Source organism: Oncorhynchus masou, chromosome 2 (assembly GCF_036934945.1).
Source record: "Oncorhynchus masou masou isolate Uvic2021 chromosome 2, UVic_Omas_1.1, whole genome shotgun sequence".
NCBI lineage: Eukaryota > Metazoa > Chordata > Actinopteri > Salmoniformes > Salmonidae > Oncorhynchus > Oncorhynchus masou.
In genome coordinates, this window is record NC_088213.1 from 39979750 (window position 1) to 40248668 (window position 268919).

The 268919-nt window shown below is 42.6% G+C and overlaps 6 protein-coding genes, 1 long non-coding RNA gene and 1 pseudogene across 11 annotated transcripts in view; 2 read left to right on the forward strand and 6 right to left on the reverse strand.

Moving 5' to 3' along the window:
* The window catches only part of LOC135504769 (zinc finger protein 536-like), a 210389-nt gene extending 175690 nt beyond the window's left edge, over positions 1-34699 (reverse strand). Inside the window, exons 1-3 of one of the 4 annotated variants that reach the window (XM_064923631.1) lie at positions 33641-34219; positions 16881-16968; positions 7932-7975 (exon numbers count right to left, since the gene is read on the reverse strand). The gene's annotated coding sequence lies outside the window, so the exon portion shown is untranslated. Of the gene's footprint in view, positions 1-1595; positions 1670-7931; positions 7976-16880; positions 16969-33640; positions 34220-34360 lie in introns of those variants that run through there. The other 3 variants (XM_064923645.1, XM_064923638.1, XM_064923653.1) reach the window with 3 other exon arrangements.
* Positions 2076-3502, reverse strand: LOC135553053 (uncharacterized). Its single transcript, XM_064985128.1, has 2 exons — positions 3145-3502; positions 2076-3058 (listed from the first exon to the last, which is right to left on the reverse strand). Exons 1-2 carry the CDS (start codon positions 3500-3502, stop codon positions 2076-2078), a joined length of 1341 nt encoding a protein of 446 aa, XP_064841200.1.
* A 23974-nt stretch (positions 34700-58673) lies between the features above and the next one.
* On the reverse strand, positions 58674-180668 carry LOC135554120 (uncharacterized). Its single transcript, XR_010457654.1, has 7 exons — positions 180543-180668; positions 179900-179956; positions 89828-90060; positions 86919-87003; positions 69909-69948; positions 59235-59402; positions 58674-58947 (listed from the first exon to the last, which is right to left on the reverse strand). It is a non-coding gene; the product is annotated as an uncharacterized LOC135554120 (long non-coding RNA).
* Positions 180669-185584: 4916 nt separating this feature from the next.
* On the reverse strand, positions 185585-190689 carry LOC135504803 (G1/S-specific cyclin-E1-like). The gene is made up of 12 exons (XM_064923676.1): positions 190532-190689; positions 189976-190023; positions 189709-189796; positions 189547-189606; positions 189139-189308; positions 188591-188726; positions 188088-188234; positions 187885-187980; positions 187468-187602; positions 187133-187244; positions 186835-186992; positions 185585-186728 (listed from the first exon to the last, which is right to left on the reverse strand). Exons 2-12 carry the CDS (start codon positions 189987-189989, stop codon positions 186612-186614), a joined length of 1233 nt encoding a protein of 410 aa, XP_064779748.1. The 5' UTR covers positions 189990-190023; positions 190532-190689; the 3' UTR covers positions 185585-186611.
* Positions 190690-191163: 474 nt separating this feature from the next.
* LOC135504818 (uncharacterized protein F13E9.13, mitochondrial-like) lies at positions 191164-194272 on the forward strand. 2 transcript variants are annotated; one of them, XM_064923700.1, is made up of 6 exons: positions 191164-191238; positions 191901-191983; positions 192112-192292; positions 192454-192604; positions 192800-192927; positions 194059-194272. In XM_064923700.1, the coding sequence occupies exons 2-6, from the start codon at positions 191918-191920 to the stop codon at positions 194247-194249; spliced, it is 717 nt and encodes a 238-aa protein (XP_064779772.1). In that variant the 5' UTR covers positions 191164-191238; positions 191901-191917; the 3' UTR covers positions 194250-194272. The 2 variants fall into 2 exon arrangements, with proteins under 2 accessions (XP_064779772.1, XP_064779780.1); XM_064923708.1 differs by lacking the exon at positions 191164-191238 and adding an exon at positions 191633-191827.
* Positions 194273-194361: 89 nt separating this feature from the next.
* Positions 194362-197467, reverse strand: LOC135504830 (tumor protein p53-inducible nuclear protein 2-like). Its single transcript, XM_064923722.1, has 4 exons — positions 197077-197467; positions 195739-195905; positions 195412-195532; positions 194362-195299 (listed from the first exon to the last, which is right to left on the reverse strand). Exons 2-4 carry the CDS (start codon positions 195863-195865, stop codon positions 195071-195073), a joined length of 477 nt encoding a protein of 158 aa, XP_064779794.1. The 5' UTR covers positions 195866-195905; positions 197077-197467; the 3' UTR covers positions 194362-195070.
* A 282-nt stretch (positions 197468-197749) lies between these two features.
* Positions 197750-201652, forward strand: LOC135504839 (protein C19orf12 homolog). Its single transcript, XM_064923734.1, has 3 exons — positions 197750-197840; positions 198321-198485; positions 200282-201652. Exons 2-3 carry the CDS (start codon positions 198326-198328, stop codon positions 200545-200547), a joined length of 426 nt encoding a protein of 141 aa, XP_064779806.1. The 5' UTR covers positions 197750-197840; positions 198321-198325; the 3' UTR covers positions 200548-201652.
* A 46-nt stretch (positions 201653-201698) lies between these two features.
* On the reverse strand, positions 201699-204316 carry LOC135504813 (pleckstrin homology domain-containing family F member 2-like; annotated as a pseudogene).
* Positions 204317-268919: the final 64603 nt, after the last annotated feature.

The window sequence follows — 268919 nt, forward strand, 5'->3', positions numbered from 1 at the left end:
AAAATGAATTGCGTATCTGTGTTGGTAATTCCAAACGGCATTTGACTACCTCCGCCTAGATTTATGATACACATATAAATATAGTATTTCTGGACAGGTGGATTAATAGGTTTCCTTAAAGGGCTTCTTTATAGGTCAGTGCCTGCGTGTAACCCCCCCCCCCCCCCCCCCCAAAAAAAAAGAATCTCATCTGCGCCTCAATTCATTACAGCACAGGAGGAGAGGAACACAGAAGGGGCGAGAGCACAGAGCTGAGAAAATGATGCCTCTAGTGAGTGAACTGTGAACATGCACGCACACTGCTGTACGCGTTGATGTGTGTAAATCTGTGTCATCGTGTTGATGGGCCTCTGCAAGTAGTAGTATGAAATTGCATTAGTAGTTACTGTATTTGTTCAACCTACAGCGTGAGTGGTATTTTGAAATGGGGATGTTCTGAATTTGTAGAATTGGGGACATGCCACCCTTGGACACAGACTTATCTTAAACCTAATTAGATCATGATAATAGCTTTAGGGCCTCGGTGATAAATGGTTGGCCTGTGGATCGCAACCTTTCTTCAGTTCCAGGTTGTGCACATTGTGCGTATACAGTAGTTCAGCGTTAGATTTTGCAAAACAGACAGAGCCTAAATGTTAGTAAGGTTAGATTTGTGTTTGATTAAAAGTAAAGGCTTTGTATGGGTCTAACAATGATCTCATCATTTACCCGTTGTTTTCGTGTTGGCACGTCTGCTGGCATTTCACTGCCATCCGCAAAGTGCACGCCACCCCTCCCAGTGTCGTCTCCTATGACATAAGAGATTCATAAACACCCTGAAACCCTGGAGGGCAAACCCGATTCACTGTGTATTAGTGATGGGTCATTCCCTCTTTTCACTCTCCTCCAAAGCCATGGCTTCTCTTCTGAGCCTCTGTCCTGTAGTGTTAGCCAGCCTGCCCAGCGTTTTCCCGACCCTCCCTCCCTTGCTTGCTTTCCCAACCGCCATCCACTTCAATGTTCCACGTTTTTATTATTTCGATAGAACATGCATTCCTCTTGTGGGAAAACTTTTCCCCTCAGTGTCATCTGCGTCATGACGAGTTAATGTTGCAAGGCGACATCTATCTTTTTCCAACACCTTGAGGGCATCTTTTAAATGGAGGAATTTGGTCATTATGTGACATTAACCTCATTAGAAAACGCACTTTAACTGCTCGGAGATTAAATTGATTTACAGCTGCCATTTCCAGTACTGCTCTCGATCAATTGTTAAACTATCCTTTTTATGGCCCAGACTCCGCTGTGTGCCTTTTCTCTCCCTCCCACTCCTTGTATTAATGCCAGGTATGTATTCCAATAAAGGACGTGGGCAACTTTTTTTATGCCACTGTGGTTTAATGTGAAAAATCCCCTACATAAGTGAGCCTCTCCCAGGCGCTCACAATAGAGAATATGATCTGGCTGAGACGGGCGTGTGGCGCGGTGAATCCATCCGCTCCGTTTGTGTGGCTAAATGTCAGCGCTCTGCCTCTCTGCTCCTGACAGCTCAGGTTTACGTGGCCGTTTAAGCATAACACGCACACTGTATTTCTTTGATAAATCAATAACCCTACCATTTCTGTGCACCAGCCGCCCTCCATCTGGGAGAATTGATCCCCGCGGATGGAGTGATACTGCCCTCCCTCCATCGTTCCACCGCACTTTTGACACATAAATAAAATATGTTGGCCTTTTTTTTCTTCAATTGGCCACAATGTTGATCCTGAGGAATATGGCGCAGGTCACATGGTAGCATCGAGGGGGAGACTGGAGCTAGGAGTCGGGTGGCTGCTATCGCTCACTGGCGCCCCACAAAATCACCGGAACTTTCCAGCAACGCATTTATTAGAGTGAATGAGTCCGTTCTAAAGAATGGCATTACAAAATAATGTGGTCGCTAAATTATTTAAGCATTTTTGCCATAATGCTTCACTTCATAACCACAGAACTATGTACACCCACACGCACACGCACGCACATGCACACGCACTCGCACGCACACGCACACACACACACAGAATTAAAGCAAATCCATTTAATGTCATCATCCAAATTTAGAAAAGGAAAAGATGAGAGGAGGTGGGGGGTGCAGAGAAGAGAAGGTGGGGGGGTGGTGCAGATAAGAGAAGGTGGGGGGTGCAGAGAAGAGAAGGTGGGGGGCAGTGCAGAGAAGAGAAGGTGGGGGTGGTGCAGATAAGAGAAGGTGGGGGGGTGCAGAGAAGAGAAGGTGGGGGGCGGTGCAGATAAGAGAAGGTGGGGCGGGGGGTGCAGAGAAAGGAAGGTGGGGGGCGGTGCAGAGAAGAGAAGGTGGGGGTGCAGTGCAGAGAAGGTGGGGGGGGCGGTGCAGAGAAGAGACAGTGGGGGGTGGTGCAGAAAAAGTGGGGGGCGGTGCAGAGAAGAGATAGTGGGGGATGCAGAGAAGAGAAGGTGGGGGGGCTGTGCAGATAAGAGAAGTTGGGGGGGCTGTGCAGATAAGAGAAGGTGGGGGGCTGTGCAGAAAAGAGAAGGTGGGGGGCTGTGCAGAAAAGAGAAGGTGGGGGGCGGTGCAGAGAAGAGAAGGTGGGTGGGGCGGTGCAGAGAAGAGAAGGTGGGGGGTGCAGAAAAGGGAAGGTGGGGGGGTGCAGAAAAGAGAAGGTGGGGGGCGGTGCAGATAAGAGAAGGTGGGGCGGTGCAGAGAAGAGAAGGTGGGGGGGCGGTGCAGAGAAGAGAAGGTGGGGGTGCAGTGCAGAGAAGGTGGGGGGGGCTGCGGTGCAGAGAAGAGACAGTGGGGGGTGCAGAGAAGAGAAGGTGGGGGGCTGTGCAGATAAGAGAAGGTGGGGGCTGTGCAGAAAAGAGAAGGTGGGGGGCTGTGCAGAAAAGAGAAGGTGGGGGGTGGTGCAGAGAAGAGAAGGTGGGGGGCGGTGCAGATAAGAGAAGGTTGGGGGGCTGTGCAGAGAAGAGAAGGTGGGGGGGCTGTGCAGAAAAGAGAAGGTGGGGGGGCTGTGCAGAAAAGAGAAGGTGGGGGGGCTGTGCAGAAAAGAGAAGGTGAAGGTGGGGGCTGTGCAGAAAAGAGAAGGTGGGGGGCGGTGCAGAGAAGAGAAGGTGGGGGAGGCTGTGCAGAAAAGAGAAGGTGGGGGGCTTTGCAGAAAAGAGAAGGTGGGGGGCGGTGCAGATAAGAGAAGGTGGGGGGGGCGGTGCAGAGAAGAGAAGGTGGGGGGTGCGGTGCAGAGAAGAGAAGGTGGGGGGCGGTGCAGAGAAGAGAAGGTGGGGGGCGGTGCAGAGAAGAGAAGGTGGGGGGGCGGTGCAGAGAAGAGAAGGTGGGGGGCGGTGCAGAGAAGGTGGGGGGTGCAGATAAGGTGGGGGGCAGTGGAGAAGAGATAGTGGGGGCGGTGCAGAGAAGAGAAGGTGGGGGGCGGTGCAGGGAAGAGATAGTGGGGGGGGTGGTGCAGAGAACGTGGGTGGGGGGTGCAGAGAAGGTGGGGGAGGGCGATGTTAACTCCATCACACTACTATATTTAGGTGTCAGGCTCACAAGCCATCCTGACTTTAATTTAAATAGATATAAATCAACATGCGGGGCACTGTGTTTTACCCGCTATCAACAGATGAGTGCCACATGTTATCCCACACCTCCTCAACATATTCAGGGAGTGATGGTGAAAGCATTTCTGTGGCCGGGTTCGAAACAGCTGCTAGGTGAACTAACCTTGGTGCTGCATGCCAGGGGCCCCACCTCCAGAGTGTCCACTGCTGCCCTGCCACTCTCCCCCTGTGACCTGCCTCCTGGCTGGGTTGCTGCAGTCCTGTGTGCCCCCACTACCACCACCACCCAGGCTCAGCTCAGGTCAGGGCTGTTGCCACACACAGCCCTCAAGTCAGAGCCTCTGGTGCCTAATTAGGGAGGAGGGATGGAGGAATGGAAGGATGGAGGGAAGGAGAGCCAGCTTGGACTTTAAGAGACTAACCCACCTCTGCCATAACGGAGCACTTATGGGATTAAAGGGGCATTAGCGTTGATATGCCCATGTAGGCCGTCTGTATATTTATATAGGGCCAGATGATGCAAACTGAGAGGCAGCCACGACAACTGTTGTCTGTGCACTCATCATTATCATAATCACCTTCATCATCGTCATCATCATCACCCCACACAGATTGCATCATGGGAATAAATGTGTGGTGCCACCAGACGCGTGGAGCTTATTCCATGTCAGCGCCACTCTCTTTCCCCTCTCTCTTGGAGACAGGTCTGTTGGTGTGTCATTAACTCTCTCTTTTTCTTTCCCCCCTCTCTCTCTCTCTACCCAATCCCTCTCTCTTTCCCCCCTCCCTCTCTCTCTTTCCCCCCTCCCTCTCTCTCTCTCTCTCTCTCTCTCCCTCTACCCCTCTCTGTTTACCCCCTCTCCTTCCCTTGCGCTCATTCTCTCTCCGTCTCTTAACCCCCCCTCTAAATGCCTGACTCACTCCAGACTGTGACGCTCTGCTTAGCTCTGGTCTGGTCTACTCTGGGTCCTGGAAGGAAACTGCTGAGCTCACAGCCTCCACCACCACCACCACCACCCACCCACCTTCTCCTCCCCCTCTTCCTCTCTCACCCCCCTCCTGAAGGATTTCCCCTATTAAAAGGGATGGGTCGATGAGGAGGAGCTAGAGGAGGAACAGGTGAGTCTACTGAATGGTAATGAGTCTGAATATCTCCTTTGACTGGTCCATTTATGAGGACATAAACCAGGGTACTTTTCAACAGTAACCTTCCGGTCCCCGTACAGTACCACAGGGAACGTTTCTTTCACATAAAACATGCAGAAAATACTCATCACATGGAGTGCATATCAAAGTCGGTAAATAACATTTTGACAGTATGTTATTTACAACCGACATGCTTTTTGTCTAGAAATGTAATCAGACATTAGTAAATATGCTGACTCAGAAAGGCTGTTTTCTCCAACTGTTTATTGGTTACTCTCCGCTTATTTATGTGCGTCCTACTAAACAAAGACCTCCCACCATAACAAGAACAACAGTGTTGAACGCAGCCGAGTGTTTGATCTTGACATGTCTAAGTGACCACAGCTATCCCAACTACAGAGGGCTGGATGAACTGTGTGGTCAGAGGCATGTGCAGTGTGTGCATTGTTGAGATACACTAAACTCTGGCCCATATTGTTTGGCTTTGAAATGGTTTCGTTTGATTTTCTCTGCTTGGAACCGGATAGTTGAGACAAAAAAATTCACAAAAAAAAAAAAGCAGAGGCTCAATACACGTTATCCATAATGGAGTAGGATACATTCTGAACCATAGCATTTGAGAATGGAAAAATACATATGTGGGGTGAAAATAGTGTTTTTGATGTAAAGTGTTAACAGCTGTGCTTGGTTCTGGGAGTGTGGAGGTCGGAGTGTGGTTTGACTCTGGGGTCAGGTGCGCCCCCCCCCACCTGCCCGCCTCAGCTGCCCCTTGCTAAATGGAAACGAGATGTGATATTGTTCTAGTCATCACGGCCATCTGATGTCAATTTCACACAGTGGTGGGACCCTCCACAAGCTGGTCCATACCACCAACCACACAAGTAATAAACAAAACCAAGATAGGAACACACACACACACACGCGCACAAGCTTCCTTTCTGTGTCTCGATGTCTCTCTCTCTGTCCTCTATCTCTTCCTTTCCCTCTGTTACAGTCTCCCGATCTATCTCTCCCTCCCCCTCTACCCACACTGGGATAAGTCATGAGGAAATTGATGCCCATGTTTTGTCTGACCACCTGTTCATTCTGGATACAAGTCTAAGAACCCAGTAAGGGTTAACCCTCTTTGGGGAGGGAGCGGGGGAAGTAGTTGGCACCCCAGTCAGAAACGTGCCCCCACGAGTGGCAGGCTGGCTCAGACCGTCCGGCTGGGTGGGACGGGAGCCCAGTCTTGGACCGGTCCACATCTCCCCCAAATCCTCCAGTCGCTCCAAACAGAGTCAGTATGCTGCCCCTCCATTATCCCCCCCCCATCCTATCCCAACCAGGAAATCATTGTCTCGGTCAATTTACATGAATTTATCTACGTTTTGAAGGACTCTTACCGGATGAAACCACAATGGTCTCGAAGGCTGTATGATCACCAACACGTGTAGACTATTCATGGAGAAAATAAAAGAAACATAACATTTTATATGAGATCATATTTCATATATATTTTTAACCCATTGGCTGTAGGTTCAATGACTGAACATGATGTCTAGAACCACTCAGTGTGCGTCTAAAATGATAAACGATTGCCGTGCACTTGAAGCTCACATGTCCTTCACTCTGATCGAACACAAAGCCACCAGTGAACAATGGAGGCAGGGAAGCGGTGTTGTGTTACCTGCAGCGTGAGAAGACTCTCACATGTCCAAATCACCTCACACCACCACCATCTTGCCACCACTCGTCAAACTCACACAAAGTCATAAGAGCGGAAATTAGGAAACCATTCTCACTAAAAACCTTCACAATCATCTCCTGAGAGGAAACAGCGCTCTTGTTTTTTTTTAACTGAAAAAGGACAAATATTTTAAGAGGCAATGAATTTGGTGGAGCTGAATAGGATGTTGGTATATGTTTTACTAAAGGCAATATAATGGCATACTATTATTAGATCACATTAATCATGACTGCGCCAAAGGCACTGACAGCAGCACTGAAAAGGATTGAAAATGCTGGTAATGGATATAAATTACCCATTGTGTGATAAAAGGATTTTTGTTCACTAAGAAGGTAGGGATAAAACAGGAAACCTCTGAATGCATGTGTATAAAATATTGAATAATACAGGCTATCGGAGTGGGATTAACATTCACAGCGAATCAGATAGTAATAGTTTGACAATTAAAAGTGGACTAAACCCATCCAGTTAGAGAGGAGAGAGTGGCGAGGTAGGAGAGTTGTTTTGACAGAGGTCTGTCAGTTGGCACGGCGATAATGAGTCACATCTCTCCTATATACGGTTGTTTATTGCCGACTTGGCTCGCAAACAAAAGATCAATAATTTGGAGCAAATCTAATGTTGCCCCTGGCGCTAATATGGTCATCCATCACATCTGCCATCTTTATGTGGGAGATGGACTGAATTTGTGTTTATTTGAGAACAAATGCAATTACATCATATAGCTTTAATAACATCTGAGCCCCCCTGTGAATATGTGTGGGTTTTTGATCATGCGTATGCATATACAGTATGCTTGTGAGATGTGTCACATACGTGTACATTCTAATATATTTACTGTTATAAGACGTGTTTCCACATCAATCTTCATTTCTTTCCACAGTCCTACATTTTGAAATATGAAGTGTGTCAACAGTCTATCCTCCCTTTGACAGCAAACGCCCAAACATCCCTCACACAAATACACACAAATACACACATAGCACGGCCAGTCCCCCATTGAGACAACACAGAGCTAGTGAGGAGATCCCTCACTGACAAGCCCTGGGTGAGCCAGCTTAAGTCCACCTGGGCTCTGTCTGACTGTCTGCCTCTCAGAGTGAGGTGTGAGTCTGGCGAACGACAGACAGAGGTCATCTGTCACAGAGGATCCCTCCTGCCTAGGTGTTGCCCCACACACCTCCAGAGAAGGCCCTCGCAGGTAGACTAATAAGCATAAGGCACGGGAGAGGCCCCACAGAGCCCCAAAGCACCTCCTCACACGACATCCCTCTCCCACTGTCACAGGCCCAGGACACTACCCTAACAACCTGCACTGCGCTTGATGATGACACACACCACGAACAAACAGAAGCCATTTAAACGGGTATAGTCCCTAAAAAAATAAATCAATTCAAATTGTAGATGGGTGTTGTTTTTGAGATAAATGGGGAATATGGAAATGTCAGTTGGGTCCAATTTCTCAGTCTCACCTCTGTGGTATAACAGAAATACAGTAAGCATGGTTCCTCACCTAATGTGCTTTCTTTGGGTCTTCTAATTGACATCCGTAGATCACTGGAAAAGCAAATGAGAGAGAGAGAGAGAGAGAGAGAGAGAGAGAGAGAGAGAGAGAGAGAGAGAGAGAGAGAGAGAGAGAGAGAGAGAGAGAGAGAGAGAGAGAGAGAGAGAGAGAGAGAGAGAGAGAGAGAGAGAGAGAGAGAGAGAGAGAGAGAGAGAGAGAGAGAGAGAGAGAGAGAGAGAGAGAGAGAGAGAGAGAGAGAGAGAGAGAGAGAGAGAGAGAGAGAGAGAGAGAGAGAGAGAGAGAGAGAGAGTGTTAATGACACACCAACAGACTCGTCTCCAAGAGCAGCATCGTAAATATCGCACAAACAGGAAATCATTAGCACCACAGATAAAAACAGATCAGGATCTCAGTTCAATAAATTAAATACATGTTGTCTATCGCATTACAAGAAAACATCGAGAGAGAATAAAACTTGAGAAACATGTGTTGGCATCATCATAGGGATTTAGAGGTTAGTTAGTAAACAGTAAAGACGGATTGAACGATAAACTAGGAAATGTATGAATATACCGTCATCGAGAAATAGGCTAGTCTACAGCCTAGACTACAGACGTCGCACCAAACACTCCCTCATAGTGAGCTCCGGAGTTTTTGCCAGGGGATTTCATGAAACTAAACAGTACGTCAAAGATCCTTACAACATAAGATGTCTCCCCTAAACACCACTGTCATGTTCCCTTCGCGTTCCTTTCTTCCCTTCTCAGACATGACTTTGGGTGGAGGAAAGAAGTTCTCCCTGAGCGTTTTAAGATGTCATTTTTAAACATACATATCAAAGCTGCAGAAAGATGGATTTTTTTTCCCTACGGCTTCTCTGCTCTTGTACAATGTGGCTTTGAATAGAGAAGGAACTCAAAAGACGTTCTGAGATCTCTTTGCAATCCACTTCCTTGGGCCGACTGGCAATACATCATTTGTATTGATGCAATATTACATTTCAATATCGCATGTCAAAAGGCACAAAATGATAGATCATAGCCTAACTAAATGAATTATTAAAAGGTTGTGCTGGCTGTGCTATCAGCTTCTCTTACAATCAACTGTGTCTGAAAAGAACAGTTTGATACTGGCAGCATTTCACTGGATTTTTCTTTTCGCTCCTAGTTTTATTTTTCTTCTCTCTTAAGTTTTGGACCACTGTAATGAATCTGGATTTGTGTCACCAAAAAATGTCCTCAAATCTCAAACCACATGAGCACAACAATAACCAGACCTTTCCAGTTAGTTATTTTCTGTCCTGTTCAATGAAAACGACTTCCAAAGTACTATGTTTGTGGCTAAAAGAGTGAAGAGCAGGACTGATATAATGACATATTTGGAGTGGTACGATTTGTGTTTTCTTCATAAAACATTATGTCCCTGGAGCTTTATCTCTCTATTTCCCCTGGTAAAACCCTGAAACCCTTTTTAGATTTGCCCATATTACACATGGCCTCCATTCTAGGTCAAATCTGTATCAGAAGTTCATGCACTGACAACAGAAGCCGTGTGACCTGGAACAGTTTAGCGCTTGTGATTCTACCAGGGAGCCAGAGAGGACGGAGGGTCTGAACCTCTTATGATCCTTGTACTTTAAAGAGTTAGAACAATGGGATAAAATATAAAGAAGTGTTAACGATACATTTAAAGGAGTATTAAGGTTAGTGAAAATACTTGTGGCACACTGACAACCAAAGATACAGCACATTTATTTTAATTTTTTTATTTTACCAGGCAAGTCAGTTAAGAACAAATTCTTATTTTCAATGACGGCCTGGGAACAGTGGGTTAACTGCCTCTTCAGGCAGAACAACAGATTTGTACCTTGTCAGCTCGGGGGTTTGAACTCGGAACCTTCCGGTTACTAGTCCAACGCTCTAACCACTAGGCTACCCTGCCGCCCCTAACATCACAGGTTAGTATATTCAGTGATGTGTATTCATGGACGCCAAGGGAAGCCAGGCTTCCCAAAAAAACTTCCCAAAAAAATATATATACGTACTATACATATATACAGTACCAGTCAAAAGTCTGGACACACCTAGTCATTCAAGGGTTTATCTTACTTTTGACTATTTTCTACGTTGTAGAATAATAGTGAAGACATCAAAACTATGAAATAACTCATGGAATCGTGTAGTAACCAAAAAAGTGTTAAACAAATCAAAATATATTTTATATTTGAGATTCTTCAAAGTAGCCACCCTTCGCCTTGATGACAGCTTTGCACACTCTTGGCATTCTCTCAACCAGCTTCACCTGGAATGATTTTCCAAAAGTCTTGAAGGAGTTCCCACATATGCTAAGCACTTGCTGTCTGCTTTTCCTTCACTCTGTGGTCCAACTCTTCCCAGACCAACTCAATTGGGTTGAGTTTGGTTGATTGTGGAGGCCAGGTCATCTGATGCAGCGCTCAATCACTCTCTTTCTTGTTCAAATAGCCCTTACACAGCCTGTAGGTGTGTTGGGTCATTGTCCTGTTGAAAAATAAAGGACAGTCCCACTAATCGCTCCAGAAAGCTGTGGTAGCCATGCTGGTTAAGTGTGCCTTGAATTCTAAATAAATCAAAGACAGTGTCACAAGCAAAGCACCCCCACACCATCACACCTCCTCCTCCATGCTTCACAGTGGGATCCACACATGCGGAGATCATCTGTTCACCTACCCTGTGTCACAAAGACACAGCGGTTGGAACAAAAAAATCGCAAATTTGGACTCATCACACCAAAGGACAGATTTCCACTGGTCTAATGTCCATTACTAGTGTTTCTTGGCCCAAGCAAGGCTCTTCTTCATATCGGTGTCCTTTAGTAGTGGTTTCTTTGCCGTAATCAGGCCCATGAAGGCCTGATTCATGCAGTCTCCTCTGAACAGTTGATGTTGAGTTGCAGTTAACTCTAATGAACGTATCCTCCGCAGCAGAGGAATCTCTGGGCCTTCTTTCCTGTGGCGATCTTCATGAGAAACAGTTTCATCATAGCGCTTGATGGTTTTTGTGACTGCACTTGAAGAAACTTTCAAAGTTCTTGAAATTTTCCAGATTGCTTGACCTTCATGTCTTAAAGTAATGATGGACTGTCGATTATCTTAGCTAATTTGAACTGTTCTTGCCATAATATGTACTTGGTATTTTGCCAAATAGGGCTATCTTCTGTATACCACCCCTACCTTGTCACTGATTGGCTCAAACGCATTAAGAAGGGGAAAAATTCCACAAATGAACTTTTAACAAGGCACACCTGTTAATTGAAATGCATTACAGGTGACTACCCAATGAAGCTAGTTGAGAGAATGCCAAGAGTGTGCAAAGATGTCATCAAGGCAAAGGGTGGCTATTTGAATAATCTCAAATATAACAAATATTTTGATTTGTAACCAAACACTTGTTTGTTTAACACTTTTTTGGTTACTACATGGTTCTATATGTGTTATTTCATAGTTTTGATGTCTTTACTATTATTATACAATGTAGAAAATAGTAAAAATCATGAAAAACCCTTGAATGGGTAGGTGTGTCCAAACTTTTGACTGGTACTGTATATATACTGGTACTGTATATAACACCGCCGTACAAAAGTTTGCAGTCACTTAGAAATGTCCTTGTTCTTGAGAGAAAAGCACATTTTTTGTCCATTAAAATAACATCAAATTGATCAGAAATACAGTGTAGACATTGTTCATGTTGTAAATGACTATTGTAGCTGGAAACGGCTGATTTTTAATGGAATATCTACATGGGCGTACAGAGGCCCATTATCAGCAACCATCACTCCTGTGTTCCAATGGCACGTTGTGTTAGCTAATCCAGGTTTATTATTTTAAAAGGCTAATTGATCATTAGAAAACCCTTTTGCAATTATGTTATCACAGCTGAAAACTGTTGTTCTAATTAAAGAAGCAATAAAACTGGCCTTCTTTAGACTAGTTGAGTATCTGGAGCATCAGCATTTGTAGGTTTGATTACAGGCTCAAAATGGCCAGAAACAAAGAACTTTCTTCTGAAACTCGTCAGCCTATTATTTTTCTGAGAAATGAAGGCTATTCCAAGAAACTGAAGATTTCTTTGCAACTCTGCCTAGAAGGCCAGCATCCCAGAGTCGCCTCTTCACTGTTGACATTGAGACTGGTGTTTTGCGGGTACCATTTGATGAAGCTGCCAGTTGAGGACTTGTGAGGCATCTGTTTCTCAAACTAGACACTCTTAATGTAATTGTCCTCTTGCTCAGTTGTGCACCAGGGCCTCCCACTCCTCTTTCTATTCTGGTTAGAGCCAGTTTGCGCTGTTCTGTTAAGGGTGTATGTATGAAAGAGTCCTAGACCGTTTCATAGACTGCTTCATCAACCCTACAAGTAGGGTGAGTTTGTACAAGTAGGGTCTGTTTGTCACTATTAGACTAAGCATAGATGATTTGATGATGTTGAAATGTTGAAGTTGAAATGGTGCTGGAATAGCGGAGGCAGCTCCTGCAAGGCATATGAACTAACAGGTTATAGAGCAAACAATGCAATTATCACAACACATAAGTTGTAATCTGCCTTTGTTTTCTGGCTTGGCTTCCCCGGTGATTTTACCCCGCTACTGCAGCGTTTGGATACCATCACCTCTGATGAACTGAAGGACAGGATAGTCTTTGTAATATTACATTCCTGTCTCACCATATTGAGTTGCTAAATGCTACAAGATGAAAACACTGCTGTGGCTGTTGTCCGGTTTAGATTGAGATATATTTTTGTGTGTGTGTGTGTGTGTGTGTGTGTGTGTGTGTGTGTGTGTGTGTGTGTGTGTGTGTGTGTGTGTGTGTGTGAGAAGTGAGGGCCAACGGCAGGAGTGTTGGGGGTGACAATGACATCATAAACTCTGGAGGTTTTAATTGGAGGGTCCAGATTGTTGGACTGGTGACCCCGCAGAAGTCATGGCCACCATTAGCGTCCAGACCGCATGCTAACAAACAGAATCTGTGCATGTTAGCGCTGGCGAAAATTCAATTTGAGCTCTTTGTCTGCCTGATGCCTTGCCCTAACGATGGTCTCTTTTTTTTCCTTAAACAACAGAACACAGAGGAGTCGTTAGGACCCTCTCTTCATTACTTCAAAAAACCAATCATTAGACACCAGAGTATATACGTAATTAGAAAATCACTTCCTTTGCAATCCTGGCTAAGTAGTTTACATACTGTAATTACAGGGACAAAATCAATTTTTAATCATTTCACTGATTGGGCTCATCAGCTCAGTAGGAACATTGTATCCTGCTTGTTGTGCGAAAGCAACATCTGGGCTAAAACAATTACCCTTTTGTGTTCCAAAACTATTCAGAAACAGGCTTTCTGCAGCACCCGATGATTGTCATGTAGCCTGACTGCAGCCATCTCTCCCCCTGCCCTTGACTTGAGCATGGAGGATCACGTTTAAAGCCTTATAAATCAATACACTATAATAAGCTGCTCTTGGGAAAAAGCAGCATACTGCTTTTTTAACACCTTTAGGTTTTTCTTCCTGTTGTTGTCGGCGGCGGTGGTGTTTGTTTTTGCTGTTGTTTTTCACTAAATAAAAAGAGAAGCGAATGTCGTTTCCCCTGAATAAATATGACCTTTCTAATATGTTGTTCCATTCAGCGTACAAATAGAGTATTGTTTAAATCTCATGTTCCCAACGCAAACCTGTGATTTATAATCATCCCTGTTGTTACAGAGCATACGCGAGGTCGAGACTGGATGAGTACTTTCCATGTTTGGTTCAGTGAGAAAAGGATCTGACATAGCAAACTTCAAACAAAAGTCTTCCTGATATGTTTCACCCTTCAGTGACTAATACAATGCTTTGTATTCCGGTCTGCAAGATGCAGGATCGATCCACATTAGTCTGAACTCTCCTTCGCTCACTTTGAAAACTGAGGAAATCAGATTTGGGAAGAAGAAGAAAAAAAAGAAAATGAGTGAATGCATTGATCACTCTCGGTTTATGCAAATCACATTTGCCTCTATTTTTTTTGTTTGTTACTGATCAATAGGGTTAATTAAGAGATTCGTTTTAACTGCACTTTGGAATCCTGTTTTGCGCAGTCGACCTCAGAAATCATCCCGCTGTCCCTCCGTATCCATGGAAATGAAAGGCGGGTAAGAGGGGCCATAAATCGGAAAATCCAATTCGACCATGAGCACGGGTGTCACGGTAAAATATGAAAGCAAAGACAGCTCACAGGTAGATAGATCATCAGTTATATGCCGGTGAGGCAACATTTAAAAAAGTTTATACACAGACTTTTTCCACCACATACAGGGCCATCCCCAAATAGTGTGGTGAGTAGGCTAGTTCCAGGGTCGTCCACAGGTTGTACTTTGACCGCGGCTATGGCTGATATCGGTCAGAGAAAAGTTGCCGCTATTGTTGGGCTGGCCCCCATGAGTATGAGTGCCATGTGTGGTAGCGAGAGTATCAGCAGCGGTGCTGGTGGTAAACGAGATTAATAATGGACGCTTTTTACAATTATTATTATTCCCAAAATGCTCTTTTGTGATTTGCTTTGAAGGGGGGAAGCGCTGGGAAGATCAACCCGCGAAAGGGGGGCGCTCATTTGGAGAGCTTTTCCAATTATACAATTAGTCAGGAATGTAGGGCAGCAGCCTCTGTGTTCCGATCGCTCCGACCCTGGAAAGCAAGAGCCTTTTTCTTCCTCACTGGTCGTGCACAATAAAATAAATAATCATTTAAAAAAACAGATCCGAGGCCTGGGCACCAGTGAAAGTCCGGGTGGACGCCGCGAAGGCGGATCCCAAAAGAGTGAAACTAACAAACGGTGACCTTATTCGTGCCGATTGCGTGCGAACGACCAATGCAATCCACTCTATGCTAATAGACAAAGTCAAAGGGTCAGGGTTTTCTGTTTAAATACTGCTCTTTGAGTTGAACGGCTTTTTGTGCATTTTCTTTTTCTATCGGTACAGTGTGTTGTGGGTTGATTGGGTGGCTTTGGCAAAGGACACAAACAAGTCCTAATTATGCATTGTGAATCTCATTTATTTATTTTTTGAGGGTGAAGAGATTTTAATTTGATCATTTTTCCTTTTGATTGTCCTCATCCTATGCCTGCTACTAAGTTTATATATATATATATATTTTAAACAACTAAGTACCATCTATTTCCCTGTTGATTTTCTGTAAGCTCTCTTTACTGATTACAGCCATGACTACATGAACCTCTTCAATAATTATCCTGCAATAAAAACAAACGTGCAAAATTATTATTATCATTAAAACTCCTTACCAAGACTGTCACTCCTTCAACTAATTCTGTCAAAACTGTCAGAGGCTAAACGTGTCCCTTGGATGCCAATCATGTCATATTTCTAACAGCAGGACGTATTCTCACAACAGTGACAGGCTGCGGTCACTGAATCCATCCAAAGGCCATGGTGGAAAAAGTCCCCTCATTCGGATCAAACTGCTATAAACTAACCCATAAGCGAACGTTCTGCTGCCTCGACGTCACTAAATGACCCAAATAGACTCGACATTCATCTTTTACGTTATGTCTGTGGAACGTCAATAGCACATACTGGAAGGGAGAGAGTAGGTGAGTTGAGAAGTAAGGTACGTATTTATGGAATCCTCTTTGTAGCTAGTCCCTGTACTTGTGATGGCCCAGATATCATTTGGAGAAAGCCTGACGATTGCGTGCATATGTGCCTTGTGTGAGAATGCGTCAGCGAGAGCATGTGTTTGTGATGGATCCAATATGACTGAGATCTGTCTCACATACCTCTGATGCCGCACAAGCCAAAAGACTGACTCACTATTTTAGATTTGATTTACACATCTCAGCATGCAAATGCAGTCCAAAACACCAGCGACAATTACCAAGGCTGTTACACTGTTACAACATGGCACACATTTGTTTAAATATGGCATTTCACGTAATCTAAGATTGAAATACTTTTGGATTGCTCTATATTAAAAAAATATATATATATATAAATAACAAACTAAATTTTTAAATGATAAAAAGTATAGCATTATTAGTGTATTGTATAGCATATAAAGGCTGTCTGACACTTTGACTTCGGAGTCCTGCGGGGTATATAAGACAGCTGTCATATAATTCAAGTTCAAACAGTAGAATATTTTTTCAATAAATGTTATAGCTAGATTTTTCCAGCTTCAAGAAGAAAAAAAAGTTGACATTGATTAGCACTTTGCAAGCAATCCATTTTTACAAACCGGCTTGACCTCGCTCACTGGACGAGGGTCTACTATGAACTAAAAGAAAACAATTCCAGGGAAGGGATTGCGGGCAAGGAGAAGAGAGAGCGTACAAGAAAAAGAGATGTATAGAGTGAGAAAGAGAAAAGAGATGTGTGTGAGAAAGATAGAGGACAGATGTGAGCTAACCTATACATTGTTGTGACGGTAAAGAGAGGGAATACATATTTGGAGATGATGATGATAGTGATGGTGAGGAGGACATTGCAAACTGCTGGCAGACCCCGTCAGCCGAGCCCTGATGCAGACAGATCCTTCACCCTCCATGTCACATGATCTACCATCAGTCTCAGAGATGGGGATATATCGCCACCAGCTCCAGAAATAATGGGTGCACCTGTTTACCGTGTCACCTCTGTTTGCTAATTGTCTCCTTGAGCTACATTGGGGAAGTAAATGCGTCTCGGCTTTTGACAGGCGGGCGTTTATTTAGAAATCACATTACTTCCAGCGCAATTCTTCTTTTTTCTTTAAATGAGAGTGCTGTGCTACAGATTTCACTTCCTGATTAGGGGAGGTGACAGCGTTGAGCTGAAAAGTTCACATTCACTTGTTCAATTCCACCCCAGAACCATGCCAGAGAGGAGGGGGAGTGTGACAGACATCTTTAATATCCTGCTCTTTACGTGATCAATCGGGGTGCCACTGATCCATACCTGCAGTACTGCCACCTCACCGACGCAGCTCAGGAAGAACACAGACAGGTTTGCAGATGGAGGGGAAGGGGGGGGGGGAGACAAGCGCCTGTAAACAAAGCAGACAAACCAGGACATTCAGTGCAGGTGCTATTGAAGTTTGACAAGAGTGCACAATGGCGACAGAGACAACAACACCAACATACCCATTACAGTAAGCACTTTCCAAACATTTGATCATTTTCATAAAATTCTGCGAACTCGTGCAAGTACAGTAGTACAAGTACAGTCATTACACAGAGAAGCCTAAATGAAATGCAAGTGTTATAATGACAGTAAGAACAGGTATGGTCCATGGCATATGGTACGGGGGGGAAAAAACACTGAGAAGGGTTACATTTACGTTTGATAATCGAAACAGAGGCTAGGTCCTCCAAAATGACATGCGCTTACAAAACGTGAAACAAACCTTCAGCGCACAGAATGTTACGCAATCCTACTTTAAAGGCCTGCCGCTTCACACAAGGCAAATAATCAGGTCGGCATGAGCCACGTGAACCACACGTCCTGCTCTCCCTCTATAGTAGAGCGTAACTCAGTGAGTGGGTTTGGGTTGAGGCCTCACGTCGAGTCAGAGTGAGTGGGGCTGGAGCTGGGGCAGAGGGGCACAGATGTGGTTCTCAAAGGAGGCCACCCCAGGAGCCTGCAAGGGGAATTCTTATCCCCACTACTATTTCAATAGGGAAAGACACACACACACACACACACACACACACACACACACAAAGGCACACTTGCCTTAAGTCACATTCTAAATTGGCTCCCAGGAGCATTTTCCGTACCTTGTTCACCAAAGGCATTGTGTATGTTTTCTGAGTGCTTAGCATATGCCGGGTAACGTGAGATCTCCTCTGCGCACACTCACATTGTTTCCAGAAGTTGTTGCATTTTTTTCTCCCCCTTTAAGTATTTCCCATCAGGAGCTTAATTAAATTCAAAATAGTTCACATATACCTACTATGCAGGATCGCACAAGCCGCCCACCCTGCAAGCCCAGATAGAGACGCAAGACTGGGAGCAACAACAAAAAGTAGAGGAGGAGAAAAACACAAAAAACAGTAAAGAAACAGAGAGAGAAAACTCCTGCTCTCAGAATCCTGTTTGTCATGGATGAGACTTTGCTACTCTGGGGTCTTTCAGATGTTCCTTCGAGAGGGGTTGAGTTGAGTATCTCACCTCTCCTGTCTTAGAAAGAGTCAGCCCAACAGTCATGGCGTACCCAATAGATGGTACTAGGGCGGTGGGCGGTGTGGTCAACGATGGTGTGAGATTTGGGCCATACAGTAACTGCCAAAAAGGCCCATGGAAAGGGGTGAAGGACTCCTACCTCACTAGTTCTCCAGAATGTATAGACGTACACAGTGGCTTGATACCAGAGTATGCAGGAAATACTACAGCATTTTTTTAGACAGGATAACCTTTGCTGTGTTTATCCTATTACGCATTGTGTTCTTTTAATGCTAGCGTAATACACAGGGGTTGAAAACAATGTGTATAGCACATGCAGTGTTTAAGCAAGGGAATGTCAGTCAAGAGCAGACAAGTGTTGATTTTACACACACTATAGACACCACACACACTACACACACTCATTCCCCTTCCCAATACTACACCAGCCTGGCAGACAAAGTTAACATTTTAACTGCAAATATTCCTTGCCTCGAATAGTCCAATGTAATTCATTTTCCATCTCTGTTCATTAATCATTGTTAAAATTAGTGATCCATTTCTTCCACTCTGCCATCTGCACTCAGCTTCGTTACAAACATGACACCTTCCCGCATAATAAAAGCTGACAGCAACGAGGATGCCTTTCCAAATAGCTTTTTGCATATGTGCACCTCTACAACTAATGCTGTTGTCAGACAAAAGTAGGTTATTTAAGGAGCGCTCCTGCTAGAACACTCACACACACACACACACACACACACAGAAAGAAAGACACACACACACACACACACACACACACATGCATGGATAGAGAGGTATATAGACACCCACAAATATCCATGTGTCCCAGGTATATACTGTATACACAATTTGTGTATTGAATGGAATGTGGTAAAATCCTGATAATAAATCTCCACATTTTCACTATAGAAAGTTATGAAATCAGAGATTCGGAAACATTAACAATCACCAGAGAGACAACAATGGGACCGTTGTTGTTCTTCATGTGCTGTTTAAGTAGGCAAGATTTTATTCCAATTTAGAAAGATTAGTACTCTGTTGTTCTTTTCTACTTTCTTTTATACATACAGATCTTAAGAGGGATAGAGTGTGTGTGTGTGTGTGTGTGTGTGTTAATCTGATACATGGTTCAGACTAACTATTGTTGACTATTTGATACCAGAACATTCACATTGGATATTTCTGTTTATTACAATGAATATAAGGTGACACAGTACAGTCCTTTGTTCTCTGTAAGTATGCACTGATGAATGTATTAGCATGTATGCTTATGTCAATGTGTATGTGTGCGTGTGGAGTAGGGGGTGAGGGTGTGTGCGTGGAGTAGGAGAATTGTGTGTGTGTGTGTGTGTGTGTACGGGAAGTAGGAGCAGTGCAGTGCAGTGTATTGTGTATTGTGTGTGTGTGTGTGTGTGTGTGTGTGTGTGAGAAAGGAAGTGTCTCAGTTGGCTGAAACAGAGGTCCAGACAGTGGAGCTGCTTGGCTGAGGAGAGCAGGGTCCTATAACGAGCCGCCTGGGCCAGATGATGCCCATCGCAGGTCACACAAGCCACACACAATCCCCCCAATACCCAGGCCAGAAGCCTCTGTTTGCCTTCCTCAGGACGGGGCTCTGCTCCCTCCAGTCCCCCCCAGTCCTCCATGGTCCCCCCTTAACGCCCGTCAGCCCCCAGATCTGCCGTACGGCCTCCCTGGTGAGGTGTCGCTGGAAGCCCCCAGGCACACCACATTAATCTATATAATGCCCTCAAAGAGTGGGCTTTTTCACACCGCTAACTGCCAAGGCCTACGAGGGGCAGGGGGCGGCGCCATGGTTCAGCTGTTCGCCCAACTGGCGTCTGTACACACACATACAAGAACACACACACATACTGACGCTTTGCCTATAGGCTCTGATTGACTCAATAAAGGTGTACCTTCATCAAATGGCTAGCAGAAACCCCTGCAATCTTAGGAGGGCTGGACTTTTCAGGCAGACAGCAAATAGAAAAGAAGCTAAATCATCTTGACATTCACCAACGTGGAGCCCAAGAGAAAGCCACGGCTTCAGTTATTTCTCCCATCCACTCATTTGGTTCTCCTTAACCCCCCACACCCCTGCAGCGCACATACACACATGCACACACACTGACACGTTTAATTTCAGGTTCTCAGCACATCTGAATTACAGAAAACTGATGAAGGATGGAGGCCAGGCCCCTCCGGACTGATTAGCATCATTTAAGAAAGCGTTCCTTTTTGCTCGGCTCAGCGACCGCCCAGCCTACAAGATGGGTGGCCTTTCAGCATTAGAAGTCAATATGGAGTAAACTCATTTGAATTGAACATGGAGGAAAACCACTCCAGCGTCTGGGCCTCTGCATTTTTTGAAGTCTTCATATACTCGTTCAATGACCCAACTGAGCTTTAAAATGTACATTACTATAGGACGTAAAGTAGCAAATGTATATAAATCGAGAGGACAAATAAGGAACATTTTAAAAGGTATAAAGTAATAAGACAGAACACGTTTTTTTGCCTCTAAATTATATAAGCCATGCAAATGGCTTAAAATTTTGTAAAGCTTTTCAGAAAATCCTACTTATGGTTGCCATTCTGTGCCAAAAAGTTCATCTGGCCTGTAAATTTAAGCATGGATTACAAATATTCAAATCATGAGCTTACTGTTCAAATAAACATTTCCAACAGGGAAAAAGTTGCAAGGCATACACTTTCAACATAATTCCTCCTCTGGCATCGCCCTCCCCTCACTCCTAATAAAACAAAAAGAACAAAAAATACAAAACAAAGAACGGAGTTGAAAGGTCGTCTTTTTTCATTTACCGTCCGACTGCATAAACACCCCTGATGAAATCTAATGAATGTAATTGTAACCACCTATACAATCCCAGTTTGGCAGCCTTGGTTATGTCCTGATATCCTGGGTGGGACAATAGAGTAAGTTATTACAGTTGAATGAGAAGGGGAAAAAAAGAACACAAGAGAAAAAACAGGTCTTAAGCCGGTCAGCTGCCCGCCACATGGTAGAAATAATAAGGACTGAAGTCACAATGAGTTCAGCTTCGGTTTCCTAATCACTTCCTTTATAAAGGACCCATCTCGTTGGAGAGGGGCTGTGTCATTGCAAGGGGTCTGACCAGTTATCAGGGCAGACAAGTGTGGCTTCACTAAAGGAAGGGCACCCTAAACCTGACCCACAGAGATCTTGACCCCTCCAATGTCTCCTATTTTTCGCCCAGCTTGGGTGAGACGGACCCAGGCAGTGTAGGGCCTAGGCAATTGTAATGATAGCCGGCGTTACTCTGGGATTAAAATAGCCCCTCTCCTCGGCTCCCGCCGAGCGCTGCATTAAAGTCTTCCACATTGCAAAATTGCAAACAGATGCATCTCAAGTACCTGCAAATAATCTGCCAAGACCAATTTCAAAAGGGAGATTTCAAAATATGTGGAAGTCATTAGGACGAGTATTATTTTTGTGAGGAGCAGGCAACCATGAGTGGCTCCACAAGCAGATGGGTGCTGCTTTTATTTAGGAAGAAAGGCCCAATGTATTATTCCTCCATAAATGAAGATGCATAACATAGTATGAGACAATTACAGGCAAAATATTGACGTTTCAAAGGCAACAAAAGAATGTAAAATGTCCATTTTTTTGTCCATCTTTCATCTCCTTTGAGACTTCTTTGGGGCTCTTCAGAGAAGATATGAAATAAGACAGAGAGATCTAACAGTGTTGTGTATTAAAGCTAAAATAATTAAATGCCTCTCTCTCCCGAAGAAGAAATGTTTCGGAGGTCTAATTTGCAACTGCTGCTGTTGTTGTTTTTCTGTTGAAGCGAGGGTATCGGACGTTCTAGGCTCCTCAGTGTAGCTTTAAAGCACCGAATCACAGCATTCTCCAATTAAAGATGATTTCAGCACCATGCACCGCAAAATAAAAACTTCATTAGAATGTACATCAAACTGACAACATATATACTACTCTGTGTGCAATGCATGCGTCATCAAAATGCACATTTTCTCACTTGCATATATTACCCTTTGTTTCTGTAGCAGATTCATCTTAATATCAAATATAATTGGATTAATAAGCTGTAAGGTTAGTGCTCTTACGTGGACTATAGTGAATGTTTGACTCTCCCAAAAAAGTGGCGAAATCGCTGTCCTTCAAACAATAAGCATTCAATCAAATTCTTCATAATTGTAACAGTAGGAAGCGGTTCAGACTTTCCGCCCACAACAAACACGCTTTGTTCTCCTGTTATGAGAGAGAGGGACACAATCAAGTGCGTGAGAACGCCAGGAATGCAGCATTTTCGAGCGATTCCTCTCCAACTCCTCTCCCTTTTGGGTCGCCCATATTATTTGCTTCCTGTCTCATTGTAGCTGGCAAAAGAAAATTCTGTAATTGAGCAGTACAGAACATGTGCCCTCCCTGCTCGAAGATGACAGATGGATTATAAAAACTTCAAAGCCAAGCATTTGGAGCACCAGGGGAGAGATGGTAGGTATTTGAACTATCATGCTTTACCCAGGAGACAATGGCTGCCTGACATGGTGCATATACATCAAGAAATAGTGCAACCACACAGACATAATCTCCCCCCTTATCCCCCCCCCCCCTCTCTTACTGCTATATATTTAACATCCTGTTACGAGCTACTTTCAGCCAAGCACAAGAACACACGTTACGGTAAGAGAGGGAGGCTTACACATACAGGGATAGCAAAGAAAGGATTGCTTTTTATTTTTAACAGTTAGCCACCCGATTTTCTAACATGTTGTTCTATTTCACTGTAAGTCGTCATCAGTGTCTTGACTCTGAAATAATAATTAACATGCGGAGGGTAGGGACGGGTTTTAACCCCTGCAACGACATCATGATAAACATGCCTGTAAGGATGTAAGCTACTGTAACCAAAGCGAGATAGTGGCTGGTGATTTCTAGAATCATCTTATAAGCATGATTTATGAAAGCGGCCATCTGTCGGTCTTCCTTAAGCACGGAGGCCACCTTTAATAATATAAGGACAAGATGTGAGCTGGCCATAGAAGGATGTGCATTGGGAACACTTGAAGATACACACAATTACGAGAGAGCTACAGAGTAGTGATGCTATCTGCAATTGTCCCTTTGTTCACACACACACACACAAGCACACTCCTTAAACTCTTCGACAAACATACACACACACCGCCTCCACCCTTCTCTCTCTCTCTGTCTAACACGCACACACACACACACAGTGGGTCATATGGAAGCTAATTACTGTTGACCTCCACAGTCACACCGTTTAACCCCAGTCCCTGGCACAGTGACCCCTGTCTAAATTAGCCAGGCCTAACTCTGGAAACCAGAGCTTTGCTTAATCCCTCAAGTCCTACTCTGGTACTGGTCGCACAAGGGTTCCACCGAAAGCCAAAGTCGCGGCTCAAACAAGACACCACGATACACAGTTTAGAGTTTAGATCATCAAAGTCCCCCAGGAGGGGAACTACTCCTTACGGAAATCCCATAGGTTCAGAGTAGTAACGGTCTCGAAAGACTGTCTTCATCACATGCACGTGAAGGTTAATTCACACAAATGTTAGTTTCCTACAAACACACACAGCCTTAGAAAACGTGCACCCAAACCACAGGGAGACGTGTTCAATAGAAGTCTTTCAGTCAACCGGGATTTTGTTAAGCGGTTCACATTGAGCCTCCAATGCGCTGTGTTCTAACTAAGGCTGCTGGCCTCTGACCTCCTGTGACCTGGATGTGACTCCCCGTTTGACCTTGGGGGCCGGCGAGGTTCTCCACTCTCGAGCATCTGCCAGTGGGCTCATTATGCAGCCCTCCCTCCACGTGGTCATCTTTTCAACGTCCGTCAGGATTTCCAATCTAATCCCTCTGGATCATCCCATCGATGCTAAGGGTGTTTATGTGTAATGGATCCCATCTACCCCCCCCCCCCAATCCTACCACACCTGCCCCTCCCTCTTGTCTTTTCAATTTAGCCCTTGATTCATTAAATCAGTCAGTCATGTCATTGCTTGTCCAACAACACCAATGGTGATGTTGTATGGTTGAAGTCATGTTTACTGGGTTCAGGTCCTGGAATATTTTGGGTCTTCTGACTCTTGGACTGGCTTCTAAATAGTTATTTGTGTAAATTAGCAAAATCTCTCGAGAGTTAAACGAGGCAATTCTGTTGGGGAAGATAATCCATCAAAAAATGGGTTGCATTGTCGACGTGTCCTAAATAAACACAGTATGATGGTATAATAAATACAATGGTACGCTCCTCTCTTTACGCTCCCTGTTCCTCTTTCCTGACACCCAGCAGCATGGGGAAGCAGACGCACCGTTCCTCCCTCATCCTCATTACTAACTAACTACGCTGTTTGATTAAAAGCGTGTAAGAAAAAAAAAAACAAAAAAAAAAAACAGGCCGAACCTCCATAATTAAGATCCCTTCACAGATTACCTCTGACAACAAAAGCGTGGAGAGAAGGGCCGCCTGCAGCCGGGGAAATTGGATGAAAAAGAGAATGAGGATGGGTCTGACCCCTCTCGGCTCCATTCTAGCACCGGCCTTGCCTGGATCAAATGTGCTCCCCAGCAGGAGAGGGACTCCCACCGGATACGATCCAGGGCCTGGGGGGGGGGTACAGCTACATGACCCATATCAAAGTACCTCGGGCATTGTACTACAACTACAAAGCATGCACAAGCTTCAGCGTATCACACAAACATACACACATTCATACAGTGTGTACAAACCTTTGGGTTCTGTCCTTATACCGTCTGCTAAAGATAAATACAATTGGAAACCAACACAGACCAAATTAAATCCCACTGTGTCGCTATCATAAACGCAAAATGACTAACACTGATCCACATTACCTAAGCGCTTATGATCAGCCAGCTCTGAAAACGATAGCTAACGTCTGCTATTACCTAGCTACAGTATAGTAATTCTACTGTTACGGTTTCATTCCAGATTTCATACATGTGTTTCTCATGTTGCCATACTCCAGCTCGTCTGGGCATCCACTCACTAACGCGTTCCCCGCTAAGCACCCCGCCCAAGAGGACCAAGCGCAGCTTCCTTCACCTGAGCCTTTCAACCTACGACCCGATGGTCAGAGATCCATCTCCCTACCCACCGCTCCACGCTGACGCCCATTATCCTGTGGGTCCTTTGCCTCCGACTCAGAGCGGGAGGCCATTAATATAATCACAGGGATCTAGTGTGTGCTGGAGAGCCCCGAGGCTACAGCAATCAGAGGAAAGTGAGAGAGAGAGGAATAAACTCCACCCAAATCTCCGGAATACGTTCCCATTCCGACGGCGCTGAAATGGATCGGTCCAGAACGTCACTGGGTGAGGGGGGGTACGCCGAAGTTAGCGTTTTAACAGAGACCTCCCAAGACGGCGGGGTTGGGGAATAACACATGAATCTTCTCTACAACCTAGGCTGTGCCTGGTTGATCTAACGATGACTGGTCACAGAACCATCTTCATGCAAATTTAAACAGAGAAGATATTTCATTGCACTAATGATGCCCCCCCCCCACATAAAAAGCCTAAACTATCAACACCAGGCAAAAGTTCACCACTCTAACAAGTACATCATCTGTGTGGTCATCATTAGCTTAATCTGCCAGATGATGAGGTGGCTACATGGGGAATACAGTGTGAAGAACTGTAAAGAACTCCAGGAGCTTGGGATGGGTCCTCACACCAGGCTATTGGAGGTCTGTGGGTGCAACCCGATCACTACAAAGACAACACAAAGAATTGTCTGAAACCACCTGACCACAGAGAGGCATGATGGGTCCGGTGTGAGCCCCTTGTGCAGAGAGCAGGTCCGGGTGAGCTGAGCTTCAACAAACTATGGAACCACGGTCACTTGGCCACCGTTTTTAGAAGCACCCCCCCACCCCACCCCACCCCACACTCCCTCTCTGAGTCTATCACTGTGTTCTGTTCCCATGGACATAGACACATGCACATTTCTTCCTAAACAACTTGGTTTCTCTTGTGGAGTCATTTTCTTCAAAGTGCTCTGTTTCTCACAAGCTCTAGGATGGGCCTCTGAGTGGAGTGTGGATAGTGTTGCCCACACGACTCCTGCCTGAGCCACACTGACAGTCCTATTTACTAAAACAGGAGAAACCAAGACTGTGGCCCAGCACTTCCACTTAGCTTTCTCCCCATTACAACGATTGGTGCGAACGACATAACAAAAGAGATGAAACAGAGATATGAGAGGAGAAAACAACGCCTCATGATCAAGAAGAAAAAGAAAGAAAACAAAAAGACGGGAGGGAAAAAAAGGCTGATTTATGAAAATCATCAGAAATTGCGGGAGATCTGTTAAGGGTTTGCTGCAGCAGGGGTACGAGAGCACATCTTAACACTTAAAAAGGGGTAAAAAAATATATATCAAAAATAAAAAGAAGCTACGTGCCAGGGGAATTCTCTCCAAAAGCCCTTTCAAATTCACCTCGGTAATAACGCAGATAAATAAAGACAAATTCCCTAAAGTAAATACGATTTAGCTCACACCTTGAGTTGCAGTTTTTAAAGTGGTTCACACAGGACTGACAGCTCTCCCCAACACAGTGCCTGTTCTCCTGTTTTTAAAACACCAGGTGGGAACTACTGATTGTGTGTGTGTGTGTGTGTGTGCGTGCGTGCGTGCGCGTGTTCGATGTGAATTTTAAGTCCAGCAGTCACAGGACCACATACCTTGCCTCTTTAAAAAAAAAAAAAAAAAAGGCCTCCTTTTTGGAATGTGAGATGTTCCCAGAGCCTTCTAAAAGAGCCCTTCTTTGGTGACACTCGCAGCACACATTTTTGTTGGGTGGAGCGAGTACCTCCCAGCTTTTGGACAAGCAGAGCATGTCATAAATATACAAATAAACGTATATTCAATATTTGTGCAAACAAACAAAAAAACTACCTGCCCTGCTCCCTCTTATGACACTGTTGGCCTGAAGATGTGGTCAGTGAGTGCCGGCCTTCACAAAAGAGCATGTGTTCAAAGCTGGGAATCTTAATTTGCCTTTCGGCCTACATATTTACCTACATATTTACTTTAGCATCCATGGAAAACAGAAATATGGTATTAGTGCATCTCAGGGGGAAACTTGTGTTTTTAAGAAGCAGGCTAATGCGCTCAGTTTTAAAATGGTATAAAAAGGCAGATGATATATACGGCATCGGATAAATCTGTGTTAATAAAGTGCAATACACAAATAAAGAGCGAACTTGCTATTCCCACATGCCACTCAAATACACATCCATAGAGGGCAACAGATAAATCAGCGGCTCATTCCAAGACAACGATTTGAATTGATAGACCAGAAATACAGCAGACCTTCAACTAGAAATACAAGTTTGATTGGGAGTTACAGTATATTTTGTGCGAGCTGACATTATACCCCTCTGTATGACTCCAACTGGCCATTATCACAAATGTCCCCTACCCTAATAGAGGTGTGCAGACAGGCCAACATTTTACTGACTTTTATCAAGCCACATTTATCAACACTGCCGTGGAAATCTCCAGGAAGCTTTTTCAAAAGCAGTCCAGAGACATAGCTAAGTACATCATCCCCTCCTCATTGTCTCTCTCTCTGTCTCTCTCTCTCTCTCCCTCACTGTCAGATCATCTCTTCCCCTCTCTCCCTCCCTCTCTCTCTCTCCCTCTCTCCTCCTCCTCTCTCTCTCTCTCTCTCTCTCTGGTTAGGAGCCACTAATTCACAGGGCCTGATCCGTCTCCGAGCCTGGAGACGCCAATGCTATCATTATCAGCCAATTCAGCCAGCCGTTAAATGGTGGAATCAGGAGACATTTGCTCCCCTCCACTATCGCTGTGACATCATTACCGAGAGATTCAACAGCGGGAGCGCTCGGTCCACGGGGGTGGGGGGGGGGGACAATACAGCAACTCAGGCCCAGGCATCTCCTCAAGGAATTACACGTGAGGGGGGTCTGGGAGGGGGTACTGAGGGTCTAATACAATACAGGTCCACCTGGGAGAACAAACTGCACCAGCCTGAAACTCCCCATGAGCACACTGGCAGTGGAGGAAGAGAGAGAGAGAGAGAGGAAGATGGAGAAGGAAAGAGAGGGAGTAATAAATAGATGGGGGGGGGGTTCTGCACACCCTGGGTAAATGGCAGCTCAATGCTAGCTAACGCACTTGAGACTATTTTTTTGTCCTCCACCTCTCTCACTCTCTCTCTCCCTAGCAAGGCTCTAATGGCAACATGTAAACTGCTTTGACACACGATCCACTCTTATGTCTCTGGAGTAGAGGGAGTGTTTTGGGCCCCTCGCACTATGATACATCATCACCATTTGGTTGTTATACGTTTTTAACATTGGTGGCTGATTCACAACTCTTCCCCTCATGGATAAAAACCACTTGTGCTGCTAAATTGCTCCTCTTCTGCTGTGCTGTTAAAAAAAAAAATCATTCACTTTTAAACGATAGGTCCTTCAAACGCAGGACAAATAACATGTCATTATATATGACTCTCACGTTTATTTGAAAACGGCACCAGTAGCTTTTATAACCTTCAACTTGTTGAAGTCCAGGAAAAATTACTCTAGAGTTTAATAAACCAATTAAACATAATACCCTCTTACCTACAAACAAGTTGAAGAACACAGCAGAAGTCCCGTAAAGGCACACACACAAACACACACACGCACACACGCACACGCGCACACACACAGAATATAAACATGTTGAAAACATTCTCACTACATTTCTTATATAGTGTATCATGCATATCAACAAATACACTAAAAAGATCACAGAAACAGTCAAACACAGTGATTCTCAGGCATATGCAAGAGGACAGAAAAAAGACCTGGCTTTGAAACTCTCACAGCCCCAAGAAAGCAAAGGCACTCAGCACTCCTAATATCTGACTGCTCCTGATTAGGAATTGTCAAAATATTTGCGACAGAGGAATTCCGACAGCCGAGCAGAGCAGCTCCTCTACAAAAGACCCATCTTCCCTGTGTAACAAGTACACGAAATGAGTGTAGACATAGAACCTAAAGTCCCCCAGGCTATTGTAGTAATAACCCGCGAGACCTGGCTGGGAATGTACAGCTTTCAGAGGCACTTCTCATCCTATTTGTAGCACCGCCACTGATGTGTGTGGTGCGCAGGTCACTCTCTTTTAAAGCCCCCCTTCTTTTAAAATCCAAGTAGAACTTCTCCCAACAAATATGCACGGGGTTTTGCCTATCCTGTTTTTCTTCTCCTCGTTACTTTTTTCCTTTTCTTTTTTTTTCCTCCACAAGGCAAGTTTCATTAAAGATCCAATTATGCAAATCAGGTCCTGAAGAGGCAGCTGAATATGCATTATAATAGTGTACATTAATAGTTCAACACAATATACGGCATCAGGGGCAGATTTACGAGGCAACATAACCGCTACGCCTTCTGTCCTTTGGAGAAAACCTCTTGATCATAATTAAAGGTGCAGGGTCCTCTTGCTTCTCTAGAACAAGCCGTCTCACCAGGGTCCCCTCTACATGGACCCAAAATGCACTAACTAGCGACCAGCAGGTCACGACCTTTACAAAGTCAGAGTACAGACATCATTGTAGCCCGCATAGAGTTGGAGAGATCTCATACTACATATTTCCTTCGGTAACTGCCCCCCCACTCCACAGTTCTGGAGTCAACCCCCAGCAGCACTGCAGATATTTACCACTCTTTAAGGCACGCCGGATAGAATGCTAAATAACACAATGACACGCTTCAGAACACGTGATTGATGGGTGGTTGCCTGTTTGTGTTAAGCTGTTGTCTACAAAAATGACATGGCTGTAATTTTGTGCTCCTTTGCAGATGAAAAGGAAACAGTCTTGAAACAATGTGCAGCACATTTATAAATCTAAATGCTAATAAACGTTTAAAAAAAAAAATAAAATAGGCTTTAATGTTGCAAAACTGCCTGCTGACTGGGGTACTGTATGCAAAGGGGACATTTCAGGAGGTATTCTAATATTGAATTTTTTTTTGGGTTGAAAAATCACAGATGAATGGCTTCTGTGGACGCGTGTGATTAGATAGATCACTTAGACAAAGACCGAGGCCAAAGCACAAGCTGCTCTTCTTTCCCAAGGATGGGCAAACCAGTCCAACTTAACACATTCTATTTTTGAGCGTAAACATCAATCTAGATACTTAGGTCCACGATCCATATAGATCTATCCCAGAAGCCCTGGGAAGACAGGGAGGGGGAGAGAGAGGGAGAGAGAGAGAGAGAGAGAGAGAGAGAGAGAGAGAGAGAGAGAGAGAGAGAAAGAAAGAGAAAATATCTGTGAATATATCTACAAATTCTATCACGTATGTGCTTTAAGCTGGTGTTACTACTTTAACCAGCCTGACTTTCTTTTTAACCATTGGCCTACCTCTTCGTTTGCACTCTGGCACTGCAAACCCCTCGCTCCCTCTCTCCGGTGTGCTCTCGCTCTCCCTCTCCCTCATTCCCCCTTTCCCAGACAGACAGACGCTCCTTCTGGTGGCACCCTGGCATGAGGCAATTGAGTCAAGCTCATCCGTCATCACCTCATCTGTTGGCCCAGTCTTTATTCTTAGATCACACTGACGCCTGCGATTACTATCCGCCGAAACGTTGGACTTTCACATCCTTGTCGCCCTCATATCCACACACACATACACACACGCGCCTTTTAAAATATATGCTATGCGACACACATATGAGAAGAGAACTGTTAAGAGCCACAGCCTACAGACGAAAACGGGACCTAGCTTCACAAACATGACATGTGAACAGCTCGTCTCTGTAGCTCAAACAGGGCTCATGACATCTGACAGAAGACCATCTCTCCAAAGTGTACCTTCTAAATCAAGGACACCATACTACAAGACTCACCACAGCCTTGTGCCTATTTGTTATGTGTTATGCCCCCAGCCTTCCTTTCCAGCCCCCTCCTGAAACAGCCAAACTAGACTGGGGGGGGGGGTGAAGGGAGAACACAGCCACCGGGGTAAAGGCCTTAGCCTTTGGAGCCAGAGGGGATGGGGGCTCCACTGCACATATCAATTAATACCTAATCACCAGGCCTCGCCTGCCATACCGTCCCACAAGAGACCCTGGCTACTGCCGTACATCTGGAAGACAATTTCGACCAATTAAAGGAGCCGAGAATCATTTAAGAGTGGGATGGCTGTTTGATCACGTCTCTGACTGCTCTTCTGCTCCGGCTACAGTTGACTGGCTGCAGACTGACAGGTCCAGAGAGGAGCACTGATGCCATGCCCATGCCCATGCCTATGCCCTCTTCTCATCCTCCTCTCTCGCTCTCTCTCCCCTGAAAGATGTGCATTACCGTGGCTTGTCATCACCCACGGAACACAGACACAGGTACAATAGGATACACTGCAATGCTGAACCACTAAACAGGTTGACGAACTAGGATCAAACACAGGACTGATAATGCTTAGGAATGTGATTTATATAAGAACAAGGCATGTTTAAAAATGGGATCAGGAATATAACACCAAATTCACAATAGAGTGTACACAAGACAAAAATGTTGAATGTGTAAAAGCAATTGTTTGAGCTAAGTGAAACGTGATAGCTTGTCATACAATTCATTGAATTCTTGCTTAATTAATTATGATGATAATAATAATTAAAAAAAAATATACAAATATATTTCCCCCACAGTCAACTACCAGTCAAGTATCACCAGGACAACACACACAGGAGCTGCAACTTACATACCAGTTAGTAAAGTCACACTTTCTCTTCCCTCAAAACACCTTTCACAATTCATTGTCATTCTCCTAACTATCGGTAATTGCATGGAGGCTACTGTAGGGCCCCGATCTGGAATTCAGTGCACTCCAGTGTGACTGTTGTCCATCGCTATTTCATCTCAATAAGAACTGACACAAAAAGGTTCACGCCCAGACACTATTACAGACATAATATCCGCCTGGCAAATACCATTAAACAATGACAGTGGCTAACTCGGACAGTGCATCTATGCATCCTATTTATTCATTTCCTTTGACAATGAATCTAAGGAATAAACATTTTTTCGCAAACTCAACTTTGCGGAAGATACACACACACAAAAAAAAGGAAAACAATGTGATGGACGTTTTGTAACGCTTACGTTACGGTTAAGGGGGTCATGTGTTTTATCAGCCATTGTAGCCTAGGCTACTGTTTTAAATTGCTGCCTTAGAGCTGGGTTAATCTCAAAGCTGGTTCTTCTGTGTTTACATGGGAGGATCGCTCCCTTCTACTCAAGGTGAAAGGCTGCTCGGTTGGATGAGGGACACCTGCAGACTAGTCCTACCGGGGAGAGTTTGAAGCACTGGTAGTGCCCCTGCAACGGTAGCATGTGTTTTATTCCACGAAAGGATACATAATAGACTCGTACTAAGGCACTTTTAACATTTTGGGGTTATCAGAATGTATGGGAATATATTTATCCTGACAGATTTGAGATTCACAGCGCAAGAACAAAACATCTAATCCCACACCAACAGTCTATATGCACTTTAAATATATCATTTATATTTTGGAACATTTACATTAGGCAACGTGAATGTATATAGCTATGAAACTCGACCTCGTCCCCGATTAAGTTATTGGCTAGGCTACGTCATTTTCATGAAATTATTTGTCATGGGTGCCTATTCTATTCGTTTCCGAATCGCTATAACTTTTACCATTTGGATACCTTTCCCCAAGCAATTGCGTTTTGAATCAGTCGTTCAAACCTTAATTTCTCCAGTAATATGTGTGTCGTGTCTACATACAAGGTTTTAAAGCGTGTATGACATTTAGCCCTCAGTTGTTGATGCCATCATAACGTTCCTCAAAGCATAATGCATGGCTGCTATTCATAAGAGGTCGATCACAGCACAAAATGGCAGGTCTCACCGGCTCTTCCATCTCACAAGTTTTGACACATGGCATGCAGCGGATAACTTTGATCCTATTTCTCCAACAATCTGCACTCAAGTTAGCTGAAATTCTAAGCAAAACCCCTAGGGATGCGATGAGAAAGTTTTCGAAGCAGATTGGATGGGGGGGGGGGACAGTTTATACTTCCTTAAAAGTAGTCGCAAATATCTGCCTGTGTTATGCATGTCATGTGTCCAATACGTTAATGCACACTCCGTTGTCTATCTTAAACGTCTGGAATATACAACTTTTATATGTGACTATTATGAAATCGTTGAAATATAAAAGAGATAAGAGTAGGTTCTGAGTCGCAGTACAATGTCTTCCTATGCATTCATTATGTAGACTACACGTTTCCCCCCTGACAACCCCGCATGCTAGCGTCACCGCTATGGATATTTAATTATACTGTATTTTTTAATCACGTAGAGAAACAGGCCCCACTGAGATGATACAATAGAAAATTGCAATTGTTTAGACTGACTTTCAAAAGCGAAACGCCTTCGGGTTACCATTCCAAACCCCCTAAACCCATGCGTAAGCTTCGCACTTCTTACCTTTAAATTTGGAGTAGCGCGAAGAAACTCCTGTCTGTAAACGATGCCTTGGTGAGAGATTGTGTTCATTGAATAATGAGGCATGTCCATATGATTGACCGGATCATTTTCTTTCGCTGAAGGGGGAAAAGTGCGCTTCGGACCTGTTACGATTGTCCAATACACAATTCTCTCTCTAACTGTTCCGCACGTATCCTGAGTAAAAAAAAAAAAAATAGCGTTTTATTTCATTCGGTCAGTTTTTTTCCCAGGCCAAACGTGTTCATTGATACTAATTACTCAGCATCACAACACATTTCAGCTTGGACTCTCCCTATCTGGTAGGTGAAATGCATTGTACCGTTAAAAAAAGCAGTCCATTGTCGTCCGCCGCGTTATTCACAGCAAATAGATATAGGTCTTGCGGCATTGCTGGAGCTAAGAGCGTAACCCAAGATAAAATAACACCGTAAATAATAATACTCTAATCGTAGGCTACATTTCCCCTGTGTTACTGTAAAAAAAAGAGAAAGGATTCCCAACCTCGCAGCTTGTTTCTGACCTTGAGCTCCCGTAAACACTCTTATTAAAATATGTCTATTCTCCTCAGAACCCATTCACATTGTCAGTCTTGTTACGTTGACAACGTGTATAATTGGCTTTGATACGTGTAGTCTGGGACCATGCGGTGAACACATAACAACTGAAAACATATAATGTTGTAAAAGTACACGTCCTTACCTTTTCAGTTAACTATTTCAAGTATTTTTCTTCCCCCAAAAAACTCCAGGGTAAATCGGTGTAGTCTGCGCGTCCTCAGCATCAGTCACTGCTCTAGTGCTTAAGAGAAGTAATCAGTGATAAAATGACGTTCATCTCACTGTAACCTTGTGGCGTATTTAATGTAAATAAGCCAGTTATGTTGCCAATCGCATGCATACAAACGCAAACTAGTCCTGAGGGAGGCTTTTTTTTTCAGGTGCCCTGACGAACCGGGTTTATTCTAGCACCATGCACGGGAGCGCATTCTGAAGCCATAGGCTAGGAATTAAGCATATTTATTAGTAAATATGATATTTAAAACAAGTCAGCTGTTGAACAAGAGCACTTCGTACCTTACACAAACAGAAAGAGAAAAGTCCAATATTAAACGCGCTCACTCAACGGTTCCAAGTAACGTGGGAAAATGATTTAAAGACCTGTATTCTTCGTCGAGGACTCTAAACTTTTTTTGGCATAACTTTTGCGGAAGGACAGAGATGCACTGGCCGACCGTTCATGCTCCTAAATGTTCGCACCGAGATGGTTTGATATATTATGTTTCTATAGGGGGTGGAAGGAGCTGAATGTAATGCAATTATAGATTCAGTGTTCCGGCGTTGACAAAAGCCATTGCTTAAACAGACACTTTCTTGTGGGATTATATAATGATTATGGTGTAATTGTAGGAACGGTTTGGTAATAATAATAAAAAATATCAAATACTCATATGGACGGTTGGTTTTCTGTAATGTAAGGGTATGTGACTCTGGGACGATGATAAGAGCGTGCAAACGTGGAGAGGTCGACAAAAAGAGGAGGACAGTGATGCGATGATGGTTCGGCCAAACGCAGACGGATTGATTATTCAAAATGTCCTCGAACCATGGGACACATCATTGCATTGATCGAGATGATATCAAATCCTGTATATAATCAGCCAGAAGTCCCACAACGGACTCCCTGGTCGTATTTATACGGGGAGATAGAACAGCTGTGAGCGTATGGTCTCCCTTTTCCACTTGTGCCAAGGCGGCGTGTGACTCAAGGATACTCACACGCAACTGCTCAGTGTGGTAGTATGACGGTGAACTATGAGCACATGCCACTCCATCTGTGTATGACACTGATATATATGTACGTTGGTGTGTTACAGCTTGATTCAAGTGTGAGTGTAGGGCCTTACAATGAGCCTAATTGGGGTGAATTATATCTTTATTGGATCTTGGACATTTTGTGATTTAAAATTGAACTTTAAATCAGAGTAAAAAAGAGATAGCTGGTAGTTATTGGCTTTATGGCTATAATGCTGTATGTTTATTTGTAACTACAATGTTTGATCGTGTTAGCCTACATAGTTGTAACTTTGTATTTTCTTATATTCTTCATTTATAGTGTTATCTTTTTTTTCAGTGGATAATGAATAGATGATCCAGAAAGGAAAGGACTCGGCTGCGTTTTCTTTTCCTTCCAGACAAAACATATTTTTTTAAAGATAGTCCACATTCATTATTCACTATGAAAATCGGATTCTCATGCTGCCCCCTAAACGGTTAGGAATCCAGCATGCATTTTCCAGTTTGATGCGTATGAAATTCTTTTTTGAACAAATTCCAAAATAAAAGTTTGTCTCTAAAGAAATTAGCATAACCATCCCATCAATAATATCGCTATCTCTATGGGAATGATAGCGAGAGCAGTAGGGGTGTTCCTTTCCTCAATTCTTCATGGATCAACAGCGCGTTCTCGGTTTCTTTTGAACTTGTTATAGCAAGTCAAGTGATTCTTTATCGGTGACAGGCTTGACAATGCGACGGGGATGTGAAAGCAGGTCAAAAGGAAGTTGCCATATGGATTTAAACATGCACATTTCGAACAATATAGCACGGGTACGTCCCATAAATATACCCTGCATTTAAATAATTGTGCATTATGTTGCAGAGAATAACACATGAACACACAACATTAACTTCCTTGAACTAATAATAGCCTAAATATTTTGTTTCTTTGTCTTTTTAATTTGAGTTTAATAAAAAAAACTTGAATTAATACAGTAGCCTATAGGAAATAGAATATAGGCCTGTATGCAAATCAGACTAACATTTAAACATCTAAAAGTCACAAACGAGTAAAGATTACAGTTAACTTTTACAGCACTATTCTACCTATACTGAGCAACAGGTGCTCCAGGTGAAAAAGGGAGTCACACCAAGAGACCACTTTAGAGCAATACACTTCTTGACCGACATTCAAGATTACACTTTTGAAATGGACCTCTACCGAGCCTTTATTTCGATCGTCATATCCCTTCATATATAAACAAATCTATGAATATTCATAAAAAATAATACACTGATAATTGACAGTTCATTACTGCATGTCACATGTAGAAGTTTCCGGTACTCCCCTGCCTCCTGTACGTGGACCACCTCCCAATAACTTTACTTGTGTCTTTTACATTTTTGAATAGGAGGAGAGAGATTTGACAGAGGAAACAGATACTAAAAGTCAACAACGCGGTTGACAGAGCTAAGGTTTGGGGGGCCAGGGGTCAGGGAGGAGAGCACAGAGCAGGGCGTTGGACAGTCCTTCCAGGCCCATTAGACTGATGTTACTGACTACCAGCTGAAGATGGCTCTTCTGATGTATTATATGCTTGGGAGGCATCCAAGAAAACATGCTTGAAAAACAGACTCGCCACTGTTCACTTCTCAACTAAACTAAGATGTTACTCCTTCAGTCTCCTCTCCGTGTACTCTTGGATGTGGCCCTGCTTGTCGTCACTTCAAATCCTCAGCTCAATTGCAAATGAGTACTATTAGTAACAGACAGAACCATTTTAGAACATTGATGCAACATGATAGCAATAAAGTGTGACCTATAGTAGCAATTACGCTCATGTTTGCTGTGCATTCCATATTATAAGGATGTGTTGTGTGTGTGTGTGTGTTTGAAACCCGACTGAAACGTAAATTGTTGCCCAGTTCAGATTGAAATGAAAACACACCAGAGTGGCTGGCTCATACGTAGAGAAAATGCTTATTTCTTAAAATTGAGTTTCTCAAAGTATAATTCATCTGTTCCAGGTCTTTGATGAAGACATTTTTTTCAAAGTAGCCTACTTTAAATGAAAATGGAGGGAGTGCAATTTTAAACAACTCGATTCTCTGAACCCTCCGTGACTGTAAACTTCTAAAATATAACTTCAAATTTCTATCAATTACACGTTCAAGTATGACATTCACTAAACGAGGAGCACTGTTATAACAAACATTTCTATTGCCTGGATTCATTTCGCAATCTCATCATTATTGGTTACATCAATCCCGTATGTGAAGCTTTTACATTTCCACAAACACACTACTGTTTCTTTTTCCCTTCAGACTTGGGCCGAGTACACTACATTGTTTGGCACTTCTGATCATTAATGAGGCTTCGCACAAATACTGCAGAGACAAATATTTAGAGCTCAAGTCTGAGGTTTCGTCATCCTCAGATTGTGAGACCAGGGAAAACTATGTTCCTATATTTATCAGGATAAAGCGTATATACTGATCAAACTCGGCTTCTCTCGATGAGTTACTGATTGCAGTGTCTTGCCTATGACCGATGACTGGACGCATGCTCATTTAAATCATCTGAATCAATGTCTCTACTGGAAGATAACAAATCTAAATGAAAACATCTGACTCAAGCTGATTAAAGAACAGCGTTCAGCATCAGGGATTTAATCATGGTTACGGCATGCTTAAAATATCCCTCGTTTTGATAGGTCCCGCCATTCTCATACGTCTAGGTAAAGTAAACTACGGTGTGTTAGCAGGAACCCTCGGACAACAAGACGAATGACAACACAGTCGACGGCGTGGGGGAAAAAGTGAAGGGAAAAACTTCTTCACAAATCAGAAACATGGGTTGGAAAATTAGGCCACGACTGACAGAATTCCCCTCTGAGTGACAAACAGTGACACACGACCCCAAGCCTCAACCCAAATGGGAGTATGGATGCCCTTCTGTTGTTGAGTTTATAAGCTCATAGGTGATACCTTTACAGAGGGTGCCATTATCACACAGATTTAACCAGGACCTACCTCTGCAGTCCAGCTAACTCCCTCATACTCCAACTACTACTGTACTGTATTTATGGGACAGTGAGCCATCATATTTTACTATTACCTATCAATTGGTTTCTAATCGCAATAATGAGGCGGCTGCCGTTGGTGACGGAGGGCTAACGGCCTCCGTGGGAACATTAAGGAGCCTGGGTTATGCTGTGGGCCGTTAATTACCTACAGGCGCTCCGTAATGGCTCCAAATGACCTCCTCAGTGGCTATTAGCACATCATTAGAACCCGCAGACCATTGGTGACCTCCACCGGACACACGTGACGCCTCCTCTTTCGCGCCTCTCCCCTTAACACTTCGATCCAAGCTGCTCCCCAGCGAGACCACTATCATTGAGCTAACTTGGGTTGGCATTGGCAATCCAATGGTCATGTATTCCGAGATATAGGCATGTCTCTGAACACAATACATTAAGCTGGTCTTTTACAATGTGTGTGATTGTGTGGGAAAACTAGAAAGAAAGAAAAAAGCTGAACAGGTGTTATACATCCAGGTGGAAATAAGCTTCTAGCCGTAGAAAGGGTCCTCTATACTTTCACCTCCGTTGGCAGAGTTTCCTTTCATCAGACACACATAAGAGTGCAGTGCAGAATAAAGTGCAAGGCGCTGCCACGCCACACAAGTTTCTCTGTCAGACTAACCTCTGTGTACACTTAGCAATGGTTTCCAGTTACTGCGGACAAAGGGGAGTCTCAGTAGGTTCATGTCAGCTGAGGAGCCCTGGAGAACAACATAAGAGAATAACAGGAATGTGTTGCTTTGTCAGGGAAAATGCAACAGCAATAGAACTGCCTTAAATGATCAGCGAGTAATCTCTAATCATATGACAATTATGTTGGTTGTTTGTAACCAACCACAGAAGGACAGTGACCTTGTGTTACAAATATGAGCTACCGAACACAAATTCCCCAGGATAATCTTTGTAGGCCATCAGCCATCCTTGGAAAAAGGGCTTATATGGATCCAATCGAGATCACTCTATAATTCCAACCAAACCCTATAGTGAAGATATATAGCACAACATTGTGGTAAGATGAAAAGATACCACAACTAATACTAACATTGCACATGAAGAGACATGTAAGTGTAACCATACTTTGTCAACGTGATCAAGCTCAGCAATGGCCATGTAGCTATGGATTTGTTTGTCTGCATATCCTGTAGGCTTACCTACAGTAAATGTAGTATGATTGGCAACCTTCCCACCAAAACCACATGTACTACGGCGCACACCAGAGGCCGTGGCTTGTTATTACAGGGGGGTAAACTAGGGGGCAGTGGCCCACAAGAGTGCCTGCTAGCTGTAATGTCAATTTCCTGTGCTTACTCTTAAGATTCAGTTTTAGATGTGCTCTCTGTGTCATGGGTTTGAATCACTACCCTTGCAACGCACGCGCACACACGCACGCACACACACACACACACACACACGCACAAGTCCTCCCTGAATTAATTTGTTTTCATTTGCAGTATGTCAGCAGTACTTGTTCTTTGCTGCTGTGCTGAAGGATCTCTTAAGCAAGGGTCCGTCTCCTCCTCCTTAATCATTAAATCAGCCTTTTTTTCTCTTTACAGTGGGATCGCAGGACAGATAACAGTAAAGTACTGTGTACTGCACAGTATCTCATCTCAGTTCAATCTGATTACAGCTGCAGAGCTTCTCAAAGGATTCTGACATGCAACCGTCCTGTAGCATCCCTACGATGCAGAGAGAAATGTTTCTGCATGTTGGTGGTGACTGTGGTGCAGCCCAATTAACACTGATGCAATGGCCCATCCAAAAATAGCTGGTACTTTGGAAAATATTGTCTTGTTTTGGGGAGTCCAGCGTAGTGCCGCATGGCTACCATGCTGCCAGTCGGTCAAACAAAGAGCGAGACGCAGAGACCAGGGTTGAGAACCTTTTCGCAGTAAGAGAAGAGACATCGGAAATTGCACTTCCATGCCATCAATTTCCCAGAGACGACCAAAAACCCTGGACACACTTAATCAGGAAAAGGGCACACCTCTGAATATCCATTCTTTTGTAATGGCATTACAAGAGAAGTAAGATTTACAGATCACTTAATGTGCCAGAGTCTTCTGCATAAAAGTATATACAAAGGTTAATATTGCAATAATATCTTCCTGGAGGGCATTGTAATCATTATCTCCCTGGAGGTATCAATTAGAAGCACTTTACAGCAGGTAATGACTGAGATTCCGGTACAAAATGACATTATTATTGTTATCATCATCCATAATTTCAGAGTGGATATACAAGGCAAAAAAGAGAACGATAAGTTCAACTAGAGGTAGACTTAAGGAATGAGAAGACTTTTCCATCGCATCTGACATTTTGTTTCTCATTCATTTGGTTGAGGCAATGGCCATCTCTAGGTCCTCCTCAGCTTGTGTGTGGTGCTGCTCCACTACATGACCAAAGGTATGTGGACACCTGTTCGTCGAATATCTAATTCCAAAAGCATGGGCATTAATATGGAGTTGGTCCCTCTTTTCCTGCAATAACAGGGAAGGTTTTCCACTAGATGTTGGAACATTCAGCCACAAGAGCATTAGTGAGGTCGGTCACTGATGTTGGGCGATTAGGCCTGGCTCGCAGTCGGTGTTCCAAATCATACCAAATGTGTTCGATGGGGTTGAGGTCAGGGCTTTGTGCAGGCCAGTCAAGTTCTTCCACATGGATCTCGACAAACCATTTCTGTATGTACCTCGCTTTGTGCACGGGGGCATTGTCATGCTGAAACAGGAAAGGGGCTTCCCCAAACTCTTTCCACGAAGTTTGAAGCACAGAATAGTCTAGAATGTCATTGTAAGATGTAGCGTTAAGATTTCCTTTCAATGGATCTAAGGGGCCTAGCCCGAACCATGAAAAACAGCCCCAGACAATTATTCTTCCTCCACCACACTTTACATTTGGCACTATGCATTCAGGCAGGTAGCGTTTTCCTGGCATCTGCCCAGTGGTGTAAAGTATACATACTTTAAAGTACTAATTAAGTAGTTTTGTGGGGTAGCTGTACTTGACTATTTATATTTTTGACAACTTTTACTTTTACTTCACTACATTCCGAAAGAAAATTATGTACTTTTTACTCCATACATATTCCCTGATACCCAAATGTACTCATTACATTTTGAATGCTGAGCAGGACCGGAAAATGGTCTAATTCACACACTTATCAAGAGAACATCCCTGTTCATCTCTACTGCCTCTGATCTGGTGGACTCACTAAACACAACTGCTTTGTTTGTAAATTATGTCTGAGTGTTGGAGTGTGCCCCGGGCCCCTGGCCCCTGGCTCTCCGTCAATAAAAAAATAAAAAAATAAAAATGGTCCCGTCTAGTTTGCTTAATATAAGGAATTTGAAATCATTTATACTTATACTTTTACATTTGATACTTAAGTATATTTCAGCAATTACATTTACTTTTGATACAAACGTATATTTAAAACCAAATCCTTTTAGACTTTTACTCAAGTAGTATTTTACTGGGTGACTTTCACTTTATTTAACTCATTTCTATTAAAGGTATATTTACTTTTACACAAGTATGACAATTGCATACTTTTTCCACCACTTCATCCTCCAAACCCAGATTCGTCCTAAGGACGGCCGGGTGATGAAGCATGATTCATCACTCCAGAGATTTCATTTCCATTGCTCCTGAGTCCAATGGCGGGGAGGTTGGAAAATCCATTTCATGAAGCTTCTGACAAACAGTTATTGTGCTGACATAGCTTCCAGAGACAGTTTGGAACTCGGTATTGAGTGTTGTAACTGAGGACCGGTGATTTTAACGCGCTACATGCTTCAGCACTCGGTGGTTCCGTTCTGTGAGCTTGTGTGGCCTACCACTTTGCAGCTGAGCCATTGTTGCTCCTAGATGTTTCCACTTCACAAGAACAGCACTTAGAGTTGACTGGGGCAGCTCCAGCAGGGCAGAAATTTTACGAACTGATTTGTTGGAAAGATGGCATTCCATGAAGGTGCCATGTTGAAAGTAACTGAGCTCTTCAGTAAGGCCATTCTACTGCCAATGTTGGCTGTGTGCTTGATTTTATACACCTGTCAGCAATGGGTGTGGATTCAATAGTCGAATCCACTAATTTGAAGGGGTGTCCACAAACTTTTGTATATACAGTGGGGCAAAAAAATATTTAGTCAGTCACCAATTGTGAAAGTTCTCCCAATTAAAAAGATGAGAGAGGCCTGTAATTTTCATCACAGGAACACTTCTACTACAGTGCCTTGCGAAAGTATTCGGCCCCCTTAAACTTTGCGACCTTTTGCCACATTTCAGGCTTCAAACATAAAGATATAAAACTGTATTTTTTTGTGAAGAATCTACAACAAGTGGGACACAATCATGAAGTGGAACGACATTTATTGGATATTTCAAACTTTTTTAACAAATAAAAAACTGAAAAATTGGGCGTGCAAAATTATTCAGCCCCTTTACTTTCAGTGCAGCAAACTCTCTCCAGAAGTTCAGTGAGGATCTCTTAATGATCCAATGTTGACCTAAATGACTAATGATGATAAATACAATCCACCTGTGTGTAATCAAGTCTCCGTATAAATGCACCTGCACTGTGATAGTCTCAGAGGTCCGTTAAAAGCGCAGAGAGCATCATGAAGAACAAGGAACACACCAGGCAGGTCCGAGATACTGTTGTGAAGAAGTTTAAAGCCGGACTTGGATACAAAAAGATTTCCTAAGCTTTAAACATCCCAAGGAGCACTGTGCAAGCGATAATATTGAAATGGAAGGAGTATCAGACCACTGCAAATCTACCAAGACCTGGCCGTCCCTCTAAACTTTCAGCTCATACAAGGAGAAGACTGATCAGAGATGCAGCCAAGAGGCCCATGATCACTGGATGAACTGCAGAGATCTACAGCTGAGGTGGGAGACTCTGTCCATAGGACAACAATCAGTCGTATATTGCACAAATCTGGCCTTTATGGAAGAGTGGCAAGAAGAAAGCCATTTCTTAAAGATATCCATAAAAAGTGTCGTTTAAAGTTTGCCACAAGCCACCTGGGAGACACACCAAACATGTGGAAGAAGGTGCTCTGGTCAGATGAAACCAAAATTGAACTTTTTGGCAACAATGCAAAACGTTATGTTTGGCGTAAAAGCAACACAGCTCATCACCTTGAACACACCATCCCCACTGTCAAACATGGTGGTGGCAGCATCATGGTTTGGGCCTGCTTTTCTTCAGCAGGGACAGGGAAGATGGTTAAAATAAATGGGAAGATGGATGGAGCCAAATACAGGACCATTCTGGAAGAAAACCTGATGGAGTCTGCAAAAGACCTGAGACTGGGACGGAGATTTGTCTTCCAACAAGACAATGATCCAAAACATAAAGCAAAATCTACAATGGAATGGTTCAAAAATAAACATATCCTGGTGTTAGAATGGCCAAGTCAAAGTCCAGACCTGAATCCAATCGAGAATCTGTGGAAAGAACTGAAAACTGCTGTTCACAAATGCTCTCCATCCAACCTCACTGAGCTCGAGCTGTTTTGCAAGGAGGAATGGGAAAAATTTCAGTCTCTCGATGTGCAAAACTGATAGAGACATACCCCAAGCGACTTACAGCTGTAATCGCAGCAAAAGGTGGCGCTACAAAGTATTAACTTAAGGGGGCTGAATAATTTTGCACGCCCAATATTTCAGTTTTTGAATTGTTAAAAAAGTTTGAAATATCCAATAAATGTCGTTCCACTTCATGATTGTGTCCCACTTGTTGTTGATTCTTCACAAAAAATACAGTTTTATATCTTTATGTTTGAAGCCTGAAATGTGGTAAAAGGTCGCAAAGTTCAAGGGGGCCGAATACTTTCGCAAGGCACTGTATGACAGACAAAATGAGAAAAAAAATCCAGAAAATCGCATTGTAGGATTTTTAATGAATTTATTTGCAACTTATGGTGGAAAATAAGTATTTAGTCAATAACAAAAGTTTATCTCAATACTTTGTTATATACCCTTTGTTGGCAATGACAGAGGTTAAACGTTTTCTATAAGTCTTCACAAGGTTTTCACACACTGTTGCTGGTATTTTGGTCCATTCCTCCATGTAGATCTCCTCTAGAGCAGTGATGTTTTGGGGCTGTTGCTGGGCAACATGGACTTTCAACTCCCTCCAAAGATTTTCTATGGGGTTGAGATCTGGAGACTGGCGAGGCCACTCCAGGACCTTGAAATGCTTCTTACGAAGCCAGTCCTTCGCTGCCCGGGCGGTGCGTTTGGGATCATTGTCATGCTGAAAGACCCAGCCACGTTCCATCTTCAATGCCCTTGCTGATGGAAGGAGGTTTTCACTCAAAATCTCACGATACATGGCCCCATTCATTCTTTCCTTTACATGGATCAGTCGTCCTGGTCCCTTTGCAGAAAAACAGCCCCAAAGCATGATGTTTCCACCCCCATGCTCCACAGTAGGTATGGTGTTCTTTGGATGCATCTCAGCATTCTTTGTCCTCCAAACACGATGAGTTGAGTTTTTACCAAAAAGTTCTATTTTGGTTTCATCTGACCATATGACATTCTCCCAATCTTCTTCTGGATCATCCAAATGCTCTCTAGCAAATTTCAGATGGGCCTGGACATGTACTGGCTTAAGCAGGGGGACACGTCTAGCACTGCAGGATTTGAGTCCCTGGCGGCGTAGTGTGTTACTGATGGTAGGCTTTGTTACTTTGGTCCCAGCTCTCTGCAGGTCATTCACTAGGTCCCCCCGTGTGGTTCTGGGAGTTTTGCTCACTGTTCTTGTGATAATTTTGACACCACGGGGTGAGATCTTGCGTGGAGCCCCAGACCGCTGGAGATTATCAGTGGTCTTGTATGTCTTCCATTTCCTAATAATTGCTCCCACAGTTGATTTATTCAAACCAAGCTGCTTACCTATTGCAGATTCAGTCTTCCCAGCCTGGTGCAGGTCTACAATTTTGTTTCTGGTGTCCTTTGACAGTTCTTTGGTCTTGGCCATAGTGGAGTTTGGAGTGTGACTGTTTGAGGTTGTGGACAGGTGTCTTTTATACTGAAAACAAGTTCAAACAGGTGCCATTAATACAGGTAACGAGTGGAGGACAGAGGAGCCTCTTAAAGAAGAAGTTACAGGTCTGTGAGAGCCAGAAATCTTGCTTGTTTGTAGGTGACCAAATACTTATTTTCCACCATAATTTGCAAATAAATTCATTAAAAATCCTACAATATGATTTTCTAGATTTTTTTTTCTCATTTTGTCTGTCATAGTTGAAGTGTACCTATGATGAAAATTACAGGCCTCTCTTTTTAAGTGGGAGAACTTGCACAATTGGTGGCTGACCTAATACTTTTTTGCCCCACTGTATAGTGTATGTAGATGTTCTGTTTCAATGGGCAGACAGATATTCAAATAGAGATGGTGGGTTTCCTCATATTCAGGCGTTGATTGTCAGTCCCAATTTCCTCAAAGAAGCTTGTGCATGTAAATGTGTGTGCATGTGTGTGTTCATTTGCGCGTGACTGTGTGTTAATTGAGAGAGACAGAGAAAGAGAGGAGAGGGACAGAGGAAGCTGTGCATCAAAACCTCCAGCAATTGGACAGCAAATATTTGCGTACCACAAAACACAAGAGCATTATGGTTTGCTCTTCACTATTTATTCAGACAGGGAAGAAAAAGTTTGACGTGTCAAGAGAAGTTGTCGAGTGACCTTTGCGCTGAGCTACAAACAATCATAACGAGTATTGGTTTCTGTTATTGACCTCACTCATCAACACCATGAATAATTCAGACAAACATTCCTGCTTGTCCAGACTACATTAAACATAAAGGCCGCTCTGACTTTTGATTGACCTGTTTTATATTTAATAAGCAACACAGAGCAGCCCGGATTCTCCTTTTTAAGAAGAATTTAATTGCACGTTGGTGACGTCCATCACACTGTTGTCACCGCCGTGACCTTTTGTGGAGGGCTATTCAGAACCAGGAAGTTATGAGACGGTTTTTCCATGTTCCGTCACAACCACCCTAACGTTTTACTATGTCTGTTGGCCCATTTGTTAGTCACACTGTAGCAAGGGCTTGGATTGTGTGGTTTTTTTCCCCACATCATTACGAGAGGAGCTGCAGAACAAGTAGTGTACACTGTTGGCTTATAGAACACCAAGTGGCAGGTCTGTCTCTCTTTAATGTCTGTTAAACTGACCATGTAGTGGCTGAGATATTCCCCTATATGTATGACACAGCATTGATGTCTGGAGTCATGGGATATTCACATGCAGTGGTCTATGATCAGCGTCATCAACAAGGCCAGACCTACAGGTGTATTTTAGACTACATGATAGAAAACGTATAATAATGTGTCCATGCCATCCCGATTCCTCCCCATGAGGGGGGTACAGCAGGGTGAAGCACTACGGTAACGGGAAAACTCGTGGGGGGGGGGCGGGGGGGCGACAATGGGCTAAGGATAGATCGAGAGGGAGGGGTTCAGCAAATGTCACATTCCTCACCCCAAGGAGAGGGTTTTTAAATAGATTGCATCCCTTATGTGATTTCCACTTTCTTATCCTTAAACGTGTGTAATTTGGAGTGTAATAGAAAAGGGAAGAAGAAGAAAAAAAACCCGCTATCGGTTAATATCATCAACCTCCATCCATACCCAAGGGAGGATGCTACAGCTAAAACTAGCTCCCTAGCTAGCGCACGGTATTGGCCTTGGAAAGTAATACAAGTAGTGGGAGCGACGGAGAGGGAGCGAGGAGAGATCAAATACAGGTGAGTGTTATCGCTGAGGAACTCCCGATGGCCTGCACTGCCCCTTCACTCATCCAGCCAGACGCTTCACTGTGTCACTAAGACAATCGTTATGCAGAACCGACCTACGTACCACCACTCTTTATACATGTAGCTATATATAGCCCTCATACTTTGTTAAGGGAGGCATGGCTCCCATAATCTTTTCAGACTGGGACAAACTCACCCCATTGATATCAATGTATTTATTACAGCAATAGCAATATAAGGCAAGGCGAAGTGAGATATCCGCTTACCCGAGGCTGAGAGAAATGTAAGATAAAGGATATTTAATATCCAGTTCACATCACGAGGGCTAAGCCTCTAATAGCACTTGGGGTTTCTGTGCAGGTAATGCCTTCATCTTTGTCTAAACACACTTTCATGGACTTTAACTGTAATAATATAAAGTGTGTGGGTCACAGATAAATGTAGCGTAATGGCTCAAAGCTGAAGATTACCCATACATCCTGTCTGCTTATTAATGCTCCGAGGCACTTCCACTAAAGGTGTTATCTTCAGGAGAGGGGGAAAAAAGCACATCAAATATTCTTTCTTTTTTTCCTTTATTTACAGCTCTTTGCATTTTGTCACATTGCGTTAGAATCACAAAGCGTGCATTCCGGATGGCAATAATCACTCTCTGAAAGCAAATATATAGGCACATTATTGGGTACAACATTACGCTGTTGGCTTGCGTTCTTGGTCCCATTACCCTCGCTTATTGTGTGTCTAAATGATAATGAGCATTCAAATGATAACCTATATCATTTAGAGTGAAGCTTGAATTTAAAACACTGGGTGCCATTCACAGAGGGGTCATGTTTTCTTGAGATCAATCAGGTGTCCTCAGCATCCAATAATAAGGAATCGCCTATGGTTTCCTTGAAGCGGTAAAACATAATGGTGTGGTCCTAATTATGCGTTAGGTGATGCATTATTTAACAATCCAACATACATTGCGGGGTTGGATACGAGTCAAATAATTTATGACAAGATCTCTTTTTTTGCCCCAACACATTAAATCAAACTTCAATAAATGTGCCACCCCTATCCATTTTACATGAGGCCTTGCTGAAAACAACCAGGAAGTCTGTTATTTCAAATTCTTCCGACGGCGCCGGGTCAGAAATACAAAATAACACCAAAGAATGAGAAGCTTCAGCACACTAGCTCACCTTGGGCTACACATCCACTTCAACTGGGAGAGAAACAGACAAAAGGTGGCGGATGATCCAAAAGACAGTCCCTCCAAAAATTCAGTCAGATCCTAGCAATTATGGCACGTTGTGCTTGCTAAGGGTTTCCCGCAACCAAAACCTCATTTTCTATCTCTCTGTCTCTCTTCGCCACTCCTCACCTTCATCTAGTCCTTTCCGCAGCACACAAACGAGTGCCGAGTAAGTTTGGGTTGGAAAAAACTCAAGTTGTATTTCTTTTCTCTGTCAGTGTGTCATGTGGTAGGCTTATGGAAGATATATTAACTTAACCGGGGAGAGATTATGTTTTGAGAGGTTGGACATGTCAAAGGTGGCATCCCATTGCTTGCTAGTTATAGACAGTGTGACTCAAAACCAATCCGGTAAAATACATGTCTTTAGATCCACAATGACGGATCTATTTCCACAAGCTGGTGTATCTGTGTACATTCATATATTTGACATTCCAACTCTTCTAATCTCACATACCCAGGCCTCATTCAGCTGCAGTTTCATTCCAACTCCCTTTTGTTGCCCCAGATATATGCAGTAAATGACAGTAGTGTGCCTCTGCCACAACTGCTAATGACAAAAGCAATGAAACATTTGGAAGGGATGAGGCCATCTATCATGTGAAGCTCACAGAGAAGCAGAGGAGCTTAAAAGTACAGTAAGAGTACACCCTGGACAGGGCTCAAGGAAACCAAATTTATATCATATTACGCATTGAAATGTGACCCGGTAATGACATCACTTATATTAAATCAAGGCCTTGACTCAGTATTACTTAAGCTGAACTGGTGTACTTCCTGAAGCGGAATGGGGAGGGGGAGGGGGGAGGTGGAGTAGTGTTGTCGGTTTTTGTGACTGTGGAACATAGATACGGTTTGATTTAGACTGGCACGAGGCAAACATGGAGAGAGCGGGGTGCTTTAAAACAAAGACAGAATAGAAAGTGTGGTCAGGTATCTAATTACTGTGGGATATTGAGGTAACTGGACATACTGTACAGGCCAATACCTCTCTGGTAACCTTTAAACCCATTTTGGGTCCAGCAAAGCAAACATGTTTTACGATGGGGTTTAAATAGCACCTTTTTATTAACACCTGGAGTGAAAAATCATGTATGGATTTGACTTTCTTGAGAATTTTGAACTGGTTAAAACAACAGCACAGTGGGTTTAGCAAAAAAAAAAAAAAGGATATATATGGTTATGTTTTTTGTGGTAAAAAAAAAAAAAAATAAAAATAATAATAATAATAATAAAAAAAAAAAAAAAAAAATATATATATATATATATATATATTCAGTTTTTAACAAGCTACATAAAGGGTAGCCGGTATCTTAGATGTTAGAGTCAACAAGGTGAAAAATCTGTTGATGCAAGGCACTTAAACCTAATTTGCTCCAGGGGCTCCGTACTACTATGGCTAACCCTGTAAAACAACACATTTCACTGCACCTATCCAGTATATGTGACAATAAAACCTTTATTTAAAACTATTCCCTTTTCCACAGTCTTGGATCTCACTGGGAGAACAAGCATTGAAAGAGGCAAGCGGCGCCTGTTGAATCAGATCACAAAAAAAATGAACACTCCTCACCTGTCTGCTCGTGTTGACTCCTCTTGTTTAGATTTCACAGTGGGAAACAAATAAAACTGCATATTTACTTTTAATTGAAAGGAAATTAAAGACGCATCCACATCCGCAAGTGACAAAGGAAGATCACAAGCCTTTGGAGCGATGATAGCTTTTGTTTAAGATGGATTTCATAAAGAAACCCCCCTACTGATAATGATTCAAAAAAAAAATCTTGGACATTTCTCAAAATACAATTACCTCTGCATCACCTGATTCAATCAAATGCATTTGCATTCTGTTTGCATCCAGTGTTCCGTGAACCAGTAAACAAGACAGGAGGAATACATCTGATGTGTTTTCATGCTTATGGCTGCTCCTCTGTTTGCTTCATTTTATTCAGAATATTTGAATTCTTATGAATTTGTAAATACTGCACAATGTACGAATATGTGGATGAATGTTTTTTGAATGAGGGGGGGTCTCCTTGAGTCGAAATACTATCCCACGTTTTGAAACAGATGTTGCTTGGCTGGTGAGTACTTGAGATTAAAAATCAACTGTGCGTGATGTGAACTCAACCACTCTATGTATCAAAGTAGTAGCAGCATGTTGGATCTACTGAGCGATGTTGGCTGGCATCGTGACCAAAGTCTTAGTGGTGCTCTGTTACATACCAGATCACATGCTTCCCAACTAGATAGCTGCTCAGAGATCCCCCACTGCCTGTCCTATTGGAAAGAGCAAAGAGGGACAAGTAAGTAGACATCTTCTCTTTTACACTCTCAGTCCTATCACATAAGTAGACATCTTCTCTTTTACACTCTCAGTCTTATCACATAAGTAGACATCTTCTCTTTTACACTCTCAGTCCTCTCACATAAGTAGACATCTTCTCTGTTACACTCTCAGTCCTATCACATAAGTAGACATCTTCTCTGTTACACTCTCAGTCCTATCACATAAGTAGACATCTTCTCTGTTACACTCTCAGTCCTATCACATAAGTAGACATCTTCTCTTTTACACTCTCAGTCCTCTCACATAAGTAGACATCTCTTTTACACTCTCAGTCCTCTCACATAAGTAGACATCTTCTCTGTTACACTCTCAGTCCTATCACATAAGTAGACATCTTCTCTTTTACACTCTCAGTCCTACCACGTGAGTAGACATCTTCTCTTTTACACTCTCAGTCCTCTCACATAAGTAGACATCTTCTCTGTTACACTCTCAGTCCTATCACATAAGTAGACATCTTCTCTTTTACACTCTCAGTCTTATCACATAAGTAGACATCTTCTCTGTTACACTCTCAGTCCTATCACATAAGTAGACATCTTCTCTGTTACACTCTCAGTCCTATCACATAAGTAGACATCTTCTCTGTTACACTCTCAGTCCTCTCACATAAGTAGACATCTTCTCTTTTACACTCTCAGTCCTCTCACATAAGTAGACATCTTCTCTTTTACACTCTCAGTCCTCTCACATAAGTAGACATCTTCTCTTTTACACTCTCAGTCCTCTCACATAAGTAGACATCTTCTCTGTTACACTCTCAGTCCTATCACATAAGTAGACATCTTCTCTTTTACACTCTCAGTCCTACCACGTGAGTAGACATCTTCTCTTTTACACTCTCAGTCCTATCACATAAGTAGACATCTTCTCTTTTACACTCGCAGTCCTCTCACATAAGTAGACATCTTCTCTTTTACACTCTCAGTCTTATCACATAAGTAGACATCTTCTCTTTTACACTCTCAGTCCTCTCACATAAGTAGACATCTTCTCTTTTACACTCTCAGTCCTCTCACATAAGTAGACATCTTCTCTGTTACACTCTCAGTCCTATCACATAAGTAGACATCTTCTCTTTTACACTCTCAGTCTTATCACATAAGTAGACATCTCTTTTACACTCTCAGTCCTATCACGTGAGTAGACATCTTCTCTTTTACACTCTCAGTCCTCTCACATAAGTAGACATCTTCTCCGTTACACTCTCAGTCCTATCACGTGAGTAGACATCTTCTCTTTTACACTCTCAGTCATATCACGTGAGTAGACATCTTCTCTGTTACACTCTCAGTCATATCACGTGAGTAGACGTCTTCTTTTTTACACTCTGTCATATCACGTGAGTAGATATCTTCTTTTTTACACTCTCAGTCCTCTCACATAAGTAGACATCTTCTCCGTTACACTCTCAGTCATATCACGTGAGTAGACATCTTCTCTGTTACACTCTGTCATATCACGTGAGTAGATATCTTCTCTTTCATACTCTCAGTCATATCACGTAAGTAGACATCTTCTCTTTTACACTCTCAGTCCTCTCTCTCAGTTTAACCTCTCTATGCCTCTAGTAATACAGGGTTTAAGTTGAGCAGATGAGCCTATTGTTTTGCCAATTAGAGACACCTCATCTATCCACCCTGTTCTCCTGTCTCATCCCACACTGACTGAGGCCTGGCCCATCTTCACACGTATTCACAGAAAATCACTGAGGTCAGAGGTCGCCTGCACCACAGCTCAACATGTCGCCGTGTCTCCATTAATCCAAATAATCACTTAACTGCTCAAATCCAATGAGTAAATGTAACATTTGGGTGTGGGTGTATGCATTTGCCATATACTGTATGAGACGACAGCATTCAATCTGGAAGGATATTAACTGAAATTACATTTAGATTCACTTTTATGTATGGTGGGTAAAGACCAAACCGACCAAACCAAACTCTCTGTAAAGATCAATCCGTCTTCATGTCTAAATGGAATGAGGGATGAGGAGGAGCTCATGGGTATGTGATCAAGAGAGGAGTGAAGTGAGACAAGTCATCTCTTCATCCAAAACTGCTGTCCAGCCACTGGCCTTCCCCTAAATATTTCAACCAAATACAGTATTTCCTCTAACTGCTCTAGTAACAGAGTTCAGTGGAGGATTTAGCCAAATTCTTGATTTCTCAAGCAGTGCTATGCCTTTCTGAAGGCATAAAAAAAAAAGACAAAGTGAGAAATTCACCATTCACACACTGTTAGATTTGTACAATTGGGAAAGCATATAATCCAGAAAGAATTGTTTGAACTTTCGAAGATGAATAGATTCCTCTGTGTTCATTTCAAATACACCTCTCTCTCCCCACACACACACGTATGCTACACAACAACTCATGAAAAAGCGCATCGGCTAAAGTAGCTGATATGAAATGCTTCTATGACGGGCGTAAATACCCTCAGTCTTTCCCGCAAAAGTTGAACAAGGGATAAGGGGGAAAATACGTTTAATGGCTGACCGACCACTGTGCAGTGGCATAATAACTAAGGAGGCTATTTATTCTTAATTGATATGGCCTTTCTTACTATGAAAAGAACAATTATTTCTAGCACCACACGCCTCGTATGCACAGTAAGCTATCAACACAAAGTGCCCTGAGTGAAATGAGCAAGACTTGTCATCGTACAACTCCAAACTTGAGTGTGAGCCTTTTCATCTTTTCCCATATAAAAGCACCACCGTTTTACCATCAAGATTATAAAATGTGACAATATAATAGCAATTTAGTATATCAACAGTATTTATAAGGCATTAAAGTCAATGACACATGGTGAGCAACAGCATAAAACAACGAATTCTTGTTAAGCCGATATTGCTTTCGTGGCATGCAGCATCATTTCATTCGAGCATATCACTGAGGAAGTCATCGAAGCTGGTAGGTACCCAGTCGCTCCGCAGTTTTGTTTCGATGTTGACCAAAGTGATCCCACTTTGTTGATCTCAAAATGTGAGTTGAATTGCAAAAAAAAGTAAAGTCAATGGAATTACAATGTAATGCTCCTATTCCATTGGCTTTGTAAACGGCACCTTGGCCCATCAAACCTACGGGGTACGGAATGTCCCTCGCTGTCTTCTCTCCTCTTTTCCCACCACCATCCGCCCTGGAGTTGGATAGTCTGGGGACAGACACAGTGTTGTGAGGTGACAAAGAAGGGAAGATCCATTTGTTGGATTTTAATGATCTGTTTCATGGTAAAACAATATAGATGTGTTCTAATATTTCGCCGGCTTCCCTGGAATCGTGTTGAGTTCACCCTCTCATAACCTTCGTATTGCCAGGTTATTTACTTACTTAGGCTGAAATAGAGAAGACAGTGCAGTGGAACATAAAAGCAATCAAGTCTCTGTGATTTAACAAGAACCTGGTCCTATCCGACTAAGAATAATACAGTACCATCAGCAATTTTCTAGCCCTACTGCCTGAGTCAAAGAGAGGACCGGGTCTGTTCTCGCAACGCCCGTTATCGTGTAAAGGGAAACGTATGTCGTCTTCAACATCACCAATGGAAAAACAATTCATTGTGATCGATGGAGATTGCGGGGTTTGAATGCCTGCCTGTTTACCTCCTGGAGACACACAACATGTCGCTCGAAGCAGTTTGTGGACTCCCCGCTAAGCGTTTGGCCTGCTCAAAAACCAGACTGGTTCCATCTTCTGGACTCTTGGCATTCGACACACGCGTTGTGGCCATCAATGTGTCATTCAAATACCAGGCCTTTAGAGCCGTACTACTGAAGAATGTTGCTTTCTTCTTTTGGTATTTTGGTTGTTCTTCTCGGCATGATTGTCCTTGTGCTCGTCTCTTCTTCAGATTGGAAGTCACTTTTGACCTCCAATATCTAATGACTCCATTCATCTGAGAAGAGGTCACCACGAGAGGAAGACCCCCCCCCCCCCCCGTGGGATGTTTAGAAGTAAGTCCCCTCGTGTCACTGCAACATTAGGTATTAAAGAAAACTGCCAACGTCACATGAAAAAAAAGCTCAGTACACAAAAAAAGACAAGGTGACGACGCCAAGACAGCTGAAAAAGTGTTTCTGTTGTAAAACGGCAGGTATTGTTTTAAGCAAAAAGATGTCAGAGTGGAGCCAGTGGCAAAGCGAGGAGTGACAATGGTGCTGCTAAAGTGCTTTGGCAAGAGATGACAGGGGCATTTGGAAGAAATAAACAGTCAACATCACACAGTCACTTTGTTTCCTCTACTTAAAAACATCCTGTTTCATTTCAATCCTAAAACATTCTGTAATTGGGCAATGGATGAAGGGGTGTGGGATATAGGGTGGCTTTTCAACGGCTGTGAGCAAGTGTTTTTTTTCCCAAGCTATTACTACCATTACAATGTGAATCTCTCGCCCCTATGGATTTGCTTTCTGTGTAGTGCCAACCCTCGTTCAAGAAAACTCCACATGGAATAAGCTAATCCCTTTCAAGCGGGACGCGGGCAGCCGCGGACATGACTTTGCAAAGGGGGAGATGATGTCACCCGTTCAAAGTTTGGATTGAAAACACACACCCCCCCCATTCACCACCTTCCCTTTGAAACTAACAGCCAACTACAATAGTCAGCTTCCACTCAAAGTATTTATCAGATGGAGGGAAGACGAGATCACATCGAGAGCAAGTATGTGTCCCTATTATCCTGCCAAGAGAGCGTCTAACAAGACTGACACTGGAGGTGACATGGAGAGAGGGAATAGGAGAGGAGGAGGAGGAAGAGGAGGAGTATGAGGAAGCGAGAAAGGGAACCGTGTCTAAAAGAGAGAGAAGGGGGTTGAGAGAAGAAGCAAAAATACAACTCATTATCCCAACCCCAAAAAACATCCCACACTCTCTCTCTTGTACACCGCTTTTGTTTGTGCACTCAGTCTTTGTCATTTAGTCTGACTTATTTATGAGATTTTACAAGTTCCTGTGAAGATGCAGAGCTTTGCAGTTTATGTCTAATTTAGTAAATATCCTTTCGCCAGTCAGGCTTGTCATCAACTCTCCCCCCCACCCTTTTATGCTCTCTGTTTTTGTCTGACTTTCCTCGTACTGTCTTCAATGGTTTGGAGTGTGGTTGGTTGACAAAGAGAAAACTAAACGAGTCTTGATACTACAATGCATTCTCTCTGATTTGCAGTCTGTTTTCCGGCACAGAAGTTGAACTGCTTAGCTGTATGCCACAGACTAAACAACATGCAGTAACTAGTGTGAGGGCTTCCGACTTCAACACTAGTTTTGTGAAGTTTGTCTAATATCCATTGTCTTTTAATGCAGAGAGTAGGATAATGGTCAGTTACACACACAACAGTAATCTGCTCTGTCTCGCTGGGTCTCACTATAGCGATACCCATGTTAATAATCACAGTAGTATGGTGGGTTACAAAATGAGAAGAGAGAGAGAGAGAGAGAGAGATGAAATATATTTGGAATGTTTTATGGAAAACAATCTGACACAAAGTAATATTCATCTCCAATGAATCCAATATTCTTTTTGGAATGATATTAGACGGTATCTATTATATCTTCCATTGTGTTCCCATCTGCCCTTTTCAGGATCTAAATTATGTGCATTAGTACTGTACGTAAATGGGCTAATGCCTGTCTGTATTTAGCGGGCTACATGCCGTGAATATATTCTCTGCTTCAAGAAGTAATTGGTAATTACAGTGGTCATTTAGGCAATCACTGTCTCTCCGAGATTCATGTCATTCTTAAAAATAACTAGCTCTTAACCTTTGACAGAATTCTACAGAAACTGTTCATCATCACCCCCGCTTTGATTAATTTTCGCACACACACACACACACACACACACACACACACACACACACACACACACACACACACACACACACACACACACACACACACACACACACATCAATAACATTGATACTTTTACATTTGTTAAGTGTGGCAGTCTACCTCCCCCATGTGAAGAGGATAGAAACATAGGACTGAATAGCACCAGGAATACAGCATACTTCTAAACTCATTTGACCTATCCCTTGGACGAGTCTCTCCATCTCTCCCAACCAAAAGTTATGAGTAAGTATTGCTACACTTTAGCAACAATAAGCCTTTCTTTTCCAACCAACGCGTTCTCCTCTCACTCATTCTTCATCTATTTCTTGCCTCCCCTCTCAGTTTCTTGATTTAAAAACCTCACATCGCACATAAGTCATATCTGTGCATAATGAACCTCCATCCAGAGAAACTTCGCTTCCAGGTGGATATTGTATGTGAAAAATAGCCAGGTTGACAACATTAGCATTGAAACAGTTATCCCCTAAACTTACAGCCTCCATTATTGGATGTTCACAGACTCTTTACCATCTTCCGTTGGCTTTTTCCGCAGGCAAAATGTGAAATCAGTTTCTTACTTTCACTGACTAGCAGATCAGCTTTTTTAATACCTAGCCAGAAAGAAACTATTTCATAAATACAGTTTATCCCTGGTACAGAGATTTTAAAGTATTTCAAACACAGTGCTAATCACAAAACCCATATTAAAGCCATGTGAATGTGTTTTTGTTTCACACAGAACAAGACAATACTAAAAATCGAAACATTATGAAACAACACCGTGCCACTTATACGGAGCATTTGGACCACATGTATTTCAGTTGGTTAGAAACAGGAGGAAGTCATATAGGGAAACTAGAGATTAGCGTAACATTGAATGTCGAAGAAGTCATGTCGGGACAAAAGTTAATGCAGTTTAGCTGCTACTTTGTACACTGAACCCTAAAATGTGATTTGCACACCTTATAATTCCTTACTCTTGCAACGTTTGTCCTCACTCAAAATTGAGAAACGAAATGAACTCAAAGAAGGGTCCCTGTAATATTAATGAGGGAGTTTGTATGGGTAGTGTGATTTAAGCTGCCTTTTATGCCTGAGTTACTCAGCTCAAATTATGTATTCAGTATAATACTTAACATGTTCTTTCTTTAACTGAAAGAATGTAGCCTACCGTGGGACTCTGCTTAGTGGAAGGTGTTTAAGGCACAAAAACAGAGAGATTAACCCAGCGACGGCCTGGCCCTCTCTCCTTGGCTGTGATTCACATCACTGCTGATACGACGCTGTGACTTTGGGCCTGAGTGACCACGCTTGTCTGATAACCTGTCACTGTGGAACTCACTAAAGTGGGTTTACCTTGATGGATGTGGCAGTTGGTTGACCGATGTGGAAGCTGTTTAGCTGAAACATTTACACACGTCAATATTCCTTCTTGCTCTCTAAAACACCAAATATGTATTATTGTGCTGATCAAATCCATAACTAAACTAGGAGTGGGCAGGGGTTAGGGAGTGGGAGTGGGAGATACAGGAGTGAGATAGGGGACTGCGGTTGAAGTGGTTGAATCTGGCAGGTATGACTTCAAATCAAAATCAAATCAAATGTATTTATATAGCCCTTCGTACATCAGCTGATATCTCAAAGTGTTGTACAGAAACCCAGCCTAAAACCCCAAACAGCAAGCAATGCAGGTGTAGAAGCACGGTGGTTAGGAAAAACTCCCTAGAAAGGCCAAAACCTAGGAAGAAACCTAGAGAGGAACCAGGCTATGTGGGGTGGCCAGTCCTCTTCTGGCTGTGCCGGGTAGAGATTATAACAGAACATGGCCAAGATGTTCAAATGTTCATAAATGACCAGCATGGTCGAATAATAATAAGGTAGAACAGTTGAAACTGGAGCAGCAGCACGGCCAGGTGGACTGGGGACAGCAAGGAGTCATCATGTCAGGTAGTCCTGGGGCATGGTCCTAGGGCTCATGTCCTCCGAGAGAAAGAAAGAAAGAGAATTAGAGAGAGCATATGTGGGGTGGCCAGTCCTCTTCCGGCTGTGCCGGGTGGAGATTATAACAGAACATGGCCAAGATGTTCAAATGTTCATAAATGACCAGCATGGTCGAATAATAATAAGGTAGAACAGTTGAAACTGGAGCAGCAGCACGGCCAGGTGGACTGGGGACAGCAAGGAGTCATCATGTCAGGTAGTCCTGGGGCATGGTCCTAGGGCTCAGGTCCTCCAAAAGAGAGAAGGAGAGAATTAGAGAACGCACACTTAGATTCACACAGGACACCGAATTGGACAGGAGAAGTACTCCAGATATAACAAACTGACCCCAGCCCCCTGACACATAAACTACTGCAGCATAAATACTGGAGGCTGAGACAGGAGGGGTCAGGAGACACTGTGGCCCCACCCGAGGACACCCCCGGACAGGGCCAAACAGGAAGGATATAACCCCACCCACTTTGCCAAAGCACAGTCCCCACACCACTAGAGGGATATCTTCAACCACCAACTTACCATCCTGAGACAAAGCTGAGTATAGCCCGCAAAGATCTCCGCCATGGCACAACCCAAGGGGGGTGCCAACCCAGACAGGATGACCACATCAGTGAATCAACCCACTCAGGTGACGCACCCCTTCCAGGGACGGCATGAGAGAGCCCCAGTAAGCCAGTGACTCAGCCCCTGTAATAGGGTTAGAGAGGACATTGTTTGAGAGGACATGGGGCCTACCTTAAAATGTACCAACCTCATACAAAACAATATCATCAGGCCCTCAGAGGGCTTTAGGGTTGTCATGTGTTGAAATGTTTTTAAACAATGGTTTGGGGAGAAGGGAACCTCCAAGCACATATCATACAGCGCATTCGGGAATTCAGCATTCAGACCCGTTGACTTTTTCCACATTTTGTTACGTTACAGCCTTATTCTAAAATTGATTAAATGGATTTTTCCCCCACTCAATCTACCCACAATTGCCCATAATGACAAAGCAAAATGTACACATTTACATAAGTATTCAGACCCTTTACTCAGTACGTTGTTGAAGTACATTTGGCAATGATTCCAGCCTTGAGTCTTCTCGTGTCACGTTCGTTGGAGGCATATTAGGACCAACGTGCAGCGTGATCTGGGTTCCACATATTTTATTAGAAGTAAGTGAACCACACAACAAAACAATAAAGAATAAACGAAACGTGACGACAATGGATTGCTAACATGCAACTACACATGAACAATATCCCACAAACACAGGTGGAAAAAAGCTACCTAAATATGACCCCAATTAGAGAGAACGATACCAGCTGCCTCTAATTGGGAATCATACAAAATCACCGAAGTAGAAAAACAAAAATAGAACCCCACACAGAAATAAATAAACTAGACCACCCCCAGTCATGCCCTGACCTACTTCACCATTGAGAAACAATGGCTCTCTATGGTCAGGGCGTGACATCTTGGGTATGACGCTTCAAGCTTGGCACACCTGTATTTGGGGAGTTTCTCCCGCTCTTCTCTGCAGATCCTCTGAAGTTCTGTCAGGTTGGATGGGGTGCATCGCTTTACAGCTTTTGTCAGGTCTCTCCAGAGATGTTCGATCAGGTTCAAGTCCGGGGTCTGGCTGGGCCACTCAAGGACATTGAGACTTGTCCTGAGAAAGGGAACCTTCATCCCAGTCTGAGGTTCTGAGCACTCTGGAGCAGGTTTTCATCTCTGTCAGAGTGACCATCGGGTTCTTGGTCATCTCCCTGACCAAGGCCCTTCTCCCCCGATTGCTCAGTTTGGCTAGGTGGGCAGCTCTAGAAAGAGTCTTGGTGGTTCTAAACTTCTTACATTTAAGAATGATGGAGGACACTGTGTTCTTGGGGACCTTCAATGCTGCAGACATTTTTTGGTACCCTTCCCGAGATCTGTGCCTCAACACAATCCTGTCTCAGGAGCTCTACGGACAATTCCTTTGACCTCATGGCTTGGTTTTTGATCTGACATGCACTATCAACTGTGGGACCTTATATAGACAGGTGTGTGCCTTTCCTAATCATCCCCAAACAATTGAATTTACCAGAGGTGGACTCCAGTCAAGTTGTAGAAACATCTCAACGATCAACAATGGAAACAGGATGCACCTGAGCTCAATTTTGAGTCGGGGTGGTAGGGTAGCCTAGTGTTTAGAGCGTTGGACTTGTAACGGGAAGGTTGCAAGTTCTAACCCCCGAGCTGGCAAGGTACAAATCTGTCGTTCTGCCCCTGAACCGGCAGTTAACCCACTGTTCCTAGGCCGTCATTGAAAATAAGAATTTGTTCTTAACTGACTTGCCTGGTTAAATAAAGGTAAATAAAAATAAAAATAAAAAAATTGCAAAGGGTCTAAATACTTATGCAAATCAGGTATTTCTGTTTTTTTGTTTAATACATTTGCTAACATTTCTAAAAACCTGTTTTCACTTTGTCCTTATGGGGTATTGTGTGTAGATTGATGAGGATTTTTTTGTTGATTGTTCCAATTTTAGAATAAAGCTGTAACGTAACAGAATGTGGAAAAACGTCAAGTGGTCTGAATACTTTCCGAATGCACTGCATATAATGTTGAAGGTCATGATTATGGGAAATGGGATTTGTTGCAATCCAAACAGTGAGAACTAACCATGCTCATAGAGCAGTAGCCATCGGCGGATCTGTTTATTTCAGTCTGCCTCCAACGCACACTGTCTGTACACATTGTAAAGGCAGAGAGGAGAGCAATAAGGACCTTGGGTTGGCTGTAATGAAAATGGCTGGTTTTGACCGTCCGTTCATGGCAACGCCTGTGTGCGTTTGTGTCTCTGAGAGTGTTTGTGTGTCTGTTTATTACGCTGCACAGACGTGTGATCAGTCGGAATACAGCAGGATCACGTTTTGCGCTGACAACGCTGTCACCCTATTTAGGCCTTATAGGAATTAGACTGGAGAAGATCTGCTCCTACAACACTCTAAGCTGTGTTTTAGCATTTCTGTGCGGTTCTGGATTTTATCAAGATTTCCCACTGAGTAGAGAAATATTAGTGTGGCAGATATATCTGCCAATTCAAACTTGCATCAAAAGCGTATCGACCACGCAGCCGAAACAGCATCTCCGTGCACTTCGTCCTTTGAATTGTAAAATCAGCTTGGCAAAAGAAGAGGCACCATAACATTCAGCTGTGGTTTTCTTTCAGCCAAAGCGCTTTTCCTTTGTCGAAAAAAAAGGGGAGAAAAGCCTAGGTCTTAGCTGCGCAAGAGTATGGGGAATGCATGGGTCCATCTGGCACCCAAAGACGAGGCTTTGTCAGGATCCATCCAAGACAAGACACATTGCTGCAGAAGGGTCCTTTTCTACAGCACCTGCAAAATACCTCTGAGCCCAGCCACAGAGACGGAGCGACTGACTGCATGCTCATATTGTTCTATATTCTGCAAGGGTAATCACTCCCGCACCCTCTATGTGCCCTCGCAGAAAACTTGCACTCCCTCTTAGGCTTCACAAACGGGCAAATAAGATTGCCTTTAAGGTTTCTCAGTGCTGGGACATTGCACAGGGACAGAGACACAGGTACAGAGAGAGAGAGAGCGAGAGAGATGAGGGAGGCACCTAGAGAGAAAGATGAACAGGAAGAGAGAATGCCTTTAACCTTTATTTAACTAGGCAAGTCAGTTAAGAACAAATTCTTATTTACAATGACGGCCAACCCGGACGACGCTGGGCCAATTGTGAATCTCCCTATGGGACTCTCAATCACAGCCCGATGTGATACAGCCTGGATTCGTACCAGGGACTGTAGTGACGCCTCTTGCGCTGAGATGCAGTGCCTTAGGCCGCTGCCCCACACGGGAGCTCCGACTGGCGAAAGAGAGCGCAAAAGAGAGGAAGGAAAAAGAGAGAGAGAGAGAGCAAGAGAAAGAAATGGAGAGATGTGTCTATTATTTACCCTGGGACACCTCATGCTTCACTGCTCTTCGTTAGGGAGAGAAAGGACGTCTTGCCTTATCGCAGGTGCCCAATTTGCTCCTGATTCTGTATGCGTTCTCAATTGATTCCGGTGACAAAGTCTGAAATCATTTTCAACTCCGACTCTGACATTTGAAAAGGGTGCTCGACTTCCTCAGAGGTGGGTCTGCTATCTCTACTTGGATATGTCTGAGAAACGGACAAAAAAGGCCACATGAAATAACCATAATATGTGTTTAATATAGACTATTCACAGCTGTTTTATGAAAATTAGAATTAGGTTATGCTTGAAGCACGTTGATGATAAATCCGTTCTAAGCTTAATTATGATGCTATAAAATATGTCCTGTACTGGCACATACAACTTTTTAAGTGTATTAAATATTCCAATCATATTTAAAAACGTTATAATCTCTCCATATAATTAGAATTTTATGAGTAATTGCTCGTGAGTGTCAGAGGTGAAGGTGAATGTAATTTCCATATAGTCGTCCTCCACAAGACAACCACCACAATAAAACTATAATAAAATATTTAAAACCACTATCATCCAAGACAATATAATGACCCTCCGGTAATTTCACAAAAACCAGGCACACAGAGCCATGTCTACTTATGTCTTCTTTACAGAGAGATTGCAGTAGCCTTAGATTGAATTACACACTTGCTAGTGCACAGCACACATACAGGTATTGACATTTAAAATTAACAATACATAGTGAAGGAATATTTGATACTACAGTACATGTCCAGGCAAGTGCCCTTACCTCCATAGCTCAGTAGTTACAGAGAACAGCCACAGAGAAAATGCCTACATTTCTCTGAGGCTACCATTCATTCCAGATGAGAGTTAGCACTAACTCCATGGTCTGAAAGGACACCAAAAGCAGAGCTAGCAGAATCAGGTCAAGTTTCTTGACTGATCTGTTACACAGGAGGGCCATGGTTGACCGTGGCACTTGTCTAGTAAAGTAGCTTTAAGTACAACGAGCCATTAAGCAGCACGATTGAGGATGACTCAGTTCCAAAGCATGGTATGTGGAGTGGTAATATAGCACAGTCACGGGGTCAAACACCATAGAAGACATCAATACCACTGTATGTCTGTTAACCCTGCTTTTTCTATTGAATTAAATTAGCCACAATTTAGCACTGTAATAAGCATGGAACAAAATGTCGATCGCGAAATGAAATGATGTCCATTGCAAGTTGTCAAGTACATTTGTATGATGTGGACTGTTAAAACGCTGCTATTTCTGACAATCCGACAGAGCCTTTAGATCCTGGCTTCAACTTATCTAAAGCAGCTTAGAGCATCAATGTGTCCATCAAATCCAACCCCTCAGAATGGGAGACCTCCCTCCCATTCTACCAGTAAGTCCGTGCTTTAGAGAAGAAGACGGGAGGGAGGGAAGTTATAGTCCCAAATCTCTCCTCCTTCAAGTCCATACAACACGCCAGTGACCCATGGTTCGGAGAGCTGCTAGAGTCGGCTACTGTATGTGTGCGTTTCACTGATGGCCTCATTGATGCAGCAGGACACAGAGCCATAGAGCCCGGGCATTTTAGCTTCCAACCACAGCTCCTCGGAGGACCCCGCTATCCCTCACATGTACGGCGAGATAAAGCCGCGCCAGGCGGCATCAAAAGTTGCAGGGCCAAAGTTTTGCCTAAGAACAGAAAAGAAAAATCAAGAAGTTTAAATAAACTGTGGAGCCTTCCCCTGAAGGCAAGCTGGCCAGCCATCTGCGCACACTCTAGTCATAGCCACCACCTCTGGAAGAGAGGGAAAGAGAGAGAGACCACGATAGAGAGACGCAGAGAGAATGAAAGGAAAAAAAGAAGAAAGAGGAACAGAAAGAGAAAGAAAGATAACAAAAGAGGAGGTGGACAAGCAGTCCTGGACTGTCATTGACCTCCTGGTGGCCTCTTTGAGCTGGACTACTGTGTTTCCCTCCAATACCTCGTGGAAGACATTACCTCTCTTCTACTAGGGGTAAGACGCACATCTCCTGCATTTGAAAAGTTTGAAAGGTTTCTCTTTAAAAAAATGGACAATGAGCATTGACCACTGACATTGACTATGTATGCCTGGAAGAATGGCTTCCTTTTCACCAAAAGATCCCAGTTTATTGGGTTTTTTATTCCTCTTTCCTGGGAAAATCTGCCAGAGCTTATACATCGAAGCCAACACATGAACTTTCAATCAGGGATTAGCCGGATTTTCCAATGTGGATCTTCTTTTGTGAATTTGGCCAGCGTCGCCTCTGTCATTGGCAAGGGGAATGTAAATAGAATATGATCCCTGGGCCAAGGGGATTGCCTCGCTTATTTCAAAGAAAGACTTCAAAAACAGGGCCATTTAGCCCTCTCCATGAGTGTGATGTTTCAGCGGTTTGAAGTGTCGTCCACAAGACAGACCACCAAAAAGTCCCCTTCAAATGTAGGCAACATACTGCCGTCATGCACTTTGTCAACGCGGCCAAAAGACAAAATGGCTCAAAGAAAAGGAGGAGAGAAGGCAAACACAACAACTGAAGACAGAATGAAAGCGATCTCTCTATCAAGTCTATTGGCCTTCTGACATCCCTCTATCTCTGTCCATCCCCATATCTCCCATCCTTCCTGGGCCCTCCTCTCACCATTGTCCCACGCAGAAGTCCACTTTCCCAGATATAGATGCTAATCCGAGCTTACCGTGCTGGCTCGTCAGATAAGGGGGCGCCACACTGCTGCATGTATGACTCCCATGCACTATTAGAGCTCTGGTTGTGGCCATGGGCCACCAGAAAAGTTGGACTGAGGTCCATCTGAATGGGGCTTTGTAGACACACACAGGCAGCACACATACATACATGCACAAAAGCTACCCGGGAAGACTTAACTTCCACACGAACAGAAGTTTTAACTTAAAAAGAACAATGAACAAGTATGCCACCCAATTGAGCTTTGTGTTTGTTCTTGAAATGTCAATTTGAAAATCCCCCCTACTTTGAAGAAGATAGGGGACTATAATCAGGCTGCAAACGCACCATTTTTGTTTTGTTTTTTGAGTTCGTGCTTAAACTGGGGTATTGCAGCAACTTTGTTTTGTGTTCACAACATCACATAAAAAGTGTCCAAGGTATATCTTTACCTCCAAGGCTGTACCCCTCTAACAGAGCTCTGTATAACAAAGTATCATTGTTCAGCAACACATTCTAAATGTATATTCTCTCTTTATCCATCTCACTCCGTCATCCCCTTGTCTCAATCCCTCTCTCTCTGTTTACTAACGATCGCTCTCCCCCCGTCATCTCCTCCCTTCCAAAAGTCTGTCAGCCTAGCTTTGTGTGAAGTGGGGGGTGGTGATGGGGGGGGGGGCTCATCATACCGCGGCCCCCCTGAAGCGTGGGGCTGTTCAGCAGGTAGATAGTCTCCCACTGGGTGGACGGCAGGCTCCTGGGGAGGGAGGGAGGCTTGTTTTGGAGCTGGTAGGGGTTCCAGGAATCAGACAGGTCTGGTGTGCTCACTCACATCAGCCGGGATTCAGGACGCCACTTTGCGTGGTTAACTTGGAAAACAAAAACACTGCTGAGCGTCAAGGTAAACAGCTGTCAGTGGTCTTCCATTGTAACACTGTTGTGCCCTTGAAAATGGAGAAAGGTAGGCCTACAGAGGAAGACAGAGGGAAAACGGTATGGAATAGTGACTATGTGTCTCCATTTCATTGGTCATTCAATAAAAACTGAAACCCTTGTGGAGAGAGTGATGGTGATGAGAGGGTTTAAGCCTCAGAATGGCTTTGAGGCACAGCAGCAACCACGTCCCAGTTTGTTTCTCACCTATTCATGTCACCCTTTGTTCTCTAAGTCCTGTTTCTGCATGGAGATCCGTGTCTAACCAACTCTCTTTTGTTTGTCTTTAAGTTGCTTGTTTTTGCCACAGCAGCGTGCACCAGAGTTTCCTGCTTGTTTGTGTGATTAGTGCGCTGTATCAGAGCAGGGCTGCTTGGGGCCTGGGGGTGCTGTGTGCTGTGTGAAATGGCCCTCCACTCTGCCCACCTATCTCTCCCAAGAAGGGGCCACAGCCTCCCAGTGGAAAATCCAGGTCTCCGAGCAGAAGACGAGGAGGGGAGGGGATTAGGGGTTCCGCGTGAAAACCACGGTAAATTGAGTCCTCACTGTTTATTTTTATACTTTGCATTGTAAATTAAAAGGGTGGAGTAAGGGGGGTGAATTAGTCATATTGTCGTTTTCAAATCAGATTGTTTTTCCCAACCAAGCAAATGTAACACCCCAGAGCACAGAGAAGACAATGCAAGCAAATATATGTGTGTCTGACGAGTGGAGGGAATCAGATATCACCTACTTGGTGTTCTTTATTTCTGTTGTTTGGCAGGATGGGCAAGACTGGTGTTTTTAGTTACCCGGACAGGATAATTAATTTGGAACGCCATTCAATGGTGTCTAAGTACTTGTTTTGGGCCTACTTCAAATCAAATTTTATTGGTCACATACACATGGTTAGCAAATGCGAGTGAAGCGAAATGCTTGTGCTTCTAGTTCCGACAATGCAGTAATATCTAACAAGTAATCTAACAAATTCACAACAACTACCTTATACACACAAATGTAAAGGGATGAATAAGAATATGTACATATAAATATATGGATGAGCGATGGCCGTGCGGCATAGGCAAGATGCTAAATATGGTATAGAACAGTATATACGTATGAGATGAGTAATGTAGGATGTGTCAACATTATTAAAGTGGCGTTATTTAAAGTGACAAATGATACCTTTATTAAGTCCATTTATTAAAGTGACCAGAGATTTGAGTCTGTATGTTGACAGCAGCCACTACATGTTAATGATGGCTGTTTAACAGTCTGATGGCCTTGAGATCAAAGCTGTTTTTCAATCTTGATGCACCTGTACTGACCTCTCCTTCTGGATGATAGTGGAGTGAACAGGCAGTGGCTCAGGTGGTTGTTGTCCTTGATGATGTTTTTGGTCTTCCTGTGACACCAGGTGCTGTAGGTGTCCTGGAGGGCAGGTAGTTTTCCCCCGGTGATGCGTTGTGCAGACCATACTACCCTCTGGAGAGCCTTGCGCTTGAGGGCGGTGCAGTTGCCGAACCAGGCGGTGATACAGCCCGGCAGGATGCTCTCGATTGTGCACGTGTAAAGGTTTGTGAGTGTTTTAGGTGACATGCCAAATTTTTTGCGCTGGTGCGCCTTCTTCACCACGCTGTCTGTGTGGGTGGACCATTTCAGTTTGTTCGTGATGTGTACACAGAGGAACTTAAAACATTCCACATTCCCCACTACTGCCACGTCAATGTGGATTGGGGGGGGGGGGGGGGGGAGATGTTGTTTCCTTCTTCACCAACTGGGGGAGGCCAGTCAGAAAGTCCAGGCCCCAGTTGTACAGGACGGGAGCTTAATGACGAGTTTGGAGGGTACGATGGTATTAAATGCTGAGTTGTAGTCAATGAACAGCTTTCTTACATAGTAAGAATAGTAAGGTACTCCTCTTGTCCAGTTGGGATAGGGCATCGTCACTGGACCTATTGGAGTGGCTCTAGGGTATCAGGTAGAGTGGAGGTGATATTCTCCTTGCCTCGTCTCTCAAAGCACTTCATGATGACAGAAGTGAGTGCAACCTGGGTGATAGTTATTTTGTTCAGTTACCTTAGCTTTCTGGGGAACAGGCACAATGGTGGCTATCTTGAAGCATGTGGGAACAACAGACTGGGATAGGGACTGATTGAATATGTCCGTAAACACACCAGCTAGCTGGTCTGCGCATACTCTGACGACGCGGCTAGGAAAGCGACCTGGGCCGGCAGCCCTGCGAGGGTTAACACGGTTAAATGTTTTACTCACGTTGAAGGAGAGCCCACAGGCTTTGGTAGTGTGCCGTGTCAGTGGCACTGTATTGTCCTCAAAGCAATCAAAGAAGATGTTTAACGTCTGGGAGCAAGACGTTGATGTCTGCGAAGGGGCTGGTTTTCTTTTTGCAATCCGTGATTGACTGTAGACTCTGCCACGTACGTCTCGCGTTTGAGCCATTGAAATGTGACTCTACTTTGTCTATATACTGACGCTTTGCTTGTTCGATTGCCTTGCGGTGGGAATAGTTGCACTGTTTGTATTCGGTCATGTTTCCAGTCGCCTTGCCATGATTAAAAGGGGTGGTTCGTGCTTTCAGTTTTGCGCGAATGCTGCCATCAATCCATGGTTTCTGGTTAAGAAATGTTTTAATAGGCATAGTGGGTACGACATATCAGATGCACTTGCTAATAAACTCGCTCACCGAGACAGTATATACATCAATGTTGTTGTCTGAGGCTATCCGTAACATGTCCCAGTCCACGTGATCGAAGCAATCCTGAAGCCTGGAATCCGATTGGTCAGATCAGCGTTGGACGGACCTGAGCACGGGCTTTTCCTGTTTTAGTTTCTGTCTATAGGCTGGGAGCAACAAAATGGAGTCATGGTCAGATTTGCAGATGGCAGGGCGGGGGAGGGCTTTGTATGCATCACGGAAGTAGCAATGATCCAGAATGCTAGCAGCCCGTGTCGCGCATTCGATATGCTGATAGAATTGAGGAAGTCTCATTCTCAGGTTAGCTTTGTTAAAATCCCCGGCTACAATAAATGCAGCAGTAATATGTAATATGCTCGGTAGCGGTAGATGGTGTGCTCAACTCAACCTCTCCTGCGGCGACCACGTTGTTTTGGGTGGGCCTCTGGGATAAGATCCCATGTCTAGGGTGGAGGTCCGAACAAAAGATCCGCTTCGGGAAAGACGTATTCCTGGTCGTAATGTTGGTAAGTTCTCATCGATTTTATATCCGATAGTTCTTCCCGGCTGTATGTAATAACACTTGAGATTTCCTGGGCTAACAATGTGAGAAATAATACATTAAAAAAAAAACGAATTACTGCACAGTGTCCTAAGGACCTGAAGCGAGGCGACCATCTCTGTCGGCGCCATCTTGTGCCGACTTTGTGAGGAATAAGAGGCTAAAACAATTGTTTTCACCTCTGTCAGCCTTCTTGGATAAATACAGTATGATAAATGAAAAGAGATACTCTGACGTTCTAATTTAAGGCCATTACCCTTATGCCACTCCCCTTTTCCACTGAGATTCTAATTTAAGGTAAAACACAAATAAACCAATTATAAGATCCACATGAATAAAACATTTCTTTGTGCAGTATTTGTTTGACACGTACCTCTCCTTTACTGTAGATTCAGCTTGAGCTGGAGCGCATTCTGTAGATAAATAATAATGACACATTAAAAGATAGACAGAACAATAGACATCGGGTCAACATTGATTGATTTGGAAGTTTTTTAAATTTTCAGGCCACACACAAAGCAACAAAAACAACACAAAGAAAGGAGATAGAATGAAAGACACATTCTCCATCGTAAATCATAATTGATATTTGCATAGGTGATGTTTAAAGGCTGAATGACTCGAATACTTGTCTTGAGAAACATTTGATGAAAGATGCATAAATAACTGCCTCGTTTTATTTCCTTAGATATTTGTCTCTTTCAATCTGATTGTCTCACTCACTCTAAGCGAGCCAGAAAAAAAAGTATTCTACCCTGTTGCCTTGTTATTACTGTAACTAAGAGACAAAGGGTATTCCATAGATTTGGGACATACAAGTAGGTGCAACATTTGTCTGTAATCCCTCCATGCCCGGTATGGACACCCCATGCTACACAAAGATCAGAGGTCATGGGCTTTGAGTGTTCTAGTCGTCACTATGATTCAGCTCAGACTTTGATAACTCGTTTGGAGAATGTCAGCATTCTAGCAGGGTCAGTATCTATCTGGTCTTGTCTATCGTAACTGGTCTTCCCCTATAAATCCAGGTTAGATGACATTCAGTGATGGCAAACAAAAAGAGGGGGCAGGTATTCCGGCCTTGGAGTCAATAGTGCCTCTCTTTTTCACTTGGGGGCATACAGAGTAAAGACAGTAGTATACTAGGGGCAGGAGGGGGGGAAGGGGCTGTAAGACGGGTAAGGGGCATCAGCATATGATCACATGAGCAGAACTGACAATAACCGTTATCCCCAAAAATCCCCAAAAAGAGTTAAATAAGCAATTCATATTTACAAAAGAAGGCCTATCATCAATGCTCAAGATATGAACTGAGATCTCCACACATACATTTTTCTTTTTAGATAGCGACATATTAGGAAGCGCACCAAAAATGATAGAGACTTTAATGTATTCTGGTATATTACTCTAAATGGTTTCATCAGTCTTTGAAAACTGAGAAAATGTGCAGTTTATTATCTCTCAATAGTGGGTGATGAATCTTTGCCAAAGGCCCCTAAACCATACATGGTATATAGAGGAGGGAAGGTGGGGGTGGGATGGGATGGGGAGTCATTCCAAGTCGATGAGGAGCTTGGAGAGGAGGTGGAGGGCAACCTTTCTCTCTCCTCTCATCCTGCCCCTCTTACACCCAAGTTATTTGTATGAATGCTTTGCATCACTACCTTAAACTCACCATTAATCAATCCACCATTTTTATTATTTCTGTAAGAGTGGCGCAGATTGCTAAATAAAAAAAGATTTCCGTGTGAAGAAAAAGGAAAAATGCAAGCGTATTCATTGGACCTTAAAATGTTTTGATGGCTTCTCAGAGGCACATTATATTTACATAGGAATGTGTCATTAACGTCAACGGACGAACCAGAAACTATTAAACTAATACAATGCCAAACTGAACAACCTTGAGAATTTGATTAAAGCCATTGTGAGTTTTAAAAATGCTCCATTCTTTGAGTTAAAACAAAAGACTGATGCATTCAGCTCCGGTTATAATTCAGCTGTCAACTTTCATTGATGTATTTGACTTCCGCAGCTAGCATTTACATACTTTATATATAGCAAAGGAGGGATCTATGCAGAGAATCATAATGGAGGTTTGAAACAAACACACCACTGTTTGTGTTTCATTTCAAATTAGCGGCTGTAATTTTCAACAAGACTGCAGGCATTGTTTGCTTGGCAAAGTCATGTGTTGAGAGCATATTTAATTCCTCTATTATTGCTCTGGTTGTAGTAAATGCATTCTTTTCAGACAAGTGCTCTTTAACATCAGTGAGTAATCTTCACTCTTAGCTCATCTTTGCCTTGATATTATGGTCCCCGTGACCTTTCTGGCCAAAAAACCCACATCTGCTCATTCATTGTGGTGTATTGCGTGCATGTGGGAATGCCTGCATGCAGGCATACAGGTGTGTTTCTGTATGTCGATAAACAGAATGCCTTGAACAAATGTGAGACTGTTCCTACGAAACGTGATATGTTTGTTCCTGTGTGACTCCTCAGTAATGTACTGTTATAGTAATAATATGATAATGTACACTCCTAAATAGGTTGGGACACACACACACACACACACACACACACAGGGAATTCAGCACCTAAATATGTTCTCCCCTGATCACACATGTTTTTTCAATATAATTATCACATTTCAGAAATGCATAGGGGGATGTTTCAACAAATAGGAGCCATGACAAAATGAGGCCTTATTTGTGTTTCATTATCTGCTTGAACATATTTTACATCCATGGTGAGATATTTAACATTGTTTTATCATACCCTGGAGATATCTTACACACCAATCTAATTAAAGTCACCATTCTGCCCAGTATCCTATTTAAAAACATCTATATATTCTATATAATTATGAAATGATGCATTATTTAATATGTAAACCCCAAAGCTCCATGCGTGTTGCGATCATTTTAATCAAAAGAAAATGAATAGAGCCCCTTTTCTTAGTCCTGTTTAGAAGCTTAATTGGAGAATGGAGTAAATCTTGATTATTTTCAGAGTTTCTCCAACCAACATGGAAAAAAGAGAGTGAATTAGTATGAAAGCATGCATGAAATCTAGTTTTAAATCATTTACCAACCGTGTAACAAAGTGACTGTGATTACGCTGACTTAGGCCACCACTTAACAACAAACTGTGTGCCTATGCGTGTGTATCTCTCTCTCCCCCTGTGTGTGTGTGTGTGTGTGTGTGTGTGTGTGTGTGTGTGTGTGTGTGTGTGTGTGTGTGTATGTCGGCGTGCGTGCGTGTGTGAGTTGAGTCTGAGCATGCTAACCAAAGAGCGAGTATCATCATTTTTCTAGTGAATATTACATGGAGTCATATTGTTGTCTGCAGCATTGGTGCCAAAGTAGCCAGTTAAAATGCAAGCATGTACACTACAGCTCAAATTTTGGGGTCGCTTAGAAATGTCCTTGTTTATGTAATAAAAGCACATTTTTTGTCCATTAAAATAACATCAAATTGTTCAGAAATAGAATGTAGACATTGTTAATGTTGTAGATGACTATTGTAGCTGGAAATGCCAGATTTTTTATGGAATATCTACATTGGTGTACAGAAGCCCATTATCAGCATCCGTGACTCCTGTGTTCCAATGGCATGTTGTGTTAGCTAATCCAAGTTCATCATTTTAAAAGGCTAATTGATCATTAGAAAACCCTTTCGCAATTCTGTCAGCACAGCTGAAAACTGATGGCCTTCTAGTCAGAGTTGCAAAGAAAAAGCAATATCTCAGACTGGCCAATAAAAATAAAATATTAAGATGGGCAAAAGAACATAGACTCCGGACAGAAGAACTCTACCGAGAAGGCCAGCATCCCGGAGTCGCCTCCACACTGTTGACATTGAGACTGGTGTTTTGTGGGTACTATTTAATGAAGCTGCCAGTTGAGAACTTGTGAGGCATCTGTTTCTCAAACTAGACATTCTAATGCATTTGTCCTCTTGCTCAGTTGTGCACCAGGGCCTCCCACTCCTCTTTCTATTCGAGTTAGAGACAGTTTGCGCTGTTCTATGAAGAGAGCAGTACACAGCGTTGTACGAGATCTTCAGTTTCTTGGCAATTTCTCACATGGAATAGCCTTCATTTCTCGGAACAAGAATAGGCTGACGAGTTTTAGAAGAAAGCTCTTTGTTTCTGGCCATTTTGAGCCTGTAAACGAACTCACAAATGCTGATGCTCCAGATACTCAACTAGTCTAAAGAAGGCCAGTTTTATTGCTTCTTTAATCAGTACAACAGTTTTCAGCTGTGCTAACGTAATTGCAAAAGGGTTTTCTAATGATCAATTAGCCTTTTAAAATTATAAAATTGGGTTAGCTAACACAAGAGCACAGGAGTCACGGATGCTGTTAATGGGCTTCTGTACACCAATGTCGATATTCCATAAAGAATCTGGCATTTCCAGCTACAATAGTCATTTACAACATTAACGAAGTCTACACTGTATTTCTGAACAATTTGACGTTGTTTTAATGGGCAAAAAAAATGTAATTTTCTTTCAAAAACAATGCCATTTCTAAGGGATCCCAAACTTTTGAACGGTAGTGTATATTAAAAGGCAGCGCAGTCTTTTGATGGGCATTCGTCAGTTTATGAATACGTGTGCATATTGATTGGCAAAAGGTGAAAACCAGTTTGACACAAATATTTCTGAAAGGGCCTCTGCTATCCCACATGATTTAAAATCCATTTAAACACCTGTCACTTACATTTCCTTATATAAGACCCCGATGACTCCTGAAAATAATAATAATGAAAATGTCCAGAGTTTATTGCATCCAGCGGGCTACATGCAGATATTAGGGTATATTTTGATATGCATCTGAGTGGAGGAGGATGGTGGACCAGTTTATTTTCCTTTAATTTCTTCCCCCCAAAAAAACATTTCTCCAAATACAGTGAACTGAGGTACAGTGGGGCAAAGAAGTATTTAGTCAGCCACCAATTGTGCAAGTTCTCCCACTTAAAAAGATGAGAGAGGCCTGCAATTTTCATCATAGGTACACTTCAACTATGACAGACAAAATGAGTAAAAAACATCCAGAAATTCACATTGTAGGATTTTTTATGAATTTATTTGCAAATTATGGTGGAAAATAAGTATTTGGTCAATAACAAAAGTTTCTCAATACTTTGTTATATACCCTTTGTTGGCAATGACAGAGGTCAAACATTTTCTGTAAGTCTTCACAAGGTTTTCACACACTGTTGCTGGTATTTTGGCCCATCCCTCCATGCAGATCTCCTCTAGAGCAGTGATGTTTTGGGGCTGTTGCTGGGCAACACGGACTTTCAACTCCCTCCAAAGATTTTCTATGGGTTGAGATCTGAAGATGAAAATTATAGGCCTCTCTCATATTTTTAAGTGGGAGAACATGCACAATTGGTGGCTGACTAAATACTTTTTTGCCCCACTGTAAATCTGAACCTTTCATTAGATTAGTATAACGCTGAAGAGAAAGTATTAGAGTGTTTACATTGTTCAGTAGGAGAACAAAATGGTTTGATGGACGAGCTGAAACCGAAGTTGATATACAGTATATATACAGTACCAGTCAAAAGTTTGGACACACCTACTCATTCAAGGGTTTTTCTTTATTTTTACTATTTTCTACATTGTAGAATAATAGTGAAAACATCCAAACACATATGGAACCAGGTAGTAACCAAAAAAGTGTTAAACATGTTTAAATATATTTTATATTTTATAAAACATACAGTGCCTTGCAAAAGTATTCATCCACCTTGGATTTTTTTCTATTTTGTTGCATTACAACCTGTAATTTAAATAGATTTTTATTTGGATTTCATGTAATGGAGAAAAAAAACACAAAACATACACAAAGTGAAATAAAAAAATTACTTGTTTCACAAAATTCAAAAAGATTAAAAAAATGAACATTTGGTGCATGCATATGTATTCACCCCTTTTACTATGAAGCCCCTAAATAAGGTCTGGTGCAACCAATTACCTTCAGAAGTTACACAATTAGTTAAATAAAGTCCACCTGTGAGCAATCTAAGTGTCACATGATCTGTCACAAGATCTCAGTATATATACACACCTGTTCTGAAAGGCCCCAGAGTCTGCAACACAACTAAGCAAGTGGCACCATGAAGACCAAAGAGCTCTACAAACAGGTCAGGGACAAAGTTGTGGAGAAGTACAGATCAGGGTTGGGTTATAAAAAAATATCAGAAACGTTTAACATCCCATGGAGCACCATTAAATCCATTATAAAAAATGGAAAGAATATGGCACCACAGCAAACCTGTCAAGAGAGGGCCGCCCACCAAATCTCAAGGACCCGGCAAGGAGGGCATTAATCAGAGAGGCAACAAAGAGACCAAAGATAACCGTGAAGGAGCTGCAAAGCTCCACTGCGGAGATTGGAGTATCTGTCCATAGAACCACTTTGAGCAGTACACTCCACAGAGCTGAGCTTTATGGAAGAGTGGTCAGAAAGAGCCATTGCTTAAATATTTGTTTTGTTGTTTGCCAAAAGGCATGTGGGAGACTCCACAAACATTTGGAAGAAGGTACTCTGGTCAGATGAGACAAAAATGTGGCTTTTTGGCCATCAAGGAAAACGCTATGTCTGGCGCAAACCCAACACTTCTCATCACCCAGAGAACACCATCCCCACAGTGAAGCATGGTAGTGGCAGCATCATGCTGTGGGGATGTTTTTCATCGGCAGGGACTGGGAAACTGGTCAGAATTGAAGGAATGACGGATGGCCCTAAATACAGGGAAATTATTGAGGGAAACCTGTTTCAGTCTTCCAGAGATTTGAGATTGGGACGGAGGTTCACCTTCCAGCAGGACAATGACCTTAAGCATACTGCTAAAGCAACATTCAAGTGGTTTAAGGCGAAAAATTGAAATGTCTTGGATTGCCCTAGTTAAAGCCCAGACCTCAATCCAATAGAGAATCTAATGGTATGACTTAAAGATTGCTGTACACCAGCGGAACCCAACCAACTTGAAGTAGCTGGAGCAGTTTTGCCTTGAAGAATGGGCAACAATTCCAGTGGCTAGATGTGCCAAGCTTATAGAGACATACCCCAAGAGATTTGCAGTTGTAATTGCTGCAAAAGGTGGCTCTACAAACTATTGACTTTGGGGTGGTGAATAGTTAAGCACACTCAAGTTTTATGTTTTTTTGTCTTACTTCTTGTTTGTTTCACAATAAAACATATTTTGCATCTTCAAAGTGGTAGGCATGTTGTGTAAATCAAATGATACAAACCCCCAAAAAACTATTTTAATTCCAGGTTGTAAGGCAACACAATATGAAAAATGCCAAGGGGGGTGAATACTTTCACAAGCCACTGTACAGTATCAGACAAAAAATGTGGTCATGTCATTCCATTAGGATGCTAAGACCAGACCAATATACATTTGACAAAAATCATATGACCTTAAAGAGGTGGCTCTTGGGACTCAGTCCTGCCCAGTCCTGAATAAATTACCATTTCTCAGCATTATGGTGTCTTCTATAATGGTGCCAGAGGAGATGGCTGCCATTTTATAGTCTCCTAACCAAATGTGGCTATTGTATGTGTTTTTTCTCATTATTTGTAACTTATTTTGTACATAATATTTCTGCCACGGTCTCTTATGAATGAAAAGAGCTTCTAGATATCAAGACAGTGATTACTCACCTCGTACTGAACAAAGAAAAATTATTTAAAGTTTCGGACGCAAAGGATTTACTTCAGACACCCGACATGGCCCGAATCCCAGTGATTCACATGAGAAAGAGACGGAGATACCGGGGATGTAGGTCGGGGTGCCTTGTAAGGATCCGACGGCGAGTGGGTAATCTGCCTCTACCGTCAATTTTATAAGCCAACGTACAATCATGGGACAACAAAATAGACGAACTATGATCACTAAACTATTATTAGGTATTTTCTTAAAACTGCATTGTTGGTTACGGGCTTGTAAGTAAGTATTTCACTGTAAGGTCTACTACACCTGTTGTATTCGGCGCATGTGAAAAGTACAATTGTATTTAATTTAATTTGAATGTCCTACCAACGGGACACTAAAAACTGTAATATCTTATGTTTCACAGAGTCGTGGCTGAATGACGAAGTGAATAACATACAGCTGGCGGGGTTTCAGCAAGATAGAGCAGCCGCCTTCGGTAAGACAAGTGTTGGTGGTCTGTGTACAACAGCTGGTGCACGAAATCTAAAAGTAAGGAAGTCTCAAGGTTTTGCTCGCCTGAGGTAGGGTATCTCATGATAAGCTATAGACCACACTATTTACCAAGATAATATTTTCATCTATATTCTTCCTTGCTCCCTATTTAGCACCACAAACAGATGCTGGCCCTAAGACCACACTCAATGAGCTGTATACGGCCATTAGCAAACAGGAAAATTCTCATCCAAAGGCGGCGCTCCTAGTGGTCAGGGACTTTAATGTAGGGAAACTTAAATCCGTTTTACCTCATTTCTACCAGCTTGTTAAATGTGCAAACAGAGGGGAAAAAATCACAGACGTGTACAGAGCTCTCCTAGGCCCTCCATTTGGAAAATATGACCATAATTCTAAATTCCTGAATCCTGCTTACAATCAAAAACTAAACAGCAAGCACCAGTGACTTGGTCTCTAAAGAAGTGGTCAGATGACGCAGATGCTAAGCTACAGGACTGTTTTGCTAGCACAGACTGGAATATGTCCCGGGATTCTTCCAATGGCATTGAGGAGTACACCACATCAGTCACTGGCTTCATCAACAAGTGCATCAATGACGTCGTCCCCATAGTGACTGTACGTACATACCCCAACCAGAAGCCATGGATTACAGGCAACATCTGCATTGAACTAAAGGGTAGAGCTGCCTCTTTCAAGGAGCGGGACTCTAACCCGGAAGCTTATAAGAAATCCCGCTATGCCCTCCGATGAACCGTCAAACAGGCAAAGCATCAGTACAGGACTAAGATTGAATCGTACTACACCGGCTCTGAAGCTCACCGGATGTGGCAGGGCTTGCAAACTATTACAGACTAGAAAGTGATGCACAGCCAGACAAGCTAAATTACTTCTATGCTCACTTTGAGGCAAGCAACACTGAAGCATGCATGAGAGCATCAGCTCATGCTCATGATCACACTCTCCGTAGCCAATGTGAGTAAGACCTTTAAACAGGTAAACATTCACAAGGCCACAGGGCCAGATGGATTACCAGGACATGTACTAAGTGCATGAGCTGACCAACTGGCAATTGTCTTCACTGACATTTTCAACCTGTCCCTGACTGAGTCTGTAATACCAACATGTTTCAAGCAGACCACCATAGTTCCTATACCCAAGAACACTAAGGTAACCTGCCTATATGACTACCATCCCATTGCACTCAAGTCTGTTGCCATGAAGTGCTTTGAAAGGCTGGTCATAGCTCACCTCAACATTATTATCCCATAAACTGCAATTTGCATACCGACCCCAACAGATCCACAGATGATGCAATCTCTATTGCATCCCACACTGCCTTTTCCCACCTGGACAAAAGGAACTATGCAAGAATGCTATTCACTTACTACAGCTCAGTGTTCAACACTATAGTGCCCTCAAAGCTCATCACTAAGCTAAGGACCTTGGGATTAAACACCCCCCTCTGCAACTGGATCCTTACCACCTGACGGGCAGCCCCCAGGTGGTAAGCGTAGGTAACAACACATCAGCCACACTGATCCTCAACACGGGGTCCCTCAGGGTTACGTGCTCAGTCCCCTCCTGTATTCCCTATTCACTCACGACTGCACAGTCTGGCACGACTCCAACACCATCAATAAGTTTGCCGACGACACAACAGTTGTAAGCCTGACAACCGACAATGATGAGACCGCCTATAGGGAGGAGGTCAGAGACCTGGCCGTGTGGTGCCAGGATAACAACCTCTCCCTCAACGTGATCAAGACAAAAGAGATGATTCTGGACTACAGGAAAAGGAGGATTGAGCATGTCCCCATTCTCATCGACGGTGCTGTAGTGGAGCAGGTTGAGAGTGTCCACATCACCAACAAATTATCATGGTCCAAACACACCAAGACAGTCGTGAAGACAACATGACAAAGCCTATTCCCCCACAAAAGATTTGGCATGGGTCCTCAGATCCTCAAAAAGTTATACAGCTGCACAATCGAGAGCATCCTGACTGGTTGCATCACTGCCTAGTATGGCAACTACTCGCCCTCCGACCACAAGGCACTGCAGAGGGTAGTGTGAATGGCCCAGTACATCACTGGGGCCAAGCTTCCAGACACCATTCAGGACCTCTATACCAGGCGGTGTCAGAAGAAGGCCCTAAAAATTGTCAAAGAATCCAACCCTAGTCATGGACTGTCTTCTCTGCTACCGCACGGCAAGCTGTACCGGAGCATCAAGTCTAGGTCCAAAAGGCTTCTTAACAGCTTCTAAACAACATATCAAATGGCTACCCAGGATATTTGCATTATGCCCCCCTTTTACGCTGCTGCTACTCTCTGTTATTATCTTTGCACACTCACTTGAATAACTCTACCTACATATACATATTACCTTGTCTAACCTGTGTCCCCGTACATTGACTCTGTACCCGTACCCCCTGTATATAGCCTCGCTAATGTTATTTTACTGCTGCTCTTTAATTATTGATTTGTTATTTTTTACTTAACACTTATTTTTCTTTAAACCCCATTGTTAGTTAAGGGCTTGTAAGTAAGCATTCCATAATAAGGTCTTCCTGCTCAATTTTCTGCCTTCCTGCCTTGTGTCTCTGACCCAGCAGCACACATGTAGACTGTATACCCACGCACGCACTCTCGCTACCATGTAGGGTACACACAGGGAACAGAGAGGCAGGTGTCTTCATGTCATAAGAGGGGGTGGGTGGGTCTGTCCTCTTTTATTCTGTCTCTTTTTGAACAGGGCCCACCTTATTATGTGACATGTGACATTTGATTTGATTGATTTGATCTCCCACTGAATATTAACAAATAGTGTACAAAAAAATAGATGCATGCAGTTACTAGGGGGGGGGGGTGTTAGGAAGCTGTTGTTTGAATCGCCCTCAAAGAGTAATTCGATATGAGTGAACATGCATCATAATGCTCAATTATTTTGATAGAGGAGCTTTAATTTAATGCCTGACATAAAAACAGCCTTGTGTCTTGCCTCTGGAAACAGCCCAGTTCAGGAGATGGTTACTGTAAGGCTCTATAGATAAACCAAACACATCCTCAATTCATCCAATGAATCATATCCGCACCTATGATGTGTGCTGTGCATTTATTTCCATGTATTAGGCCTACACCCTCTGTGTGTGAGTGTTATCATTACCATAACCACACACACACCTCTGCACACTCACTGCACTCAACTGAGGATCAACAGAGATGGACTCCCATCCAGCCTCATACTCAAAGCCCTGCCGATCAGCAGACCACACACTGCACCGAACGAGAGACAGGGAGGGAGGGTTGGACACATTGTATTGATATGAGTGAAGCACTTCCTTCTGGTTCTCAGTATTGTTACTGTACAACCCCACATGAACTAGTTAAAAGCACAGCCCAGTGGCCTTCTGGGGATTAGCATCATTCCGAGAATGGCGTGTGTGCCAAACAGGAAGTGCATCTTGTGTTTTTAATGTGGTTTCCACTGGCATCAATCATTCCGTACAATTAGGCCAATTCCCGCTCAATTTTCTGCCTTGTGAGGAGCACAGCAATGCTGACTGCACAGACAGCTGTCTCTGACCCAGCAGCACGCATGTAGACTGTAAACCCACGCACGCACTCTCGCTACCATGTAGGGTACACACAGGGAACAGAGAGGCAGGTGTCTTCGTGTCATAAGAGGGGGTGGGTGGGTGTGTCTGTCCTCTTTTATTCTGTCTCTTTTTGAACAGGGCCCACCTTTTCTCTTCCTCCCACCGCCTCTTCGGCCTCAAGTGGCATTTGTTTTCCATGGCAACCAGATTAAATTAGGTGAGTGATTATAGCTTATTAACACCAAACGCTGTTAGTATATTCTTATAATTTTGTATGTAAACACTTTCCCCTTGTAGCTCTCTTTTTACTGGAAATTGCTTTGTACAGAGCAGGAGGCCTGAAGCTTAGTCATAATAAAAATATAATTATGAAATAGACAATAGCCACTCAGAGATCCCCCCCCCCTCTCGCTGCCTCTCTGGAATGGGTAAGAGCTGTTCAAACTTCAGGTACAGCCAACCCCTAGTAATGAACAATAAAAATGCAAACCACTTCTTTTTTCCCTGATTCTAACTAATAAACCCACTAGAATTAACATTCTCACTTGATGTAATGAGGTGTGGCGGTTTGGACTTTAGCACTTGATATTGACTACTGTAGCCTTTAGCCTCACTTTGCATCTAATACAGTACTCCAGGCCAAAGTGATTATTTCCTTGTTGTGTGGAGATATATGTAATTAGTATTAAAATTAAGCATTTTATTGATGCTCGGTGGTGTATTATTACAAGTGTTGCATCCAAAAGGCCTGTTCCCACTCCCTCCCTCTCTCCCCTCGCCCCTCTGCTCTCACTGACAGCAAGATATGTTTAGAAGATACCAATTATACACACCCTCAAATCAGCTTTATCATACATGGGCTGTTTCATGGGGAGTCCCACTGGTTTTAGCACAGTTACCGTAGAATATAGCCCATTTAAAAGCAAGAACCCAAAAAAAGAGATGAGGGGAAAAAAAGAGAGTGGAGCTGCAGGCCAGAGGAATATGAGCAGGTGCAGAAAGGAGAAATTACTGCTATAAACAAGGCTAGTCCTCATAATTTATCATTAATCTGGCTGCCTCTGCTCGCAGGTTTCATCTTATTTTGCATGCTGATGTCCATGTCATATTTCTTATCAGGGATTTGCTTAGGCTTTTATCCTTGTACTCAGTCTCTACACTTACTGCAGCCATTACTGCAATGGCACCCGTCGGGGGGGGGGTGTTTGTCATTCAGCCCATGATGAAAAATGTCATATTGACACAAGCAACTGAAGAAAACACAACAGTGAACACTATCCAGGTCATCGCGCAATACAAAAAAAAAAAACGCACAAACTAATTTAAAATCAGTGGATCTTTGAAACACAGATCAAATCAGAATCACATTTTGTTTGTTACACGCTTCGTAAATACGAGGTCTTGACTAACAGTGAAAGGGCCCTTCCCAACAATGCAGAGAGAAAAATGTCAAAATAAAAACACAAGGAATAGATACACAATGAGTAATGATAACTTGGCTATATATACTGGGTACCAGTACTGAGTCGATGCATTACTCATCTCGTATGTATATACTGTATTTTATATCATCTATTGTATCTTGCCTATGCCGCTCGGTCATCGCTCATCCATATATTTGTAAGTATACGTTCTTATTGTGTATTAGGTAGTTGTTGGGGAATTGTTAGATTACTTGTTAGATACTGCTGCACTGTCAGGAACAAGAAGCACAAGCACTTCGCTGCACTCTAAATAATGTATGCTAACCATGTGTATGTGACCAATAACATTTGATTTGATTTGCAGGCGTGTTGTATCTTGGCTTGGGCACACACACATGGTTATCTACAGCATCTTGCACCTTTCTGTCAATACAGTAGTGGGCATTTAGGTTGGTATTGTGGATAGATGTCTATCAGGTGATCGACTCAGATGTAGAGTCTATCACCTGAACACTGTTGTTGTGCTTATGTTGGGATCATTCATGTGAAATATGCACTTGATTGAAACTGGTATGTAACCCCATCCTCTGTGGTTTTCTGAGTATTCCGCACATAGCAGTGGTTTCTAGTACAGTGTTGGACACCTGCTGACCTACTGTTGAAGGAGGACGTTTAAAAACACCTTAGCAAAATATATTTAAACTCGTATTTTCACAATTCCTGACATTTAATCCTAGTCAAAATTCCCACCACTATATTTTAAGAATGTGAAATGTCAGAATAATAGAAGAGAGAATGATTTATTTCCGCTTTTATTTCTTTCATCACATTCCCAGTGGGTCAGAAGTGTACATACACTCAATTAGTATTTGGTAGCATTGCCTTTAAATTGTTTCACTTGCGTCAAAAGTTTTGGGTTGCCTTCCACAGGCTGGGTGAATTTTGGCCCATTCCTCCTGACAGAGCTGGTGTAACTGAGACAGGTATGAAGGCCTCCTTGCTCGCACAGGCTTTTTCAGTTTTGCCCAGAATTTGCTATAGGATTTGAGTTCAGGGATTTGTGATGGCCACTCCAATACCGTGACTTTGTTGTCCTTAAGCCATTTTGCCACAACTTTGGAAGTATGCTTGGGGTCATTATCCATTTGGAAGACCCATTTGCAACCAACCTTTAATTTCCTGACTGATGTCTTGAGATGTTGCTTCAATATATCCACATCATTTTCCCACCTCGCGATGCCATCTATTTTGTGAAGTGCACCAGTCCCTCCTGATGCAAAGCACCCCACAACATGATGCTGCCACCCCGTGCTTCATGGTTGAGATGGTGTTCTTCGGCTTGCAAGCCTCCCCCTTTTTCCACCAAACATAACGATGGTCATTATGGCCAAACAGTTCTATTTTTGTTTCATCAGACCAGAGGACATTTCTCCAAAAAGCACGATCTTTGTCCCCTTGTGCAGTTGCAAACCGTAGTCTGGCTTTTTTGTGGCGGTTTTAGAGCAGTGGCTTCTTCCTTGCTGAGCGGCCTTTCAGGTTATGTCCATGTAGGACTTGTTTTATTGTGGATATAGATACTTTTGTATCGGTTTCCTCCAGCATCTTCACAAGGTCCTTTGATGTTGTTCTGGGATTGATTTGCACTTTTAAACACCAAAGTACGTTCATCTCTAGGAGACAGAACGCATCTCCTTTCTGAGTGGTATGACGGCTGCGTGGTCCCATGGTGTTTATACTTGAGCACTACTGTTTGTACAGATGAATGTGGTACCTTCAGGCATTTGGAAATTGCTCCCAAGGATGAACCAGACTTGTGGAGGTCTGGCTTGTGGAGACTTGGGGAGGTTTTTTAGGTCTTGGATGATTTCTTTAGATTTTCCCATGATGTCAAGCAAAGAGGCACTGAGTTTGAAGGTAGGCGTTCCAATACATCCACAGGTACACCTCCAACTGACTCAATTGATTTCAATTAGCCTTTCAGAAGCTTCGAAAGACATGACATCATTTTCTGGAATTTTCCAAGATGTTTAAAGGCACAGTCAACTTAGTGTATGTAAACTTCTGACTCACTGGAATTGTGATACAGTGAATTATAAGTGAAATAATCTGTCTGTAAACAATTGTTGGGAAAATTACTTGTGTTCTGCACAAAGTAGATGACCTAACCGACTTGTCAAACCTATAGTTTGTTAACAAGAAATGTATGGTGGTTGAAAAACGAGTTTTAATGACTCCAACCGGTGTATGTAAACTTCTGACTCCAACTGTACATACTGTACCTGTTTGTCAGTCAAGGAAGATTCTTATCGGCAATATCAGCATAATGTACATTTATCAGTCCTATCCCTCTTCAGCTTACTCTATATTACACCCTTAATTAATCAATACATTTTTATCCCCTAATCTCTGCCATACTGTACGGTGCATTCGGATAGTATTCAGACCCCTTTACTTTTTCCACATTTTGTTACATTTCAACCTTATTCTAAAACTGATTAAACAGTTTTTTTCTCTCATCTATCTACATAGATATACTGCATAAAAAAGAAAAGAAAATATGCCTCCCGAGTGGCACAGTGGTCTAAGGCACTGCATTGCAGGGCTAGCTGTGCCACTAGAGATTCTGGGTTTGAGTCCAGGTTCTGTCGCAGCCGGCCGTGACTGGAAGACCCATGGTGCGGTGCATAATTGGCCCAGCATTGTCCAGGTTAGGGGAGGGTTTGGCCGGCAGGGATGTCCTTGTCCCATCGCGCTCTAGCGACTCTTGTGGTGGCCCAGGCGTGTGCACGCTGACACGGTCAACAGGTGTACGTACGGTGTTTCCTCCAACACATTGGTGTGGCTAGCTTCAGGGTTAAGCAGGCATTGTGTCAAGAAGCAATGTGGCTTTGTTGGGTCGTGTTTCGGAGGACAGACAGCTTTCGACCTTCGCCTCTCCCGAGTCCGTACGGGGGTTGCAGCAATGAGACAAGACTTTAACTACCAATTACATACCATGAAATTGGGGAGAAAAAAGTGGTCATTCTTTGTATATATATATAAAGAAAGAAAATATCATATTTACATAATTATTATTAAATATCATATTCAGACCCTTTATTCAGTACATTGTTGAAGCACCTTTAGCAACGATTACAGTCTCGAGTCTTCTTGGGTATGACGCTACAAGTTTGGCACATCTGTATTTGGGGAGTTTCTCCCATTCTTCTCTGTAGATCCTCTTAAGCTCTGTCAGGTTGGATGAGGAGCGTCGCTGCATAGTTATTTTCAGGTATCTCCAGAGATCTTCGAACGGGTTCAACTCCGAGCTCTAGCTGGTCCACTCAAGGACATTCAGATGCCAGATTGGTGGAGTGCTGCAGAGATGGTTTTCCTTCTGGAAGGTTCTCCCATCTCAACAGAGGAACTCTGGAGCTCTTTCAGAGTGACCACCGGGTTCTTGGTCACCTCCATGACCAAGGCCCTTCTCCCCTGTTTGCTCAGTTTGGCCGGGCAGCCAGCTCTAGTCTTGGTGGTCCCAAACTCCTTACATTTAAGAATGATGGAGGACACTGTGTTCTTGGGGACCTTCAATGCTGCAGCCATTCTTTGGTATCCTTCCCCAGATCTATGCCTCGACACAACCCTGTCTCTGTGCTCTACGGACAATTCCTTCGACCTCATGGCTTGGTTTTTGCTCTGTCAAATCAAATCCAAATCATGTCCAATCAATTGAATTTGCCAGAGGTGGACTCCAGTCAAGTTGTAGAAACATCTCAACTATGATCAATGGAAACAGGATGCACCTGAACTCATTTACGAGTCTCATAGAAAAGGTTCTGAATACTTATTTAAATAGGGTATTTCTTTTTTTTCATTTTGTAGAAAATTGCAAAAATTTCAAAAAATGTGTTTTTGCTTTGTCATTATGGGGTTTTGTGTGTAGATTGATGAGGGTAAAAAAATCTAATTTAATCCATTTTATAATAAGTATGTAACAAAATGTGGAAAAAGTCAAGGGGTTTGAATACTTTCAGAACGCACCATATCTCTGTCTCTTTCTGCTCATTGTATCAAAGACTTCCAGCCCAAGTCTCTTTGTCTGTGTCGCTTTAGACTCAGATGTCCTGTCCACCGTCTGACCACACAGCTACTCTCGGCAAATGTTTCAGTGTGATGAAAGGGGTCGTACCTCTCAGCACCAGAGAAGTTCCACTTTTCCAGTCTGTCTGTCTCCAGCACACTCCTCAAGCCAGCTTTTTGCCTTCCCCTTCAATCTGTGTGAAGGACAGGATTGATTAGCATGCAGCACAGTCATTTACATACTTTTGCACACAGATCACTGAATGAAGTGGTGGGTTGGTTTCTTTTTATATTTGCCTTTTTCCAAGGGTGGGGTGGAAGTGGGGTGGCATGGTTGCTGAGTGGGGGGGGCTTTTCAAGGAACACCCCCAGAATTAATGTTCCACACCTGTGCACAGTGCGGCAGTCTTTATCGAGCATCACAGGTGCACCACATTAATTGTGGGAGAGACCATTTTCTTAGATGGGAGTGCATACTGGCAGGCAGTCAGTCAGTCAGTCAGTCAATATTCATATATAAAAGACAAATATAAAGTGCTGTTCTACAAAGCTGGCACTTAACTGGGTATCTGGATTTATTGCGTTTCCCAGGGTCTGTATATAACACACATCACAGTATATAAAAATAGTGCCCTATTTTAATGTAGTGATTAAATTAATGCTAGATTGGCACATATCCTGCGTGTGTGTGTGCGTGTGTGTGTGTGTGTGTGTGTGTGTGTGTGTGTGTGTGTGTGTGTGTGTGTGTGTGTGTGTGTGTGTGTGTGTGTGTGTGTGTGTGTGTCTTGCTGCCGTGCTGTAAGCGAGGCAGAGACTCTCCTAATGACTGTAATGTGTCGACATGATGAGGAGAGGAGGAGGAGAAGAAGAGGAGAGGAGAGGAAAGGAGGAGAGGGGGCTGACACACCTGCAGGGCCCAGAGGCCAAACGTACGACTGCCCCCCCCCCACCCCCACCCCCGGTGACGCAATTACCACAGCTAAACACTTAGCCCACACTCTTATCCTCTCCCTCAGTGAAGTGCGATACACTGTCAATCCCCTCAGTCTGTGCCTGCCACTGTGAAATGGTACAGACAGACAACAACAGATCACGGTCACTGAGCTGCACATTCCCTTAAGATTGAGCGAGACACTTTTTTTGAACGTCCAATAATGAGTAGCAAAAGGTCAGTGGAGCATTGCTGCTCATCCACTCATGTCCTAATCCCTGTAATCATGCATGATTACCTTTCAAATGGTTACAGGTAAAAGGAGTAAAAACAATGGGCAAGAAATCATGCTTCTCGAGAAAAATGGGCCAGAGTGTTATGTTGACTGCGCCAGTCAAAAAGAACAGGCCTGTCGGGATTCATTTTTATAATAAACGGCGCAGCGCATCTGAGGGGGAAAACATGACACATTTGTCCTCCTCCCTCCATCAACTGCCATTTTGAACTCTGCAATTGACCTTCTGGAGCATCATTTACAATGAGTCATATCAAAGCTCCAGAGTGTTAAAGCTACAGCAGCTCCCCTCACACACTTGTAGGGATAATAGCTATAACTAGACCAAATTGTCCCCTTCATTTGTATGACTATCGCGACCCACATTCTCCCTGACTCACCCTTTTGACAAAGAAGGTCATTCTCCAACAAAGACAATTAAGCCCACTAGATATTGTTTGATTGGATTTGCAATTATAAGGTTTTGGGATCATTTGAGATCATTACAGAAATGCATTTGAAGTGTTGCTGAAAATATGACCTCTTCCTTTTCTTAAAAAAAAAAATGTCCTTAAATGAGTCCGAGTAGACCAATACCATTTTGAATATTATTTAGTTTATCTTTTCTCCAACACCTTATACATGCCTCTCTTCCTATGCCTTCTCTTTTCCCCTCTCCTCTCTCAACTTCCTTCTCTCCTAACCCCTCTCAATTTCACAGCCTGAGTCACTTTGTGTGCCCCTCTCATTTTAAAGAGAAGCAGTCTTTGGTTCCAAGCCAAATGTGTTCTTTCCAACATTTCAATAAATTGAGAGGGAAGGCATTAAAGTTAATCAGACCAACCACATTGTGGTTCAGACACGTTGGCTGGATTATGGATTACTTAGCTGGATGAAAACCGATTCTTTCATTTAAATTCCGGGTTCCTCATCTTGCTAAAAATTAAAAAGAGAACTAATACTTCTTGGACAGACTTCCCTCTCTTTATGTGCCCACTTATTTTCCTCTAATCTAACTTCTCTGCTCTGGACCACATAGAGGGAACACCCAGGGAGGAAGTGCAGGAGTGACAACTATACACCACCAACCTCTGACTCCTAAGAGAAGGATCTCATAATCAACTACCACTATGGATCGTTGCACTGTGGATGTCTGTATCTTTGCCGACTTAATCCTTAAACCTGTAATACATCCTTGTGGTTTTATGTCTCTGCTTGTTAATCCGAGTGGTAGCAGTGATTCATGCAGTGCATTTGGTCAGGCCAGTGTAGGGTCTGCTTTGTCACTCTGCAGAAATGTGCAGCAGATGGGAGAGCTATGACCTGATATATACTGCTTTTACAAGTGGAATTTTCGCCCTCACTGTAATGGAACTCCTGGCTTTCTGTTGATATGTTTAATGAAATATTTCCATAATCACCTCCACGACCTGTGTGTGTGTGTGCGCACACACTCGGTTGTTAATGTGCACATTTGTGGCTGTATGTTTTGAAATGTATTCGTGCATATGAGTAGTGTGCACTGGGTGTTGTGTGTGTGTGAACTGTTTCTAAGTTTGGTGTCTGCCTGTGTGAGTGTGTGCTCCGACCGGCGCTCCTGTCACTAGTGGATGGTATATGTCAGCCTTGACTACACGCTGGCTCCACTACATCACCAGCTGCAGATACTTGCAAATTGTTTCACTGACAATGAAACTGTGTCTCCATTAGGGGCCCAGCTTCTTAGGACAGAAACATGCCTTTCAGCCTGTCACAACTAGCAAGGACTGCCAGTGCGCGTGTGATTGAGAAGAAGTATGGTCGTTCTCTTTACCTGTTCTAGTGTTGTTGTTGTTGTGTCAAATCGCCTCCGAGTGTTGGACAGGTGTGGGGCCACCATGGAGGAGTTGGAAGGGATGTAGAGGGAGTTTGGTTTGGTCCTGGCCGCTACCCCTCTGTTCCTGTACCGTCTCTATCATCCCTCCTGGCTGGGCTGGGCAAGGTCGGCTTGGTTTAATGTGTTCACCTCCACGCCTCGCTCATTACCCTCAATACCAGGTGATGAATCTGTGGTTTAAAAAAAAGGAATCGCTGACATTCATCTCCTCTCCGTCACACCAGAGCTTAAATCGACCTATCACTGTCTGAGGACATTTAGTAGTAGTCTGGCTGGATTCACTTGTTACCGAAGCACCGGCCCACTAGAACACAGCCAGGCACACAGTCCCTTCCCCTATTTTCATTGTGCATCGTGTTTCCTACCCATAGATAGATGAGTGCACATTAACACATACTGGTGTGAACATAAACGATACTTAGACGTTTCACCATACCGCCATTTGCACCTACACTCGCCTTCTTATACACTAAATTATTCATATCTCTCTACATTTGATTTAGCATGCCTCCTGTCTGCCATTTCCAACTCATTTTTATACATTTCATTATGTTGTATGACTTTAGGCCCACTGGCTGGAAAATGACAATTATTTTGCTCCAGCAGCTAGCTATTAAGAGACCTGAAGAATACATACAGTAGCATGCAGAGTGGCACTGCACCCTATCACATACACACACACACACGCACACACACGCACACACACGCACACACACACACAGGCATACACACAAGCATACACACACACACACACACACACAGGCATACACACACAGACACACACACACACACAGACACACATACACACACAGACACACAGACACACAGAGACACAGACACACAGACACACAGACACACACAGACACAGACACAGACACACACACACACACAGACACACAGACACACAGACACACAGACACACACACACACACAGACACACAGACACACAGACACACAGACACACAGACAGACACACACAGACACACACACACACACACACACACACACACACAGGCACACAGAGACACAGACACACAGACACACAGACACACAGACACACAGACACACAGACACACAGACACACAGACACACAGACACACAGACACACACACACACAGACACACAGACACACAGACACACAGACACACAGACACACAGACACACAGACACACAGACACACAGACACACAGACACACACACACACACAGGCACACAGAGACACAGACACACAGACACACAGACACACAGACACACAGACACACAGACACACAGACACACAGACACACAGACACACAGACACACACACACACAGGCACACAGAGCTACAAAAGATGCTGTACTGTGGCAAAGGCACGTGAGAAATGGCCCTTTGGAAAGAGCTCCGAGAAATATCAGTCACAGTAAACGAATGCCTTTTAAATGTACCCGGCTCCCTTTAGAAGGCCGGGATAGTGAATTAAGGGGGTATCTAATGGCAGTTTGTTTGGCCTTTTCATCAATTCTGCATAAATATATATGAGGGAAAGAGAAACACACAACAGGCTAATAGAAACGAATGAACTATTCAACCATATATTTGCCATGAGAGATACGCTTTCTCTGATTGGAAAGGGCATCCGCTATCTGCAATATTGATAATACTTTTCAAATTTCATCTGCTTTTGTTTGCATTCTGTGCTGCCTGTTTAAACACACTGGGAATTATAATGAGTCCAAACATTATCTCCCAGTTGTTCAGGGCTGAACATATAACTTTATCACAAAAATGAATGAAATTCTTTGGCTGCATTGTATCTTTTCCATCAGAGCTTGGCTATCAGCTGGTGACAGTAAACCAGCCAAACGGCATTGGGCTGTCCACATGTGGTGGCCAAGCGGTGAGGCAAGTTGGTTCTGCTGTTTTCTCCCCGTGTGTCTGTGTGTATGATTATACAGAAGTGTGTGTGTGAGTATAATTGTACCTGTGATTACTGTATCATGTTGGACTGTGAATGTCTCATGCGGAATACACCTTTCTGTCAGTTGATTACATTGCCCAATGGTTATATTGTATACGTGAGTGAGAGTGTGTGTGAACGTAAAGGCGTACGAGAGTGTCGGGGCATTCTCATGTAAGGCTACTATTCTATGACGAGGTACTGAATCAGCTGTGTTAATGCAGCTTAACCACAGTTAAGCAACAACAGACATCATAATGACTGGTACTCCTCTCCTCCACTACACTGATGAACAGTACTTCAGTCCCCCCCCCCAAAAAAAAACAAGCTGCTAAAGACAGCAAACTGGGTCTAAACCCATTTCTTCTCAACCTCATTGTCAATACGGTCTGCTATACAGTATGTCAACCAGATGTGCTACTCTGCCTCATTTCTCCAGGTCCTTTTTTATTTTTTTGCTCATCCTTCCCATAAAATGACTTGTGGAAAAGATGAGCAGCGCGGCAGCAGGGCTCCTCTTCATGGATGTCAAAGTGAGTGACTTCTTAACTATCGCTGTCTGTGGCTGGAGGGAAAGAGGCTGTTCAGTTGGAGCCGACAACATTACACTAGGCAGCCCACTACTTTAAACCAGCGCTCCCTCCAATTGTCTGGCTGCCTGCCGTGCTCCTAGCCAGGGGCCTCTGACATCGGGTTATTCGGGGATGTTGGCGTCTAAGTGGATGTCATGGAGGCTGGAGCGATGGGCCCTCTCAGCCGCACTGTAACCTTACTTTCTCTTAAGAAAGCTGGGGAATCAGTCGTGCCTGATCGCTCCTCGTAGTGGCGCCGTGCTCCAGAGAGCGAAAGGTTTACCCATGTAGAAATCCTAGGGCAGATATCATGCAACATGGCCCGTCGTGCATGACGACAGTGACAATGGCACTATGAGGATCACTCATAGCTGGAGGAGTCCTCAGCGCCAAACATTCTTCTAGTTTGAGAAAGCTTCCGTCGGCTTTGGTTAAACTTTAACTAAAGAGTTCAAATCTAGCAAGTACCATAACAAAGTCTGTGTGAACAGTTTGAAATCTGTACGTACAGTAAAGCTCAGTAAATCTGGGATGAATCATAACATCCATTAATCTTAGATAAGTGTCTAAATGTCACATGACCGCCTTCACCCGTACAGAGGAACAAGCCCCGGGATCTTTGTGTTTACTCACAAGAGTCCTCCTTCCACTGCTCCACCAGCTGGGTCTTCCTATCATGTACCATAACACTGTGTGTGTGTGTGTGTGTGTGTGTGTGTGTGTGTGTGTGTGTGTGTGTGTGTGTGTGTGTGTGTGTGTGTGTGTGTGTGTGTGTGTGTGTGTGTGTGTGTGTGTGTGTGTGTGTGTGCTTACGTGCGTGCGTGTCAGTGCATATTTAAAGTGGATTTAAAGAGAAAATTGTTTAATGATTTCTGGGAAAACGATAAATTGGGGTCCCAAATAAAGGCCATTATTGCAATTTGATTACCGCCCAATTGAATTAGAGTGTAATCACTGTTTCTATATATCATTACATTGAAACATTATACAGCATTATTCGATGCTCCCAGCTATAAGTGATAAACATTGTTGTTTTGAAAGGTAGTTCAGTAAATCTGAGAGGGGAGGGGCGATGGGTTTCATTCAGGATTCTCAACTGCCAAGTGTCCCAGATGTATAATGCCAAATCTTTGTGTAATTGCTGAGTTGTTCTTACTGTACTCTCATGTTGCCATACTTCCAAAATCACGTGGCTGTCAAGAGAATGTTGTATGGCAAAAATGGTTTTGAATGGTCCACTGGCTCCCAGCGGCAAGATTTTGATTGGATGTTACATTTCAAGAACCCTCCCTCCACATGTGACATGTGTTATGTCCGACACTGTTTTCAGACCCGGAAGGACATATTTTGTAGAGAGTTGTTCCGTACACTCATTTGCAACATTGCAGAAAATGTAAGACAATCTGGAGGGAAAACAGAATTCTGTTTTGCCAGAAGTGTGCTCTATACACAAAAGTGATATACATCAACATACCGTATTTTGATGGGGTTTTAATCTGTAATTTCCTGGCCATCCTCACCCACTGTTGCACCTAGGACACTAATCTAGTGAACACTATTGGAGCTCTGCCCAAGCAGGGCATTTGATTGGTTTGACGTGTTGCGAGGTGTCAATTATTTACACCGGGTTCCCACCCCTATTTAGCTTCTTTATTTAGTTGCCATAGACTTCCCCAGGCTTCCCGTTTGAGGAAGCCTAGTTCGCGACGCGGCTATTCTTACAGCTAACAAACAGCTGTGGCTGCTCTAAGTCTGAGGTAACTGTGATATACCTCAAAACGCTTGTATGTTTTTGAATTGGTAAGGGAACAGAAGGCATGACAAAAGTGTGAATGAGCTTTCTGTTTAATGCAGAAGAGTTGCTTCCCACTGGCTACGGTATTAACCTGGTAGGCACTCGTGAAGAAAGGATGCCGTGTAGTTCTGGCGCCTTCTCTGACCTCTGACACTGGAGGATGTCTGTCAATACAGGCAGGTGTGAATAGAAACAAAAGCAAGGCGTGTGATTTCCTGAAGAGGTAGGCTATATGTCATAAGAAGGTGCATGTCCACCTCACGCTCCATAATGCATTGCGTCATGCCGTGGTGAGGGTATAGGTCTATCCCAGGGTAGCTTGTTAAAGCTGTCCTGAAACGCATCCATTGATTCTTGAAGGATACATGTAATTCATTTCAAAGTTCAAACATGGATGTAGCAACGAGCGATTCTAGCTTTAACAAAATAGGCCACAGCCATAGATTTTAATATGGAATATCTATGCAGCCCTTTTCTAACTGGTTCTTCTGACGGCTAACAAAGAGCTGTGGGTGCTCTTAGTCTATAATATACCTCAAAACGCTCATATCGTTTACAACTGGTAACAGAACAGGAGGCCTGACAAAAGTGTGAATGAGCTTTCCGTTTTAAGTCCTCTCTCAAAAGTACCTGTGGACAGTGAATGGCATGCAACACTCCACTCTTTGCGACGTGCACTAGTAACAACACACTTGTCACCAAAGAGAGACTTTTCTTCTCATTTCACTGAGGCCTCCTGGGATTCGTCAGCGTTCAGCATTCATCAACCGTGACATCCATGACAATCGTCCAGATGTCTTAGCTGAAAGATGACAGGGAGGACTGGAGTGTCCCTCACTTGATGAGTGCTGGGCATCTCATGAGCTGGGGATTTTGGAGTAACTGTGTTGTTAAGTTGTGTTCCACTACAGTCCATGGTTCTAGTGACGGGAGGATGGATGTTGGGGTTACCAGCACCCCGTAAAGACAGCAGGTGTGAGGTTTTTGTATTAGCCACACGTTCAGTAAAGACACTGATCATGTGGGACTAACTCTGTTCACCATTCCATGTTTGTTGTAAACATGCCATAAAGCTTCTAGTACCAGATGCTACCGAAACATCACCTATCAAGTTGACGGAATAAGCCTAACTACCACCACACTCAAGAGCTCCTTAGCCTTGGGACTACTGCCAATAAGCTAAAGGTGAACTATTCATTCTTCCACGCTGACGTCATTATAGTCAATGCACTTATAGTCAGTGCACTTCTCCAGCTCATTTGTGGCCATGGCGGTGGCGGGCATGGATCCAGCTGGCTTTAAAAGTGTCAGGCTGTCTTCTTAAGAGAAGTGGAAGTGCGAGAGTCTACTGTACCAATCAGGCTGCTGATTGACTCAATTGGCTAATTAAGGCTCATTTGGAGCAACCTCCTGCCACCTGTGTGCCCTTCCAAGACCAGTGGGGAGGAGCCCTGTTGTTGTGGAGGACTGGGGGGGCCCTGGCCCAGACTACACTGCAACACCACGGACAAAAACACTGCTTTTCTCTTGCTTTTCTGAGGCCTATAGATTTGCCTGACAACGGATACACATATACATAACAATCTTTTGAATAAGATGCCGAATCAACAGCGGCCGGCAGAATGAACATGTCATATATCAGACATTTATGGTGGATCAAGTTACCAGGGACATAAAGTTCTAGCTAGGTATGTCGGGCTGAGACAAATAACGCGTTGTACATTGGTTTTTAAGAAACACAACCTCAATCAACACGCCACACAGTACTATCTAACTGCTTTAAACCAGAGCCACTCTTGCAGCTATCGTGCTCAGTCCACAGGTGCTACCTTTAAAGAAAGTTACTGTTACTCTCCCTAAAATCTATGATAATTGAATACATATTTCAAGAGCAGCAACAATACAAAACAGGAAAATAAACACTGAGTCCTGTAAACCTCCTGCATTGGGGATAAGGCCCAAAATATGTTGAGGAAAAATAAACACCAGCATAACACACCAGGAATCTGTTTACATTGTGGCCGTGTCGCAGCTACCCCGCATCCAACAACCAAGAGGATGGAAAAAAAAACAGGAAATATCTTTTGCATATTATTTTAAGTAACTGTTCAAATTTCATTTCAGAATGGTAATCCACAAAACAAATATGTAGCGGCATATTTTAAAAAGGGAGGCTCCGCTTCATTTTCCTATTGTGGAGCGCGGCGTGTGTTTGCTCTTTGTGTCGGGTTTGAATTGATTTGCACAGCTCGGCAGACAGAGGCTGAATGCTCAGACCGAGAATCCATCATTTCATATGATCTGATAGTTCTGCAGTATTAGATAGATTTTTTTTTCTCTCTCCCCCTCCAATGCTGATGTTAACAAACAAGCTGAGGTACCTGTACCCGCCATGTATCCAAAGGAGAGCGAAATAGTCCGTTCATACTTGCTAAGATATTAACCTGGTAGGCTCTCGTGGAGAAGGGAAGACGCTGTGTAGTTCTGATGAGATGTTAACCATCTAGCTAGCTGGTCTTCTCTGATATCAGACGACGCGGGGTGTCTGTCAATATAGGCATGATTGAAGAAGAGAAAAAATCACAGTATGTTTGCACACACAACAGAGGCCTGGAAAAAAGGAGTATGATTTCTTGAAGAGGTAGGCTATACAGTGTGTCCACATAAGAGGTGTATGTCCATATAACATCCCATAATGCATTACATCGTGTAGTGATAAGGGTATAGGTCTGTTAAAGCCATCCTGAAAACCCATGTTCAACCACATTGAAGGATAGGGGGGAAAACATCCATAAAAGGCCAGACAGAACCTCACCGTGTTGCTTTGTACATTTTCAGAAATCTACCCAACAGAAAATAATGCAACCAACCAGGTTTCACCCTCTACTGAAAAAAAATTACTTTTTACAAAGCATGCAGTGAGTATACATGCTTCAGAACACAGTATTTAACACCACATTAACAAAATAAGCCATACAGTCACAGATTTGAATACAAAATACCTATGCCGCATTTTTTCACAACCGAACATACGTCTCATTTTGGTTTCTCATTTGATTGGTATGTTGCAGTAAGTGGGGGGTAAACCCAGCTTGAGAAGCAGCTTACTTTAAAAGGAGTCATCCTGAGGCACTCGCCACCTCCTTCTCAGAGATCCACAATCTCCCATCTCCTCACTTAAACTCCCGCTCCCGTCGTCAAGGGTAGCCAAGTTTCAAAACACCTGTCACAGATTCAAAGAAATACTTAGCAGTAGCCGGGCAGGCAATCGCCTCCATGGCAGGACTACGGGTAGCAGAGAAAACTAGAAGAATCTAAAAACCTGTAAGATCCTCTAAGCGTTCTTTCCCTCAGCAAACCCAGGTATGAGCCCCACTCTGCCATACCTGGGACTTCTATTTTAAGCCATCCCTTCAACGCTGCATGTCAGACAAGCCTGAAATCCCTGCTAATACTAGTTACCCCTGAAACATAAATCTTACTGTTTGGCTTTTAGCTTAGTCAAGTTATTTTCTGCTCCCATTGAAATAAATAAAAAGTTAGAGTTCTGGCACTGACTTCACATTTTGAGCTCATTAAAGCTGGTGATCTGTCTCAATGCTACCTGGATATTTATACTACAGATAAGACAAATGAATATGAACTCGCCAGGGCCAGTTTAAAACGCTTCGTGTTATCCAGAGCCTTGAGCTCGAGCAACTTTATCAAGCGGCCACTGATAGCCTTTAAACTACCTAGGTGCATCACTTTAATTAAAACTAGTACCGTTCCCGGAGAAAAGCAGGAGAAATAGAGAGGGAAGGACTCCATAATACATCAAACGGGGCCTTTCTGCCAACGGCTAAGGGAAGCACACAGCTAAATGTCCGTCAATACACGCATTAAATGTTGCCATTGGCAAGGGAGGTGCAGGCAGAAACAACACAACGCGAAGCCACCAATGAAGTGACGCAGTGTTTTCTCTGAGACGGGATACATGTTGTACATCATATGGTTTCTTTACGTATGACGTATTGAGCCCCCCCCCCCCCCAATCGCTACTCTTGAAAGTGACTCAAAATGAAAATGGATGTGTGCTCTTCTTTTGCGAATTTGAACACAGCGATATATCATCATAAAACCCCACATATCTTGTTGATAATAAAAAGCAGACCCTCCCACCACACTTCCAATGAAACATTTAACGTAAAGTAGAAACTGCCAGGCCGGCCATGTAAATCAATCTGAGTTATATTGCTTTAAACTTTATGCAATATACCCTCAGCTGTCATAGCTACTAGAATGCACATTTGCATACACAAACACGCACATGCATATGCACACACACACACACACACACACACACACACACACATTCCAAAAATATATTCAGTGTATTTCCTTTGCCAAGGATTTTTTTGGTAGTCAAAGATAATACAATTCCCTTTTTTTCTTATTTCCTTACAATATATCATTCAGTTCTGCTTTTTGCTTGCATGAAATTCATTTTCTAATGGAAATATTTGTTTTGTAAATCAAATATGTATTATGCACAGAATGCAAAGCACAAATGAAATTATGTTAATGAAATGAAAGAGATATGAAATGCATATTTCATGGACAAAACATAACCCCAGCGAACAGCCATTTCTTGATAAAATCGTTCAACACAATCTCATTCGGAGAAAGACATATTGCTAAGGCAGATAGCACCTCATTAAACGGGTCTCCTTTAATATCAGTGCTTAGTATATATAGGATTGTAAATAACCACTGGGGGACGAGGAACCAATAATGAAATACTGTCTTTAATAGCTTGCCATTGATGTCAGCATAAAACGTGTAGCAGAGGAATATTGGAAATTGGGAGCGCACACACACAGTCAAAATCTGTAAATGATTGCATATTTAAATTGAGCTGACTAAGGAAAAGATGATATAGATATTAGTAATAGGCATAAAATTATGCTGACCTTACATCATTTGACAAAAAAAACACACTGTTTTAAATTTTATATTGGTTACACTTGATGAATAATAGATTCTGCTGCTGTTGTTGTGCAGAACCATGATGTTAATAAAAGGCTACGAATAGGAGGCCTCTCTGCCCAACTGACTAGCAAATGAACTAGACTGTCTTTCCAGCCGAAATAAACACAGCAACAAATAGAAGAAGGATAGTGAGGAAGAGAGAGACAGAAAGGGGGGGTGAAAAAGAGGGATGGAGAAAAAGAGAGGAAAATAGCAGCCAGGCTGATTTGACGGTGATGGGAGCTTGACCTGGCTTACACTGCTCGATGCTAAATATCTTAATTGTCCCGTAATATGCAATTAACAGCTGTTCAAATAAAGCAAGGACTTAACTCCAAATATTGTCCAATTGAAAAGGACTCGTCCAATCTATAACAATTTACTCAGTCTAGGCGCCTTTTGCATTCTTGGCACCACTTTATTATCACTTAAGTTTGCCTATACAGTAGTGTGCATCATGGTCCATGGGATGTCACATTGTAAAATATACCTTTGCCTCATCTGATGGAGAAAGCAGTCATTCCAACTTTGCTCTTATTGAATTGTTATTTATATTGTGACCAGGGCATGGATTTTTCTAAACACCTTTCAATGTCATTCAAGTGCTTTATCCTGTAGAAATAATCAGATTAACATGTTTTAATTGTGTTTTAGGTAATTGTCATTCCATGTCTCTCCAGCCAGAGGGTGTGGGGTGGGTGACACAGGGGAAGATAGAGAGAATGAGAGACGGAGAGATGGAGAGAGAGAGACAGGGGGTGTGGAGATGGAGAGAGAGATGATAAGAGAGATGGAGAGAGAGGGGATAAGAGAGATGGAGAGAGAGAGAGGATAAGGGAGAGAGAGAGAGGATAAGAGAGATGGAGAGAGAGAGAGAAAGAGAGATGGAGAGAGAGAGAGATGGAGCGAGAGAGAGATGGGGAGTGAGAGAGACAAAGGAAAGACAGAGAGAGAGAGAGAGAGAGAGATGAAGGAGAGATGGAGAGAGAGAGGATAAGAGAGAGAGAATGAGAGAGAGAGAAAGAGAGATGGAGAGAGAGAGAAAGAGAGATGGAGAGCGAGAAAGAGAGATGGAGAGCAAGAGAGAGAGAGACAAAGGAGAGACAGAGAGAGAGAGAGAGAGATGGAGAAAGAGACAGAGAGAGAAAGAGGATAAGAGAGAGAGAGATGGAGAGAGAGATGAAGAGAGAGAGGATAAGAGAGAGAGAGACATGGGGAGGGAGGGAGAGAGAGAGAGAGAGAGGGAGAGGAGGGAGGGAGGGAGGGAGGGAGGGAGGGAGGGAGGGAGGAGGAGGGAGCGAGCGAGGGAGCGAGCGAGGGAGCGAGCAAGGGAGCGAGGGAGGGAGGGAGGGAGGGAGGGAGGGAGGGAGGGAGGGAGGGAGGGAGGGAGGGAGGGAGGGAGGGATGGAGGGAGATGCTAGTTGCCATGTCTAGGCCCATGCTATGCTAAGCCATAGTGTTTGGAGGAGAGAAGACATACCTGACAGGAGGTCACCACACTCAATCTCTTCCCATCAACCTCACATTACACACCTAATTTACCCCACTGGTTCCCTCCCCTCTCCGCCTACAGGCTGGCCACTCCTCCCCCATACACCTCACCACCACACAGTCAGTCCTAGTACCTTCTAATTCCTCTTATATTTACTTTCCAGAATATTGTGCCATTGATATTGAAGGCCAAATTCGGGTCAAGGGTCTTTGATGTCACATGCTTATGTAGCCTACTATGGTTCTACAGAAGACACTGAGGTTAAGTTATAAAAACGAATGTTAAGTTCACACCAGAAATCTAAGTAATATACTGTACTCTATGTATAAAAGTTACAAACAGTAAAGTGTTCGTCTTCATAGATTAAACCCATCATGAAAGGAAATCGTTGTCGTTGATTCATGATCCATAGCTGTTCCCTCATTATAAAAAGATGATCAATTGCCATTTGTCCTCCTCTCCTGCAGTATGTGAAACTTTGTGAGCTTTAACAAAGGCATATTGTGATGACTTGACACGTCATCTTTGAGGAGAGGACGAGAAAGGGTAGAACAATGACACAATAAGACTCCATTTGCCAGCTATATATGCCAACTTCTGCAGTAGAATAAGATACAAAGTTAAAAATGGGATCTGGAATAGGCAATTAACACTATTTTTCAACTTTGAATCTGTGCTAAATAGAAGAATAACAGTATAGGAGACCAACAGTAAATTTGGTGGTAGAAAGAGGTGACCTTGTTAGGTAATTAACATCTTCTTCTGAGTTTAATTAGGAAGCAAAATCAATTCAAAATAAGCATAGAAGGAAAGTAGGCTATCAAAAAAGAAGGGGATATGAAAGTAAAGTCTGTTTTAATTGTATGAAAGCATTAAAAAATGCACCTGTTCGTGAGTAAATTGCTTCCCTCTTGGAAATCCACAGAGGCTCAGCACTATTCAAAATAGCGTTCAAGTGTTAAGATAGCTATTTATGTACTTGGTTACATGGGGGGGGAAAATAGAGAAGAAATCCAAATGATTTCCTTGTTTCAGTCCCCTTGTTAGGATTTCAAAACAATGCCTCAAACTTTTCAGATTTAGTGCTTCGTGTCTCCGTTGGCTGGTCTTTGCCAGCCAAACCCTGTCTCAACCCCTTTGGTGTTCAGCGAACATCCTCAACCTAACCATTATCACTTCCTGATGTTTACATTTCTTTCTGCTCTTGAATCCCTCAGCCACATTTGCATCTAATCCAAAAATAAAACCGCGGTTCTCGCGTGAATGACAGCCGAGTGACAGTGCATGTAGATGAATCATATACCCATCAGAGATTTAATAGTGATTGGGTACATAGGTCACAGAGTTAACGTAGCAGGGATGCGCCAGGATCTGTAATGGTGATTGACAGCATGACAAGGCTAGGTTGGCGCTGGTCCTCAAGTGGACGTGGAGACGATGCCTTCGCCAAAGCTACCTGTGGACATCTCTGCCACCGAGCAGACAAGTAGGGCCAACACAGACAGATCTGGAGACTATGTAGGAGAGGCAGTGACCATCAAATCAGTTCATTTGTCTGACATTGAAGAAAACAACACTAACCGGAAGCATAGAATAGACAAGATGGCAGTTCTGAGACAAGACCTGTCAGTTCAAACAACGAGCAGAAGAGAAAAGGCCAAGACGGTGAGGTCGAGTGGTGTTAATAGTAGGAGGAGATGTAGGGAGAACCTCTTAAACATTTGGCCAGACACATGGAGCTTAAAGGACTCTTCACATTTCAGTTGCAGACTGGCTGCAGAGTAGGATAAGAAGGGAAACATGTAATGTAGACTGTTAGTCACTCAGTTGAATACAGATAAGGCTATCTATCTACAGTAGCTAAGTACACAAATAACATAATACAGCGTATGCTCACTCAATAGCAAAACCACGGTGCCTGGAAAAGGCTCTGGTCATGTCTACACTTGTCCCTCATGGACGAGCATCCAGCAGGTACAGAGGATGTGGAGGGTCTTATAATTGCCTACAAGTGATGCTCTAATAACACGCTTGTAACCTCCAGACCTCTCGAGAGGGCCTTTTCTCTCAGGTTTCAAAAAAAGGAAGGGTGAGAGAGAGAGAGAAAGAGAGAGAGAGCGAGAGAGAGAGAGAGAAAACCACCGTGAAAAGAAGAGAATAAAACCACTCCACCTTGCATGAGACTGGCAGCGCTTCATCCGGCTGCAATTATATAGACTAATTAGAGTTTCACAATTTCTTGTTTGAAGTATAAAGAAACGACAATGGAGGGCATGTGAAAAGCTATAATGCAGAGCGTAAAGGCGTTAAAAATCCAGCCTAATCCAGCACTACCATGTGCCCCCATGATAACATACAGCAGTAGACTACGTCCTCAATTCCTTTTTGTTTTTTTTTTTGCTTTAATTTTTGTTTTTTACCATCTGGCCCTCTCATCTCCCACATAAAAAAAAGAAAACTAATTCATGTTCCGAGTCATCCACATGATGAATAGTGTAGGTCCAGGTGCTACCAGAGGAAAAAGGAAAGAGAAATGGAGAGGGGAGAGGAAGAGGAATTATATATGTATATCATCTCCCATTGTAAACAAGGCCGCTTTTAAACTGCTCCAATGATTAGAGCAGCGGATTTTACTACAATACATCGCTATCCACAATGTTAATAATTAGATATTTAATTAGTTACTCTACATAGCCTTGTGATGCACAAGACAGACAGAAACGGTGGCAGGAATATGAAGGGGAGGAGGGCTGGAAATGAAGGATGGCGGGAAGAAGAGCGAGAGGGAAGCTTTCTTTATGGCTTCCTCTTTTGTTTGTATCATATGAAGGTCACAATGCGATGTGATTGTTTGGCTCAGCGGCAGTGAATTATGCCACCCAGACAAGCTTTTAACCCATGTTGCCTTCAGTCTCAGGGAGAGCAGGGAAAGACGAGATGTGCCTGCAGACTCTCTCTTTCTCCCTCTCTCGCTCGCCCTCTCAAATCCCCCCCCCTTTAAACAGTTTTCTATTGAAGAGGATTCAATCACCATAATGAATCTGAGGCCATGCCACAATCTTCACCACAGAAATAATTTCTAAAAGGTTATAGAATTTGTAAAATGAACAGCTTGGAGGAAGTAAATGGCCGTGTGTGTGGTTGTGTGTGTATGTTTGTGTGTTGAGTGAGTGTGTGTGTGTGCGTGTGTGTGCGTGCATGCTTGCATGGGGAGGAGGAATCAATTATCCCCAGGACATAAGGCAGTCATAATATTTAGTGCACATCATTCACTGTCGTCAGGTAGGCTTGTGGGAAGGCAATGTTGATTTTTGGGGGTCAGCATGTGCTGTTACACCTCATGAAGGGCGAGGTGAGTGGAACGAAGTGTGAGGTGTGCTGCATATAGGGAACAATCTTCATAACATTTAAACAGCCATTTTTTTGGTTTTCCGTTAAGACGATACGAAAAATAAAGAAAATTCCACATCAATTCCCAAAGCAGAAGGAGTACATTGCGCTTCCCGCAGGGAGAGAAAATTGTATCATAATGTTGCTGCTGCTCTTGCTTTTCACAAGAGGGGCATGTGTAGCTTGTTGTTGTCGTCGTCCAATCTAAGTCATCAAACTGACACTACGCTACAGTCATAGAGCTACAGCCTCTGTTTGGAAATATAATTGCATATAATTGACAGCTTTGGAAGGAAAACACTCTGACGTTTCCAAAACTGCAAAGATATTATCTGTGAGTGCCACAGAACTGATGCTACTGGCGAAACCAAGATGAAATCTCAAACAGGAAATGGCCCAGATTTTGAAGGCGCTGTGTTCCAATGTCTCCTTATATCGCTGTGAATGCGCCAGGAATGAGCCTACACTTTCTGTCGTTGCCCCAAGGTGTCTGCAGCATTGTGACGTATTTGTAGGCATATCATTGGAAGATTGACCATAAGAGACTACATTTACCAGGTGCCCGCTTGGTGTCCTCTGTCGAAATTATTGCATAATCTCCAGCTGCGTGCATTTTTCCATTTGCTTCAGAGGAGAAACCCAACTGCCACGAATGATTTACAATCGAATAGATATGTGAAAAACACCTTGAGGATTGATTCTAAACAACGTTTGCCATGTTTCTGTCGATATTATGGAGTTAATTTGGGAAAAAGTTTGGTGTTGTAATGACTGAATTTTCTGGGGGTTTTCTTAGCCAAACGTGATGAACAAAACGGAGCGATTTCTCCTACACAAATAATCTTTTTGGAAAAACTGAACATTTGCTATCTAACTGAGAGTCTCCTCATTGAAAACATCCGAAGTTCTTCAAAGGTAAATTATTTTATTTGAATGTTTTTCTTGTTTTTGTGAAAATGTTGCCTGCTGAATGGTAGGCTTAATGCTATGTTAGCTATCAATACTCGTACACAAATGCTTGTGTAGCTATGGTTGAAAAGCATATTTTGAAAATCTGAGATGACAGTGTTGTTAACAAAAGGCTAAGCTTGTGAGTGAATATATTTCTTTCATTTAATTTGCAATTTTCATGAATAGTTAACATTGCGTTATGGTAATGAGCTTGAGGCTATGATTACGCTCCCGGATACGGGATTGCTCGACGCAAGAAGTTAACGACAGGCTAAAACACCAAGAGCCAACAGGTAGGCTGCTACTTAATTGTCTGAATCATGTTCTTATTTACTGTAGGAACGGGAGAAAGGGCACAATAATAGTTATTTGCTCTCAATTAGCCTAGCTAACGTTAGCTAACTAGCTAGCTTAACTAGCTTCTATCAGTTTGAAGCAGTCATGACGGGAACTACACTGAACAAAAATATGAACGCAACGCAACAATTTCAAATTTTACTGGGTTACAGTTCATATAGTGATTTCTGTCAATTGAAATAAATAAATTAGGCCCTAATCTATGGATTTCACATGACTGGGAATACAGATATGCATCTGTTGGCCACAGACACCTTAAAAGGTAGGTGCGTGGATCAGAAAACCAGTCAGTGTCTGGTATGAACACCATTTACCTCATGCAGCACAACATCTCCTTCACATAGTTGTTCAGGCTGTTGATTGTGGCCTGTGGAATGTTGTCCCACTCCTCTTCAATTGCTGTGCGAAGTTGCTGGATATTGGCGGGGAACTGGAACACGCTGACGTACATATTGATCCAGAGCATCCCACACATGCTCAATGAGTGACATGTCTGGTGAGTATGCAGGCCATGGAAGAACTGGGACGTTTTCAGCTTCCAGGAATTAATGTACAAATCCTTGCAACATGGGGGTGTGCATTATCATGTAGAAACATGATCGGATGTAAGGCACGACAATGGGACTCAGGATCTTGTCACGTTATCTCTGTGCATTCAAACTCCCATCGATAAAATGCAATTTTGTTTGTTGTCCGGGGAAAACCGCTCGCCCACACAATGCTATAAATGATATCTGCCATCTGACCGGTACAGTTGAAACCAGGATTCATCTGTGAAGAGCACACTTCTCCAGCGTTCCAGTGGCCATCGAAGGTGAGCATTTTCCCACTGGTCGGTTACGACACTGAACCTCAGTCAGGTCAAGACCCTGGTGAGGACAATGAGCACGCAGATGAGACGGTTTGGGACAGTTTGTGCAAATATTCTTCGGGTTGTGCAAACCCACAGTTTCATTAGCTGACCAGGAGTCTGGTTTTAGATGATCCCACAGGTGAAGAAGCTGGATGTTGAGGTCCTGGGCTGGCGTGGTTACACGTGGTCTGTGGTTGTGAGGCCAGTTGGACAAATTCTCTAAAACGATGTTGGAGGCAGCCTTTTATTTTCTCCTTATAAGGTGCAACTGTGTAATGATCATGCTGTTTCATCATCTTTTTGATATGCCGCACCTGTCAGGTGGATGGATTATCTTGGCAAAGGAGAAATGCTAACTAACAGGGATGTAAAGGAATTTGTGCACAACATTTTAATAAAATACGTTTTTTGGAGCGTATGGAGCATTTTGGGGATCTTTAATTTCAGCCCATGAAACATTGGACCAACGCTTTACATGTTTAGTTGATATTTGTGGTCAGTATATATTATCAAATTAGATGATAAATAACTAGGTCCCCTCGTCACACAGAAGCATACCACACGGCCCCTCCCCCACTCCCTGCTTGATGTGCTGCTCTGCTTCTCTCTCCCTCGTGCATTACATCTCCAGTTAACCTCTTGAATGACAGGGCAACATTTAGATTTCAACGTAAATAGGCATACCCAAACTTAATCATTTTCATTAGATGGCCATGAAGAACTGGTCCTGTTGCACAGTTTTAGAAAGTTCTGGAAGTCACCATTCTGGTAAAAATAGTTACAAAATAAACTTTTGAGGACACAAGGGGTAAATCACAAGGGTTAAATCTCAAGTACAAATCTTTGGACAAAATGAAAAATAATGTGCCTTCAGAAAGTATCCACATCTTGTTGTGTTACTAAGGAAAGATTCAAATGGATTTAATTGTTATTTTTTGTCAACGATCTACAGGGAATTTTTACTTGGATTAAATCTCAGGAATTTTGAAAAACTGAGTTTAAAACTTCTTAGAGATAGGGGGCAGCATTTCCACTTTTTGATAAATAGCGTGCACAATTTCAACTTCCTGCTACTCATGCCAGGAATATATTATATGCATATGATTAGTAGGTGTGGATAGAAAACACTGAAGTTTCTAAAACTGGTTCAATTACTATATATATATATATACAGTAAAAATTCCCTGTCACGACTCCCACCGAAGGTGGATCCTCTGCCTGTTCAGGCGGCGCTCGCGGTCGTCGTCGCCGGTCTACTAGTCGCCACCGATTCCTTTTTCCTTTTCTGTTTGTTTGGTCTTATTGGTTGCACCTGTCTCTTATTTTGTTTCTTGATTCATGTCTATTTAAGCCTGTTAGGCCCGCCTATTTTTGTGTGGGATTGTTTTCTTTTAGTCAGGGTGTGCGTGTTTGTGTTCCTGTCCGTTTGTGCCCTGTGTTGGGTCGGACTATTTTTCTGTCGATTTTGCGCCTGTTGTTTTGGGTGTTCATTTGGGAATCTAAATAAAGTCGGTTTCCCCAGTATCCTCTGCTCTCTGCATTTGACTCTCCCACCACTCCAGGTGACAGAATCCCGCACCACTTAATGGAGTCAGCAGGAGCAGCTGCACCTCCTCTCCCATCTATGGAGGAGCGAGTCCTCCATCATACGGCCATTCTCCACCGTATCGTGTCGGCAATGGACCAGATGGTGGAGAGGATGGACCAATGGGAGAGGAGTGGCCTCCCTACCTCACCCCCAGCTCCTCTTCCGCCAGCACCACCTACCCCTCCTCCGGCATCCGGGTCCAGTGCTCTGCGTGTGGCGCTCCCCAGGGAGTATGATGGAACGGTGGCTGGGTGCCAGGGATTCTTACTACAGCTGGAGCTGTACCTGGCTACCGTTCGTATGACTCCCTCGGGGGAGGTGAGCGTGAGCGTCCTCGTCTCCTGTCTGACGGGTCGAGCCATGGAGTGGGCCAACGCAGTGTGGAATGGCCCAGACTCGGCGAGGGATCACTACCCCGAGTTCCCCCGCCGGTTCCGGGCCGTGTTTACCACCATATGTCACTGAATCTCTAAAACAGGGGTACATTCGGCCCTCCACGTCACCCGTCTCCTCAAGCTTCTTTTTTTTGTGAAGAAAAGGTAGTGTCATGACGTTGGCATGGTGGTAGGTTTACGACAGTCATAAATACCTATACCCCCCTTTTTCCTCTCTCTACCCTACTGATGTTACATTTTCAAAACCCTTGGTTAACATAGAGATTCTGGGAACATCAAAAGGTGGGGGGAAAGAAACTCTATTCTGGTAATCCAACCAATTGAACATATGCGGTGGTACTTAATGAATATGATGTCAGTTCGGTTGTCATCTGAGACATTCTCATCAATGATAAGATGACATAAACTCTACAGAGGAAAGTCTACACATCAGAGTTATCGGATTCACATGGAATTGTTGTTCAATTTAAATGTTTGATGTGAGATTTGGGTTTTCATAAGATATGGCTTTGCTCAATCAGTGGCCCGCCCCTGTGAAGGGACATGGGCTATAAATCCTTTCAAACACGCCCTTCTCTCCCTTCCTATATAAAACTTTGACAACAATACAACCTCCTGTTCCGAGGACGACGGTCCGATGTCAGAATGGTTCAGATAATAACTACAAAATGAAGCCAACATCAGCGTGAGCTTTGGTTGCGAATGGTATGAACTTTGAACTCTTATTCACTACAGAAGTGATACCTCCTAGCCGTTGAGTTAGCAACAGCCGCTGCAAACGAGGGTTAGGAAGGAACAGACAGAGTATCCCGTCTACCACACAACGATGTTACTACAATGTATTCAATTTACCAGCAGAGACATTCTTCAAAGGACAAAGGACTTGGTTGGGCAACACAGCCTTCCATCTACCACCAACCTACCGAAGCGCAGCTCAGAGTAAATATTTATTGCATTTTCCTTTTCCAAATGGGCGGTAATTTAGAAAGCATAAGATACTGTATTTACGATAGCACAGCTTCGCCTTTTATTCCTCAGTCTTCACGCTCTTTCACTCAAACCCAGCCCCTTTTCTTTTGTGTAACCAGCTGTCATTTCAGTTCCTGTTTTCCTTGATGACGTAATTTGTAATCAAGTTATGATTTAAATATGCATATGTGTAATTCTGTGTGATTAGTTAGGTATTTAGTAAATAAATAATTTAACCCAATTTTGTATTGCTGATTCAACTTGTTAGCCAGGGTTCGTGCAGATAACCAAGAATTTACAACTTTCAGATGAGACGGAATTAAGATGACAATTAATATTGACTGCTTTTGATGTAAAATATTACTAGGTCTTTAAGAGTTTATTCGGAAGATAACAGCTCTATAAATATTATTTTGTGGTGCCCGACTCTCTAGTTAATTGCATTTATATGATTAGCTCAATCAGGTAATATTAATTACGGATAAATTATTTTATAGAATAGCATGTCATATCACTTAATCCGGCATAGCCAAAGACACGACAGTAGGGAGGTCTGCGTCCGTGCATTGATTATAAAGGTCTAAATTCCATCACAGTGGGGTTCAGTTACCCATTACCTTTCATCACCACGGCAGTGGAATCATTTCGCAGGGCCCGTTTTCTCACAAAACTGGACCTTAGGAGTGCGTATAAGCTTGCGCAAGCTTGCGCTGGTCAGCAGAGGCTGGCAGAGCCTTCAGTCGCCTGGAGGAGCTGTTCACCGACGCTCCCGTGCTGGCTCATCCGGACCCCTCTTTGGCATTCATAGTGGAGGTGGATGCGTCCGAGGCTGGGGTGGGAGCCGTGCTATCACAGCGCTCGGGCACGCCACCGAAGCTCTTTCCGGTGGAGCGGAACTATGACATGGGGGGCCGGGAGTTGTTAGCTGTGATCAAGGCTCTAAAGGTGTGGAGACATTGGCTTGAGGGGGCTAAGCACACTTTCCTCATCTGGACTGACCATCGTAATCTCGAGTATATCCGGGCAGCGAGGAGATTGAATCCGCGCCAGGCCAGGTGGGCCATGTTTTTTTTACCCGATTTGGTTTTACGATCTCCTATAGGCCAGGCTGCCTGAATACGAAGGCGGACGCGCTGTCCCGCCTACGTGACACATAGAAGCGGCCCATCGATCCTACTCCCATCCTTCCAGCTTCATGTCTGGTAGCCCAGGTGGTATGGGAGGTGGACACGGAGATCAAGCGGGCGTTACGGTTGGAACCTGCACCCCCTCAGTGTCCAGCAGGTGTTCAGTATGTGCCGCTTGGTGTCTGTGATCGGTTGATTTGATGGGCCCATACACTACCCTCTTCGGGTCATCCTGGTATCGAGAGGACAGTGCGGAGTCTTAGGGGGAGGTACTGGTGGCCCACTTTGGTCAAGGACGTGAGGTTTTATGTCTCCTCCTGCTCTTCCGGCACTACGGGGTGCCTGAGGACAACGTTTCTGATCGGGGTCCCCAGTTCACGTCCAGAGTTTGGAGGGCGTTCATGGAACGGCTGGGGTCTCGATCAGCCTGACCTCTGGTTTTCACCCCAAGAGTAATGGGCAGGCGGAGAGAGTGAACCAGGATGTGGGTAGGTTTCTGTGGTCGCATTGCCGGGACCGGCCTGGTGAGTGGCCGAGGTACGTCCCATGGGCGGAGGTGGCTCAGAATTCCCTCCGCCACTCCTCCACTAACATGTCACCGTTCCAGTGTGTGTTGGGCTACCAGCCGGTCCTGGCTCCATGGCATCAGAGTCAGACCAAAGCCCCTGCAATGGAGGAATGGGTGCAGCGCACGAAGGAATCAGGAATCTTTGAAACAAGCTAGTGGACGGCAGAAGAGGAGCTCTGACCAGCACCGCAGTGAGGCCCCCATGTTCGCACCTGGGGACCGGGTCTGGCTCTCGCTCCGAAAACTGTCCCTCCGCCTGCCCTGCCGGAAGCTGGGGCCGCAGTGTGTGGGGCCATTTAAAGTCCTGAGGAGGATAAACGATGTGTGTTATAGGTTACAGCTTCCTCCTTACTGTCGTATTAACCCCTCGTTTCATGTGTCTCTCCTCAGGCCGGTGGTGGCTGGTCCCCTGCAGGAAGGTGAGGTGTCGGAGGTCCCTTCGCCCCCTCTGGACATTGAGGGGTCCCCGGCGTACACTGTACGTGCTATTTGAGTTTGAGTTTATTTTTATTTTTACAGGGACAGTGCACATTAAATCAATGTTTCAGTAAAAGTGCCGGTTTTAGCCAGCCGGCTAATTTTCAACCGCAGTCCCTGGGCAGGTTATTAAAAACAATTACAATATAGACAATAGCAACATAGAACAAGCAAGACATAGCAACATAGGACAAGCAAGACGTAGCATACAGACAGAGCAACATAGAGCAAAAAGCAGCAAGACAAAATTCATAAAAGCAACAAAGTGTTTCCACACCTCACAAGCTACAGACAACAGACAACATGGAAAGTGGCAACTCTAGACTCATCTGGACTCTAGATGCCAGGTGAGGGGCCTACAGTACCTCATCGACTGGGAGGGGTACGGTCCGGAGGAGAGGTGCTCGGTTCCGGTGGGGGGCAATTTGGACCCTTCTCTCATGAGGGACTTCCAACGCCTCCACCCGGATCGCCCTGCGCCTCGACCCCCGGGTCGCCCTCGAGGCCGGTTGCGGCGTGCTGCGGGAGACGCGCGTCGGGGGGGGGGGGCTGTCACGACTCCCACCTAAGGTGGATCCTCGTCGCCGGTCTACTAGCCGCCACCGATCCCTTTTTCTTTTTCTGTTTGTTTGGTCTTATTGGTTGCTCCTGTCTCTTATTTTGTTTCTTGATTCATGTCTATTTAAGCCTGTTAGGCCCACCTATTTTTGTGCGCGATTGTTTTCTGGTAGTCAGTCGGACTTAGGTTGGACTATTTGTCTGTCAATTTTGCGGCTGTTGTTTTGGGCGTTCGTTTGGGAATCTAAATAAAGTCGGTTTCCCCAGTATCCTCTAATCTCTGCATTTGACTCTGCACCCACCACTCCAGGCGATTGTGACATTGCCTTAGGTCAGATTAGATCACTACTTTATTTTAAGAATGTGAAAATGTCAGAATAATAGAAGAGAGAATGATTTATTTCTCTCTTCACATTCCCAGTGGGTCAGAAGTTTACATACACTCAATTCGTATTTGTAGCATTGCCTTTAAATTGTTTAACTTTGGTTAAAATTTTAGGGTAGCCTTCCACAAGCTTCCTTCAATAAGTAGGGTGAATTTTGGCCCATCAGTCACACCATTCCTCCTGGTGTGACTGAGTCAGGTTTCTAGACCTCCATGCTCGAACATGCTTTTTCAGTTCTGCCCACAAATTTTCTATGGGATTGTGGTCAGGGCTTCGTGATCAAATCAAATCAATTCAAATCTAGCCCTTCGTACATCAGCTGATATCTCAAAGTGCTGTACAGAAACCCAGCCTAAAACCCCAAACAGTAAGAAATGCAGGTATAGAAGCACAGTGGCTAGGAAAAACTCCAGAGAAAGGCCAAAACCTAGGAAGAAACCTAGAGAGGTACCAGGCTATGTGGGGTGGCCAGTCCTCTTCTGGCTGTGCCGGGTGGAGATTATAACAGAACATGGTCAAGAAGTTCAAATGTTCATAAATGACCAGCATGGTCAAATAATAATAATCACAGGCAGAACAGTTGAAACTGGAGCAGCAGCACAGCCAGGTGGACTGGGGACAGCAAGGAGTCATCATGTCAGGTAGTCCTGAGGCATGGGGCCATTTAAAGTCCTGAGGAGGATAAACGAGTGGAAAGAGGAGAACCGGCCAGGCAGAGACAGCAAGGGTGGTTCGTTGCTCCAGAGCCTTTCCGTTCACCTTCACACTCCTGGGCCAGACTACACTCAATCATATGACCCACTGAAGAGATGAGTCTTCAGTAAAGACTTAAACGTTGAGACCGAGTTTGCGTCTCTCACATGGGTAGGCAGACCATTCCATAAAAATGGAGCTCTGTCGGAGAAAGCCCTGCCTCCAGCTGTTTGCTTAGAAATTCTAGGGACAATTAGGAGGCCTGTGTCTTGTGACCGTAGCGTACGTGTAGGTATGTACGGCAGGACCAAATCAGATAGCTAGGTAGGAGCAAGCCCATGTAATGCTTTGTAGGTTAGCAGTAAAACCTTGAAATCAGCCCTTGCCTTGACAGGAAGCCAGTGTAAGGAGGCAAGCACTGGAATAATATGATCAAATATTTTGGTTCGAGTCAGGATTCTAGCAGCCGTATTTAGCACTAACTGAAGTTTATTTAGTGCTTTATCCAGGTAGCCGGAAAGTAGAGCATTGCAGTAGTCTAACCTAGAAGTGACAAAAGCATGGATAATTTTTGGACAGAAAGTTTCTGATTTTTGCAATGATGGAAAAATTGAAAAAAGCTGTCCTTGAAAAAGTCTTGATATGTTCTTCAAAAGAGAGATCAGGGTCCAGAGTAACGCCAAGGTCCTTCACAGTTTTTTTGAGACGATTGTACAACCATTAAGATTAATTGTCAGATTCAACAGAAGATCTCTTTGTTTCTTTGGACCTAGAACAAGCATCTCTGTTTTGTCCGAGTTTAAAAGTAGAAAGTTTGCAGCCATCCACTTCCTTATGTCTGAAACACATGCTTCTAGCGAGGGTAATTTTGGGGCTTCACCATGTTTCATTGAAATGTACAGCTGTGTGTCATCCGCATAGCAGTGAAAGTTAACATTATGTTTTCGAATGACATATATATGACAAATATATAGTGAAAACAATAGTGGTCCTAAAATGGAACCTTGAGGAACACCGATATTTACAATTGATTTGTCAGAGGGCAAACCATTCACAGAGACAAACTGATATCTTTCCGACAGATAAGATCTAAACCAGGCCAGAACTTGTCTGTGTAGACTAATTTGGGTTTCCAATCTCTCCAAAAGAATGTGGTGATCGATGGTATCAAAAGCAGCACTAAGGTCTAGGAGCACGAGGACAGATGCAGAGCCTCGGTCTGATACCATTAAAAGGTAATTTACCACCTTCACAAGTACAGTCTCAGTGCTTTGATGGGATCTAAAACCAGACTGAAGCGTTTCGTATACATTGTTTGTCTTCAGGAACGTAGTGATTTTTGAGAGGAATGGAAGATTCGATATAGGCCGATAGTTTTTTATATTGTCTGGGTCAAGGTTTGGCTTTTTCAAGAGAGGCTTTATTACTGCCACTTTTAGTGAGTTTGGTACACATCTGGTGGATAGAGAGATGTTTATTATGTTCAACATAGGAGGGCCACTCCAACACCTTGACTTTGCTGTCCTTTTTGTTTTTTGTTGTCCAAGCCATTTTGCCACAACTTTGTAAGTATGCTTTCGTTAATTGTCCATTTGGAAGACCAATTTGGAACCAAGCTTTAACTTCCTGACTGATGTCTTCGGCTTGCAAGCCTCCCCCTTTATCCTCCAAACATAACGATGGTCATTATGACCAAACAGTTCTATTTTTTGTTTCATCAGACCAGGGCACATTTCTCAAAAAAGTACAATCATTATCCCCATGTGCAGTTGCGAACCGTTGCCTGGCTTTTTTATGGCGGTTTTGGAGCAGTGGCTTCCTCCTTGTTGAGCGGTCTTTCAGATTATGTAGATATAGGACTCGTTTTACTGTGGAAATAGATACTTTTGTACCTGTTTCCTCCAGCGGCAGGTAGCCTAGTGGTTAGAGCGTTGGACTTGTAACCGAAAAGTTGCAAGAACGAATCCCCAAGCTGGCAAGTTAAAATCTGTCATTCTGTCCCTGAACAAGGCAGTTAACCCACTGTTCCTAAGCTGTCATTGAAAATAGAGAATTTGTTCTTAACTGGCCTAATTAAATAAAAAGGTCTGCTGTTCTGGGATTGATTTGCACTTTTCGCACCAAAGTACGTTCATCTCTAGGAGACAGAACGCATCTCCTTCCTGCGAGGTATGACGGCTGTGTGGTTCCATGGTGTTTATACTTGCATACTATTGTTTGTACAGATGAACGTGGTACCTTCAGGCATTCGGAAATTGCTCCCAAGGATGAACCAGACTTTTTTTCTGAGGTCGTGTATGATTTCTTTAGATTTTCCCATGATGTCAAGCAAAGAGGCACTGAGTTTGAAGGTAGGCCTTCAAATATATCCACAGGTACACCTCCAATTGATGGAAATGATGTCAATTAGCAGAATTAGAAGCTTCTAAAGCCATGACATCATTTTCTGGTATTTTCCAAGCTGTTTAAAGGCACAGTCAACTTAGTGTATGTAAACTTCTGACCCACTGGAATTGTGATACAGTGAATTATAAATAAGTGAAATAATCTGTCTGTAAACAATTGTTGGAAAAATGACTTGTGTCATGCACAACGTAGACGTCCTAACCAACTTGCCAAAACTAAAGTTTGTTAACAAGAAATTTGTGGAGTGGTTGAAAAACAAGTTTTAATGACTCCAACCTAAGTGTATGTAAACTTCCGACTTCAACTGTATGTATATACAGTACCACTCAAAGTTTAGACACACCTACTCATTCAAGGGTCTTTTGTTATTTTAGCTATTTTCTACATTGTAGAATAATAGGGAAGACATCAAAATGATGAAATAACAAAAAAGTGTTAAACAAATCAAAATATATTTAATATTTTTCAAAGTAGCCACCATTTGACTTGATGACAGCTTTGCACAGTCTTGGCAATCACTTAACCAGCTTCATGAGGAATGTTTTTCCAACAGTCTTGAAGGAGTTCCACACATATGTTAAGCACTTGTTGGCTGCTTTCCCTTCACTCTACGGTCCAACTCATCCCAAATCATCACAATTGGTTTGAAGTCGGGTGATTGTAGAGGCCAAGTCATCTGATGCAGCACTCTTTCACTCTCCTTCTTGGTCAAATAGCCCTTACACAGCCGGGAGGTGTGCCATATCGCTGCAGAATGCTGTGGTAGCCATGTTGTTAAAAGTGTGCCTTGAATTCTAAATAAATCACTGACAGTGTCACGAGCAAAGCACCATCACACCTCCTCCTCCATGCTTCACGGTGGGAACCACACATGTGGAGATAATCCATTAATTAACCTACTCTGCGTCTCACAAAGACACGGCGGTTGGAACCAAAAATCGCAAACTTTCAAACCAAAGGACAGATTTCCACCCGTCTAATGTTCATTGCTCGTGTTTCTTTGCCAAAGAAAGTCTATTATTTTTATTGGTGTCCTTTAGTAGTGGTTTCTTTGCAGCAATTCGACCATGAAGGCCTGATTCACGCAGTCTCCTCTGAACAGTTGATGTTGAGATGTGTCTATTACTTGAACTCCGCAAATAATTTTTGTATGGGCTGCAATTTCTGAGGCTGGGAACTCTAATGAACTTATCCTCTGCAGCAAAGGTAACACTGGGTCTTCCTTTCCTGTGGGAGTCCTCATGAGAGACAGTTTCAACATAGCGCTTAATGTTTTTTTTTCTTAATTAAGTTGTTAAAACTTTCCAGATTGACTGACCTTCATGTCTTAAAGTATGATGGAATGTCGTTCCTCTTTGCTTATTTGAGCTGTTCTTGCCATAATATGGACATGGTATTTTACTAAATAGGGCTATCTTCGTATACCACACCTACCTTGTCACAACACAACTGATTGGCTCAAATGCATTAAGAAGGAAAGAAATTCCACAGATGAAGTTAACGAGGCACAACTGTTAATTGAAATGCATTCCAGGTGACTACCTCATGAATCTGGTTGAAAGAATGCCAAGAGTGTGCAAAGCTCTCATCAAGGCAAAGCGTGGCTACTTTGAAGAATCTCAAATATAAAATACATTTTGAATTGTTTAACACTTTTTTGGTTACTACATTATTCCATATGTGTTATTTTGATGTTTTCACTATTATTCTACAATGTAGAAAATAGTACAAATAAAGAAAAACCTTTGAATGAGTAGATGTGTCCAAGCATTTGACTGGTACCATATTTATCTTGATTACATAAGTATTTGACCCCTAAGTCAATAAACCACCTTAGAAACCCCTTTGACAGCGATTACAGCTGTGAGTCTTTCTGGGTAAGTCGCTAAGTGCTTTCCACACCTGGATTGTGAAACATTTGCCCATTATTCTTTTCAAAATTCTTCAAGCTTTGTTAAGTTGGTTGATGACCATAGCTTGACAACAATTTTCAGGTATTGCCATACATTTTCAAGCAGATTTAACTCAGCCACCCAGGAACACTCACTGTCAACTCCAGCGTAGATTTGGCCTTGTGTTTTAGGTTATTGTCCTGCTGAAAGGTGAATTAATCTCACAGCGTCTAGTGGAAAGCAGATGAATCTGGTTTTCCTCTAGGATTTTGCCTTCGCTGAGCTCCATTCTGTTTATTTTTTTTATCTTGAAAAACTACCCAGTCCTTAATGACTACAAGCATACCCATAACATGATGCACCCACCACTACGCTTGAACATATGGAGAGTGGTACTCAGTAATGTGTTGTATTGGATTTGCCCTAAACATAATGCTTTGTATTCAGGACAAAAAGTTAATTGCTTTGCCACATTCGTTACAGTATAACATTAGTGCCTTATTGCAAACAGGATGCATGTTTTGGAATATTTGTATTCTGTAGATGCTTCCTTCTTTTCACTCTGTCAATTAGGTTTTGTATCGTGGAGTGACTGCAATGTCGTTGATCCATCATCACCTTTCCTCCTATCACAGCCATTAAACATTGTAACTGATTAAAGTCACCATTGGCCTCATGGAGAAATCCCTGAGCTGTTTCCTTCCTCTACAGCAACTGAGCTGGGAAGGACACCTGTATCTTTGTAGTAACTGGGTGTATTGATACCACACCCAAAGTGTAATTAAATAACTTGCTCAAAGATATTCATTGTTTATTTTAACCCATCTACCAATACATGCTCTCCTATGCGAGGCATTGGAAGACCTCCTTGGTCTTCATGGTTGGATCCGTGTTTGAAATTCACTGCTCGACTGAGGGACCTTACAGATAGTTGTACACTCTTAGAAAAAATAATTCCTAAAGGGTTCTTCGGCTGTCCTCATTGGATAAACCCTGTTGGTTCCAGGTAGAACTATTTTGGGTTCCATGTAGAACCCTCTGTATAAAGGGTTCTACATTGGACTCAAAAGGGTTCTACCTGGAACCAAAAATGGTTATTCAAAGGGTTCTCCCATGGGGACAGCCAAAGAACCCTTTTAAGCTATTTAGTCATTGTTAGCCACTGCTAGCGGCTTTTACCTTCTGCACAGCCAGCCAGTTTTTTTAACCTGGATAATACTCGCCAGTCTAGCTTCCCTGTCCCATCCACCGCTGCCCCCTGGACACTGATCACTTGGCTACATAGCTGATGCATGCTGGACTGTCCATTAATTACGGTACTCCATTCTGCTTGTTTATGTTTTATCTGTCGGCCCCAGCCGCACTCAGGCTCTGTGTGTAGTTAATCCGACTCTCTCTGCCTAGTCAACGCCATTTTACCTGCCGTTGTTGTGCTAGCTGATTAGCTGTTATTGTCTCACCTACTGTTTTAGCTAGTTCTCCCAATCAACACCTGTGATTACTGTATGCCTCGCTGTATGTCTCTCAAATGTCAATATGCCTTGTATACTGTTGTTCAGGTTAGTTATCACTGTTTTAGTTTACAATGGAGCCCCTAGTTCCACTCTTCATACCCCTGATACCTCCTTTGTCCCACCTCCCACACATGTGTTGACCTCACCCATTAAAACCAGCATGTCCAGAGATACAACCTCTCTTATCATCACCCAGTGCCTGGGCTTACCTCCGCTGTACCCGCATCCCACCATACCCCTGTCTGCTCATTATGCCCTGAATATATTCTACCATGCCCAGAAATCTGCTCCTTTTATTCTTTGTCCCCAACTCTCTGGGCGACCAGTTTTGATAGCCTTTAGCCGCACCCTCATACTACTCCTCCTCTGTTCCGCGGGTGATGTGGAGGTGAACCCAGGCCCTGCATGTCCCCAGGCAACCTCATTTGTTGACTTCTGTGATTGAAAAAACCTTGGTTTCATGCATGTCAACATCAGAAGCCTCCTCCCTAAATTTGTTTTACTCACTGCTTTAGCACACTCTGCTAACCCTGATGTCCTTGCCGTGTCTGAATCCTGGCTCAGGAAGGCCACCACAAATTCTGCGATTTCCATACCCAACTTTAACATTTTCTGTCAAGATAGAACTGCCAAAGGTGGAGGAGTTGCAGTCTACTGCAGAGATGCCCTGCAAAGTAATGTCATACTTTCCAGGTCCATACCCAAACAGTTCGAACTACTAATTTAAAAAATGACTCTCTCCAGAAAGAAGTCTCTCACTGTTGCCGCCTGCTGCCGACCCCCCTCAGCTCCCAGCTGTGCCCTGGACACCATTTGTGAATTAATCGCCCCCCATCTAGCTTCAGAGTTTGTTCTGTTAGGTGACCTAAACTGGGATATGCTTAACACCCCGGCAGTCCTACAATCTAAGCTAGATGCCCTCAATCTCACACAAATCATCAAGGAACCCACCAGGTACAACCCTAAATCTGTAAACAAGGGCACCCTCATAGATGTCATCCTGACCAACTGTCCCTCCAAATACACCTCCGCTGTCTTCAACCAGGATCTCAGCGATCACTGCCTCATTGCCTGTATCCGCTACGGATCCACAGTCAAACGACCACCCCTCATCATTGTCAAACACTCCCTAAAACACTTCTGTGAGCAGGCCTTTCTATTCGACCTGGCCCGGGTATCCTGGAAGGACATTGACCTCATCCCGTCAGTTGAGGATGCCTGGTCATTCTTTAAAAGTAACTTCCTCACCATTTTAGATAAGCATGCTCCGTTCAAAAAATGCAGAATTAAGAACAGATATAGCCCTTGGTGCACTCCATACCTGACTGCCCTCGACCAGCACAAAAAAATCATGTGGCGGACTGCAATAGCATCGAATAGTCCCCGCGATATGCAACTGTTCAGGGAAGTCAGGAACCAATACACGCAATCAGTCAGGAAAGCTAAGGCCAGCTTCTTCAGGCAGAAATTTGCATCCAACTCCAAAAAGTTCTGGGACACTGTGAAGTCCATGGAGAACAAGAGCACCTCCTCCCAGCTGCCCACTGCACTGAGGCTAGGTAACACGGTCACCACCGATAAATCCAAGATTATCGAAAACTTCAACAAGCATTTCTCAACAGCCGGCCATGCCTTCCGAATGGCTACTCCAACCTCAGCCAACAGCCCCCCCCCCCCCCCTCGCCCAAGCCTCTCCAGGTTCTCCTTTACCCAAATCCAGATAGCAGATGTTCTGAAAGAGCTGCAAAACCTGGACCCGTACAAATCAGCTGGGCTTGACAATCTGGACCCTCTATTTCTGAAACTATCCGCCGGCATTGTCACAACCCCTATTACCAGCCTGTTCAACCTCTCTTTCATATCGTCTGAGATCCCCAAGGATTGGAAAGCTGCCGCAGTCATCCCCCTGTTCAAAGGGGGAGACACCCTGGACCCAAACTGTTACAGACCTATATCCATCCTGCCCTGCCTATCTAAGGTCTTCGAAAGCCAAGTCAACAAACAGGTCACTGAACATCTCGAATCCCACCGTACCTTCTCCACTGTGCAATCTGGTTTCCGAGCCGGTCACGGGTGCACCTCAGCCAGGCTCAAGGTACTAAACGATATCATAACCGCCATCGATAAAAGACAGTACTGTGCCAGACTCTGTCAATTACCATATTCTTATCGGCAGACTCAGTAGCGTCGGTTTTTCTGATGACTGCCTTGCCTGGTTCACCAACTACTTTGCAGACAGAGTTCAGTGTGTCAAATCGGAGGGCATGCTGTCCGGTCCTCTGGCAGTCTCTATGGGGGTGCCACAGGGTTCAATTCTCAGGCAGGCTCTTTTCTCTGTATATATCAATGATGTTGCTCTTGCTGCGGGCGATTCCCTGATCCACCTCTACGCAGATGACACCATTCTGTAAACTTCCGGCCCGTCCTTGGACACTGTGCTATCTAACCTCCAAACGAGCTTCAATGCCATACAACACTCCTTCCGTGGCCTCCAACTGCTCTTAAACGCTAGTAAAACCAAATGCATGCTTTTCAACCGTTCGCTGCCTGCACCCGCACGCCCGACTAGCATCATCACCCTGGATGGTTCCGACCTTGAATATGTGGACATCTATAAGTACCTAGGTGTCTAGCTAGACTGTAAACTCTCCTTCCAGACTCATATCAAACATCTCCAATCGAAAATCAAATCTAGAGTGGGCTTTCTATTCCGCAACAAAGCCTCCTTCACTCACGCCGCCAAACTTACCCTAGTAAAACTGACTATCCTACCGATCCTCGACTTCGGCGATGTCATCTACAAAATAGCTTCCAACACTCTACTCAGTAAACTGGATGCAGTTTATCACAGTGCCATCCGTTTTGTCACTAAAGCACCTTATACCACCCACCACTGCGACCTGTATGCTCTAGTCGGCTGGCCCTCGCTACATATTCGTTGCCAGACCCACTGGCTCCAGGTCATCTACAAGTCCATGCTAGGTAAAGCTCCGCCTTATCTCAGTTCACTGGTCACGATGGCAACACCCACCCGTAGCACGCGCTCCAGCAGGTGTATCTCACTGATCATCCCTAAAGCCAACACCTCATTTGGCCGCCTTTCGATCCAGTTCTCTGCTGCCTGTGACTGGAACGAATTGCAAAAATCGCTGAAGTTGGAGACTTTTATCTCCCTCACCAACTTCAAACATCTGCTATCTGAGCAGCTAACCAATCGCTGCAGCTGTACATAGTCTATCGGTAAATGGCCCATCCAATTTTACCTACCTCATCCCCATACTGTTTTTATTTACTTTTCTGCTCTTTTGCATACCAATATCTCTACCTGTACATGACCATCTGACCATTTATCACTCCAGTGTTAATCTGCAAAATTGTAATTATTCGCCTACCTCCTCATGCCTTTTGCACACAATGTATATAGACTCTCTTTTTATTCTACTGTGTTATTGACTTGTTAATTGTTTACTCCATGTGTAACTCTGTGTTGTCTGTTCACACTGCTATGCTTTATCTTGGCCAGGTCGCAGTTGCAAATGAGAACTTGTTCTCAACTAGTCTACCTGGTTAAATAAAGGTGAAATAAAAAAATAAATAAAAAAAGTTCTAGATAGCACCTTTTTTTCTAAGAGTGTATTTGTGGGGTACAGAGATGAGGTAGTCATTCAAAAATCATGTTTAACACTATTATTGCACACACAGTAAGCCAATGCAACTTATTATGTGACTTGCAAAGCAACTGTATACTCCTGAACTTATTTAAGCTTGCCATAACAAAGGGGTTGAATAGTTAGACTCATTTCAGCTTTTAATTTTTTATATATTTTTTTCCAATTCAACAAAAGTGGGGCTTGAAATGACTGAAATGCTTTTTAGATTTTGTAACAATCAAATGATAAATTACTTACTTTTAGATTTTTACCTTTCTTATAACTGTAAAATAACAATGATCATACTTCGTGACAGTACATTATTAGCACCATTTCATATAACTGACAACAGAGAATTTCTAAACATCCACTAAACGGCACAGAGACACCATTGAAATTTGTGCAGACTAGTCACAACTTCAGCTTTAAGCACGTGATTTTTCATAAAATGCAACTAACTGGATCAGACAACATAAAAGGCATATAATTTTTGCAATTATTGTCTAACAAGTATTTAAAACCTTGATTGTTTAATTCTAACATTATATTATTCTAATATGTAATACAAATCTCCAGAGACACCATTGAAATTCGTGCAGACTCGTTCCAACTTCAGCTTTAAGTAAAACGTGATTTTGTCCAACTGTGACCAAGAGAAAGTGGTATTGTTTAAATTCTTTGTCTGGATAGACCAGTAAATGTGATATGTCACTCCCTATGCAAATGTGGGGTCTGAATCCTGACACTCCACTGAGACAGTGGCGTTGCCAGATTATTCAAATATGTAATACAAATCTCCAAACTTTTTGTTTTGCTTTATAGAACTATTAAATGCACCAGGGCTAATTTCGTCAGCATTTTGGCATGTTTTCTAGATTTAGAACATAAAACAAGATTTATAAAGCAAACATTATCCTTTAGATCTAGGACAGCAAAAACCTCTGTTGTTTAAGTATAGGTTGCAGAACAATGATTCAAATATTTGGTTACCCTTTACCTGACACCTAGCGTCATAAAACGTCATGCTACGATCTTAACCATGCCATAATATGTCATAACAGTAGACATAACTTGTCATAGCCTGTCAAATTGGTCAAATGACTGTCATGACCCATATATTTACACATGTTGTTACATATAGTGTGTGGTTTTATGGCTGGTTATGACACGTTGTGGGCCCCCTCGCCTTGCGGGGGCTGTGTGGATCTGTGCTACGCCGTTGCAATACGAGAGTAGCAGTGGAGAGCAGACAGATGGGACTTTCTGGCACTATAAGGTTTGTACACCAAAATGTCAGTCGGAACCGGTCCAGAACCACTCACAGTCCCCCATATAGGGGACTTAACATAATAAAAACATAATACAATTAGCTTTTTTCTCTCCTCCTACTAACATTACAGCATTGTTGCATAAGGTATTTGTTTAATTTAAATGTTTCCCTTTATGATGATGATTGGAACCTGATAGTCATAGTTTTGTGATAACCACACCGGGATTTTAATTTTGTGAAGGGATTTGACTTTTTACGTTACCAATCTCAATTTCGTTTGAAACGTTTTATCGTTCACACTAGCTGCATCATCTCCTCCCCTCCTCTCTTCCCGTGCCACGCCTGGCAGGCGTGCCGGCGATGGTGCGTGAGAGGGAGCCACCCCTCACTAAGACTTATAATCATATGCTAGATTAGGTTAAATTGTGCACAAACCCTTCAGTGATTCTGCTCGCTATCTCCAAGGGAAACTGATTCATCCCTCTCCCAGTCCATGCCGCTGTTAAACACGTACAGACATGTCTGTCCTTAAACACACAGTTAACAAAGACACACACACACACAACCCAAGGCCGACTTTACATCCGTCTCAGACTTGATTGGCATCAATTCATTGTCGTTAATTAACTACCACAATCTAAACACAAGGAAATGCATGGTATGTGACATGTCTATTTTACAAATAAGGTTGATTGGACCCCGGATGCTGATTGGTCGATAGCAGGGAGTTATAGCACCACAATCCCACCATTCCAATGCCCAGCCAGTCAATTTATAAACTTAATCTCCCCTGGAAAAAAGTGTCTAAACTATATTTCCCCATGCTATTAGCTTAGCATAATATTAGCCTCGCTGTGTGTCTATCCGACCTGTGCAACATGTAGCTTTTATTTGTGTGATCTCCACCATACCATGCATATGAACGTGACGAGACCGACAGCTTTTCTGATCCAGGCGATATCATTGATCTAAATCATTCAAATAGATATACGCAACGAATTGGCAATAGAAACAAAGGTAAATCAAAACGAAAACTGTTTGCTGTCATTTCAGCTGCTTGGTGTGTTAGCTTTAGTTTGTTAGCTTTACTTAGTGTGTTAGCTTTACTTTGTGTGTTAGCTTTAGTTGGCTAGCTAGCTAGCAAAGGAGAAGTAATGCTAGCCTAACTATTATCTTATTGGCTCAACAATCAGCTAGTTGTTGGCTATTTATACATGATTTACTAAATCATTATTTATTGAACCTCTACTAGCTAGCTAGATGAAAATGATCTGTTTACCATAGCAATGTGGAATGAATCGAATGAATGACTCGGTCAAAATGTGAGAATATCAGGATTTCAGAACTAACAACTGTCTTTTGTCCGGACTATATTGTCTGGTGGAAGGATGATGTAAGACTAATTTACTCAATAAAATAAAGTTTTTTTTAATGAAAACTTTTATGTTTTATAAAAGCAATAAAGCCCTCGACCCTGGCAATTATTGTGTGATAACACACTCCTAGGGGCTGTTTCCCTTGGAGGGAGTTATAACACAATAATCCCCGGGTTCTGAAGCATTATTATTACTATACTAATTTATTCTACATTGGATGATCTTTGAATGAGCATCATTTCCTGATGAGGACTACCTTGGCATCCATTGGGTCAACAGACATCTATCATGAGCGCACTCCCCTCTATAAACTGGTCACTGACCAGTTGTCTAGAGTCTACTGTATGCATTACATGAGTAATAGATGACAGTCCATCACACAAGGCACTATCAGACACCTACAGAGACCATCACACATAATCACACGTTGAATCATAAAGACAGCACTCACAAGTACAGTAGGCCCACAGTAGACCAGCACACCACCCAGTGTTTCGATTGATCTGTGTGGCTGTGTGAGTCATTTTTGTCTGACACTCACGTACAACCTTCAGCTCACGTACAACCTTCAGCCATCATAGGCACAACATTCTGATAACATCCTCCATTCTTTCATACCAAAGCCATATGAACGCCAACTGTGGCAGGCCCCATTATCTTACAACAATAACGGACCTGAAACCTGAACATTCGGGTCGATAAAATGGACGTTTTGAAGCGGGAGTAGGAATGCCTCCACTGTGAGTGTACTGTGGGGGGGGGGGGATCCCTGTGGCCTGTATTTTAGGGAGCGAAGCTCCATTGGCTGTAATGAACTCTTAAAAACAGCAAGGAGTGTGGAGCGCCCTGCGTGTGGAGAGCAGAGACGGGCCCTGCAGCTCCTGAGTGTCAGTCTTGAAAAGGTTCGGGGATGAATGAGTGCGGAGAATCAAAGGGAGATTACACGTCTGACCATGTATCATCCTCGATATATTGAACTCAGCCTTTGTGGAGACGGAGCGCTTATAAAAAGTGCCATTGTGCTCGGCTGAAAGACCGTGTGGGTTCTCTGCATGACTAATCTGTCCCCCCGCATTATTTTATTCAATCTTCTCCGACTTTATGTCTTTGACATTTTTGCGACACTCAGTAACTTTGAGTTGAATGGACAATTTGAAAGATTTTTTAAAGGCATTTGCCAAGGCCCATGTGCAGGAGAACAAAAAAAGAGTCTCTTTGTTTCAATGCATAATTTATGACAAAAAAAAATGGTTTTCCCGACTAATTCCAGCAGGCTCAAGTCTTAAGCACATTCTTTGTACACTCAATATTGGAAAGAGTGTTGAATTTCTAAAGGGAAACATTTGATAGCTCTTAAAAGTCTATTCTTTCCGAACTCCCTTACCTCCACACACACACACCTCACTTTACCTTCAGATGCTAGGGAATGGGATTCACCATGAATAAATACTATAAGTATGATATTTATATTCCTGCTTAACCAAACTGCTAAGAAGAACAGTTCAGAGTCAATGAGCTACTTTTGCATTCATGAGGATTACTGACTGTCGCTTTGCATTCAGTGCCAATCACAAATGGGCTCACACACACGCAAACAAACAAACAAACACACACACACACACACACACACCACACTTAAGTCTGATTATAACAAATGTGCTGAAGTACCTCATCATTCTCCCGGAGAAACCTTAAAATGAACACTGAGCGCACACACATAGTCTGAAACACAGTGAAGCACATCAGGATATAAAAGACAGTGAAATATGATTACCCAACCCGCTTTTAGAGGTCAGTAGCATTAAGAGATTACTTAAAGTCGATAAGCAATCATCATTTGAATATTTGATTATGAAACGCTCCTGTTAAATTGATTATAGTGGTGCTCGGGGCAGGCAGGGGTGAGAGCAGCACCTGGCGACATATGGAGGTGTGTGGCATGGTTCTAATAGGAGGCCTCTGGACTCTGAAACATCCCACCAGGCGTGGGGGACTGCCTGCCCCTCCCTTTCTAGGCCAATCATCCCAGGTGTGAGCTCTGCTCCTACCCCCCTCCACTCCCCACCACCTCCCCTGCCTGCTCCCGAGTAGACCAGAGGTCCACTCTGCAGCCCTGCATTCAGGTTAGAGTGAGTGATTGAGCCACAGAGGTGCTCTTTGAAAACACGCCACCAATGCATATACAGTAGACCTACAACAGCCAGAGAGGTACTGTGGAATCCATATGACTAAATGTTTGATCCTGTGGCCTGAAATCAACTTCAATTGTGCACTATGAAAGACCATGTCTGTATTACAAATGTGCAGGGATCCCAGGCAGTCCTCAACATTGTTTGTACAACGTGTTAAATGCTCGCCTAGGGTCCTCTGTGCTGAGTGTTCCAACAACCAGCTACGAGATGCAGGGGGGGGGGGGGGACTGTCCCTGAACTCTTCCATGAAAACAAGACCTTTGTCTGACACGTTTTTAATAATAAGGCGGTGTAAAGTGACTGTCAGAATAATACTGTGCACATCCAGAACTATTTCCCAATCTCCAAATCAGAAGCTCTGCCCCAACACCCCCTGTCCTGTGTTCATAACCAGGCTCCTCATTGGCTCTGAATGACTGATAGAGTGTGCTGACGGGGGGGGGATTGATGAGCTTGTCATACCTAATTATGTCACTGTGAGGGTGGCCTTCAGAGCTGACGCATGAGGCACAGGGACACACTCACTTCTGTCAACATGGAGGGGAGACTACAAGAGTGCACAAACAGGGGGACTCCCTGGTGAAGAATGCATTAACCAGAGCCTGGCATATAGATAAGAGTCTAGGTCTGTATTGTACTGCTGCATAGTGGGTACCGTTTCAGGGTCTTAATAAGATAGTGTATAAAAGGAATGCGGTGAATGACTATGGACATGCACACAGAGGAGACTCTAATCACCCAGTGATCTTTTAAACACACTGTGCTATGTTCAACAGCAGCTTGAGAACTCATTTAGGGCCTCCAAGGAGCGAGGGAAAAATGTTCTGAAATTACCCAGAGCTAAACTGCTAAAGGAAGACTAAAACGCAGATTTATTCAACAGAAGCCAAAGACCAAGGGAGGGTTTTAAGAGATTCATATCACCGCGAGAGATTCCTCGGAGGACTCGACGTGTGAACGTGTGTGTGTGTGTGTGTGTGTGTGTGTGTGTGTGTGTGTGTGTGTGTGTGTGTGTGTGTGTGTGTGTGAGTGAGAGAGAGCGAGCGAGAGTTAGGTATTGAACACCCCACTTGCTTTTAAAACAGAATCTCCCAGGACTTTTATCCACATTAAGCAGTGCTTTGAAAACAATCGAGCCAGGATCAGCTGATCAAGCCTCCCCATTCTCTCAGCACATACATTATCAAAGGCTTTTGCACCATTAGGATCATTATACAGTATGTATTATTATTATTTTGAAAATGCAACGCTGAGAGCACCATGAGACGGGGCGCCGTAAACAAATCTATTATTGGTGATGAATTGCATAATAACACAGGCATAATGCCTTTCTCTCACAAAACTGTTTGAGGTGCTGAACTGGAAAAAGCACCCTGTCGGTAAAATTTGAATAAACACAAGCAAGAGACAGGAAGAATATCATCAGCGGCAGTAGGGTTTATTTGGCTCGAAAACCGAAGATGGTGACATTTTTCCCCCTCTCTTTTAGCCAATAGTTAATGAAACACTTCCTATGACCCATCAATCATCCTTAGCTTCTCCCTCTCCACAGCACAGCACCACGGTAGCTTACTCAATCTGGGTGGGCCCACAACATTATTTAAGTCAGCTTGAGATGTGGACTAGAGCATAGTACAACCATCATTCAATGTTATCAAGTGCAGTTAACAAGAGGACATTGCAACCCTTTTTTTCAATGTTATCCGAGCTGTGGAAAGGCTCTCACCAAGCAGATCTCTGCAGGGGGTCTGAACACACAAACACATCCAGCCATGGGTTATCCCCCATGTCACTGAATATCGCTGTGATACACATCATGTTGATCCATCTCAGACCCAATATCACACCAGAGAGTTGTACTATCGTCTCCACGTCAGACAGCTGAAATATCGCTCATCTTTCCTTCTACAAACATGTCACCAAGCAGCACTGGCCTTCTGGGGAGGTCTTTAAACGGATAGGCCAAATCCATGTTCTCACACACTCCCAGTCTGTGCAGACACTGTTTAGCTATGGTAATTTGAATATATTTTTGGGTCAATTGTGCGATCACGAGAGACGCCTCCACGCCTCCATGTGCCGAACAATTTAAATTTTTAATATGCCATTTAAATATATGGGCCACCTCTGAGGCAATTTCACAATGCCAAAAGCCGCTTGATTTGTGTGTGTAAAACAAAGGCAGAATTTGCCTCATATCTCCTCGTACCTCCCCCCTGCTATTGTTATCTTTAAACCGTTTCACCTTAAGAAATAATCAATAAAAACAATTACGAGATCCCAACCAAGGACTGCATGATGCTAACAGTGATTTTTTCTTCTTCTTCTCTCTGCCTGCTCTGCCTCATTCTCTCTCTTATTCTCTCCCGCTGTCTCTGTCTGTCTATCTTCTTCTTCTCTCTCCTTGGCGACTCACAGGGTATAATATTTAATTATGCTTTATAATTTATGCAGGTTATCAAAACTCTGAGAGCATCATTTTATGTACATTGTGCAAATTGCTTTTTTTCCCTGTCTTTTTCATGGAGGGAGGAGGGGAAATTCTTTGCAGGCATAGACAAAGATATTGAAGCCGGGTGCAAATGTGAAATGAATAAACAGGCTGGATCTCTTCTTCAAGGGCCTAAATGAGATCTGTACGAAATAATTTAAACCAGCGATAGGACCATTCATCACGGGGAGGAGAGAGAGCAGAGGAGAGCGGGTGTGTGAGCGTGGCGCCCCTGGCCCTGGCTGCAGCATCCTGCCACCACACTGTGGGAGTGCCATTATAGAGGGAAAGTTTGGCAGCACATTCCTGAGCAACGACAGATGTGGAGGGAGCCACTAATACACAGCTACACTGGGGTGTCATTAACACACACACACACACACACAGGTAACCAGGATGTTACACACAGTAGCAGACTAGCACATAAATACACATCCACACATTTAAAAGAGTAGGCTACAAATGTTGTAAATAGGGAAAGAGATACGTAAAAAGTAGCTTACCCAATGCTGGAAGAATTATATGAACAATTGTTTGCATTTAATAGTCAGCTCAAAGCACATACATAGGGTTTTGTAGTAGTCAACACAGTTCATAGGTGGGATGAGGAATATTTTATACAATCCTATTTTTAAGCCCTGAGCCTAAGTGTCTGTGGGACTGCTATGTTTCAGGCAGCACAGCAGAGGCACATTCCCCAGGGTTTTAAATGTCAATGACCTGAGGGCACAGCCACCGCATCCCAAACACATATCAGTCATTCAACTAGACGCCTCCCTCTCAGTGACAACATTACCATAGCCCCCCCCCCCCAAACCAAATCTGTTTTGGGCCATAAATTATGTTGTCGAGTAATTGTAATTCTGGTACAGCTCTGTGAGCTGGCTGCTGTCATGTGGAAGACCCGTGTGAGATGATGTCCATACAACAGTATTCAGCTCATTGTCAGGACAATGTCAGAACGACAGTGAGAGGCTCATTTCTCTCCATGTATTTATTTATTTCTCCACCTTATCCGCCTGTCTGGGTACCAGTTGTGCAGGAAATGCCACAAATCCTGAACCTATGCTATGAGTCTGCAGGTAATCTTTGTGGTACCTATCACCCCTTACAAGTTTCTCTCTGCTGACATGCCCTGTTATCTAATGAGCATACTCTGAAGTGTGCGTATGTGGGGAGGGTTGTGGGGGTGTGGGGTGCCACAGAGTCCATGTATTCCATTCAATCCTGCAAAGCACCAACAATCTGTCTGGCGAAGAAGGCAAAGGAAGTAAAACTCTCCCTGTTAAAAAAAAAAATAACACATTTAAAATTGAGATGAGGCCTTGCAAATTAGGAGAGGGGAGAGACATGAAACAGCATGTGCACTCTGTTGGTGACGACATCATGGCAGGGGTTAAACAGCCCCCGTTTACCTTGATTTATAATCCTCCACCTCCCCGACCTAAAGGGCTGCTTCAGAGAGACAGAGAGAGTGGGAGAGAGAAAAAGAGAGACAGGGAGAGAGAAAGACAGAGATAGAGAGAGACAGAGTGAGAGAGAGAATGGGAGAAAGACAGAGTGAGACAGTGAGACAGACAGACAGTGAGACAGACAGACAGACAGTGAGACAGACAGACAGACAGACAGACAGACAGACAGACAGACAGAGAGACAGTGAGACAGACAGACAGACAGACAGACAGACAGACAGACAGACAGACAGACAGACAGACAGACAGACAGACAGACAGACAGACAGACAGACAGAGACAGACAGACACAGACAGACAGTGAGACACACAGACAGTGAGACAGAGAGACAGACAGTAAGACAGACAGTGAGACAGACAGACAGACAGACAGACAGTGAGACAGACAGACAGACAGACAGACAGACAGACAGACAGACAGACAGACAGACAGACAGACAGACAGACAGACAGACAGACACAGACAGACACAGACAGACAGTGAGACAGACAGACAGACAGACAGACAGACAGAGACAGACAGACAGACAGACAGACAGAGAGAGAGACAGAGAGAAAGATACAGAGAGAGAGAGGGGGAGGGAGAGAGAAAGATACAGAGAGAGAGAGAGAGCGAGACAGAGAGAGACAGAAAGAGAGAGGGTTATAAAAAAAGAGGCAAACAGAAAAGATGGACACGTATGTAGAGAGGGAGCTGCCGATACAAAAAGGAGATTTTTTTTATTTTACTAGACAAGTTAAAAACAAATTCTTATTTTCAATGGCGTCCTAGGAACAGTGGGTTAACTGCCTTTTTCAGGGGCAGAACGACAGATTTTTACCTTGCCAGCCTGGGGATTCGATCTTGCAACATTTTGGTTACTAGTCCAATGCTCTATCCACTAGGCTGCAGAGGATGGGACAGACAGATTAAAACACTCCATCCTAACAACAAAGCAGTTGACATAAAATGGGGTGATGGAAGTCACAGAGGGGCTGGCCTGTCCATGTCTGTCTCATCTCTGGTGTGTCTGTGTGAGAGGAAAGCAGTCCCAGTCCAGTTAGCCTGAGGGGGGTTCTGTCTGTTTCCATTCTCCCAGGCAGAAGGAAGCAAGGCAGAGGCCCAAATTCCTCATGTCTACGACAGAACTGGCCGGCATTCCTCCACCCGACCAGCACTGTGGCACCGTACCGCCACCACACAAAGGAACCATTCAGCCAGCTCTGGTTTAAAAGTTGAAGAGTATGACTAATTTTGGTCAAAGTTCATTAGGGAACACAAAAGTGGGAGCTTGCTCAGAACATGAGGACAGTGACAGAGGCAAGCGCTTCATGCCAGAGCTGATAAGGAGAGACAGAGACTACAAAGCGCTCCTTAAGAAGGAGACCAAGAAGACCGAGAATAAGAGGAAAGGGGGAAACATTTAAAGAGACAAAATTATTGGATTGGAATGTGCCATGGTTTTAATGCATGCATGTCAATGTTTATTAATGTGACCAGCTAACCTTGCAAAGAGCAATATTTGAATTTAATTTTGAGCTGCCCCCAAAAAACTAATGGAGTAAAATAATGAATAAAAATAATTGCACTGCATGTATTCTTTAAGTGTTGATGTGTAGGAAAGCCGAGAAGACAATGTGACTTTATGTCAATGTACAGGTTCTATCATGCGCCCTATATTCAATATTTTCTTATAATAGAATATCAACAGAATCTTTATGGAAAGTGTTTCAGGATCATTTCTACAGGGTATAAAGGAAAGCGTACCGGTGGTACGGGTCTATAATTGCTAAAGCGTGCCCCAGTGTTGTAAATGGATATTGGAGATTAGATCTCCCAACTGGAGAGGCATGTCATTTTCTTATTTTTCCTTCATATCGATTTTGCATCCTTTCATTCGGTCATGACCAAACCAGTTAACCCATTCCTACCAGTGGCCCATTCTATCAACACCACACCTGGCTTGAAAATGTGACCCGTTTCAGTAATCTAGGCGTATGTCGCATGTCACTACTTCACAGGAGAGGCGTTTGACATTTTGGGGGGGGGGGGTCAGAAATTAGTTCTGGAACATATGAACTTTCATGTGCCTTGATAACAAACTTGTACGTCATCTGTAAATACGAATACAATTGTTAAAGACTAGTCGGTTTAGCCACGGAAAATGACAGTACCTTCCTGCTAGCCATGATTGGCTGAGATTATGGATGGGCTGGACATGCTGAGAGATACACATAATGATTGGTCTGCCATGTAGCATGCTTCTGTCTATGACATGAGCTGCTCAGTGTGCATAGATAATCTTGCTAAAGTGGCTATAGGAGCCATGGAGAACTGCAAAAGTATTGCTACTGCTCTCAACAATATTACTGCCCTGAATTTAGCAGGCAATGTCGATAAAGATCAGTGGAAAAATGAATCAGACAATGAGGAAATCACTGACTTATGGAAAAACATTTTAATCGAACAATACATTGTAGAGTCTTCTGATGACAGTGATGGTGAAGAAACAGCGATCAACAGTGTTGTTGTCATAGACAAAGTTGACCGAGTTTTAAAATCAGTGGAATGCCCGGTGGAAGCAGAGTATGAGAAGGAGATGAAGAATTCTGGAGTATGACTGCATCCATGACAGAGAGGGAGAAAGATATGATGCATATGGCACATAGAATTAAAATGGTGATGTCGGATATTATTCATTCTGATCAGACAGGTTATTTTTTTAACCCCCACTTCGAATCCCACCATACCTTCTCCACTATGCAATCTGGTTTCCGAGCTGGTCATGGGTGCACCTCAGCCACACTCAAGGTCCTAAACGATATCATAACCGCCATCGAAAAAAAAGACAGTATTGTGCAGCCGTCTTCAATGACCTGGCTAAAAGGCTTTCGACTCTGTCAATCACCGCATTCTTATCGGCAGACTCAATTGCCTATGCTTCTCAAATGACTGCCTCTCCTGGTTCAACAACTACTTCTCAGATAGATTTCAGTGAGTCAAATCGGAGTGCCTATTGTCAGGACCTCTGGCAGTCTCTATGGGGGTGCCACAGGGTTCAATTCTCAGGCCGACTCTTTTCTCTGTATATATCAATGACGTCGCTCTTACTGCTGGTGATTCTCTGATCCACCTCTACGCAGATGAAAGCATTCTGTATACTTCAGGCCCTTCTTTGGACACTGTGTTAACAACCCTCCAGACGAAAACTAAGTGCATACTCTTCAACCAATTGTTGCCCGCACCCTCCCGCCCGACTGGCATCACTACTCTGGACGGTTCTGACCTAGAATATGTGGACAACTACAAATACCTAGGTGTCTGGTTAGACTGTAAACTATCATTCCAGACCCACATTAAGCATCTCCAATCAAAAATTAAATCTAGAATCAGCTTCCTATTTCGCAACAAAGCCTCCTTCACTCATGCCGCCAAACATACCCTCGTAAAACTGACTATCCTACCGATCCTTGACTTTGGCGATGTCATTTACAAAATAGCCCCCAACACTCTACTCAGCAAACTGGATGTAGTCTATCACAGTGCCATCCGTGTTATTACCAAAGCCCCATATACTACCCACCACTGTGACCTGTATGCTCTCGTTGGCTGGCCCTCACTACATATCCGTCACCAAACCCACTGGCTCCAGGTCATCTATAAGTCTTTGCTAGGAAAAGTCCCACCTTATCTCAGTTCACTGGTCACCGTAGCAACACCCACCTCCGTAGCACGTGCTCCAGCAGTATATTGCACTGGTCATCCCCAAAGTCAACACTTCCTTTGGCCACCGTTCCTTCCAGTTCTCTGTTGCCACTGACTGGAACGAATTGCAAAAATCTCTGAAGCTAGAGTCTTATATCTCTCTCTTTAACTTTAAGCATCAGCTGTCTGAGAAGCTTACCGATCACTGTACCTGTACACAGCCAATCTGTAAATAGCACACATCTTTTGCATCCCAGTATCTCTACTTGCACATCATTTCATCTGCACATCTACCTCTCTACTCTTCTACATTTGCACACAATGTACATAGATTTTTCAATTTTTCTTTTCTTTTGTGTTACTGACTGTACGCATGTTTATATGTAACTCTGTGTTGTTGGTTTTGTCGCACTGCTTTGCTTTATCTTGGCCAGGTTGCAGTTGTAAATGAGAACATGTTCTCAACTGACTTACCTGGTTAATTAAACGTGAAATAAAATAAAAAATGTAACAACAAAAGAAAACGCTGTAAAACATAATTTCAAAACATTTATAAAATTATAATAAAAATAAATCAATAAAAAAGATCTGATGATTATTATGGCTTTGTACACAGACAGTGTGAACAGGAGCGACTTGACACAACAGGCCAAGCAAGCTGTACAAACAAAACGGAAACGACACGACACGACACGACGTCTTACTTAGTTAACAGGGTTCCAGTCTGCCGTGAAGCATTCATCCACGAGTAAGGGTCTAGCTATATTTTCAAGATATTATTAATTTCAAATTTGGTCAGAAAGTCATTTTCATTGCAAGTTAAAGCATACTGTTAGCTAGCTAGCTAATGTTAGGTGACTGGCTTGCTAGCTAATGCTATGTGTATGATCTGTGTAGTAATATTATTAGTATCTCAGAAAGTCATATGCATTGCTAGTTATAACCGAATGTTAGCTAGCTAGCTAACATTGAACCTCGTTGGTTATCTTTAGCTACCTGTAGATTCATACTACAGCATTTCATGCATGATGGCTAACTATGACAATCCATTTGTATTTCTAGTACTGTATGGGTTGGGATTATGGTTCATTGTTTAGCTAGATAACTAGCTACATGTTTAAACAAAAGATTCCTCTTCGCCAGATGATATCATGACTCATCAAGCTAGCAAGTTGTGTCTGGTGGTAATTACGGCCATCTATTGTATTTCATGAACATGTGTACTACACTACCTTACTCACTCTGTTTAGCACATGGCCTCACATGAATCATTAAAAATATGGGTGGGGCTTAAGAGGGTGTGAACGATGCTAAAAGGGTGTAGACAAAGAAGAGCTCTCCAGTAGGTGTACCAAAATATTCAACGGCCATTTTCTCAGAAGTGAGTTTAAAGTTGATTAACTTTCAAAGCAGAGTTTACTTTCCCATTGTTCCTCATCTGCAGTGTATGATTTACCATTTTGTAGCTCTGGGTCTATACTTTCATCCCATGTAAAAAAAAAACATTTATAAAACACCATTTAAAATGTTGCAACATAAGACTGAAAATGGTGGTCAGTCACATATATCATTGTCCTAACAAGCTCTCGGATATTCCCTGAGAACATTATACTGTATTTAAAGACAATTTACCCACTTATCATTATCATCATCGTCCTCATACAGTAGATCCCTCATAGTGTCTTCTCTAGGAGAGCTACCAGATACAGTAGAGTAGGACTAATCGTCTATCCTAATCCACAGTGAAAGCCACCAATTAGACAGGCCCTAGAAGTCTCCTATGGTCTACATGGTCCTAAGGCACTGGATCCACAGCTCTAGCCCCATCTCCATCCTCAGCTCCATCTGTCTCGCTGTGCCGTACAGCTCGCACACACATGCATGCACACCCACACACACTTATTGTACAGGCTACTCACAGTCTCTAACCCTTTATTTAAGTGACTGAGTACCACAGGCTCATCTTGAATCATATCGATATCCTTCCCTAGAGTAAGGCAATGGGGTACATTAGTCTGGTGTCAGAGGATGGTGGCTGTCACTACTGCGTTTGGGTTGGACGGGAAGGAAGAAGGAAACTGTACTGACTTCAACACCACAGAGAAAAGGGTTTTCCTCTTATGAGAGCAGTGTAGAAATGCCTCACCCAACGCCATCCCCAACAACACCCCACCAGCCAAATACATACAGGAGCAACAGAAGCTGAGGTAAAAGGTGTGGTACTGAAATTCACACAAAGACTGCACTTAAACGTTGCCTTGTGCTCCAAGACACTGACACTCAAACAGTGGTGAAAGTTTGGAGACGTACCAGTTCTACCAAACACCTCCCCTCGGTGTTATTTCTACATTTCCATTGCACTCTGAGATAACGTGTTGTCAATATTTAATGGACATGCTCCAATAAGAGCGAATGGGTGACACAGAGTGAATGATATTTGACTGTCACCCTGTTTCTCTCCAAGGCCTGTCTGATTCACCCCTGGACCCAGGAGGAAGGCTACCAGGGGGGTTGGAAAAGCCAGGATAAGGATGCTAGGCTAATTCTGTTAGCAGGCCCATCTCTCTGCCCCCTACACCCAGCTTCCCACCCCATTCCCCCTCTGAAGGCTTAGGCTAGCATCAGGCTAATGAAAACAAATGGCTTATCAACCTCCAGACAAACCTATTTCAAGCATTCATCATCGGCCTCATAGATTTCTGAAATCCCATCAAGTCCGTCCCTATTCTATTCTCACACCAGCTCTGGATCCCACACTGCAGCTGCAAACTATGCTCTGGTTCCAGACGTCGTTTATTCAAACCCCATGAAGGAGTTTGCCATATGACAGTTAGCCATATGTCAACACACTAATGACAGATAGATGTGGACAATACAATGCAATCTCCGCAAGATGGAATGGATGGGATTCTACCGCTAACTTCCTCCCAATAAACATTGTTTCAGCACAGCCCCTGGGAATCGCCTTGTTCTACCAAACAATGAATACAATCTCATTTGAAATGAACATTGACCTCAGACACTGCAGTATATGAAGCCTTCGCTATAAATACATAAAACAATGCTGTTTTTAAGTCCAGTAGTTACGCTGCATCATATATCTCAGAACTGGAGCGGTGGTAGCCGTGGCAGCAGATTGAGTGACGGGTGAGAGGACGTGTAGAGGGGGGTGAGCGCCCCCCTCTGAAGTCATCATCCAGTGTCAGTCCTCATCAGGGGGCGGTGGATCTCTGCCAGGTTCCGGGTGGTCAGGCCTAACAGATGCACCGTCGCCGATGGAGATCGGCATGGCAACGCCACCATTCAGCCCAGGGTAGTCACAGTGATGGAACATGACAGGCAGATAAACAGGTGCATCCAGTGGAGGTATTGGAGGGGGTGGGGTGCATCTATGACAGATAGTGGCAGCACCGACACACACTCACACATGCAAGAGCAGGTTCATCTCGACTCCCAGCTGTGTACAACCACACATAACATGAAAATACAGAGAGCAGGGATGAAAAAAACTAATAAGACTTAGATAGGCTTCCCCTTGATATCTCTCTTTGAAAACTAAGGCAACAACAGTCAACGTGTCGGAGGACTTCTCTTATTATTTATCTCCACGACTCCTCTAATCCCAAAGGGTGCTGCTGCTGTCGTTGGGTGTGGAAGTGACATCCCCGTTTTCTAGGTCAGCTGTACCCAGAACTCGAGAAAGTTCCTGGCCCAAGAGAGACTGGAGAAGTAGGGTGCTCTCGCTCTCTCATCCGTCATCATTAATACAGAGGATACAGGAGCTGCCACTGGATCTCACAGGCTGGTGAATGGGAACCTAAGTGAGTTACTGAGCCAGGGTCTGCCATTCAGAGCCCTGAGACCCACCCTCCACACACACACTCTGCTGCCACACCTTGGACCCACCAAGCCACCACACAGCCCTGAACACTCCCCAAAGACCACAGATACAACTGGCATCCTAAGCAGCCCTGAACTTGACACTCATCCTTTCCATAAATGCCACAATTTGTTTAAAAATACAGACACAATATGTTCTGATAAAAGCATATGAAACACGTTCAAAAGAGGTGGGAAAGTGATGTTAAGGGGAAGCCTGCTTATCATTTTAACCAGAGAGCCAGACTGGGCAGAGTAGAGGAGAGAGGGACTGTCTTCCCTATGGGAAGTAGGGTGGAGTGGTGGGATTGGAGAGGGGGGTTAGGACTCCAAGCCAGAGAGCCAGACTGGGCAGAGTAGAGGAGAGAGGGACTGTCTTCCCTATGGGAAGTAGGGTGGAGTGGTGGGATTGGAGAGGGGGGTTAGGACTCCAAGCCAGCCAGAGCCAGACTGGGCCCGAGTAGAGGAGAGAGGGGACTGCCAGACTGGGCAGAGTAGAGGAGAGCCAGGGGCACTGTCTTCCCTATGGGAAGTAGGGTGGAGTGGTGTGATTGGAGAGGGGGGTTAGGACTCCAAGCCAGAGAGCCAGACTGGGCAGAGTAGAGGAGAGAGGGACTGTCTTCCCTATGGGAAGTAGGGTGGAGTGGTGGGATTGGAGAGGGGGGTTAGGACTCCAAGCCAGAGAGCCAGACTGGGCAGAGTAGAGGAGAGAGGGACTGTCTTCCCTATGGGAAGTAGGGTGGAGTGGTGGGATTGGAGAGGGGGGTTAGGACTCCAAGCCAGAGAGCCAGACTGGGAAGAGAAGAGGAGGGAAGCAGGGGAGACAGGGACAGTGACACCAGTGTCACTATGGGGCGGTGCTGGGAAGGAGCCCAGTCTAAATGGTGTTCCACCTCCAGGTGGCATGGCCAGAGTGTTAGGAGGAAACAAAGACTAATTACAGAATAAGGTTAGTGAGAATGGGACGTCTGGGACCCCCCTTCTCTCCTCTTAATGAGCTCTGGGTCTGACCTTGTGAAGCTTTTCCAACACGGCTCTCTCTCTCTCTCTCTCTCTCAGCAGTGCAGTGAGCAACACACACACACACAAGCACACACGTATCACTAGGAGAAAACGGCTGTGTACTTCTGCACCCTCTAAACAAGCTTGGAGATCACAGGGACCCATCACTCCAGACACAGCTGGGGGGGGGGGGGTCGAAGACAACTGTCTGTCCTAATGCCTGGGACCTCGAGGCTGTTACTGTTAACCAGTTTGAAAAGCTGTATTGTCTTCTTATTCTGATACACCTTGCAAAAAGATGTGTGGTCTGATAAGTCATATTACACCGAAAGGACTGGTCATCATTCATGCTGCATCAACCTGATTCATTCACCTTGATCAATCACATGACGTATTACATTAAACCAGATAGATCACCTGCCTTGATATCAGTGCACAATGGGTTAAATGTTTCCCCACTAGCCAATAGTGTACTATTATATTCTGAGAGAGCAATGGAGTACAGCTACTGTTGTACAAATTCAATTGTTTCTCTTCCTCCAACATAATCTATACCAGGCCATAAGAAATAACTACACTGAGGATTGGAACATATTAAGGGAGAGTAGCATCACTACGTCAAGGTAAATCTAGTATTATTTTAACAAAGACATCTACATATACTGTATTTCAGAATGTTGTCTATCCCTGGAAATAATCAGAATGCATGTAAACATTTTGAAAACGTAGCTCGTGCAACAAAAAAAAGTGGTATCTTGGCACAACTTACGGGGTAAATTGAGTAGAGGGACAGGGTAAGTTGAGAAGGGATGGCCAGAACAGTAGCCTAATGTTTGGGAAGGATTTGGTGAAGTGAGGCACTAAACAAATTCGACATTCACAAGATGGGGACTTCAAAATGCAGGCCCACTGTGCAGATGGGTTAATGGACAATGACTGTGGGTCTATAATCTCTCGCATAGCCTAATGTAATATTAAGTCCTGCAGAATTAAGCATTTCTTGCAGTAAAATTATAAACCAAATGTACATTTTGACTTAGGAACAGGAGTGGAGAAATATGATTTAGAGAGAATGAATGTGTGTTTAGGGACCATCTGTAAAGGTGCTATCTTTATCAGCATCAGCTGAAAGTATTTCAACCGCATAAAATAAACTCGGCAAAAAAAGAAACGTCCTCTCACTGTTAACTATGTTTATTTTCAGCAAACTTAACATGTGTGAATATTTGTATGAGCATAACAAGATTCAACAACTCAGACATGAACTGAACAAGTTCCACAGACATGTGACTAACAGAAATGGAATAATGTGTCCCTGAACAAAGGAGAGGTCTAAAAAGTAACGGTTAATATCTGGTGTGGCCACCAGCTGCATTAAGTACCTCAGTGCATCTCCTCCTCATGAACTGCACCAGATTTGCCAGTTCTTGCTGTGAGGTGTTACCCCACTCTTCCACCAAGGCACCTGCAAATTCCTGGATATTTCTGGGGGGAATTGCCCTAGCCCTCACCCTCCGATCCAACAGGTCCCAGACGAGCTCAATGGGATTGAGATCCGGGCTCTTCGCTGGCCATGACAGAACTGACATTCCTGTCTTGCAGGAAATCACACACAGAACGAGCAGCATGGCTGGTGGCATTGTCATGCTGGAGGGTCATGTCAGGATGAGCCTGCAGGAAGGGTAACACATAAGGGAGGAGGAAGTCTTCCCTGTAACGCACAGCGTTGAGATTGCCTGCAATGACAACAAGCTCAGTCCGATGATGCTGTGACACACCACCCAGAACATGACGGACACTCCACCTCCAAATTGATGCCGCTAAAGAATACAGGCCTCGGTGTAATGCTCATTCCTTCGACGATAAACGCGAATCCGACCTGGTGAGACAAATCCGCGACTCGTCAGTGAAGAGCACTCTTTGCCAGTCTTTAGTGTCCTAAGTTTTCATAACTATGACCTTAATTGCCTACCGTCTGTAAGCTGTTAGTGTCTTAAAGACAATTCCACAGGTGCATGTTCATTAATTGTTTATGGTTAATTGAACAAGCATGGTAAAACAGTGTTTAAACCCTTTACAATGAAGATCTGTGAAGTTATTTGGATTTTTTATGAATTATCTTTGAAAGACAGGGTCCTGAAAAAGGGACGTCTCCTTTTTTGCTGAGTTTATGTATCCAAGCCGAACTGAAATCAGAAACGTGTTGGGTAGATTTCAACAGCTTTAAAGTTCCTTAAATCCAGTCAAACTTAGGTCATTTGGAAATTTTGTTTAAAAAAATGGCATTTTCTCCCTGTTCCCTAAACAACTTTGCTGTGTGAGAGAAGTAGTGATGAGAGAGAACTTTACTGATGACTAGATTGAAGCATTCATTCTATCAATTCAAAATATTATACTGTTGAGCAAGTTTTTTATATACAGTACCAGTCAAAAGTTCAGACACACCTACTCATTCAAGGGTTTTTCGTTATTTTGACTGTTTTCTACATTGTAGAATAATAGTGAAGACAACAACACCATGAAATAACACATATTGAATCATGTAGTAACCAAAAAAGTGCTAAACCAATCAAAATATATTTTATATTTGAGATTCTTCAAAGTAGTCACCCTTTGACTCTTGGCACTCTCTCAACCAGCTTCATGAGGTAGTCACCTGGAATGCCTATGCATATTATTCATAGATTTAGATAGAAAACACTGAAGTTTCGAAAACCGTTTGAATCATGTCTGTGAGTATAACAGAACTTATGTAGCAGGCAAAACCCAGAGGACTAACTGTTCAGATTTCCCCCCTCCCTGTTCACTATATTGTTTTTGTCATTGGATATTTAATAGGAACCAATTTTCAGTTCCTACCGCTTCCACACGATGTCCTACCGCTTCCACACGAAGTCTTTGGAATATGGTTGAGGTTATTCCTTTGTGCTTTGAAGAAGTAGGCCAACTCGGAACTGGGGACACTTTTGTGAGTTGCGCAAGACGTGAAAAGCAAAGCTGGTTTCTTTTCGTTCATGTATTGAATACAGATTGCCCCGTCTACAATTTGATCGATTATTAACGTTTACAAATACCTAACGTTGTATTACAAAAGTATTTTGAAATATTTTGGCAAAGTTTATGGGCAACTTTTGAAATATTTTGTAGTGACATTGTGTTTTTGTAAGCTGTTTTTTTCTGGATCAAACGCGCTTTATTTAAAAATGGACATTTTCGATATATATGGACGGAATTAATCATACAAAAGGACCAATTGTGATGTTCATGGGACATATTGGAGTGCCAACAAAAGAAGCTCGTCAAAGGTAATGCATGTTTTATATTTTATTTCAGCGTTTTGTGTAGCGCCTGCTACGCTAGCTCCTTTGTTTACTGCTGGTGCAGATGGGTGCAGACTATCAGATAATAGCTTCTTATGCTTTTGCCGAAAAACATTTTTAAAATCTGACATGTTGGCTGGATTCACAACGAGTGTAGCTTTAATTGAGTATCTTACATGTGTGATTTAATGAAAGTTTGAAATTTATAGCATTTTATTTGAATCTGGCGCTCTGCGCTCTGCATTTCCCCTGGCTCTCATGAGGACCGCCACAGGAAAGGAAGACCCAGAGGATACTCTGCTGAAGACTCTGCTGAAGAGGATAAGAGTTAACAGCCTCAGAAAGTGCAGCCCAAATAATGCTTCACAGAGTTCAAGTAACAGACACATCTCAACATCAACTGTTCAGAGGAGACTGCGTGAATCAGACCTTCATTGACGATTTGCTGCAAAGAAAACATTACTAAAGGACAGGAAAATGACCCAACACACCTCCAGGCTGTGTAAGGACTATTTGATTAAGAAGGAGAGTTCTGGAGTGCTGCATCAGATGACCTGGCCTCCACAATCACCCGACCTCAACCCAATTAAGATGGTTTGGGATGAGTTGGACCGCAGAGTAAAGGAAAAGCAGCCAACAAGTACACATCATATGTGGGAACTCCTTCAAGACTGTTGTAAAAGCACTCCAGGTGAAGCTGGTTGAGAGAATGCCAAGAGTGTGTAAAACTGTCATTAAGGCAAAGGGTGGCTAATTTGAAAAGTATATTTGGATTTGTTTAACACTTTTCTGGGTTACTACATGATTCCATATGTGTTATTTCATAGTTTTGATGCCTTCACTATTATTCTACAATGTAGAAAATAGTACAAATAAAGAAAAACCCATGAATGAGTAGGTGTGTCGAATCTTTTGACTGGTACTGTTTATATTCTAGGGCAACAAGTAATGACAGAAGAGAAGCTGCATGGATACTAATAACAGACAAGTTGACTAACAAAAAGCCTACCAAAATGTTGGAAATTATATGCAGAAACATAGACCTAGCTAAAGAGTCCTGTCAAAAAATTGCTCCACCTTCTGACTGTACAACGCATTTTCTATATTTGCAGGTTTGGGTTGGGTTGGGTTAGGCCTCAGATTTTCACTTTATCACATATAGTTGGGCGGTTGCGGATGGGTTATTATTATTGTGGTGGGTGAACAAACAACTGACCCGCTTAACCCATTATTATTGGTTCAACTTACCCCAAGGCAAACATTTTGACTATATTAGCCCACACAGCTACAAGGATGCACTTTCATGCTAGGTTTAGGATCTCATATTTATGCTTATAGAGACCCCAATCTTGAAAACGTGTACTTTGGTTTCGATAAAAGCATCATGAAACCTATAACACAAGAATTAATTTGACTGTGTGAAAAAAAAACTAAAAAAAACATTTTAGGATCTAACTTGCTTACTACTTTTTCTATGCGGATTCTTTCTTCACAGACTCCATGAAAAGATGACCTGTTCCTAAATATTTGATCACATGATTCATTTTGTGTATAGATTCCTAGAAACTAGGAGTGGCTCAACTAACCCTTTGGCTCAACTACCCCCACTCTCCCATACGTAAAAAAAAAACACCACAGAAAATACAAATCAAAATAGCAATTTTATACTTAAATTAATCTGTTTTCTCTGTATCGAATCAGCGATGTGTTCAATTTGCCGTTTTCTTTTTTCTCCGGCGGAGCCTGGTGTATAGAGGTAAAATCCTCAGCGGAACTGGCAAACAGTTAATAGTAGCACTGCAATAACAATAAAATGTCATCAATCTGCGGTGCCTCCTGCTTCTGTCACACCAAGTTTGTACAGATTAATGACATTAGGCCCGAGTAGCAGGCAGCGCTCTTAAAGGCACCGCGTCCCTCACAAACAAACAATGCTCACGGATGGTACATAGGGAGGGAGGGAGGAAGGGGATGGAAGGGAAGAGAGAAGGGAGAAAAGGATGACACGGCCCTCATCAGCCCCAGCACTACAAGCAGATGGCAGCGTGGAAGAAGAGGGAGAGGGCTGGAGCCATCGGATGGACGCTTCCCCGGATATCAGGGAGGGGTTTGGGGGGAGAAAAACAGCAGACAGATGACTGTTCAATTAAAGAGGGCACTTCAGGGTTGACGAGAGGGAGAGAAAAGGAGATATGGAAAGAGAGGGAGAGCGAGACAGAGAGGCAGAAGAGGAGACACTTGAGGATTCTGTGTGACACATTAGTGGAAGAATACCCCAGCAACACAACACAAACATCCAGAAGCCCTGACATTGCAACCTGAAACACTACCAAACACAGACACACACGTTAGCCTTCCGCCGGGTGCCAAAGGTGCTCATTGGAGTGTGTGTACTTGCATCTGTGTGCCTGTTGGTGACAGATCAGCCAAGTGCCTCAATCAATGACAGACTCTGGGGGGGGGGGGCTCGATGGAGAGAAAGAGCACCCCAGCAGGTTTTAACCCTGTGTGGCACGAGGCGAGGAGAGAGCTATGGATCCAGTTACTAATTCAATCCAAGAGCCACTAATGCCAGCCACTACCAACGCCACACAATCTGCTCTGCTCTGGGAGACACTCACACGGCATCTCATCTGAAACCATTCATCAACTGGGCGCATTGGTGTTGCTTACTACTAGTCTCTAACGTGCAACAACACAAGTCATGTGTATTGTGGGTTTTGCATTGCTTATATGTATATCTATTTGTGATACTGTACAGGCCAATAAGTGGATTCTGTAACGTATCAAGATGGTCTGTTCGGAGGGAATTGTTTAGCGTTCAATAGTCAAAGGTTCTTTCTTTCTCCACAAGTAGACCGAGGTTTAGATGGGTAAAACAGGGGATGTGAACTTGAATTCTCTCCTCCTGCTCTTTAATATTCCTATTGCTCTTTATTTCTTACCTCCCCTTGATCCCTCCATTTTGTGCTGCCACAAAAAAGAGAATTAACGAACACTTGAGCGCTAGCCTGCTGGGTTTAATGGCACACACAGTACAGTGTTTCCCCCTTTGTTTAGCCTCAACATGCCTATTGCTCCAACTGCAAGACCATTAGATTTTTATGATAAGAAATTAGGGCTGTCTTATAATTGCAGCTGGGGGTTTATGCAAGGCCCAAGAGGATGTCAGAGTGGAGGTGAAAAGGGGAGGAACGTCCAGTCCTGTGCCACCACACCACCAGACGAACAGACAATAATGAAGAGAGTAGACAAATGTTATTAAGTCCATTCTACACACGGCCTGAAACCATTATCCATCACATATCTACACATACACATGCTTTCTACTAACAAAGCACCTTCAAACCAAAAACAGGTAGGCCACACATTGTGTGAGTGTTACTTGGTGGTACAACAGCAGTGAAGGCCTAGAAGGCAATGCTGACAGTTTCAGTCCGTGTGTGCTCATAGGCCAGCCATAGTATCATAGTATTCTACCATATGTGCTAAAGCTAACCTCCCTCCCAGAGCAGCAGTGGCAACAGTAACAGAGGCCTATGCTCCTCTGATCCAGCCATGTCATGCTACACAGACACTCTCCCCGCGAGAGCTTCAATGGGGGGGGGGGGGTGATGGTTGCCTTGGAAACACTTCAATCCTGATAATTATTACTGTAACTATCTCTGCACATCCCACCTATAATAGAAATGGATCATAAATGATAATCAGTGACTGGCAGCCTTCTGTTGACGCTGCTACTCACTGCTGCCACCTCCTGGTTGCTAGCGGTTCTTGCTGTTACCGTTGAATTCACACTGCTGGTTTTTGGGACTGCTGTCTGAACTGCATCATAAATACAGTTCTCTTTTTAGTCATTTTCAGTCTGAATTCCGAGACTAATAATAATAATTTAAAAACATTAATGGAAAACAGAAATATGGCATCATTCTAAATCTCTTTAAATTTTTATGACAGCAAATTCCCCTGGTTATATCCTAAGTAATCAAAAAACAATTAAATATTCTTCCAGTGTAAAGTCGCTTTTTTGTTTGTTTATTTTAAAAATAATTCAGTGCCTTTAAAAAAAAGAAGTTGTTTGGGGTTGAGTAATAATTGCTAAGTGAGCGCCCTACTTTTCATTCTTCCCAAGAAGTCGAAGGCGAGTAACTAAGAAAAAAAAGAGGAATAAACAAATAAACAAATAAATATAACCATCATTAAGTATGCACACTATCATCCAAAGGAAATAAGATAATTACCAGAGTGGGTATCAACTTCTTTGTTTAGAAACGTATTTCACAAAATTCCTGAATTTCTGCCTCTGATTGTGATAGATAAAATGGGGGTACATCTAAATGGCTAGAAGACAGTCAAACATTCAGACTTTCTGCCTCTGTGATAGTTAAAAGGGGGGGACATCTAAATGGCTAGAAGACAGTCAAACATTCAGACTTTCTGCCTCTGTGATAGTTAAAAGGGGGAACATCTAAATGGCTAGAAGACAGTCAAACATTCAGACTTTCTGCCTCTGTGATAGTTAAAAGGGGGGAACATCTAAATGGCTAGAAGACAGTCAAACATTCAGACTTTCTGCCTCTGTGATAGATAAAAGGGGGGAACATCTAAATGGCTAGAAGACAGTCAAACATTCAGACTTTCAAAATGATTTAGTAAAAGTGACTTGGACAGCAAACCAGGTCTGGCAAACAGACGCTCGACTTGGGGTTAAAGCCATCTTATATGTGACTCAATGTAACACAAAACTGCCTTAAATCAACGACATCCAGCTGATTTCAATTCCGCTTTCTCCTCTGAAGTGGAAACCGGTTTTTGAGTGTGCAACAAAGGTCTTAACTGCTGTGCCAGCTTTCCCAATTATTGGCAATCCGCAACATCTTAAACCAGCTATCACATGTAAACATTTTCAACCCCTCCCCCCTTATCTGTGCCTTACCAGGGCTGTGAGTCTGGGTTCTGGCGAGCTCTACTGCTGGTCAAAACCATCTGGTCTAGAGGTCTAACCTCAGCAGAGATGGTTGGGATGTCGAAAACTCCACTAACCTCAGATATTCACTGGAGTAAGTGAACCACGGCACTATAGCTACTCTTGCCTTAATAAAGAATTCCGCTAATGTCACCATTACAAATCTGTCAAACTCTCAGGCTAGAACCTTGGTATCATCTCAATCTCATGTCATATCAAAGCAGACTGCAGTTTCCTGACTCTCAGAAATGAGTTTGACTATCTTATTTTCTCCACTGTGCAACTTTCATTTTCAACATTTCATGACGTTCAAACAGAATAGGTATAGCATTTCAGGAGGCAGCCTTTCGAAAAAGTTTCCATCATGTTAGAACTATATGGAGTTCATACAAGACAACGCAACATTCTCATTAGTTGCTATTGACAAGGCACATTAAAAGAGGTTTTTCTGGCTCTACCAGCAACTCAACACAACACCGACTAGCCGCCTCACCTCTCTTCTCCTCTCCTCTCCTCTACTCTCCTCTCCTCTCCTCTTCTCTCCAGCTCCCCCTCCCTCCACTGTGCATATTTCAGATCAGCATGACAGACAGTGGAAATTATTTATCCCAGGTTCTGAACTTGTGGCGAGCTGTTTAAGTATTCACACTAACAAAGGGCAGCAGAGCCACGAATAGGCTGACAAGGCCTCTCTTTCCATCTCTCTCGCTCTCTGCAACACACACACACACACACACACACACACGAGCACTTTTTTTCCCTCTGACCTTTGAAGCAGCTTAAGTTCACAAAACACTCCCAAACAGTTCTCTCTAATGGCCCCCTACTCAAACAATCGGCAGAATGCTCTGACGAAGATGATTGATCTCCGACAAGCGGCTCGATGCAGCCCCGTGAATCATTAGATCAGCTCGGATGGAGAAGAGAGAAACAGGCCAGACGGGTGGGCAAAGGTAACATTAAAACAGAGAGAGACCTATCGGAGAAATCCTACGATTGTGCTTACACCCGATCAGGCATTTATCTAAAGACCAAGATGTGCAGACAACCTTTGATGTTGGAACTGCTATGGAATGACAACCACACGCATGCACAGACCCAACCAAAAAACACACACACAACTAGCCTACATATAGGATAAGCCCATGCACTAATGCTCAATATACATACAAGGGTAGTTCAGTGGTACACAGAAAACTGTATGCTTTTGAGATATTCTTGTTTTGGAGGATTAAGCAGGGCAGGGCACTAAGCTGAGACATGCTAACATGCTGTTCAAATCAAATCAAGTTTTATTGGTCGCATACACAGTTTAGCAGATGTTCTAGTGGGTGCAGAGAAATGCTTATGTTACTAGCTCCTAAAAGTGCATGAAAAATGTCAAACAAGTACACAAATAATAATCAAAAACTAGAAACAAGAAATCACGAATGTCAGAACGGATTCAGTTACCAACCCAAATAACACTGTATCAGTAATCCAAATGCAATCTATGCGTATATACACCAAACAGATATACTAAGAATGACATGTACTTCAGTAGATACAGATAACTGCCAAAATAATGGAAACACTTAAGTAAACAAGGGATACAAAGTATATTGAAAGCATGTGCTCCCAAACAGGTGTGGTTCCTGAGTTAATTAAGCAATTAACATCCCATAATGCTTAGGGTCATATAAAAATGCTGGGCAGGCCATTATTTAGGCTATTATTTTGGCTACCATGGCTATGTCCCCGAGTGGTCCCTGAATGGTTTGATGAGCATGAAAACAACGTAAACCATATGCCATGGCCGTCTCAGTCACCAGATCTCAACCCAATTGAACACTTATGGGAGATTCCGGAGTCATGCCGAGACAGTGTTTTTCACCACCACCAACAAAACACCAAATTATGGCATTTCTCATGGAAGAATGGTGTAGAATCTATGCCGAGATGCATTGAAGCAGTTCTGACTCGTGGTGGCCCAACACCCTATTTTAAGACACTTTATGTTGGTGTTTCCATTATTTTGGCAGTTACCTGTATATTACAGTGAGCTATATGAAGCATCTAGTATATAAATATGCAGTGCGTATAACAGTGTAAGAAAATGCTATGTACAGTAGTAGACACAGTACAGGTCAAAAGTTTTGACACACCTACTCTTTCGGGTTTTTTTTTCTTTATTTGTACTATTGTCTACATTGTAGAATAATAGTGAAGACATCAAAACTATGAAATCAAACATATGGAATAATGTCGTAACCAAAAAATATTTTAGATTTTTCAAAGTAGCCACCCTTTGCCTTGATGACATCTTTGAACACTCTTGACATTCTCTCAACCAGCTTCACCTGGAATGCTTTTCCAACAGTCTTGAAGGAGTTCCCACATATGCTGAGCACTTGTTGGCTGCTTTTCCTTCACTCTGCGGTCCAACTCATCCCAAACCATCTTAATTGGGTTGAGGTCGGGTGATTGCGAAAGCCAGGTCATCTGATGCAGCCCTCCATTACTCTCCTTCTTGGTCAAATTGGCCTTATACAGCCTGGAGGTGTGTTGGGTCATTGTCCTGTTGAAAAACAAATGATAGTCCCACTAAGTGCAAACCAGATGGGATGGTGTATCGCTGCAGAATGCTGTGGTAGCCATTCTGGTTAAATGTGCCTTGAATTCTAAATAAATTACCTCCATGCTTCACAGTGGCAACCACACATGCAGAGATCAAGACACGGCGGTTGGAGACAAAAATCTTAAATTTGGACTCATCAGACCAAAGGACAGATTTCCACTGGTGTAATGTCCATTGCTTGTGTTTCTTGGCCCAAGCAAGTCTCTTCTTCTCATTGGATTCCTTTGGTAGTGGTTTCTTTGCAGCAATATGACCATGAAGGCCTGATTCACGTAGACTCTGAACCGTTGATGTTGAGATGTGTCTGTTACTTGAACTCTGTGAAGCAGTTATTTGGGCTGCAATTTGAGGTGCAGTTAACGCTAAATGAACGTATCCTCTGCAGCAGAGGTAACTCTGGGTCTTCCTTTCATGTGGCGGCCCTCATGAGAGACAGTTTCATCATAGCGCTTGATGGGTTTTTGCGACTGCACTTGAAGAAACTTTCAAAGCTTTCTTGAAATGTCCCGGAATGACTAACCTTCATGTCTTAAAGTAATGATGGACTGTCATTTCTCTTTTCTTATTTGAGCTGTTCTTGCCATCATATGGACTTGGTCTTTTACCAAATTGGGCTATCTTCTGTATACCACACCCTACCTTGTCACAACACAACTGATTGGCTCAAACGCATTAAGGAAAGAAATTCCACAAATGAACTTTTTATCAAGGCACACCTGTTAATTGAAATGCATTCCACTACCTCATGAAGCTGGTTGAGAAAAAGCCAAGAATGTGCAAAGTTGTCGTCGAGGCAAAGGGTGGCTACTTTGAAGAATTATGTTTACTGAATTATTTATATGTGCTCCTTCATAGTTTGGATGTCTTCACTATTATTCCACATTGTAAAAAATAGTAAAAAATAATGAAAAACCCAATGAGATGGTGTGTCCAAATGTTTGACTGGTACCTTTATGTGTGTGTGTTTCATGTGAGTGAGTCTCTCTCTATCTCTTACTACAGGAGATGGTGTGATAGCTGTTGAACATGAAGAAAGCACCAGGATGGCTGTCCCGGTCCCAGTCCACTCACCACTGAGAGATTGGGGACAGACAGATGTGTGGTCTGGGTGTACTTCAGAATCTCACACACAGCCACTGTCTTACATCCAACAGAGAGACAATGTGAGGGATACACTGTAAAGTGAGAGAGAGAGAGAGAGAGAGAGAGAGAGAGAGAGAGAGAGAGAGAGCGTCAGTGAGGGGGTCAGTCAGTGATAACACTTCTCCTTTGTTCCTTTACTCCAGCAGTATCGGACACCATCACTACTCTGTGCAGCTCTCATGCCAACAAGGTCCACCTTCCTTTAATGTGCCACCCTGGTGTGACCACTCGTCATGAAGGACATGGACAATGCAGTACACTAGGACATGGACAGTGCAACGTAGCCATTTTCTGATCACATAGGCCTATGGGACAAATGCACAGCACAATTAGACAAAGCAAGTGATCTCTGGCATGTTCCATATGTCACCATCCCCCCCCCCAGCCTAACTGGATCTGAAAAGGATATCAAAGCCAAAACATGACGACACAGTAGAGGTCTTGTCTATTACAAGCAGATGCAGGGAACCAGAAAATGAACAAAAGCTGGCCTTGTCCCTGACGGGGTAGCGTCACCACAGCACCGCGCCGCCTGCCTCCATAATAACCATGCTTCACCCAGGCAGATATGACGAGGGCTTTACACATGCCATTTTACAGACTAACGCCTGATACAGATGGACAGAGTGTATCGTCGCACTTGGCACCCGGTCCAGTCACTCTCCCCATGCGTTCACTCTTTCCGTTGATGGTTATCAGCGGGACTCTAGGGCGTTTTTTTGATCACTTTATGGCCGTCTGTCTCTCGTTAAGCTCAAGTTAAGGCTTGAAACATAACCGGACAGATGAAAACACAAAGAACACACAAATAATCTTAGATCTGGAGCATGCGAGTGATTTGGGGGATAGGACGTTTGCCCTTCAGATGATGGGCAGGTGCATGGAGGCAAAGCCAGGACAGACTACCTCCCATGTCACCGATGATGTCACTGCCATGGTTTTCCTCCAGTCCTCCCTGGTCAGGGGCTGCCCTGTGCTGCAGACCCCTCTCCCTGTACAGTAGCCACATGGTGGTAACTCCACGACCCAGAACATCAAAGCCTACACATACCCACAATCCCCCCCAACTACACACACTCCATGGGAACGAGGTAGAGGATTCAGAGGTCACCAAATCATGTTCCAGCTCATTTCCTGAGTGCTTGCGTTTAACCCTCTCCTTTGATATGTCACCCATCCACACCACTGTGGTTTGGACAGGCTAATTAGTCTGTTTTACAGCTTTCCCTGGAATGAGAAGGAACTTTAATCCCTAGCATATTTAGTAGAAAGGTGTATCCTGTAAAACTGTTCAAATCTTACCCTTCAACAAATATCCTGTGAAGTAAATGAGAAATAAATCAAATAAAGACACTACAGAGGATGCATCTGCAGGACAAGCAAAACGTCTCTACAGGGTGGGAGGTACAGGACAGATATAATCGGCTAGTCTCAGGGGGAAGAGAGAGAAAGAGTCGAAAAATAGAGATTCGAAAAATTGAAAAGAGGGTGGTGCAGGGAGAGGAAGACGAAGGAGAGAGAAGGGAAAGGAAACTGATAGAGGAGAAAGAGGAGAGAACGACAGTGGATAAATGAGGGTGAGGAGACGAGTAAATCATGGTGTGAAAGGGAGAGAATGGGTTGAAAAGAGGTGGAGAAGAGGGACTGGGGATAGGGGAAGAGAGAAAGAGAGAGTTTCCCAGTGAGCTGTGTGATGAGGCTGTGGGTGGGTCCCCTTTAAGACCTGACGAGAAGGGGTGTTGGAGAGGGGTGCAGGGGGGTGAACTGCTCCTACCCCCTCCGGCTGAGAGCCAAGGCAGCACAGATGCAAACTCTCCCCTGACCGAACGCTTGCCAAGACGCGCTTCCGAGCCCTCACCAGCTGGGAGCCCGCTGATGAGGCCAACACATCCATTTCCGTGGTAACCATGTAGCCCCCCACACACTATCCCATCTAACCCCCAAACTGCCCCCCTCCTCCTCGCCCATTTGCCAGCCTTATTATCACCCTACAGCGGCTGTACCACAACAGCACAAAGCTAACCACACCACGCTCACAGGTAATACATCTATAGCTAATACAAGCTAGCCGGCCACACTTAATAACATCAAGTAACAACTTAGAAATGTTCCATATGGAATTACCTTTGCTTGACTTAGGAATATAGATCAAATAGAATGTTCAATTCCATCATACTCATACTCTGCCAAGCCGGTGACACTTAACACCAAATGTCTCTGTCAATAGTAGACTGAACATATTCATATCATGCTGAACTTTCACAGAAGTTGAATCTTATTCAAAACCTCTTGCAAGTTCATCCCGTCAAAGCCCAGTGATTGAAACCTACTGACCCTGCAATGGTATAAACAGTCACAGTCACACGCACACACCAAAAACTATGGGTGTGTGTTAGTCAAAGCTGTTCACAGCCTCTGTCTCTGGCTCATCCATCCACAGTGTAATCCAGTAGAGGAGACGAACAGAGAGAGACTGAATAATGGTGCTTTGTAGTGGAAGAAAGAGACAAGACAGTGCTTATCCAGAGGAGCCGGTAAATATATAATCTCCACAAACAGCCAAGGTCAGAAAAACAGCACCTGTTTCAGGCATGCAGGCGAGGAATGGCATGGCATGGAATGAGACGGAACCGAGAGGAATGCAGCTCCTGGAAGGGGATCAGTGACTTCCTGGTAACCTTGGGGTCTTTGTATTGGAGAGAGAGGGCAGTCAGCTACTCTCACACATTTACACACAAAGAGCCAAGGGTCTTGTGCTTGCAGCCCCTCTCAGAAAGAGTTTGGCGATGTTAATGTCGCCAGCGCCTCAAAGCTTTCTGATGTCCCGTGTCTTTTGAGTACACCAGAGAAAGCTGAGAGCGGGCGGGCGAGTTTGAATGCGGTGCCAAAAACAACAAGCAAGAAAGCAGCTGTGTGCAAGAGAGGCGGATCACCCGAGGAAACAAAGATGGCCGACGAAGAAAGGAAAATAGCATATCAAAGTAGGGTCCTACGTAATTTGAGTTACTCTATGTCTTTAAATAAATTAGCTTGAGTGGAGGCCGTGAAGTGTACACATGAGCATTTCTGCCTATGTAACCACAACTTAAATGTTTTCTCATTAATTTCAAGACCAAAAAATGTGTACAGTCCAAATATTTTCAAATGCACATAAATAAATGGTGTCTACGACTTGTAGCTTTTAGATTAATGTAGTGTTTTCCTGTTCATTGACTCTCTGACTTTACTGGAGGAAATGGGTACTAAATATATGCAGAATTGCAGTGGGGGGTGCAGCTTTTTTCGAAGGTTAAACCTCTCTTTCAGATTTGTCCCTAGGTTAAACAGAGAAAGAGCTGGTTTCTCCGTGGCCATGAGAAAATGGCTGTGGGCCTTCATCCAATCGCCTCTCAATCTCTGTCTCTACTGCAGAACCGATCCACTAAAGTAAACTGAAAGTAAAGAGTACTTAGTGCAGCAAACAATGCAGTTTTCTGTGTTCTACAACTCCATTACTGCAGGAGGGAGAGGCCGCTTAAGAGCAATCCAGACATTTCCTGAGGCTTCACCCCTAGGGCTTCCCTCTCCCTATCATGCAGGAATCAACAACCAAAGATATCACCATTCTCTTTCCCCACAGCTACCCTGACAATACATGCCTACTGCCTGGGAATCTCATTTCCTCCATCACTTTACACCATCAATTGTTAAAAGCATTTTTTTCACCAACTTTAAGAGAAATCATTTAGTCAAGACTCCTTATAGTGCTCCATCCTGGGAAAAGAAATGCAATCTTCTACCTCTGTTTGCCCATGTCTGTATGTGGCAAGGGGTAGAAATAGGTACTGAAGCAGACCAAGTTAGTGTGTATATGCCTCAGTGTGTCTGTTTGACACACTGGGGAAGAGTTTGGCCTTCAAAACCAGTAGAGAGAAGGGAGGGATGGCAGTTATCAGAGCATCTGTCTGCTCCCAAGCCCTCTGAGGGGACAGGGTGAGGGGAGAGGGCGCCCACGCCATGCCACGCAGCAGCACCCCTCTCTGATCAGACTGCAACAGGCCGTCGCCACAGGGGCCAGGGCAGCACCTCGACTCTCATCTCCTGTTACCACAGGACAAAAGGAGTCCTCAACTCCCCTCCACCCGACCAATTACTGGGCCCTGGGGATCTGCTCTCTGTCATCCCCGACACTCTGACTCGCTTTATCTCACTCCTCTGTGACGTGGTCGGTGTAGGAGCAGAATGAGGAAACTCCTGCAGCTACTTCCACTGACTGCTGGTTCTGCTTTTACTCTTGGTACTGCTGGTTCTGCTTTTACTGCCGGTACTGCTGGTTCTGCTTTTACTGTTGGTACTGCTGGTTCTGCTTGTTCTGCTTTTACTGCCGGTACTGCTGGTTCTGCTTTTACTGCCGGTACTGCTGGTTCTGCTTTTACTGTTGGTACTGCAGGTTCTGCTTTTACTGTTGGTACTGCAGGTTCTGCTTTTATTGCCGGAACTGCTGGTTCTGCTTTTACTGCCGGTACTGCTGGTTCTGCTTTTACTGCCGGTACTGCTGGTTCTGGGTTTACTGTTTTTACTGCTGGTTCTGCTTTTACTGTTGATACTGCAGGTTCTGCTTTTACTGCCGGAACTGCTGGTTCTGCTTTTACTGTTGGTACTGCTGGTTCTGATTTTACTGTTGGTACTGCTGGTTCTGCTTTTACTGTTGGTACTGCTGGTTCTGCTTTTACTGTTGGTACTGCTGGTTCTGCTTGTTCTGCTTTTACTGCAGGTACTGCTGGTTCTGCCGGTACTGCTGGTTCTGCTTTTACTGTTGGTACTGCTGGTTCTGCTTTTACTGTTGGTAGTGCAGGTTCTGCTTTTATTGCCGGAACTGCTGGTTCTGCTTTTACTGCCGGTACTGCTGGTTCTGCTTTTACTGCCGGTACTGCTGGTTCTGGGTTTACTGTTGGTACTGCTGGTTCTGCTTTTACTGTTGGTACTGCAGGTTCTGCTTTTACTGCCGGAACTGCTGGTTCTGCTTTTACTGTTGGTACTGCTGGTTCTGCTTTTACTGTTGGTACTGCTGGTTCTGCTTTTACTGCTGCTGGTACTGCTTTTACTGCCGGTTCTGCTTTTACTGCCGGAACTGCTTTTACTGTTGGTACTGCTGGTTCTGCTTTCACTGTTGGTACTGTTTTTACTACTGGTACTGTTTTTACTGCTAATACTGCTTTTACTACTACTACTGATTTTACTGCTAATACTGCTTTTACTGCTAATACTGCTTTTACTGCTAATACTGCTTTTACTGCTAATACTGCTTTTACTGCTAATAATGCTGGTCCTGCTTTTACTGCTCATGCTGCTTTTACTGCTAATACTGCTTTTACTGCTAATACTGCTTTTACTGCTGATACTGATTTTACTGCTGGTCCTGCTTTAACTGCTAATACTGCTTTTACTGCTAATACTGCTTTTACTGCTAATACTGCTTTTACTGCTAATACTGCTGGTCCTGCTTTTACTGCTCATGCTGCTTTTACTGCTCATGCTGCTTTTACTGCTAATACTGCTTTTACTGCTAATACTGCTTTTACTGCTAATGCTGCTTATACTGCTAATACTGCTTTTACTGCTAATACTGCTTTTACTGCTAATACTGCTTTTACTGCTAATACTGCTTTTACTGCTGGTCCTGCTAATACTGCTTTTACTAATGGTCCAGCTTTTACTACTGGTCCTGCTTTTACTACTGGTCCTGCTTTTACTACTACTTCTGCTTTTACTACTGGTCCTCCTTTTACTAGTGGTCCTGCTTTTACTAGTGGTACTGCTTTTACTACTACTACTGCTTTTACTACTGGTCCTGCTTTTACTACTACTACTGCTTTTACTACTGGTAATGCTTTTACTTCTACTACAGCTTTTACTACTGGTACTGCTTTTACTACTACTACTGCTTTTACTACTACTACTGCTTTTACTACTAGTACTGCTTTTACTACTGGTAATGCTTTTACTACTACTACAGCTTTTACTACAACTACTGCTTTTACTACTGGTAATGCTTTTACTACTGGTAATGCTTTTACTACTACTACTGCTTTTACTACTACTACAGCTTTTACTACTACTACAGCTTTTACTACTAGTACTGCTTTTACTACTAGTGCTGCTTTTACTACTAGTGCTGCTTTTACTACTAGTACTGCTTTTACTACTTGTTCTGCTTTTACTACTAGTCCTGCTTTTACTACAACTTCTGCTTTTACTACTGGTCCTGCTTTTACTAGTACTTCTGCTTTTACTAGTACTTCTGCTTTTACTAGTACTTCTGCTTTTACTACTACTTCTGCTTTTACTACTGGTCCTGCTTTTACTAATGGTCCTGCTTTTACTACTACTTCAGCTTTTACTACTACTTCTGCTTTTACTACTACTTCTGCTTTTACTACTACTTCTGCTTTTACTACTACTTCTGCTTTTACTACTGGTCCTGCTTTTACTACTACTTCTGCTTTTACTACTGGTCCTGCTTTTACTGCTACTTCTGCTTTTACTACTGGTCCTGCTTTTACTACTACTTCTGCTTTTACTAATGGTCCTGCTTTTACTAATGGTCCTGCTTTTACTACTACTTCTGCTTTTACTACTACTTCTGCTTTTACTACTACTTCTGCTTTTACTACTGGTCCTGCTTTTACAACTGGTTCTGCTTTTACAACTACTTTTGCTTTTACTACTGGTCCTGCTTTTACTACTACTTCTGCTTTTACAACTACTTCTGCTTTTACTACTGTTCCTGCTTTTACTACTACTTCTGCTTTTACCACTACTTCTGCTTTTACTACTGGTTCTGCTTTTACTACTACTTCTGTTTTTACTACTGGTCATGCTTTTACTACTGGTACTGCTTTTACTGCAAGTACTGCTTTTACTACTGGTCCTGCTTTTACTTCGGTTCCTGCTTTTACTGCTAGTACTGCTTTTACTACTGGTCCTGCTTTTACTACTACTACTGCTTTTACAACTGGTCCTGCTTTTACTACTGGTACTGCTTTTACGACTGGTACTACTTTTACTACTACTACTGCTTTTACTACTTGTACTGCTTTTACTACTTGTACTGCTTTTACTACTGCTACTGATTTTACTACTGGTCTTGCTTTTACTACTACTGGTCCTGCTTTTACTACTACTGGTCCTGCTTTTACTACTGGTACTGCTTTTACTACTGGTACTGCTTTTACTACTGGTACTGCTTTTACTACTGGTACTGCTGCTTTTACTACTGGTACTGGTTTTACTACTGGTACTGCTTTTACTACTGGCACTGCTTTTACTACTGGCACTGCTTTTACTACTGGTACTGCTTTTACTACTGATACTGCTTTTACTACTACAACTGCTTTTACTACTGGTCCTGCTTTTACTACTGGTCCTGCTTTTACTACTGGTACTGCTTTTATTGCTACTACTGGTACTGCTTATACAACTGGTATTGCTTTTACTTATGGTACTGCTTTTACTACCGGTACTGCTTTTACTACTGGTACTGGTTTAACTGCTACTACGGGGACTGCTTATACAACTGGTACTGCTTTTACTTATGGTACTGCTTTTACTACCGGTACTGCTTTTACTACTGGTACTGCTTTTACTGCTACTACTGGTACTGCATTTACTGCTACTTCTGCTTTTACTACTACTTCTGCTTTTACTCCTGGTCCTGCTTTTACAACTACTTCTGCTTTTACTACTGGTCCTGCTTTTACTACTGGTACTGCTTTTACTACTGGTACTGCTTTTATTATTGGTCCTGCTTTTACTACGACTACTGCTTTTACTACTGGTTCTGTTTTTACTACTGGTACTGCTTTTCTACTACTACTGCTTTTACTTCTACTACTGCTTATACTGCTACTAATGCTTTTACTGATTTTACTACTGGTCCCGCTTCTACTACTGGTCCTGCTTCTACTACTGGTACTGCTTTTACTACTGGTACTGCTTTTACTAATGGTACTGCTTTTACTACTGGTACTGCTTTTACTACTGGTACTGCTTTTACTACTGGTACTACTTCTACTGCTTCTACTTCTTGTACTGCTTTTACTACAAGTACTGATTTTACTGCTTTTACTGCTAGTACTGCTTTGACTTCTGGTCCTGCTTTTACTGCTACTACTGGTCCTGCTTTTACTGCTACTACTGCTTTTACTACTAGTCCTGCTTTTACTGTTACTACTGGTACTGCTGGTACTGCTACTACTGCTTTTACTGCTACTACTGGTACTGCTTTTACTTCTGATACTGATTTTACTACTGGTACTGCTTTTACTACTGGTACTGTTTTTACTTCTGGTACTGCTTTTACTTCTGGTACTGCTTTTACTGCTATTACTGCTTTCACTACAAGTACTGCTTTTATTGCTACTACTGGTACTGCTTATACAACTGGTATTGCTTTTACTTATGGTACTGCTTTTACTACCGGTACTGCTTTTACTACTGGTACTGGTTTAACTGCTACTACGGGGACTGCTTATACAACTGGTACTGCTTTTACTTATGGTACTGCTTTTACTACCGGTACTGCTTTTACTACTGGTACTGGTTTTACTGCTACTACTGGTACTGCATTTACTGCTACTTCTGCTTTTACTACTACTTCTGCTTTTACTACTGGTCCTGCTTTTACAACTGGTCCTGCTTTTACAACTACTTCTGCTTTTACTACTGGTCCTGCTTTTACTACTGGTACTGCTTTTATTATTGGTCCTGCTTTTACTACGACTACTGCTTTTACTACTGGTTCTGTTTTTACTACTGGTACTGCTTTTCTACTACTACTGCTTTTACTTCTACTACTGATTTTACTACTGGTTCTGCTTATACTGCTACTAATGCTTTTACTATTGGTTCTGATTTTACTACTGGTCCCGCTTCTACTACTGGTCCTGCTTCTACTACTGGTCCTGCTTCTACTACTGGTACTGCTTTTACTACTGGTACTGCTTTTACTACTGGTACTGCTTTTACTACTGGTACTGCTTTTACTACTGGTACTACTTCTACTGCTTCTACTACTTGTACTGCTTTTACTACAAGTACTGATTTTACTGCTTTTACTGCTAGTACTGCTTTGACTTCTGGTCCTGCTTTTACTGCTACTACTGGTCCTGCTTTTACTGCTACTACTGCTTTTACTACTAGTCCTGCTTTTACTGTTACTACTGGTACTGCTGGTACTGCTACTACTGCTTTTACTGCTACTACTGGTACTGCTTTTACTACTGGTACTGCTTTTACTTCTGATACTGATTTTACTACTGGTACTGCTTTTACTTCTGGTACTGTTTTTACTTCTGGTACTGCTTTTACTTCTGGTACTGATTTTACTACTGGTACTGCTTTTACTTCTGGTACTGTTTTTACTTCTGGTACTGCTTTTACTTCTGGTACTGATTTTACTACTGGTACTGCTTTTACTTCAAGTAATGCTTTTACTGATAGTATTGCTTTTACTGATAGTATTGCTTTTACTACTGGTACAGCTTTTACTACTGGTCCTGCTTTTACTACTGGTCCTGCTTTTACTGCTTCTACTGTTTTTACTACTGGTCCTGCTTTTACAATTGGTAAAAGCTACTACTGTTGGTACTAATTTTACTACTACCATTACTGCTGGCACTGGTTTTACGACTGGTAATGCTTTTACTTCTACTACAGCTTTTACTACTGGTAATGCTTTTACTTTTACTACAGCTTTTAATACTGGTAATGCTTTTACTACTACTACTTCTTTTACTACTACTACTGCTTTTACTACTAGTACTGCTTTTACTACTGGTAATGCTTTTACTACTACAGCTTTTACTACTACTACTGCTTTTACTACTGGTAATGCTTTTACTACTACAGCTTTTACTACTACTACTGCTTTTACTACTACTACAGCTTTTAGTACTAGTACTGCTTTTACTACTAGTGCTGCTTTTACTACTAGTGCTGCTTTTACTACTAGTGCTGCTTTTACTACTAGTGCTGCTTTTACTACTGGTAATGCTTTTACTACTAGTACTGCTTTTACTACTACTACAGCTTTTATTACTAGTACTGCTTTTACTACTAGTACTGCTTTTACTACTGGTAATGCTTTTACTTCTACTTCAGCTTTTACTACTGGTAATGCTTTTACTACTACTACTGCTTTTACTACTACTACAGCTTTTACTACTAATACTGCTTTTACTACTAGTACTGCTTTTACTACTGGTACTGCTTTTACTTCTACTACAGCTTTTACTACTGGTAATGCTTTTACTACTACTACAGCTTTTACTACTAGTACTACTTTTACTACTACTACTGCTTTTACTACTAGTACTGCTTTTACTACTACTACAGCTTTTACTACTACTACTGCTTTTACTACTACTACTGCTTTTACTACTGGTAATGCTTTTACTACTACTACTGCTTTTACTACTACTACTGCTTTTACTACTACTACAGCTTTTACTACTACTACAGCTTTTACTACTAGTACTGCTTTTACTACTACTACTGCTTTTACTACTAGTACTGCTTTTACTGCTAGTACTGCTTTTACTGCTACTACAGCTTTTACTACTAGTACTGCTTTTACTACTACTACTGCTTTTACTACTACTACTACTACTGCTTTTACTACTGGTAATGCTTTTACTACTACTACTGCTTTTACTACTACAGCTTTTACTACTACTACAGCTTTTACTACTAGTACTGCTTTTACCACTACTACTGCTTTTACTGCTACTATTGCTTTTACTACTAGTACTGCTTTTACTACTGGTAATGCTTTTACTACTAGTCCTGCTTTTACTTTTACTTTTACTGCTTTTACTCTTTTACTACTAGTACTGCTTTTACTACTAGTACTGCTTTTACTACTAGTACTGCTTTTACTACTGGTAATGCTTTTACTTCTACTACAGCTTTTCCTACTAGTACTGATTTTACTACTACTACTGCTTTTACTACTGGTAATGCTTTTACTACTACTACTGCTTTTACTACTACTACTGCTTTTACTACTAGTACTGCTTTTACTACTAGTACTGCTTTTACTACTGGTAATGCTTTTACTACTACTACAGCTTTTACTACTAATTTTACTACTAGTACTGCTTTTACTACTAGTACTGCTTTTACTACTGGTAATGCTTTTACTACTGGTACTGCTTTTACTACTAGTACTGCGGTTCACTGTTACTACTGCTTTTACTACTGGTACAGCTTTTACTGCTACAACAGCTTTTACTGCTGGTACAGCTTTTACTGCTCGTACAGCTTTTACTGCTGGTACTGCTTTTACTGCTGGTACTGCTTTTACTGCTACTACTGCTTTTACTACTGGTACTGTTTTACTCCTGCTACTGATTTTAATACTGGTACTGCTTTTACTGATAGTACTGCTGGTACTACTGACTGGTACTGCTAGTACTGCTTTTTACTGCTGGTACTGGTCTGGTATTTTGTGTGCTGCTGCTAGTATTGCCAGTACTGCCACGGCTGCCATCTAACACTGTCGGCTCAACCCAACAAAGGATGCTGAGATCTCATGATATCACAGCTCTCGCACAGGAGGTTCAGCACAGTCCAGGGTTTTGACTGGTGACAGACAAACTGCTCACTCATCTGACACCTGTTCAACTTAGAAAGCGAGGTACGACTATGACAGCACTCTTTGGAGACTCAAGTTCATGCTAAATATACACTTGCAGCAGCATCCAGCACGGGGGGGGGGGTATTAATTAAACACTTCCTAACTAAAGAGGAGAGGAAGATGCTGTAATGAAAGGGGGATAGGGAATGGACAGGTAGGGGCAGGGGGATCTGGGCATTGCATATTGATTATGGGCCTAATGCCAGAGAAAGAATGCGGTCATTAATGTGTTTATAATACATCCATTATGAAGTCCTTAACTCATCACGTGTGCTGAATTTCAAATGATTTGCAAGTAGTAGGAATTTGGCAAAAACTGTATTAGCACTTTTTATGCTTACAAAGGCCTGATGAAGAATGAAATGGAGAGAGTATACAAAAGTGATAATGAGTCCTTTTCAGTGATGAGAACTCATTTGAAATCGCCCAGATTTCCTCTACAAAGACAACACTAGGCTGCATGTCCACGCAGTCTCTGCAGAATGTGCTTTCCCAGTATCCTCTCCATCATTCCCAGAATTAGTCCTTTCTTCTCTGTAATTCTTACTGCTGTGTCCACCAGTTAGGCTCCAACTGAAAGCCTGTTCAATCACAGCCTAGCGGCCTTCATGGAGGATCTCACAGAATCGTCATACAGACCATCGGTTTGTTCAAATGACAGTCAGCAGTGTGGTGTTGCGATGTGACGCATTTTCATACCAAAAAAAAATCCCATTTGAAATCAAAATCTGTCGGTTGCTTGTCGTAAACACTGTCATTTTGAAAAAGTGTTAAGCCCTACAAGGCTTTTCCGCCTAAAGGCTCCACTTAAAGCAAATTATCATTTACCTTTCGAGGCGTGCCAGATCATTAGGCAGGGACATTAAAACCAGCCACCACAGCACCAGAGGGGGCCCAAGTCAACCCGTGCCTGGTACATAGCTGCATATGAGTGTGTGTCTGTGTGCATGTGTTTGTGTGTGTTCAATGACATCAAAGAGCCCGGCAGCCCAGAGTTTGCCATGTGTCCAGAATCATTTGACATGAGCAGATGCATCATTAAAACACTGCCACACTTGCTGGCTGGGCGAGAGACGAGGCAGGCTTTCACACTCCTGGCTATTTGCATTTCCACCCCCCCCCCCCTATAAACAGTTACAAATTCTACAAATATGTGAAAATCCAAAAAGGTGAGAAAACCACAAGGGTATACTCTTTTCCATTTTCATTTTTCAGCTGCGACTTTTCCAGAGTCATGTGACTTTCCACACATACTTGTAAGGTTGGCTGGGTTTGGATGGGTGTGATGGCAGCGCTGAATAGGCTGGGCGTGTGAGGGACTCTCTGCCGTCTCTGGCCATTGGCACCCCAGCTCTACTCATTAAATCAAACGGAGCAGCTCGGGTCGGGCTGGACGCAGCAGGGCCAACGGAGGCTTTCTGATGTGGGGCCAGAGGGGATGTGGACAGACCTCACCTTATTCTGCTTCACAGTGTGAGGCAAGCAGATGGCAGGAGCACAACTGCCTTTCTCCTCTACTCCTCCTCTGGGTCTCTATCGTGGTCACACTGAGACTTCAGACAACACCTCAAAACACACAAACACACACGTCCTGGCAGTCCGTAGTTGGACAGGGGGCCATGCAGCTAGACGTCCATGCGGTCACCATGATCTTTCTCTTCGTCGGAGGAAGAGGATGTTGTGTCTTTACAGTCATGTCTGCACTCTGAACTGCAAATAAATACCTAGGCATTTCCAGGTGAAAGCACAGAGCAAACACCACATAGTCGAAAGTAAATGAAAATAAAAAAAAGCCATTCAGCTCAACAATGTGGCTATGAAAATGTACGGTGGTAGGCTTCAACAATGCTGTAGGAAGAGCTTCGGGTAAATACTGCCTGGGAGAGAGAAACTTGGCTTCATCATCAAAGCTCTGGCACGTACACAGCATTGTCTTTAAATGCACAGTATTGTCTTTAAACACAACACATATGCCTCAACACGTCGGAGGAGATGATGAAGCTGGATATTTTGGGGCGAAAACTTTTGGTTTTATCACTCAGGCTTCAGACACTGCTGGTGAAGCATTGACGCAGACAGCCCTGTCGATCTGCTTCATCTCGATATTGGGTAAAATGTCAAAAGTGAATTCGAGTTTCCTATTACTGTCTGCTGAAATGTAATCAGTCCTTCTAGTCTGACTGGAGGATGAATGAGTAGCCATTGAACAGAAGCCATTATGATACAGGGCCAAATAGGATGAAATGTAATGATTACAGCAAACATCATCCTAGTAAAGTTGACTTACTCTCTGTGTATAGTACTGTTTTACTGCTGACTGTTAAACAGCTAGATTCAGGATCATCTCAAGGGGTCAAGCCCCTGCTGTAGATCAATCCATCAGCATATCCACCAGTCGTGATGCTCTACTGAGGAACAACGCCAGAGAAGCTCACGGTCTCTGCAACAAAGACTCTTCAAAAGTTAAATGTCACCATTCTTGAGATTTGTCAATTGAAGAGATGAACTTCCAAGTTCCAAATGCAATTAATGAGCACAAAGAGATGTGCAAAGAGTATCTCGGCAGCAAAACAAGACACATTGAGCTTTTGAAAAGGCGTGGGCTCTCGCTAACCATACAAAATGTTCACAACATACTTAACATGACACATGAGCCTCTGTTACGCATCTTTCAATTGCGCTGGTAATAAAGCACAGATTTATGGGGTATGTTCACATCGCTTCGCCTCTATCAATGTGCTGGCTTCAAATTAACTATTGATTAATCACTTTCTTTTTAAGCAAAAATGCAGATCAAGCAATATCAAACTATCACAGAAAAAAAAGATTATGGCCCCAATTCATGTTTATCTGAATCATTCATTACTATTGTATTGACAAGTCCCAACTTGCTAATCACTAAGCCAAAGGAATGAAAAGGGTCAGCATTTCCCCTGATCGTACTAAAGCTGAAATATATGGGATGTCTGTTAATGGATAGATCAAACCCAGGCCCAGTGATGGGGACATTAACTGACAAGTTATGGAGGAGGGGAGGGGTGGGTTTCTCTATGCCTAATCCTCAGTTTGTTTAAGTGTTAACTCCAGAGCCGAGCAGTCAGACAGGCGTGAGGAACACAGTGTGTATCTACAGATGAACACACAGCACCATGCTAGTAGAGCCGGCCAGTGGGAAAAGGTCAAGGCAAAGTTTAGAGCACATGTGCAGGGCCATAAGATATTCACGGCCAGCTTTTAACCACAAACCGGTGCTCAAAAAGTAATGAGATGGAACTGGTAAATATTTGCTGATGGCCTGAAAAATTCCCATGCTGCGGAACCTATTTTGAATACAAAAGATGTTGGGGAGGATGATAAGGGGGGCACCTGATATCTAATTGGTACATTTGCCCAAATAATTAGAATGAATGCTCATGACTGATATCACAGGACACTGTGTACGGCATTCCGAATAGGACAATCTGCATTTAAGAAGCCGTTCGCTGGTTTAATCCCTCCCTCTGAGGCCACTAATGGACATATTTACCTCTGTTCCATTCCAGTTAGCCCTGATTAAGACTGACAGGCCCACGGACCAATCACAGTGCACCTATTACCCGTATACCAACACTCTCTGACGTCTACCTTAATCTGATGAATAACTAGACAGGACTGAGGGAAGGCTATGCATTTGTTTGTAAAAGACCAAAATAACAAGCTGAAGATGGATACAGTACATTAAGGCTGATATACCTGCACTGCTCTCTCATCTACCTCTGAGCACTGTAATGCAAATCCAGTCTTTCCCCTCTCCTGCTCAGACTTTATCCTGCTGGAGGAGAACGTCTACTAGAAGACGTTTGAGTCTCTTAGCGCTGGCTGGAACACACACATTACGCTGTGCAAATAGATATTCCGTCTCATTATCCTGTCTTTTAAAGAAAGGAATAGGCAAGGTGCTCGTGGTGCCCGCGCATAATTTCCCCTTCACTTGTAATTCAAATATGGACAGTCAGGCAAAAGAGAGACAGAGAGAAGCAGGGTAGGGGATAGAGTTGATTGCTCTATTGGTTGCTATAGCAGGCAGTCAAACGGGGGTGGGGCTGGGGCTTCTCATGAAAGGGTTATTATTGAGTTACTGTAACTTACACCTGAAAGTTTTTCAAGGTCTTCTGTGAATCTGACTCTGGCTTCGAAATTCTTCACCACTTTGTACAAGTCATCAAGTACGTTGTTTTTTTTTTTTTTTTTTTTTTTTTTTTTTTTTACATCTTGAGCCAAGACCAGTAGAGAGGAGGGGGCAGAAGGATAAAGAGGGAGGTGGGGGGTGAAGTCAACATACTGTAACTGAAATAGAGATCTGAATTAAAAGAGGAGAAGATCCAAACGTAGTCCTTCTTAGGGACATGCTTTAGAAGGCAAGATTACGCGATACCTACCATATCTTTACAATTAATTTCTGCCAGCGAACTTCACATTCACATTGAACAACTCCCTAACAGGGTCAAGGAAAAGATGATTTAAACATCTATATTTATGTGAGGGCTAAAACAACATTGTGCAATTTGTCTCTGTCTCACTATATTTTAGCAACATCTGGTGCAGGGAGATTTAGGTTAGACAAGTAATTAGTGCCACATATTTGTCCTAAAGATGGGTGTATTTTCATTTAACAATCACTTCATCACTTTTCTGGATGTAAGCCTTGTTTGTTGCACACTCTACAGATGCACGCAGGTGCATTTTGGTGGGTCTACATTCAATGTCAAACCTTACAGTAACCTTGGGTCACCCAGAAAATAATACTTTGTTAACAAATCACTTGTGTGAACTTCTTGGTGTAGAAATGTGGCCACATTGACAAGTGAAAGGGAGGTAGTATTGCTCGTGTACTCAAGCAAAACAAAATTGTCCTCATAAAACCCTCGTATGATTACAAAGTTTGGCCTTGAGTGCTCCAAATGTTTGTCCCCTTCAATCTGCCATCTTACATACTGTATGTTAAGAATTGCACCCAGGATTAAATATTAAACATCAATGTCCCTTCCACAAACACAGTCTCTCTCTCCATCTCTCCCTCTTCTCTACACCTGGCCTATTTCACAACTCATCTATGTCAGCCTGAGTCTCCTTTGCTCTAGCTTTAGTTGCGCCCCCTCCCCTCCTCTGGCTGAGTTGTTTCTGCTTCTTAACTTTTCCAGATTGAGCTGTAAAGTCCTTTAAAATGGAAATGTACTTCATCATGGTCATTTGGCACACGGTGCTAATAAATCAAGGCCTGGCCGCCACTCCAGCAACTTAACGCAAAACAAACAGAGCTGGACGGCTCTACTTTCCCTGGACCTAATGGGGGTCACATTCAGAGAGACTCATTTACCCAACACACACATGATTGAATATTCTCAGGCAGGAAAAGGGACAAAACCCTTGTTTTTTTAAGTTCAGACAGATATGGATATGGGAGAGAACATAATATGTTTTAGGACTATATTTGGAAAATTCTGATTGATGCATATGAGGATGTGATGTGTGCATAAACAAAAACTCGAGAGTGATTACATTTTCAAGTGAATCAAACAGTTATCAAATATCTACATACTGTATAAACCTATAATAGCCTGGCAATACAAAATATGTTCTTTCACATTTGATTGTGAGAGAAAAAAGAAAACAATGAGATCAATTGTGATTCAACTCATTCCTCTGAATGGAATTATCTGCACACAGAAAGAAAATTCAAAATGTCTTCGCTGTATGGGCTCAATCAAAATATTCTGATCCTTGTTCCCAAAACTGAATATGTATGAACATCTCAAATATGCTGAATTTATTTTGAATATTTAATGAGATATAAAATATAAGTCTATTTAGGCAAATAATACAATCAGTCTCGTATGAATGTGCCAAAGATTGAAAATGAATGGTGAGCGGAAGAGAGACGAAGGGTGGGGGAGGGAAGAGGGGAAAATAACACAAGGTGTCTGAGGTTCATCAACATTCTATAACAGAACGCCACAGCCATATTCTCCAGCATCACGCACAGTCAAAATACCAATGTACAAATCTAAGCATCTCCAACACCCCCTCCATCTCTATCCCCCTCACTCGCTCTCTCTCTCTCTCTCTCTCCCCCGCTCTGTCCAATCACACACCAGTCCTTCTCAATAAAACAAATTAACTGATTAGACATTTTAATCTCAGTTGTCTTTGACCTTGTAGAATATATTACTGATGTCTACATCGTTGAGGCGATAATGTTGCTAGTTTTTTCTTAAAGACAGAAATGCCCTTTTTTAAAGGCGCAAGACATGCAAACAGGTTGAGGCAGATTGCTCACACAGACAGCAGCAGCAGCAGAGAGCCCCCTCTCCCCCTTCAGGCATCCAGCAGGGAAAGGGTTAAACTGGAATGCATTAACAAAAGAAAATTATAGCGTAAACAGTTCATAAAATCTCACAGCCCCTGATGTCGCGCTAGATCATTAAATTTCTGCAACAATTAGACCTTTTCTCACGGCGGCAAATTGGACCCGTTGCCATGGCAAATCTGAGCCCTTAAGTCATATATCTTTGATTGCGGAAAGGTCAGACGCAGACAGCCTAATAACTCAGGGAGCTGTTTGACAGATTTCATCCAAGCATGATCACATAACAGTGCAAAACTATGTCGGCAGTTGTTAAAAGCAGGGAGGGGTCAGGGAGAAGGTTGAGGTTATGGAATGTTTCTGCTTCACTGAGCCCAGCCTGATAATGTGCCTGACTGAGTTTAAATCCGGTGGAATAGCATTTTTAAGGGCATATTTTTTTACTCAGATCAATGGGGGGTGGGTCTTTTGGTTGAACAAATCTGGATTAGCCTATATAATGTTTTTAAGGATGGGTAATTCAATACACACATGCTAAAATATATACTCATTACACAATAGGAAAGACTGAAAGGAATGGCAGTGTTTTGAGACCACAATGATTCATCATGATTTATTTAGATGATGCCTTACCCCCTGATCAAACACATATGTTCAGGGAATTGAGATGAATGTCTCATCATGTCTTTTAGTTACAATGGCCACACAATCACATCTCACCGTTTGACTCACTCATGACCTTGACGTCACAACATTGCATAACAATAAGCTTTCTTTACTCCGTTAATTCCAAATGTCTGTTGTGTTTTTTTGTGTGTGCCTTCTTTCCTCATTCTGTAGACTGTAGTGGCATTTCAACTCTCTATCCCACAGGTGCTTGGTAAACCAATTGCAACACCACCCCCTGCTGGACAAAACAGGAATCGCTCTGATAGGAGGGACACTGACAGGTCCTCTCTGCCATATAAGACATTATCAGTAATGTAGCCCCGTGGGAGCATGTGAGAGTATGACAGAGAGTGTGATAGACAGGCTTTCTGTCGGTCCACATCCTGCTTCTCCCCTTCAGCAGAGAGACACTGAGGACGCAATGCCTCTTGGGAGTTACTCTATGACAATGAGGGGGTGTGCTGGAGGCTGAAGGGGAGTAGACAAGGCTCAGCTGGACAGCAGACGCCTACCTTCTAGTCTCCTATACCCTCCCCATCTCAGACTGCCTCAGTGATCTTCCCCCTAAGTCTCTGTTAATGACACAGTCGAAGTCTCTCTCACTGACCCAATCTTTGAAGGCCGGATTCTTAACTTAGTAAGTGAAGGACTTATGATGTGCTATACATCAAACAGAAATGTGGGCCCTCGGTAACAGTCTCCCTCTATGAGTGCCTCCTGCTCCTCTGACCTCCTGTTTTCCTCTCCTGTCTGTGGCCCAAACCCTGGATCTAACACCATCTACTTCCATGGAGTAAGAGGGAATCGCCAGCCTTTTGGCCCTTGTAACATTGTGGATGTGCAAAGCCATGAGGAGTGCCCTTGGGGCAGCCATAATAAAGTCAAGCGTCTGTAAGAACTAAAACTGCTGAACTGGAACATTACAGGACTAAGGAACCATGATTCAAGAACAACAAAGTAAAATGACACGGTGTACAACAGGGAGCTAGTGGAGGTGGAGGGGGGGTTAATTAATACAAAGCATTTTAAAGCAAACCCACCGCTTCCCCACTCGGAAACAGCAGGTATCCATGATAAGCGGCTCATCACACACACAAGGAGAAGGTGTTTCAACGGCAACACTCTGAGATTAATAGTGCCTCAGGTCCTGTGGCCTCCCGTTGCTCCCCAGCACTCCAGACTTCTTAACCAAGATAATTCACTGACACAATGTCACTTCTGATAATTGGGGCGCGTCACTGAGCTCGCTCACCTGTCTCTGCACAGGTGCAGAGGTGTCATCACTGGAGGAGCAGGATATCTAGTCTTTCACTCCTCTGAGCAAAGAACAGCTGCTGCAGGGCCAGAAAGAAGAGGAGGAAGAGGAAGACGAAGAAGTTCCTCAAACAGTATAACAGTGTTCTATACCGTCATAATGACCCGCTAAAAGGTGTCAGAGAAGGAGAGAATCGAGGAAATAAAGAGAAGCAAATGGAGGGAAAGAAATGAAAGAGGTAAAAAGCACATCACTTGGGATTAATTGTCTTAAGAGCCTAAATATTTCCACTGTGGCTCATGAACACTAAAGGCCAGGGGTCTCACTTGTTGTTGGGGCGGAGGTTATGAGCGGGTCAGTTATAATGGCGTCGCCCTGCATGGTTGCGATTCCACATTCATTACACAATTTACAATTACTGCTACCTATTTCCCCGAGAGGGGTGGGCAAACCATTACCACGACGACTCAAATGAAGTGGATAATTGTGTCTCTCTGCGGCATATTGGGAGACAAGAGAAAGTGGGAGAAAGAGACACAGACCGAAGAGGGAGAGGGAGACAGTGATGTCGTCGGCCAAAAGCACACCAAGTCAGGGATCCTGAAACCTTTGACTGAGAAGAGGACTGAGTTATCTGGCCTGTTACTTCCCCATGCAGATGGGCTCAGTTTAGACCCAGTAAAAACAGAAACAAAAGAGATGGGTCTCAGATCTAAATAGGCCACAAACTGCTATCCAACTCCAAATGTAGGAGCGAGCAGTCGAGCGCAGGAAAGACTAGGCTATAATTCAGAATGTAAGGACGTGTATATGTTTGCACGAAAGTCAGAAAACAAAAACAGAATACATAAACAGAACATGAACAGAAACAGAGATTCGCCATTGACATCTCTTGAATGATAAACCTAGGATGAAGGCCAATGATTTTAGAACAGGCCTACACAGACTTGCCAAACTTTGTGCCATTACTATCCTTTGTCTTAGTACAGTTGTCATGTAAGGCTTGTACCCGTATGAAATATTAATTCTGCATAATAACTTTCAAAGGGGAATAAAGTATGGAGTTAATTATTAATCATATGTATATTCAAGGCATCTCTTTTTTTCAGATGCACAAAAATATTCCCAGACAGTTGCCACTCGAGGAGGAAAAAGAATCCCCATGACACTAAATCCAAGGAAGGATGTTAACTAAGTACTGATAGTACCCTCTAGAACACGTACCTACTTACAACATCCATTTCGCAGGCATGAGGGTCTATGTAGTTCAAACAATGTGCCTAAGTACAGCAAATGCTGGCAAACCCACATTAAAACCATAGTTTTGTCCAACAACACAACATAGGCTAGTCCGAGAGGACAGTGCAACAAGGTCAGCTAATTGGCCGACGCCATAACCCATCAACGGTAGTGGGGAAATAAAGCAACACTGATGAGGGGAAGTGCTCATCACAGAGACGATGGATATCTCATTTACTGCATTCTGTCCCATTTCAACACAATTTGCGATGAGACAGTTAATATGCATGTTACCCATTTGAGAGGTCATTTGAGCGGGTGCGAGACGAACCATTTCAGTGTCAATTTACAGCAATCCTCATTGTCAAATAGAGGGAAAGTGAGTACTTCCCAGTCCCATTCTTCAGAGCTCTTTAGTTTAATTCAATTTTACCTTCCAATACCTTATGAAATGCAGGAAGTCTTCCCCATATCGCATTATGAGAGTGAAAAGACATCAAGCTGGTTCTGTAGGCTCTAGTATATTTTTATGCAGGGTAGCCGGTAGGGTAGCCTAGTGTTTAGAGCGGTGGACTAGTAACCGAAAGGTTGCAAGTTCGAATCCCCGAGCTGACAAGGTACAAATCTGTCGTTCCTCTCCTGAACAGGCAGTTAACCCACTGTTCCTAGGCCGTCATTGAAAATAAGAATTTGTTCTTAACTGACTTGCCTAGTAAAATAAAGGTAAAAAAAAAAAATGCATGTAAAAAAAAAGGTGAATTTTTCACCTTTTTCTTTAAGTGTGGAGTAGTGAAGATGATCCTTTCTGGGTGATTCAAACACCTCAACACTGTCTGAGACATCACTCCCAGCTATAGAATACACCAGACAGATGTTACTCAGTCTTGCTCGCCAGCCGTGTGCGTCTTGGACACAATCTGATAGAATTTTTTTTTATTTATTTGCAAGCGACTCCAAACAGAACTGAACTTAACCTAGTAGGAGAGTTTTGTGTTCTCATTTACGGAGAAAAGCCACCGCAAATATTGAGAGACGACATTATCTACAAGTCCGTAAGTCCACAGAAGCCTTTGGAATGACAGCAAAACATGTCTGTGGAGACATAGGGGAAATTACGACATTGACTTAGAAGTAAATACCATGAGCCAGAAAACGTTGGCCATTGGTGATAAAACAAATTTACCTATGCCATTTCTTAGATCGGGGGGTGTCTGGCGCGCAAGAAACGCAACACATTATGGGTAACAACAGGTTAAACAAAAGACTAATAAAGGGAGAGAAATCATTTTGGAACAGACACGGGTAACATATTTCTCCTGCCTTTGAGACAGAGCAATAAAACAAAGAGACATGGCCACCCACTGGTAGTGTTTGGTGGAGCATATGGAGCTATGAATCAGAGTCATCCTGCATAGTGCTAAAATACCCATTCTCTAATTCCCTCAAATCTTATGCTTTATATGTTAGCCATGCAAGGACCACTGTCTCTGATATCAACTGTGCTCATTGCCGACAGACACAGGTGCTTGCTTTACCTCAACAGGCCCTTTAAAACAGAAGAAAACAACGAACGGAGGAAACACTCGGCTAAACGTTCTAAATGCAGGTTCCTCAACCAATAAACCAGTAGCCTTCTCTCCATTCTAAGATCACAAAATGCAAGTCTTGAAAAATCATTCACACGCTTCCCATGGTGGTATTTGGAGACGGTTGATGAGTGATCCATGAGACGCGAGACGAATCTTAACGAGGCCAAAGCAACAACTCTGTCCTTCTCCCAATTATGTTCAAACTTCTCTCCCCTCCATCTCCCCCCCCCCTTTTCTTTTACCACATGAATAATAGGTCAGATGTGATCGAACTACACCAGACAGCTCTTCCCGGATTCACAATCAATACTGGTCACTAATGTCTGAGACGCTTGATTCCATATTTAAATAACAGGAAACGTGATGGCATTGTGGCACGTATCATGTCCCCAAAGTCATATACGATTAGACACGATTGTTTCATCCACTGCCGAGCGGGGGGGGGGGGGGGGGGAATACATTCAACTAATTAACAGGGGCTCTAACCATTGCACTGCATGTCTTATGAAATGTTTAAAGCACATAACACATGCAGGCACACCAGATACATATAGAACTGGAAAAGACACTGCATGGGAGTTGACAGATATAGAATAATAAAATAAAACAGATTCTGAACACATTTCCTTGCTCAGTACATTATGATGGCTGCAGGCGCTACCTTTGTCTCCATCCCAGCATTGACTAAAACGGTGTATTGTAACACGACACCCATGATTTCATGCAATATGGAGGATTATGGAATTGAATTGAACGCTCTGCTTTTTTGTTCACATTTCTAAATTAGGATTTTCTGCCTCCATAATGACATAGAGTAGTCTCTTTTTTTGTCAAATCAATGGCAGCTATTTATGTGAGCAATAATCCCTCGCCCAGCACTGAACTGCCAAAAGAGTGACGGTTTAAAGTAATGCCTAAAAACAAAAAAAAGGCAGTAAATGAATGCAAATTGGTTTCTCTCCATTTAGAACGTCCGTCTTTGAGAACATACCCAGTGGAAACAAATCATAGCACTTGAAATAATTCAAAGGAAAAGAAGCTCACTTTGATTTGCAAAAGAAGAGAATGGACCCCCGTGTTCGGTACAGTAAGGTTATGATAGAACGTTCAGAAACCCTCGCATCTCAACAGAACATGAATGCCTGACAAGTATGCTATCATCCAAGAGATCATTAAGCAAAAGGGTTGAAGTGCCATCTCCAATGTGTGGGGGATGCCATGGCAACAGGGTTCGCCCTGCTTGAGAGACAAGATAAAAACAATGAGGCAGGGTGCAGGCAGGGCGCTGAACGATCGGCACTGATCGATGGATCCTCTCCTCTCTGTTATCCCCCTTCAGAGAGGAGGGAGGGAGGGAGGGAGGGAGGGAGGGAGGGAGGGAGGGAGGGAGGGAGGGAGGGGGGGGAGGGAGGGAGGGAGGGAGGGAGGGAGGGAGGGAGGGAGGGAGGGAGGGAGGGAGGGAGGGAGGGAGGGAGGGAGGGAGGGAGGGAGGGAGGGAGGGAGGGAGGGAGGGAAAGGCCAACCTGCTTTAGGCTTCATAGGTGCAGCAGGAATAGTGAGAACCTTCTTCAAAGCCCTAATTGTTTCCTCACAAGGGTCTAATTGAACATGCTATACAGTGTATTTGCATACAAGCAATTTCACACCATTACTTCATACAAAGGCTAGGGAACATCATGTCAACAAAACTGGACTGAACGACCTGTGAGGAGGCTTCCAGCTATTTTAAATTCTGCAATCATCCTGCCCGCTTTGACTACAGGAAAAAAGAATATTATGCATACATACTGTATACTTCTGTGTAGTTACTGCACTTTGAGTTTGAGTGAGGTGAGCCCTGAGTCTCTTTTCTGCATTATCTTTTGCAGATGTCAGCACAGTTAGAGTGTTGTGCTAAACCCCAGCAGGATGCCAGCTAAATGCCATCATGTTAGGGCTGTGGTTGTTTGCTTCTTTTAATTTTCAGAATGATAAGCACCCCATGTCCCCCCCTCTCTCAAAGGCGCTCGTGCACACACACAGGCACACACACACACGCACGCACACACACACACACACACACACACACACACACACACACACACACAGTTACTTCACTTACTAACACCATGTGCTAATCAATCTGGTGAAAGCAATCTGTCAGGAAATCTTTAGCATTAAGAAACCCTCCTTGAATAAGGATAAGGCCCATCCACAGGGCAGGGCACGGCAGGGATTTAGGAATAGCTGTCTTTACGCATCCCTCTTGTCAATAAGGATTATGAGCACGCTTTTATCTATTCAACCACACATACCAGCCACTCACTTAAATGGATGAATAGTTTAGTTATAAAATACTCACATAAATACATTCAAATCCTAACCCAATTCAAATTCCAACACCATATGCCTATGGTGAGATCAAATCTTTCTTTTTATTCCTAGGTAATTCACTGAAGGCAATCTTTTAACATACTTATTTAAGACCTCAAAGGATAAACATAGCCCACCTATTGTTGACGGCACAGCACCTTTATGCTCATTTTAAGACCGACAATTCCTTTGAGAATATGCCATTCAGCGACCGACAGAAGCCGCATGCAAAGCAGGAGAATTGAAGAAGGATGCTGAACAAAAGAGATATTATTATGATCTACCAAAATACTGCTGAATATTTAAAAAATGAACTGTGTTTACAGATATTTCAATAGAGCAGAAATAGCCTTATTTATATCTACGCCATCAAATAAATAGAACCAAGTACAAATAGTGAAGAACAAATAAAAGCAAATTTTGACATTTTGCATTCAAACGCCTTCATTTATAGGTCAGACCGAACACCAGCCGACCTCACATTGTTTCTAAATGCCATTTTGTTAAACAGGGACACTGGAATTAATTAATGTGCGGGTAGCTGCCACTGTCAAGAGGCGCGCATTAAAATCAATGATTAATAAATTCAAAACACACAACAAACTCAGAGGGGAGATGAAAATAGTATTGTGCTCCCTAGGAAGCAGCCCCAGTGCGGGTCCTCCAACCAACGAGGCGGCCACTCAGATGCCTAATGGAAAGTAGCCGACGCCAGCTGTGTGCCTGTGAATAAAATCACTTTAATTAAAGGAATTACAATGGAAAGGAACCGGGAATATGTGGAACAGATTTGACAGGAAGCGGCCCTCGTGTTCGACACACACTCCCTCCAAAAACATAAAGACTTAAAGGAACAAGAGGGTCTTTGTGTTGCCCTTTTCAAATAAGCCTATAATTCCCTCATGCTTTATTATACACAGCACTGTACAGTCTGGTTAGAGATTTGATCATATCTGTCCTCCTCAATTTAAAACACTAGGCCAAAGACTGGTACTATGGCAACTCCAGATATCATGTTAAAATAAGACAAATGAAATGTTTGTTTTTCATTATTAACAAGGATGATGCAATTGATAACCCTGCTGGTTTGTTTGTGAAATGACAGCAAATAACAATAAGAGGGTCGTAGGAAAAAAAAATATATATTCTTCTGACATTGAATCAACACTTCGTTAGGTTATACATCATAGCAAGATTTCAAATCACAAATTACACTACTGGCAGTTGTGAGAGCTATTGTCGTCCAAACACTATGGAGGCGGAATATGGGCCTACTAAAAAAATATGGATCATATTAGACTTTCATTAAATATATAATCACAAGAAAGGAGAATATTTAACTCCAAATGTGCAGATGTAGCAAAGAATAGGGGAAATAGCCACAATTTCCCTCCCAAACTGCTTTTTGTAGAAAGCAATGGCTTCACTGACCCTGTAGCTAATATGAGAGGCCACAAGGGGGTGGCAGATGCACACTTAAACAGCATGACAAAACCTGAGCGATGTTCAATCTCTCTGCTCCAGTGTCTGTTCAACAGAGATTTCACATAAAGGAAGAGCACTAGATGAACTAGATCAGATCTCTAGTGCTCACAGCTGTTGATCACCACCATGAGAGCTTAACAGTAGCCATAAGGATATTCAGAACTACATGTACCAAATGCAAAACATCAGGATTCGTTCCTGAATAGAGTCCATATTCATCTAGCAGGGCAGCAGGGCAATTCTACGATTGCATTATAATACTGAACCCTCCCTGACGTTTTACTTTGCGTTAATCTCCTTTATCAACACAGTCGTTATTGTCATTAATAACAATTACCACTATGATAAGGTTCATTTTACCATGCCACGCTCCTTAATGTTTCCCTCAATATATCAGTGAGATAAGCCTTCACAAGATGTATAGCAACATCATAACCAAATCAAGATTTGTGTCCTGACAAAAATGATGTTGACGGGCAAACGCTATCTTGGTCTGACTACGTTATTTGAGGGAGAAGTGAAGTAAACTGATTATAATGAACCAAATGAACAAATTAGCAACAATGAAGTGTATTGTACGGTAATTTAGTTGCAACAAGCAACCATGGCTTTGATGAAAGTAGCACAAATGGAACATGTAGAAAAAGCTAGTATTCAAGTATTCAAGTAGTAGAAACCATGCTTGGCTAAGAGCATGGTTCCACTTCCGTAACCTAAAAAAAAGCTGAACTGTTGGCTAGCTGAGGCGTTACATTTATTTAATATCTTCACGAGCATTGCTTTATATCGTAATGATGAATATAGTTAATAAAATATTGACGCGTAAGAGATAGATACTAAATCAGTGACATCAAAGCGTATATACACACTGTAGCAACTTGTTTACAAGAGCTAATGTGTCCCTGAAGGGAATAGCCTGGTTATTAGCAACCAAAAACAAGTGCTGTGAACAGCCTCTCGCTGTGGGAAGTATGAAATATCAGCAGAGAGAACGGCAGTGTTTTCTAGGACGTATCATACCCACCTCCACCCTCAACCTACTTCTGACAGTTCTGGGCAACATGTAACATGTAGCAGTAAAAAGTTGTTGACACTTGCAGTTGCCATGCAGGTGGTGGAAGATGGATAAAGACCATACAGTAAACATGCATTGAGTTATGAGGGATACTGAAACTAATTTAGATAAATAAGTGAATAAGATTATGCTTAGAACATTTTGAGGTGATATCTGTGGCACAGTTACAATAATCTGTTGGTTTTCCATGATCAGTTTTACCAGTATTTCCATCCTAACTTCCTGTGGCTCCATTGTGGATGAGGTCAGTATAAAAATCACCTCATAGTATGTAAATCTATAGTAGAATATCTTCAAATACTCATATTTTCACAGTAGAGTATATCACAAACCTCTTATCCGATGGGTAGGGCTTCATCAGGTGTCTTTGATGAGTGCTTCAAGATCGCCTGTAATCACACACCAAACACAAATCTAGCTTACTGTCTTTGCATGGGCTAGAACACAACAAACACTTTAGTTGACACTATTCGTCATAGGCCTATGGGTCTACAAATAGACAATTTAAAGTATATACTTTTAATAATGCACAACATATTGTAAGTTAACAAAAAACAGTCTGTGGGAATATAGGAATATAGGAATAGGAATATAGGCTAATTTGAATTATAAATAAATAGTTTGCACATGTATATGTAGATTAAAGATACACTTCCCTATTGGACAATGAATCTAAACCTTTTAATTTGGCAAAAAAACAAGCATTTTTTATGTTTCAAATGTTTCAAATAAACACCTCTTCAAAGAGTATCTTAAATAAGATGTCTCAAGATTGAAATCTTGTGTTTGTCAGCAGTCTACCGGTATAATGTTTGTAGGCCTACATAGGCTCTCGGACTGTATTTATGTCACTTGCAAGTGCAACCAACAACATATACAGCACCTATATGCTTCCTTCTCTCAACTACTACCGGTCGGGAAAATTCAACGTTTGCCGTTCAGTATAATAAAAGGTTGCAAATGCATTCACTTTACATTTAACGCGTGACACAACTCCATCTTCAATTGTAATCGACTTCTGGACACAACACATTTTCTAAATTAAATGGACAAGGACAGCGTCAGCCCAAGATTTCGTTCCGCTCAGTGCTCAGGGACGTTTTGCTCATTCAAAGTTGGGGTGTGGTTTATTTAAATACAGTTTCCCCGCCCCTCCCTTTGTGGGCGTGAGAAGAACTACGGGGCGTGTTTCGTCTTGTCGCATATGTAAACACTGGCATGCCGTCTGAAAGCCACGTGGTCCCTTATTGACAGCTTCTGTGACAGTGACAGATACTGCAGCTCTCTCTCGCTCATCTATTTGTTTTTCTTGATTATCAGGATTTTTCTTTTTGGCATTATGTCGTTTCCATCCGTTCTACTATTTTCATACTTTTGTGGGAGTTGATGATTTAAAGCTATAATCCTTCATTGAAACGATAACAAAGCTTTCTACCTGCACCTTTTCGCTAAAAAGCTACGGGATGGGGCTGGAGAAATGTAACCACTCTCAAATGTATAGACATGGCTATGGATGCAAGGGCTGACCATCCATGATATCAAATGTATGCTTTGAGGCTATACAGTGTTTGTTTCCTTGTATGTTGTTTACAAACATTGGAGCTTATATTTTGGGTTCTGACGGGGTACGACAGTTGAACTAAACTCATCAGCTATTTCTAAGTTATATTCTTCAAGAATCAATGGGTACACGTGATTAATTCATAAGTCAAATAATTTATGTAGCAACTAAGGATTCTTGCTTTAAACTGTGGTATCATAGCTTATCGAGTAAACTAGTATACTGTTACAGGCTGAAATGTAAATACTGGGCTTGAGGTCAGAACTGTAGCTCTTGTCTTTGTAGTTAATTGATTGACTAATATTACTGATTAGCCAATCAGGTCCCAGGACCCAATCAGTCCTAGAGGGGAAGGATGAAAACCAGCAGTGCTACGAACCTTGACGGCTGGATTTGAATATATCATGCAAAATAGCATCTAAGCCCTTCTATAGCCTGTCCCAAATTAGTATAACATTGTACTGCATTACTGTAATAACGATATCATTTTTGTTTCATTTGCATGAGAGTAGGACAACATGTACTGTATAGGCCTATGTGAACAGCTAGACAGGTCACCCCCAGAGACTGCTCACTTTATCCTGTTCACTAAAGGTGCTCTGACTGAATGAAAGTTCCTGTGGGATGTGGTTCATTAGCACCCCCTCCTAAAAAGACAGCAATGGGGCTTTGGTGAGGTTGGCCTGCTAACAACAGCGTGATCTGAGGGCCTACCGTATAGGGTACAACGAAGTGGGCCTACAGTATAAATCAACCTTCCCCTCAGCCCTCTGTGCTGTTAATGTTCTAAAAACAATCGCAAAATGAATTGAGTGCACATAGATAGAATACTTTCACATCTTTCTTTTCATGTCTCCCTCTCTCTCAACCGCACAGTGCAGCTATGTAGACTTACAGGACCAGTCAAAAGTTTGTACACAGCTACTCATATATTTTATATTTGAGATATTTCAAAGTAGCCACCCTTTGCCGTAGATGAGAGCTTTGCACACTCTTGGCATTCTCCCAACCAGCTTCATGAGGTAGTCACCTGGAATGCATTTCAATTAACAGGTGTGCCTTGCTAAATATTCATTTGTGGAATTTTGTTCTTTCTTAATGCATTTAAGCCAATCAGTTGTGTTGTGACAAGGTAGGGGTGGTATACATAAGATAGCCCTATTTGGTAAAAGACCAAGTTCATATAATGGGATGAACAGCTCAAATAAGCAAAGAGAAACGACAGTCCATCATTACTTTAAGACATGAAGGTCAGTCAATTCTGAAAATTTTAAGAACTTTGAATGTTTCTTCAAGTGCAGTCGCAAAAAACATCAAGCGCTATGATGAAACTGGCTCTCATGAGGGCCGCCACATGAAAGGAAGACCCAGAGTTACCTCTGCTGCAGAGGATACGTTCATTCGAGTTAACTTCACCTCAGTATTGCAGTCCAAATAAATGCTTCACAGAGTTTAAGTAAGACACATTTCAACATCAACTGTTCAGAGGAGACTGTTTGAATCAGGCCTTCATGGTCGAATTGCTGCAAAGAAACCACTACTAAAAGGACACTAATAATAAGAAGAGACTTGCTTGGGCCAAGAATCACGAGCAATGAACCCTGAGGAAATCTTTCCTTTGGTCTGATGAGTCCAAATTTGAGATTTCTGGTTTCAACCCGCCGTGTCTTTGTAATCTCCGCATGTGTGGTTCCCACCTTGAATCATGAAGGAAAGGTGAGATGGTGTGGGGGTGTTTTGCTGGTGACACCATCAGTGATTTATTTAGTATTCAAGGCACACTTAACCAGCATGGCTACCACAGCATTCCACAGCACTACTCCATCCTGTCTCGTTTGCACTTAGTGGGACTATAATTTGTTTTCAAGAGGGAGAGTGATGGAGTGCTGCATCAGATCACCTGGCCTCCACAATATTCCAACCTCAACCCAATTGAGATGGTTTGGGATGAGTTGGACCGCAGAGTGAAGGAAAAGCAGCCAACAAGTGCTCTGCATATGTGGGAACTCCTTCAAGACTGTTGGAAATGCATTCCAGGTGAAGCTGGTTGAGAGAATGCCAAGAGTGTGCAAAGCTGTCATTAAGGTAAAGGGTGGCTACTTCGAAGAATCTAAAATATATTTTGATTTGTTTTATTTTTTTGGTTACGACATTATTCCATATGTTTGATTTCATAGTTTTGATGTCTTCACTATTATTCTACAATGTAGAAAATAGTACAAATAAAGAAAAACCCATGAATGAGTAGGTGTGTCCAGACTTATGACTGGTACTGTAGGTCACATAGTTTTGTTCATTCCCTCCATTCTCTCTAGCTCCTTGAAGAACAGAAACTCACCATCTAGTCCAGATAGGCGACATGGGTATGGTTGTTGTGTATGTCATCTCTGTGAGCCATTTCAAGTTCTTCAGGGCTGAACTGTCCACTTCTCTGATGAACATAGAAAGGGCAATCATCCACCCCACACACACCCGTCAACTTCAGACCACTTCAGAGCTGCACAGATCAAGAGGGTGTGGTTAAGGGCCAAAACTGACCAAATAACCTAGGTAGATATAGATTATTCGTATAGGTATGTATTGCAAACCAATATGAGCTTAACTCATATTCATTGTATTGTATATGTTGATTGATACTAATAATTTAAAAATGTAAATACTGCATGTGGGACTATGGGAAACCTGAAAATGTGATGAATATCAGTGCTATTTTACTGCTACCGTCCCTCTGCTGCCCCCTGCCTTGCCTCAGGGATAAAATGTGTCACCAAGTGGCCTACTTGACATGACAAAACATGTTTCCATCGACCCTAAAGTGTCAGTCAGACTCCCAATTGAAAAGTATGTCAGCACATTTTCTCCCTTGCACCTTTGACCAAATTTGTATTATTATACATGCACCTTTTTCTTGTTCAAAGCAGAATCCTTACATCAATTTAGTAATTCCGATGTTGACCCACTCTGCCATTTTTAATTGCAATTTTGAATGACATAAAACACAAACGCTGGCCTATGACTGTTTCTATGTAGGTGGAAACCCCTTTAGCATGGTCAGCGTCTCCTGTACCCCCTATCTAGGTGTGAACTCTGGTGGCTGGTGGTTCAGCCAATGGGCACCTGCTGCTGCCACAAGCGTCTGAGCTGTGAGAACAAAGGGGCCATTGAGTGCATAACAGCTGTTGTGCTGTTGCCTGCCTGGTTGCCTGAGGGCCTCATGCCCCAAGAGCCTGTCTGATGGGTGAAGCCCCCCCCTCTCTTTAAAGAGACAGCAAGGGCCCCTGCTGCTTTAATGCAGCATTAATTACTGAACATTGATGCAGAACAGTCGATGGGTGTGTAGAGTACCAGAGCAGAAAAGGAACAGTCCATATTTTTGAAACAATGGTTTGAAATGGTTGAGAAGGAATATAGGGCACAACTTAAGATGGCATGGTTCATTCATATTATGGAGGAACTGATGTAGACAATATCCAAATGATTTAGTAAGACAATACTATCAATCCATTTGAAAAATGCATCTGATAAATTCAGCTGGCCGATGAAAAAACAACCCTTAGGTGATCCAATCTGGTTTGTGACAAAGTAAAGGACAAGAGAATTAGACAAGTCCAAGATTTACTCCCAGCAGCATCTGTCGAGTAGTCCCCGACCAGTCTTAGGCGCCGCTTTGACAGTGGAAGCGTCATACTGACATCTAGTGGATTAGTCCTGTGTATATTTAAGCACACACTCCTTGACTGCAAGCAGAGGGCACTGTCTGTCAATGAATGCATGAAAGAGACAGCCATTATAGAGACCATCCCTATGCTCCATTTTGTTTTCATTCAGATGACATTCATTTTTGTCCCCTTTGACTCCCCATTATGGCAAGTTACAGTGAGGACAAACATCCAACACTGAAGAGGTTTACAGCGACACCTTTCACATCGCTCCTGTTCTTACTTTACATTAGCCCAATGCAACACTTCAGATGTCCCCTTTGACCAATACATTACCTTTCTACAATATTGTGAGTTTAAAGAAAAGCAGCCATTTCTAGTGATTTATATTTTATAGAAACATGTGCTTATAGATCACTTAAAACATTAAGTCTTACGTTATGCACTTGAACTTTCAGCATAAACTTTAGTTTAGCAAGAGGCAAGTATAAAACTGATAAGGCTTAGGGCACGACCTTCACCACCCGAGCCTGTTGGGGGAGGTGCACCGATGAGAAGCTTGGGGGGGGGGGGGGCATATTTTTTTTAAAGCTTTAAAAGGAGCACCTAAGGGTACGGACACATTGAGAATATGAACACTAATGAAGTCGTAGACGCACATCATTGCCCACGAAACGTCCAACTCCTCTCTATACATTTTGCATGCGTTACATACCTGCGAAAGTCATACTGTGCATGAGTCTCTAATCTAGCAGAGATTTGACAATTAACATACAACCACACATGGATAACGCATTTGAAGACAAGTTTATTTAATTTTCATCGTGGTCCTCTTAAATTGAGACGGTAGACCTACGCTTAGGCCACTGATAACACAGGACAATAAGAATGACGTAGACGACATGCTACAGCAGGACTTCCACAGTAGATCTGCGATCTCAGGCTCCTAAACAGAGTCAGATGGTTATGCTGTTGGCTTGCCAGCTGCTTTCATTGGCCTCTGACACATGAAGCCTTATTGAAAAACCAAAACTCAAGACAAATGGCAAAACGTGGCCACAGCTGTAACAGTCAACCAGCCGATGACCTACTGCGCACGGCCGACATGTTGACCCATCCCTGTAGCTTGGTGGAACCAACCTGATCATGGAGGTCACCAATCCATTTCCCTTGCATTCAAACAAAAGCACAATGGTCAGGCTTGTTCAACCAGGCGACAATCCCAGTCCCTGGCCAAAGCAAAGACCCACAACATTGTAAAACATAAAAGCTGTCTGCGACAGTGACTTTATTTAAAAAATAATAAGATAAAGTAGCAGCATCTCATTTCAAAACAAAATCATACATTTTGGTAAAAACTCAAATGTGAGAAGAGAAAACTGGAGATAAAATCTTAAATACAATCCATATTTTTCTTCTGATGCAGGCTGTTCCACTTGTCCAATTTGGCAGCAGAGCTACTGGTCCCACAAGCAAACATCAAAATGGCAAGCATTAGCTGCACACACACCCATCCACTGTTCCATCAAGCTAAGTCCACCTTTTTAGCAGCACTCAGAGCCAGTGACAACTCTGGAGTTTTTGGCAGGTGGTCCAGCTTGGCATCACTCCAATTAAAAACCATCACTCACTCAAAAAAGGCAGAGACATCCAAAAACAGCCATTCACCTTTGCACCAAAACAACTCATGGAATAAAACATGTGCACGCATGTAACAAAATCATGTGAGCATGTGTGTAAGGCCATGGATTTCTCCCAGTCCTGCAATATCTTGGTCCTGTCTTGAGATTTCCTCAGCCTGTGCCCATACTAACCCAATGGAAATCAAGAGACTGTGCCCTCTGGCTTCTCGCTGCTAGGGGGCGGAGTGAGCACTCCGGAAGGTATAGGTGAACTCTGGCTGCGATCTACATCCACTTGTGGGTAGGCGCATGCCTTCACCTAAAGAAACCAGAGCTCTCAATACAGGCTGCAATTGCACACAAGAAACAATGCCACACATTGGTATAGGACATTGATTGAAAGCCATAGAAACAAATGCCCTCACCATCCAGTCCAGATAGGCAGCATGGGTCTGGATGTTATGCATGTCATCTGCCAGGATTCCTTTAAAGGTCCTCAGGGCTGAGCTGCCAACTTCCCTGATGGACATGGCAAAGGGGACCATCCACCTCACACACTCCTCAACATCAGACCACTTCAGAGCTGCACAGATCAAGACAGAAAGAGATCTGGTTAGGGCTATATAAAAATAAACACACCCGGGAAGTCTACCAAACCACGATAACTCAGTTGGATTGAAGATGTTGATTGACCTGAACAGCCGCCGAATGAACACACCCTACCTGAGACTTTCTCCACCAGCTCCAGCGAGGAGAAATGGAACAGGGCAGAGGCCGCCAGCACCCCGTAGGAGAACTCCAGACATTTCACATCCAACACACAGAGGTCCAGGAGCTATAGAGAGCACAACACCACATATGTACTTCAACAGAGGCAATGAGCCAGTCTAAGGGGAGGAAATGGGAAACCATCGTCTTACAAATCCAACTTGTATAAGCAATAACAGTGTAGTCTGAGAAGCAACATGATATTTTGCCTTGTTGATCTTAAGTGCATTTTGTTTTAAGACACCTATGAATCACATGCGAGTGGCGGGAAACCTCAGTCGTAAACTTACCTCGGCAATCTGCACAAACGTAGTTTGCGGGTACTGTGGGATGAGAACCTCTTCGGACTCTTTCAGGTAGGCAACCTGCATGTAGATGTTTAGCCAGGACACAGGTGTCAGGGGACTCAAACGCCACTTCAGCTCCTGAGCAAAGGGGGACACCGTAGAAACAAGAGCCACATGATTATTTCATTCCACAGTGAAGTGTTCCCCAGAACAGATATTAAGAGACTCAAAGAAACATGTGTGCCATCAAGTTAGGCAAAAAGTACCATTAGGAAGAGCATCATTTGGAATACATGTGGTAATTTTTTACTAGTAACGGCTCAATGTTGCTCATGGCTCAACAAGCTTCAGACAACAGTAAGGATTTGTGACCCAGCCGTAGTGAAAACCACTGGGATGTAAAGTGTGAGAGAGGCATACCTTCATAATGATTAGCTCCATACATAGGATATCATCCTCAGTGCAGGCACCATCAGTAACATAGGCAAATTGATGCACTTTTGGAGGGTAGATTTCCTGAAAAAGAAGCAGTTGTAAACATGTTTAAAAAAACTCCCACTGGAATATACAAAATGGAGAATGAAGAACACTTTACGCAGGTTGTAGAAGAGGCTTCTTCCTACCTCCATCTTGGCAGCTATAAACAGAGAAGAGATGCCGATGAGTTGTAGTGTGCACTTGAAAACATTGGCCTGTGTGGCCATGAACCGATCAAAGTAATCCTGAGCCAGGTAGAAGGTTTCTCTGTGAAGCTTGTACACCTCGCACACCTGAGAGAGAAAACAAGGTTGAGAACACAATTCCAAGGCAATATCAGTTGGGTTAAATGCTGAAGACATTTTGGTTAAATGCATTGTGCAGCAGACTATGCTTCCACCTTAGAATCTGTTAGAGCTCAGCTAATACGCGTCACCCGACAGCCATTTCTCAAATAGGTTATGCTAATATTGTACGGGGTAACTACAGTTAACTGGGGCCATAAGTCTACTGTTAAAGCTAATCCACTCACCACCTTAAGATAAACATGGACGACACTGATCAAGTGAGGTGAGGGATTTGATCAAAGTAGCAGATACCGTGGGAAAGGAATTTAGCCCAGGAGTTTGACGCAGAGGGAGCTACAAACCTCCATTAGCCAGTCGAGAAGAATAGCCCTCATCTTGGGTTGGAGGTGTGGGTGTTTCTTCATGACGTGGATGTCTCGAGAATACGTGTCGTCTTTCTTCAACAGGTTGTTCCATACATCGTCGCTGCTTGCCCAGCTACAGAGAAACATATCCAGAGGGTTGGTGTCTAGTTCACTTGCATTTATCAAATCAACGGGATAAACAAAGAACACCGCAACTAGAGAATGCAAACACAGAACTTTAAGATGAAATAGTATACAGGTACACATAAGTGGCAAGGATATATAGCCGTTGTTATAACAGCAGATTACACTCTAGACGATGGAGGTGAGGACTACATTGTGTGTTACATTCAAATGAAACCGATGAACACATTGGTCATCATAATGCTTGGCCTTAGCCAGCACAAGTGCAGAGCTCAAGGTATGAGTTCAAGTATCCTCCCAAATGAAAATCATACATCAAAATGTGGCAGGTAACCACTCCTGTTACTTAGCAGCGTTGCGGCATTTTGCCCACGTTGTCCCAGATACCAGAAGTGACTCACCATAGCACAGGAAGAGGGGAAGACCTGGTGGGGGTGACAAATATGTTTTTGAAGGTGTACTGAGTAGAAAACCCAGTGGCATTCAAAGCAACTGGTTGAGCGACTTCATTGTCAGGCGTGGGGATCCGGCTGCACGGGATCGTGTGAACCGACTCAGGATTCCAGCACACCTGCACAGGAGAGGGACAAGAAGAGGGGAGGATAAGAAAGTTTACCTACTGATAAAAATAAACAGCATGAGGATTCTGAGACAGTGCCACCAATAGCAACTGATTAAACACAATTGTGTCAGTTATTGACCAGTCCTGATTAACCTGTGTAGGTCACTGCCTGGTGTGTGTAGGCTAAATCCAACAAATGCATGGTCTGCAAGGGAATGCCATGGAATTGTGAAATGCATGTAGTTACCAAAGCGCCACACTGGTTCTTTTTCGTCATCTCTGCCACTTCATCTGGGTCTTGTAAATACTGAGGATTTAAGCACGAGAATGTTCATTATGACAAATCATTTAAAAGACAGCCAGGCAACCAGCTCGTTACAGTAGAAAAACGCAGATCGCAAGAACTTACAACAGCAACGTCTGATTTTCTTTTCTTGGATCTCACTGCAGTTTCTTTGGGCATCTCATGATCAATTGTCCTGGATTCCACATTTTCCCTGAAATTACACAGTAGATATTTAATTATGATAGGTGTCTTACCACTTCAGTAGGACGCATTAGTTAGTGCTAGCTAACTAGCTGCTAGTTAGCAAGCCTGCTACCTAACGTGACAACTTTTTTTCCGTCACCTAGCTAGCGACATTGACAAGACTAAACTACAAAACCTGAAACTTACCCTTTGCTTGGCATTATATCCCACGCGTAGCCCTCCAATATATAAACCCTGGAAACAGGAAATATATGCATTTAATTTATTTAGCTAATAACCACAACCACACACGTAAGTCCTACAAAGCCAACTCGTCAAAAGATGTGGGCGCGGGCAAATGGAAGTGGGACAATGTTAAAGGACGACAAACCACTTGAAATAATGCAATAATTGTCACAAAACAACGCATACAGTGACACTGGATTCCACACTATCACCCAACCCTAACAGTTTGGCATACAGTCGATGGAAACTAGTTAATTTCTACTAAATTAGAGACGCTGGCCAGAAAATGGCCGAGCCATCAAGTATGCCATTTTCCATTCACCCGCTCTAATAAGCTTTCCCACAAAAAAAAAAAAAAAAAACTAACCAGACAATGTTGTCCATAGTCTTTCAAATTCAGAATATTTACAATCTTCTCACGAACACGTTCATTTCGAATCACGTTGAGGGAGTTCGATTGAAAAGTTGCAAGACTGCTAGTTAGCAAGAGATGTTTCATTTTTTTTTGCCAGCTTACCTAAAAATATTCCCCCGCGAAGAAGTCCACACTTGGTTGAAAGGATCAGAGAAAATATGACAAGTTACTAGCTAGTTATTCGATTCGTGGCCTCTGTCATCAAAAACAATGAACTGCGAGATGTGCTAGCTACTTGTTCTTTGCTTGGCGCAGTGAGTTTTGCGCCTTGGCTTATAAACTGCTTGCAGTCTACATAAATGGGGCGGTCCGGGCGGGTGATTTAAATACTTGGCGCTGTTCAGTAATCCTTCGCAGTTACATTTCAACGAACATTATTATTCGTCATTAATTGTTCAGACGTGAAGAGTCAAATCATCTGAAGTATTATGTTGTGTGCGAAATATACAGTATAATACTGTGAGAAATATTGCACTTTGCCGGCAAAAAGGGAGGCGTGGCTGGTGGTGGTGGTGGTGGGGGGGTGGGGGGGCGGTGCTTAGAATCCGGAACCACGAAGTACCGCGTGGCTAGGGTAGACGGATGTAAACAAAGACTGTGCCCCTCTCAAAAAACCTGCAAATCCGGACGTTATGCCGATTTTGACAGACATATATATATATATATATATATATATATATATATATATATATATATATATATATATATATATATATATATATATATATATATATATATATATATATATATATTTAAATGTTTCTCTATCAAGCCGTCATAATGGACTTTCAATGTCCACAATTCAAGAGGTATGTCATTATTTTTTTTAAATCAAGTTCATGCCCGGCAATATTGGTCAACTAGAATGGTGATTGCGCGCGGCTCTGCGCTATCGTGCATTCGTTACGTTTAGTGGCTTTCTCCTCGTTTCCTTCCTCTCGTCTACACAAATTATTTGTTGGAGATAAAAACAGTGCTGGTTTAGTAAAATACATTTCAGGCACCACCATCCATGCTTTCATATGTAATTCATACTTTTACGTTTTCTTATCAGAAGATAAAGGAAATGTGGAGGCTAATCTGCTAATCTTCAATTTATGTGTCTTGTCTCAGTCATAACTGTTAAAATTGTGTTTTAATATGTTTCATGCGCAACACGAAAGAAAAAAAACACTGTATTGGGTGACCACTCAGAGATCTTGAAACCTGTATTAACGTACACTTTGACCAGGCACGTGATCAAGCTAGCAGCTGCACGGGAACGAGTCTCATTTCAAAGCCACCTTTGCATCCACATTGCAACTGGTTTGAAACAACAACAAAAAATGAAGTTTCTGAAACTCTTTGGGCGTGCTAAATCTGTGGTTATTGGAATGATTCATGTTCAAGCCTTGCCAGGTAAAGATTATTGGGACGCATATGTCGTTTTTTACTCTCTTTTTGTTTTTAACTTTGATGTTATGTTTTTCAGGCACACCTTTAGGAAGCATGGTCATTCCTCAAATTATCGAGGAGGCATGCCACGAGGCAGAAATCTATCACAATGCGGGAATTGTGAGTATAAGCAAAAACACACTTTTTGATGTTACTAATACTGTAGCCTCTGACTATATAAACCACAATATTCATCCTCAAGGGTGACTGGAAATGGATTGTTTGTTGTATGTTGATCTGTTGAACAGGATGGGCTGATCATTGAGAACATGCATGACATTCCATACACATTCTCAGTTGGACCAGAGGTGGTTGCCTCTATGACAGCGGTGTGTGCAGCGGTGAGGGCGATCTGTCCGTCTCTGCCTCTTGGAGTTCAGATCCTGTCTGCAGCGAACAGCTCAGCTGTTGCTGTTGCACTGGCTTCAGGTTGATATAGCTGGCTTTGCTTTGCTTATTACTGGTTAATAAATGCATGGTTAAGAGTGCTTCGGGTTAGCCTGGGATTTTAGTTTAATAGAAAGATCCGTAGTAAGAGTTTGGGAAAAGCAAATGTTTAGCTACCTATTCCATTGTTGTCTCTTTCCAAGGTATGGATTTTATCAGGGCAGAGGGATATGTCTTCTCACATGTTGCTGATGAAGGCCTTTTGAATGGATGTGCCGGAGACCTTTTGCGATACCGCAAGCAAATGCAGGCTGAACATGTGCAGATCTTTACTGATATAAAAAAGAAGCACAGGTGAGTAATCGTTCAAAACACTCCAGTCAGACAACCCCACTGGCTAGCCTAGATGTCCTGATGTGGTACTTCAGAAGGTTTTCAACATGCAGGTAATGCGGCTAATATTGTCCATAAACGGTACTGCAAGGAGATAAAAGTAACATTTCTGACTGTTGTGTGTAATGGGATGTGAGTATGTGTTTGTGTTCCTAGCTCCCATGCCCTGACTTCAGATGTGAGCATTGTGGAGACGGCCAGAGCAGCTGAGTTTTTCCTTTCTGATGGTCTCATCATCACTGGAACAGCCACTGGGGTTCAGGCAGATCCAATGGAGCTCAGAGGTGTGTCCCGTCTCTGACTGCTCTGGCACATACACACATGTATGACACATACGCACATGTATGGTATGACACACAAACATACTGACACATACAGTAATAGAAAAAGACCCAGAACTCGTTTGAAATTAATTCTTAAGAAACAAATAATGCATAGGTGTAATCACTATTTTACCATTTCGGATCAAAGGACAGCCAACACTCAGCACTTACATTATATATCTGAGGCATAATGCTCGGTGTATCATTTTAGGAATGCTCAGCGTGTACCTTAGTATAAATATAGTTTACTTTCCTCCCCCTTTTCATTTTCTCTCAAACACTCTTGTAGTCTTGGTTAATAGGGGAGTTCCCTTTTTTCTAAATTTCATACATTCTCATAAACCATAACACACACCCTAACAAAAGTATGTTCAGTCACTTCACTCAATTTCATACCACTCCCACTGCATACCAGTCTATTGCATACTTCCTATGTTTGCAAGGACAGTTCCTGGCGTTAGTTTTTCATGTAGCCCAGAGGTTAAGCTTCCCTAAAGCCCATGGAGCCTCTGAGCCTCGCTGCTGGCCTTATAAAGAGCAGTCTCGTCTGGGGAGAGGATGGCAGCCTCATAGTCCCCCGAGTCTGGATCGTGCTGACCATGGGCACACAGCCCGGTCCTGCCCTTGCCTGCCACAGCCCTGCTTGGCGTATATAGACACCAACATCGTCTGCTATTTTTAAGCACAGCCTACAGATGGCTGACTTACACAGAAGGCTGTAAAGAAGGCTTACACAGGCAGGCTCAGGCCAGACTGCTACACAACCCTGCTGCCTAGTTTGGAGGTGCTCCTACAGTCTCCCAGTACAATTCCATTGGGCTGGCTCTGTTGTCAGATGGGTAAATGGAGCTGCCAGGGTCTGGATTTATCTCTTTCTTCATGTGTTTTACTCATATCATCTCTGAACCTACATTCACTATTTACTTATCAGAGATGATGCGTGACACTTGCAATGCATTCCTAAATCCAACCATTTAGGTATTCGTTTTGTATTCGTAAGCTCACGCACAGCTTTCCAATATAATGAACTCAGTCAATTTAATGTAGCATCTCAAAATATTTACTCAGCAATCCTTTCTTTTCTATTTTCAGATGTTGCAGGGTCTGTAAGACTCCCAGTTCTTATTGGCTCAGGAGTGACCTATGACAACGTGGAAAACTACCTTGATGCTAGTGCAATGATAATTGGCTCTCATTTCAAGAGGGGAGGAGTTTGGGCAAATGCTGTTGATCCAGAAAGCGTTAAAAAGTTTATGGGGAAGGTGCATTTGCTTCGAAAATGAAATCCACCAATTTGCTGCTAAAATAATTTAATGCAGAACAATGACATTTGGTGGTAATAATAAATGTAATTACTAAAGTTATGTCTCATGCTATTTAATAAAACACAAATAATACCTAAACAAAACAGATTTATTTAACATGTTTTAACATTTAAATATACACCAAAATACCAAATAAATCTGAATATATTTACAAACCGGGCTTGTAGCAGTACAGCAAACATAAGAACACACTGGGAATAAATGTATAAAAACAAAGTGAATCACTAAGTACAAAACATACATTAGTAACTGTTTCATCATTATTTGGTAATCCTTACATACATTGTATTTGTTATTAAAAAATATAGCGAAAGAGGTCCAATTACTCAAGAGTGATGTTTTGTGTCATCATCACATATATACAAAATAGCTTTTCATAGCTATGAAACAACTTTCTTTAAAGCAATATACTCACAACGTATCTAAATCTAAGGCACGCAAGGTAATACAAAAAAAGTATTCTATATACAATAGAATGAATATTTGCAAGTGCTAAAACCTTTTGCATTTTATACAATACATAAAAGTTTTCATCAGAGCCATAAGACTTAACCCGTAACAAGCCAGTTATAATACTTTTCACATGCACACACACATCTACTCAAGGCTATTTCACTCTCAAACTGGGCTTAGTATGTTAATAACATACTCAGCAAATGTGGTTCCCTTGATCAGGGTAAAGAGATATCAAATCAAATAGGTAGGTCTAAGGTAGGTCATAGGTCTAAGGTCTGTGTGTGAAGTGGGTTCAGACAGTGGCGGGGCTACTCAGTAGACACTCAGTAGTTGTACAGACGCTGGCAGGGTTGTTTGAAGTGACCAAAGCGTCTGTCAGAGGGGGAGAAGCGCACCTTGGCAAGGCTCTGTCTCTGGAGAGCACTCCTGGTCAGCTTCTTGCACTCCAAGTGAGTCCTGGCTCGCTGTATGGCAAGCAGTTGGACATTGCACGGAAGCGGGCTGCCCCAGGCAGCTAGCCTCCAGGACACATGCTGTTTGACTGGCACAGGCCTGCGGGGGGGGGGGGGGGCAGAATAACTGTAATGTGACACTCCTTTCTCTAGGATAATGGTTGTGTTATCACACTGACTAAAGTAGATGGATCCCCTGGATGAAAACTGACCTGGGAGAAGTATCCTCTTCATCGCTGGGCTGGTGTCTGATCTGGTCTACAGACATACTGGGATGCTCAATCAGCAGGTTCTCCAAAGGGTCTTCCTCGGGGGGGGTCAGGGAGTTGTTCTCTGGAAACATCAGACCACAAATTTACTAAACCGAGACCAAAGAGGAAAAACACCAGTGAGACCTCTAATAGTGTCCATTAGATCTACTATCCAAATAACTACAATACTACCATTTACAGAACAAGCAACTGCAGACAACAATGCCCATACCAGTTTAACAACTAACTTGTGATTTCAACTTTCGGTGAACAAAATTATCAGCTTACCTTGAATGTTGATAACCACCCATCCTCCCGCCTCAAACTCAATGAGCTCCTCATAGGTTTCATTGTCATCTGTGGGAAAATCGTCATCTGTGCTACCAAGGAAATGGGCAAGTATCTTTCCAATCATTGTGTATATGTTTTGTCTCCCTTGGCCCTCTTATTGCAGTCTGCAAAGAAAATGAGTTAACATAGTGTTATAGTATGTTGCCCCCATAAGGAAAAAAATGCAGACCAGATACAATTACTACAATTAATGATTTCCAGAAAGCAGAATCTGAACAACACCTTACATTATGACCTTTAGTTTTTAACATTGTGTCCTGGCTTAATGACCCTGCCAGCACAGCAGAATCAGGAACAACATGCCCCTTGGAAGCTATTTGCAGACGGAAGGTCATGGCATCCTTTCTGACCAGCAACTCATTTCAAGCCTGTATCTGAATCTTAAGACATGTTATGAATAAACTAATATGGTGAATATGAAGCCAATCGGCCAAACTATGGTGAAAACAAAGGGTTTGTAAAAAATATATATATATATATATGTATACATTTTAGTGTATATAATTGTATTTTGACATTTCTGGTCAAATAGGCCTATTAAAAATAGAATCAGGTATAAACAGTATTGGTATGTCTTTCGGGCTTAAAGTGTCATAGACTAGACAGAATACCACAACATCCAATTTTAGACTGGGGGCTGTCCAAGACAGCCACGGTCTTTGAATGCCTTGGTGTACTTGTAAACCTATACTGTCAATATACAGCTACACCCCAGCCTGCCAGCAAGGGAAGATCCAATTAGTGCCCAGACAGAATTAGCTCATAAGGTGAAAAATGTATAGATTACATGTACACTTGCATATCTTTTCTGGTGTGCCATCAAAAAGTCCATACGTTGGAAGTTTAAAGACATGCCAGACAATCCTTACATTAGCCTTATTTAATATATAATAAAATGTGTGATAGAAACAATCAAATCCTTAAAAAAATATGGGAGGGTCGTTTGGGTGAACTTGATATGGCATTAATTGGGTTTAAACTTCTTCAATAAATAAGTTAATAATTAAGCACTGCATTTATGTAATTCACTGACAATCAAACAAATAACCCAACCTACATACAAAATGACACATGACATGGTTACAATTACATGATAGTCTACACAACTAAAACGTTGTCCTAATAGGACACTTTTGGGATGTAGAAATCAATAAAAACATGCAATAGATAGATATGTTAGTAGGCTAAAGAAAGGTGTCTATGCTCCACACGAACTAAGGCTTAGGATACAACATGTCGCACAATGCTGAAGGCTACAATGTATTTTTTCCTTACCTCACAAATGTATATTTAACAAGTGGTGGCCGACGGTTAGCTTGAAACTATAAGCGATCTGGAATTGTTTTGATACAGACTTGTTTTTGAACACCAACTCTTTTGCTTTGGTGGGTGGTGGACGTAAGCGAAAATCCCAACTCGAAGGCGGGGCTTCAGAAGGTTGCGCACAACTAACCTTTGTCCTCATAACTAGCTGTCAAGTGAATAAATGTGTCCTTACTTGAAACATACCTAAATACCTGGTTTTAACCGAAGTCCAATCTTTCTAATAGTCTAGGCGTGTAGTCTATAACAACAAGACAAAATACATTAGAGTGGAAGATATATATTTTTTCAATGTACAACGGTTTGCATTTCACAACAGTGGTCGACTTCGTTTTGCATGGCCCGTGTGAGCGGAGTTTGTTATTTCTAGATAATTCTATTGATTCATAAGATAAATCTCCACTCACCCCGGGCACCGGGCCCTGCAAAACGAACCCCACCAATTTTATGAAAAGGAGGGAATTGTATCAATGGCTTTTCTTGAAACATTGTTGCAAATATTTGCCGAGTAAATGACAATTATGCCAGATTGCCCCACTGAGATCTATGTATTAGGCTATGTTTGTTTTATTGTGCATCTAAAAACAACCGCGAATCGTTTTAACAGGATGTGGGCTTGTCCTAAACAAATGTCCCGTCATTCACCGCGGTCATAGTTTTTACCAAAACTCATGATACACAAACATTAACACATCATCGAAGTGCGAGATCTGACGGTAGGGATTCGCCACCAATGTGTACTTTAGACTATTTTCATGTAGGCCAACGTGAGAGTCCGTCCTGTGTTATGGTGACAACTATGTCGTTATGTAAATGTGATTGCCACACTTTAAATGGAGACTAACATGATGATGGCCATATGATGACACACTAACACTATCTACTATTTTTCGATGTCGTTTTACGCCATTAAAAAAGGCTTTATATCAGAAGGGAAGTATAATTATTATTAGCTGCGGTCGTTATTATTGTGGTCATAACATAAATCCGAGGGAAGCATTTCGATTCTCTTGTGTGAGAAGTTTTTGACTAATGACAATGGTCTGCATTAAGTCATCAGTTATTTAATCAGTCGCTGTCTGCTAAATATGATAACTGAATTGATTACAATAATATTTATAATAATAATAATTACAATAATATAATTTCCTGGTTTTGTCAACATTTGTCTCTTATCATCACACCAATGAGAGCAGCTACCATGGCACCACGTATGGATGATGTCATGCAACTATGCTGTGACCTGTCTGCAAATCAGCAGATAAAAGCAGCAGTGAAGAATTCTGGGAAAGGATCAGCAGTGGCAGGAGGGACTGCATTTTTAGGAGGTCTTCTAGGTGGTCCCCCAGGGATTGCTGTTGGTAAGGATCCTTTCAATTTAGAAAGTGAAATTACGATAATCTGCTTTTCCCTACGTCAACCACAAGGTGGAGCCATTTCATTTCTCAAACCTATTGTATTGATTGCAGCTATGAGATTTTCAGGTGTATGTGGTAGGCCTATAAAGTATGGCGTTAGGGTAGAATCATTCTCTGCCAATGTTGTCTTATGAGTGGGGAGGTCGATTTTGATAAATACGGGTGTTTATTTCTATTTGTATTTATTATGGATCCGCATTAGCTGCTGCTAAGGCATACATTTTATTATACATTTTAAAAACATTACAATATATTCATAACAGACTTCACAACATATTAAGTGTCTGCCCTCGGGCCTCTACTCTACTACCACATATCTACAACACAAAATCCATGGGTACATCTGTATAGTGCGTATGTTATCCGTGTTTGTATGCATGTGTCTATGTTTGTGTTGCTTCACAGTCCCGCGGTTCCATAAAGTGTATTTTTAATCTAACTTTACTGCTGGCATGAGTTACTTGATGTGGAATAGAGTTATTCTCCTCAGTAATTTTCCATCCAAGTTGTCAGACCCCAGTGGCTTGTCATTGTTGATAGATGACAATCATTTATTTAACTCTTCCACACTCACTTTACGGAATTCAATGTTAGTTTTAGTTAGTTTTTCATAATTTGGTCAGATATACTTGGATGTGTAGTGTCAGTGTTTTTTGCTGGTATGTCATGCCTACATTTGCTAATATTGCCAATTAAAAAAAATATTAAAGTAGATGGCAATATCAGTTGGTTTTGTGATGAATGAGCCATTTCATTCAATGAATGATGGAGCGGAGTTTGCCCAACATTTAATTTAAGGTGCTCCAAAGCCTTTGAATATCATTCTTTGTCATTTATTTTTGTTTCATAGTGTAGTTTCGTCTTTGTTTTATTCAGTTTAGTGACCATCTCTCAATTTGCAGTACATTTGCCAACCGGTTATACAGCCAGACCTATTTGCCATCTCTTTTGCCTCTTCCCTCTCAACCATATACAATGTTTCAATTTCTCATCAATCCACACTTATTAGTAACCGAGATAAGCAATTTCATAAATGTGTCAAGTGCAGCGTCTGGTTGCTCGTCATTACACACCGCGTACCAACAAATATTCTTCACATCAAGAACATAGGAATCACTACAAAACTTATTGTAATTACCTCTTATACACAATATTATGCCCAGCATTAGGAACTTTGGTTTTCCTAGATATGGCTACTATATTGTGATCACTACATCCAATGGATTTGGATACTGCTTTGAGGAAAAATTCTGCAGCATTAGTAAAGAAATGATCAATACACGTTGATGATTTCATTCCTGTACTGTTTGTAACTCCCTGGTATGTTGATTGATAACCTGAACCAGGTTGCAGGCACTGGTTACAGTTTTTGAGCTTTCTCTTGAGTGGGCAGCTTGATGAAAGCCAGTCAATATTTAAATCACCCAGAAAGTATACCTCTCTATTGATATCACATACAGTATCAAGCATTTCACACATGTTATCCAGATACTGACTGTTAGCACTTGGTGGTCTATAGCAGCTTCCCACCAGAATGGGCTTCAGGTGAAGCAGATGAACCTGTAGCCATATTACTTCAACAGCTTTACAGGAATGTGGTTCTGAATATAAACAGCCACACCTCCACTTTTGGCATTTCTGTCTTCTCTGTAGATCTTATAACCACGAGTGTTTTAAATCTGTGAGCTCTTCTCCCCTCTTGATCTTCTGACACAGATCTCGTTTGTGCTGCTCTTTAGGTGGTGCATTAGGTGGCCTGTTGGGATGGTGGATGACCAGTGGACAGTTCAGACCTCTCCCTCAGATCATCATGGAGCTGCCTCCCCACCAGCAGCAAAGACTCTATGCTGATATCATGGCCGTTTTGGGCTCACTGGACTGGACAGACCTGGCCCAGCTGACCGTCCTGGTCGTGGGGAATGCTACTCTCCAGCAGCAGGTCACTGCTGCCCTACTCCGTTATATCACAAAGGAACTGAGAGCAGAGGTGAGATATGGGGACTGATCTACACAGACTGAATATCTGGAGGAATTCCTTAGAACATTTGTACTCAGATTCAACTCAAGCTTATTCCTGGAGACTGAAAGAACCTTTTATACTGTAGGTTCACTGAAAGAGGCCTTATGAGAGTGACATTGAGACTCATTTCAGACCTGTCATGTTACCTAATATCTGATCATGTCCATTTAATATCCTTTGATGAAGCGCTTAAATGACATTTACGGCACTTTTTTTTAACGTCATTTTCATTATCCCCAGCCCCATACCAGTGTCTGCATATGTGAAAACGGCACATTTCTACAAAACAAATATAAAGTTAAAAGTTCTACACAATGACGTCATCAAAAGTAAAACCTATTTAAAAACAGTGCTTTTCAGGCACTAGGAGATTCCCAGTGATGTGAGGAGCAAGAAAATACCCTCCCTCTGGCTAGAAACTTGTTCAAAACCACTGTTTTGAAAATCACTGTTTTTTGTTACTTTTAATGCTACCATTGTGATGTTACAGAGAAGCATATTTTTTTTACCTTATCATTTTAACCCCAGATCATAGAAACACGCTTTTTTCACATACTGTGTGTAGACACTGTTATGGTTTCGGAGATAATGAATATAAGGTGGAAGAGTGGCGGAATTGCACTTTAATGTACACATTTGTTTTGTTTTAGTTGAGAAATTGTTATCTCTGAATGTCGCGGTGTGATTGAAACGTATCTTTTTATACGAACAGTCCAGCAATTAACCAGAAAGCTGTACTTTATTTATATTGTAGTGCATAATTGGTTGCCGATATTTTTCGCTGAAATGTACACATTGAATATTGTTGGTCATTTATAATTGACATGATTTGCAACAAATGCAGGACCCCGATCACTCCTCTTGTAAGTGTGCCTGGGATCTCAAGTGATTCATGCAATGTGAATATTGTAAGAGATGAGTACTTCGGAGAAACCGGCCTTGATACTTCTGGCGCATAAAATGGTGATAAGTGCCACCTAGTCCTAGAATGAACTAATTGGGAAAATCTTGTAGTGCTCTTGTACTAAAGTGTTTGTATGAAAATCATGATAAATGAAATAAAGGACAACGGGGACGTGTATGATCACCACGAGCTTTTAGTATGACATCATTAAGCCAGAAAACATGTTGTTTCAGTGAATCAACTTGACAGTTTCGTGAGGGAAATTCAACCACTTAACACATTCTTTGTAAGAGAAGGAAGACAATGCTACGCAATGCAATCACTCCTGGACAGATGCGTGCACGTAACATAGAATGGTATCTCATCTGTCGCAATTTCGCAAGATTTGTTTTTTCTTCTGGGTTTCCGAGATTATACGCAATGTAATATAGTTCCTCTTTGTCAATGTTTCAAATGTAGACTTTTGAATAATACTAGAATCTTATTAAGATATCAAAGCACTTTTTGAAGTATGTGCAAAGGTTGTTTGTTATGACAGCACTGCGATCATTATTTTTTTCTCCCACATTTGCTGTTCTAGATGTTTCCTTGTTCATTCTTTGCAAGCATGCTTGGACCTGCCGGTTCTCATAACATCATACAGCGAAAGATTGGTCATTCATCTTGAGGGGAAATTTCATTTGAAGTTATGTCATTCGTTTCTGAGAGATGCTTGTCAGTCTTGTACCTATGGCTTACTAAGAAACAGTGTCTTAGCAGCTTTTTCCAAATTCAAATGGATTGAAATCACAAGATCTCATATTCCATCACCACTTTATTGGTAGTCTGGGATGTGAGAGAATCTTATATCTTTATAGAAAAACCTTTTTTAGACAGTTCTTTTCAGAAACCAGAGAGCACGATTTAAACTGGTTTTTGGTTTGAAATGCCTATAAAATGTTAATGATTGACATGTCGCATTTGAATACGTTCTTTAAAAAGAAAAATAATTGGCAGTTGGCCTGAGTATTGCCATTGACAACACTAGACTTGGGAAAATGAAATGACGCAAGAACTTTCTCGAAAGGCTTATCTACTGCACCTGTTGCCTCAGGACTGGTTCATGTGTCTGCAGGAGGCTTGTAACACCTAAACACTAAATAGTTTGATTACAGCTGTTTTGGGGGGTCAATAAGCAGTCTTACCAGGTGTTCAGGACAAGGATGACCAAAGGTTGCTATCAAAATATTTTATTTCAAGATAAATGGTTGATGTGAATGTGATAAATTCAGAGGTATAGTTATTGCTGCCATTTAGAGTTACAATTACAGTTAGAATTACAGGTACACTTAATATAGGCACGTTGTCGTAGTCAATGTGCCTTTTTTTTAAACACGATAAGTATAGGACAAATATAAAAGTATTCAGTGCGAAATGTGTTTCATGTAAAATAAGATGCTCGGTGTGTGCATAATGGCCAGTCAATGAATACTACAGGTTAACCTTTTATCAAAAGGATAACAAAAATAAGCCCCCCCAAAACACTCAAAGAAATATTATATTATTAACATGAAAAATTGATGTAATGCATACATTATATGGGTAGCATTAGTGTTTATATTTGTGCAATATTTATGATTACATGTGATCATGTATCGTCTTGATTTGGCACTCTTCACCACGTACTCATTCAGTAAATACTTTTCAGGGTCCTCTCACATTGTCCAATTGTCAACCAAGTCAAGTCAAGTGACTTGACAATCCAGTGAGATTGAGACTTTGATGGTCCGGTTTTAAATAGTTCAATGGGGACCAAGAGTTGTGACACTCAACCCAATTGCTTGGTGCATGGTGTTCTACCCGCTCATTCGCCTCATTGGCGCTAGTCACCTCGTACTTGGGCATGTCCAGGTCAGATTCATCAGAGCAGTTCCTCCCATCACCGTAGATGCACCTCATCCTGAGTCAGCTCCCCATGGTCCTGGAGACTGAGGTGACACAGTCGACACACCCTCACGGGCTTAGTAGAGATGTGGCAGATCACGGTCCGGTTCTTGGAGCAGGCGTTGCAGACGACAAAGCCGCAGCGACGACAGTGGTGGCGACGTTTGTTGATCCGAAATGTTTTAGAGCAGCGCATGCAGATGGCGGACGCCCAGTCAGGGATCCAGGTGGTGGCGAAGGTGCACCCGGGCTGGCAGCCGGCATGCTGCAGCTGCTTACACCTGCAGTCCTCAATGTGCTCCATCCAGGCACGCTTCTCCACATTGGAGGCAGCTGCCACATAGAAGGACTTCTGTGGTGTGCGGATCAGCCACTGGTTCTCCATGATGACCCCGTCCTCCAGGTCCTCTAGCTGGATATCCTCCAGGGAGATAACATGCTGGTTCTTGTGCCAGTGTCCATGAAGGATGATGCTACCGTACACCAAAATGTCATTAAACAAGAAAAATACTTTAGGCTGGGGGCGGCGTCGACACAGCTTCATGAGCCGCCCCTCGCCTATCAAGACCCGGTCAGGTCTGATCAGGGACATCCCAGAGGGGCCGAAGGAGTTCTCCACTGCCTGGATCCGCTCTATGTTCTCTTGCGTGAAAGCCAGCTGGTCCACCATGATGAGCAAGATTACAACACTACGGGAAATTAACAAAATAAAAACAAACAAAAAAATCTATTTACAAATGAGACGAAATGGTAGGCCTATGTCACTAATGATCAAATAAATGGCTAGTGAAAAATAGTTGATTTGTCCTTTTACTCTGTTTTGTGATTTCTATCTTGTTTACGCTGCAACAGTCTGTGTCTCGGTAGTAAGTTGCTTAGTTCCCGTCTGAACACCATGCAGTATGTTTTGTCAGTGTCAAATAGTCGTTTTTGTATTGAACAGTGATCCTTTTATATGAGAGGTCCTTTTATATGTGCAAATCACATTTCCTGTTGAGCCACATTGCATGGGGAGTTTCAAAACAACTTGACGGGGAAAGAGAGAGAGAGAAAGCAACTAGAAAGAGGGAAAACAGGCAATACCAGTTTCCCAAAGATGATGGGATGTGACTCGGAGCGTAGAGATCCTATTAAATTACAGTGAACAACAGTATTGCTAATTCTATGACTATTAATACATCACAGAAAAAACACTGTTGGACAGCATTAAAGATAGCATCCTTAATTGAAACAATAACAAAGCTGTCATCCCGCCTGTGTTTTGGTAAAAAGCTGAGGGACGGGCCTTGGAGAAAAGTAAACAATCTCAAATTCATAGACAGAGTTATGGATGCAAGGACTGACCATCTATGCTATCAAAATTATAGTTTTAACCATGTTTTGAGGCTACACAGTGTTTGTTTACATTTACATTGTTTACAAACATTGGAAAACAAACCAGTTGAACTAAGCTCATGTGGAATTTCTAAGTTATATTATTCAATAATCAATGGGTATGAGTGTACAGCACATTAACACCTGCTCTTTCCATGACATAGACTGACCAGGTAAATCCAGGTGAAAGCTATGATCCTTTATTGATCTCACTTGTTAAATCCACTTAAATCAGTGTTGATGAAGGGGAGGAGACGGATTAAAGAAAGGGTTTTAAGCCTTGAGACATGGATTGTGTATGTGTGCCATTCAGAGGGTGAATGGGAAAGACAAAATATTTAAGTGCCTTTGAACGCTGCTGGGTTTTTCAGACTCAAACGTTTTCCCGTGTCTATTAAGAATGTTCCACCACCCAAAGGACATCCAGCCAACGTTACACAACTGTGGGACGTATCGGAGTCAACATGGGCCAGCACCTTGTGGAACGCTTGACACCTTGTCGAATACATGCCCTGACGAATTGAGGCTGAGTATACAAAACATTAAGAACACCATCTGAAATTGAGTTGCACCCCCTTTTAATGGACCATTTTTTTATATAGATGGGAAACTATTGAGTGAAAAACCCAGCAGCATTGCAGTTCTTGACACACTTAAACCGGTGCACCTGGCACCTACTACCAGTGGTGTAAAAAGTACTCAATTGTCATACTTGAGTAAAAGTAAAGATAACATAATAGAAAATGACTCAAGTAAAAGTGAAAGTCACCCTGTAAAATTCTACTTGAGGAAAAGTCTAAAAGTATTTGTTTTTAAATATTCTTATGTATCAAAAGTAAATTGAATTGCTAAAATGTACTTAAGTATCAAAAGTACAAGTATAAATAATTTTAAATTCCTTATATTAAACAATCCAGATGGCAAAATTGTATTTACATTTTTATTGACGGATAGCCAGGAGCACACTAACTAACACATAATTTACAAACAAGCATTTGTGTATAATGAGTCTAACAGATCAGAAGCCGTAGGGATGACCAGTGATGTTTTCTAGATAAGTGTGTGAATTGGACAATTTTCCTGTCGAAATGTAACGAGCACTTTTGGGTGTCAGGGAAAATGTATCGAGTAAAAGTATATTATTTTTATTTTTTATATTATTATTTAAATGTAGTGAAGTAAAAGTTGGCAAAAATATTAATAGTACAGTACAGATACCCCAAAAAATATTTAAAGAGTACTTTAAAGTAGTTTTACTTAAATACTTTACACCACTGCCTACTACCATACCCCGTTCAAAGTATATCATTAATTTATAGGTCCAAACATTTATGTAGCAGTTTAGGATTCCAGCTTTAGGCAGAAATATTAATAACAATGTAACGATAGGAAATAAACCACATGGCTATAAATTAGAGGAATATAATTGTGATGGTTAGTGATACTAGATAATGGTTGCAACTGAAAAACGAAAAAATTTATTTGCTATAATTGACAAGAAGCATTGAATGGAAAAACAGAAATCATAGTTGCTGGTATGTTGATCAGATTTGGGGGTATCAGGTTTCGGGTAGTATGAGAAAGTATTCTCTTGATTGATCACTCTTATGGAATGTTGTTTAAACTAGGTTATACAATGGGTGGGACTAATCCTGAATGCTGATTAGTTCAAACCACATTCCAGCCGGTGCCTATTTCACAATTTACCACTGCTAAATCTATACCTGTTTATTACTCTGTTCCATCTGACTGCACAATCCACTGTCTCATCCGCCCAGCCAGTCAATTTATAAACTTGATTTCCACTCTAAAAAGCATCTAGACATTATCTCACATTTGTTTTAGAGTAACATTTAGTTGTTTTTTTAAATAAACCTTGCTGTCTGTCTCTCTGACATTCGCAACATTGTTTCAATATTCCAATTCGATATCCTGCTGTCCCATAGTAAGGAACATGTCGGGAGCCGGGACGAGACAGACAGGCATGCAGCGTTTCTCACCCAGTCCAAATGATGAATCACCTGGCATCATTTTTATGGATATATACAAAACAATGTCAATTGAAAAATGGTCAAACGAAATGAAGTGCAGCAAGTTTGCAGTCTTTCCAAGCTTCCATTTGAAGTGATTGTGTTACTGTAGCTGTGTTGTTGGCTCCTCTGAACAACAGTATCCTGAGTACATTCTCTATGAGGTGAAATTGCGCCTCTGTAGTTCATTGTTATGGATGTATCCAAATAAATGTCACTAGAAAACAGCTTTAACAAATGCAAATGCAGCTACTTTGCTGTTATTCTGTCTGCAATGTGTGATGTGACTGTAAGTTAGCCGTAGTTGGCTAGCTAACAAGCAAGGGATAAGAACATTGCCAGCCAGTATGGCAAAGGAACATTTATAACGAAGGACCCATAGATACAGAACAAAAAGACTGAATGACTGGGTCACTTCTCTGGCAACCGAACCGATAGAACAAAAGACCAGCCAGCTTGGGTAGCAACCCTAGATTTGTGTTGGGACTATTTATTGAGGAAGAAATAAATACTATTAATAAATTCATCAAAATAATGTTTTTAATGAAAGTATGTAAATCATGATTTGAATATGTTGGTAACCTGAGGTATGAAGGTTACAAAGCCGTCGAAGCCGGTGTCTTTGGAGGATATGTTGGCACGGCTTGCCTCGACTTTGCCTCAGGCCTAACCGCATGTGCCAATATATAAACATCTCGGGCATTACACTTAAATATTGGCCTCCACGAAGACCAACTTCTGATGTGGAAGCAATAATGCCTGAAAAATGTAATGTCATCACAATTGAAACAATCATAAGGGATTTCCTTCAGTAGGGGTGTCTTCTCAGGCCACATTATGATGGAACAAACAGATTAAAAAAGCCAACGCAAACACAACCATCTCCATCTCACCAAAAGAATGGGTAAACAATGTAATTGTGTTGCTCAAACATGATGTGTATCATTGAACCATTACAGCTGATAAGGTTGGCTTTTTTTTCAGTAGAAAACAACACTAGATGAATGTACAGTTTGTTTCAAGGAATACTATTACTGACCATTATACCATTGACAAAGACGACAGATTTCCAATAAGCATTGCGCTTTAGAAGAATACAGATGTGGATTTTTTTTATTTATTGTGAAATCTGGTTACCGTGCATCCTGTGGTTTTTATGAGGGAAAACAATGTCGCAGTATGGCTATTCTTTAGCATAGAATGCCAAGTCACCAGGGCAGTACAAATCGACGGCACTTTTGCATGCAAGAAACATTGGACTTGAATATTAAATATACGGGGGTTTAATTATATGTATGCTTTTTTGCAGCATCAAAAATGGTCATAGACGTACATGTTGCATTGTATGGACTGATACACCAGCCCCTTTGACCAAGACCTTACGCCTTGTGAAAAGAAAGAACAGAAAGCATATTTGAAGTCCCAGCGAAGAAGTGATGACGTTTAGTTTTTCGCTTCCAGTCTGTCTCATACACCCCCCCCGCCCCTCCATGCCCAATTAATGAAATCTCATGCATCCACACACCACTTAGAACAGGGACAGGCTTTTTACTGGGAAAATGTATAGGGAAATAAAATGTGACAATATTTTACAAAACAGACAGCAATGTTACCAGTACCTATGCTACTTCAATTGACAACCAACAATATACAACAGGTACCTCAGAAAATGTTGGCCAACTAGGAAATTCCCAAATGACTGGGAAATTAAGCATCTTCAGATTCCACATAGTAGTATCATTATATTGTAACTCATTGTGTTACTTCAAACTATGTAATCAAGTAAATGTAACCTGTAATTTGACACAAATGCAAGGATATAGATATGTTTATTGTACATACATTGAGGAAGAAAAATGATGTAGTGCCACCTTGTGGATATAGGTAGTGTTGCTCAAAACTGAAAACCGATCATAATGTATTTACAATTATGTAAAATCATTGTCCCATCAATGGATACGTTTACAAAAAAGGAAAATACCAACACAAATGCTCTCTAATCACAACTATGTTTTGATTGCTTTGAGTCTGTCAGGTCTCCTGTCTTTGCCACAGTACGAAATGCTATAGAACAGGGCTTGCATCCAAAATAGATGCTGAGGTTCCCGTATGACTTGAAAATAAGAATTGAAGATGATGAGAGTTCTTATTATAGATCCTGACAGGAGCTGTTTACTTCTCTGTACTTTGAGTGTCCGAGCTCAGTCTTATTTCTCCACCTGCAGTTGCAGGTCAGGTCGTCACTCATCATTGTCATTTGCACAGGTGTCACTGTACTCCATCAACACCATCACAGGTCTATAATTCCTTTGACTTTAAAATCCTTTGCCGATTGTTCGCTTGAGCTGAGTTTAAACTTGCTGCCGTAGATATGGGAGACAAAGACATCAATCTTCACAGCAAACACGCTGTTTCGCTTGGTATAACTGCAGAATAAGGAGAGATAAGGCAGTAAATTGAATGTCAGTTTGGCAGTTGAAAAACAGTTCAATCACAGCAGACTGAACAGGTACCTAAACAAAGTTACCAAAATGTGGTGTACAAACATTTCAGTTTGACATTTTGACCTGGCCACTGTTTCACACACGCAAAAACATTAGTGATGATTACATCAACAGAATGATGTATATTGTGCCATAGATGTGCTAATTAAGGTCCTGAAGATTGGCATCGATTAGTGACAACAGCAAAAGTGTTTTGACCAAGTAAACAAGCTCTCACCCACCAGGTACAACCCTAAATCCATAAACATGGGCACCCTCATAGATATTATCCTGACCAACTTGCCATACAAATACACCACTGCTGTTTTCAATCAGGATCTCAGTGATCACTGCCTCATTGCCTGCATCCGCTATGGGTCCGCGGTCAAATGACCACCCCTCATCAGTGTCAAACACTCCCTAAAAGCCTTTCTAATCGACCTGGCCCGGGTATCCTGGAAGGATATTGACCTCATCCCGTCAGTCGAGGATGCCTGGTCGTTCCTTAAAAGTAATTTCCTCACCATCTTAAATAAGCACGCCCCTTTCAAAAAATGTAGAACTAAGAACAGATCTAGCCCTTGGTTCACTCCAGACCTGACTGCCCTCGACCAGCACAAAAACATCCTGTGGCGGACTGCACTAGCATCGAATAGTCCCCACGATATGCAACTTTTCAGGGAAGTCAGGAACCAATACACGCAGTCAGTCAGGAAAGCAAAGGCTAGCTTTATCAAACAGAAATGTGTGTCCTGTAGCTCTAACTCCAAAACGTTTTGGGACACTGTAAAGTCCATGGAGAATAAGAGCACCTCCTCTCAGCTGCCAACTGCACTGAGGCTAGGTAACACTGTCACCACCGATAATCGAGAATTTCAATAAGCATTTTTCTACGGCTGACCATGCTTTCCTCCCGGCTACGCACCCCCCTGCAGCAACTTACCCAAGCCTCCCCAGCTTCTCATTCACCCAAATCCAAATAGCAGATGTTCTGAAAGAGTTGCAAAACATGGACCCGTACAAATCAGCTGGGCTAGACAATCTGGACCCTCTCTTTCTAAAATTATCTGCCGCCGTTGTTGCAACCCCTATTACCAGTCTGTTCAAACTCTCTGTCGTATCGTCCGAGATCCCTAAAGATTGGAAATCTGCCACGGTCATCCCCCTCTTCAAAGGGGGCGACACTCTAGACCCAAACTGTCACAGACCTATATCCATCCTGCCCTGCCTTTCTAAAGTCTTCGAAAGCCAAGTCAATAAACAGATCACTGACCATTTCGAATCCCACCATAATTCTCCACTATGCAATCCGGTTTCCGAGCTGGTCACGGGTGCACCTCAGCTATGCCTAAGGTACTAAACGATTTCATAACCGCCATTGATAAAAGACAGTACTGTGCAGCCGTCTTCATCGACCTGGCCAAGGCTTTGGACTCTGTCAATCACCATATTCTCATCGCAGACTCCATAGCATTGGTTTCTCAAATGACTGCCTTGCCTGTTTCACCAACTACTTATCAGATAGAGTTCAGTGTGTCAAATCGGAGGGCCTGTTGTCCGGACCTCTGGCATTTCCTATGGGGGGTCCAATATACAGTGTCTATGGGGACATATTGCACTTCCTAAGGCTTCCACTAGATTCCTTTTCAAAAGAGCTGTTTGACTCAGGGGGCTGGCAGAATGCCATGAGCTAAGTTCCACTAGATGTCAACAGTCTTTAGAACCTTGTTTCAGGCTTCTACTATGAAGGGTGAGCGATTAAGAGCTGTTTGACTCAGGGGCCTGGCAGAATGCCATGAGCTAAGTCACGCACACGGCCGTAAGAACGAGCTCCGTTCCTTTTCATTTCTAAAGAAAAATGAATTGTCCGGTTGGAATATTATTGAAGATTTATGATAAAAACATCCTAAAATTTGATTATATACATTGTTTGACGTGTTTCTACGAACTGTAATGGACCTGTTTTGACTTTTCATCTGAACTTAGTGCCTGCGTCATGTGAATTTGGATTTGTGAACTAAACACAAGAACAAAAAAAGGTATATGGACATAAATTATGGACTTTATCGAACAAAACAAACATTTATTCGGGACATGGGATTCCTGGGAGTGCATTCCGATGAAGATCATCAAAGGTAAGTGAATATTCATTACGCTATTTCTAGTTTCAACTAGAAATGGTTTTGTGACACCTCTCCTTGGTTGGAAAATGGCTGTTTGTTTGTCTGTGGCTCGGCGCTGACCTAACATAATTGAATGGTGTGCTGTTACCGTAAATAAAAAATAAAATCTGACACAGCAGTTGCATTAACTTCTTATGGAATAGGGGACGGTTGCGTCCCACTTGGGCAAAAGCCAGGGAAAATGCAGCATGGCAAATTCAAAAAAAATATATCAAAATCTAACTTTCATTAAATCACACATGTAAGATACTCAATTAAAGCAACACTAGTTGTGAATCAGGTCAACATGTCAGATTTTAAAAAGTCTTTTCGGCAAAAGAATAAGATGCTATTATCTGATGATAATAGCATATTTCAACCCTGCAGGCACACAATACGCAGAAATAACATATAAAACATGCATTACCTTTGACGAGCTTCTTTTATTGGCACTCAAATATGTCCCATAAACATCACAATTGGTCCTTTTGTTCGATTAATTCCGTCCATATACAGTGGGGCAAAAAAGTATTTAGTCAGCCACCAATTGTGCAAGTTCTCCCACTTAAAAAGATGAGAGGCCTGTAATTTTCATCACAGGTACACTTCAACTATGACAGACAAAATGAGGGAAAAAAATCCAGAAAATGTATTAGCTAATAATGGTGGAAAAACTTTTGTTATTGACCAAATAGTTATTATCTCAATAATTTGTTATTTACCCTTTGTTGGCAATGACAGAGGTGAAACATTTTCTGTAAGTCTTCACAAGGCTTTCACACACTGTTGCTGGTATTTTGGCCCATTCCTCCATGCAGATCTCCTCTAAAGCAGGGATGTTTTGGGGCTGTTGCTGGGCAACACGGACTTTCAACTCCCTCCAAAGATTTTCTATGGGTTGAGATCTGGAGACTGGCGAGGCCACTCCAGGACCTTGAAATGCTTCTTACAACGCCACTCCTTCGTTACCTGGGCGGTGTGTTTGGGATCATTGTCATGCTGAAAGACCCAGCCACATTCCATCTTCAATGCCCTTGCTGATGGAAGGTTTTCACTCAAAATTTCACGATACATGGCCCCATTCATTCTTTCCTTTACATGGATCAGTCATCCTGGTTGCTTTGCAGAAAAACAGCTCCAAAGCATGATGTTTCCACCCCCATGCTTCACAGTAGGTATGGTGTCCTTTGGATGCAACTCCGCATTCTTTGTCCTACCAACACGACAAGTTGAGTTTTTACCAAAAAGTTATATTTTGGGTTCATCTGACCACATGACATTCTCCCAATCCTCTTCTGGATCATCCAAATGCTCTCTAGCAAACTTCAGACGGGCCTGGACATGTACTGGCTTAAGCAGGGGGAGACGTCTGGCACTGCAGGATTTGAGTCCCTGGCGGCGTAGTGTGTTACTAATGGTAGGCTTTGTAACTTTGGTCCCAGCTCTCTGCAGGTCATTCACTAGGTCCCCCTGTGTGGTTCTGGGATTTTTGCTCACCGTTCTTGTGATCATTTTGACCCCACGGGGTGAGATCTTGCGTGGAGCCCCAGACCGAGGGAGATTATCAGTGGTCTTGTATGTCTTCCATTTCCTAATAATTGCTCCCACAGTTGATTTCTTCAAACCAAGCATCTTACCTCTTGCAGATTCAGTCTTCCCAGCCTGGTGCAGGTCTACAATTTTGTTTCTGGTGTCCTTTGACAGCTCTTTGGTCTTGGCCATACTGGAGTTTGGAGTGTGACTGTTTGAGGTTGTGGACAGGTGTCTTTTATACTGATAACAAGTTCAAACAGGTGCCATTAATACAGGTAACGAGTGGAGGACAGAGGAGCCTCTTAAAGAAGAAGTTACAGGTCTGTGAAAGCCAGAAATCTTGCTTGTTTGTAGGTGACCAAATACTTATTATCACCATAATTTGCAAATAAATTCATAAAAAATCCTACAATGTGATTTTCTGGATTTTTTTCTTCTCATCTTGTCTGTCATAGTTGAAGTGTACCTATGATGAAAATTACAGGCCTCTCTCATCTTTTTAAGTGGGAGAACTTGCACAATTGGTGGCTGACTGAATACTTTTTTGCCCCACTGTATATCCAAAATTTGATCCAGAAAAAAACAGCGTTTGATCCAGAAAAAAACAGCTTCCAAAATGCGCAACGTCACTACAAAATATTTCAAAAGTTGCCTATAAACTTTGCCAAAATATTTCAAACTACTTTTGTAATACAACTTTAGGTATTTTTAAACTTTAATAATCGATCAAATTGAAGACGGGTCTATCTGTGTTCAATACAGGAACACAACAAACCAAGCTACTTTTCACGACTTGCGCAACTCTCAACAGTGTTATGCAGTTCCTAGATGGCCTACTTCTTCATTGCACAAATGAATAACCACAACCAAATTCCAAAGACTGGTGACATCCAGTGGAAGCGGTAGGAACTGAAAACAGGTTCCTAAGAAATTTCGTTTGCCAACGAGAACTCACTGAACAGAGTTCTAAAAAAAAATTGAATAGTTAGTCCTCAGGGTTTTGCCTGCTCCATAAGCTCTGTTATACTCACAGACATGATTCAAACAGTTTAAGAAACTTCAGAGAGTTTTCTATCTACTAATAATATGCATATCTTATATTCTTGGCATGAGTAGCAGGAAGTTGAAATTGGGCATGCTATTTATCCAAAAGTGAAATTGCTGCCCCCTATACCTTAAGAAGTTAAGGAGAAGTTTATTGTTAATTGTGTGTTTAACACTTGTATCTTTCATCAATGTTTATGATGAGTATTTCAGTAATTTGATGTGGCTCTCTGCACTTTCACCGGATGTTTGTTTGAGACAATGCATTTCTGAACATAACGCACCAATTTCAAATGAGGTTTTTGGACATAAAGAGGAACTTTATCGAACCAAACACACATTTCTTGTCTAACATGGAGTCCTGGGAGTGCCATCCGGTGAAGATCATCAAAGGTTAGTGATACATTTTAACGCTATTTTTGTCTTTTGTGACACCTCTCCTTCTTTGGAAAATGTCTCTATGGTTTTCTGTGGCTAGGCGCTGACCTAACATAATCAAAAGGTGTGCTTTCGCCGTAAAGCCTTTTTGAAATCAGACACTGTGGCTGGATTAACAAGAAGTTATCTTTAAAATGGTTTATAATACTTGTATGTTTGAGGAATTTTAATGATGAGATTTCTGTTTTGAATTTGGCGCCCTGCAATTTCACTGGCTGTTGGCGAGGTGGGACGCTACCGTCCCACATATCCCAGAGAAGTCAATCAATAAGGCCCAAGGGGGTGTGGTATATGATCAGTATACCATGGCTAAGGGCTGCAACACTGACACACTGAGGCTATGGTTCGTGCTATCTGGGATCCTTGAGACATCCCTACCCTAAACCTAGCCCATGATCATTACTATTTATTACATTACATATAAGAGTCATTGGAGGAAGGCGTCTTCTGTATGGGGGAGTTTTACGGAATCAGTGACTGAAAAATCAGAATTTAAAAAATATATGTGTAACAGGTGTAAAATATACTTTATGTATTTCATCGAAAAGCCCTCATGTTTATTTTTATGTATTATTTTAAGGTTATTTTGAGATGTATTACACTACTTTCAAGAGTTCACTATTTTAGTGTATTTATTTTCTAAATTGTGTTAATGTTGTGATGTCATCAACGGGAGCCATGCTTCTACTCCTCAGTTTGCTCAAAGCATGATGAGGAGAGGTATGTGTTCATGTATGCTCCGGTCTTTTCAATGCAGATGTTCACAAATGCACAAAAAAGACAAGCAAAAATGATTTCATCATTGATTTAGTGTTGTTGCAATGCTGTTTGTAGGAAAATAGACTAACGTGAATGGGGATTGTGTTGTGTTAGCTAATCCAAATGTATCATTTTAAAAGGCTAATTGATCATTAGAAAACACTTTTGCAATTATGTTAGCACAGCTGAAAACTGTTGTGCTGATTAAAGAAGCAATACAACTGGCCTTCTTTAGACCAGTTGTGTATCTGGAGCATCAGCATTTGTAGGTTTGATTACAGGCTCAAAATGGTTAGAAACAAAACTTTCTTCTGAAACTCATCAGTCTATTCTTGTTCTGAGAAATGAAGCCCATTCCATGCGAGAAATTGGCAAAAAACTGAAGATCTCATAAAACATTGTTTACTACTCCCTCACAGAACAGCGCAAACGGTCTCTAACCAGAATAGAAAGAGGTGTGGGAGGCCCCAGTGCACAACTGAGAAAGAGGACAAGTACACTAGAGTGTCTAGTTTGAGAAACAGACGCCTCACAAGTACTTAACTGGTAGCTTCGTTAAATTGCACCTGCAAAACACCAGTCTCAACGTCAACAGTGAAGAGGCGACTCCGGGATGCTGGCCTTCTACCGCCCTAACAGATCCAAAGATGATGCAATCTCCATTGCACTCCACACTGCCCTTTCCCACCTGGACAAAAGGAACACCTATGTGAGAATGCTATTCATTGACTACAGCTCAGCGTTCAACACCATAGTTCCCTCAAAGCTCATCAATAAGCTAAGGACCCTGGGACTATACACCTCCCTCTGCAACTGGACCATGGACTTCCTGATGGGCTGCCCCCAGGTGGTAAGGATCGGTAACAACACATCTGCCACGCTGATCCTTGTAGTATCTGAGATCTACATCTGTTTATATTAGTTACTATGCTGTTACTAAGCAGTAATGTATTACGGCAGTGTTACGTTACTACACCTAATAGGAAATGCACATGCGCACTGGGGTGCTGCGAACTGTAGAGCGCAAGAGGTTTTGACCAAACGAAAACTAACTGTACTCCCATCTTCTGCCTGGTCATTTCTCCAAAACACAAATATTACAATCCTCAACACAGGGGCCCCTCAGATAGATACTACTGGTTATGATTCATTATTCCTGGTAGATACTACTGGTTATGATTCATTATTCCTGGTAGATACTACTGGTTATGATTAATTATTCCTCGTATATACTACTGGTTATGATTCATTATTCCTGGTAGATACTACTGGTTATGATTAATTATTCCTCGTATATACTACTGGTTATTATTCATTATTCCTGGTAGATACTACTGGTTATGATTAATTATTCCTCGTATATACTACTGGTTATGATTCATTATTCCTCGTATATACTACTGGTTATGATTCATTATTCCTGGTAGATACCACTGGTTATGATTCATTATTCCTGGTAGATACTACTGGTTATGATTAATTATTCCTCGTATATACTACTGGTTATGATTCATTATTCCTCGTATATACTACTGGTTATGATTCATTATTCCTGGTAGATACTACTGGTTATGATTCATTATTCCTGGTAGATACTACTGGTTATGATTCATTATTCCTGGTAGATACTACTGGTTATGATTAATTATTCCTGGTATATACTACTGGTTATGATTAATTATTCCTCGTATATACTACTGGTTATGATTCATTATTCCTGGTAGATACTACTGGTTATGATGAATTATTCCTGGTATATACTACTGGTTATGATTGCAGCCAGAGCCCAGAGAATGGGATGGTGTACTACTGAAGTCGTCATGTTTTGATGAGATGCATGTATGGGGATGTCCACTTCACCCAGAGATATGCCCATGCTATAGAGATGCACCTAGCGGACTTCACTGTTGTAGGCATAATAGAGCTAATGCTGTCTAGACTTGCACCGGCAAACAAAACCTCAACATTTGCGATCTAAATGTGAACTCAGCTGAGGAGTAATAGAGAATGGAGACTTGGCGTTATTTCCTTTATTTTGCTCACCAAGTGAGGAGTTTTGTATGGAGGTCAATGAGAGTGTCGAATTTGGTCGGCAGAAAATGTTATCGCTTATTTGCTACTTGAGGTTTAGAAGTTTTGTAATGCTTTAGGTTGTTACGAGTGTAACATCCTAGCAACTTTGAGAAAAAACACTTCATATAGGAGTTGTCTCGATGGCTATGCATATTCATGACATGAGGCTAGTAGCATAGTATCTCTCTCCATTGAATACAGGCAGTTGACGTCAACATCCCACATCGAATATTTACACAAGGTTTATCCACCAATCCATAGAGAGGAACAGGCAGGAGCTTGACAGCCTGCCGTTCCGCTCTATGGACAATATATCCCATTGTTAGGGTGGAGACATTGGCATCTCATCATTATATCCAAATCTCTGATCCAATGGCCTGCATATAGCATTAGCTAGCCTAGCATGCTGACAAAAAAACTAGTTATCAGTTATTAAAACTAGCAGTATTTTAATCTTCTCGATTTAAGAAAATACAACTACTGATTTCAGCACCCAAAGAATAGCCTGCAATTTACATACGCCATTGTTCTGTGTAATTGCGGGCTATTCTTTGGTTGCTGAAATCAGTATTTTCTTTATAAAACATCATTTTATGTGACATCGGAGCTCCAGTCCACCTATACTATTCGCCGCTCATCTTCATGGTAAATCGCGGAGTTGAGTCGTCAGCTACCGTACAACTAGAATAATGCGTGAAGAGGCTTAATATGAATGGTTATCACATTATTTAGCTGATACGTGAGTGAGTCATTTACTGAATGTTTTGCTAGCTAGTTATTCTCCATAAGTCATGCACAGTCAGAGCATGCATCCGTCTCCTAAAATAGCGTCGGTATAGCATTTTCAAAACAAAACAAAATGGCATCCAGACAAATCTTACAATTACAGTCACCTTTTTTTGCTGCCGATACATTCTCTTTTGTAGTCAGTCTGCACCAACAATGATAATTCCCCTCCTCAACAAGCATGCTGTTTTAGTTTGAGTGACAGATCAATTTAGCGCCAGAACAGTTACATAACTTTTTTATTTTAATTAAAAACTTGTTTTCAGTGAATTCTCAAAAGGTTGTTGTTGGGCAATAAAGTACACAAAGCCTATGTTATGCCCACCTGCTTTCTGCTCCCCTGATACCTGTTCTCCTTTGTTAAATGCAAGTGTGTGTTTCTTCTAGTTTAGGAAGTCTCAATGTACTCCAGCAAATATTATTAATATTATTATCTTCACTCAACCCCTGTTTTCCTTATCTAGCTGACTGACTTGTGTTCTTGTGTCTGTTTCTTTTTTTTAACCTTAAATACTACATTACTGTACTCTGGTTTATGCCCTCGGAAGTGAGAATTAAGTCATGATTTGACTATTGATTTGACTGTTCTTAAAATTCACATTGGCCCTTTTTGCCTGCTGCCACAGTAGCTAGGCTACCCAGGATACCTGGGGGATTAGAGCTCTCCTTTACTGTTGTGCTCTGATGTGTTTTTGTGAAGGTCACACATCAGTTTTAATTCACTTGATATGTACTGGCCCTCGGCCTCTGCAGCTCTGCTGGGCTTCACTGACCTTTGCTCTTCTTTAGACTTAGTTGTTCTGTCCTGCAGGTTTTTACACTTGCTTGGGGGCGATGTAGCTCAGTTGGTTAGAACAGACAGCTAATAATACCACAGTTGGGGTTTGATCATTGAATGAGCAATACACAACTGTAGGGACTGCAAATCTGTAGGAATAATTGTCTACTAAATTAAAAAGGAACGTGTGTGCATCTCAAACCTAAAAGGGTTTTTTCTACCTGGAACCAAAACGGGTTCTCCTATTGGGACAGCCGAATAACAATTTTGGAACCCTAGCCATAGGGTTACAGACAGTATCCCAAGAACTATGGTAGAACTAAGAGCAGAATGTAATTGGATGCTAAAGAAAATTGAATCTCTGTATACTGAATAGTGCTGTAATTGACACTATTAATCACATATAAAAATGTATAAATAATTTAAAGCTTGATAACTAAGGTCCTCAATGATTTAGGAGGACTCAAAATGTCTGTCACAATGAATGACCAAAATAAATCTCCCTGACAAGCAAAATAAAAGCTTATAACCATGTGTCTGGCTATAAAAGTCAGTGGTTTTGTCTTTGAGCAATTATTCAAATGTAGCACCAAGTAGAGGGTGTTCTGTTAACTATCTGCTCACATAAAAATTCCCATCGGTTCATTTCAGAGCCCTGCATTTCTGTGACAGCAATACCGATGAAGAAGTGATGCAACATACAGTGCCTTCAAAAAGTATTCATATCCTCCCGGGTGGCGCAGTGGTTAAGGGCGCTGTACTGCAGCGCCAGCTGTGCCACCAGAGGTTCTGGGTTGGCGCCCAGGCTCTGTCGTAACCGGCCGCGACCTGGAGGTCCGAGGGGCGACGCACAGTGTCGGTAGGGATATCCTTGTCTCATCGCGCACCAGTGACTCCTGTGGCAGGCCAGGCGCAGTGCACGCACGCTAACCAAGGTTGCCAGGTGAACGGTGTTTCCTCCGACACATTGGTGCGGCTGGCTTCTGGGTTGGATGCCTAGAGGAATTTCTTTGTCCTCAGGCCTGGAGGGAAGCCGAAGTCATTCCGCTACCCAGGAGTGGTAAAGCGGCCTTTGATGGTTCTAACAACAGACCTATCAGCTTGCTGCCAGCTCTTAGCACATTGTTGGATTTTTTGGGGGGACCAAATACAATGCTATTTCTCTGTAAACAAATTACCTGAGGACTTTCAGCATGCTTATAGAAAAGGGCACTCAACATGTACTGTACTGACACAAATGACTGATGAGTGGTTGAAAGAAATTGATAATAAGAAGATTGTGGGAGCTGCACTGTTACATTTCAGTGCAGCTTTTGATATTATTAACCATAACCTGTTGTTGAGAAAATGTATGTGTTATGGATTTTCAACCTCTGCCATATCGTGGATTCAGCAGTAAACTGATCCTGAACATCTCTAAAAGTAGGAGCATTGTATTTGGTACAAATCATTCCCTGAGTTCTAGACCTCAACTGAATCTGGTTATGAATGGTGTGGCTGTTGAACAAGTTGGGGAGATTAAATTACTTGGTGTTACCTTAGATTGTACACTTTTAATGGTCAAACCGTGAAGATTGGGAGAGGTCTGTCCATAATAAAGAGATGCTCTGCTTTTTTGACACCATACTTCACAAAGCAAGTCCTGCAGGCTCTAGTTTGATCTTATCTTGATTATTGTCCAGTCTTATGGTAAAATGCTGCAAATGAAGACCTAATTAAGGTGCAGCTGACCCAGATCTGAGCGGCGTGTCTTGCTCTTCATTGTAATCAGAGGGATAACATTAATAGTATGCATGCCAGTCTCTTTTGGCTAAGAGTTGAGGAAAGACTGACTGTGTCACTTCTTGTTTTTGTAAGAACATTAATGTGTTGGAAATTCCAAATAGTTTGCATAGTCAACTTATATACACAACACTTGACACACACACTTACCCCACCAGACATGCGACCAGGGTTATTTTCACAGTCCCCAGGTCCAGAACAAATTCAAGGAAACATACAGTATTATACATAGCCATGAGTGCATGGAACGCCTTTCTATCTTATTTGGTGTAAGTGAACAGCAAACCTTGTTTAAAAAAAAAACCAACTCATGGCACAACGCCTCTCCCCCATGTGATCTACTAGCTCCCTGGTACACAGAAAATACCCGAGCTCTGAAGCAAGCTTCCAGAAAATTGGAACGGAAATGGCGCCACACCAAACTGGAAGTCTTCCGTCTAGCTTGGAAAGACAGTACCGTGCAGTACCGAAGAGCCCTTACTGCTGCTCGATCATCCTATTTTTCTAACTTAATTGAGGACAATAAGAACAATCCAAAATTCCTTTTTGATACGGTCGCAAAGCTAACTAAAAAGCAGCATTCCCCAAGAGAGGATGACTTTCACTTTAGCAGTGATAAATTCATGAACTTCTTTGAGGAAAAAATTATGATTATTAGAAAGCAAATTACAGACTCCTCTTTAAATCTGCGTATTCCTTCAAAGCTCAGTTGTCCTGAGTCTGCACAACTCTGCGTGGACCTAGGATCAAGAGAGACGCTCAAGTGTTTTAGTACTATATCTCTTGACACAATGATGAAAATAATCATGGCCTCTAAACCTTCAAGCTGCTTACTGGACCCTATTCCAACTAAACTACTGAAAGAGCTGCTTCCTGTGCTTGGCCCTCCTATGTTGAACATAATAAACGGCTCTCTATCCACCGGATGTGTACCAAACTCACTAAAAGTGGCAGTAATAAAGCCTCTCTTGAAAAAGCCAAACCTTGACCCAGAAAATATAAAAAACTATCGGCCTATATCGAATCTTCCATTCCTCTCAAAAATCTTAGAAAAGGCTGTTGCTCAGCAACTCACTGCCTTCCTGAAGACAAACAATGTATATGAAATGCTTCAGTCTGGTTTTAGACCCCATCATAGCACTGAGACGGCACTTGTGAAGGTGGTAAATGACATTTTAATGGCATCGGACCGAGGCTCTGCATCTGTCCTCGTGCTCCTAGACCTTAGTGCTGCTTTTGATACCATCGATCACCACATTCTTTTGGAGAGATTGGAAACCCAAATTGGTCTACACGGACAAGTTCTGGCCTGGTTTAGATCTTATCTGTCGGAAAGATATCAGTTTGTCTCTGTGGATGGTTTGTCCTCTGACAAATCATCTGTAAATTTCGGTGTTCCTCAAGGTTCCGTTTTAGGACCGCTGTTGTTTTCACTATATATTTTACCTCTTGGGGATGTTATTCGAAAACATAATGTTAACTTTCACTGCTATGCGGATGATACACAGCTGTACATTTCAATGAAACATGGTGAAGCCCCAAAATTGCCCTCGCTAGAAGCATGTGTTTCAGACATAAGGAAGTGGATGGCAGCAAACTTTCTACTTTTAAACTCGGATAAAACAGAGATGCTTGTTCTAGGTCCCAAGAAACAAAGAGATCTTCTGTTGAATCTGACAATTAATCTTAATGGTTGTACAGTCATCTCAAATAAAACTGTGAAGGACCTCGGCGTTACTCTGGACCCTGATCTCTCTTTTGAAGAACATATCAAGACCATTTCAAGGACAGCTTTTTTCCATCTACGTAACATTGCAAAAATCAGAAACTTTCTGTCCAAAAATGATGCAGAAAAATTAATCCATGCTTTTGTCACTTCTAGGTTAGACTACTGCAATGCTCTACTTTCCGGCTACCCGGATAAAGCACTAAATAAACTTCAGTTAGTGCTAAATACGGCTGCTAGAATCCTGACTAGAACCAAAAAATTTGATCATATTACTCCAGTGCTAGCCTCCCTACACTGGCTTCCTGTCAAAGCAAGGGCTGATTTCAAGGTTTTACTGCTAACCTACAAAGCATTGCATGGGCTTGCTCCTACCTATCTCTCTGATTTGGTCCTGCCGTACATACCTACACGTACGCTACGGTCACAAGACGCAGGCCTCCTAATTGTCCCTAGAATTTCTAAGCAAACAGCTGGAGGCAGGGCTTTCTCCTATAGAGCTCCATTTTTATGGAACGGTCTGCCTACCCATGTCAGAGACGCAAACTCGGTCTCAACCTTTAAGTCTTTACTGAAGACTCATCTCTTCAGTGGGTCATATGATTGAGTGTAGTCTGGCCCAGGAGTGGGAAGGTGAACGGAAAGGCTCTGGAGCAACGAACCACCCTTGCTGTCTCTGCCTGGCCGGTTCCCCTCTTTCCACTGGGATTCTCTGCCTCTAACCCTATTACAGGGGCTGAGTCACTGGCTTGCTGGGGCTCTCTCATGCCGTCCCTGGAGGGGGTGCGTCACCTGAGTGGGTTGATTCACTGATGTGGTCATCCTGTCTGGGTTGGCGCCCCCCCTTGGGTTGTGCCGTGGCGGAGATCTTTGCGGGCTATACTCAGCTTTGTCTCAGGATGGTAAGTTGGTGGTTGAAGATATCCCTCCAGTGGTGTGGGGGCTGTGCTTTGGCAAAGTGGGTGGGGTTATATCCTTCCTGTTTGGCCCTGTCCGGGGGTGTCCTCGGGTGGGGCCACAGTGTCTCCTGACCCCTCCTGTCTCAGCCTCCAGTATTTATGCTGCAGTAGTTTATGTGTCGGGGGCTGGGGTCAGTTTGTTATATCTGGAGTACTTCTCCTGTCCAATTCGGTGTCCTGTGTGAATCTAAGTGTGCGTTCTCTAATTCTCTCCTTCTCTCTCTCGGAGGACTTGAGCCCTAGGACCATGCCCCAGGACTACCTGACATGATGACTCCTTGCTGTCCCCAGTCCACCTGGCCGTGCTGCTGCTCCAGTTTCAACTGACCTGAGCCCTAGGACCATGCCCCAGGACTACTTGACATGATGACTCCTTGCTGTCCCCAGTCCACCTGGCCGTGCTGCTGCTCCAGTTTCAACTGTTCTGCCTTATTATTATTCGACCATGCTGGTCATTTATGAACATTTGAACATCTTGGCCATGTTCTGTTATAATCTCTACCCGGCACAGCCAGAAGAGGACTGGCCACCCCACATAGCCTGGTTCCTCTCTAGGTTTCTTCCTAGGTTTTGGCTTTTCTAGGGAGTTTTTCCTAGCCACCGTGCTTCTACACCTGCATTGCTTGCTGTTTGGGGTTTTAGGCTGGGTTTCTGTACAGCACTTTGAGATATCAGCTGATGTACGAAGGGCTATATAAATAAATTTGATTTGATTTGTGTCTATGTACTGACATGTATGTGTAACTGATAGATGCACACACACATGCTACATGTTAATGTTTTTAAATGTATGTAAATTGTAAAGTATGTTGTATGTAATATATTTTTCGTTATGTGTCAGACCCAGTGAGACTAGCTGTCACCATTGGTCTTGGCTAATGGGGAGCCTAATACATTTTATCAAAATCAAATGGGGAGCAGCAGTGAACAGCAATCTTCAAGTCTTTCCACAGATTTTCAATGAGATTCAAGTCTAGGCTTTGGCTGGGACACTCAAGGGCTTTCATATTCTTGTTCTGAAGCAACTCCAGCATTACTTTGGCTGTATGCTTGAGGTCATTGTCTTGTTGGAACATAAATATTTGCCCCAGTCTAAGGTTGTTTGTACTCTGAAGCAGGGTCTCGTCAAGGATTTGCCTATATTTTGATCCATTCATTGGTCCCAATATCCTTACCTGTCTCCCATTCCATACCACTCAAAAGCATCTCCATAGCATTATTCTGCAACCGCCATGACTCACGGTAGGGATGATGTTAAGGCGGCTACAAGCTCCACTCCATTGATCTACATGTGTGCATGCACGCGGGAGGGGTCGTTTTTTTTTTTTTTGGGGGGGGGGGGGGCAGCGGAATCTTTTAATTTCCACCCAGAAAGGAAGTCACCTGGTGTAGTGTATATCCAGTATGGGGGTTGGGGATCCAGAGTAGCTTCCCAAGCAAGAGGGGCCAAAGCACTCTTTTTGACAAGCTAGAGATTACTTTTGAACTTCCGGATCCAGTGTTATATGCTTTTTTTTTTACATATGCTAGATACACGTCAGGCTAGTCTGGTGTTCTTTGCTTTACGACACAACTTTTAGCCACAGTAGCAAACATGTATCTTTCCGAGTTGCAATTGCTAGAGCTTAAACAGAAAGAGCTTGTACTGCTGTGACTACTCAGGGGGGGGGGAAAGACTGAGAAAATTTGCAAGTTCGTCCACTGAACAATACAAGAGGAGACAATGGAGAATACACGTCTCTTGTCCAACCTATGCAAACCACTGACGAGGAAAGGCATTTTCAATATTTTTGGATGTTGGTTGGCAGATTTGACAACTTCAGAGGCTACAACTACAACTTCAGCGGCTTGCCCCTCACATCTCGCACAGGAGAACTCACAGCTTGCCCGTAAGTGCTGCGGAAAGGCTGTCTGTGACCCTTTGGTTTTTGACGAGTGGCAGCGCACATCAAAGTATCGCTGCGAGTTATAACATAAGCTAGCAATCTCAACAGTTTGTACCATCGTCACGGAAGTGTGCCAGGCTATTTGGCATGTCCTACAAAAGGAATTTGTTGCTTATCCCTCCGTGGCACAATGGGCAGAAATCGGCAGAGATTTTGGGGATCGTTGGAATTATCAGTTTTGTTCAGGAGCTTTCGATGGGCAGCGATTACTACAACTACAAGGGCTTTTTCTCAATGATCCTGATGGCAGTCTGCGATGCAAGGTACCTACCATATCCAGGTAAGATACGCTAAATACATGTGACTACATACATATGATGGGAAAATTATAATTGACAGAGCCAAGTGACTTGGTGTATAGCGAGAATAGGAGAGGGCCTAGAACAGAGCCCTGGGGGACCCCAGTGGTGAGAGCGCGTGGCGAGGAGACAGATTCTCACCACGCCACCTGGTAGGAGCGACCTGTCAGGTAGGACGCAATCCAAGCAGTACATTTGATAGCCTATATGTTCCTGTTCAATAGTAATTGAAACACTTATTTTAGTCAATGATTTGTCTGGCCTTGAAGAAGCCAAGAAGATCTACAACTGCTTCCACTCAAGAGCCAGAAGAGTTTCAAAGAACTGCTTTGGTATCGTTGCTGCAAGATGGAGGATCCTGGGTTGAGCCCTTGGGGTTGCCCCAGAGAAAGCTGAGACCATTGTGAATGCCTGCGTGGCCTTCCATAATCACCTTTGCACCACAGACACTGACAACACAAATTCATCAACGCGGTACATCCACCCACATTTGTTGACCACTCCACACCCACTGGGGACCTGCTTCCAGGAGAGTGGAGACAGGTGTTACAAGGGGACACCATCTTCCAGGTTCCAAGAAACAGGTCGACAGAAAGGGCCATCAGATTTGCTATAGACGTGCGCAACAACCTCAAGGACTATTTACTCACATCAGCAGGTTAAGTGTCTTTCCAGGATGCTGTTATCACGTGTGGCACCCTACAGTAAGTGTTGGAGTGTGGTTTGAAAAAACGTGCACACATACCTTTTCTTCTGGTTGATGACTGTTTGTGTATGTTGTGAGGGACACCCTTGCTTTTGCTGTTTAGATCTTGTTTTTCTTATTCACACTTTACAAATCACAATAAAGAGTACTATAATGACAAATCATACTTTAGTCACATACGCCAAATACAACAAGTGTAGACCTTACCGTGAAATGCTTACTTACAAGCCCTTAACCAACAGTGCAGTTCAAGAAGAATTAAGAAAATATTTACCAAATAAATAATAAAAAGTAACACAATAACGAGGCTATATACAGTGGGTACCGGTACTGAGTCAGTGTGTGGGGGTACAGGTTAGAGGTAATTTGTACATGCAGATAGGGGTGAGGTAACTATGCATAGAGGATAAACAGCGAGTAGCAGCAGTGTATTAAACAAATGGCGGGGGGGGGGGGTCAATGTAAATAGTCCGGTGGCCATTTGATAAATTGTTCAGCAGTCTTACGACTTGGGGGTAAGAAGCTGTTAAGGAGCCTTTTGGTCCTAGACTTGGCGCTCCGGTAACGCTTGCCATGTGGTAGCAGAGAAAACGGTCTATGACTTGGCTGACTCCAGTCTTTGACAATTTCATCATTATTTTCCTTTTCTTTCTTTTCTGGAGGCAAGACCCTCAACATTTATAAGACTTTGTGTTATGTGTAGTGGCCTTTCAATTAGAATTTTCCTGCTATGGTAAATGGGTGAGAATGGCGCTTCCAGCTGTACGCAATAAGGCTAGACCCTCGAGACATTAACCTCATCTACTTAACACAAGATTGTACATGGTAATGTGTAGTGGTCTTCCAATGGAAACCTTCCTGCTTTGGTATATGGGCAAGTCTCCAGCTGTAGACAATAAGGACAGACCCCCCCCCCCCCCAAGACATTAACCTCATCCACATAGCTCATGCACACAGCAGTCCAACTTTACTGTGTCTGATTCAAAACAGTAATATTTTCTGCCACAAGTACAAATAACCAAACAAATAGACTTGCAGACCTGTTAGATATTTATTTACTATCACAGGTGAAAAGTGTGATGAAAGTGGAAATAAGAGAAAAATCTAAGTAAAACATCAGTAACGTGAATGAGGAAATAAATATAAAAAAAAGGCAAAAGAATATTACTAAATTACCCACCACCCTAATATATGAATAAGAAAACAAACACAACAACACTTTTTGGTGTGAGACAAACGGGAGATCAGCAGGAATAGACACCATCCATGGTACCATGATGTCGTAGACAACCTTTGCTTGACACTGCTTCTGTTCCTGTGCCTCCCATTTCTTTAAGTCATCCATAATGTCAGTGTCCAAAGGATCCTCAGCGGTCTTCCTCTTCCGGCCGTTAGGAGCTCGGTCGAGAAGATGGGGTGGAGGTTGACGGAGTTGTAGGGCAATGAGCATGGGTGCGCCTGGACGCTGGGTTGGGTGTTCTGGGGATATGATGAATCAAGGGGCGATGAACCACCTGTAGATGGGCCCTCTCTGGCCTGTCCAATACACCCCCCCCCCAACACCTGCAACTGTGGGTCCTTATATGTGACCGACAAACTGGATTTGGTCTTATGTAGCAAAAATTTTAATTTCAGTTTTCTACATTTTCTAAATTTTGTTCTAATTTTCTGTTTTCTAAAAGTAGAGACTCAGAGCTACAAAATGATATATCATACATTGCATTTGAGGAAACGATGTGAAAGTAATTCTGCTTTGAAAGTTGATCAACTTGTAAACTCACTTTTGAGGAAACCGCCTTTCAATGTTTTGGTATTACTATTGGAGAGCCCTCTTTGTCTACACCCATTCAACATTGTTCACACCCACTTAAGCCTTAGCCCACCCATCTTTATTTAGCGAGTATTCAGACTCCTCTAGCGACATATTTTCAAAAAAGTGACTAATCTAGTGACTTTTTCTAGTGTTATTGGACACTTTCGGAGACTGATGTGAAAACACTTATCGTTCTTACTCTTCTCAACGTGGAGCGGGTGCTGCCGTGGGCCTCACCCCCGTCCTAAAGCACTCACAGGCGGCCCAGTCCTCGCGCTGCAGTCAGAGCAGGAGATGTTCACCCCTCCACGTCCAGACTGCAAAAGAACCACACCTGCGTGAAGCCGCCGCTGGCTGATCCCGCCCTGGTTTACATTAAAAAAAATAATAACCTGAATTAGTGCCAAGAATAGTTATCATAATTTTCTCACATTGCCATTAACAGTTTTTTCTATGATCTCTTTTTGGTCCGTTTAGATTGTATACAAAAAAAAAATGTTATGGTTAAAAATGTTCATGTTTTACTGTGACTTGTTGTAGGCTCCTAAGTGGACCATAAGGTTAAAAACCAAACCAAATTAAGAAAACTAAGCTAAAAAACTAAATAATAAAATTAAAAACTCAGTAACTCCGACAGAGTGTCTCTTTTGGGTCACTTTTGCCGGTCCCAAGCCCGGATAAAAGAGGAGGGTTGGGGGAAAAAAAACAAGAATTGACAGAAGAAAGTTCATTTGTAGTTCTAAACATATTTAGGGTGTTTTTTACTCACTTTTTTGTCTCTCCCATGATGTTATTCCTCTCCTACTGCTTCCACCACAATTACAAGCACATGGCCAATTATGCAAATTAGGCGATGATGTCATTTAGCGACTTTTAGGACAGCCAATGGCTACTTTCCTACTGAGGAGTTGGCAACACTGCACCCCACTCTGACCATTTTACTCACCCTAGCAGAGCTGGTTAGGCTGTTTTCATGTTGTCCAGAGCATTGGTGACTGTAACTGTGCTGGTGGCAACAATTGAATTACACTTTGTTTGCTGACGTTTACTGAAACCGGACATATTCAACGGGTGTTGAGCGTTCAAAAAGCAATCAGTTATTCTGCGCTCTGGCACACTAAGACAAGAGTCTTTTATTAAAAAATGTAGCCCAATAGCTATCTAGGTAAACAATGAATCCCGACACATGACGTAACGTTAGTTAGCGAGCCATCCAGCTAATGTTAGCAAACTAGCTAACAGTACACTAACTTAAAATGAAAATACTTTGTCAAAATTAGAAACGCATAATATCTGAAAATGTAGCTACCTAGACTATCTTACTTGTGGTCGGAAATCGGAGTAGATAGCCAGAGCAAATTTACCAGCTAGTACGTCTATCAACAGTTGCAGTGACATTCTATTGAAATGGATACTTGCATAGTTGAGTCTTTTGTTAAGACATGTAGCAAGCTAGCTAAACAATGGACCATAATCACAACCCATGACATTACTACCCTGCATGAATCTGCAGATAGCTAACCAACCAGGTTCTATGGCTATAACTAGTCAAGCAAATGTGTCTGAGATATGAAGAATAAGGTCATACACTTAACATTAGCTAGCGACCCAGCCAACTAACATTAGCTAGCTAACAGTACACTTGAAATGAAACAGCTTTCTGTCACAATTAGAAACGTGTAATATCCGAAAATGTGGGATGGGGCGGCAGCGTAGCCTAGTGGTTAGAGCGTTGGACTAGTAACCGGAAGGTTGCAAGTTCAAACCCCCGAGCTGACAAGGTACAAATCTGTCACTCTGCCCCTGAACAGGCAGTTAACACACTGTTCCTAGGCTGTCATTCCTAGGCCATCTAAAACTAAGTTTGCGACAACACTAGATAGCCAGATAAGCTAGCTCAAATACTAGCGTGTCGAACGTACATGGAAACTTCCATGACCAGAACCAAAAGGAAAGAAATGGAGAGATTATCAGATGGACAATTAACCACAAAAGATGGTGTGATTGTGTGTACTCCTCTTCAGAATGTAACTGTGGGGGGAAATACTGCAATAGGTGATGAAAATGTGGTTAGCAAGGACAACAATGCTCACAACTTGTTCCCAGCTCAGGCCGTTACCTTACGAGCCTGATGTGATCTTCCTGTCTGGGTTGGCGCCCCCCTTGGGTTGTGCCGTGGCCGGAGATCTTTGTGGGCTATACTCGGCCTTGTCTCAGGATGGTAAGTTGGTGGTTGAAGATATCCCTCTAGTGGTGTGGGGGCTGTGCTTTGGCAAAGTGGGTGGGGTTATATCCTTCCTGTTTGGCCTTGTCTGGGGGATGTCATCGGATGGGGCCACAGTGTCTCCTGACCCCTCCTGTCTCAGCCTCCAGTAGTTTGTGTCGGGGGGCTAAGGTCAGTTTGTTATATATGGAGTACTCCTCCTGTCCTATCCGGTGTCCTGTGTGAATTTAAGTATGCTCTCTCTAATTCTCTCTCTTTCTTTCTCTCTCTCGGAGGACCTGAGCCCTAGGACCATACCTCAGGACTACCTGACATGATGACTCCTTGCTGTCCCCAGTCCACCTGGCCGTGCTGCTGCTCCAGTTTCAACTGTTCTGCCTGTGATTATTAATATTTGACCATGCTGGTCATTTATGAACATTTGAACATCTTGGCCATGTTCTGTTATAATCTCCACCCGGCACAGCCAGAAGAGGACTGGCCACCCCACATAGCCTGGTTCCTCTCTAGGTTTCTTCTTAGGTTTTGGCCTTTCTAGGGAGTTTTTCCTAGCCACCGTGCTTCTACACCTGCATTGCTTGCTGTTTGGGGTTTTAGGCTGGGTTTCTGTACAGCACTTTGAGATATCAGCTGATGTACGAAGGGCTATATAAATTGATTTGATTTGATGGGAGGCCAAGAGGGTATGTCACTTATTGAGATGCAAAACAATATTGTAATGCTTTCGACAGCAAAGATAGATGAAATGGCGAATGGCTTGGAGGACATGGTTAGGGAGAATACAATGAAAATTGAGGCCATGAAAAACAATCTGTTGACTTCATCGTTGGAGAAGTGAAAACCCTCAAAAGCGACATGAAGTGGAAGTTATCTGCCAGGAAAATGAAAAGAAGATGGCTGAACTCAAGCAAAAGGTGAATGAGGCAGAGAGATACCAGCGCAGGTGGAACTTGAGGCTCCATGGAATTCCAGCGCAGATGGGTGAGGATATCAAATGCAGAGTTGTTGACATCTGTGGAGCTGTCATTCCCGAATCAAAAGCCAAACTTCAGGAAAATGTAGACATCGTTCGGGAAGACTCAAGGATCAAGACAAGAGACTGAGGACAACCATCATCCGGTTCACCAACATATCTACACAGGATCTTCTCTGGAGGTGAGCGAAGAATTGTGAATTCCTCATCAAGCAGAAATTGAGGTTCACGGAGGATCTGACCTCGGCAGACAAAGTGACAAGAGAGAAACTGTGGCCGATGGCTGCAGCTCGAAAGGCAGGGAAAACTGTTTTTTTTTTCTTTATCGGTGCAAGTGATCATCGATGGGAAAGAAATACGGCCAAATCAGAACATTTGAGAGAGAGCCAGAGTCTAACTCGGACCGAACTGTCAGGCCAAAAACTGATTGCCAGGTGAAAAGCAGCCTTTTATTATGAAAAATGTACACAAACACTTGAATGAGAAAAAGCTGACCTGAAAACTGCTAACCTAAACACGAACTCTAGGTGAATAACTGCTTATTGTAAAGTCTACTCAATGTCTCCCCCTTGTGGGAGTAAGAATATTTTGGTAACTTTATGACCAATATTTTTTTTGTTGGAGAGGTTAATAATGGGATGGAAATCCTTTTGAGTAACATATCCTTAGGAAAAGCTTATATTAGCATAGCAAGGTTGTTGGTTGAAGTTTGTCTTTATCTCTTTGATCAGGGGTATTCGTAATTACCTCAAACGCAAGGCTATTTTCCTGTATTGCAAACGGTTTAATGCAGACTTTTACTTTCTACAAGAGACTCATGCTTGTTCTTCCGATTATCTTTTTGAAAAAAAAATCAATGGGGTAACGACATCTTGTTGAAGGGATGGTCATCAGTAGTAAGTTTATTTTAACAGTGAAATGTTTTTATCAGGGAATATTTATGCATCCAACAACAGGATATTATTTCAAGAATTTGAAGAAGAGATTAATAGAGTTATAGGTGTATTTCAGGATATTAAAATTATCTTAGGTGGAGATTTGAATTCTGTATCTAATGCGAGAATTGACAGATATCCCCCTCCTACCAGATCCAGCATTGTTAATAACCTGTCTTGGTCTTGGATTAGTCGATATTTGGAGGTCTAAATATCCTGATAAAAATGACTTCACTTGGAGTAACAAGGACATGTCTAGAAAGTCAAGAATTTACTTCTGGTTGATTTCTAATTCATTAGATAAAAACTGTAGTCAAGGTATCAATCCTTACTGATCGTAAAATTATATTCTTATCTTTAAATATTAATGGATCTGAAGTTAAACCGAATCGGAGTTATTGGAAACTCAATAGTAGACTGTTGGAAGATGATAATTTCAAGATGAATGCCAAAGATATTGTACAAGACGATTGGAGGAAAGTCTAACTATTTAAGTCTTGGAGGAAGGTGAAAAAAAAATACAAAATACTTTTACAATTTAGAAAGAAAAAAATACGCTGAATTTACATCTATTCATAAGCTTAATATAGATGGCAAAGAAAATGATAACCCCAAAGATATTTCAAAATATGTTTCAGAATTCTATGGTAAAATTTATATACTAGTAATGCCTGTCCTACTAGCGAAATATCTGCCTTTCTAGACTCTGTCAAAGACTATGCAAAATTCATAGATGAAGACTTCCAAAAGTCTTGTGATGAAATTACCAAACAAATATTCTATGATGTTAGAAAATTGGAGACCAATCACATTAATGAACAATGATGGAAAGCTACCTGCATCCATCTTTGCAGAAAGACTTAAAAAAAGATCTTGACCAAATCATTGATGATACCCAGTCTGGTTTTATGAAGGGTAGGCATATATGTAATAATATTCGACTAGTATTGGACTTGATAGACTACAATGAGCATATTATGGAAGATAGCTTTATTTTATTTATAGACTTTTACAAGGCATTTGATACAGTTGAACATTATTTTATTTTTGGTCAATATTTTCAAAGTGTAATTAAGACACTTTACAATAATAGTAACAGCTCTGTCAAATTATCATGGAACTTCACAGAGATTCGACATTAGACGTGGAATTGAACAAGGATGCCCAATTTCTCCTTTCTTATTTGTATTGGTCACACAAGTTATGTCACTTCATATAAATAAGGATAGTTTTAGGGGTATTCAGATACAAGACAAAGATAAAAAATGTTCACAATTGGCTGACGACACCACCATTTTTTTGGAAAGATCGTAATGAAGTCAGGAAAGCTATTGAGTGTATTAATGCCTTCTCACATGTATCAGGTTTATCTCTGAATATTAGGAAATGTGAATTATTAGCTTTGAAAAGATGCAACTTAAACTCATTATGTAATATCCCTGTAAAATATGTGATCACATATCTTGGTATTAAAGTTAAAGCAAAGATCAGCAAGAAAGGGCCAACTTAAATGTATCTCCTATTGTAGAGAAAATTGGAAAGAGATTTAACTCCTGGTTATTAAGAGATCTGTCTTCATCTGGACGTGTACGTGTATCAAAATCTGAAGGTCTGTCCAGATTAGTTTATACCTCCCTTGCTCTGGATGTTCCTGTCAGTAACTAAAAGGGTTGATACTAAATTATTTAACTTCATTGGGAGGAATAAACCTCCATTATTTAGGAAAAGCGGTAATATGTAGCACCCAAAGTGAGGGAGGGCTGAATGCTCTGGATTTTAAAACCTCTAATATATTTAAGATTAAATGGATGCAAAACTATTTAAGAATTAAGGATTGCATTTGGAATATCATCACTAATGTAATACTCCAACAGATTGATGGTCTAAAATTCTTATTCAAATGCAATGTTGATATGGGTAAAATCTCTATTAAGCTTGCAAACTTTCATAAACAAGTACTTATAACTTGGAACCTCATGTACAAACACAATCTGGAATAATGAAGACATAAAATACAAAAACAAGTCTTTGTTTTTCCAGAACTGGTTTGACAACACCATTATTTGGGTTGAACAATTATTGAATAATGATGGACAACTATATGATTATCCAGCATTTATGAGAACACACAATGTTACATTCACTCCAGAGGAGTATCGAATTGTTGTCAGAGCTGTCCCTAAAGGTGCTATTCTTCTTTTATGAGAATATAACAATACTCCAAGTGCATCTATTGAGGATTTTGCAGCCTCAACACAATTAGAAGGAATTTACATTTTCAACTATAAAATGTAATAACATGTATATAAGGAAACTATGTCAATATGTTACTATTCCCTCTGCTAAAATGTACTGGAATGCAGCTCTAGGACAAGTGAACTGGAACAAAGTTTTGTTGTTGTCTGGTAAATATTGTACATCTAATAAGGTGAAAGAAGTATCATACAAACTCATTCATAGAATCTACCCTGTAAAGACCTTTATTATACACAGATTTAAAATAGCTATTGATAACAAATGTGTATTTTGTGGTTGTGACCCAGAAACTCTTGACCATTTATTTTGGGAATGTTCTTATGTCAGAAGAGAGTGGAGTTAGTTAGAACATTTTATTTTAAAAGAAACTACGATTTCAATTTGAGAGACTCTGATGTTATGTTTTATTTTGATCCAAAGGATATGGACCCTGATTTAACTTTAATTGTAAATTTGTTTGTCTTTCATGGAAAGCTAGCTAACAGTATACTTTAACTTGACATATGCAGTTTTACTACGCAATACATTTTTTTAAAGCCGTGTTCAACACGATTTACCTAAACATACTGACCAGCTTCAATAGATAGATGTGTGGAAGATCAATCTGCTCTCAAACGCTAGTAAAACCAAATGCATGCTTTTCAACCGTTTGCTGCCTGCACCCGCACGCCCGACTAGCATCACCACCCTGGATGGTTCCGACCTAGAATATGTGGACATCTATAAGTAGCTAGGTGTCTGGCTTGACTGTAAACTCTCCTTCCAGACTCATATCAAACATCTCTAATCCAAAATCAAATCTAGAATCGGCTTTGTATTTTGCAACAAAGCCTCCTTCACTCACACCGCCAAACTTACCCTAGTAAAACTGACTATCCTACCGATCCTCGACTTCAGTGATGTCATCTACAAAATGGCTTCCAATACTCTACTCAGCAAACTGGATGCAGTTTATCACAGTGCCATCCGCTCTGTTACTAAAGCACCTTATACCACCCACCACTGCGACCTGTATGCTCTAGTCGGCTGGCCCTCGCTACATATTCGTTGCCAGACCCACTGGCTCCAGGTCATCTACAAGTCCATGCTAGGTAAAGCTCCGCCTTATCTCAGTTCACTGGTCACGATGGCAACACCCACCCATAGCACGCGCTCCAGCAGGTGTATCTCACTGATCATCCCTAAAGCCAACTCCTCATTTGGCCGCCTTTCCTTCCAGTTCTCTGCTGCCTGTGACTGGAACGAATTGCAAAACTCGTTGAAGTTGGAGATTTTTATTTCCCTCACCAACTTTAAACATCTGCTATCTGAGCAGCTAAACAATCGCTGCAGCTGTACATAGTCCATCGGTAAATAGCCCACCCAATTTACCTACCTCATCCCCATACTGTTTTTATTTATTTACTTTTCTGCTCTTTTGACTTGTTTATTGTTTACTTCATGTGTAACTCTGTGTTGCTGTCTGTTCACACTGCTATGCTTTATCTTGGCCAGGTCGCAGTTGTAAATGAGAACTTGTTCTTAACTAGCCTACCTGGTTAAATAAAGGTGAAATAAAAAATAAAAATACAATAAAAAATCCAAACTCATCTCTTGGCATGTCCAGCACGCTCATTATCTCAGCCAATCATGGCGAGCGGGAATGTTGTTCACTTTTTCTGTGGCTAAACCAACTAGGCTCGTAATTTAACAAATTTTATTCATATTTACAGATGGCATACAAGTTTGTTATTAAGGCACATAAAAAATGTTCGAGAAGGCATTTCTGCCAAAAAACGCATTTTGTTTAAAAATATATTTGTTTATGTTCAAACAGCTCTACTGTGAAGTTGTGACTTGCGACATATGCCTAGTTTCCTGAATCGGGTCAAATATAGACAGATGGGTGCCTTTCCAAATAATGTCCAATCAATTGAATTTACCACAGGTGGACTCCAATCAGGTTGTAGAAACACCTCAAGGATGATCAATGGAAACAGGATTCACTTGAGCTCAATTCCAGTCTCACAAGAAAAGGATCTGAATTTGTAAATGAGGTATCTTTAAAAAAAAATAATAATATAAATTAACAATTTCTAAAAACCTGTTTTCCCTTTGTCATTATGGGGTAATGTGTGTAGATTGATGAGGGAAAAAATTATTGAATCATTTTTAGAATAAAGCAGTAACGTAACAAAATGTGGAAAAAGCCAAGGGGTCTGAATACTTTCCCGAATGCACTGTATGTGACCGACCGCCTCGGCTAGAAAATTGTATATCATACACTGCAGATTAGGAACAATGGGAAAGTAATTCCACTTTGAAAGTTGATAAACTTGTAACCCCATATTTGAGAAAATGGTCCTTGAATGTTTTGGTAAAACTACTGGAGAGCTCTTCTTTATGTTCACCGATTCAATATCGTTCACACCCTCTTAAGCCTTAGCCCCACCCATCTCTTTAAGGATTCACATGAGGCCATGTGGTAAACACACGTTATATATCAAATAAAATTTGTCACAAGCACAGGACACAGAAGGTGTAAACGGTACAGTGAAGTGGTCACTTTAATAGTAGCAATATCAAAAACAGAAACTGTCCAGAAAAACATTTTATACATATGTTATCACTATTAGATGACGAGTACCCCGACACACTTGTCTAAATTGATGGGTTTTGTGAAGGAAATGCTATAACCACGCCCCAGCCACATCTAGCTAAGTGGATAGGTCACTTGTCTATACATGTACACATCTTCATGAAATACAATAGATGGCCGCAATCCCCCCCAGACACACTTGGCTAATTTGGTGTGTCATGTAATAATCTGGCTGAAGTGGAGTCTTTTGTTTAGACTGGTAGCTAGCTAAACAATGAACCAGCATAATCCCAACTCCTACTACTACCAATACAAACATTGTCATACCTTTAGTATGAATCTGCAGGTAGCTAAAGTTAACAAACTTGGTTCAATGATAGCCTAATGTTCGTTCGGTATAACTAGCAATGCAAATGGATTTCTGATTAGAATTATATTACTACACAGATCATACACGTAACGTTAGCAGTTTTGGAACAAGTACCCAATTGTCGTACGTGCTTAGAAAATCTCGAAATAAAATGCACAAAAAAGGAAGCATGCAAGTAGTAGAAGCGAAGTAGCAGATTGTTATACCAGAAAAGATGTGATGTAGACAGAGGGGAGGGACACTCAATACTACCCCTCAGAGGAATGATACATTGGGTCTCAATTTCCTGGTAGGAAAAAACAGCATTGAATGATGGAGCGTAATACTGTTGTCCTTCTGGCAGGTTCTCTTATCTCAGCCAAGGAACTGTGTAGTTTTTTCAGAGTGGTCATTGGGTACTTGGTCACCTCCCTGACCAATGTCCTTCTTATTCAGTTGCTCAGTTTGGTCGGACAGCCTAGGCTTGGTAGTTCCATATTTTTTTCAATTTTCCAGGGATGGAGACTCTTGGAAACTTTCAACACTCTAGAAATTGTTTTATACCCTTCCCCAGATATATGCCTCATCACAATTCTATCTCGGACGTCTACGGACAGTTCCTTAGACTTCATGGTTATAGTTTCTGCTCCAACATGCCCCAGATAACAATCTAATATGTTTTGACGCTTGTCTCTCTTATCATTGTAATGTATTTTTCTTCTTGGCTTTTGAATATAAAATATAGCTTCAGACTAAACATGACTCAACATCAGTTCCAGGTTGGATGGTGCTTTCGGGTTAAAGAACATGCTGAAAAATGCAGGATCTCTCTCTCTCTCCCTCCCTCCGAAACATATGTTAACATTGCCAAAGCAAGTGAAGTAGATAATATACAAAAGTGAAATAAACAATAAAAATGAACAGTAACCATTACACTCACAGAAGTTCCAAAAGAATAAAGACATTTGAAATGTCATATTATGTATATATTCAGTGTTGTAATGATGTGCAAATGGTTAAAGTACAAAACGGAAAATAATACATTTGGGTTGTATTTACAATGGTGTTTGTTTTTCACTGGTTGCCTTTTTCTAGTGACAACAGGTCACACATATTGCTGCTGTGATGGCACACTGTGGTATTTCACCCAGTAGATATGGGAGTTTATTAAAATCGGGTTTGTTTTCAAATTCTTTGTGGATCTGTGTAATCTGAGAGAAATATGTGTCTCTAATATGGTCATACATTTGGCAGGAGATTAGGAAGTGCAGCACAGTTTCCACCTCATCTTGTGGGCAGTGTGCACATGGCCTGTTTTCTCTTGAGAGCCAGGTCTGCCTACGGCGGCCTTTCTCAATAGCAAGGCCATGCTCACTGAGTCTGTACATAGTCAAAACTTTCCTTAAGTTTGGGTCAGTCACAGTGGTCAGGTATTCTGCCAATGTTGAGTCTCTGTTTAGGGCCAAATAGTATTCTAGTTTGCTCAGTTTTTTTGTTAATTCTGCCCTGCATGCATTATTTGGTGTTTTAAGTTGTACACGGAGAATATATTTGCAGAATTCTGCATGCATCTCAATTTGGTGTTTGTCCCATTTTGTGAATTCTTGTTTGGTGAGTGGACCCCAGACCTCACAACCATAAAGGGCAATGGGTTCGATATCTGATTCAAGTATGTTTAGCCAGATCCTAATTGGTATGTTGAATTGTATGTTCCTTTTGATGGCATAGAAGGCCCTTCTTGCCTTGTCTGTAAGATCGTTTACAGCTTTGTGGTAGTTACCTGTGGTGCTGATGTTTAGGCTAAGGTATGTATAATGTTTTGTGTGCTCTCGGGCAACATTGTCTAGATGGAATTTGTATTTGTGGTCCTGGCGACTGGACCTTTTTTGGAACACCATTATTTTGGTATTTCTGAGCCAAATGTAAAACCATTATTTTGAATTTCTAGCCAAATGCAAAATGTTCCTGTTTTGATTAATTGAATAGAGTGCTCTACACCAAATCAGCATACTAACCTCTGTAACCAAGAGGGCAAACAGTGGGTCCGCCTCCTCTATACCATGTTTCTTGTAGGATGACAATGTTTTGTACTTACGGTTTCTTTGATGAAGTTCAGGTTCCTGCTCTTTAGGCCAAAGGCAGATGACCCAAAGTGTCCAATGTTGTTGGTCATGTGGTTTGGCCTCAGGCCAGTAAGTGTGAGCAGAGGGGGGGGGGTCTGGGAGAGTGTCTCGCTGGTCTGGGCGGGGTGTCTATTGATCTGGTGCTCTTGTGTGAAATGATGTGGGTGCGTTTGAGAGCAATGTCCTTTAGGGTCCGGGTGAAGATGGACACTGCTGCCTTGTATAAGTGGACCTGGTCGTAAAGGCTGTTCAAGTCCAGGTTGAAGTGGTAGGCCAGGAAAACATTTGGTTTTGAGGCACAGTCAAGGGAAATACTTGCGTTTCATGGTAACAGGGTGGAAATAACCACTTTTGCATTGGGAAAAGTAGAAGACGTTTTTTCAATCACTCCCTTGAGTGCTGTGGCCACCCTTTCCTGCTGTGCTCTCAGGTTGTTTGTGCCTTTGTGTATTATTATTTGGCTGGGTGACCCTAGTTGGTCCTCAGACAGAAGGTCTAGGGCAAGCTGGGTGTTTGGACACCAGAGTTTAGACACTGTGTTTGTGGAAAAGTTTTTTTCTTGTATATATTTCCTGTTTGAGTCCATAAGGAGTACAATCTGTGTATGTCCTCAGTGGGTGTGGGGGGGTTGTCAGGAGGGCTATCAGGGTGGCTGACAGGGGGTACTCTGAGGGGGTGAGATCCCCTGGGCTTGGGGTTCTTAATTTGTCTGTCACGCTGTGATTTTAACGCTGTGGTCAGGGGTGGACTGTTCTTCTGTGGTGTCAAGATTTTTGTCGGGAGCTGAGGTGGGCTGTTCTGCGGGGGTGGCCACCTCTCTAGTAGGTTGTTCTCTGTCACACGCCATCTGCCTCATTTTCCATGAGGGGCTTCATTTTGCACTCTTTACTTGCCATATAATTTTTTACATACCGAGGGTACTGTATTTGAATTACCTCTGAACAGCGGGAGGCAGCTTCAAAGCCCTCTGCATTTGGTTGGGGTAACCTGATTGATTCTCCTGCCATTGTTGGGCTAAAAGTGTTTGAAACCTCTTACTTGACATGTCAGTGCTAATTGAAGTCGTATCACTTTGTCCTAGCAAGCTTGGTAGCCTATCTTAGCATTCAGTCCTTATAAATTAAAATACACTGCTCAAAAAAATAAAGGGATCACTTAAACAACACAATGTAACTCCAAGTCAATCACACTTCTGTGAAATCAAACTGTCCACTTAGGAAGCAACACTGATTGACAATAAATTTCCTCCTAATGCAAGACAATGCTAGACCTCATGTGGCTGGAGTGTGTCAGTAGTTCTTGCAAGAGGAAGGCATTGATGCTATGGACTGGCCCGCCCGTTCCCCAGACCTGAACCCAATTGAGCACATCTGGGACATCATGTCTCGCTCCATCCACCAACGCCACGTTGCACCACAGACTGTCCAGGAGTTGACAGATGCTTTAGTCCAGGTCTGGGAGGAGATCCCTCAGGAGACCATCTTCCACCTCATCAGGAGCATGCCCAGGCGTTGTAGGGAGGTCATACAGGCACGTGGAGGCGACACACACTACTGAGCCTCATTTTGACTTGTTTTACGGACATTACATAAAAGTTGGATCAGCCTGTAGTGTGGTTTTCCACTTTAATTTTGTGTGACTCCAAATCCAGACCTCCATGGGTTGATAAATTTGATTTCCATTGATCATTTTTGTGTGATTTTGTTGTCAGCACATTCAACTATGTAAAGAAAAAAGTATTTCATAAGAATATTTAATTCATTCAGATCCAGGATGTGTTATTTTAGTGTTCAGACTTATATATAGCTTCAGACTTCACATTACTCACCCAGTTCCAGATTGGATGGTGTTTTCAGGTTTAAGAACATGCTGAAAAATGCAGGAGCTCATCTTCTCATGATCTCTCTCTCTTGGAAAGAAACCACCTTTTTCCAAAGTCACTTTATTTATTTATTTATTTATTTTTGATTGACCTCCAGGGGGCAGTCTGACATCACATTTGATAGTCTGTCGAGCCTTATAGGAATGCCTTAACGTCTGAAATATGCATAGAAATGACTGATTTATTTTGATAGGCAAACAGAGGCCAGAAAATAAACATCTTTATCACTTCATTGATAATGGATTACATACAAAATCATAGTGATTGATTCATAGAAAGAACCCACATTGTTTGCAATATTATTTTTGCTGATATGCATTTGTAACTCGAAATACTTTTAAGGTGTTTTGTTTTGGCAACAAATACATGTCTTGCAGAGATCAAGAATCAATTAATCATTGTTTTTTATTTTTTTATTCATTTTTGAATGGAGCCTCATGTACTTACCTCCTATTCTACAGAATTTTCCATGTTTTACTGTCCTTGTGGGGACTTTTACCCCGAGGATAGTAATACAAGTCCACACACACATATACTCACACACAGCGGGGGCTGGCTGATAATGGCTCTTGTGCTTGCAGCCAGCCAACAGCCTGACAGCCTCTGCTTAGTGGAAACAAATTCAGACTCAGTAGGGCAGTAAACACATACAGGAATATGCCCTCCGCCTACTTTCAAAGGAACACATGCATATCCAACCCACATGCATACACAAACAGCCAATATATCAACACACATTAGCCTGAAGAGGCACGCACAGAGCACTACACTCAGCTCAAGATGACAATACCTTACATCAGCACACATTAACTTTGAGAGCAATTGAAAACAGCTTCCCACTTGATTCCAGAAAACCATGCAAATATGTATTGTAAAAACATGACAAAGTCTACGTGTAACTATGGACTTGGTAAAGAATGACATTGACCACAGACTGACTCACCAATGTCAACAGTGCAGTCTGAGAGCCCCAGGCACTGTAGCCATGAAAAGTAATGTTTTGGAAATGTGACCATAGGAAAACATGCTGCTCTTACGTCAGTACACTTGTGGATCACTTGTGGGATAAAGGTCAGTAGGACCATGTGAGTAATATGTAAATGTGACCAGATACCAGCTCATGTAACGAGAGAGGACAACACGAGGAGCCGCTTGAAAAGTGTCTATTACCAAACACTTGAGTGGAATGTATCTAGCTATCTGTCTCACGTATGATTTCTGAGCGTGTTTATCTCGAGAGGGCGAGAGAGTGTGTCCGGTGTGTTTATGGATGCTCCTAAGGTTACAGAGATGTGGTGTGCCACGGTGGGTATTTAGTTCTATGTGTTTGGCACTGACAGCTCCTCATGTTTGGCACGTCATGTTCCCTCCACATGCCTGGGTTAACGTGCTGGGTTATCCACAGGACAGGGCACACTGAAGATAATTACCTCTGAGGTGAATTCATATACCAGCACGAAACTTAGCTAAAAGCAACTAAAAGTCAACTAAATAAAGTAGCCAAGTAAATATGAATACACCCAGCTTTATTGTGACATGCAGCAGCAAAGCAATAGATTTTGAGCCGAATGCTTTCCTGAGATTGGTATGACTGTCATTTTTTAAAGTACTTTATGTGTTACTTCACAGAAAACTCCTTCACTTAAAATACTAAAAACACCAGCAAATCTGTTCCCAAGTACTCCCACACATAATCATATGTAAATCTAAGCAAGGTTTGAAATTATGTTTTAGTGAAATATTATATCTGTTTGGGCTTCTTGCTGTCAATTTGCAGTCTACAAATGATTTATAATTATATTCTGCAACCCCCGACCATCCGCTCAAGAAAAAAAAAAAACGGCCCGTGGCTCAATCTAGTTGATGATCCCTGCTCTAGAGTTTGTCGTTGCAATAATACTATAGCTATTTGTGCTGTTTGGGATTGAGTGGCCCAGTGCTCACAAATGACATGACTATTATTCTGTTTCTTTTAATGTAATGTCACGGGTCAGGGTCAGGTCATGTGGCTTAGTGAGCACAATGTCATATTGATATTGCATTACATTTTTAAAGAAGAGAATGAGTCCTCAAGCTACTTGAGGCCTAGTGTTGCTTGACACTGAAAGTGTACAGTCTATGCTAGACATAGTGTTATAGGCTACAGTTATTGTTCATATTAATTGTATTCAGTGATTTATGAATGATTAAACACATGGTCATTACTAAATGTGTGGTGTATTGAGAAATACATTATGTGTTAATGAGTTTAGATGTAAAACGGTTGCAAATAGCCAATGAGATTTGTATGCAGGGGTTGAGTTATTAGAATTAACAAATGATAATGGGGTTCCCGTTCTCGCATTGAAGTGATTGGATTACGAGATGCAAGGGCGGTAAAGGTTCAATGATGTATTGGAGAGTTGGGCTGAAGACACTGTAGAGAGCAGTCGACTGTAATGTGTTAAGGAGAACATTAAATAAACTTCCCTTTATTGTAAGTACGCTTCGAGTCTTCAGTAAAAGAACCCAGTATCTTAGGATGCCTCAAAATGTACAGTAGGTACTAGTTGAGTTTTTGAAATGGAGCCTACCTTGTGCCAGTTCAGTAAAGAAGCATGGGGTTCTCCCCTTTTATTTTAGTTTAAGGCCCCATTCTGAGGCTTGAAAGATTTGCATATTGAAATCAAATCTTCCATTGGACTTCTCAGAGGCATTTGGAAATGATTTATGCCATTTTCACTCAAAGGATTGAAGACATATGGCAGAATCCACTCACACTAAGATGACAGTTGTTTCTATCTTCTCAAGCTGCCCTTGTGTATGGACAGATTGACAGGAAAGGAAGCCTTCTCTGCATTTCACACTGCATTGGTCACATCCTACAGACACATGTCTACACTCACAGATACATAAATACAGACACATGCATGTATACTCTCACAGGACACATGTACAGACGCATGCAGGGTTGGGTAGATTACTTTCTCAGTGTTACTAGTTACCTGTCCACATTTTTCAGCAGTAACGTAACTTTTGGATTACCCAAACTCAGTAACGTAATCTGATTGCTTTTTAGATTACAATCATATTTTATACCTATCACTAACCACACTGCTAACCATAATGCTTAACACTGACCTTAAATTAAAACCAAAAAGATACATATATTTTTTACATTTAAACATTTTTACAATATAGCCAATTTGGACTTTTCAGCTGGACTCAAGACTCATCCCAATAAACGGAGGCATTACAAGAAGACAAAAATGAATATTACCAATTGAACAATTGCAGGCTAAATTAATGTTAGGGTCGACCATAAATGCATCTTGCATTTTACTTTATAGGTTGGTTAAGTAGGGATCTTCTAACCCATTGCTTTCTACTACAGATAATAATATGATTAAGCGTTTATCTTTCCATAAAAACAACAGAAACAGAGTCTATCAGATTTCCAGTCATTCCAATTCATTTAATACCCCTTGATCTCCAAGAAAAGGATGTGGAAATATGGAAAATAGATTAATCAAATTGGTTTAGCTGAGCATAACCCAAAAACTAAGGACTAATTGGTTGTTTTGGAGGACTGATTGGGCTCATTGCTTCGAGTTGAAAAATAAATGATGCTCTTGAAATGGCATGCTTTGAGCACTACCGAAAAGTGCCATTTGTATGTGAAAAAAACTAGATTGGTAATTTTACATTACGAAAATTAAAAGCCTCACTCATGGTTGTCTTAAATGAAACTAGATTTGACAGTATGGAGCATAATACCACAGGGGACCTTAGAAGGGATGAACTCAAACTTTTATCCCATAGGCTGGGATCTGCACTATGCAGCTGTTGCAAGAGCACATTTTCACTGTCTGTCCACTGGGGCGTATTCATAATGCCGATTCTGTTCCAAAACGTTTCTTAAACTGAACAAAACGGGGAGGGACCTACCTGTATTTGTCCAATAGAAACTCTTGTTTGCTTCTGTTTGATTCTTAAACGGTAAACGGTTTCTGGAATGAATACACCCCTGGTCGCAAAAACAATGATTGATAGGCAGCTTAAACTTCTTTAATTCAACCATTAGGCTATCGTGTTAAAATACACATATGTGAACAGCCATCCACAGCAAGGCGCAAATGTTGAGTACTTGTTTCTGATTGGTTAGACGGGCATTCTAGAATAAAGCAATTGTACATGAGAGGGCGTGCTAAACCACTTTATTATCGAAGTTGTGCTACGGTCATTCCTATGAGGCAGAGCTGAGTATCGTAGATCAGCACAACCGTGCTAAAAAAAGTTGCTTTGCACAACCTGGAGTGTACAATTGCTTTTCTTCATCCGGTTACCAATGAAAAAAATAATATTTTGATAAACATATTCATAGGCTACTATTTCATCCCTTAACAAAAATATAGGCCTGGTACCCGAAACATCTATGGTTGCTAGCCAAGTCGGACGTTCAGTCTATTGGTTAGATTACCAGAGAGGCAACCAAGTCATGAAGTCTTTTGGTTCTATATCTACGCAACCCAGTCGTTCGTTCTAAATATTCCGTTGCCATTCTATCTGGCAACACCCTTATCCCTTGCTTGCTAGCTAGTCAACTACGGGCTAACATAGTCAGGTCAAAACCGTGCAGCTAGAATAACAGCAAAGTAGTTGCATTTGCGTTTGTATAAGCTGTTTTTGGATACATCCATGACAATGAGCTAATGATGCGTGATTTTGCCTGGCATAGAAAATGTGCTCTCTCGTCAGGACACGGTTCAGAGGAGCTAGCCAACTACACAGCTAACAGACAGCAACATTTGTACAAACCCCCATTGTTGCAAAGAAAATGTTAGGCTAGAAGCAAGGAGAAGTAACGTCTAAATGCTTTTTACAGTGAAGATCAAGTTGAGGATTTGGCTGGCAGGGCTGATAGGACAGTGGATGCGCAGGGATTTCTCTAATAGAACAGAAAACAAGATGCCATTTTTTGTGTCATAGGCTTACCCGAGCTAAAGGTTTTGTTTAGTATGGCTTTTTTTTCTAAACCAATCACAATGCTTGTTTTGACCAACCCATTGTAGATGGACATTGGACAATAAAACCAGATAATGGGACAGTTGGGAAAGATATCGGGACAGCTTGCAACCATGACGCAATATGCGCCTAGACATGCAGACCTTACTTGCTACAAAGTAACAGAAAGCTAAACCAATAACCACACAAACCGAAATTGGATACATTGTAAACACAGGTCCAACGAGGAAAAACGTAGCTAGCTAACTAGCTGATTTGTTTTTGCAAAGATGTATTTTATGTAACATCTGATGACCTAATGTGGTGAGTGATGAACATGAATGTCTCTGGCCCCTTCGTTGCAGTCACGATGCAAGTGGCGCTAAGCTGTCAATTCCTGGTATTTTTTAAAATCCGGTTGTCGTATTTGCAGGTTTGCTAGCAATAAACTATTTAGCTAGCTTCTAGCCTATTGCGTTTGATATGGAATGCAATCTCCTAGTAATGAACAGTGTTGAGTGTTCCTCTTCTAGCTATGCCAGGCACAACCGGGCATCATCAGCTCAATGTAATGGATGTATCCAAATGAATGTCAATAAACAAACGCAAATGCAGCGTCTTTGCTGTTATTCTGAATGCAGAGGTCGTGACTGTGTTAGCCATAGCTAGCTAGCAAGCAAGGGACAAGAACGTTGCCAGCGAGCATGGCAATGGAACATATAGAATGAACAATTGGGGCGCGTCCATAAATATCAAACTAATCAAACAAATGACTGCTTTTGCTTCTCTTTTTACAAGCATTTCGCAACACCCGCAATAACATCTTCTAAATATGTATATGTGACCCATAAAATTGTATTTTATTTGAGCAAACGAAAGATGATAATAGGAATGATCTTATGAAGATTAAAATAAAATAAAGATATCTTTAGTATTATGGTAACTGTGGTATAAGCAGGATAAACACCTTCCTGACATTACCTTGGAAAAGTGAACTCCACACAGGGACTCGGCGGGCTGTGTCTTCCATTATTTCCAAGGTAAAATACACAATGCCGGCTTTTATGCCTTACATATTCATATTTTATTCGTAGGCTACACCACTGCTGTCGTCCTTACGTCCAAGCGTTTATTCAAGTTGGATAATCTTTGGATGCCAACAGCAGTCGCACCATGGGAAGACATAGCTTGGACTGTAGCCTACAAAAGCCTATGATAAAATGGCAGCAGTTTAACAGGCGCCCAACCAATTGTGCTATTATGTGTTTTTTTCCATGTTATTTGTAACTTATTTTGTACATAATGTTTCTGCAACCATATCCTATGGCAAAAGAGAGCTTCTGGACATCAGGACAGCGATCACTCACCTCGGATTAGACAAATATGTTTTCTTCAACAAGCAAGAAGCACAGGACATTCTCCAAAAAACACCCGACAGGGCCAACATCCCCGTCATTTGCAAGAGGAAGTTATGCAGGTACAGAAGACAAAGAGCCGGATGCCAGGTCAGGACCCGGAACGGGACATCAAAACTATAATATCCTATGTTTCATGGAATCGTGGCTGAATGGTGACATGGATATTCAGCTAGCGGGATATATGCTGCACCGGCAAGATAGAACAGCACACTCTGGTAAGACCAGGGGAGGGCGGTCTATGCATATTTGTAAACAACAGCTGGTGCACGAAATCTAAGGAAGTCTCTAGGTTTTGCTTGCCTGAAGTAGAGTATATTGTGATAAATTGCAGGCCACACTACTTGCCTAGAGAGTTTTCAGCTATACTATTCATGGCTGTTTATTTACCACCACAGACAGATGCTGGCACTAAGACTGCACTCAGTCAGCTGTATAAGGAATTAAGCAAACAGGAAACCACTCACCCAGAGGCGGCACTCCTAGTGGGCGGAGACTTTAATGCAGGGAAACTTAACCTCTTACATCTATGGGGGCGCTATTTCATTATTGAATTAAAAAAAACGTGCCCGTTTTAAGCGAAATATTTTGTCACAAAAAGATGCTTGACTATGCATATAATTGACGGCTTTGGAAAGAGAACACTCTGACGTTTCCAAAACTGCAAAGATATTGTTTGTGAGTGCCCCAGAACTGATGCTACAGGCGAAACCAAGATGAAACTTCAAACAGGAAATGAGCAGGATTTTTGAGGTTCTGTTTTTCATTGTCTCCTTATATGGCTGTGAATGCGCAAGGAATGAGCCTGCCCGATCTATCTTTTCCCCAAGGTGTCTGCAGCATTGTGACGTATTTGTAGGCATATCATTGGAAGATTGACCATAAGAGACTACATTTGCCAGGTGTCTGCCCGGTGTCCTCCGTCGAAATTGGTGCGTCATCTTCAGCTGCACGTCTTTTTCCAAGCGATTCAGAGGAGAAAGTAGACATCCACGAACGATATATCAATGAAGAGATATGTGAAAAACACCTTGAGGATTGATTCTAAACAGCGTTTGCCGTGTTTCAGTCGATATTATGGAGTTAATTTGGAAAACAGTTTGCCGTTTTGATGACTGAATTTGTGTTTTTTTTGGTACTCAAACGTGATGTACAAAACGGAGCGATTTCTCCTACACAAAGAATCTTTCAGGAAAAACTGAACATTTGCTATGTAGCTGAGAGTCTCCTCATTGAAAACATCCGAAGTTCTTCAAAGGTAAATGATTTTATTTGAATCCTTTTCTGGTTTTTGTGCAAATGTTGCCCGCTAAATGCTACGCTAAATGCTACGCTAAATGCTACGCTAAATGCTACGCTAGCTATCAATACTCTTACACAAATGCTTGTTTTGCTATGGTTCAAAAGCATATTTTGAAAATCTGAGATGACAGTGTTGTTAAGAAAAGGCTAAGCTTGAGAGCTAGCACATTCATTTCATTTCATTTGCGATTTTCATAAATAGTTAACGTTACGTTATGCTAATGAGCTTGAGGCTATAACTGGATACAGTTTTTTTTCATAGCCAAACGTGAACAAAACGGAGCGATTTGTCCTACACAAATAATATTTTTTGAAAAACTGAACATTTGCTATCTAACTGAGAGTCTCCTCATTGAAAACGTCTGAAGTTCTTCAAAGGTAAATTATTTTATTTGAATGATTTTCTTGTTTTTGTGAAAATGTTGCTGGCTGAATTCTAGGCTTATAGCTATGCTAGCTATCAAAACTCTTACACAAATGCTTGTTTTGCTATGGTTCAAAAGCATATTTTGAAAATCTGAGATGACAGTGTTGTTAACAAAAGTCTAAGCTTGAGAGCAAATATATTTATTTAATTTCATTTGCGATTTTCATGAATAGTTAACGTTGCGTTATGCTAATGAGCTTGAGGCTATAAATAGGATCCCGGATCCGGGATTGCTCGACGCGAGAAGTTACATAAGTTCTACCAAATCCATCAACATGTTAAATGTGCAACCAGAGAGAGAAAAAATCTAGATCTCCTGTACTCCACACACAGAGCTCTCCCTCACCCTCAATCTGGTAAATCCGACTACAACTCTATCCTCCTGCTTCCTGCTTTCAAGCAAAAATTAAAGCAGGAAGCACCAGTGACTCGGTCTATAAAAAAGTGGTCAAATGAAGCAGATGCTAAACTACAGGACTGTTTTGCTATCACAGACTGGAACGTGTTCCGGGATTCTTCCAATAGCATTGAGGAGTACACCACATCAGTCACTGGCTTTATCAATAAGTGCATCGAGGACGTCGTCCCCACAGTGACTGTACATACATACCCCAACCAGAAGCCATGGATTACAGGCAACATTCGCACTGAGCTAAAGGGTAGAGCTGCTGCTTTCAAGGTGCGGGACTCTAACCCGGAAGCTCATAAGAAATCCTTCTATGCCCTGCGACGAACCAAACCATCAAACAGGCAAAGAGTCAATACAGGGCTAAGATTGAATCATACTACACCAGCTCCGACGCTCCTCGGATGTGGCAAGGCTTGCAAACTATTACAGACAACAAAGAAAAGCACAGCCGTGAGCTGCCCAGTGACATGAGCCTACCAGACGAGCTAAATCACTTCAATGCTCGCTTCGAGGCAAGCAACACAGAGGCATGCATGAGAGCATCAGCTGTTCCGGACGACTGTGTGATCACGCTCTCCGTAGCCGATGTGAGTAAGACCTTTAAACAGGTCAACATACACAAGGCTGCGGGACCAGACGGATTACCAGGACGTGTGCTGACCAACTGGCAGGTGTCTTCACTGACATTTTCGACATGTCCCTGATTGAGTCTGTAATACCAACATGTTTCAAGCAGACCACCATAGTCCCTGTGCCCAAGAACACAAAGGCAACCTGCCTAAATGACTAGAGACCCGTAGCACTCACGTCTGTAGCCATGAAGTATTTTGAAAGGTTGGTAATGGCTCACATCAACACCATCATCCCAGACACACAAGACCCACTCCAATTTGCATACCGCCCAAACAGATCCACAGATGATGCAATCTCAATTGCACTCCACATTGCCCTTTCCCACCTGGACAAAAGGAACACTTATGTGAGGATGCTATTCATTGACTCCAGCTCAGCATTCAACACCGTGGTACCATCAAAGCTCATCACTAAGCTAAGGATCCTGGGAATAAACACCTCCCTCTGCAACTAGATCCTGAACTTACTGACAGGCCGCCCCCAGGTGGTGAGGGGAGGTAGCAACACATCTGCCACGCAGACCTTCAGTACTGGAGCTCCCCAGGGGTGCGTGCTCAGTCCCTTCCTGTACTCCCTGTTCACACACGACTGCATGGCCAAGCATGACTACAACACCATCATTAAGTTTGCAGACGTCACAACAGTGGTAGGCCTGATCACCGACAATGACGAGACAGCCTATAGGGAGGAGGTCAGAGACCTGGCCGGGTGGTGCCAGAATAACAACCTATCCCTCGACGTAACCAAGACTAAGGAGATGATTGTGGACTACAGGAAAAGGAGGACCAAGTAAGCCCCCATTCTCATCGACGTGGCTGTAGTGGAGCTGGTTGAGAGCTTCAAGTTCCTTGGTGTCCCACATAAACAACAAACTAGAATAGTCCAAACACACCAAGACAGTCGTGAAGAGGGCACGACAATACCTATTCCCCCTCAGGAAATTAAAAATATTTGGCATTGGGTCCTGAGATCCTCAAAATGTTCTGCATCATTGCCTGGTACGGCAATTGCTCGGCCTCTGACCGCAAGGCACTACAGAGGGTAGTGCGTACGGCCGAGTACATCACTGGGGCTAAGCTGCCTGCCATTCAGGACCTCTACACCAGGCGGTGTCAGAGGAAGGCCCTAAAAATTGTCAAAGACCCTTAGCCACCACAGTCATAGACTGTTCTCTCTGCTACCGCATGGCAAGCAGTACCGGAGTGCGAACAGTTTTAACCCCCAAGCCATAAGACTCTTGAACAGGTAATCAAATTGCTACCCGGACCATTTGCATTGTGTGCCACCCCAACCCCTCTTTTTACCCTGCTGCTACTCTCTGTTTACCATATATGCATAGTCATTTTAACTATACATTCATGTACATACTGCCTCAATTGGGGCCGACCAACCAGTGCTCCCGCACATTGGCTAACCGGGCTATCTGCATTGTGTCCCGCCACCCGCCAACCCCTCTTTTAGGCTACTGCTACTCTCTGTTCATCATATATGCATAGTCACTTTAACCATATCTACATATACATACTACCTCAATCAGCCTGACTAACCGGTGTTTGTATGTAGCCTCGCTATTTTTATAGCCTCGCTACTGCATATAGCCTGTCTTTTTACTGTTGTTTATTTTCTTTACCTACCTATTGTTCACCTAATACCTTTTTTTGCACTATTGGTTAGAGCCTGTAAGTAAGCATTTCACTTTGATAAACTTTGATTTGATTTGATTCCTGCTCTTTTCCCATGATCCATCAAACGCATTTGGTGTGTCGTCATAGTGGTCTCTGATTTGTGGTCAGTCTCGCTCAGGCGGAACAAACTTAAACTTTGAAGGTCATTGATAAAACAGAAAGGTGTCAAATAATTGTTTCACAAAAATCCTTTCTGAATTTAAAAGCAATCCTAGATGTAATCATCTAGTTTTTCAAAAGTATCTGTAATCTGATTCAATGGCAACCCATCCTCCTGTTTTGTTGCCTGTTTGTATGTTATTTGGGCATTAATACGTGTCACATATCAGTTTGCAAACAATGTATAAAAAAACATGTATTGAGTTAATAAAGCCGCAAATAAACATGGTCTCTTTTTTGCTTTCTTGAGTAAGGCAGCTGGTGTTTCAGCCTTGCTCAGTGGTTTCTGTGGTGGAGTGGCAGCCATTGGAAAATACAGAGCGTATGGGTTGGTAATCTTCTCTAGTTCCGCTGTGATTGGCTCAGTATTCTGTCACTCATAGGTATGCTACATCACCGCCAAATCTAAAGTTATTAGAAAGTTGAAGCCCCTTTGGGTGCTGCAATAGTTTTAAATTAGAAGTGCTCATCCAAGAAGGCTCAAGGCATTAGCCACAGATAAAATAATGTCAAATCACGTAATACCTACCGTGGCTTTGATTAGACTGACAATGTCAACATCATACTTTCAAAATCTTAGCTAGAAAGCTAGACAAGCAGTCATCATCATGGATCACGTCGACAATCTACGGGCGAATCCTTTTCAATCCTTATCATATAAAGATAAATTATAGATAAAAAGCCATTGGACATAACCTTTACACAACAAGTTGGAAATTGCAAATTCAGTGGCTAACTGCAAACGTTGCAAAGTAATCCCTATTTTACTTTCCCTGCTATTCGGTGGAGTGGGTGTGTGGTCCAAGTCTGGATTTAAGGGTCTCTTTTCCTAGCTTAAAATGATAAACTTTCATATGCAGCACCATGGGCCAGAAAAGGTTGAATAAATTGGCCATGCTGTCAATCGTTCCCTTATGCCATAGTTTGCACATCTCAATTGTCAGTAGAAACCACATTTGTTTAAGCAAGCTAACCATATCAGCTGTGTTTTTTTTAAAGGCAATACATGAGGCTGAATGAACTGTTTCACTGCTAGACAAGGCTCCACCTATAGCCAGGTGTAGTGGTGGTAAGGATTCACTCCATGGTGCTGAAAAGAAAGCTCTTCTGTTGGGACAGCTTTATGTAGATCCTAACAGTTTGTGGGCACTGTATGTCACTGTTGTTGTGCAATTAATATATTGTTTAGTGTTGTGTAGTGGCTTTGCCCCAACAACATTTTTGCTTATAACTTAATGGGTTACAGTTTGTTTTGTAATCTATGACATGTAATCCATTACTCCCCAAACCCTGCATGCATTTATACATTCACAGACACATGCACACAGCCATATGCATGTATACTTAGACATACAGTACACAGACACAATAATGAACAATAATGCCTTGCATTCCATGATTCCACATGCCTACCTAACACAGTGATGTGAATGCAGTTTGATCTCACCTGGAGAGAAAGGATGAATGCATTAGCATCGACAGATCCCTTCCATTGTGAGACATGACGTGTGCCTGTTTGCTGTGAAAATCTGGAGCATAGTAGTTTTTTTTCTTTTTCTAACAAATCTGGAAATTGTCAATTGTGAAATGTCAAAGTGGGTGTACTGCTTTTTATACCAAAAGTATAGAGACATAGTTAGATTATACGATTAAGCTGGGTTTGTTTTTTTTGTTTTTTTTTAACACCAAATGCCTTCCACTGCCGGTAGGATTTGAGAGCATGGTTTAAGGTTTTCCAAACAACATAATTGGATTTGTAGTGTAGCCGTCATTGATTTCGTCTCTGTGTCAGTGGACCACTGAAAGATGATATTACCTTACCCTAGGGTGAAAGTAGATAATAATATTTCAGTCACACTAGGCATGGCCCGGTGACCACTCAATACCACAATAATGTTGCTGCTTCAGGGAACATAGAGTTCAGATCAATTACTTTCGTTCTGCGTGGCGTATTTGCTTATACGGCGCTCTGCATTGTTCAAGTAATGATGATGACAATATTTGCCAATACACTGAGTGTACAAAACATTAGGAACACCTTCCTAATATTGAGTACGTCATGTCTCCGCCACATTTCCTGAGACCGAAAACATATTCTGGATATCAGAACAGTGACCACTAACCTCGATTTGGATGAAAATGTCTACCTCAACGAGTCGGCAACTCTGGACGATCTGCTTACTCCGGACCAGGCCTTAATCCCTCGGACTCGAAAGAGGAAGTGTCAGCAAAAAGAAAGAGCTGGCATCCTGACGAGGGTGAACAAATAGACCGCCGTTGCCCTCTGTTCTGTTGGCGAACGTGCAGTCACTGGAGAACAAACTGGATGAGCTCCGTTCGAGACTGTCCTGTCAACGGGACCTGAAAAACTGTAATATCCTGACTTTCTCAGAGTCGTCGCTGAACGAGGACATTAATATATACTGAGTGTACAAAACATTAAGAACAACTTCCTAATATTGTGTTGCACCCCCTCCCCTTTTGTCCTCAGAACAGCCTCAATTCGATGGGGTATGGACTCTACAAGGTGTCGAAAGCGTTCTACAGGCATGCTGGCCCATGTTGACTCCAATGCTTCCCACAGTTGTGTCAAGTTCGCTGGATGTCCTTTGGGTGGTGGACCATTCTTGATACACACAGGTAACAGTTGAGTGTGAAAAACCCAGCCCCGTTGAGTTCTTGAAACAAACCGGTGCACCTGGTACCTACTACCACACCATGTTCAAAGGCACTTACATTTTTTGGTCTTCCCCATTCACCCTCTGAATGGCACACAATCCACGTCTCAGTTTTGTCAAGGCTTAACAATTCTTCTTTAACCTGTTTCTTCCCTTTCAGCTACACTGATCGAAGTGGATTTAACAGGTGGCATCAATAAGGGATCATAGCGTTTACCTAGATTCACCTGGTCAGTCTACGTAATGGAACGAGCAGATGTTCCTAATGTTTTGTACACTCAGTGTAGTTTGTACATTGGAACAAAGTATAATTTTTACCTCAGGACAATACTGTTTTATGACACTCTCCTTTGCTGAGGGATGTATCTACGGGATACAGCAGCTATTTGGGGTTTGATGGGATAATCTAATTGACCAATTAGAGATTTACGTTGTTTTTCCATTTCTCCCGACCCAATAGAATTCCAAATGGCCATCATGCAGTGCTCATTTGATTTTAGACCATTTTTATAACCTTAATTCATTCATTTTTACTTCCCTTTTTCATTAGAGAAGGGAAAGGTTAGCCCACAGACAGTAAGGAAGAATCTCCACATCTCCAAACAAAATCCAGGATCATTGAAGTTCTTAATGTTTCGTGTACTCAGTGTATGTTAGTAATGGCAACAAAACAGTACCAAAAATTGACATTGCTTGTTACTATAATCTCATCAGCCATGTATTAGCATAATGGGTACCCTATCGAAAACGTGTCAAGGCATTCAAAAGCGTTTCTCTGAACAAGGGGAAGGAGAAATGCTGCTCAACACCAGGGCAGCGTTCCACAGAGATGGAAACCTTGAGTGCTGCAGCAACACAAACTAGAAAACAAAATAATGAACACCTGAGATAGTGGGACAACTCAGAAGGTTTGTGGGTTGTTGACAAAAAAATACATTACTCTAAACAATCTTCAAGGGCAAAACCCCTGCAACTCCTGGAGAAGGTGAATTGACTCTGTGTATTTTGATGTCTCCATTCAGCCTGGACTCTTATGTTAAACAATAGGCCTATACCGTTCCGTTGAGATAGAACGGAAATGACATCGAGAAAGGAGGCTAATTCGACAGCCTACAGTATCCATACAGACTGAACCGTACCAGCTCATACAACATTCTCTAGTACATGGAAAGATACAAATGTGAACTTTTGACGGGGCATAATGGGTCCCGCAGTCTTCACACATGGGCACACACTCACTCACAATGCAGACTGCCCGTGCTTCATTTCACTTCACTCTGTGTAGTTGGTCGGTATAACGTTGATTAAATCACACAGCGCAGTGGGCACCCGTCACACACTCTTAACTCAACACTGGCTTCTGAACACTCCAGCTGGGCTTCTGATGTAGTCACGGATAAGTCTACGGATTACCATATTTCAGACAAACGAATAGCTTGTAGAGTGAGCTTAGAGCTAAAGCTCCTCCATAGAGCACTACAAAGCCATCACAAAGAAGGCCTGTCTGAAAAGAGTAAGAATACAAACCAGAGGTATTTATCATTTTCAGGTTTGCCGGGATTTCTACCCTTTTGCTTCCCAGACCCTGTCTAAATCTTGGTGGGGGGACGCAAGAACAGAGGAGAAGAAAAGGTCTGTCGACATCATTCCCATACTGTGAGCATGTGGCAATACTTCTCCGCGCTGAACACCTAGTCTGCCTTTAGGAATGACCTTCTTTCAATCACCCCCAGGCAAAAGAGCTGGATCTCAACCACGGCTCTTCTTACAGGTATCGGAAATAATTGAGGTTTATTGAATCAACCCTCTACTTTGTTCCAAATTCACTTCCCTAAATCCGCTTGGGGGAGGAGGGGAAAATGGTAGACCACAAAATTGAACGGCTCGTCTGCTCGTTTGTTACGGAAGCCTCGCTGTGTCAAAATTCAATTCATTATTTTTCTCTCCGCCTCTCCACTATCCCTTAAGTCGTGGACTCGTGGTCTCTCTAATTCGTGTGTCTGAGCGGGATGTGTATGGACAACCATAGTGCTTTTGTTGTGTACCTCCACTCGCTGTCCTCCCAACCTAATCATCTACATATGATTATACACACACAAACAGACCACAGAGAGACCGAAAGAGGAGAAGGGGGGTTGATGATTCCTCCAAACCATAATGGATGTGTTAAATAAAATGAGAGGCGTAGTTGGGATGCCTAACACCAGGCAATAAATAAGATCAAATCAACAATGCAATATGCCAAACACGGCAGTGTCCCTTGAGTGCACAGGCATTTTAAATGGACGGAATGGGGGAGGGGGCGTGGTGATTGGTAGCTAATGGGCGGGTGTGTTTGTGTATATATCACATGGGCCTACATATAAAACTGGAGAAGGATTTATTGTGAAAGACGGTGAGAATACATTTGACGTTGTAGCAGCGTCGACCGTAACATTCCCAAAACCATGAGTTTCAGCTAAAATAGAATAGCCTCATGACAGTAGTGACGCTTCCTCTGCCATTGTTATTATTCTCTCACACATCCTCAAGCCATCCACCAAACCACCCACCTTTTAAAAAAAAAAAAAAAAATGATGAGCCCTCAGATTAAATCTGGTGTTCTCCTTTGGTCACGTGCCACTGCTGGGTGCACTGACAATGGGATTTGTTCTCCCTCGAGAGCCACAGGTGGAAATATTTCAGCTCGTCTCTGCGTTGCGCTGATGATACAATAGAGAGGGCTGCTTACAGGGCCTGCTAGTGAAAGGTTCAGATAAAGAGGGTTGATAATGAGAGGTAAAGGGATTATATTCCTGCAGAGGCAAGAGACTCCAGGCCGGCACAACAGGGTAATGACAGGAAATGGGATTACTATCTGAATAGCTACTCCCTCTCGTCTCTCGCTCCCGATTCACAACTGCCCTGTGGTCATGACTAGGATTCAGTCACCACCACCACCAGCCTCCTTAGGCAGAATTCAGTACCTTCCCAAAACAATATGACAAAAAAAAGAGAATACTTGAACATACACTGGTTTCTTCAGGTGAATGTGTTTTACACGACCTAATCCGGTGAGGACCAACACGGAGGTCCTGAACATCACAAAAGAAAAGGGCCACTTGGGCAAATAAACCTATGTTTCCTTGACCTTTAAGTGACAGGCCAATTTTCATTTTGCTACCTGTCAAGCTGGTCGCCTCTTGGTCCATTGTCTCAGTCAATCTGTAGGGTCATTTTCTCCATGTCCTCTCTCTCGGCAGCAGTTTCCAGGTTGTACTTGATGTAAAGTGGACAGCAATTCAACTGGAAATGAGTGAAACTCGGGCCTCTGAATGGCTTCAGCAGAAAATAGCCATAGGGGACAGTTTGGCGTTTCCGTTTAGCAAATCTCCAGCTAATTTACTGCATCCTTTCTCCCATCAATCCGCACTGTGTCGGCATACAGTATGGATTTGCTTTGTGTGACAGTGTGTGAGTGCATGTGTTGTGAGTTTGTGTGCGCGTGTGGATCTATTCATTGGAGATAATGACATTTTCATGGTGTATTTCATGCAATACATTTCTATATTCTTGTACGTTGGTGTTGTGGATACATCTGTGTGTTGGTGTGATTGTATGTCTTCTCAGTGTTATCCTATCATATTGTGAAGGTCTTAAGGACGACCCACTTGAAGGTATGGATCCAGACAATGATATGGCTCTCTGTGAGGAAAGGACATCTTTAACGATTGGAAATTTCACTCATCATGAAATCAATGAGTGTTATGGAGTACTCCGAGAGTTTCTTCCAGCAGCTCTGACAGTCTTGTGATTGGCGGACACTGCAAGGACTAAATTCGCACCTGTGAATGTATGGCTCAGCCACTGGCCCTGTCACTGTCATACTCACAGTAAAGGGCAAGCTGATAGCTAATCGAAAATCCTTTGGGCTGGTCGCCCTCCGGGCAGTGCTGAATACCTCTGTTGTTCCACTGGCATTGCTCTAACAAGAAGAGAAAACAGAAGGAATTATCACTTAGCGTGACTCAGAGAGCATCCCAATGACACAGCTCTGTTAGTGGAGCTAAAACGCCTCCATCATTAGAACTGTGGGGCCATCTTGCCAAATGGGCTTTTAAATTGCTCGCTAGTAGCATCAGGGAAACAGAGGTTAGCCAGTATGTCTCTCTCTCTCTTGTCTCTCTCTCTCTCTCTCTCTCTCTCTCTCTCTCTCTCTCTCTCTCTCTCTCTCTCTCTCTCTCTCTCTCTCTCTTTCTCTCTCTTCTCTCTCTCTCTCTTCTCTTATATATATATATATATATATATATATATATATATATATATATATATCTCTGTCTTTCTTTCATTATCTCTCTCTCTTTCTTTCTACCTCTCTTTCTGTCATTATCTCTCCCTCTCTCTCTTTCTTTCATTATCTCTCTCCCTTTCTTTCATTATCTACACCTCTCTTTTTCTTTCATTATCTCTCTCTCTCTCTCTCTCTCTCTTCCTCGTTCTCTCTCGCTCTCCCTTTCCCCCCCTCCACCCTCTCTCTCTTTCATTATCTCTCTCTCTCTTTCATTATCTCTCTCTTTCTTTCATTATCTCTCCCTCTCTCTCTTTCTTTCATTATCTCTCTCTCTCTCTCTCTCTCTCTCTCTCTCTGGGAGTAAAGGGGCTGGCACAATTACACTGACTGTAGTGAGCGACACATGCCAGTGCTGCCCTGCGGGTGGACATCGTTGGCATTATTCAAAACTTTATGGCTGCCAGATGGGGGAAACAAATGGAGGATGAGTTGATGCCCAGATAAATGTCCCTTTTGCATGACATGGTGCATCAAGCAACAATAGATGGGGTCTGTTGTCCTTTTGAGTTCACTGTTCATTGGTATCAAATAAAATGAAATCTAACCAAATAAAATTGTATTTATCACATGCGCCGAATAATGCGTTTACTTACAAGCCCTTAAAGTAAAAATATATATTTTTTAATTACAGTAACAACTAATTAAAGAGCAACAGTAAAATAACAATAGCGAGGCTATATGCAGGGGATACCGGCACAGAGTCAGTAATTGAGGAAATATGAAGTGACTATGCATAGGTAATAAACACAGAGCAGCAGCAGAGTAAAAGGGGTGGGGGGGGGGCAATGCAAATAGTCTGGGTAGCCATTTGATTAGCTATTCAGGAGTCTTATGGGTTAGAAGCTGTTATTAAGTATTTTGGACCTAGACTTGACGCTCCGGTACCACTTGTCTTGCGGTAGCAGAGAGAACATTCTATGGCTAAGGTGGTGCAACCACTGCATGCTCTCAATGGTGCAGCTGTAGACATTTTTGAGGATCTCAGGACCCATGCCAGATCTTTTCAGTCTTCTGAGGGGGAATAGGCTTTGTCGTGCCCTCTTCACGACTGTCTCGGTGTGTTTGGACAATGATAGTTTGCTGGTGATGTGGACACCAAGGAACTTGAAACACTCAACCTGTTCCACTATAGCCCCGTCGAGGAGAATGGGGGCGTGCTCAGTCCTCCTTTTCCTGTAGCCCACTATCATTTATTTTGTCTTGATCACGTTGAGGGAGAGGTTGTTGTCCTGGCACCACACGGCCAAGCCCCTGACCTCCCTAGAGGCTGTCTCATCAATGTTGGTGATCAGGCCTACCACTGTTGTGTCAAACTTAATGAGGGTGTTGGAGTCGTGCCTGGCTGTGCAGTCATGCGTGAACAGAGAGTACAGGAGGGGACTGAGCACGTACTCCTGAGGCGCCCCCATACTGAGGATCAGCGTGGCAGATGTGTTGTCAGAGTAAGTCCAGAGTAAGTGTAAGTCAGAGTAAGTCCGGGGAGTAAGTCAGAGTAAGTCCGGGGAGGTCCAATTGTTTCTGACATTCAGGTATTTGTTTAATGTATCCCCTGACATTGTCTAACCTACTCATTCATGAGATGAGAGTAGTAGAACAGTGGGTCTGCTCAGCACTAATTCTGCCTGAGAGATGAAACAAACTCAGCTTAGGGTCTAAACAAAATAAAAACAGGATTTGTTGAAAGCCTTCAGCCAGCTTATGATTTTAATAAATGCATACATATTGAAATAAACGAATGCCCTCTTAATTAAATACCTCATTAAATGCTTAGGTGGTTTGGCATCAGGTTCCTTAGATAAGCAGCACTATTAGACTGGATGAGAAGGAGGAGACAGTGAGATGAGGTGGTGGAGGCAGGGCGTAAGGGTAAGTGGGAGACGATGAGGCTAACAGGCATAGTTAGAGAGTGAGAGAGGGGGGTTCAGCCAGTTGATAGGGGAGAAGCCGAGGGAAAAGAATCAAGACGTAAGTGAGCTCTAATGAACCTTTAACAGGTCTGAGATTGGGTTGCACTCCACAATCCCAGTACGATCTAGTTCTGTTTGAATCATGGGTTGTGTGGCTGAGTGCCGCCTGGAGCCAGTCTGCCATGCACATGCACAACCCGTTCAGTTAGTATGCAAAGCGACCTGTTGAAGTCATAAACGTGTGCTGCATGGCCCACAGCCTTCTCACAGGCTCTCTGAAATTGACTGCTTCAAGTGTCTTCTGTAATGAATATTATCCTCCCCAATCACATGACAAGGCATATAAGCAGTCTGGTGTATGTTAGAATGGTTCCTCTCTTCTGCATCCCAAACATTTGCAAAATGATATGACGGTTACGTAGAACCAACAAGGAGATAAACCATCAACTACCACCTAGAGATATTTTCAGATAGAAAATGAAAACTATTTTTGTGAACTACTGTAAGTGTCACGTTTACTCCATCTCCGGTGTTCGAGGTCACCAGGCTGCTCATTATTACGCACACCTGTCACCATCGTTACGCGCACCAGCGCCTCATCAGACTCACCTGGACTCCATCACCTGCCTGATTACCTTCCCTACATATGCCACTCCCTTTGGTTCCTTCCCTAGGCGTTATTGTTTCTGTTCCAGTGTTCATGTCTGTACGCTACCGGTGTTTCTTGTTTTGGTCTATGTTCATTTAGTTATTGAATACACTTCCTGATCTTGCTTCCCGACCAGTATACACGTTACAGTAAGAGAAAAGACTAGCTACACGAGTATACATTCAAAAGGGAAAAGAAGGAGGAGAGCATCTAGAAAGAATTGGACATAGATAACTTTGCTGCGACGACATCCTTGTCTCCACGGACAGGGAGAGTAGGGCTGTTAAGGATTCACGGTGGAACCTGTCCCATTTGTCTGGCAATAATGACTCCAATGTCCTTCGGTGACATGTCTTCCTCCTCCTCCTCCTCCTTCTCCTCCTCCACCATCACCTCTTATGCTCCTCTCGCCGTTGTCCTCCTCCTTCTCCTCCTACTGCTCCTCCACCACCACCTCTTATCCTCCTCTCGTCGTTGTCCTCCTCCTTCTCCTCCTCCTCCACCACCTCTTATCCTCCTCTCGTCGTTGTTCTCCTCCTCTACCACCTCTTATCCTCCTCTCGTCGTTGTTCTCCTCCTCTACCACCTCTTATCCTCCTCTCATCGTTGTTCTTCTCCTCCTACTGCTCCTCCACCACCTCTTATCCTCCTCTCGTCGTTGTCCTCCTTCTCCTCCTCCACCACCACCTCTTATCCTCCTCTCATCGTTGTCCTTCTCCTACTGCTCCTCCACCACCTCTTATCCTCCTCTCGTCGTTGTTCTCCTCCTCTACCACCTCTTATCCTCCTCTCATCGTTGTCCTTCTCCTACTGCTCCTCCACCACCTCTTATCCTCCTCTCGTCGTTGTTCTCCTCCTCTACCACCTCTTATCCTCCTCTCATCGTTGTTCTTCTCCTCCTACTGCTCCTCCACCACCTCTTATCCTCCTCGTCGTTGTCCTCGTCCTCCACCACCTCTTATCCTCCTCTCATCGTTGTCCTTCTCCTCCTACTGCTCCTCCACCACCTCTTATCCTCCTCTCGTCGTTGTCCTCCTTCTCCTCCTCCACCACCACCTCTTATCCTCCTCTCATCGTTGTCCTTCTCCTACTGCTCCTCCACCACCTCTTATCCTCCTCTCGTCGTTGTTCTCCTCCTCTACCACCTCTTATCCTCCTCTCATCGTTGTCCTTCTCCTACTGCTCCTCCACCACCTCTTATCCTCCTCTCGTCGTTGTTCTCCTCCTCTACCACCTCTTATCCTCCTCTCATCGTTGTTCTTCTCCTCCTACTGCTCCTCCACCACCTCTTATCCTCCTCGTCGTTGTCCTCGTCCTCCACCACCTCTTATCCTCCTCTCATCGTTGTCCTTCTCCTCCTACTGCTCCTCCACCACCTCTTATCCTCCTCTCGTCGTTGTGCTCCTCCTTCTCCTCCTACTGCTCCTCCACCACCACCTCTTATCCTCCTCTTGCCATTGTCCTCCTCCTCCACCACCACCTGTTATCCTCCTCTCGTCGTTGTCCTCCTCCTTCTCCCCATCATTCTCTAAGCTTTCACCTAACCTAGACTATTTACATTGTTATTCGGTAAATATTTTCGTAACTCTTTCTTGAACTGCATTGTTGGTTAAAGGGCTTGTCTTCGGCTCATGTGACAAATAAAGTTTGATTTGAACCTGAGTCTGCTTGATGGCATTGGCCACCGCAATGGCTGCATTTAGGAGAGAATGTTATTTTATAGCATTGGAGATAAAATTGGCCCTCTTGATCATGTCTCCATTTTCAATATCTTCGATAATGTCAGTGGCAAACAGAATAGAACTTGCTGAAAAGCCTGTTATCATCTTAGGACGTTTGCAAAACAACACTTAAAACCCAGACAGACCACAGGTCTCTCCAGATAACCTGGACATGCAATCATTTTCATATAACAGACATCCTTCTTTATTTTCTTGGACTGACTCAAAAGCTTTCATTTCCTTATGCACTGCAGGTCACCAAGGTTATAGCCCACTCTCAGAAAACCTATTGCTTCTTCGATAGACAGTTTATGGAAATTCGTGCACTTTACCATCCCATCCTGTACTTTGTCCCCCTCCACCCCCCACACAATAAAAAAGGCCTGTTATGTTTAAGAGCTGAGGAGTGTAAAGTATATCGTGGAGCTATGCTGCGTCTGTCCCTCTCAATCACTCCACCGAGCTCCTTCATAGTTTTCCCTCTCTCTCCACTGTTCTGTAGCTCCACAGGGATTTGCCTCATAAATCACCAATGTACTTTAGGTAAAACATCACTCAGCGAGAGACGGAAAGCTCTAAAAGCCTTCGAACAATTGGGTAATAACAGTAGATCCTCAACAACCAATTAATGGTTTCATGTCGATCGTCATTAGTGTCTATATTTTATTATCACTTAGCAAAATATGGCTCGAGGGTAAAATGGAGAGCAAGCCAGGCAGTCTCTTTTTCTTTATAAAAGTGCTACTTTGTTTCATTCACAGCCGTTTCACTTTCACCTTGAAATTGGGGGTCTGGGAGACTGGTGTTGTATTTGAAATCATTTAAAACTCGACAGACCTGCCAGAATTGATGTCCTCGACCACATAGAGACAAAGCATTTGCATAAACATAAGTGCAGGGAAAGACATTGGTGCAGGAGATTGAGATTCGTGACCAAGCCTTCTTCAGTGGTGAGATTTGTCTTGGTTCGGTCATTTAATGTGACAGGCATTTGGGCGGTGTGTATGTGTACCTGATGGTGTGTGTACACATTTGTGTGGAAATAAATGTGTTCTGGAATCCAGGGGTAGTGTGGGGGTTGAAATTGACATGTACCTTTCCACACTGGCAATCTCTAACGGATAGGAATGCATAGCACAAAACAATCGTATACTGATCTTGCGTGCAAATCTACAAATCTCTCAGAAAATAGTTGAACGCATGCAAATCAACTAAAACAAATCTGTGACAACTCTTGGGTTTCAGCCATCCTGAATCTACACTTTACCTGCCAAGAGTTGAAGAGGATGAGTTTTTAAATGAGTCGCCAGAAAGAATATATTTAGAAAAGGATAAAGTGTTGGTCTATAAATAGACCAGCCCTTATGGCTTAGCCACCATTGTGCATCTGAGGTAGTGGCAGGAGAAACAGGGCAGCATGCATATTTTCAGGAACATTTCTTATGGTTTTCCTCCACATGTTCAGGCCCAGGAACAGCTGCGGTGAGAAACCACCTCTGCAGCCGCTCCCTCAACCTATTCAGCACCACGGACAGTGATCATTGACAAGCACTCGTGCAGCAGTTCCCAGAACACGTGCAGGACCATGGACAGTTCCTAATCACACTCCTCAAACCACTCAGCAATCAAGAGGCTGCACAGTGGAGTCATCAGCTTGACAGGGATATAAGGCTTTCCTAGGTCTTTTGAGTTTGATCTGTTTTTCAAAATCTGGATTAGAGTACACATACTCGGTACACCATGTATTTAAAGTAACTACGTAATGCCCCATGCTTGCCTTCTAATGGAATTACAATAACTTTCAAAACAATATTTCGACATTTTAGCTATTGTACAGGGATCTATTTTATTTGGTTCCGGTTTATATATTTCCACAGAAAATTGCAGGACAAATGTATGGGCCAAAAACCACAAGCAATGGACATTAGACTGGTGGAAATCTGTCTTGGGCAGTGGTTTACAGAAGGTAAATAATCAAATAATGACAATAATTCCACGGTGCTACTCATGATAATAAAAGCCCACACACCATGCGGCAGGCTTACGCCCCCCCTATCTCTTCCTAAGAAGGACATTTATAATTGCCACTAACCCAATGTCATGTGTAATAACAAGTGCAAATGAGTTCTCTAGAAATCAAAATCAAATGTATTTATAAAGCCCTTCTTACATCAGCTGATATCTCAAAGTGGTGTACAGAAACCCCAGCCTAAAACCCCAAACAGCAAGCAAATGCAGGTGTAGAAGCACGGTGGCTAGGAAAAACTCCCTAGAAAGGCCAGAACCTAGGAAGAAACCTAGAGAGGAACCAGCCTGTGAGGGGTGGCCAGTCATCTTCTGGCTGTGCCGTGTGGAGATTATAACAGAACATGGCCAAGATGTTCAAATGTTCATAGATGACCAGCAGGGTCAAAGAATAAGAAACATTGCAGGTTTGGAATGAATTATGGAATGTAGCTGCCATGATCCCAGTGTACTGCTGGTGTGATTTCTAAAGGTCTGGGGGCGGAGAAGGAGAAGAAGACAAAAGGGGAATAAGAGAGGGAGTTTTTTAATAAAGAGAAAATCATTTCCATGGCTCGAATTCGATAAGACAATTGCATTACATCTAGATTTTTCTCAATAAATACCCACCTGCACGTAATCCACACATCCTACGAGTGAGTTTAGAGATGGGGGAGATGGGGGAGTTGGCACCATTGGACGATTAGCCACTCGTTTTCTTCTCTTTATAATATAATATAATGCATGTTAAGGATTTGAACGTTATATTGACATACACAATGTGCTAGATGATTCATAATACAGTATGCACAAGCTGAACAGACATCATTTTTTTGTGTAAACTATAAGCCTAATGATCTGGCCTACGCTGTTCATTTTTTTCAGAGAGAACTGTTGGTTGTTTTTTTTAACCATTTTGCTTTCTGTCCGTCTGTCCCTGTTTAACCTGCTGCAATCCAATCAGCTTGTGGCGCTTTGGTCAAGGATCTGTCTTTCAACGTCACCCGTTGGGCTGAGCTGCCAGATGTTCAGTGAAAAATAAAAAAACCTTCCCTCCACCACCTCCTCTCAATCACTACAAAACGTGTCTGTTTATCTGTCGTCCTCTTTGTCCTCATGGAGCCTGGTCGAGATGTGACATATTCAACATTAATCTGGGACAACTCGAATTAGTATGATATGTTGCTTGTGGTATGGTTACATAAGACAGGTGGTCACTTAAAGCAAAAACAAAAATAGGGTGGTTGGTTGGGCATATAAAGCAAACATCTAGCAACCCAAATGTTGTGAGTTCGAATCTCATCGTGGACAACTTTGGAGTTTGAGCAACTTTTCAACTACTTACTACCTTTTTAGCTACTTTGCAATTACAGCACTTAGCATGCTAGCTAACCCTAACCTTAACCCTTTAACCTAACACCTAAACTTAACCTTAACCCCTAACTTCTAGCCTAGCTAATGTTAGCCAGCTAGCTAAATTTAGCCACCTAGCCACCTAGCTAAAATCCACAACATTATTGTACATTTGGCAAAATTGTAACATATTGTACATTTGGCAAATTCGTAACATTTAATATGATTTGTAATTCGCAACATATCATACGAAATGGTACTTAGTATATACCGTAAGAAACGTAACATATCATACCAAATTAATTGTCTCAGATTTACATACAGAATAATAGGAAATTGTTCAGAGACCAGGTTGCACATGAGGTCACCCTGTCAGTAGCGTTTTCACAACAACAACAACCTTCCATGACATTTGTGGTCAGTAATTCTCCACAACAATATAGCCGGCCCTACTGACAGTGGATAAACAAATGTTTGCCAGGTTTTCAGCAGAGCCTAAAGCATTGTAAACGAGAATAGTCTATCTGAGCGAAGGGCAGCACCTGCTGTTCACCAATCTTCTCTGCTGTCTTGTTCCCTGGCCTGCTAGCAGGAGACACGGTGTTGTGGGCTGAGGTGCGGACAATCCTCAGAGAGTGTCAGGTAGCATCAGTGTCTGTTCAGCCATGGGTTCTGCTGTAGCATGGCTGGGCCTGATATGGCGGTGTTAATTTGACCACGGTTTAGACACGGGCACTGGGGAGGTTGTCGGTCTCACTTCAAGGCTGAAATCTTTTGTTTATGCCCTACTGTGCTTCTGCCACTGTTGACCATGCTGTTTAATTGGCTCCCTGCTTTATCAGAGGGACAGATTGGAACAAGGATACTTCAGCTCTGACAACATTGAATCTTTGAGGTGAAGGATTACTATGTACACACACACACACACGCACACACACAGCGTTATACAATTTTGCCAGTTACCAGTAGCCCTTGATTTCATGATGTCAGAAAATCCGAACATGATTCTGCTGTTCTCCCTTTTCTCATCTGCTGCAGTATGCTCTGGTTGCTGATAAATCTAAGAACTGGCTAAGGGGAGAAATAAACTTTATGTAATGCCCCAGGCAGCATTCTCAGGTCTTTATCTATCTCATTAATTCCTGTTGCATTTAAATAATAGACTTATGACATGTCTTTACCCTCTGCATTGCTGAGCTGATCCTGAATTCTCCAGCAGATGTGTACATTTCTAGAACACCTTGTGGCAGCGTTGCACATCAGAATCACCTTTATTCGCAAAGTACATTTACACATACCTGGAATTTGCCTTGGTGAGAAGGTGCTGCCAGCAATAGACAATATACAGTACAAACAGAATACAGACACAAGACATCATACAGAATATTGAATAATCATAAAACATACAACTCTAGAGTATAGACTGATTACAGTGGGAATGCACAATTGACAAAGTGGGCACATCTATGTATCCAGGGGAAGGGATTCTGTTGTGACAAAAATATACAGTGCTGTGTGGAGGTGTACCTAGTGCCAATGTAGTATAGTGCAGGTTAGTGTTTGAGGCAGTCACTTAATCCCCATGAGCCCGATGGCGGGTTGATGAGGAATACAGCATGAGGGAAGAAACTGTTCAGGTGGTTTTGGTCAGATTGGCTGAAAGATGGAGTGTCTGGGGTGGGCAGGGTCGGCGATGATCTTTCCGACACGTTTCGTTGTCCTGTAGATGTGCAGGTCCTTGAAGGAGGCGGGTGATAGCCGATGACCTTCTCCGCAGACCAGACGATGCACTGCAGTTTGCCCTTGCAGCGGGCAGACGCAGACCCAAACCATTCGGTGATAGAAGAGGTGAGGATCGACTGGC

Bases quoted from the DNA above. Each gene is read 5' to 3' on its own strand.
- LOC135553053 (XM_064985128.1), bottom strand. From the start codon at position 3,502: ATGGAGTTAACATCGCCCTCCCCCACCTTCTCTGCACCCCCCACCCAC. The intron at 3,059-3,144 runs GCAAAGCCCCCC...TTTTCTGCACAG, and splicing joins CCCCCCACCTTCTCTTTTCT to CCCCCACCTTCACCTTCTCT.
- LOC135504803 (XM_064923676.1), bottom strand. The intron at 187,245-187,467 runs GTAAGTTTACGA...TGCTCTCTATAG, and splicing joins CGTTTGTGCAGATTGCCGAG to CTCCTGGACCTCTGTGTGTT. The intron at 186,729-186,834 runs GTGAGGGCATTT...TGGTTTCTTTAG, and splicing joins CTGCCTATCTGGACTGGATG to GTGAAGGCATGCGCCTACCC.
- LOC135504818 (XM_064923708.1), top strand. From the start codon at position 191,755: ATGAAGTTTCTGAAACTCTTTGGGCGTGCTAAATCTGTGGTTATTGGA. The intron at 192,293-192,453 runs GTTGATATAGCT...TCTCTTTCCAAG, and splicing joins TGCTGTTGCACTGGCTTCAG to GTATGGATTTTATCAGGGCA. The intron at 192,605-192,799 runs GTGAGTAATCGT...TTGTGTTCCTAG, and splicing joins GATATAAAAAAGAAGCACAG to CTCCCATGCCCTGACTTCAG.
- LOC135504830 (XM_064923722.1), bottom strand. From the start codon at position 195,865: ATGATTGGAAAGATACTTGCCCATTTCCTTGGTAGCACAGATGACGAT. The intron at 195,533-195,738 runs GTAAGCTGATAA...TGATGTTTCCAG, and splicing joins GGTGGTTATCAACATTCAAG to AGAACAACTCCCTGACCCCC. The intron at 195,300-195,411 runs GTCAGTTTTCAT...CCCCCCCCGCAG, and splicing joins GAAGAGGATACTTCTCCCAG to GCCTGTGCCAGTCAAACAGC.
- LOC135504839 (XM_064923734.1), top strand. From the start codon at position 198,326: ATGGCACCACGTATGGATGATGTCATGCAACTATGCTGTGACCTGTCT. The intron at 198,486-200,281 runs GTAAGGATCCTT...GCTGCTCTTTAG, and splicing joins TCCCCCAGGGATTGCTGTTG to GTGGTGCATTAGGTGGCCTG.